The 227,156-nt window shown below is 46.7% G+C and overlaps 1 protein-coding gene across 2 annotated transcripts; it reads left to right on the forward strand.

The window, feature by feature from the left end:
- Positions 1-25,189: 25,189 nt before the first annotated feature.
- Positions 25,190-169,725, forward strand: MDC1 (mediator of DNA damage checkpoint 1). Of its 2 annotated transcripts, none has more exons than XM_082263552.1 (16): positions 25,190-25,282; positions 42,543-42,658; positions 45,573-46,022; positions 58,307-58,391; positions 59,884-61,823; positions 65,472-65,540; positions 69,018-69,083; positions 70,346-70,390; positions 87,401-88,615; positions 89,223-89,269; positions 109,514-111,538; positions 118,041-118,205; positions 136,951-137,133; positions 144,442-144,567; positions 168,499-168,609; positions 168,704-169,725. In XM_082263552.1, exons 2-16 carry the CDS (start codon positions 42,544-42,546, stop codon positions 168,890-168,892), a joined length of 6,831 nt encoding a protein of 2,276 aa, XP_082119678.1. In that variant the 5' UTR covers positions 25,190-25,282; position 42,543; the 3' UTR covers positions 168,893-169,725. The 2 variants fall into 2 exon arrangements, with proteins under 2 accessions (XP_082119678.1, XP_082119679.1); XM_082263553.1 differs by having other exon boundaries at positions 25,240-25,299.
- Positions 169,726-227,156: the final 57,431 nt, after the last annotated feature.

The raw sequence follows: 227,156 nt of genomic DNA on the forward strand, positions 1-227,156 counted from the left end.
TAAAGTTCCACGCATTCCACGATATGATATCAATGTACAAATACTGTACTGGCAACCCTAGCATATGGAAAAACCTATTCAGAGAAAGGGAATACAATAAGACACGTGGCCACTCACTAAAACTAGAGGAAAGGCGGTTTAACCTTAAAATACGCAGGGGGTTCTTCACTGTAAGAGCAGTAAGGATGTGGAATTCTCTTCCGCAAGCACTCGTATCAGCAGTGAGCATTGATAGTTTCAAAAAACTATTAGATGGGCACCTTAAAGACCACAACATACAGGGGTATACAATGTACGGTTAACAGCAAACACACACACACGCATCATAGGTTGAACTGGAGGAACTGATGTATTTTTTCAACCTCACTAACTATGTAACTATGTATTACTTTTACCTATAGGTAGGTCTATAATAAGGCTTACCTATAGGTAATATAAATGCCCGTTTAGGAGATATTTACATTACATGCAGCCCAGGGGCGTAACTACAGGGGTTGCAGGGGTTGCAGTCGCAACCGGGCCCCATGTTCCAGGGGGCCCTGTGCGGCTCCCCTGTATACCTGGATAGGAGGGGCGGCAGAGGCCGCATGTAGAGAAATCACTGTCCTCCTTTTTCCACCTGTAGCTGCAGGAGGAAAATGGAGGAGATTGGTTCCTCTGTATGCTGCCCCCACCACTCCTCCTATCCAGTTCACTTGTGTTCTGCTGTCTCTGGGCCCCTGTATGCTCCCCTGGTCCCCCCCCCCTACTGTGTTCCCCCCCACTCTGCTGCCCCCCCCCTACTGTGCTCCCTACCCTCTCCTGCCGGCTGCTGCAGGGGATGTGTCACAATAGAGAACCAGGAAGGGGTCGGTAAATAGGTAATTTATCAGCCAGCTCCTTCCTTTTCTGAATGGACAGAGTCATAGTCAGTGACATTGTAAAAAAAATAAAATAAAATGATAAAAAATAATACAATTAAAATACCAAAAAAATAAAAACAACTGACACCAGTGGGTGAACTTCCAGGATCGCAAAGGTCACACTTGCAACCGGGCCCTGGCATTGTGCCACTGTGGGGAGGCCCCAACATGGCAGGAAGGTGGCCCACTGCAGAACTTGTGAAAGGGTCCCGCAACGAGAGTCCCGCAACAAGAGTAAAGGGCCCCAGGATCAGTGGGAATAGTCCCAGGCTTGAAGGTAAGGGCCCCGGCCAGGGGTCCCTTCATGGTTTCCTGCACCGGGGCCCTGAAGGTTCTAGTTACGCCTCTGATGCAGCCAGTGATGTCAATGGCGCATGCGCTCTGAAGGAACAGCCGGCCGTGCCATTCCTTTTGAGCCCTGTGCCATAATCGGCGGCTCCTGAGCATGCATCGTGGGTCCGGCCAGTCAAAGAGCCGGAGTCCAGAAACCCGGAAGCAAAAACGAGTGACAATGAAAGCCCACTTCAGCTCTGAGATCTCGGCAAGGGTGGGCTTCATTTTAACGTAAGTTTAACATAAGCACATTATGCCTTTGCCTTACAGGGTGTAAAAAAAAAAAGTCCAGCGGTTTACAACCGCTTTAACATTTGCACATTGCTGATCAGCTGAGACTTAGGCAAATGAATGTAAACTTAGTACAGAAGACTCCAAGCTGGGCTGTTCTTCCAAGCTGAAGAATCTCTATTCATTGTTATACAGAGGCCATCCACTGTCAGGACATATAAAAATGGCCTCTCCATAGAAATGTGTAGATTTTTTTCTACAGGAAAAGCCCGATCAGGAGACTTTTGCAAAGGCACCCAGAGGGCTTTACAGCACAAATCTCAGAAGAACAGTAGGTGGTAAGTGTAAAGACCAGTGAAAGCCATTCTATAGGAATGAATAGAGATTCCATTGCACATGCATGGCCTAGCAAGTTAAAAAGAATTAGCAGAAATCAGTGGTCCTACAGCACAGAACTCTGTGGATTGTGGACATGGAAGTGGCATTGTTAGGCCTGGTACACACGATCAGATTATTGGATGAATATTCATCCTTTTTTTGTTGCATGCTAGTCTCATATCAAAAGTGAAGAGGTTACTCTATGTGCGAAAATTCTGGTACAACAGAATACATTTTCAGAAGTGATGTCATGTTTTGAATTATTTTATATGTAGTCTTTTGTTTCCGAGCATGCGTAGTCTTGCTCTTACGATTTTATTCGGACAAAAACTGTACTAATTAAAACAAAAATCAGGCGTTGTGTTCATGTACGATAAAAATTTTAAACCCTGCACCTTAAGGTTTTGTCCTTCGAAAATTCAGAACCGCCTGTCGAAAGCACTATACGAATGATCAGATAATCAGCAGATCATTAGTTGTAGGAAATTTTACTTCCAATGTTCTTATTGTGTTTTCCATGATTGGGGTTACTTTCTTATGTGTATATATATATATATATATATATATACAGGTATATATATATGAATGCAGTGATAGCAATGGGCAGACACCCCAAATTATGTCTTTTCAGACTAAATGCATCGGGTCTACTGCTATGTTACCACTGCGTCACATTTGATCCTAGGGTGTTCTATTTGAAAGCGCTTTTTTTTTTTTTTTCTCCTTACAATTGAAAGTGCTTTTTATTCATCTACATTGTAAGTGTTCTGGATTTTAAATAAATTAGACAATTTGTATGGTTTTACACTATGTAGCATTCTTCTCTCTTTTTTTGAGTACATGTGGAGAAGAACTTGTGGCCCCAATTTTTACTGGATGGTCTATTGTGGGAAATTATCTATATCAAAGTGGAATAATCCGCTGATGTTGTAAGTGCGGTGGAAGTTCATCCGGATGTCCTTTGGCTTATTAACTTATATGCTGTTTCTGACTCACTAGGTGTAGGCCTATTTGAGTCCATTCTATCTGGTAATTCACATGAAATAACGTTTGAAGATTTTCCTTTTTTTTTTTTTTTTTTATATAATCTTTATTTAAAATTTTGCAATACACATGAAAAGGAACAACCTCAGAAGGCATAAAAAGGCATAAAAACAAAACAAGTAATAGGTGAAAAACAATGATTGCCAGGCATTCTACAAGTTAACTCAGGGATGTACTACCAGGTACGAGCAGCAGGGCCCAGGGCATGGCTAAGTATACCTGTTACAGACAAAGTACGTTTCCCATCCCCTAGGTGCAACCTGCCACCTACGTATCAAAACCTGCTAGGCAATCGGAGCAAAGGGACAGAGTAAAGGGCGGATCAAGGGCATATGGAGAACAGGGCTGGAACTCCAGCCAAAGGGAAAGGATGGGAAGGAAAGAAAAAGGGGGGGGGGTAGGGAAAAGGAAGAGCAGCAATGTGGGGGGAATAAAACCAGAGGGGCAATATCAAAACCAGTAGGGTGTCTGTGGGGGTGTCTTGAGTGAGTCAGCATTCCATTAGCTTAAACATATGTACAAAGAATAGAAGGGAGTGACTAAGTATGCCTGGAAGTTGTATAGTGCATCCAAGTCGCCCATTTTGCATAGAATTTGTCATAACGGTTCCGGCATCTGGCTATCCACTCCTCCGCATCCATAATACCATTTACCATCTTAACCCTGGCCTCATGGTCTGGGACCGCCGCCTGTCTCCAATAAATCGGTATCAGGCAGCGAGCCACATTCAGGAGATGTGGCAGAACACTTTTCTTATATCTGCTAAGAGGAATGGACAGCAGATGAATCAGGAAGTGCCGCGGGTCAACTGGGATATCCACATCCAGGATCGCCAAGATCTGCGCCCGTAGATCCAGCCAGAAGGACTGCAGGAGCGGGCACTCCCATCACACATGTAGGTAGGAGCCCCGATCCCTGCAACCCCTCCAACAGCGGTCCGACTGGCCCGGGTATATCTGTGCGAGCCTCGAGGGAACTCTGTACCATTAGTTAGCAACTTATACCCATTCTCCTGCATCCTAGTATCTACCGTGCTGGAATGGGTCAGTTGAAACAGGTGATCCAGCTGTTGTTCCGTAAAGGTGCACTGTAGGTCTCTCTCCCACTCCCGTATGAACAGGGGCCTCGGCACGGGATCTCCAGAAAGGAGAAGCTGATATAGTAGCGCAATGGTGTGAGGTATCGGGTCTTTAGATATGCAAAGTTTCTCATAGGGGGTCATCAAGGTTGGCGAACGTACCTCTCTTAAGAAAGGGCGCAAAAAGTGAGTTAGCTGGTGATACCGCCTAAAGTCCATGGGGAACCTACCATATCGCTCTCGGAGTTCTGTCAGTGGTACAATTATCCCCTCCAGGACAAACCGGCCACAGCGGATCTCTCCACCCAACGCAGGGGACCCAGAGTTTACCCTGCACGTGGTGGTGCCAGTCAAGTATCCTCTGTAAGGCGACTGCCTCATAGTATTTCCCGACAACCGGAATCCCCAAACCACCCGTATATTAAGAACGTTGCATTAACCTGAAGGCCAGGCGAGGATGCTTACCACTCCATTCAAAGCGAATGAACAAGAAGGATCTAGGCAAATGGACAGGCAACATCTGTAAATAGAATAAAATTCTGGGCAGGATTTTCATCTTCAATATATTCACCCTGCCAATCCACGTAAACGTAAATTTTGTCCACTCAGTAAGATCTTTACGAATCGTCGTTAGTAGGGGGGCATAGTTAAGAGTAAACACATCCGTCACACAGTCAGGTAAGAAAACCCCTAAGTATTTGAGCTTGCAGTGGCACCAGGTAAACAGGAGAGAGGAGCGCAGTGCGGTATATTGAGGGGCAACATTTCTGACTTATCAAAGTTGAAGTTCGAGAGTAAATGAAAATCCCTAAGTTCGGACATGAGAACAGGTAAGGACGTCAGGGGCCTAGTCACGTAAAACAACACATCGTTCGCGTATGCCGAAAATTTATGTTCAGTAGGGCCCACGGTGACACCCCCAATGTCCGGGTTCGCCCTGACCTTGGCCAACAAGGGTTCCAAAGTCAGTGCGAAAATGAGCGGCGAAAGGGGGCACCCCTGACGCGTGCCATTGCGGATCGGGAAGGGTGAGGACAAAAAGCCCCCAGCCTTCACCCTGGCTTCTGGAGAGGCATACAACGCAGCCAACCAGCTAGACATATGGGGGCCAAGACCCAAGCGTCCCAGCACCATTTCCATGTAAACCCAATCCACCCTGTCAAACGCTTTTTCAGCATCCGTAGACAGCAGGAGACAGGGTGGATGGAGCGGCTGGGATCTAACCCAATGGATGACCTGCAGCGCTCTGTTGGAGTTATCCTGCGTCTCCCTGCCTGCAATGAAACCTGTTTGGTTGGGATGAACCACAGATGGTAAGATTTCAATCTATCGGCCAGGATCCTGGCCAGGATTTTAATATCCGTGTTTAGCAAAGAGATTGGCTGATAGCTGCTGGGCAGGGTAAGGACCTTCCCCTCTTTAAGAGGGCATCCCGCGAGACAGGCGAACCCGTCGCCAGAGCATTAAAATAGGTACACATCGGAGACAGGAGGGAGGAACTGAATTTAAGGTAGTAAGCATTTGTGAACCCATCAGGGCCTGGGCTCTTGCCTTTCGGCAGAGCCTTAAGGGCCGCCGCCAGTTCGGTGTCAGATATGGGTTTTTCCAAGGATGCCGCTGCCCGCTTAGCAAGTTGCGGTACAGCGGCCTCCTCTAAGTATCCAAGGATGCGTTCCCGTTTAGCCGCCAACGCCGCCTCCGATAGTGGCTCCGCAAGGTTGTAAAGTTGGGTATAGTATTCCCGGAATGCCTCAGCAATCCGAGATGGATGTTGTCTGAAAGAGCCCCGGGACGTTTGTATCTTAGGGATGCGAGTGGAAGCGCGCTGCCTCCGCAAAGCCCGTGCCAGCATGCGCCCACATTTATTGCCGAACTCGTAGAATTTGTGGGAAAGGTAACGGAGGCGCCTCCGTATCTGTACCTCAAGTAGCGTCAACAATTCCTCGCGAAGGGATTGGAGAGTAAGAAGGGCCTCGTTAATTAATAGTTGTTTATGGGTCAGCTCTGCGCCACAAAGCCTCTCCAGCAGCTGTCTAAGCTCCACCGTATGTTCCCGGTGAAGGCGAGCCCCCTGTGAAATGAGCTCACCTCTCACCACCGCCTTGTGGCCCTCCCAGATAGAGGATGGTGTGACGTCATCCCTGGTATTCTCCCTGCAGTAGTTTGTGATAGTCTCCGACACCCTCTGGGCAATAACAGCGTCATCCAGAAGGTTTTCATTCAGTCGCCAAGTCCATTCCCTGTCAGCCCTGGTCAGTGGGGCAAGCGCGAGGGTCACGGGGGCATGATCGGAGAATGTGCGAGTCCCTATGTCCGCTCCTATCAGGGAGTCCAGATAGGTCTGGTCGGTGAGAAGCATGTCAATACGGGTGTACGAGTTGTGCGTCGCGGAGTAATAGCTATAGTCACGGAGGGATGGGTGTAGGAGCCGCCAACATTCCACCAGTCCAGAAGCGTGCAGCATCTTAAGGAAGCGCCGGTGGGCAGCAAAGGAGTGCGCCGAGCGTCCAGCAGAAGTGTCCACACGAGGGTCAATACATAAGTTAAAGTCCCCACCCAGCACTAGTAGTCCTTCACGGAACATGGAAAGGGCGTCTAGAGTCGATTCTAAAAAGGACAATTGGCCTGAGTTAGGAGCGTAGATGGAGGCCATACAACGTACCCTTGAGGAAAACGTACCTTCCCTGTGTATCCAGTCGGTGGTCTAGAGTTCTTATGAATGGCTATAGCAACCCCACCCGACTTTGGGCGGGGGGAGTTGCTAACAAACCACTAGCTGTAAAGGTACGTGGGGATTCTAGGCATGGATTGGGAGCGAAAATGAGTCTCCTGCAGAAATATAACCTGTGCTCCTGACCCTCGTAACTCGAGCCACAACTTACCACGTTTAAACTGAGAGCTCAAACCCCGGACGTTGTAAGTCAGAAATTTAAACGGAGCCATGAGTAGTCTTTAATCCCAGGAGACACGAACCGCTGCTGACGGAGCAGGAGAAAGACCCACCGACACCACCAGACACCTGACCTGGAACCCTGTAAAATGGTAGCAAAGTTGACATTACCCCTAGACTCCACATAGGACAATAGAACAAGAACAAGCAAAACATAAAAACAATAAAAAAAAAATAGATAATGGCAAGGCAGAAAGGGGCCGCGGGACGGCCCGCACCACCAGATGCACCAGAGATAGGCCGGGATGGCCCTCTCCCCCGCGCCCCAACTGGAGCAAAGAGAGAAGGGGGGTGGCCGGAGACTCCATGGAGTCCGGAAAGAAGGAAAACAAAAATCCCATTTAACGTTAGGGCACGAAGCATGAGGTGCCCGGCAGAGACAGCTCTGTGACAGCGGGACCCCACTGGGGCAGCAAAAAACAAGGGAAATAAACGCAGCTAGCGGCCGCGAGTCAGACTGGGCCAAAGGGAGTCTCACCCTGGTCACTCTGCATTAATGGAGCACTCCCCCTCTCTGACACACTGCTCCCCCACCCTGACACACTGCTCCCCCCCTCTGACACACTGCGAGTGATGCTAGTATAGGGGGGAGTATGGGGAATGCATGGAGTGTGCTGTGAATATAGGGAAATAGGGAAATTTTGAAGTTTTTTTTTATTTATTCAGGGGGGGTCGCAAGTAGCTGGTCTTGCCTAGGGCGCAGAATAGTCTAGCACCGGACCTGCATCCGTGCCACATCCATGCCTCTTTTGTGCCACATCCATGCCTCATCCGTGCTCACCCATGCCACATCAGTGCTCATCTGTTCCTCATCCATGCCACATCAGTGCTAATCCATGCCTCATCCATGCAACATCAGTGCTCATCTGTGCCACATCAGTGCTCATCCATGCCACCTCAGTGCTCATCCGTGCCACATCAATGCTCATCTGTGCCACATCCATGCCATATCAGTGCTCATCCATGCCACATCAATACTTATCAATGTCATATCCATGCCACATCAGTGCTCATCCATGCCATGTCAGTGCTCATCTGTGCCACATTAGTGCCCATCTGTGCCACATCATTGCTCATCTGTGCCACATCATTGCTCATCTGTGCCACATCTATGCCGCGTCAGGGCCAGGCTGTGGAAAAGTCTCACATGTGGTATCGCCATACTCATGAGGAGTAGCAGAATGTATTTTGGGGTGTAATTTTTGCTATCTACATACTATGTGTTAAAAATATCTTATAAATGGACAACTTTGTGTTAAAAAAAAAAATGCATTTAATTTTCTTTCCACCATTTTAAAAAAACTTGTGGAAAAAAAATTACATATTCAAAAGACTCATGCCTCCTAGGTTATGTGTTGGGGTGTTTGCTTTCCAAAATAGGGTAATTTTGTGGGCGTTTCAATTGTCATGGTGCTCAAGGACCTTCAAAAGTGTGATAGGTTGTCAGGAAATTATATGTGTAATTTATGCTCCTAGAACACCTGTTGGTGCTATTTGAATGTTGGGCTTCTGTATGTGGGTAGGCTGTGTAAAAGTCTCACACATGTGGTATCATCCTACTTGGGGTGTGGGGTGTAGGTGCAAGTAAGCCTATACAGTGTGTGAGAAATAACTTGGTAAAATTACAATTTTGTGGAAAAAAATATATAAAATAAAAAAATCTTAATTTTGCAAAGAATTGTGCGGAAAAAAATTTACAACTTCAAAAAACTCACCATGCCACTTACTAAATACCTTGGAAAAGGGGTCATTTGGGGGTATTTGTACTGTCCTGGCTTGTTAGTGTCTCAAGAAATTAGATAGGCCGTCAGAACATCAGGTGTGATCAATTTTCAATGATTGGCACCATAGCTTGTAGACTCTATGGATCCTTTCACATGGGCGATCCGATCAGATCCGCCTGTCAGTTTTTTTTTAGCGGACCTGATCAGATGCTCCATGCATCCCTATGGGGCAGCGGGTGTCAGCGGAGACATCTCCGCTGACCTTTTTTTCAAACAAATAGAGCTTTCTTTTGATGGTATTTAATCATCACTGTTTTTTTTTTTGCATTTTCTTCGTTTTAGTTTATTATAAATAAAATAAAATTTTGTTATAAATATTATAAAATTTTGCAAACAGGTCATTTTTTTCCTGCACTGATGTGCGCTGATGAGGCTGCAGTGATGGGCACTGATAGGTGGCACTGATGGGCACCAATGAGGTGGCACTGATAGGCAGCACCGATCAGTGCCAATGTCCCTTTAACATAAGCCGGTTATCAGCTTTCTTTTCTCCTCAAGCTGTCAGCGTGAGGAAAGAAAAGCCGAAAACCTGCTTGTTCTTATATCCTGTGATCAGCTGTCATTGGGCTTAGCCGATCATGTGGTAAAAAGGCTGCTGTGATTGACCCTTTACCCTGATCTGTGATCAGCTGAGTCCAAAAAAGGACTCCCCCCTGGTAAACTAAGTCCACGCTGTAGCCATCTTTCAGCTATAGCGCGGGAAGGAAGTGGTTAAAAAGGGTTAGTTCACCTTTAACCGCCTTTGTCCGTCGTATAGACAGATGACGGTGGGCGGGATAACCTCTTTTTCTGGGTTGACTTCATACAATGTCGCCCAGTCTCACCACGATCGGGCGCAGCGGGGGGCCCACAGTGCGGCGATCGCGGGCGTGTTGTGTTTCTGGGACATAGAGCGACCCCGATCTCGATAAAGACCCACGGCACTAACAGAGTGTGAGGAGAGGAGAGCTGATTAGCAGAATCTCCTCACAGGGGAGACCTGTGCAGGTAATCAGGGCACTGATCATCAGTGCCCTGATTACTGTGAAGCCCAAACAGTGCCCATCTGTGACACCAGCCTGTGCCCATTAGTGAGGCCAATCAGTGAAGCCTTTCAGTGCCTGCCCATCAGTGCCACCTATCAGTGCCCACCAGTCCTACCAATCAGTGCTGCCAATCAGTGCCACCTATTAGTGCTAATAAGTGCTGCATATTAGTGCCACCTATCAGTGCCCATCAGTGCTGCATATTAGTGCCTCCTCATCAGTGCCCATCAGTGCAGCTGCATCAGCGCTCATCAGTGAAGGAGAAAAATTACTTATTTACAAAAATAAAACAAAAAAAAAGATAAACTTTTTTTTTCTTTCAAAATTTTCTGGCTTTTTTTGTTTTTTTAGCAAAAAATAGAAAAATCCAGTGGTGATTAAATACCACCAAAAGAAAGCTAAATTTGTGGGAAGAAAATGATAAAAAATGAATTTGGGTACAGCGTTGCATGGCTGCGCAATTGTCATACAAAGTGCTGTGACAGCTCTGAAAGCTGAAAATTGGCCTGGGCAGGAAGGGGGTGAAAGTGCCCAGTAGGCAAGCGGTTAAAGGAGAAGTATAGCCAAAGCTCATTTGGCTGTACTCCTCCTGTGACCTCTTTTCAGCAGACAGCGGGCTAAAGCAGCGATCGTATCTGGAAGTGGGAGCGGGTACTTTTTAGAAGGTATCCGCCCCCCCCCCCCCCCGAAAGGTGCCAAATGTGGCAGCGGAGGTGGGAAGGAAGCAAACAAACTGAGCTTCCCCTTTTGGATGGAGCTCCGCTTTAACCTTTCTCTATGCTATCCAAAACTTAAACTATATTTTTTGGCTGGAGTTACACTTAAAAAATGTACTTGTTCCAACATACTTATACAAATTTAACTTAAAGTGGTGTTTCCCCCTTCAAAATGAACTTTTCACAATCCACTTGCTTTAATTTACCTGAAAAAGAATTGGATAATTATTTTTTTTTTTTTGATTCACTTACCTTGTTTTTAAAGAAAATATACTTACCTTCCTTCCTCTTCCTCCCACTGCGGACACGGCCGCCGACGTCACTTCCACCTTGCATTGACTTCTGGGAGATGAGCATCATCGATCCCAGGAGTCAATGCGCCTGCACCGGCCCTGCTTGTCACTTCCGGGGCAGGCGCGTCATTCCCTGCTGAACAGCTTCTGGGCATGCCCATAAGCTGTGCAGGGATGACGTGCCTGCCCCGGAAGTGATGAGCAGGGCATTCTGGGACTTCCGACGTCACCGAAGAGGACGCTACGGCTTCAGCTGCCCACACCTGAGATGGCAGCGCTGGACAAGACATTTTCAAGGTAAGTATTTCTTCTAAAAGGTAAGTGAAACAGGGGACAGTTTTAGAGTCCATTCACACTAGCGCGACTTGTCAGGCGACCAAGTCGTCTGACAAGTCGCGGTGGGTCGCTCGCCATTGAGTAGTACAGGACCCGTTCTAATTGGGGCGACCTGGAGGCGACTTGCATTGACTTCAATTATATGAAGTCCGCGCAAGTCTCGCCGAAGTCGCGGTGCACAGTGTGCACCGCGACTTCACAGGTCGCCCCACAAAATCGTGCCGCGCCAGTCTGAATGGGCACTTAGAGGCTATCGTTGCTTAAATGCACTAGCCCTGACTGTCCCGGGGGTATTTTTATCTAAAAAAAAAAATTTCAGTGTGGAACTCCGCTTTAAGAACAAATCTACAGAACCTATCTTGTTTGCAACCCAGGGACTGCCTGTAAATCTTGATTCAGCTCTTATTCATTTTTTATACAGAACGTTTCTGAACAGATCCACCCACCTGCACTTACAGTACTTACACCCTGAGGATTTGCTGTATGTGATTAGATTTTCTTCTTCCTCAGGTAAGATCATGCCAACCTTCTATATGCGCCTCATCTAAAGTCCCATGGGCCATTCATGTTTCTATGTATATTGTATGGGGAATTGGGAATGGAAGCGTCTCACGGGGCACAACCAACCATACTTTAGTTAGTTTCTATAGGAAGGGACTGTGGTTCCTGCCTTGTTTTTGCACATAGACGACAACTGCGCAGTTGTTCATTTTGAGAACCACTGGTCTGTGGTGTATGATAGGGGCAAGGTGTTTCAACGCCATACATGTCACTTGAAGCTCCAAGATATCTGAAATGACTCCTTTCAAAGGGTCCAGATAATATAGTAATTAAAAACTGATCAATCATTATTGACTCCTATTAATATACTGTATGTCTCTTACGATGGGCTCAGAAGCTGCGACAGAAGAGAGTATACACCGTGCATGTATGCCCCAAAAGAACTGGACGGCGCTCCCACTTATAACATTAGGGGCTGCTGTTCCCAACAGCTGCTCTATCCTTACAATAACTCGAGACAAAGCCATAGCTGGTTGCAGAGGATTTGAAGAAGCTTCTTCTAAACGCGGTTGTTGACTTCGTTGTTTACCACTTCAACGCCGGGCCTATTCTGACATTTCTCTCCTACATGGAGAACCCCCCAAACATTATATATATTCTAAGCAGAGACCCTGGAGAATAAAATGGTGGGCGTTGGGATTTTTTTATGTCACACGGTATTTGCACAGCATTTTTTAAAGTGCAAATTATTTGGAAAAAAATACACTTTAAAAAATTTTAATATGCAAAAAACACAATATAATACCCAATTGTTTGTTAAACTGTAAAAGAAGATATTACGCCGAGTAAATAGATACCAAACATGTCACAGTTTAAAATTGCGTCTGCCCGTGGAACAGCTTCAAACTACGCTACCTAAAAATCTCCATAGGTGGCGCCTTAAAAGCCTTTACAGGTTACCAGTTTTAGTTGCAGAGGTTTGGCGCTAAAATAATTTCAGTTTTTACATACCTCACATGTGTGGTGTGATTGGCGTTTACATATACATGCTCATACCCCTTTTCACGTGAGCACGGGGGGGAATCGGGGCGTTTTCAGTTTTTTCTTTATTTTTATTATTTATTTTCTTTTAACCACTTTATGACCGTAAGGATTTGCCCCCTTAATGACCAGGCTCTATTTTGCAATTCGGCACTGCGTTACATTAACGGACAATTGTGCAGTCGTGCGACGCTGTACCCAAATAAAATTTACGTTCTATTTTTCCCACAAATAGAGCTTTCTTTTGGTTGTATTTGATCACCTATGCAAGTTTTATTTTTTATGCTATAAACAAAAAAGAGCAACAATTTTGAAAATAAAACAATATTTTCACATTCTGCTATATAACATTCTCAAAAAAAAAAAAAACCTTGAAGATCAAAATTATTTAACATTTTAAGCCAATTTGTTTTCTGCTACATATTTTTGGTAAAAAAAATTGCAATAAGCGTATTTTGATTGGCTTGCACAAAAATTATCACGTCTACTATATACGGGAAAGATTCATGTCATTTTTATTGTTTTTTTTTTTTTTTACTAGTAATGGCGGTGATCTGCGTTTTTTTGCGGGACTGCGACATTGCGGCGGACAGCTCGGACCCCTAACTGACATTTTTTACACTTTTGGGGGTACCAGTGACATTACTACAGTAAACAGTGCTAAAAATATGCACTGTCACTGTAATAATGACACTGGGTGGGAAGGGGTAACAGTATAGGTGATCTAGAGGTTAAACGTGACCCTAGGGGAGTGATTCTAACTGTGGGGGGGCATGGCTTCTGAGATGACCATAGAGACATGTGATCCTATATAGAAGGATCACATGAGCTCTGTGATCATTTCAGGGAGAAGGATGGTTGGCTGTGTTTACAATAGCGGACCGTCCTTGTCTCTCTGCGGGGAGCGATCGCGGGTGGCAATCGGAGCCGCCTGACACACGCATCGGCTTCCCCGCTGCCGAGTGGGGGCGGGAGCGTCCTGCCGGTAGCGCGTGTTCGCCCCCAAGCTTCCGCGGGACCAACGTAGATCTACGTCGGTTTGCGCAGGAGAGCTGCCCTGCCGCAGTAAAAAGGCGGCAGGTGGTCGGGAAGTGGTTAAAAAAACAGTTTCACTGTATCTTTCATTTTTTTTTAGACACTTTTTTTGCCCTAAGAAGGGATGAACAACATCCATTGTGATATGGATATTTTAACATAGTTACATTGTTCCAGTTAAGACCAATGTAACTATGTATTAACCAAACCTGAGGGATCCCTCTAGATCTAGAAACCACTGTAGTAGACACCGCTACTCCAGTGATCTCCACTAACATTACAGTGCACGTGCAAAGACCACTAATAGGGAAGCTAGAAACCTTCCCTACCTTTGCACATGTGTGGCATTTCCATGGTGTGTGCAGATGCGCACACAGGCTCTGCTCAGCCTTCAGGTCCTGACAAAGCCCATCAGTGCACCTGAGCATGCACTATAAAAATGGCACACTCGTGCAAATGTGGCACTCAGGGGTGGTGGAACCAATAAACGAGGCGAAAACTAAACTCATCAATTTAAAGGAGTTGGGCCGGTGCCACCCTCTCCGTGGCCTGTTGATGACCAGGCCGCACAGCGGGAGGTAAGTGGCAACTGCGGCCTGGACAGGGTCAACACAGGCCGCGGCCGCCACTTACCTCCTGTTGTGCGGCCATAATAGTGTCTCCTCCGGCGGAATGAGGTTGATGGCTGCAGGGCTGAGCTGTGTATCTCTCTCACACACAGCTTAGCCTCAGAGCCGGCGCTGACAGTTCCCCCCCCACCCCTCTTCTCTCCCCATGGATGCTAGAGGGGAGAGAGACCTTATCTGCTCCTCCTCCTCCCTCCCCTCTCCTTCTGGGTCTGTCCCGCCCACACTCCCGGGGATATGTAGGCGGGAAGTTTAAACCCAGAAGAGAAAAGCTGCAGACAGCCTGTGCCTGAGCCTCCATCCTGGGATGAGTAAGCTTGCCTCTCTCCTACCTCTCAGTAATAAAAAACGAATTTAAGGAGTGCTCTGTGGACTCTGATGCAAGGGGGGGGGGGCTTTGGTGAGCAGAGACCCCCTTACATCAGAGTTCCCCTTTACACCAGAGTCCACAGCATTCCTCCCTAAACTAGGGTTCCCAGAACACCCCTTACGAGTTCCCCTTAAATCAGGGTTCCCCTTTACATTCGAATCCACAGAGCTCCCCCCCCCGTAAGTGGAAATTCTGCAGACTCTAAGGACGGCTGTGCGGACTCTGATGTAAGGGGGGGCCTGTGTGGACTCTGATGTAAAGAAGGCTCTGTGTGGACTCTGATGTGAGGGGGGCTCTGTGCAGACTCTGATGTAAAGGGGGCTCTATGTGGACTGATGTAAGGGGGGCTGTGCGGACTCTGATGTAAAGGGGGCTGTGCGGACTCTGATGTAAGGGGGCTGTGCAGACTCTGATGTAAGGGGGGCTGTGCGGACTCTGATGTAAGGATGGCTGTGTGGATTCTGATGTAAGGAGGGCTGTGCGGACTCTAATGTAAGGGGGGCTCTGTGCAGACTCTGATGTAAGGGGGACTCTGTGCAGACTCTGATGTAAGGGGGGCCCTGTGGACTGTGATGTAATGGGGGCTCTGCGGACTCTGATGTAAGAGGGCTTTGTGCGGACTCTGATGTAAGGGGGCTTTGTGCAGACTCTGATGTAAGGGGAGCTTTGCGGACTCTGATGTAAGGGAGGCTCTGTGCATACTCTGATGTAAGGGGGCTGTGCAGACTCTGATGTAAGGGGGGCTTTGTGCGGACTCTGATGTAAGGGGGGCTCTGTGAGGACTCTGATATAAGGGGGGCTCTGTCCAGACTTCGATGTAGGGGGGCTCTTTAAGGACTCTTATGTAATGGGGGCTCTGTGCAGAATCTGATGTAAGGGGGGCCCTGTGGACTCTGATGTAAGGGGGACTCTGCCGACTTTGATTTAGGGGGGCTGTGCGGACTTTGATGTAAGGGAGCAGGGGACGGGAGGAGCTGGACATCTGCACAGTGAGCAGAGATTAAAAGGGGGGGGGGTGATTGCAAGGGGCACTGTGATAGGGGGCTGTGATTTCTAGGGGCACTGTAATTATTACAGTGCCCATCTACAGTGCAGTCCCTTTTATATCACAGTGTCCCCTGTACATTACAGTGTGGAGGATTCACCCCTGCGAATGCCTATTCCCCCCAGGGTCCCTAGAAAAATTGGCTGCTCAGTCTAAAATGCCTGGGCCTATTTTTTTCCCAGTCTGGCCTGGCCCCATGTCTATCCAGCGATTTACATGATTCCCTTGGCCATCTGGGACTCTCCCTCCTGATTGGCTAAGACACAGCAGCGGCTCCCGCTGCTGTCTATCAAAGTCACCCTATCAAAGACCCTATAGCAAGCTGCTTTCTGTGGGGTCCCTCAACAGGATTGAGGGGCCAGGAGCACCAAAGAGGAACCTGAGAAGGTCCAGGAGAGACAAGACTTTAAAATCACCTTAATTGTTTCTCAAAACAATTACATTGAAGACATACCGTGAATGATAACTGTCACAGTTGCTTGAGCTCTCAACTGAACTGTCAAGCCATCAAATGACCGGTGCCATAGCTAATCATAAAGTGCAATACCATGGTAACTGCGGATTAAACAGAGGCTAAGATGGCAGCTTCCTTGGCTGTAAATAATAATAGGAGGGTTTAGTTTGGCTTTAAAGTACAGTTATCCTTAAAGGAACACAAACAAACATGACTTGTATAGACAAATGACGACGGGGTGGTGGCTCTTTTATTCTGGGATGACGTTATATGATGTCGTACCACTCTCACAGCGCGCTTGTGCACCCGCGGTGATAGGCAGCGAGTTGTGTCCCTGGGACACAGCGCATCCCTGATCTTGGTAAGGAGCTAATGACAAGGCTCTTTACCCATATGATCAGCTGTGTCCAATCACAGCTCATTCCATGTAAACAAGAAAAAGCTGGTTATCAGCTTTCCTCTCCTCACACTGACAACGTGAGAGGAGAGTCGATCAGAAGCATTTTCCCACAGGGGAGACCTGCACAGATAATCAGGGCACTGATCATCAGTGCAGCCCAAACAGTGCCCAGCAATGACACCAATCAGTGCCCATCAGTGACACCAATCATTGCTCATCAGTGATGCCAGTCAGTGCTGCCTTTCAGTGCCCATCAGTGTCTGCTCATCAGTACCTGTGACGGTGGCGGGTATCAGACCCCTGGCCTTCTCATCCAACTCGTGACCAAAGACCAGGCAATCTCACACCCTGCCGTCAGTTGCGTAACAATGCCACTCTTAGCTGCACCCGGCACACAGACTGTCCAGCTTGCGGGACCACAATCTAGATGCCAGCAGTCTGAGAGCGATTGTCACTGGGCTAATTAAAGCATTAACCCTTTCTCTGCCACCACCTCTACGTTATGATGAGCCCAGAGGATGCTCGTAATTTTAGAAATACCAATTATGACTTTAGAATAATCATCTGTAACACGCACTGTCACCGCAGACAGGAGTGCCCAGAAGATTTATTCTATACAGTAGCGCTCTTCAAGAGACAGGTTCTTGGGCTAGCTTGCGTTAAGTGCTTAGAGACAAAATTAACACTTTTCAAAATAAGGTTTAATTATAAAAAAGGTTAAAATTGGTGCAAATAAAAATATTTACAGAAAAATGGGTTACAAAGAAATAGAGACACAATTCAGCAATTTAAAAGAATAGATAAAGAATTAGAAATGGAAATACTTGCATTCAAAAGTCCTTGTATTATCAGAGTTCCAGAAGCTGAACAGGTGTGATCGGTCTCCAATGGATAGATGTTCCTTTCCTTGATGTTACATGAGACTGAGAGCTCCATCAGCTCCTCTCTTTTTCTCTGACCCACAGGGGGTGTCACCAGAAATCCTTGACCAATAAACACTGGGGCCATGGGCGGCCCCGGAGGCTAATAAACTGCTAAGGGACCTCCCGTTTAGACAGATTTTACAACAGAATTTATATCTTGAAATATGTAATGGTTACATTCTTGAAACTGATATATTATTGTGCAGTATTGAATTCTATTTTCATAGACATCAAACACAGGGTATCCCCTAATAACCTCTGACCCATAAGGCATCTGACAGCTAGCTTGTCTTCCATAGGAGCAAACAAGATCATGTGTGCTCTTAATTCGATCTGTATTTTATTTGGCATTCAAATATATACTTTGTTTTAATGTTCCTGTCTGCATTTATGAAATGGGTTTAAATTGTTAGATTTATGTGTTATATTCTAATTAACAATTTGCCTTGTGGAATTTACAAGGCAGCCTCACTGGACATCTGCTCAGACCTCTGTCTGCGTTTTGAGATCAGGTCTGCTTCATTATGACCCGGCCAGGATGTGCTTGAGATAAGACTTCCTTTTGAAGCTCGCATGTTAATTAGGATAAGGTGGGGGCTAATTAGTCCAAGGGAGAGAGAGAGGGGGAAGGAAAATATCTCTGAGTCAGTGGTCTCTGGTCTACCCGTCATGGCTGCTTTAAACAAAATGGTTGCTTTCGTATCCCAGCGCAGGATATCCGGTGTGCGATACCATTACAGTACCTCCTCATCAGTGCTGGCCCTATCAGTGCCCATCAGTGCCGCCTTATCAGAGCCCATCAATGAAAGAGAAAAATTACTTATTTACAACATTTTCTAACAGAAACTAAGAAAACCCTTTTTTAAAAAAAAATAAATAAATAAATGCAGTCCTATTTTGTTTTTTTGTTTTTTTTAGCAAAAAATTTAAAAATCCAGTGGTGATTAAATACCACCAAAAGAAAGCTCTGTCTCAAAAAAATGACAAAAATGTAATTTGGGTACATCATTGCATGACCTTGTCATTCAAGGTGTGACAGCCATAAAAGCTGAAAATTGGCCTGGGCAGGAAGGGGGTGAAAGTGCCCAGTATTGAAATGGGTAAAAACTTGCCATCTAGATATCGCATTACTAACGCTAGCTGACCCCTCATTTCTGCAACTTGTCCAGGCGAATCACCAAACCTAAATAGGTGTATTTTTTATCGCCCATTTCCTTGATGGGAGAGCCCTCCCACTTGCTGGTCATAGACATGAAAGTAATGGGAAACATACATGATATTCAATGATATTGGCATGTGTTATTTTTTCTTTCTCTCTTCTTTCCTTTACCCACGTCTTCATTTTTGGGAGGGGCTTGTCTTTATTACCCTACTACCCTTACAGGAGGGGTGGGTTTATTCATCTTTTTTACGCTTACGATACCTGGCATATCTTGGTCCTAATCATTGCATAGCAGTTCCTCTATGGGGACTTTGTGGGTGCATTTAATGGCCAGTCACTATGGGTGGGAACCACCAGCTTCGCTGCCATATACATGGCCTGGTGGCGGAGTGGAGGTCGCATTGTCTTTGTTTGGGTTGGTATCGCTCAAGTGTGGGTACCTAAGAGCTACACCCTCAGCGCTGGGGAACCTAGAATGTCAGTAAATATGTTTTCAATGTTTGAGATTGCTTCTTTAGGGCCGGTTCACATTTCTGCGAGTGCGCGGATCGCATGTAATTCAGAGCGCACTGCTCCTTCATTACATGCGATCGGAGGTGCGGATGCGAATTCAGCCATACCCTTTGTATGGCTGAATTCGCACTGTATCCGCACCAAACTCGCACATGACCCTTTTTTCCAGCCGCATCAGGATCGGATCGCACAGTGGTTCACACTTGTGCGATCCGATTCTGTGCGAACTGTCAGATCGCACTGCGATATGCAATCAAACTGGGGGTGTTGTTAACATTTCATTGACACCCCCTGCGTATTGCATATGGCAGTGTGAACTGCCAGATGTGCTTTGCGATGCGGGAACAGGCTGCGAATTTGCAGCCTTCCCGCATCACACAAGCGTGAACCGGGACTTAGAGCTATTGTTCCTTTTTATCTCCCCCTTTTTTTCTCCTCTATTTGTTTGTCCTGTTTTTACTAAATGAAGTATAACACACTCACATCTTCCTCTTTTCTTTATACCAGTCTTATGGTGGCCATACACTATATGAAAAATCTGCCTAAATTCAGTCATTTGTACAGTTGTTTCGTTTTTCGGGCAGTTAATGGGCCCGAATTGGTAATCGGTTGTGACGTTTTTGAGACGAAAAAACGAAGGACAAGTTTGGAAATTTTCTGCCGAACAAACGATTAATTGAAAGGTTAATGCATACCTTCCAACTTTTTGAGATGGGAACGAGGGGACAATTATTAGTAAATATATGTAGGCTTAGGGCACACGCCCCTGCCACACCCCTTGAAGGCAAATTATACAAAAAAATTATTCATTAAACCCAAAAGTTATTTTTTTTACCACTATAATTATTTTATACTGGCTTTTGAAATTTAGAAATGCAGCACTTTAGAAATTGGATGAAAGGTTTAGCACTGGGAAACACCGTAAAGCGGAGTTCCTGCCACGAAAAAGTTTTTTCAATAAAAATACCCCTGAGACAGTCAGGGCTAGTACATTCCACAATGGATAGCCTCTGTACTGTCCCGGGTTGCACTTACCTTTTAGAAGAAATACTTACCTTGAAAATTTATTCTCCAGCGCTGCCATCTCGGATGTGGGCAGCTGAAGCCAGCGCGTCCTCTTCTGCGTCCTCTTCTGCGTCCTCTTCCATGTCCTCTTCTCCCAGAATGCGCCTGCACCGGCCCCGCTCGTCACTTCTGGTGTGGGCGCGTCATCCCTCCACAGCTTCTGGGCATGCCCAGAAGATGTTTTGAAGGGAATGACGCGCCCGCACCGGAACTGACGAGCGGGGCCGGTGCAGGCATTGATTCCTAGGAGCGATGACGTTCAGCTCCCAGGAATCAGTGCAAAGAGGAAGTGACGGCGCGGGCCGCGGCCGCAGAGGGAGGAAGTGGAAGAAAGGTGAGTATATTTTTCTTCCATAACAAGGTGTGTAAACAAAAAAAAAAAATAGTAACTATCCATTTATTTTTCAGGTGACGAAAAGCAAGCGGATGGCCCAAAATCGACTATGTCGATTTTGTGGCAGGAACTCCGCTTTAACGATAAAAATTGCATTTTATATACAACTATATAGATCAGACCAAAATGAGGGACAGGTAAGGATGAATGAGGGACAGAGGGACTTTGTTCCAAATCAGGGACAGTCCCTCGAAATCAGGGACAGTTGGCAGCTATGGTTAATGTGTTTCTCGCCCAAACTGTTTGCATTAGGGTTATGTGAAAAAACAAATAAAAACGGATTCATTTATGTCCATTGAACGATTTACCGGTCATCACATGATGGCACGATCGTCTGCTCTCATGGCCGAGTGTTAGTTTTTCGATAATGATTTTGAACAATTTTTTGTACAGTATATGGCTAGAATTAGGATTGCATACATGGGGCTTTTGATAAGGTGACCAGATTTTTAAAATGAAATCCGGGGACATATTTATTTATTTGGCAAATGGCACAGGACTGCATAATACACAGAGCGCTGGCACAGTACTAAATAATACACAGAGCGCTGGGCAAAGGATTACATAATACACAGAGAGCTGGGCACAGAACTACACAATGCACAGAGCCCTGGGCACAGGACTGCATAATACACAGAGCGCTGGGCACAGGACTACATAATACACAGCACTGGGTACAGGACTAAATGATACACAGCGCTGGGCACAGGACTGCATAATATACAGCGCTGGGCACAGGACTGCATAATACATAGCGTTGGGCACAGGACTGCATAATACACAGAGCGCTGGGCACAGGACTACATAATACACAGAGCGCTGGGCACAGGACTACATAATACACAGAGCACTGGATACAGGACTACATAATACACAGAGCACTGGGTACAGGACTACATAATACACAGAGCACTGGGCAAAGGACTGCATAATACACAGCGCTGGGCACAGGACTACATAATACACAGAGCGCTGGGCACGGGACTGCATAATACACAGAGCGCTGGGCACAGGACTACATAATACACAGAGCGCTGGGCACAGGACTACATAATACACAGAGCGCTGGGCACAGGACTACATAATACACAGAACGCTGGGCAAAGGACTGCATAATACACAGCGCTGGGCACAGGACTGCATAATACACAGAACGCTGGGCACAGGACTGCATAATACACAGAATGCTGGGCACAGGACTGCATAATACAGAGTGCTGGGCACAGGACTGCATAATACACAGAGCGCTGGGCACAGGACAGCATAATACACAGAGCACTGGGCACAGGACTGCATAATACAAAGAGCGCTGGGCACAGGAATACATAATACACAGAGTGCTGGGCACAGGACAGCATAATACAGAGCACTGGACACAGGACTGCATAATACACAGAACGTTGGGCACAGGACTGCATAATACACAGAATGCTGGGCACAGGACTGCATAATACAGAGTGCTGGGCACAGGACTGCATAATACACAGAGTGCTGGGCACAGGAATACATAATACACAGAGCGCTGGGCACAGGAATACATAATACACAGAGCGCTGGGCACAGGAATACATAATACACAGAGTGCTGGGCACAGGACTGCATAATACAGAGTGCTGGGCACAGGACTGCATAATACACAGAATGCTGGGCACAGGACTGCATAATACAGAGTGCTGGGCACAGGACTGCATAATACACAGAGCGCTGGGCACAGGACAGCATAATACACAGAGCACTGGGCACAGGACTACATAATACACAGAGCACTGGATACAGGACTACATAATACACAGAGCACTGGGTACAGGACTACATAATACACAGAGCACTGGGCAAAGGACTGCATAATACACAGCGCTGGGCACAGGACTACATAATACACAGAGCGCTGGGCACGGGACTGCATAATACACAGAGCGCTGGGCACAGGACTACATAATACACAGAGCGCTGGGCACAGGACTACATAATACACAGAGCGCTGGGCACAGGACTACATAATACACAGAACGCTGGGCAAAGGACTGCATAATACACAGCGCTGGGCACAGGACTGCATAATACACAGAACGCTGGGCACAGGACTGCATAATACACAGAATGCTGGGCACAGGACTGCATAATACAGAGTGCTGGGCACAGGACTGCATAATACACAGAGCGCTGGGCACAGGACAGCATAATACACAGAGCACTGGGCACAGGACTGCATAATACAAAGAGCGCTGGGCACAGGAATACATAATACACAGAGTGCTGGGCACAGGACAGCATAATACAGAGCACTGGACACAGGACTGCATAATACACAGAACGCTGGGCACAGGACTGCATAATACACAGAATGCTGGGCACAGGACTGCATAATACAGAGTGCTGGGCACAGGACTGCATAATACACAGAGTGCTGGGCACAGGAATACATAATACACAGAGCGCTGGGCACAGGAATACATAATACACAGAGCGCTGGGCACAGGAATACATAATACACAGAGTGCTGGGCACAGGACTGCATAATACAGAGTGCTGGGCACAGGACTGCATAATACACAGAATGCTGGGCACAGGACTGCATAATACAGAGTGCTGGGCACAGGACTGCATAATACACAGAGCGCTGGGCACAGGACAGCATAATACACAGAGCACTGGGCACAGGACTGCATAATACACAGAGCGCTGGGCACAGGAATACATAATACACAGAGCGCTGGGCACAGGAATACATAATACACAGAGCACTGGGCACAGGACTACATAATACACAGAGCACTGGATACAGGACTACATAATACACAGAGCACTGGGTACAGGACTACATAATACACAGAGCACTGGGCAAAGGACTGCATAATACACAGCGCTGGGCACAGGACTACATAATACACAGAGCGCTGGGCACGGGACTGCATAATACACAGAGCGCTGGGCACAGGACTACATAATACACAGAGCGCTGGGCACAGGACTACATAATACACAGAGCGCTGGGCACAGGACTACATAATACACAGAACGCTGGGCAAAGGACTGCATAATACACAGCGCTGGGCACAGGACTGCATAATACACAGAACGCTGGGCACAGGACTGCATAATACACAGAATGCTGGGCACAGGACTGCATAATACAGAGTGCTGGGCACAGGACTGCATAATACACAGAGCGCTGGGCACAGGACAGCATAATACACAGAGCACTGGGCACAGGACTGCATAATACAAAGAGCGCTGGGCACAGGAATACATAATACACAGAGTGCTGGGCACAGGACAGCATAATACAGAGCACTGGACACAGGACTGCATAATACACAGAACGCTGGGCACAGGACTGCATAATACACAGAATGCTGGGCACAGGACTGCATAATACAGAGTGCTGGGCACAGGAATACATAATACACAGAGCGCTGGGCACAGGAATACATAATACACAGAGCGCTGGGCACAGGAATACATAATACACAGAGTGCTGGGCACAGGACTGCATAATACAGAGTGCTGGGCACAGGACTGCATAATACACAGAATGCTGGGCACAGGACTGCATAATACAGAGTGCTGGGCACAGGACTGCATAATACACAGAGCGCTGGGCACAGGACAGCATAATACACAGAGCACTGGGCACAGGACTGCATAATACACAGAGCGCTGGGCACAGGAATACATAATACACAGAGCGCTGGGCACAGGACAGCATAATACACAGAGCACTGGGCACAGGACTGCATAATACACAGAGCGCTGGGCACAGGAATACATAATACACAGAGCGCTGGGCACAGGAATACATAATACACAGAGTGCTGGGCACGCCAGGCTGTTTCTCAGCCAGCCTGTCTACGTTTATCTGGCCCTGAATCCAGGAACAGAACCGGGGACAATGTCCTCAATCCGGGGACTGTCACCGGAAACTGGGGACGTCTGGTCACCATAGCGTATGACATATATGCGGTCCCCCACCATGCAATGTTGACATTGTTTTCACGTACGGTTCTTTTAATGTTATTTTTCTTTGGAAATAAAAAAAAAAGATTATACAAAAACAAAAAAATGGATTCTAGTGCAATGGATGGAAAATGTATGTGTATGGCCAGCACAGGCAGCAGTACAGCTGAGAACTATTTCTTGCTAACAGCAAAGAACAATAAACTGGGCACAGCCCCACATGAGGTCAGCAGGGAGCTCAGCTCAGGTAGCACTTTGTCAGTGAGAACTTCCTGACCACACAGCCCCCACATCCTGCACAATACAAGGGGCGCGAACATCAGCTCTGCTGAGAATGCGCAGAACAGGCAGCCATTTCCCCCTAGATCAATTAATCCCATCAGCCCTTCCAACAAAATGGTTCCGTCGGGGGGGACACGTACATTACAATAATTACTTCTCTAGTGTTTCAACTTTCAGCGAACTTCTAACGCAGGAGCCAATCACAAACTAACTTTCAGCGAACTTATAACGCAAGAGCCAATCAGAAGCAAATTTATAACACAGAAGCCAATCAGAAGCGAGAAATCTAGAAACAGCAGTGGACACTGGCGCGACGTTCCGAACTCCTTTCTGAGGCACGCAGGGAAGGACGGACAGGGGGGCTGACCAATCAGAGTGCGCTGGTTTGTAGAGGGGCGGAGAGAAGGTCCTGCGTGCATTGGAGCAGCGGGAGAGAGGCAGGAAGTGAGCTGAGTTGCTGTGTTTACAATGTTTATGTACATATAGTGTGTAGCGTGTCCCACATGCGGTGTGTGAGGGTGTGGGTGACGGGTTGGGGCGGCTGTGAGCGTTCATCTACCCGGGGGGTGACGGGCCGCTGGGCACTGAACAAAGTGGAGCAGACGAGAAGTGTGCTGGGGGAGGGGCCTGGGGTTAATTATTCCATGCATACAAGTTTGCTGAGATGTCTCTGTGCATGCTTTGTGGGGTGAGGGGTGCTATAATGGTCAGCTGCCTCTCATTGAGACTTTTCCAGGTTATGAAAATGTGGGGGTCTCTTTATTATTGTTTTAAAAAGAAATAGTGAAAACATTGACGCTTCCACCCCCTATGGTGCAGTCAGAGTGGAAGGGCAAAGTGATACATTGCTACAAACTCCTCACATTGTTTACCTTTTTTAAAGTGAAACTAAACCCTTCAATTGTTTACAGCCAAGGAAGCTGCCATCTTGGCCTCTGTATGATCTGCAATTGCCATGGTGCTCAGCTATGACATCAGATGTTTGATGGTGTCACAGATTGCTTGAGGACTAACATAAGCACACTAGTAACTGTAACAGTTATCATTCAAGGCATGCCTGGAATGTCACTGTTCTGGGTAACCATTAAAGGCTAAGGCCCCTTTCAGATCCGGTCCACCTGTCAGTTTTTCAGGTGGACCTGAATGGACGCCCCATTCACCTCTTTGGGGCAGCGGATGTCAGCGGTGACATGTCCTATAACACCGCTATCCAATCCTGTATGTGAAATCAATATGGATGGTAACCCTATTTTCCATCTGTCTGCCAGATCAGATAAAAACTGACAGGCGGTCCATTTTCATCCGAATCTCCCCATGGAGGAGGGTGGGGATCTGACAGGTCGGTCTCAGCACAGTGAGCAGAGTCTGTCCTGTCATCCGCCTGCTCAGCGGGGATCAGCGGATCGAAATCGATGCACGTGTAAAAGGACTCTAAGTTCATCTTTGGAGAAAAAAAAAAAAATATACACATGCATTTGCTGAAAAAAATGTACATTTATTATTTTTTTCCCCAGGATCCTGCAAAGCATTGGATCGCAGGTGCGGTGTCAGGATCCTGCAATTTCTTCCTCCAGCTCTCTGCTAGTACCCCTGTATGGGCTTTCTTTTAGAAAGCTGTAGGAATTGTCAACAACAAGCCGGTGGCAGACAGGACTTGTATTTTGGGCAGATTGAAAGATATTGGGACGCCTGCCTTTACACGCACATTAATTTAATGGCATCCTAGTCTTTAGTCCGTAGGCTTCGATATTGAATTGGTCCGTCCCTTGCAGCTATAACAGCTTCAACTCTTTTGGGAAGGCTGTACAAGGTTTAGGAGCATGTCTATTAGGGTTGCACCAATACCACCAAGTACCGATACTTTTTTCAATTACTCGCCAGCACGGATTACCGACATTTTTTTAATGTCATGTGACAGTGGCACTAATATGCAGCGCTGATAGGGTGGCATTAATATGCAACACTGATAGGTGGCACTGATGAGGTCTGGACTGTGTCAGTATTTTTTTTTTTTTTTTACATTTTATTTTTTAACCACTTTACCACTAGAGCATTTTGCTGTCTTACGTCTGGGCCACTTTTTGCGATTCGGCGCTGTGCGACTTTAACTGACAATTGCGCGGTCGTGCGACGCCGTACCCAAACGAAATTGACGTCCTTTTTTTTCCCACAAACAGAGCTTTCTTTTGGTAGTATTTGATCACCTGTGCGATTTTTACTTTTTGCGCTATAAACAAAAAAAGAGCGTTTATTTTGAGAAAATAACAATATTTTTCACATTTTTTTTATATGAAATTCCCCCCAAAAAAGATGTAAAAACCAATTTTTTTTTAAATTTTTGGCCAATTTGTTTTCTGATACCTATGTTTGGTAAAAAAAATCACAATAAGCGTATTTTGATTGGTTTGCGCAAAAGTTATTGCATTTACTAACAAAGGGAAAGATTTATGTAATTTTTGGTGTTTTTTTTAACAAGTAATGGCGGCGATCTGCGGTTTTTTTGCGGGACTGCGACATTGTGGCGGACAGATTGGACCCTTGACTGACATTTTTGACACTTTTGGGGGTACCAGTGACATTACTGCAGTAATCAGTGCTATAAATATGCACTGTTACTGTAAAAATGACACTGGCAGGGAAGGGGTTAACTTTATTGGAGAGGGAGGGGTTAATGTATGCCTAGTGCTTACTGACGTGTGGGGGGGGAGGTGACTGTGTGAGACAGGGACAGATCGGATGTCCAGCTATGCTGAACACTCCGATCTGTCACTCCCTGTCACTGAGGAGATCCGCCCGCTTGTGTTTACACAGGCGGGCGGATCTCCACACTAGATCCCCAACGATCGGGGCAGAGCAGCGGCGATCGCCGCTGCTCCTCCCCTGGCCCGACTCCCGCTGTGAATGAAAACAGCGGGAGCGCGCCTCTGGCGGCGCGCGAGCGCCGCCTACAGGGGAGGAGTCTGGCGACGTAGGTCTACGTCGTCAGACGGGAACGAGCCACTTTGCCGCAGTACTATTACAGTACTTAGTGGTAAAGTGGTTAAATCTTTTTACTATATATATATATATATATATATATTATGCTTCTAATTTTTTGGAGGGGAGTGGACAATTTCAGTGTTTTTTTTTTATTTTATTATTTTTACAATTTAACCTTTAAATATTTATTACAATTCTTTCTTTTATTTTTCTCAAGTCGTCTTCCAGGATAGCCCATGAGACCTGGGGCTCCTACAAGGACAGGAAACACATTAAACCCACCAGGTAATACCTTCAGTATTAATGTTTCCTCCAGGCAGGGGGTAACATGTTTCCCGGAACCAGGTTCTTTGGGTCTCATGGTCTGTCCTTTGGAGACTTGGGAAAGAATTCTATATAAGTTCTCCTGCCCAGGCGATGCCTCATACCTGCAGGTTAGTGGTGGCTGCTTTTCCTCCTGTTCTCAGTGCCTTGGGAGGGCCAAGACAGCTGATGGTGTCCTGGGAAGCAGGAGGGAGTCTATCCGATTCTGGATGGCGGCGTCCTTGCAGGCAGCATGGTTTGCTGTGCAGAGCGCATTGCTGATTCAGGAATTTTTCCTGTGCACAGCTCTGGCGAGTAAAGCAAGAAGGGCGGAGCTCCTGCGTTCCAAGCTGGCCCAAGGAAGTGGCGTAGGTCATTTTGGTCGTGGTGACGTCATCAGCGGGCGCCAGAGACGCTGGTTCCAGTCTCTTTAAAGACAGACAGGAGACTGCTGGGCGGCTGGTATTGTGTGTAACGTCCAGCAGAGGCTGTGGAACACAGAGCAGGATGGACTCCTCTGCAGCAACTGCTCAGGCAGCAGGTGCAGGCTCTGGCACCAGCGCCTCTCGGGTAAGCTTGGGGACTCTTCCCGCTTGCATATCCTGTGGGGCTTTTTCTCTTTCATCATAGCTGTGTGGGCCTTGGTGAAGGGGCACCTTTTCTCTCTCCTGCACTGGGGTGTGTTTGGAGACCTGGGTGGTCTGATTCTCACACCAGGTTTTCTTTTATTTTGTTTGCAGACCAAGGCTCCGGACATGGTCTAGGCACAACCACACAAAAGGAAATGTGCAGTTTACAGGGCAAAGCTGAGCTCTTTGTGGAGTAAAGTGGTCTGCCGCTCATGCATAAACAGTGTAGTGAAGGGTGACCCCGCTATATCCTCTCAAAAAATGCTCACTTCAGTTAGAGATGAGCTTTCTTCTACCTTTTAGTTCCTTCAAGACCCTTATTAACAAAATGCAGACTCAGAGTCAGGCCTCAGATAGGACTGTGGCTGGAGCTCTGCCGCAGGGTGCGGAATGTGAGGATCCATGAGAGGAGTTTGCACCTCCCCATTCCTCACAGGAGGGATCGGGGGAAGAGCCTAAGGATAGGGAATCCGTCAGGGGCTCTAGGTAAAAGTTGTCACTAGAAGATGTTGATGATTTGTTAAAGGCTGTCTGTTACTCTTGAAATTGAAGAGGAGAAGGTTCAATTATCAAAACATGATCTTATGTATGAAGGAATGCATTAGAAGGTCTGGGTTTTTCCTACGCACAGCTCCCTTCTAGGTACAATTAGATTAGAATGGGAGAATCCTGAAAGGAAACCATTTTTTTTCCAGCAACCTGAAAAGGTTTCCTTTTGATGACGACACGGCGCTGCCGTGGAACAATTGTCCTAAGTTGGACGCGCCTCTTTCAAAAATTTCCAAGAATATGGATCTAGCCTTTGATGACATGGGTATGCTTAGAGACACCATGGATAAGAGAGGGGATATCTTGTTGCGCAGGGCCTGGGAGGCATCCATTATTGGCCTTAAGCCGGCCTTAGCGTCTTCTTGTGTAGCCAGAAACCTTGAGTTATGGCTTTCACAAATACAGATTCGCCTGTCTGCCGGGACACCAAGGGATCAGATTATTAAATCTTCTCCACTTCTTTTCCGGGCGGTAGGTTTTTTGGCTCATTCCTCCTCTGATTTGGTTAGGATGGCAGCTAAGACCTCGGCTTTGATTAATTTGGCCAGAAGAAGTCTCTGGCTTAAAACGTGGTCAGGAGAATCTTCTTCCAAGTTGCGCCTTTGTAGTCTTCCTCTAACAGACGACCATCTCTTTGGCCCCAGGTTATAAGAAGCTCTGAAAGGAACGACTGACAGAAGTAGTTTCCAGAAAAGAAAAAGCACCCGACTTCCCAGAGGTTTTTTCAAGGCAGGGGGGCAGGCAGGGTCCGCGTGAGAAGGAGGCCAGACCCAAGAAGCATTGGACTGGCCACAAAGGCAGAGGTTGGGGGGGGGGGGTCTTGTTTAAGACTCAACAGCCCGCCAAACTACAATGACTGCTGCCGCAGAGTGGGAGGAAGATTAGGGGCCTTCCTCCCACAGTGGAAGGGGATCACTTCCAAGCCCTATTATTTTGGATCTGGTGACCAGGGGGCACAGACTGGAATTCGATTCCCAGCCGCCGGAGAGATTGTTAGTCACCAGCCTGCCCCGAGTAAAGGTTACTGCCTTGAGTCTCCAGATAGGAGACTTAGTAGATCAGAACATTTTGGTCCCGGTTCCAAGGGAAGAGCAGGGCAGAGGTTTTTACTCCCATATCTTTGTGATAAAGAAGTCCTCGAGGAATTACCACCTGATATTGAACCTTCGTTCTCTGATTCACTCGATCAGATACAAGCACTTTCACATGGAATCAATATTTTCCATAAGAAATCTGCTTTACCCGGGGTGCTTTGTGGCAATGCTGGACTTAAAGGATGCCTACTTGCACATCCCTATTCAGCCAGCATACCAACAGCAGTAAAATTGGGATCGGAGATCCAGCATTTTCAGTTTCAAGCGCTGCCCATCGGGTTATCATCAGCCCCACGCATATTTACAAAGGTTCTGGGGGAAGCGTTGGCCCCATTAAGACGAAAATTGTGATCATTCCCTACCTAGACGACCTCCTGGTAGTGGCAGATTCCTGTTAGAAGCTAGAGAGGGATTTCCAGACAGTGCAGAAGTTCCTCCAGTTGCTAGTCTGAATAGTCAACAAAGAGAAGTCTTTACTGAAACCTTCCCAAAGAGTGACTTATCTCGGGTACGAGATTTCCTCACTGGATCGAAAGATCTTCCTTCCAGGGGAAAAAGTTTCAATAACAATTCAAATGATGGCATCCTTGCAGAATAACTAGAGGGTCTCGCTCAGAGATGTTTCAAGAGCCGTAGACCTCATGACATCTTGCTTTCTGGCTGTGCCTTGGGCGTGGTTCCACCGACATCCTCTTCAGTTGTTCCTTCTAAAGAGCTGGGACGGGTCCCCAAGTTCTTTAGACTCGAAGGTACGAATTCCCTCCAAAGTAAAGAAAGCCCTGTGGTGGTGGAGGTTGCCACTTCACCTGACCAGAGGGCTGGAATGGATTATGCCAAAATCTCAGAGAATAACGATGGATGCAAGCTTTTTTGGATGGGGGAGCTCATCTTCAAAACGAGATAGTGCATTAGAATGGTCCCTGGTGGAAGCAAGAGCATCATCAAATCAATGGGAGCTTCTGGCAGTGCAGAGAGCCTTAGAGGGCTTTCAGGCAAAGGTCAGAGGACACTATCTGCAGAGTCGGTCCGACAACAATGCAACAGTAGTGTACCTCAACAAACGGGGGTACAAGAAGTCGGGCCTTGCAGTTCACAGCACAAAAGATTCTATCTTGGGCTGAGTTGAATCCAGCCTCCATTTCAGCACTTTATCTGAAAGGGACTTTAGCTTTAGAATTCAGAATTGTTTAGCAGGTTACCTCAGCCGCTACCAGGTGTGTTAGGACAATTGGTCCCTCAACCCGGAAATCTTTTTGCAGCCCAAACAAACAGCAAAAAATAGATTCTTTTCCCTGAACCCAAGGGACCAGTCTCTGGGGATCGATGCTTTTGCGAATCCCTGGTCATTCAGCCTCTGCTATGCCTTCCCTCCTATCAGACTTATCCCAGAAGTACTCCGGAAGTTTCTTCTGGAAGACACCCAATTTGATCCTGATAGCCCCCTTTTGGCCCAAAAGCCCATGGTTTTTACGCCTGCAGGCACTAGCCTCGAATCCTCCAGTGACTCTCCCTATGAGACTGGTCCTGTGGTCTCGGGGCTCGGTATCTCATCCTCAGGTGGCATCCTTTAAACTTAATGGCGTGCTGAGGAGCAGATACTAAGCTCTCAGGGGTTCTCAGTCAGGGTTGTGAAGACATGTGGAAGAAATTTAACTCTTGGTTGTTTGAAAATCAAAGATTTTCTCAGATTGTTCCATCTATTCTGGAATTTTTTCAAGAGGGTGCCCACAAGGGTCTATCCTTTTAGTACTTTTAAAGGTTCAGGCTGCAGCCATTAGTGTTTTCCTCCAGTACTCCCTTTTGGAAAAGCCTGTTATAGCGAGTTTTTTTAATGGAATCGCCAGGTCAAAACCAATGGTTGTCAGATCATGTCCTACTTGGGACCTACAGTATCTCACAAAAGTGAGTACACCCCTGGCCATTTTTGTAAATTTTCTTATATTTTTTTCATGTGACAACACTGAAGAAATGACACTTTGTAAAGTAGTGGGTGTACAGCTTGTATAACAGTGTAAATTTGCTGTCCCCTCAAAATAACTTCACACAGCCATTATTGTCTAAACTGCTGGCAACCAAAGTAAGTACACCCCTAAGTAAAAATGTCCAAATTGGGCCCAAAGTATCAATATTTTTTGTGGCGCCCTTTATTTTCCAGCACTGCCTTAACCCTCTTGGGCATGGGAGTTTACCAGAGCTTCACAGGTTGCCACTGGAGTCTTCTCCCACTCTTCGACATCACGGAGCTGGTAAATGTTGGAGACCTTGCACTCCTCCACCTTCCGTTTGAGAATGCCCCACAAATGCTCAATAGGGTTTAGGTCTGGAGACATGCTTGGCCAGTCCATTACCTTTACTCTCCGCTTCTTTAGCAAGACAGTGGTCGTCTTGGAGGTGTGTTTGGGGTCGTTATCATCATGCTGGAATACTGCCCTGCAGCCCAGCCTCCCAAATGGGGGGATCATGCTCTACCACAGTATGTCACAGTACATGTTGGCATTCATGATTCCCTCCATGAACTGTAGCGCCCCCGTACCGGCAGCACTCATGCAGCCCCAGACCATGATACTCCCACCATCATGCTTAACTGTAGGCAAGACACACTTGTCTTTGTACGCCTTACCTGGTTGCCACCACACACGCTTGACAATGTTTGAACCAAATAAGTTTATCCTTGTCTCATCAGACCACAGGACATGGTTCCAGTAATCCATGTCCTTAAGCGCCGTACACACGTACCGATTGTCGGCCGTAAATATTCGGCCGACGACCGATCGGCCGATTGTAGGCTTGTTAGTATGATGCTTCCGACAGCCGACAGCGCACTTTCGGCCGAAAAGAATCTGTCGTGCAGGCATTAAAATTTTTGTTGGCCAACACCAGAACGGCCGATTGTTCACCAGTCGGTACAGAATTCAGCCGACAATCAGCAGATTTGCAAGACTGGGCATGCTCAGAGAAGAAAAAACACAGGGAAAGTTAACCATCACATGACATCACTTCTGCAGTCGGCGGACAAAATTCTTGTGCAGTCTTTTGCACTTTTCAGCGGACAGGACAGCCCTGGACAAAAGACGGCCGATCGGTCGGCCGACGATCGGTACGTGTGTACGAGGCATTAGTCTGCTTGTCTTCAGCAAACTGTTTTCGGGCTTTCTTGTACATCATCTTTAGAAGAGTCTTCCTTCTGGGACAACAGCCATGCAGACCATTTTAATACAGTGTGCAGCGTATGGTCTAAGCACTGAAAGGCTGACACCCGCCCCCCCCCCTTCAACCTCTGCAGCAATGCTGGCAGTGCTCATACATCTGTTTTCCAAAGACAACCTTTGGATATGATGCTGAGCACGTGCACTCAACCTCTTTGGTCGACCATGGCGAGGCCTATTCTGAGTGGAACCTGTCCTGTTAAACTGCTGTATGGTCTTTGCCACCATGCTGCAGCTCAGTTTTAGGGTATTGGCAATCTTCTTATAGCCTAGTCCATCTTTATGTAGAGCAACCATTCTTTTTTTCAGATTCTCCGAGAGTTCCAGTGACCAGTATGAGAGAGTGAGAGCGATACCACCAAATTTACCACACCTGCTCCCCATTCACACCTGAGACCTTGTAACACTAACGAGTCACATGACATAGGGGAGTGAAAATGGCTATTTGGGCCCAATTTGGACATTTTCACTTCGGGGTGTACTCTTTTTTTTTTTTTTTGCCAGCGGTTCAGGCATTAATGGCTGTGTGTTTGAGTTATTTTGAGTGGACAAAAAATTTACACTGTTATACAAGCTGTACACTCTACTCTACTTTTCTTTTTGTAGCAAAGTGTCGTTTATTCAGTGTTGTCACATGAAAAGATATATTAAAATATTGTAAAAAATGTGAGGGGTGTGCTCACTTTTATGAGATACTGTATCTCTAGTCCTTCAGGCCTTAGTGTCTGTTCCCTTTGAGCCCCTGAGGGATTTGTCAGTAAAATTACTCCCTGAAAACTGCGTTCCTGGTTGCAGTTACGTTCGCTCGTAGGGTCAGTGAATTGCAGGCTCTCTCAATTAGGAAGGCATAAATGGTTTGGGTAGGGGATGGTTCAGGTATAAGGAAATTTTCTTTTCTGTGCGGAACTTATGTGCTAATGTAAAGTGTGGTATACCCACCTAACCGTTTTGCATATACTCAAAAATGTTCCACAAAGAGTGTGGAGAAAAGGAAGGTTCGATGGTGGGTATAAGGTAAAGGCAGAGAATCGATGTTGAAAATTTCCAGAAGGGTTTAATGTAATAAAGACATGTATAATACATGTATAATGTATTGACCTGCAATACTGTGAATGATGGACAATGTAGCGACATATAAACACAGAAGACAAGACAGACTAACATGTAACAAAAATATTAACTAAACCAGCCGGCATTTCATTCAGCGAATGCACAAAGATTTTTCGTATGAATATTCTTGTCTGAAAATAGATACGTGTATGGCCATTATAAGGCTCAGTTCACACCTATGCAGTTTGCTTTAGATCTGTTTCTGCAGTGTATTTTGCTGTGCATCTTGCGTTTTTTTCCACACGCAATTTTAATGCAATTTGCGTTTTGCGTTTTTTTATGCTTTTTTCTTTGGCCAATTTGTTGTTAGGCAGATTAAAAATGCAAATCGCAGCAAAAAAACGCACTACATGCTTCTCTGCAGCTTCTCAATTGAAGTATATTGAACCAAAAATGCATGGATATGATCATTTTAAATGTAATGCACAATACTGGTAAAAGTTTACTTTAAATGTTATTGTAACGCCTTATATTACCTCTAGTATCCACCTTCTCTGGGTTCAGATGCTGATCTTCCCTGTACAGTGTCTTTATAGTGACTTTTATTTTTTAAACAAAAAACATGTTATACTTACCTGCTCTGTGTAATGGTTTTGCACAGAGCAGCCCTGATCCTCCTCTTCTGGGGTCCCCCACCGACACCTGGCTCCTCCTGCCTTCAGAGTACCCCAATAGCAAGCTGCAAAGTATAGTATAGAGTGCCCCTATAGCAAGGTAAAAAAAACAAACTTTTGCCTTTAGAACCACTCACATCCTGCCTAGGACTACATGTTCCATGAGGCGTTACATAGTGAGGCTGAAAAAAGACACCAGTCCATCCAGTTCAACCTATGATGAGTGTGTGTGATAAGTGTTTGTCAGCAGTACCTAGAATACCCCTGTATGTTGTGGTTGTTAAGGTGCCCATCTAATTGTTTTTGAAACTATCTATGCTCCTTACTGTTACCACTGCTTGTGGAAGAGAATTCCACGTCCTTACTGCTCTGACGGTATAGAACCCTTTATGCAGTTTAAGGTTAAACCGCTTCTCTTCTAATTTTAGCGAATGGCCGCGAGTCCTTTTTGTATTCCCTTTCACTGAATAGTTTGTTCCCTATGCTGGGGTCACCAGTACTGTATTTGTACATTGATATCATATACCCTCTTAAGCGTCTTTTCTTCAGAGAGAATAAGTTAAATGCTTGTAGTCTTTCCTCATAGCTGAGATCCTCTTGTCCCTTTATTAGCTTTGTTGCCCTTCTCTGGACTCTCTCCAGTTCCAGCACATCCTTCCTGAGAACCATTGCCCAGAACTGGACGGCATACTCCAGATGTGGCTGGAGTGGGAGAATTATTTTGTCTCTGGAGTGAATCCCCTTTTTTATACATGCCAATCTTTAGGTTGGCTTTGCTTGCAGCAGCAGCTTTGCATTGGATGCCATTGCTGAGCTTGTCATCTAATAGGACCCCCAGGTCCTTTTCCATCTTCGATTTCCCCAAAGGCTCTCCCTCTAGTGAGTAACTTGCGTTCGTATTTCTGGCACCCAAATGCATTACCTTACATTTTTCTTGTACAAAAGTTTTTATTTTAAGAAAAGGCATAAACATACAGCAAAACATGGTATATGCGTACAATTTGAAAAAAAAAAAAAAAAAATGGACCGCAGGAAAACAGGTAGCAGCAAAATATGATACAGACATAGGGCGTAAGCCAACCTTAAAACATCGCGGACCAAAATAAAGTTTATCAGCAAGCAAAAATTCATAGACAGAGACCGAAAGTCCCCCCTAGTGGCTTATAGTGCAATAAAAATAAGTTCTAGTACGTTCCAATGAGCAAACAAGGGCTGGGCCTGAGAGTACCGAGCTAGAGAAGAAAACACTAAAAGACAAAAGAGAGAGAGGGGAAAGAAGGGGTGAGAAAATAGGACAAAGAAAAAAACGACAATAGGAGAAGACTAAAGAGAGGGTGGGGAGAAGGAGGAGGAGGAGGGGAGAACGGGTCCTGCGGGGCGAGCGTCCAGGGGGCATTAAAGAGAAAGAAGGGTGGTCTGAAATCTGGAAGGGGCAACGTTCGAGATCCAGGGGTCCCACACCTTAAGAAATTTAGCATGAGAATCGGAGACTATCGCAGCCAATTTTTCATTAATTAGAATATCATTCATACGGTTCTTGACCGCCTCAAAACTAAGCAACGGGGTCTTCCAAGATCAGGCAATTGTTAATTTCATAGCTGTAAACAAATGCTGAGCCAACTGACATTGGGTACGGGTCAAGTCAGGTATAGGTTTACACAGGAGCGCCTCATACGGGTCCCTCTTCAGGGTGACCTGAAAAATATTACGGAGCAAGGCATAAATTCTGATCCACAATCTACTCCCCTTGGGGCATGTCCACCAAATATGCGCCATGGTCCCCTCCTGAGTACATCCTCGAAAACACAAGGGAGAATACGCAGGTATAAATTTAGCCAGTCTAGCTGGAGTATAATACCACCTGTAAAATACCTTATAAGCATTTTCCATAATCAAGACATTTCGGGAACATTTAGAGAGAGCTGCCGTCATGTGCTGCCAGTCTTCCCTGTCCAACCTACCCCCAATTCCAGTTCCCAGTTAGAATGATAGACCATGAAAGGGGGTGTATCGCAGGCAATAATAGAAGCATATAGGAGAGATATGAGTCCCGGGGAGTGGGGCCGTGCCCTACAGAGGCTTTCAAATAGCGTAAGCGTATAGGGTAAAGGTTTATGTTTAATGAGTTGCTGAAGAAAATTATGGAGTTGCATATATCGATTAATGTTCCCGCAAGGGTATATCATGTGAGGAGCGGAGGGCCCCAAAAGGAAGTATCCTTGTAGGGGTAAATAACGAGTGGACATCCACAAAGCCATGGTCCGTCCACCACGAAAACAAATGTGGATTATCAAAACCAGGTGGAAACATAGGGCAAGGGAAGAGTCGCAATAGAGGTAAATGGGGGGGAAATCAAATTGGCCGAATACTTAACGGAGTCCCAGAGGCAAAGAGAGTGAAGGAGGCAAGGACGCAGGTCCGGTGGTCGAAATTTAGGAGGGAGCCAGGGGATAGAAGAGAGGGGGACTGGGCAGGCGTCCATCAGATCAATCGTGGCCCATAGTGGCATTTGAAATGTGTCGTGCAAATGAGAGAGAGGGGCTATGGACGCCGCAGTGTAGTATGCCCATAGATTCGGGACCGAAAACCCTCCAGAGATCCTACGAGCATACAGGACGCGTTTATTAATGCGGGGTCTAGAAGAACCCCAGCATTACCTTACATTTTTCAACATATAACCTCATTTGCCATGTAGATGCTCATCCCATTATTTTGTTCAGATCATCCTGTAAGATTACCACATCCTGCGTAGAAGTTATTGCCCTGCTTAATTTAGTATCGTCAGCAAATACAGAGATTTAGCTGTTTATCCCATCCTCTAGGTCGTTTATGAATAAATTTAATAGGATTGGTCCCAAGACCGATCCTTGGGGGACCCCACTTTCCACACCAGATTATTCCGAGTACTCCCCATTTATCACCACCCTCTGGACTCAGGTACTCTCTATAGTCCATACCTATGTTGTTTAGTTTGTATAGTAAACGTTTGTAGGGAACTGTATCGAATGCCTTTGCAAAATCCAGATACACCACATCCACAGGCCTTCCTTTATCTAAATGGCAGCTCACATAGGAGGTTAATAGATTGGTCTGGAAAGAGCGATTTTTTTTTTTTTGTGAATCCGTGCTGATTTCTACTAATGATACCATTTTCATTACTAAAGTCTTATAGTATAGTATATAGTCCCTTATCACCCCCTCCAATATCTTACAGACTATTGATGTTAGGCTAACCGGCCTATAGTTCCCTGGGATATATCTCAGCCCTTTTTCAAAATATTGGTACCACATTGGCTTTTTTCCAATCAGCTGGTACCATTCCCGTCAGGAGACTATCCATAAAAATCAGTAACAATGGTCTGGCTATCACATTCACAAGTTCTCAGGCACTTACTGATGTTACGGATAGTGTACTGAGCTGTATGTGTGCTGCACTGCATTTCCTGATATGTAAACAAATAATGCATTCTGTATGCAGGCCAACTAATCAGTTGACCAACTAATCGATTATAAAAATAGTTGCCAACTATTTTCGTAATTAGTTGTCGAATAATCGATTAGTTGTTTTGGCTCTACTGCAAATCTTAATCTGAAATATTATATAAGTATATACAACAGCATGCATAACATAATAGTAATTGAAAGTGTAACTCTTACTACATAGACTCTCTGGCTTCTTGAATTAAAAGAGAAGTATGGCTTTAAGAAAACAAACCTTATGCTCACCTAGGTGGATGCAGCATCAATCAAATGTTGCATCTGTCCCCAGTAGGGTCTGTATTGAGAACTGAGGGATCAAACACCGCTCTGATCACTCAGTCCCCCCCCCCCCCCCCCCCCTGTCTATTCCTGTCCTGATGGCCACACAGAAAGTGATGGAAGTCAGTCTCTCCTGTAGAGACAAAAGTAGAAGCTGTCGGCCTTTGGTTCAGACAGGTTTTGCATTTTCACGCAAATCTATAGGAATGCAAAGCTAGCTTGAAGCAGGTAACATGCTCTCCTCCATTGTAAGGCTACATGTACACTAGATTACACTGGCAGCTCCTAAACCTGAGTTGAGTTTAGGAGCTTTTAGTGTTTTTTTGCCAAAACTCCTAAACTCAACTCCATAAAAGCCTATGGGGTTGATTTACTAAAGACAAATAGACTGTGCACTTAATACCATAAATAATAACATATTCGATTTTTCATTCACTCCAGGACCAGCAGTAGTATATAATGAGTTTGGAAATTGTAGAGAAATGCTTAAATAATGCATTACAAATTACAATTGAACTACACCCAGTCGATTATAGATGACTAAAATGAGTTTTAGCCGACTAAAATGTAGGACGTTTTAGTCGACTAAAATGTAAGATGTTTTAGTCGACTAAAATGTACTGGAGTTTTAGTCGACTAAATACGACTAAAACACTTGCAGAAGACTAAAATGGGACTAAAACTAAAATGCCATTTTAGTCCTAAGACTAAAACTAAATTGAAATTTTCTGCCAAAATTAACACTGCTTGGAAGTTCACTGCAAGTGGGGTTGCTCTAGATCTGAGGGGTAAGCTCTGCTGAATTCGATCCAATCGCATGCAAGCAAAAATGACGTGTGTTTTTTTTTTTTTTTTTTTTAATCTTCCTTGTACGTTCCCCCTCAGATCTAAAGCAACTGCACTTGCAGTGCGCAGACTATTTACCTTTCGTAAATCAACCCCTATGTGTCAATGTACTCATAGGCTTTTAGCAGAATTTAGGAGCTGCCACGTTTTAGGTGAGCTTCAACTTCCCTTTCCTGATCATGGAAGAATCGCGTTCTGGATAGCAACGTTTTGACCGCCGGCTGCAGGAAAATGCAAAGCATGGTAAAATACAATGCAATACAAAAAGAACAGGATACCAAATACATGGTAATATAGTTACACATCAGGATTATGAAATGTTGGGGTAACATTCTTTAAAATAATTAATGGAAACCTGTGCTTAGTAAGAAAAAAATAGAAAACCATAGCTGACCTACATCTGAAATGCTAGTTGTCCAGCTGGCAAAGTGATCCTCTGGATTTAGTACATTGCCTTGCATGAATGAGCCCTTCAAGAAAGGTTTGGTTGCTATGGTCTATTTCTTACAGTAGTGTATATTTTACATTATGCGGAATGGACCTCTCTTTTTGATAACTATAAAGTTATGCTTGGAATGTGTTTGAGGAAACCTGTATATCTATAGAAAGTATGTATTATCTAATGATAACATTAGCAGGCTTACGTCATATCTAAATATCATTGAATGGCATTATATAGAGGTTATATTCTGCTATGTTTATTATACAGACATTTATAGTGTTAAACGGTATAGCACGTCTTCAGGTATACTCCTGCCGAGGTAACTCCTCTTTCGTGGGAAAAAATACTAGCAAATAAATAAATGTAATAACATATACAATTTTGAAATGTTATTTAGTGGTATATATGCATCATATACTAATTGAATGTGATTATAAATACCTTTTCCATCTGCAGCCGCTGTAATTTTCTGTAAAATGCAGTGCAATATGGCTACCTGGAGGTGTTCTGTACACACATTGTGTACAGAACGCCCCCTGAAAATGTCATTTCTTGCTTCTGTGATTTTCCCAGAAGTCTGCACTGTCAGATTGTTGGCATCCCTGCAGCAAAAATTGCATTTTTGGTGCGATACTCTCAAAGGGAAATCACGTTTCAAGGGATGCAGACCCTACAGCTTTCCTTATTGGAGCCCTGCAGGTGCAGCAGCTGATTGATAATTACAAAATCACTCCCATACAGATTCACTCTGAACATGGACAAATAAAAAACAGCTATTCCTTCAGAATAACAAAAAGTAGAAATCTGCAACAAAATTTGTTAAAATCCTTGCAATGTACATAGATCACCAAGAGGGGAATGTTTTGTTTCTCAACAGAAGTTGAGTTACTCTTTATCTCCTGCTTGCCTTCATTTGTCTATTGCTCCATTGTTCTGGGATGATGACATGGCGCAACCCCAATCCTGGTAAAGAGCCGATGTAAACAAGGAAATGCCATTTATAGGCTCTCCTCACCTCATACTGACAGAGTGTGAGGAGAGGAGAGCCGATCAGCGCACATCAGTGACACCAATCTCTGCCCATCATGAGGCCAGTCTGTTCCCAGAAGTGATGCATATTAGTGCCATCTCTTCAGTGCTGTCTATCCGTGTTCATCAGTGCTGCATAGTAGTGAAGGAGAAAAATTACTTATTTACAAAATTTTCTGACAAAAAATTCATATTATTTTTATTTTTTTAATGTTACTTTACCACAGTAGGTGATGATTTGCACATTGTTACAGCAAGGACTGGGCAAATCCTGGCAATGTTATGTTGGCTTGAAATTAAAGTTTGATGCATCCTTTGTTTATTGGTGTTCTTGGCATTCCATAGTTTAGTATATTTCTAAATGCTCTCTCAAATGGTCACTTTTGTCTTGTAGTACCTGGTTCCTTCTCCTGTGCTCTGCTATTGGCCAAAGAGGCTCCACATCAGAGTGGTAAGCCAATGATACAACAGTAGGTGGCAGTACCTTGTTCCCAATCAGGATGGCTGATAGGTGTTTGCTTAGTAAAGTGCAACCAGGATCCAGGGTACATGGAATCTATGCTAGGCTGACACATAGGCACTATGAAGTGGTTCATTTTGGTAGTAGTTTAGAAACACTGACGTCACTTCGGGTTTACTTGTGTTTTTGTGTGCGTTGCAGTGTCCCCCAGCAAATGTTTGTTGAGGTGCTAGTGCTATTCAGAATGAAAAAATGGCACTGTAGGCCAACAACACGCGGAATCGTGTTACCATGATGCAACAGTGCGAATTTGACCTGAAGGCTCAGTTCACACTGATGCGACATAGGATCCGACTTGTGAGACCCCAAGTCGAATGACATGTAAAATTCAATACTTCCCTAGCTGTCTTAACTGATACTACACAAGTCTGTCCAACTAGAAAAGATTCCTGCACTACTTTGGTCTGATTTTGATACGTTGATCTCCAAAGTTGCAGGCTAGTGTGAATTTGACCTTTAAAGACTAAAACCAGTACCTAAAGGCAGCACAAGATCTCTCCATGTCAGCATGGGTATTACCCTAGAAATGTTCTAAACAAGTTCTCTTTGATGTTGAATATGAATTGCTGTCTGTTTTATGTGCTCACTGTACCCTAAGAAACTAAATTTGCCTTTGTTTTCTAGGATGGATCTGACACAACGTCTGGATTGGGAGGATGAGGAAGAGGAGACTGCAGTAGAAAGACACAGACCTGTCGGAAACCTGCATATGTTTGCTGGGACTCATGGACCTGCACAGGGTGAGTGGGGGAACCCAAAGTACATGGCCCAGATGTTGTACATGATGGAATGACCAAAACACCATCTGGCCATGGACAGCCTGCTTTAATGTTTCCCTCAAACTCTCTCAGCCTTGCTGGTTCTTGGAAAGAAATGACTTGCTTTGATGGATGTCTGACGAAGTGGATGTTCCTAAGCAAACAAAATTTGCATGCAGATCACGCTAAGTAACACCCACATTAGATACTGGGACACCATGATAGAAACTCAGTGAATGAGAGGGGTGGGCCAGAGACAGTAAGGCTGGGAAAGAAAGAGCTAGATGATATTGGATGTCCTTCAGCCAGGAAATGAGATTAGCTCTGTCTGACTTGCTGCAGCTTCTAATGCATATACGGAATACAGAATCTGACAGCATGCAGTAAAAGCAGTTTTAGTACAGGAGGGGAGCCTGTACATCTGTGCAAGACTAAAAGTGATTTAAGTCTCACTTTTTTCCTTTTAAAATAACAAACATGATACACTTGCCTGCTCTGTGCAGCTGATTTTGCACAGAGTGGCCCAGATTCTCCTCTTCTCGGGTCCCTCTTCTGTGATCTTGGCCCCTCCCTCCTGTTGAGTGCCCCCACTGCAAGCAGCTTGCTATGGGAGCTCCCGAGTCAAGAAATTCAGGCACAGAGCTGCGACCCAGCTCTGCCACCTCTCTCCTGATTGGCTGACTGACTTTGACACTAGCAGGAGCCAATTGCGCCACGCTGCTGTCTCAGCCAATGAAGAGGGGATTCCCGGGCTGCTGAGACAGTCCTGCAACATCGCTGGATAAAGATGGGTTGAGGTAATTGTTAGGGGGGCTGCTGCACACAGAAGGTTTTTTTTTTTTATCTTAATGTATAGAATGCATTAAGATAAAAAAAACCTTCTGCCTTTACAGTTCCTTGAAGGTAAGACTGGGGCTCAGCTTTAAAGCACTTAACCCAAAAAAAAAAAAAAATCATGTTCCCTTTAAAGCATGTTACACAGCACAGTGCTTGTGTTGTGTAATTTGGCACCCCGTATCACCTAAACAACCTGGCTGCTCCATCCTGCCTGGCTATATACCCTCCCCTCTGTAAACTGTCCATAGTATATAATGGCTAATGAGCCCTGACACGTGGTCAGTTTACGCGCCTCCGTCAGCCGCAGCTTTCTCCCATCCTCCTCTGTCTTCTCTCCCCTCTCCCTGCCTGTCTGCTCCTGTGTCAGTGCCCGCCCCCTCCCCTCCTGCTACTAAAATAACTTTACTAAAATAACTTTTCTTGTCCTATATAATCCTCTCTGTTCCCTGATGACAAGTGCTCCTGTCTCCTGTGTTTTTATAAAAAAAAAAAATATGCTGCCTTTACCGTATTTCAGAGTGGCTCCCGGTGATCACGTGACTGGCCGGCTCTCTCTCCTCTCCTCCTCTCGCCCCGCCTGACGTCAGCTGGGAAATCTCGGCCCTGCCTGCTGCATCTGTCAGACGGAGAGAGGAGAGAGCCGGCCGGTCACGTGATTGCCGGGAGCTGTTCTGAAATATGGTAAAGAAGGCATTTTTTTGATAAAACACAAGAGACAGGAGCACTTGTCATCAGGGAGCAGAGAGGCATATATGAAGTTGTCAAAGTGGGTAACAACCACTTTAATGTTTTTGTATGTTTTTAATTTTGGATGTAGTAGCAAAGAAGAGAACCACCCTCTCCATTTGTCCTGGGGACAATTGTCACAGAAACAAAACAAAAAAATAAGAGAAAATTTATTAATCCAGAATATTGAAAATAAATTGTTGCGCTGTCCCTTTTAAATAAATAAGTGAAAAACACTCAGCAAAAAATTAGCAAACATTAAATTCATTTTGATCCAGTAATAAATATATGCAGTGCACCTTTAAAGCAAACATTTCAAATGTGTAATTCAAATTGCAAAAAGTCCACATTTCTTGTGAATAAACGTGATCCACTCAGCAAGCTGTGTCCACTTCAGTGTTCCACCACTATAATGCACTCCAACTCCTTACCAAATGGATTTGACTTCCCATGTATTAGGTCCTCTGTGCTTTGACAGTGCCTCTTGAATGCCTCCTGTCCCTTTTGTAGGATGATCTCAATGAGCCCACAGCAATCTTTTTTTGTTGTGAAGAAACAGCTGCTTGGTTCATTATATCAACATTGATGTTCACCAATCGAAAATATTACAGTTGTCACCAGAAAAAAACAGAGGATAAATATTCCAGTGGGGACAATCAAAGCACATACTGCTGTAAGTGGATTTCACATATACTTTTTCCACTGCTCTGTCATTCCAATCCGAGGGTGCCCACTCAGCTCGTCAGCTGTCAGTCATCCAAGGGAAAGGTCTGGGACAACCACACTTTTCATGAGCTTTAAAAAAAATGCACTTTACACATCACATACTGGAGGGGTGGTCAAGAGATCCTAACGTGTTATCCGCTTAAGCTAGCACTTAATCATAATTCCAGTGGGACATCTGTCCCTGTGACAACTGTCTAAAAGGATGCTTCCCTTCTTTTGCAGAGATTTCTCTCTCTGGTGCTTCTTCAGGGCAGGACATTAATAAAATCTCCCCAGCAGGATGCAGGCAGCAAAAATAAAAACTGACTGGCAATTATGTGCATCCAACACAGGAGCATGTGCATGTGGCCAGGAAGTGCCTGAAAGAGGCTGGACTAGAGCAGCAGCATTGAGATGTTAAAAGGACAAACTCAATGTTTATTTTGTTTATGATCGTGCTTTAGCAAACTTAATCTTATCCAGTTGGGGTGTAGATCAAAATTAGGTTTAACACCAAAGAAAGTATCCTTCATAAGTTGCATATTTCTTAACTGACAATGGTTGCATGTTGTGTCCATTTTAGATGAAGTGTTTCTTTTCTGACCCCGCTTTTGTGTTGTGTTTACAGATTTTCCCATCTACCCAGGCCCCAATGTCATTGGACGTCACTCCAGTTGTGATATCACCCTGCCAGCCCAGTCTGTGTCCAAGAAACATGCCATCTTGTGTGTTACTGGGGACAGTCATACCATCTGTGACAATAGGAGTATGAACAAGACTCGGCGCAGCAAGGTGGCCCTGGAGCCAGACGTGCGCTACTCTTTGACTGATGGTGACTTTTTGCTTTTCGCTGATGTGGCTTGTCGCTACACCATACTGAAAAAAATTGAGGTGGAGACTGCCGTAGCGGAGGATAGCGAGGATGACTCTATGTTGGTACCTGGAACGCAGGCAGCACTGGTTATTGAAAAAACTCCAGGCGCAGCTATACGGCGGATGGGGCGTGGTGCTGTGCTGGCGAGGGACTCTGGAGATGAAGATGAGGAAGTACGGAGAGGGTGGAACGATGGTGGTGAAGGTAAAGGAGAAATTTCAAAATATTATAACGACTATTTGTAGTTTCAATAGAATTGAAAATAGTTTATATTAGTGTTGTTCCGGTTATTTATTTATTTTTTGCTCCTTCACCAAAAAAAGAGCAAATAAATCAGCATTTTCAAAGAAACAAAAACCGCTGCTCCCCCGGCCAGATCTGTATTAATTAGGGATGCACCGAAATGAAAATTTTGGGCCGAAACCGAAAATGCAGGATACCCTTGGCCGAAAACCGAAACCGAAAATTACTTTTTCCCCCAAAAAAATTGAAAATGGATAGAAGAGGGGCATACACCAAAAACAGGCAGCGACGTACACCTGTCGCTGCCACCCTGTCACAGTATATGTACTGTGATGGGTTGGCAAGAGGTTAATTTAATTACCAATGATATTAGTATTATGCAGCATGAGGGGGTTAATGTATTGTCACTGCTGGTCACTCATCTATTAGTGACCGACCAGTGGCAGTTAATTAACCCCTTTGTGCTGCATTAGTGCAACCAGTATCAGTGTTAATTAACACTGGTTGCACTGATACTGGTTGCACTAATGCAGCACAAAGGGGTTAATTAACTGCCACTGGTCGGTCACTAATAGATGAGTGACCAGCAGTGACAATACATTAACCCCCTCATGCTGCATAATACTAATATCATTGGTAAGCTGCCTCAGCTCCCCCCCCCCCCCCCCGCCTCAGCGTCCCCCTCGGCAGTACACCCTCCCCTCCCTCTGGCTCAGCGTCCCTCCTCGGGTGTCCTTCATTCAAAAGTCCCGCCTCTAGCCGGCGGCCCGCCTCCCGGTGATGTCACTACTACGATCTGTGTTGAATGAAGTGACACACCGGGCGGGGGGCAGGGCGAGCGGCCGCTATAGATAGAACTATGTGATCCATCCCTGTCAGCTCAGTGCGACTATGTGTGAATGAGAAGTGACCTGACACCGGGCGGGGGGAGCGGCCGCTAATAACTATAACTATGTGAGCTTCACTTCCCTGTCAGCGGAGATACATGCCTGACAGTGAAGGCTCACATAGTTACAGTTATTAGCGGCTGCTCCCCCCGCCCCCCCGCCCGGTGTCAGGTCACTTCTCATTCACACATAGTCGCGCTGAGCTGACAGGGAAGGATCACATAGTTCTAGTATCTATAGCGGCCGCTCGCCCGCCCCCCGCCTGGTATGTCCATTCATGCACACATCTAGTAGTAGGGACGTCATTGAGAGGCGGGCGGCCGGCCAGAGGCGGGACTTTTAAAATCTGCGCTGCGCCCTCCTCCTTCCACACGGCGGCCATTATTTTCGGCAATGTTAACCCATTATCGGCCGAAATGGGATAGGCCCATTTTCGGCCGATAATTTAGTTGGCCGAAATTTCGGTGCATCCCTAGTATTAATGGATGTTTATGGCGGCCTCAACCTGCACCACTCCACAAACTTTAGACAGCGTGGCTGGCTGGTGGAGCGGTGCAGGCTGAGGCTGCCATATACATACATTAATACAGATCGGCCAGGGAAGCGGCGGTTTTTGTTTCTTTGACAAACACTATTTGATGGTGACACTTCATGCTGGCACCCCTATTCCTGAATACCAGCAGGTCAATACATACTACTTCTGCTTAGAGTGGCACTACAAGTCACATGCGGGTTAAAGCAAAGAGGTAGTCAGCAGTAACTAATTATATCTCATGGGAGAGGTTTCTTTTTTAACCAGTTTGCGGTCGCCGTCTGTAAATTACATTTCCTTGGAACAAAGCACTATGCTGTGGGAACGTTAATCTATATTCCCTTTCACAGCTAGGAACATGCAGCTGTGCAAATTGCTAGCTGTGAGACTGCACTGCCATTGACAGGTGGGCTTCACTGCTAAAAGTCAGAAACCAACTGGATCATGCGATCACTCTTTCAGCTATGACATGGTAAATACATAAGTTTTGTTTGTAAACAAACCTATATTGCTTCAGTTGCACACAGAGACAGAAATACATTTTCTCTCGTTCATTGATGGACACAGCTTCATATCCTCATTAAACCAATGGGTTATGCTGCGTTTACTAGGAGTAGGGCACTAGGCGTAAAAGGGTTAATAAAACTTAACTACGCCCATGGGGCAGTCCCAGGTGGTATACTCCCACTTCCTGTTCCAGGATCTCAGTTATTTTTCTGCCTAGTCAGGAGTAAGGACTTAGCTCCCTGCTGGGATCTTTGGTCTTGGCATCTTTTTTCCTTTTTAAACATAATTTCTTTCCTTTTTTATTGTTTTTTTTCTTTTTCTACAATCAAGTTGTTCCTGTGAGAAGTTCAATCAACTGCCAGACTGGGTGAAGCACTGGATTTCCTAGATCCTTACGGTCATCCCAGTCTGGCCAGCGAGCGTGTACAGGCCGTGACAGGGTCCCATGGAGGGACTGGCCGCGAGTTGGGACACCTTGTGTGGACGCATATGACCTGGTCACAGCCAGAGTTACAGCATCCCTCTGGGCCGCAGCACCCCCCGAGCTGAGATAGGGAGGTGACCTGCCTGGAATGAACTTCCGCCTGGCTACTGTGGTATGGTGAGTAGTGCCTTCGCTCCCTTTGGGACTCTGGGGTGTCTGCGGGGTCTTCCTGGGGTCGGTAGGTCTCCTGGGTCCTCCCCTCCTTTCGCCCATCTCCTTTCCCCCTTCTGTAGGGGTTGATCCCTAGGTTGGTGGGTGATTGACATGCTGGTGCGCTCCCTGTTGCCTCCGTGGGACCTTAACCTGGTGCTGTTGGTCCTTCAAAGACCGCCCTCCCTCGTGATATTCCTTTGCCTACTTTGTCACAGAAAGTGGCTTTTCTGGTAGCTATTACCTCTGCGTGCAGGATGTCTGAACTGGCTGCATTGTCTTGTCGGTTTCCTTACCTGGTGGTTCACAGGGACAAAGTGGTGCTACGTCCTTGTCAGTTGTTCCTTCCTAAGGTCGTTTCGGGGTTTCACTTAAATTAAGACATTGTGTTGCCTTTATGTCCTAAGCCAAAGCATCCGAAAGAGATTGCTCTGCATTCTTTGGATGTGGTTTGAGCCATTAGGGTTTACTTGATGGCGACTGATTCTATTCAGAAATCAGATTCCTTGTTTATCCTCACGAATAGCCCTCATAAGGGGCAGACTGCATCTGCCGCAACCATTTCCTGATGGATCAGGTAAACGGTGGTGCAGGCCCATTCAATTAAGTGACAGGTCCCTCCTTTCCCTGTTAGGGCGCATTCCACAAGGGCGCTTAGTGCTTTTGGCATCAGGTGTCAGTGGTCCAGGTTTGCAAAGCGACCACCTGGGTGTCTGTACACACGTTCACCAAGTTTTTTAACAAGGTGGATGTTTTCTGCATCTGCTGATGCTGCCTTTGGCCGCAAAGTTTTGCAGGCTGCTGTGGCAGAGTCCTCATGGTTGAGTTCCTGTTTTACCTGGTTGGCTAAGTTTAGCTCTTTCTTTTGGGAATGTGTCTACAGCTGTGTTTCCCACTCCTCATACTGATACTGCTTTGGGACATCCCATCCGTCTTATGAGGATATGAAGCTGTGTCCGTCAATGAACGAAAGAGAGAACTGGAATTTTGTCTTACCGTAAAATCCTTTTCTCTGATGTTCATTGACTGACACAGAACCCACCCCTCTGTGGAGTTGGGTTATGTAGTCTTCTGACACTGCTTGTTACTAAACTGAGATCCTAGAGCAGGAAGTGGGAGTATACCACCTGGGAATGCCCCGTGGGCGTAGTTAAGTTTTTTGTTATCTTTTGTTAACCCTTTTCCGCCTAGTGTCCTACTCCTAGGAAGCGCAGCATAACCTATCCGTCTAATAAGGATACAAAGCTGTGTCCGTCAATGAACATCAGAGAAAAGGATTTTACGGTAAGACAAAAATCCAGTTGTTTTTTTTTTTTTTGCAAAGGCATTGCAGTGTTTAAAAAAAAAAAAAATGTAAAACTTTTTTTCACGTTTTCTACTTATTAGCCTTTAAAAAAATACAAAAAAAACTTGAATGCTAACTTCTTCCAGCAGCCGCTGGATTATACTTCTCCATCGACTGGCCTTAGTGTTACTAAAGTCAAATTTTTTTTTTCTTTTTAATTAAAATAAAACCTAATATACTCTGGAAGAGAACACAAGCGCCTACTAAGTGTAGCTTTGTAAAACTTTAAATAGGTTTGAAGAGTGAATATTACTCACATAGGTAGTGTCACTTCACTTCTGATCCTCTGTAGAGATGTATAGAACTGTTCGCCGGCGAACAGTTCCCGGCGAACTTAGCATGTTCGCGTTCGCCGCTGCCGGCGAACATATGCGATGTTCGGTCCGCCCCCCATAAGACATCATTGAGGCAAACTTTGACCCTGAACTTTACAGTCAGCAGACACATTTCCAGCCAATCAGCGTACCTCCCTCCCACACCCTCCCACCTCCTATAAATAAGCAAGGGCAGCATCCATCTTAGATCATTCTGAAGCAGTGTGTGTAGTGAGAGTAGGGAGAGCTGCTGCTGCTGCTGTTAAGCTAGGGACAGTTAGTCAGTGTTCCTGGTCTTGCAGTGTTCTTGGTCCACTACTGCTGTAATATCAGCACCCCAAAAAGCCCTTCTAAGGGCTGGTATTTGTGTTTTTTTTTTTTTTTTTTTTTTTTTATATATATATATATATATATATATACCTAGCGTCCCCAAAAGCCCTTTTAAGGGCTGGTAATTGAGTTGTTTCTTCATATATATATATATATATATATATATATATATATATATATATATCTATATCTATCTAGTGTCCCCAAAAGCCCTTTTAAGGGCTGGTAATTGAGGATTTTTTTATTTATATATATACATATATATATATATATATATAGTGTCCCCAAAAGCCCTTTTAAGGGCTGGTAAGGTAATAGATTTTTTTCTTTATATATATATATATATATATATATCTATTGTACACTGCAGTTGCCTGCCCGCTGTGTGTGAGAGGCCACAGACCTACCACAGACTGTACTGTGTGCACACCACACTCATTTCGGGTGGCACAGGCACAGTACCTGGCATTTTAAAAAATATTTTTTTTTCCTCTGTCATAATTGCAGTGAGTGCTGTGTCAGGTCCACAGAGTGCACTGTACCCACTGCAGTGCACTGCCCACCACTGATATATATACGTTGGCACAGCATCTTGTTGCAATAAATTGAAAAAAAAAATATTTTTTATTATTGCAGTTGCCTGGGCTGCCAGTGACTGTCAGGTCCACAGAGTGTACTGTGCCCACTGCAGTGCCACTGTGTGCCCACCCACCACTGATATATAAGGTGGCACAGCAGCTTGCAAAGTAAAAAAAATATATATATTTTTTTAAATTGCAGTTGCCTGGGTGCCAGTGACTGCTGTCAGGTCCACAGAGAGTGTACTGTGCCACTGCCCACCCACCACTGATATATAAGGTGGCACAGCAGCTTGCAAAGTAAAAAAATATATATATATTTTTTAAATTGCAGTTGCCTGGGTGCCAGAGACTGCTGTCAGGTCCACAGAGAGTGTACTGTGCCACTGCCCACCCACCACTGATATATAAGGTGGCACAGCAGCTTGCAAAGTAAAAAAAATATATATATATTTTTTAAATTGCAGTTGCCTGGGTGCCAGTGACTGCTGCCAGGTCCACAGAGAGTGTACTGTGCCACTGCCCACCCACCACTGATATATATGCCTGCAAGAGAAAAAGCCAGCCGCAGAGAAGCCGTATTCCTGAAAATATAAGAAAAATGCTTTTTTTTAGGGGTTCTGGACATGCTACAGAGCTGAAACTTGACAGGTACACTTTTTAGACCCCCCAGACACTAAATACAAAAAATGACATGCCTGCCTAAAAAAATGCCCGATAAATGCCTGCAAGAGAAAAAGACAGCCGCAGAGAAGCCGTATTCCTGAAAATATAAGAAAAATGCTGTTTTTTAGGGGTTCTGGACATGCTACAGAGCTGAAACTTGACAGGTACACTTTTTAGACCCCCCAGACACTAAATACAAAAAATGACATGCCTGCCTAAAAAAATGCCCGCTAAATGCCTGCAAGAGAAAAAGCCAGCCGCAGAGAAGCCGTATTCCTGAAAATATAAGAAAAATGCTGTTTTTTAGGGGTTCTGAACATGCTACAGAGCTGAAACTTGACAGGTACACTTTTTAGACCCCCCAGACACTAAATACAAAAAATGACATGCCTGCCTAAAAAAATGCCCGCTAAATGCCTGCAAGAGAAAAAGCCAGCCGCAGAGAAGCCATATTCCTGAAAATATAAGAAAAATGCTTTTTTTTAGGGGTTCTGGACATGCTACAGAGCTGAAACTTGACAGGTACACTTTTTAGACCCCCCAGACACTAAATACAAAAAATGACATGCCTGCCTAAAAAAATGCCCGATAAATGCCTGCAAGAGAAAAAGACAGCCGCAGAGAAGCCGTATTCCTGAAAATATAAGAAAAATGCTGTTTTTTAGGGGTTCTGGACATGCTACAGAGCTGAAACTTGACAGGTACACTTTTTAGACCCCCCAGACACTAAATACAAAAAATGACATGCCTGCCTAAAAAAATGCCCGATAAATGCCTGCAAGAGAAAAAGACAGCCGCAGAGAAGCCGTATTCCTGAAAATATAAGAAAAATGCTGTTTTTTAGGGGTTCTGGACATGCTACAGAGCTGAAACTTGACAGGTACACTTTTTAGACCCCCCAGACACTAAATACAAAAAATGACATGCCTGCCTAAAAAAATGCCCGCTAAATGCCTGCAAGAGAAAAAGACAGCCGCAGAGAAGCCGTATTCCTGAAAATATAAGAAAAATGCTGTTTTTTAGGGGTTCTGGACATGCTACAGAGCTGAAACTTGACAGGTACACTTTTTAGACCCCCCAGACACTAAATACAAAAAATGACATGCCTGCCTAAAAAAATGCCCGATAAATGCCTGCAAGAGAAAAAGACAGCCGCAGAGAAGCCGTATTCCTGAAAATATAAGAAAAATGCTGTTTTTTAGGGGTTCTGGACATGCTACAGAGCTGAAACTTGACAGGTACACTTTTTAGACCCCCCAGACACTAAATACAAAAAATGACATGCCTGCCTAAAAAAATGCCCGATAAATGCCTGCAAGAGAAAAAGACAGCCGCAGAGAAGCCGTATTCCTGAAAATATAAGAAAAATGCTGTTTTTTAGGGGTTCTGGACATGCTACAGAGCTGAAACTTGACAGGTACACTTTTTAGACCCCCCAGACACTAAATACAAAAAATGACATGCCTGCCTAAAAAAATGCCCGATAAATGCCTGCAAGAGAAAAAGACAGCCGCAGAGAAGCCGTATTCCTGAAAATATAAGAAAAATGCTGTTTTTTAGGGGTTCTGGACATGCTACAGAGCTGAAACTTGACAGTTACACTTTTTAGACCCCCCAGATGCTAAATCCAAAGAAATTTTTTATTTTTATTTTTTTTTAATTTTTCCAATAATTGGCTCTCTATCAAAAAATTATAATTTTTAAGAACTTTTTTTTGCGTGATCCCTCTCCGGCATGCCACAGTCCAGGTGTTAGTCCCCTTGAAAAAACTTTTCCATCACTATTGTGGCCAGAAAGAGTCCCTGTGTGTTTTAAAATTCGCCTGCCTATTGAAGTCTATGGCGGTTCGCCCGGTTCGCCGGTTCGCGAACATTTGCCGATGTTCGCGTTCGCCGTTCGCGAACGGCGAATTTTAGGTTCGCGACATCACTAATCCTCTGCGTCATCTGGGCCTGGGGGAACACACGTCCGTTAATACATATACACCAAACTAGGCTCAGGGCCTGTGGTCTGGAATGCCGGTGGTTTCCAGCACTACTGGATCCCGTGGAATGCACAGCGGGGCTGGTGTGATGTAATTTCCCGGTTCTGACGATAGAAAATCGGCAACGAGTTTGCGGGGCATGCACTCCTTCAGACCTTCTTTAACTGTATTGCACAGAGTAGCCCCGATCATCCCCCACCAGCGATATTGGCCCCTCCTCCTCTTCCTCTTCCTATGTTTCCGTAGCAAGTCATTTGCTATAGAGGCACACAGTGTCTGCTCGCTCCTGAGCTGTGTGTCTATGGAGCCACACACAGTGGGACTTAACCCCGCCCCCACTTCCTCCTTACTGAATTTGATGCCAATGGCTCCTCCTGTTGTTCAAGTGAAGAGGAAGAGAGGGGAGAAAAGATGCAGCTGTGCACAGTGCTAGATCTCTTCCCCCCCCTCCCATTCCTTTCACACAGGGAAGGGGAAAATAGAGAGCAGTAAAAGATTTTTACCTTAGTGCAAGGAATGCATTAAAGTAAAAAAAAGTTTTAGCTTTAGTAACACTTTAATAAATGAACAAGGAATTTCCCCCACTTTCCGGCTGAAACTCTTCAAAAATGATTACGTCTATTATGGGGCGAAATCAAAGCCACAATGTATCGTGAAACGATGCTTCGGTTTTTCCACCATTCTTATATATGTCCATATCGCTCCTATCTTGTGGGGCTAAGCTCCTCCTCTTGCTGCCCTAAACATGGTCATTTAGATGCGGACTTGTACCATGCTTTTTGGACATTGTTACGGACGTGGGTATCAGATCCCCGCCCCCCTGACTAACTCGCGACAAAGGACCGGCCAATCTCACACCACGCTGTCACTTGCGTAACAATGCCAAACTCCGCTGCACCCTGCACAAAGTTTTTCCAGCTTGTGGGACCACAATTCAGGTGCCAGCAGACTGAGAGCGATTGTCACTTGACTAATTAAACAATTAACCCTTTGAATGTCACCACCTCCGTTTGGTCCGAGCAGGTGGAAGCTCGTAATTCTAGCAATGCCAATTATGAATATAGAATAATCGCCTGTAACACACTGTCACCACTGACGGGTATGTTCATAGGATTTATTCTATACAGTAGCACTCTTTAAGAGACAGTTTTTTTTTTAACTTTCATGAAGAGCTTAGGGAAAAGGTTAACACTTTTCAAAATAAGGTTTTAATAATGAAAAGGTCAAAGTTTGGTGCAAATAAAATATTTACAGAAAAAAGGTGTTTCAAAGAAATAGAGAAATAATTCAGCAATAGAAAAATAAGATAGAATTGAGGAGGAAGAATACTTGCAGTCAATGTCCTGGGTGCTATCAGAGTTCAGTCAATGAGCCAGGTGTTATCGGTTCTCAAACTTGGCAGATGTTCCTGCTTTGATGGTAAAGCAGAACTCCCAACTAGTTAGGGATCTCCCTTTTTCCCAGGGATCAAAGGGGTGTTGACCGATTCCCCTGACCAATAAAATAGAGTGGCCAAGGGCTGTCCTGGGGTTATGACATTATCGGGTCCCTCCCTTAAAGACAGTTTTTTACAACTATTTATATCTTCCAATATGTTGCATTCTTGAAACTGATTATTGTTCAGCATTGAATTTCGCATTCCAGGGATACTAAACACGGTAGCTCAGATAAACCTGTCACCCAGGGAATATCTGACTACTATTTTCCCTTCTATATGTGCTAGTGTGGTCATGTATGACCTTAATTCGTTCAGTACGATATTTCTCATCCAAATATATGCTTATTATTCATGTGTCATGTTCCTGTCTGAGTTTATAAATCGTGTGTGGATTTGTTAAGAGTTTAATTGGGCAGAGCTCTCTGATTGCCTTTTACGATCACCGTTAGCGCTTGGTATCCTTAATGAATTTGGTCATAGATTTACGATAGGCCTGGACAGCAAAAACGAACATCCTACCAGGACTCGGTTAGCGGTTTACAGCTCTGCACAGGCCTAAGCACTGGTTTCTGATGTCTCTAAGTTGAGATAATGGCTTTTTTGAAGTGTAGAACCTATGCATTCCATGAATTAGAAGAGGAGGGAGAGGGTAATCACTGCGGCAATGTGTAACTGTTCTGCAAGGCTGTCATCGCTGACCTATAATGATTGAACAACCTGGCCGCCTACTACAGCTTTTCGTGTGTCCAGTACGGGATATCATTACAGACGTATATCCCAAGATAAAACGTTTTTGGCATTCAGTAGTGCACTTACTTTGTAAAACTACCTACCCTTAACCCTGGAGTTGGTCCTTTTTGGTCTAGTCCATATCCCAGCTATCAAAAAATCGAGAGGCAACATCTTACTGTTCCATGCCTTTTGGGGCATGGAAAGCTATTCTTCATCAGTGGATTTACCTGGAACCCTGCCATCACTTCTCTGTTCATAGTTAAATAATCCTTTGTTTTCTGTTTGGAATGGGTAGAAACCTCCTTTAGTATGAACTTATTGATTCAAAAATTTTTCAAGGTTTTGGAAGCCGTTATTTAAACCTTGCCCTTTTGGAATGCAACAATCTCTAGTACAATGTTTCCCATAAACCCAGTGTTACCAAACTAGATTATGAAAGCAGAGTTCCAGTCGTTTTTGTGTTCATTTAAAGTCAACCGCTACAAAAGTGTAGCTGCTGATTTTTAATAAACACACTCACCTGTTCCAAGATCCAGCAATGTGGCCGCCCGAACGCTCGCTTCTCTCCCTTGTCTCTCCCCGGAGCCGGCATTACAAATATGGGCACCCGGCTGTGACAGACTGCGGATTCACAGCCGGGTGCACACTGTGCATGGGCAAGTCGTGCTGCGCCTTCTCAATGGTCAGGCAATCTTCTGGCACCTGTGACATGTCCCAGAAGATTGCAGGGAGGGAGGGGGAGAGGAGAACTTCCGCTCGAGTTGCCTAAGTGGCCAAGTGGAAGTGGGGTAGCAGGTACCTCTCAAAACTAGGCTCCCCCCCCCAAAAAAAAAAAATGACATGCCAAATGTGGCTTAGGAGAGGGGGAGGAATGCTCAATGCAGAACATCCTCTTTTTGGTGGATCTCTGCTTTAACCAGTGACTCTGCCATTGATGTCTTACACCCCCCCTTAACCCATAAAATGTTTTGTAATTTTATTGACTGAGGCCTCCTCTGTCCTGACTGCTAAATGTAGTCTAGATATCCAGTCACTTCTTGAGGTTCAGTGAGCTGAAATTAAATGCAGGCATGCTGCATTTTATTGCAGCACACAGGTAGGCAACAATGCCACCGCATCTCACTGCAGCCAAAAATGTAGCAGTATGAAAGGGCCTGAGGCCCCTTTCACACGGGCGATCCGATCTGCCGGTCAATTTTTCAGACGGACCTGATCGGATGCTCCATGCATCCCTATGAGACATCTCCGCTGACACCCGCTGCTATCCGATCCTGTCCGTGAAATCCGAATGGAGGGAAACCCTATTTTCCATCCGTCTGGAGCAGGGATCCTCAAACTACGGCCCTCCAGCTGTTGCGGAACTACACATCCCATGAGGCATTGTAAAACTCTGACATGCCCAGACATGACTAGGCATGATGGGAATTGTATTTCCTGAATAACTGGAGGGCCGTAGTTTGAAGACCCCTGGTCTGGAGGATCGGATCGGATGAGAACGGACAGGCGGTCCATTCTCATCTGATCTCCCCATAGAGGACAGCGGGGATCTGACAGCTCCGTCTCTGCACACAGAGCAGAGTCGAGCTGTCATCCGCCTTCTCAGCGGGGATCGGCGGATTGATCCCCGCTGAGCAGAAGGAGCTCCGTCGGGCGGTGCACTCGTGCAAAAGGGGCCTTAAGGGTAATTTAGAATTACACATACAGGTCTTGGATTCAGCTAAATTTTGTTTTTTACTGCTTAGGCTGGACAGTGATTATGTCCTTCTTTGTTTTCACATTTTCTGACATCACATGCATCATGCATGTGCTTGATTCAGCCTGGGTATATAGGCGTAGCTAAAGACAGCCATTGTTATTTAAAGCCATCAGGTTACAGCAGTTTTTCTGGAACCTGGAGAATGTAAACACTGCTTGGCCTGTCCACTTTGTCTCCATTTGAGTTCTGTATTTGTATTTTAGAACTTGATGAAGCGTGCAGGAGAGGATGAGGTATTGGACCATGTACAAAAGTACACTTACTATCAGCAGCATAATCTGAATTTATTTAAGACAACCAAACGGCTAAATAAACAGTTGTAATACATATATAGGAGCTGCTTTACCTGGGTTTCCACACCCTATTTTGGACTTTTAGTTTATATTGTAGAGAATGCAACAGAAAGTACTAGAACTCACAAAGGGGGGTGGGAACACCCAAAAATCTCATGTGGCAGGCTCTATATAAAGTTTACATTTGCTTCTTATCTTTCTCCTGAGATAACCTTGTAACAATGCATTTCTCAATGGTTGCAAATTTAGGAGGATCCAAAAATGCTCTGAGAACATCAGATCCTGCAGCTGGAGCCATTTTCTCTCCTGATGCTGACACAGTCGTACCTGAAAGGTGAGATGAAAACATTTTTTGTTTTTTTTACTCGTGTTCCTATAAAGGTTCCTTCAGGATGTCTCCTGCCTTTTTATTAGTACCAGAAAAGTACCAGAAAAATAGCTAATTAAGATTTTTTTTCAGATTTTCAGAAACCCTCTATAACGGGAGAACAGTTGCTTGTGATAAAAAGCATTCAGAAAGCTTATGCTGGCTACAAACCCTACTACCTGAATGTACAATCTTCTTTAGATACTTCAAAGACAATTTAGTCTAAGTGGATAATAGTGGTAAAGGCACATTGAACTGGAATTGCTCTGTAAATCCACCAGAATGTGTCTAATACCTATAAAGTGATTTTGGCAAATGACAACATTCAAAGACAGGTAGGGAAAACCGGTGTGTAGGCGCTACAACCTTTCCACATGACTAAGGACTAATGTCTGAAACGCATAGCCTATTTTTACAGCATTGTACATGTCCTTTCAATAAAGGAATACTATTTTTTGGATGTCATCCTGAGTGCCGACCATCCCTTTCCTTATTCAAAGTAAGGTAGTAGGAAGGCTTTCCTGAATGTAAACTAGTTTGGATTGTTTATGTAGATCATACACTACATGGCTTATGGTGGATATAAAACAGATTGTAATGCATGTCCGTCTGTTAACCACTTCAATACCGTGCCATAGCCGAAAGACGGCTACAGCGCGGCTCTCTCCTCCTGGGAGGGTGTCCATGGACGTCCTCCCAGAGCCACGCCCTACATGCGCCCCCTGGGGTGCACTCTGTGACCACTGTGTCCTTAGAACACAACTGATCACAGACCGCTGTAAAGGGCCAATCACAGCAGCCCTTTAGTATGTGATTAGCCTTGTCCAATCACAGCTGATCACATGTAAACAGACTTGCAGGTTAACAATAGTCCTTTCCTTGCACGCTGTCTCTGTGTGAGGAAAGGAAAGCCTATAACCGGCAAAGTTGTCAGCACACAGTTTACACTGATAATTCGTGCAGCTTCATCAGTGCTGCCTATCAGTGTCCATCAGTGCCCTGATTATGAGTACAGCCTCATCAGTGCCCATCAGTGAAGAAGAAAAATGACTTGTTTGCAAAATTGTATAACAAAATTATAAAATTTTCGTTCTATTTTCTTTTGTTTAAAAAGAAAAAAAAAAAACAGTGGTTATTGAACACCAAATTAAAGCTCTATCTGTCCCCCCTCAAAAAAAAAAAAAAAAAAAAGGATAAAAATGTTATTTGGGTACAGTGTTGCACGACCATACAATTGTCCTTCAAGGTGCTACAGCCGCTGAAAACTGAAAATTGGCCTGGGCAGAAAACGGCCGAAGGTGTCAGGTATTAAAGTGGGTAAAACACCAGCTGTAATCTTTAGGATGTGTTGGTTATGTGGTTCTTGCCATTTCTCTGACCCTTGTCGTATAGATCCCATCATAAATTGCTGTCCTGATTCCATTAAAGGAATGCTAATTCTACTGTTGTCTCTTCCCAGTGATGAGGAGAATGATACGTCTATTTCCGGGACACATTTCACATCTATTCACCTGCGTTGTGACAGCGACGGGGACAACCGTGAGACTCCCACAAAAGAAAGCTCCTTTATACCCTCTTCATTGGACACATTAACCCCAGCAGCTTTGAAAGAACCAGCAAAGGAGGAAAGCAGTAGGTTGTTACAAACAAACAAAGATGAGAAGCCAGTCGGAGAACAGACAGATGAAGAAAACACCTCAGTGGGGAGAGAAGTGGTCACAGACAGTGGGCTTTCAGAGGAGGAAAAGGAGACAAGTAAGGATGGAGCAGATTACAGATTACCTTGTGTAGGTGGGAGGGTTGTACAAACGGAAACTCTAGCCCCTGAGTTAAAAGATGGAGGAACCAAAGCTAATAACTGCAGCAATAGTCAAGAAAACAAAAACAACTTGAAGGATGATGCAGCAAATATTGAAACTCCTGAAGTGTCCTCAACTAGCAGTCACTGTTTAAAGAACAATGAAGGTGATTTTGCAGCAACTACTGCTATTGAAAGTAATCTAGACAGTCACACCCCGGAAGAGGACAACCTCAAACCTACGGAAGAAAAACTAAAAGTGGCAGCCGACCTTTGCTTAGACAGTGACACAGGCTCTGATGAAGAAGGTCCTACAACTTCCGGAGCTGATATAAAGAAAAAGGATGACCTTGAAATCAAGTCTAATAAATCACCAGAGCAAAGTTGTGTTGATGGAACCTCTGATGCTGGTGTTCACGTAGATAGAAACGCCAATGTTGATGAGGACAAAGAGAAAATCTCAGCTGTACAGCATGGATCGGTGGGTGAAATTAACATTGACAGCGACACAGATGTTGAGGACGATACAGAGGTATCGGAGACTAGAAATGCTGAATCCAGAACTGGAAATGGGAACTCTAGTGACGTCCATAAAGTACAATCCATTTCAGGGACAAATGTATCCCATGGCTTTGATATTGACAGTGATACGGATGTTGAAGATGCAGATATAACCAGATCTCATGGGAACGTGGTTGACCAAGAGTCCAGAGAATCTGTGGAAGAGAAAAAAGAGCAATTCCATCTGGACAGTGACACGGATGTAGAGGACAATGGTGATGTCTCCAGCACAAAAGTGAGCAAAGGTGACTTGGATTCTGTTGTTGCAGAAGTTCCGTTAAAAGAGACTAAAGACGGAATCCACATGGACAGTGACACAGATGTGGAGGAAGATGTCAATGTCTCTAGCACAGATGTCATAAAAGAAAAGCAGACCTTGAATACAGACGTTCAAGAAGGTGTTCCTATGGACAGTGATACAGATGTGGAAGATGTTGATGTCTCCAGTACAGTGGTCACTAAAGAGAAACCGGACTCTTGCAACAGTGTTAAAGATGCAAAAGAAGGCCTCCCCCTGGACAGTGATACAGATGTGGATGAAGAGGACCAAGGACCGGGATCCTCCAGTGCTGCTGTGCAAGGCAGAACAACGGATAGTCACATAGATGAACTACAGTTTGAGATGAGGAAAAATGAGAAGGAAGCAGTAGGTGTGACAAACAAAGGGGCAGCAGACCTGCATTTCGATAGTGACACTGATTTGGATGAAGATGACAGGACAGCAACAGGACCAAAGAAAGCAGAAGGATCTGTAAAAACCGATGCAGAGAAAAATGAAGCAGAGGCAGCGAATGAAGCAGCTGCTTTAAACATTGATAGTGACACAGATGCGGATGAAGATGATGCAAGTATGAAATTAGATAAATCCCAAACAGCTGAGGGAGAATTCCACGGCGATGGTGTTTCAGAAGGAGGTGATGGAAACTTAGATAAGGTTGCAGGATCATCAGTTGGTGTGATGGTTGAAGTTCCTAAAGCAGATACTAGTACTGTCTCTGTGAAAAGCAGTGAAGAGGAGACTCCAAAAGTGGACTCTCAAGGTAAGCTTTTGCAAGCATGCTAGAACAACACTACTAAATACATTTTGTATCAAAACTGACCTACTAATTTAACTTACAAATAAAAAGAAACATAAGAGAAATGTGCCTTTCTAAGGAAAAAATTATTTACTTTACAACACTCTAAAAAATGGGTCAGGCTGGATTCAGAGAGCAAGTGTTAATTGTCTTAATGATATGTTTTTGTTCAATTTTCTGTAAGCGCTAGAAATGCTTTAAACTCCCTCAACCGCAGGAGGCTACAGCTAAATGGTGCTCCTCTGTGTGCATTGGTCTGACATGCTCCCATCAGCATGAGCTTTGTTGATTGCAGCGCTGTTGTTGTGTCAAGGTGAGGGGGCTGTTTAAGACTGTACAGAGATCTCTTCTCACAGAGATAGAAGAAGTCTTTAGCAGCAGCCTCCTGCTGGGGTTGGGGAAGCATTCACACTGGGGCAACGCTACTTTGCCGGGCGACCTCATAGGTCACGGCGCGCTGCTCGCACCGCGACCTCGGAGCGACCGGCACGGACTTCATAACATTGAAGTCTATGCAGGTCGCTCCGGGTCGCCCCAAAGAAGCTCCGGACCCTTTTTCTAAGTCGGAGCGACTTGTGTCGCTCCTATTAGAACGGGTCCGCAGCTTCTCTATGGAAGGCGCCCTGTTAGGCGACCAGGTCGCAAGACAGGTCGCCCCAGTGTGAACGGGGGCTTAAGGGAAACTAAAGTCACAGATTTAAAGGTTTTCCAAAACAGTTACATTCAAGGCATGCCTGGAATAACGGTTACTAGTGTGCTTATGTTAGCTATCAGTCGAAGTGACAAGCCATCAAAAGGCTGGTGTTGCAGCTGATTACATGTGCAGCACCATGGCTACTGCAAGTAGGAATTGTTTGAATCATTATCTAATGTTTGCCAGTGGAAAAAGTCAGCGGTTTCTCTGGGGTATATGACCGGCCATACACAGAGCAAATTTCTTTTCAGCAACCACAGACAGTGTTGAAGCAGGAATCCCTCCTACCGGGCCATTGTCTTCTCCTGGTGGGAGGGTGGGGAAAGTCAGGAGAAGACCATAATTTCTACTAGCAATAATCCTAGTTAAAACCTGACATGCTGGTTGTACCTTAGTTAATCGATCGATCAACTTGGTACATTAAGCCTGCCCATACATTGTTCGAATTTGCGCCAGTTCCTGCTGAACCGGCCAAGATTCGAACTATGTGTGGCCTGCCTACGTTTTTCACATGAGGTTGTTGAAAAGGCTATATGATGTCTTTAAAGCAAGGTGGGCAGTGATAACACAACACCTTTTTGTTTGGTAGATGACGTCATTTGTTTACTAGCATTACTCTTGAATTAGAATCCTGCAAAAATAAAAATAGTAGGTTATATTTAAATATCTGGTGAGCTCTGCTATTGGAAACTTCAGAAAGTCCTCATGCTCAGTCTTCACTTTTTTTTGTCTTCAAAATTTGTAGCACTGCTGAAACAACATTATGCATTAAAGAATTCCAGTAATCACCCTTGAACTATTACAATAGCCTTACCTTTCAAGGATTATTAATATTCCTTCCCTGTCCAAGTGTCAGGAGTCAGGACACAATACCATCCTCTCTCCTGCCATAATTTAGTGCTAAAACACATGCAGAGATGGGAAATAACAGAGGGGCTGACGATGTTACCTCCAGCAAGTTTGTCAGTTTGTCCATTATTAGGCCTGGGCTTAGGCTGGAGACAGATTGACCACGTAGGCCTTACAGGCTGATACCGAGCTAACATTTCTGCTATGACAGGGTGAGAAATCCGCTAAATAACAGCACACATATCCTTGATGGGTAAAGTTTCAATAAGTATAACAACTGGAGATGAGATCCAGATTATTTAAAGTGCATATTCCTGACTAGTTTCCCTGTAATGCCATCTAGAGTGACCTTATCGCTTCCAAAAAAGATTAACAACGGGTAGCTTGAAAAAACAGTTTTAGATGTGATGGCTGCGTGTATTTCCTTATTTATTTATTATTTAGGCTTTCTTTCTTTTATTTTCACCTGGTATTTTAGCCAGTAGGTCTGTAGTTTTTCAGAAGAACATGTTCTCTTGCTGATATATCAGTTGCAAGAATGACAAAAATGCATTGATCAGCTTTTATTTATGCAAAACCATTATCCCAAAAAAGAAAAACTGCTTTTAAAGTGTGAGCTGTAATGTGGCTTTCATTTGTTAGTGTATTTAAATCTGCTAGTGCCCCCTGTGCTACTTCATCCAGAGTGGGGGCAAACAGAGGAACAAAGCAAAAAAAAAAATACAGTTATTGCCGCCACCTCATCTTATAAGCTGCAGTAGATTATGTTTTTAGTAAAGGGTTTAATACCACTTAAATGCTTAACTGTCCTGCTGCCTGCAATGCCAATCTTCTGTCTGTTTTACATCTACTAATACCTAAAGAATGTTCTGCATCTTACTTTTTGGGGTGTGTCAGATACTTGTGTTGCACTCTGTGCTCTTAACTTCATTTCCTTACACCTGTGCCCCTACATAGTTACATAGTTAGTCAGGTTGAAAAAAGACACAAGTCCATCTGGTTCAACCAAAAAAAAAAAAAAACAGTATTGAAAATCCAATCATACAATCCCATATACACAATCCTATACCCGCAGTTGATCCAGAGGAAGGTGAAAAAACCCCAGCAAAGCATGATCTAATTTGCTACAGCAGGGGAAAAAAAAATTCCTTCCTGATCCCCCGAGAGGCAATCGGATATTCCCTGGATCAACTTTACCTAAAAAAAATTGTATTACCCACTTATATTAAGTACACCCAGGAAAGAATCCAGGCCTTTTTTAAAGCAAGCTACTGAGCTACCCAGAACCACCTCTGGAGGGAGTCTATTCCACATTTTCACAGCTCATACGGTGAAGAAACCTTTCCATATTTGGAGACGAAAACCTTTTTCCTCTAGACGTAAAGAGTGCCCCCTTGTCCTCTGTGTTGACCTTAAAGTGAACAACTCAACACCAAGTTCACTATATGGACCCCTTATGTATTTATACATGTTGATCATATCCCCCCTTAATCTCCTCTTCTAAAGAGAGAATAAATTCAGTTCCTCTAATCTTTTCTCATAGCTGAGCTCCTCTCATGCCTCTTATCAGTTTGGTTGCCCTTCTCTGCACTTTCTCCAGTTCCCTGATATCCTTTTTAAGAACTGGTGCCCAAAACTGAACTGCATATTCCAGATGAGGTCTTACTAATGATTTGTAGAGGGGCAAAATGATATCTCTCTCTCTGGAGTCCATGCCTCTGTTAATACAAGAAAGGACTTTGCTTGCTTTGGAAACCGCAGCTTGGCATTGCATGCTATTATTAAGCTTATGATCTACCAGAACACCCAGATCCTTCTCCGCTATGACACAGTAGCGAATTGTTGGCTGGGGAGAACACAGAGGAAAACCCAAAACACCTGGAAGAGTGTTGGATGCAGGAGATTCTGTGGCAGTGAAAGAGAGCCAGCTCTGTAAACCAGGCAGTAAGACAGAGTAGAATAACCTGTGTTCTTTTACAGGCCGAGCGTTGTTGATTTTTTTTTTTTTTTTTTTCTAAGGCGACTAAGTTGAAGACTTTCATTACTTATATTCATTTTGTGCATTGCAGGTTCTGACTATGAATTGATGGCCACACAATGCTACTTAGAACCACAGGAACCTGAGGAAGACTTGCCAGGTAATAGCACAGTTTTTGATAAATTGCTTAACATGTTTTATTTCATGTCTGTTAGTATATGCACATGAAGTCTTCAAGCAGGACTAAACTGAAGTGTAAAGGCCCTCTTAAAGCAGTTGTGAGATCATTTATTAATCTCTCTCTCTCTCTCTCTGTATGTTATATATATAACATACATACATACATACACATTTTTTAAAATAAAGAAAAAAAAATTATACTTACCTGCTTTGTGCAAGAGTATTGCACAGAGCAGCCTTGAACCTCCTCTTCTGGGGTCCCTCGTCAGCGCTCCTTGCTCTGCCTCTTCTTCTCTTCCCCGTGACAAGGGAGTGAGGGGCAGGACTGAGCCACACTCAATGAACACGCACAGTGTAGTTAGGGATTGAGCCTGCACCAATGCCCCCTTAGCAAGGGGCTTGCTGTGGGGGCACTGACAAGGCAGGAGGAGCAGAAAGTGCTGGCCGGGGAGTCCAGAAAAGGAGGATAGGGGCTGCTTTGTGCAAAATCGTTGCACAGAGCAGGTAAGTATGACATGCTTGTTATTTTAGAAAAACATGTGCCTTTAGAATTACTTTAATGCATAGAACGTATTAATGTACAAAATATCTTAACTTTAGAACCATTTTAATAGAGAAGGACAAGGTTGGAAACGTTTGTAAGGGCCAGTGTTGACAGCATCAGTTTGAGATGTTTTTGAGACCATTCAGAATTCTGTGATAGGGGCAGTTGACCTGCAGCTGACCTCCTTCTGACCTGCATTTTACCTGCATCAAGTGGGTTTTGCATTTTCATAGACCTTCGACACAGGCTGTGAATGACTGCTACCACAGATTGCCCATTGAGTAAAAAACAAACAAATTATATATTGCAGCTTATCAGTCATTAAATGTGGTGGCTGCATACGTTTTCTTTTTTTTTTTTTAGGCTAAGATTTTCGACAGGTACAGAAAATACCTGTTGATTTTACCAGAAATGTAGTGTCCTTTTCGCCTTCTATGAATTAAACTGAAGTTATAAACAATCTTCCCTTCTTTTCAGGCTCTCTCCTGTAATTAAAAAATCCTCTTTCCACCATTTCTTTGGAATAGAGAGGAAATTGTGTTTGTAGTCTGAATCAGTAGAGAAGCCTGGGTGACAATGGCTTCCTTTATAGATAACAGTGTAGGAATGAGTGTAGCTATTCTCGACAGGAAGTGTTATTCACAGGATAACCTGGTAAAATAAGAGAAAAGAGCCTGAAAAAAGAAAACTAATATAGCCACCACATCTAGGGACTGCCAAGATGCAGTATATTACATGTTTGTTCTAGGGCTAAAGCTGGCCATACGCTCCACATGCTCCGAAACTGGTTACTGCCCCCCCACGTCATCACGTTCATGTGGCCCTCCAGTGACTATGCGCTTCACTGCTGCCTCGATCAGAAGTGAGTCCCTGATTGGTTCTCTAGTGTCATCTCTCGGCGGCTGCTGGACAGTCTCAAGGAAAAACCGCGGACCCGGAAGAACGCCTACCTCCTATGCAGATAGACGCTTACCATGAAAAAAAGGGGTCAATAAAATTATTAAGCATCTGCTCCACAATGGCGCCTTTCTGTCTGTTCGTGGGACTATGGCTTAGGCCTACAAAGAGTAAGCGCCGCATATTTGTGCAATCTGTGCCATCCACCATTCCAGATGCACCTTCATGACTGCCTGAACTGAAGCTTTATACCCAAGCAGGAACGCCCATTAATCTTCTTTCTCCAGTATTCCAATCCGATCTCTGGCTTTTTCGCCCATGCTCCTGAAGTGACACCGGCTCCCAGCTTGCTTACTTACTTGAAGTCATGGAAAAGTCATGGACTTTTATTGGTAAAAATGTGTATGAAACCTGGACTGTATATATTGTATTTTTTGGTTTTGCCCATAATTCAGTTTTAAAGCATTAAAAAAGAATTTAAATGACAATCCCTACGCTAAAATAAAAAAACAGCTGCAAACACCACAACACAACTATGTTGTAAAAGACTGTAAATAAGCAAAGGTGCTGTGCTAATATACAACTGTTCCTAATGAAAGGGGGTGTTGCATAATATCGAATACATTCATGTGTATAAAAATAATATCTGCAAAGTGCTTACAAATGTGCAAAATATGCACGGATATGCAAGTACTCATAATTAAATGAGATATTGCATAAAGAGAAATACAATTGTGTATATCCAAATGGCAACATCCATAAAGTGCATACAAATGTGCAAAATATGCAAAAATATGAGTGAACAAGGAACTAAAAACCACAGTGAGCAATGGATATGCAGTGTAGCAACAATATCAATAAATAAAGTCCTTTGAACAAAAATTCACTGTGTGGAGGTGTGAATGAAATGCTCAATAATTATAAAAGGAGCTATGAAAAATAAAGTCCATATCCAAATAGGAGAAAGATTTCACGTGTTTGTAAGCAAAGGGTAATCACCCTAAATGTGACCAACACTAGAATAGGGAGCCAGGAGCACATGCCAAGCTTACCAAAATATGTGGACTCTAATACCTTAAAGAGTCTTTCGAGCAGGAAGTGGTGTCACTGGTACTGCAACGGTCTCACAGGTTGTCGCCTTCTCCTCATATCCTATGATAGCCATAAAGGAACTCAGGTACCCAAGAAAACAAAAAGCCTCTTCATAGTGTAAAACCATCACAGTTGGACTTTATAGTAAAGTAGAAAACTTACATTCTCCTAGTACAGCCTTTTTTAACAAGGGTGCGCCTCCTGGGTTCTTCAGGGGTGCCTTGCCAAAATGGCTAAAAAATGGCAACAAATTGCCACAAGTTTTTACTTTGTCGAATTACAACCCTGGGCCACTGTGCGTGTCAAGCTACTGGCACCCTGACAACGCTGGGCACTATGTGGGCCAAGCCATTGGCACCCTGACAACAAGTGACATCACTGTTTAATAAGGAGAATGACGGGTGCTTGCACAGCATCCTAGTTTACTCCTCCTCATCCCCTCTCCATCTGCACTGGGGTCTCATTTGAAGAGAAACTGAGGGAGAAGAGAAACACTAGATTACTAGTCTGTACAAGTTTACAATAGTGGAGGAATAAAATGCTTTTAATGTTGGATGCCCATGTGTATAGATGTTGCTGCGTTATGTAAAACTATTCGATTAGGTTTTTTTTTTACATTTTAGAACGGGGTGCCTCGAGATTGTGCAGAATTTTTAAAGGGTGCTGCAAATGAAAAAAGGTTTAGAAACACTGTCCTAGTAGTTAATAGGCGGTATAAATACAGGATCACACGGGAATCCAAATGGCGCAATATCATGGAGCAAACTCAATGGACCCTACGTGTTTCGTCCTCATAGACTTCAACTGGGGTGGGATTTTTTGCAACACCCCATTTTATTAGGAACAGTTGTATATTAGCGCAGCACCTTTATTATTTCTATATAATTTCTAAAGCATTGATGGTTTTACTTTTTGCTCTTTCAGATGAAGAGGAAGCCACGCAGGCATACATCCTAAGTTCCACATGGGCAGAACCAGATACATTTAAACGTAAGTCTCTTTTATTGATAATCAGCCATCTGAATGGTGGACACCTGTCCTGATCTGGTTTGTCTTTCCAAACCTCAACCTGATAATGCTTTGCTGAGCCATATTTATTTAGTTTCTCAGTCACAATCTAACATAAGTGTATAGAACTTCGAAATAACAGTCTGTATGGTATAGACTCCTAAAACAAAGAAGCTGGAGAATTGCCATTACCCCTGGGGAACTTAGCCCTAGGTATGCCTCTCATGACAGGTTTCATGTATCTAAAGCTCTGTGTTCACTAGGCTTGTAGTTCAGGGGTGTCCAACTCTATTTCATTGTGGGTTGCATCAGCATTATGGTTACCTTAAAAGGGCTGGTTGTATCTTTAAGACTATATAAAAGTATGTACTCTTTATCTTGTTAAATAATTGCCTCAGCATTCAATTATTACAGGTTTTAGTTATAACTTAAGTCTTAAGCTGTGAAGGATAGGTGCAGACCGGAAGGGAGTCCACTCACACTCCTGTAGCAGATGATGCAAGTCTGAAAAGAAGAGTCGCACACCGCTGGTATCATCCACAAAAAACTTTATTGGAGACTACTCAGATAAAACCTGGTTCTGTCTGCCATGATGTTCTGTCTGAGCAGTTTCCAATAAAGTTTATTGTAGATGGTATTTTTACCTTGTGCTGCTGTCGGGAGGAAGCTGGGGGTAGGGCTGGGAAGAAGAATTTGCAGGGTCTGGAGTGGGACCAGAGAAGGGCTGGAATCGGTTGCCTGGAGTCTGCTGAATGCTGAGACCAGGAGGGGCAGAGACCAGGGGATGTTGCAGCTGCACAGAGGTGCACAGGATCTGTAGGAATAGTTCTGTCCTACTCTCTGCTACTTACTGTTAAGAAGAAGGTTGGGGGGGGGGGGGGGGGGCGAGCCTCTCTGCGGCTGCACGAAGCACAGGGTTTGGTGAAGGAGTTCTGTTCTCCTCTCTGTTGCCAACTGCTGAGACAAGATAGGGGGTGGATGCAAGGGGGGTGCCGCAGCTGCAGCAGAGGTGCTAGAGTCACTTGGCTTGGCTGGTCTTTTGTTTGACACGTTTGTCATAGGTGGTTGAATGATATAAACTGTTAATATTATTCTCGCATTTTAAAATATTTTAACTTTGCTTTGTCAACTTTGTTCTCTTTCCATGTGATCAGCCATATTGCACTCTTATATGGAAGACTATTTATGTCTTAAATAATTCTCCTTTGCACTGTTGTCCTGTAAACCCTCTTGTTATTATGCAGGTCCTTCAGATCCTGTAGGAGTTCTGCAGATCTCTGCTGTAACCTGTAAGTGCATCTACTATACATTGCTTTATATTTTTTAATAACCATTTTTAGGGATCATTGTGATTTATTTTTTTGGTTTATTGATTTTTAGTGAGAATTTCAAATGCAGAAATCATAATCACGGATAGGCCCATGCAGGGGCAATGACATCAATAGACATCTAGTCATAATTGAAGAAATCAGAACAGTGAATCAGTGGAAGCAGTCAGGACACTGCAGACAGCCAACTGACGGTATAACAGGTTGCATTTGGTTGGGGGAGGGGGGAAGCAAGAAATGGGGGTAAAGCCATGGGGGGGAGGGCAAGGCGAAGGTCCCCACGAGCTCTGGTTCCAAGTAGGAGGCTAGCAGTAAAATTGGCTTGTTGGGTTTAAAGAGGGCCACGGTTCCGAAGTCTCTACAAATTTAGGTTGGGAGTCATTAAGGATACTGGAATGTTTTTCATTAATTAGCATCTGAGTCATACGATCCTTGACTTTGGGTCCTTTCACACAGGTGGTCCGATGAGGTCCGCCTGTCAGTTTTTCAGGCGGACCTGATCGGACCCTCCTTTCACCCCTATGGAGCGGCAGATGTCAGTGGTGACATGTCCACTGACACCCGTCACTATCCGATCCTGTCCGCCAAATCCAGACAGCTGGTTCCGCAGACAAGCCCTCCTCTGCCTGAAGGGGCGCCCTCACCCATATCTGGGGAGGGGGGAATGTCTTCTCTTCTTTCCAGACCCGTGGATCTCTTTCATTCAAGACAAATTGGTCCACGAGTTGATTCAGTCCGGGTACAAGATCGACTTTCGGTCCTTGCCTCCAGCAAGGTTCTTCCTTCCAACCTCCGCCTTCCCCCGGATCGGCTGCAGGGCCTTTACGAGGCAGTGCAGGATGTGCTATCACAGGGAGTAATTGTGCCGGTTCCAGAGTTTTTCCAGAGGAAAGGTTTCAGGGATTTTACTCAAATCTGTTTACTGTTCCCAGGAAGGAAGGAAGGCAAGGTCCATCCAATCTTAGACCTCAAGGTCCTGAATCGCTTTGTGCGGGTTCAAAAATTTCAGATTGAGTCCATTCGCACAGTGGTGGCTTCCCTTCATCAAGGGGATTTTCTGGCCTCTTTCGATATCAAGGATGCTTACCTTCATATCCCAATATATGTCGAGCAACAGCGCTTTCTTCGCTTTGCCGTGGGAGAGGAGCATTATCAATTTGTATTGTTAACCCTTTGGTCTCGCCTCAGCTCCCCGGGTGTTCACAAAAGTGTTGGCCCCGGTGTTAGCCTTGCTTAGGCAGAAGGGGATTGGGGTACCTGGATGATCTCCTTCTGTTAGCATAGTCTCCGTCTGTCTTAACACACAATCTGGAGATCACTGTGCGAACTCTGCAAGAGTTCAGCTGGACACTGAGTTTTCAGAAATCAGCTGACTCCATCCACCGACCTGGACTACCTGGGCTTGACTTTGGATTCAACCTCAGCCAGGGTGTTTCTTCCGAAGGCGGAACTCCTGAAATTGCAGCATGCAATTGGGCTCCTGTTGTCAAACCGTCAGTCGTCTTGCATGCAAGTGCTGGGCTGGGCTACCTTCGAGGTGGTTCCGTTTGCTCAGTGCCATACCAGGCATCTGCAAAAGGAGATTCCTGCCAAAATGGGACAAGAATCCCAGCCCTCTCTGCTCTGCAAATTCCAGGGGTGGACCCTTGAGGTCCATATCGTCTGATTTACGCTTTTACTCCACTATAGCTTCTGTTGAGACATCTGCTCAGAATCGAGGCAGAAGGGATTGCAGTCATTCTAGTGGCTCCAAACTGGCCTCTCCAGTCTTGGTACAGGCCCCGTAAGGCTGGTAGCCGATGTTCCTTGGAGACTCCCGCTCAGAGAAGATCTTTGGTCTCAAGGGCCGATCTTCCATCTTGTTTTACGGTCTCTGGCTTTAACGACCTGGCTATTCAAAGCCATGTACTGAAGGATAGAGGATTGTTGGATTTGATGATTCCTACACTGCTAAAAGCTGGAAAATCTACTTCTAGAAAGATTTATCGTCGAGTTTGACAGGCGTACATTTCTTGGTGTGAGCCTTGGGGGGGGGGGGGGTTCTCCCCGGGATTTCTCCCGTTGTTTTTCGTTGTCTCGTCTGCTGGAGTTTCTACAACAGGGTGTAGATCAGCGTTTGGCTCTGGGCAACATCAAGGGCCAGATTTCTGCCTTGGCAATCTTTTTTCCAACGGCCATTGGCTGCAAATTCTTTGGTTCACACTTTTGTCCAGAGGGTTTGCCACTTTGCTCCTTCGGTAAGGTCCCCGATGACTCCGTGGGACCTCAATTTGGTACTGTCGGTTCTTCAAAAACGGCCTATTGCAAATATTCCTGAGCATCCTTTGCTTACTCTGTCACAGAAGGTGGCCTTCTTGGTGGCTATTGATTCTGCACATAGGGTGTCGGAGCTGGCTGCGTTGTCCTGTGGGTCACCTTACGTGGTAGTTCACAGGGACAAAGTGGTGCTGCGTTCCTGTCAGTTGTTCCTTCTAAGGTCGTCTCAGGTTTCCACTTGAATGAAGACATTGTGTTTCCTTCTTTGTGCCCTAAGCCGAAACATCCTAAAGTAATTGCTTTGCATTCTTTGGATGTGGTTCGGGCAATCAGTGTACCTGGCGGTGACTGTCGATTTGGAAATCGGATTACCGCCTTTTGAAAATATTCATGAGCTTCCTTTGCTTACTCTGTTACAGAAGGTGGCTTTCTTGGTGGCTATTACTTCTGCATGCAGGGTGTCTGAGTCGGCTGCGTTGTCCAGTCGTTCTTCTTATTTGGTGGTTCAAAGGGGCAATGTGGTGTTAAGTCCCTGTCAGTCGTTCCTTCCTAAGGTTGTCTCGGGTTTCCACCTAAATGAAGACACTGTGTTGATTTCCTTATGCCCTAAGTTGAAACATCCTAAAGAAATTGCCTTACTTTCCCTGGATGTGGATTGGGCAATCAGGGTGTACCTGGAGTCGATTCGAAAATCTGATTCTTTGTTTGTCCTTACAGATGGATCTTGTAAGGGGCAGGCCGTATCTGCTGCGACCATTTCCAGATGGATCAGGCAGACAGGGGTGCAGGCCTATTCCAAGGGTAAGGGTCAGGATCATCCTTTCCCTGTTAAGGCGCATTCTACAAGGGCGCTTACTGCCTCCTGGGCCTTCCGTCATCAGGCGTAAGTGGTTCAGGTGTGCAAGGCGACCACATGGTCAACTGTGCATACATTTGCAAAGTTTTACAAGGTGGATGTACTCGCATCTGCGGATGATGCGTTCGGTTGCAAAGTTTTGCAGGCTGCTGTTGCAGAGGCTCCTGCCTTTTGAGGGTGTATTTTTTTCTGGTGGAGAGCTCCAGTTCTGCGTTGAGCTCCTGGTTTACCTGGTTGGCTAGGTTTAGCCCTTTTAGGAATTGTGTATTGCTGTGTTTCCCACCCCTCATGTTGACACTGCTCTGGGACATCCCAAGGGTCAAACAAGATATGGAGCTGTGTCTGTCAACGAACGAAAGTGAAAACTGGATTTTTGTCTAACCGTAAAATCCTTTTCTCTGATGTTTGACGGACACAGCACCCACCCCTCTGTTAATTTGGATTATGTATTCTTCTGACACTGCTTGTTACAAACTGAAGTCCTATAGCAGGAAGTAGGAAGTATACCCCCTAGGACTGCTCTAGGGATGTAGTCAAATTTTGTTTCCGCCTAGTCCTATGAAAAGCAGCATAACCCAAGGGTCAAAGAAGATATGGATCTGTGTCTGTCAATAAACAGCAGAGAAAAGGATTTTATGGTAAGACAAAAATCCATTTATTTTCTCTTTTGGATCAATATTCACATTATTTAACCACTTCCCGACCTTAGGACGTCCATGGACATCCTTAGATTGAAGCAGTTATACCGGGATGATGCCTCATGATGATGACACATCATCCCGATATCTTTCTTTTTTCAGCCAGTGATTTTTTTTTTTGTAAAAGCTGCTGAATTGCTTTTACAGGCTGCCTCTCCGGGCTCTCCCGGGTGATTTGGGAGCCCTGTTTTCCCATCTCTATGGTTCTGGGAAACCGAAAGCGAAATCATGGTGTCACTTTTGGTTCTGGCAGATGAAAAAACTACCGTTTTTTTTGTTTTTTTTCTGGAAAGCAGAGATCAATGTGTTTTTTGTTGATCTCATGCTTTCTAGGGTACACATGTGAGATATTACACGAACATTATAGCGAAAGCAAAATTTCTAGCACTAGACCTCCTCTGAAACTCTAGACTGGTAACCTGTAAAAATATTTAAAGTGTCGCCTATGGAGATTTTTAGTTAACGTAGTTTGGCGTCCTTGCAGAAGTGTGCGCATTTTTAACCACTTGCCGACCGTCACTCGCGATTGTTCGCTGCAGAGGGAGAAAGGCAGGCGGCTGATGTAAACAAAGCCGCCTGTCATTCTCCCTGGTGTAACTGCAGAGACTATACGATCCTGCTATGTAGGATCATATGTCTCTGTGGTTACATGAAAAGCCACACCCCTTTACAGTTAGAAGCAGGCCCCTAGGGACACTTAACCCCTGCATCTCCAATAAAGTTAACCCCTTCCCTGCCAGTGTCATTTTTACAGTAACAGTGCATATGTATAGCACTGATTACTGTAGTAATGTCACTGGTACCCCCAAAAATGTCAGTCAAGGGTCCGATCTGTCCGCCGCAATGTTGCAGTCCCGCAAAAAAAATAAAACGCAGATCGCCGCCATTACTCGTTAAAAAAAAAAAACATTAAATATAAAACCAAACATATGTAGCAGAAAACAAATTGGCCTAAAATGTTAAAAAATTTAGATTTTTACATTTTTTGGGGGGGAATTTCATATAAAAAAAATGTAAAATATTTTTTCAAAATTGTCGCTTTTTTTGTTTATAGCGCAAAAAGTAAAAATCGCACAGGTGATCAAATACCACTAAAAGAAAGCACAGTGTGTGGGGAAAAAAAGGATGTCAATTTCATTTGGGTACAGCGTCGCACGACCGCGCAATTGTCCGTTAAAGTCAAGCAGTGCCGAATCGCAAAATACCCCCTTGTATTTGAGCAGCCAAATCCTCCGGGGCTTAAGTGGTTAAAGCTTGACATGTTGGGTATCTATTCTCGGGGTAACTTAATCTTTTATATTTTCCAAAAAGTTGGGTTATATATTGTGTTTTTTTGCGTTAAAATTCATTTGTGTATTTCTCTTACGTCCTCTGACAGACGCAGCCTCTTCCAAGTTTCATCACTATTGGGTAAAGGCGCCCTCTGCAGGAGCAGGCTAGGTAGTGAAACTTCATTAAAAAAGCTTAACTAGACACACCTTTAGGGGCTGTCCCTCTAGACATTACCCTCAGACACTAAGAGCTTACTAATCCATTTCTTGCTGCCTAGCTAAGGAGTAGGACCTAGGATACCCTGCTGGGACTCCGGTCTCAGTTTTAATTTTTTCTTTGAAAAATGTTTTATTTTATTTTCTCACTCACTAACGCTAGCTAGTCAAGGGCATCCTCCTGGAGAACTACAAGCGACAGCTGGGCTGGGCTTCGCACTGGATAATCTAGATCCTTATAGTACCCCAGCCTGGCCTACGAGCGTGCACAGGTTGTGGTCCGCCCAGGCCACGCCACGACGGTGCCCAGAGGGATGGGGACGAGCCTGCGGGGATGTTTTCTTCGCCTGAACACGACAACCCTGGAACGGTCTGTGTTGCAGCGTCCCCTTTTGGCTGACAGCACCCTCACTCAGGGTGAGAGGCGAGCTGTATCGGAGCCATGGTATGATGAGTGATGCTACCCCCCGTGTCCCGGGACAGTTCTCTGTGGGGGGGGGGGGATTGATGTGGGCCCACTCCTGGGGATGTCAGAGCTGTGGTCTCTGTGAGGTCTCCCCTGGCCGTTCTGGACGGATCCTGCCACCCTACTCCATATGGGGGCGCTCTCGTGGAACCCACTGCTAGGAGGGGGGTGTAGGATTACTACCTTGTCCTGGGGGGCTTCATTTAGTGGATTCCCGCGGTGGCCAGGGTCCCTGGGCTCCTGAATGGCGGCGCCGTTTTCGGCCGCCATTTTTGGTGAGGGCAGCCAGGCTGCATCAGATTAAGGGCAGCAGCCATTTTTTGCAAAGCATGTGCTTTTGGCTCCCTTTTCGGTGTCATCTTGGATATGCACATTGTAAGGGCGGCGGTCATTTTCCCTGTGTTTTCCCATATACCTTCTATTGGCATCTATGTTTGTGTAGCTCAAGGCGCTGTTCGGCCTCTAGTGATTTCGGCCACTTCCTTCAGCCATCTTTCATATGCTGCAGTGGAAGCGTGGAGAGCGGTTTGTTTTATTTCTCTCTAGCACTATCAGGGGTTTCATTGCTTTTTGGGCATTTCTACTTAGACACTTTGCTTTCTCAGTTATCTGGTACTATAAAGGGGTACTCCAGCAGCAGCGCGGGATCGCGGTGCAGACCGCAATCGCTGATTTAAAGGGCCAGTGTTTTTTTTTTTTTTTTTATATAATATGGTGTCCCAGGGTGACAATTTCACCCCTGATCTTGTTTGTGCATCCGGGACATCCACATCACCTTCCCTAGCTTTCTTATCTGCAGCCATTGAAACTTTGGCATCAAAAGTTGATCTCATGATGTCATTACGCTGGCCTTTGCGGACCCTGTTTCCAGTCGCTGGACGGTGTCACCTAAAGTGGACCACACTGTTTCCAAACAACAAAGGGACTTCCAGCGCTAACTGTGATATCTCTCACTCTCAGGAATGAATAAAGTCAAATTACCGTGTGGTGCTGCTGCTAATTAATGCTGATTCAGCATAAGTCAGTGAATGGGGGGGAGGGGCAGCAGCGCTATCCCACGGTACATAGTCTACAATGTAACTCAGGCAGGCTTGATGGAAAACCTTGAAAAGTTTATTTATAAAAATTATATATAGTGATGATGATTAAAACATAATAAAATGTATTCCAAACCAGATCTGTGGCGTTGCTGGGGGTCACAGGATGACCGAGCCGCTGGGTGAGCCGGAACTGTGTAGATGATCACAGCAGGGAACCAGGCATAAGGGAGAAGGATCTTATGTGCCAAAAGCAGACCGGACCAGCCGGTAAGGTGGCGTGGCTTCCTCCCACCCGATAGCGTGGCTGCTCGCACTGAAGCAGTGTAGACGTGCCGCGGAGCCGCCAACCAGAGGTATCCACAGCGGAGGCCGCTACTCGTAAGCGGCGTCAGCAAGCGTCGGGACCTGGCCTGGAAAGCATCAGAGTTGCCGTGACGACATGTTTCGCACTGCTGTGCTTTGTCAAAGTCACGGGAGGAACAGCAACCTGAACATTTAAGGTGGAGGAGGGGGCGGGCACCCAGTGTCTCGATATCATCATTAACCCCTCAACATCCACTCTTATAAAAGATTTTTTTAAAAAGGAACATAGATAAAAGCAATTGCTACTGCATAAACAGTTGGTAATGCTAGTGGACATATGCATTCAGTACTGGTACAAACATAAAACTGCAGATATGAGAAAGAATAAAAAAAAAAAAAAACGCATAATAAAAACGCATAAAAAAATAATAAATAAATAAATGCAAAATAGAAACAAAAATGACCGGATGCAAGGACAACAACAACAATGATGAAATATATGTATAACAAAGAAAAAAAAAAAAAATGCATAATAAAAACGCATTAAAAAAAAAAAAAAAAAAAAAACCCACAGACAGATTACACAATTGTGTGTACCTCCAACTCCTCATTCAAGCCCCCAGGGGCCAAAGACCCAAATTTAAATATCCAAAAAGTCTCCCTCTTACATAGGAGGGAGAATCTCTCATTGTCAGTCAAGGTGCCTTTAGGGATGGATTCTATAGCCATTACCTCAAGCGCCTTAAGATATTTTTTGTGGGCTTGCAGGAAGTGGCGAGGGACGCTATGTTTATCGCACCCTTTGTGGATTAACCTCCGGTGTTCACCTATTCGGGTTCGCATTGTTCTTATAGTCCGTCCTACATATAATAAATTACATTACTGTTTACAGGTTGAATAAATCCATGGTGGTTCCCGTGGAGGACTCCCCGGTGTTTAAAGACCCGATGGATATTCGCGTGGAGTCACTTTCCCGCCACATATACTTGGTGGCGGACTCACTCCTCAAGCCGGTATTCGCTTCCGTGCTGGTCAGAATGGATTAAGGTGCTTAGGCGCAACTTGGTGGCTGAGTCGGTTCCTCTGAATCTCATTGAGCTCACGGACCAAATGGCCCAGGCCATGGTGTATCTGTGTTACGTGGCCCTGGACGAGGCTCCCCTGGTCGCAAGATTGTCTGCGGTGGGGATTGCATTCCGCCGCATGGTGGGGCTGAAGAGCTAGTCGGCAGACCATGCCTCTAAATAGACCGTGTCTGATACCCCCTATTTGGGGAAATGCCTTTTTGGGGACTCCTTGGATGAGATTGTCAAGGGTCTTACAGGGGGTAAGAGTACCCTCCTGCCCCAATCCACAAAGGGTAATTTGCCCCGTAGGCAGCGGGATCCTTCCTTCAAGGCTCATTGGGGGCCCTTTTGTGCCTCAGGGGCACAAGAAAAAGGAAAATCCTTCAAGGCCTCCGGCGGGAACAGGAAGGCCTGATCTGGTAAGCCCAAGGCCAGTCAGTCCTGTGCTGTGGCCCAGTCTTCTTCCGCATGAAGGGATGCCCTCACCCTTTTTAGGGGTGGGGGGGCGTCTGCGTTACTTTCAGGAACCCTGGTTGTCCCTAATTCAGGAAAAATGGGTTCACAAACTGATTCGTTCAGGGTACAAGATCGAATTTTGATTTCGCCCCGCAGACAGGTTCTTTCCATCAAATCTCCGTCTGTCTCCTGATCGCCTGATGGCTCTCAAGGGGGCAGTGCAAGATCTTCTTGCTCATGGCGTTATTGTCCCGGTTCCACAGCGGGAGAGATTTTGCGTTTTTTATTCAAACCTGTTCACAGTGCCCAGGAAGGAGGGCAAGGTTCGTCCGATTCTGGACCTCAAGTCACTGAACCGCTTTGTGCGGGTGCAGAAGTTCCGGATGGAATCCATCCGGTCGGTGGTGGTGTCTTTTAAGTCAAGGGGATTTTCTGGTATCCATCGGTTTAAAGGATGCGTATCTGCACATCCCTATCTACGAAGGTCATTAGCGGTATCTCCGCTTCGCAGTGGCAGAGGAGCACTTTTAATTTGTAGCATGAACCCTTTGGTCTAGCTTCGGCTCCCAGGGGTCTTCACCAAGGTCTTGGCCCCGGTGCTAGCTCTGCTGTGCAAGAAGGGGATTGCGGTCCTCCGTTACCTGGATGATCTCTTGTTGAGGGCGAGCTCATGTGCCACTCTGTCGAGTGTTTTGACGGTCACGGTTCAGACGCTCCAGGAGTTCGGGTGGACCATGAACTTCCAGAAGTGGGCACTGACTCCGTCAGTACATCTGCAATATCTGGGAATGGTCCTGGACTCCGCTCAAGCAACGTTTTTTCTCCCGGAGGGAAAAACTTTAGACTTTGCAGGGCGAGATAGTGTCCCTCAGGGACAACGATCTCTCCTCCCTGCAGACCGGCATGAGGTCCCTCGGACTAATGGTATCAGCTTTCATGGCGATCCCGTTTGCCCAGTTTCACACAAGGACTCTGCAAGCAGAGATTCTTGCCAAATAGAACAGGAATCCCCAGTGCTTGGACAGGATGGTGTTTTTGAGCCATCTCACGAGGACGGAGCTTTCATGGTAGCTTCTGTCACCCACTCTGAACCGGGGAAAGTCCTTTCTGCCCCTGTTGTGGATGGTGATTACCACGGATGCCATCCTGATGTGCTGGGGTGGAGTACTGGACATTCTTTGTGCCCAGGGGACGTGGTCGTCGGAGGAATCCTCCTTGCCGATAAATGTTCTGGAACTCAGGGCGATAAAACTTTGCCTGCTCCCTTGGGTGACTCGGTTGCGCGGTCGCCTGGTTTGGGTTCAAACCGACAATGCTACGGCGGTGGCTTACATCAATCACCAAGGGGGCACCAGCAGTGCCCGGGCGGCCAAGGAAGTGGCCGAGATTCTGTCTTGGGCCGAGGCACACGTTCCAGCTATCTCTGCTGTTCACATTCCTGGAGTGGAGAACTGGCAGGCGGACTATATGAATCGTCAGTCCTTGGATCAGGGGGAATGGTCCCTGCATCCGGAGATGTTTCGGCTCCTGTGTGCCCAGTGGGGGACACCGGACGTGGATCTGTTCGCATCTTGTCTCAACAAAAAGGTGGAAAGGTTCGTGGCCAGGGCTCTAGATCCTCTGGCAGACGCCAAGGACGCGTTGGTGGTGCCTTGGCACCAGTATCGGCTGATTTATGCCTTTCCCCCGATTCAACTGTTGTCTAGGTTCCTCCGCAAGTGATTCTGGTGGCCCCAGACCGGCCTCGTCGGTCTTGGTACGCAGACCTCGTCAATATGGCCATCAAGCCTCCCTGGCGGCTACCTCTGAGAGAAGATCTGCTGTCTCAAGGGCCTATCTTGCACCCTGCTTTACGGTCTCTGGCTTTAACCACTTGCCAACCGCTCACATTGCTGCTACTGCAGCAGAGCGGCTTGGCTGGGTCTGGCAATGTAGACGTCGCCAGGTTCTGCCCCCTCCCGGCAGCGCGCACGTGCTGTCGGAGGCTCGGTCCCGCTGTTTTTAGACACAGCGGGAGTCGGGCCAGGGTAGGAGACGCCGCTCTTCCCCGATCATACGGGAAAGACTGAGGAAATCCGCCCGCTTGTGTAAACAAAGCGGGCGGATCTCCTCTGTGACAGGCAGGGACAGATCACAGGATTCAGCACAGCTGAACCTGCGATCGGTGTCTGTGTCACACAACCCCCTCCCCCCACACACGTCAGTAAGCATGAGGCATACATTTAACCCCTTGATCACCAACAGTGTTAACCCCTTTTCCTGCCAGTGTCAATATTACAGTAACAGTGCATATTTATAGCACTGATTACTGTAGTAATCTCACTGGTCCCCCCAAAAGTGTCAAAAATGTCCGAAATGTTGCAGTCCTGCAAAAATATCGCAGATCGCCGCCATTACTAGTAAAAAAATAAATAAACAATAAAAATATGTAGCAGAAAACAAATGGTCCTAAAATGTTAAAATCTTTTGATTTGTAAATTTTTTTTGGGGAATGTTATATATCAGAATGTGAAATATATATATATATATATATATATAATATTTTTTTTTTTAAATTGTCGCTCTTTTTTCCAAAATTTTAAAATCGCACAGGTGATCAAATACCACCAAAAGAAAGCTCTATTTGTGGGGGGAAAAAAGGACATAAATTTAATTTGGGTACAGCGTCGCACGACCGCGCAGTTGTCCGTTAAAGTAACCCAGTGCCAAATCGCAAAATATGGCCTGGTCAGGAATGGGGTAAAATCTTCCGGTCTTAAAGTGGTTAAAAATACGCTCCTTGAGAATTTTTTTGTCGAAGACATGTAGCTAAATACATTTTTGGCTTGAAAAAATTTAATATATTGGATATTTTTTAACTGTCAAAGTAGAAAATGTCAATTTTTTTGCAAACTTTTCGCTCCTTTTTTTTTTTTTTATAAATATTGCAAAAACTGAAAAGCGCAGAGGTGATCAAATACCACCAAAAGAAAGCTCTGTTTGTGGGGAAAAAAAAGGGCGCAAATTTTGTTTGCGTACAGCGTTGCATGACCACGCAATTGTCAGTTAACTTCGTGCAGTGACTAAAAAAAGTGGCCTGGACGTTAAGCAGGAAAATCCTCTGGTCTCAAAGTGGTTAGCGTCATGGCGGTTGAAGTCAGGTGTTGAGAGACAGAGGTCTCTCTGATGGGGTTATCCCTACCTTGCTGAGGGCTCGGAAGGCTAGCTCCAGGAAGATTTATCATCGTACCTGGAAGGCGTACATTGCCTGGTGTGAGTCGCAAGGGTTGCATCCTTGGCTCCTCGGTGGCAAGGGTCCTAGCTTTTTCGCAGAAAAGTGTGGAACAGCGTTTGGCGTTGGGCACGATTAAAGGTCAGGTGTCGGCCTTGGTCATCTTCTTCCAGCGCCCCTTGGCGACTAATTTCCTGATTCGCACCTTTATTCAAGGGTTGCATCATCTGACTCCTCCACGGAGGGCTCCTTTGCCTACGTGGGATTTGAATATGGTTTTGTCCGTTTTGCAACGACCTCCCTTTGAAAACATCAGAGAAATCCCTCTGTCTGTGTTGTCCCAGAAAGTTGCTTTTCTGGTGGCTATCACTTCTGCTCGCAGAGTGTCTGAATTGGCGGCTCTGTCCCCCTGTTCGCCTTATCTGGTCGTTCATAGGGATAAGGTTGTTCTGGGACCCAACCAGTCCTTTCTCCCTAAGGTGGTGTCTGCATTCCACCCCAATGAAGATATTGTTTTGCCTTTGCTTTTTTGCGAAGCCTACACATCCCAAGGAATTTGCCTTGCATTCGTTGGATGTGGTTAGGGCGATCAAAGTTTACCTGTCGTCCACAAAATCCTTTAGGAAGTCTGATTCACTGTTTGTCTTTCCTGAGGGACCTCAAAAGGCTTTGGCTGCGTCCGCTGCAACCATTTCAAAATGGATCAGACAGACTATTGTTCATGCCGATTCACTCAAGGGTCAGGTTCCTCTTTTCCCTGTGAGGGCACATTCTACTAGAGCCGTGAGTTCCTCTTGGGTTTTTCGCCATCAGGCTTCTGTGGCTCAGGTGTGTAAAGCGGCGACCTGGTCGGCTGTGCACACTTTTACCAAATTCTACAAGATTGACATGATGGCATCCTCGGATGCCTCCTTTGGCCGCAAAGTTTTGAGCCCTGCGGTTTGTTGAAGAGACATGTTTTCTCTTCTTGGGGTGAATTTGTTGTTCTGGGGTTAGCTCCTGTTGGTTGAGCTTTTGTTGCCCTGTTGGCCATGTTTTGTTCTGGCCTTGTTGGCACGTTACCGTTCTGTTGTTTGCGTATTTTCCCTTTCCCTCACACCTGCACTGCTTTGGGACATCCCAATAGTGATGAAACTTGGAAGAGGCTGCATCTGTCAGAGGACGTAAGAGAAAATAGAATTTTTGTAAGAACTTACCGTACAATTATTTTCTCTGAGTCCTCTGACAGATGCAGCCCCCGCCCCTCTATTTGGGGGTTGTTTGTCTTCCTGTACTGCTTGCTGCAAATCTGATTAGTAAGCTCTCAGTGTCTGAGGGTAATGTCTAGAGGGACAGCCCCTAAAGGTGTGTCTAGTTAAAGCTTTTTTAATGAAGTTTCACTACCTAGCCTGCTCCTGCAGAGGGCGCCATTACCCAATAGTGATGAAACTTGGAAGAGGCTGCATCTGTCAGAGGACTCAGAGAAAATAATTTTACGGTAAGTTCGTACAAAAATTCTATCTCCCCCCCCCCCCAATAAAAAAATAAAAAATTGCGGTTGATATATCGCTGCGCAAAGTTCGTCTGACATAAAAAAAAAAAAAACACCCACCATTTTTTTTTTCCTTCGGCCTCTGCTTTAAAAATATATATAATGTTTTGGGGTACTGAGTAACTTTCTAACAAAACAAATTATGATTTTTACATGTAGGAGAAATATGCCAGAATTGGCCTGGTAGGGAAGTAATTAATCACCACTGAATTTTTTATTTTTTTTGGTATACAAATGAAAAAATACCACAAATTTTGAACAAAAAACGTTTTTCTTAGTTCTGTTTTAAAAGTTTGCAAATAAATCTTTCTTCATATATTTAGCCCAGAATGTATCCGTCACATTTCTTTGGTAAAAATAACCAAAATGAGTGTAGTCTGCGTGAAAGAGAGTCTAAAAACTGTGTGTGTGTGTTCGTGTATGTATGTAAGTGTATATATAAAATATATATTTTTTAAAAGATTGATCAATCCTGATGTACTGACTGCCTATTTTATTTCTTGAGGCCCTAAAATGTCAGGACAATATAAACACACACAAATGACCCCTTTTTGGAAAGTAGACAGTGCAAGATATTTAGTAAGAGGCATGGCGAGTTCGTTTTTTTTTTTTTTTTTTTTTTGTCACAATTTTTTGGAAAATTAAGTATTTAAATACGTTTTTTTTTTTTTTTTTTTTTCTAAACCAACTTGTCATTTAAACATGTTCGGGGTGCAAGGTGGGTACAAATGCCAGTTTCATATTCACAAGGGAGTTGGGTTACAAGCAGTATATTGCACCAAACTCAGGTCCAGTGGTGGTAGAGTGTCACGTGGCCCAATACGTAACCTAGTAGGCAAGCTGACATGTTTTGAGGGGACCTTCCTGAGAGCTATACCAAACAAGGGCTCATACCCTCCTTTATATCCACTGTTAGGTAGGCACCCTAATCATCTGCTCCCCACCCTAAAACGCTTTCTGCTATGCCTCCCGAGTATGAGGATACCATATGTGTAAGACTTTTTCACAGCCTAGATAGCATAGAGGGGTTCAAAATCTGAAGAGCACCTTTTCTGTTTTCAAGGAGCGTACATTATGCATCTAATTTCCTTATCACATTTTTGGAGGCACTAAAGGACCAGGACAGTGGAAACACCCACAAAATGACCCAGTTCAGGGAAAAAAATTAAAATGTATTTTGATTACACAAAGTTATCAACTAATAGTATATTCTAACACACATCATAGACCTACACAGGGACACTGTAACTGGTGTGGCAGTGATTAGGGACACGAAGTGGGTGGCAGTGATTAGGTACACTGACTGGCAGCATTGGTCCGATGCGGTGATCAGAGACAATGGCTGGTGGCACTGATATATAGTGATCCCAGGGCAGTCGTTGTACATGATCACCACCGCAGCAATAGGATGTCATCATAGTGATATTGCACTAGCTGTGGTAACAGGATTTTTTTTTTTTTTTTTACATACTTTCAACAGAGCAGTGCAGTGTTACAGTAGCGAGTGACACTGTACTGCTTTGTGGGGGTGACCAGGATTTTTTTTTTTTTTTTTAAACCCACTACAAATGATCATTACTGTATAAGCAATCATTTCCAACTGTTTAGCATCCATTCATGATGCCATTATTTACAGTTATGATTGGCCACAGCGAACACATGGTCCAGAACCACTGTGATTGGCCCTTTACCATGTGATCACTGTGACCAATCACAGAGATTTCAGTAGTAAGCAGTAGCATCATGAATGATAGCCATTGTATTTTTTATGTGAACCCTGTAACTACACCATTCTTACAGGCCACACACGACTGCCAGAAGTGGGTTCTCAGAGAACGACCCTTACCCTGCCCGTCTGCATCTGTGCTTTTGCTGGGTGGGGGAAAGGTAATCCGTCTTAATAACAGGCCTCTTTAATTCATTGCTGCTTAGGAGACAGAGAGGGAGGGTCATCCCTAGGAGCCTTAAGGCTCTGTTGCATTGAAAGACATTCTGGCCACTACATTACTTCAAGTTACAGTAGTCACATTGCAGCATACCTGGAAGTGTTAAATAACAGCAGCACCTGGATCTCTTTAAGAGAGCAAAGATTTGAGTCACCCACTGTGGATGTGGTGTGCAGATGTGGTGGCTGTTTTTTTTTATGCTTTTTCCCTTGGTGATCTGGTCAGTAACACACCTTCTGTATTCTACAGACACCATTCTGGATGAAGGAGCACAGGGGGCAGAATTGGAACAGCAGCATTGTCAGTCTGGGGTTGGGGAGTGTCAGATTTACTAGCAGATTTAAAAATACTAATGAATTGAAGCTGGACTCTCCATCCTCTGCTCAGCTCTTCTGGGATGGATCAGAGTGATGCTGATTGGTCAACGCCATCATAAAGCATTGCTGTGAATCCTTTTAGAAGCACTGCATGGAGAAGAGGGAGAGGAGTGGGGATTTTCAAATCCTGGACCGCTGGACAGACTTCATGGACACTGACAACTCATCATCCTTGGAGGTACGTACAGTGGGTACCAGAAGGGGGTGAGTAGGCTGTACTTTTTACAGTTCCAGCAATATTGAAGCTCACTATCCAGTCACACAAAGCGATTAGTCAATTGTCTGCTCTGCACCCAGGTGACTGACTGTTGGCACACCTGGACACAGCAACTCGGATCTTGCTCAGGCCTTCCTTATGCAGTAGTGATGGTTCACACTGAGCAGCGATGTGCACTCTCTGGGCTCCCTCATGGTAAGAGGAAGCTGTGTCCTCCACAGAGAAAATGTAGCTCCTAACCTTTCTCCTGCCAATCTCCCTCTGGTAAATGCAGTTCTAAAGTTCTTGATTACAGTGACATCTCTCTCTCTCTTCTGGACTACGGTTCCCACATTGCAGTGCTACCTGACTCAGTCTATTGAACTCTTCATGCTCAGTAGCTCTCTCATCTTGCTGATATAGCTATTAACCAGCCCAGCACTGCAGGATAGCAGCTACAGGGAGCAGCTGCAGCCAGCATTTCTGTTACTCCATATTCTTAGCCAAGCCCCTGGCTACATCTAAAAGCTATTTCTACTTACTGAAAGCCACAATTGTGTGATGGTCTAGTCCTGAGTCTTCACTCTCCTTCTGGGGAAGTCCTGGGCGTCCATGTCATTGCCTGCATGACGTGAATGCTTCCCATAGGCTGTCCAGTGGCAGGGTTCTCTCAGGATACAGGAGACTAACGTCAGCAGAGGGTCCTGTAGGGGAGTGAGGGTCATGTGCAAATTTGTAACGCTGGATTAGCGGTCCCCTGCACCTATAAACGACAGTGGTGAGGAAGTTGGATGTGATTTATATCTTGTTTATACTGATAAAAATAAACTCCTCAAGAGAGGTTGTAGAGGGTGCAAAGGGGGTTTAGAGTTAATTGATATTTTATCAGGAATGGGGAAAAGGGTGATAGGCAAGTAAGTCTATTAGGGAGCTACAGAAAAATTACAAAACTAATACAGGGGAAATCTGTAGTGCTTTCCCATCATTCATCACTACACTTACTCTAAGGAAGTAACACGTTAGTTTTTAGTAGATATGTGGCTGTTAATTTTTTTAATCAATATTTTTTTTTTTTTTTTAGTGGACAAGTCTGAGGAGGAGGTTGATGAAAATGCCATAGCCGAGACTCAGTTGTTCTGTTTTGGGGCAGACCAGTCACCGGGTTCGGACTTGAAGGAGACTCCTCAAATTGAAGAACAAGTCATGGATAACCAGCAAGACACTCAACCTGTCAGTAATGTGGAGGGATTAAGGCAGGAATCTCAGGAGCCACCTCAGGGAGCAATATTACAAGAGGACACTGAACCAGTCTCTCCGTGTTTGTCAACTAAACCTCCAGTTAAGGCAGGGTTACACCTGAAACGAGATGTTCCAGCAGCAGTTTGGATGAAAGGCCTTCAGCAAGAAGGAGAGACCAGTGATGTGAAGGATGATTCAATACAAGATGATTCCACACAAGATGAACTGGACCTACCACCACTGGAGCTGGAAGCCACACAGTCCTTCATCCTAGAGGTTCCAAACGTACAGGAACACCGCACACAAGATCATGACCCATCCTTAGCTGTCCAGGTAGATCACACTAAGCTTGCTGAATCAGCAGCGCCAGCAACAGAAAACCCACCCAAAGACCCAATCGCCCTTGAACCACGTGTAGAAGTGCTAGCAACCGAGATACTTCCCACAGGACTAAGCATACCTGAGAGGGATACGTCACCAGTACCATCAACAGAAAGCACGACCACAGGACCAAGTACACTTGAGGCAGTACCAGCAAACGGGAACACACTCACAGAATCGAGCATCCTTGAATCGGGTGTTTCGGCAGCGTCATTAACCGAAAGCCCGCCCACAGAACTGAGCAGCCTTAAACTAGATGTATCAGAAGTGCCAGCAACAGAAAGCTCGCCCACAGAACTGAGCAACCTTAAACTAGATGTATCAGAAGTGCCAGCAACAGAAAGCCCGCCCACAGAACTGAGCAACCTTAAACTAGATGTATCAGAAGTGCCTGCAACAGAAAGCCCGCCCAAAGAACTGAGCAACGTGGAGAAACAAGTTATTGACGATGATGCCACCCAAGACTACAATCTAAACCTTCCAGTGTCTGATGCTAATGTCCCTCAAAGCAAGCAGAAAGTACCTTCCACTGAGGAGGTCACCCAGCCCTGTAGCTCAGATGTGGAGTACACAGCAAGTAAAGAAGCAAAGTCTACTGGTATTACTGTGTTGGCTGTGGGGGAGGAGGAAACTGAATTGACTGACCCAGGAAAAGGAAAGCCATCTTCTAAAAGGGGTGAGTTTCTATGATAATGCTCAGATTTGTTGTTAGACACACAGACCAAAGGTAGAAGATTTGTGGTCAACAGAAAGTGAGAAATCCACCTGTCCTCAACTGCACAGGACCTGCCACTATTTTTTTTCCCAGATTGAGCCAATATGTGGGTCCAGTGTGCACAAGGTAAAAAAGCTTGTTACCTTTTCTTTATTAGAAAGGGAAACAACATCAGACTTTCTATCATGCTGGAAAATTATTCTATAAAGTAATGACATATGCTGAAAGCAAGTGCACATCTGAGTAAAGAATAAAAAAAACAAACATACATACTTTCTTTTGCTGGACCTCAAAACACCTATCTCTTATGGAGACAAGGGGAGATGTTCTGTAGTCCAGAAAAGGGGAACAGGGCAGGGCTGGCAGCACTGCTTGGGATATCAGTGCTGCAGAAGCAAGGTTCCTCTGCATCATTACTCTGTTCTGCAGTGATGCCGAGGTTGGCAACCGGGGGGGGGGGGGGGGGGGCGTGTAAACGCTTACATTTTAGTGTTGATATTGGTGATAAGGTCACTTTAAAGCAGATATTTGATTTACGGGCCTTTTCTATTTGTGTTGTGTATTGTAGGTCTGAGCAGAAGTAGAAAAAAGGAGCAGCCTGAGAAGAGTACAGAGGTGAGGCTCTTGTGATGTATATTTAATTCATTGGTTCTCTAACCTTGGTTGGTGTATCAAATACAGGCCATAGAGGTGTTCAAGGTGTTTGTATTTCGGGGCAGCCAGATGCAACAGTTGTCAAAGTTCTAAGGCAGATTTATTATTAAAGACTAGACAGGTTTGGTTTAAACATACATAATTAAGAAGTAACAAAAAAAAGGTGCGTATAAGAGCCTCAGCCCACATAAACACTAGCAGCGCTAAAGACAGCCTCTGACGAGGTTGAGGGTATATGGCAAAATAAAATCAGCCTATCAGAACAGTGAGTTGTTATAAAGCCATAAAGTTCATATGTCCGTAATAATCTCAGGGTGAAGTCACACGAAAGATTGGGTGCATAGAAAAATCGTTGTGTAGTGAAAACACAAGACTTCTTTGCTGATCACTCTGCTACCACCATATCCTTCACCTCACCGCTGTGCTCCCCCCCTGAGAGTGAACACGTACCCTTAACGCTAGGGTGTAGCGCTTTATTCAACAGATAATCCTCCACTTCCGGATGGCGATCCCCTCAGGGTTCCACTCCAACTAGTAGGGATATGGACAGCACCTCCTCCTCTCCTCTCACATAAAGGGGGAACAATAAGGACCCATAGCGTAATATGTACGAACAAGGCTTTATTGAAAAGTTAAAATCACACTCACATGGAATCGGATGTAGTTAGGCACAACAACATATCCAAGGCACAGAACCCGGTCCTCCCGCTGCTAACGTTGTCCCCACTGAGCCGCACGGTACGGGTGATCCAGCCACCCGATCGCGATGTTGCCCGGACTCAATTGGCGTTATGGCTGGGGATCCTCTGGGATGTCCTTGGTGTAAACAGAATGGCCGCGTGCTCACGCCCTGACGCGTTTCGTCGGCACTGGACTTCTACTGAGGGCGTCATTTTTTCTTTCTTGCTCCTTTTGTGCATATAATTAAGAAGTAGTCAGGGCCAGGTTGCATTTGATTGCAAGTGTGACTTTAGAACAACCAAAGGAGGAAGTTATGACTCAAACTTTAATCTTGTAGTAAATCCGTCTCGCGATGACTCTCAGTGCTCCTGTTTAGCATTGTTTTGCCATGTGACTGGATTGATTATTGTCCCCCATTGTGTATGCAGATGTTGTCGTTAGTGAGGCCAAGAGAAAGACTTTTCCTTTTGTCTCCCCATTGCTATTCATGGTGGTGATCTCATGAATGGAACACCTGCCCACTAAATGAACACTTAAAGAAGTTGTAAAGGCAGGAAGGTTTTTTTTTTTTGCATTCTGTGCATTAAGATAAAAAGCCTTCTGTGTGTAGCAGCCTCCCCAGCACTCTCTAATACTTACCTGAGGTCCCTCTCTGTCCAGCGATGTCCACGAGTCCCTCGGCCGCCCGGGACTCTACCTCCTGATTGCCTGAGATACAGCTGTGGCTGTCATCCAAAGTCAGTAAGCCAATCAGGAGAGAGAGGGTGCCTGTTTATGAGATATTTACTCTACATATAGAACTTTACTTCCACTTTAATTCCGTGCACTCTTTTTTTCTTTTTTGGTGCCCTCATCTGGATTGGATGAAAGGAAAGCAGGAAGGAGATTGATCGTGGACCTTTATGTTGGTAGGAGGATGGGTAGATTGTAATCCCTAAGATCTGGGTGAAGTACAAATCCAGATACACTGAAATCCTGCAAGTCTCTCAAATTAGCTAAGTAATAATGGTAGATTTAGGGCTGATTCACACAGAATGCAGTGCATAAAAGGCATTGTTCTTACATGTTTCCTGCACCACATTCAAAACACACTGCATTTGAAATCGCCCAGGGTGCCAATACATTTTTAACATGAGGCCCAATCCCAGATCGCAAATGCAGTGTGTTTGTTGGCACCAGATCACATGGTACTGCAGTATCATGTGATTTTGTATGGTGCGTTTTTCAAAAGTAGTTCATGCACTAATTTTTGTACATTCCACTGCAATTTTCAGCCCAAATGAATGAGTGAAAATTGCACTACAGGGAAGGCACAGGAACACAGTGATCTCTCTGCAACGACCTTTAATCAATAATGTCCTGTCTGTGCTCCAATCACCACAGCACACTGTTACTCAGGTCAGACTCCTATCGTCTGGGGATTCCTTGTTTAGTTTCAGGACCAGAGCTACGGCAGTTCATCCGACCCCATCTCAGAAGGCTCTTGTGGTTTGGTCATGTCAGTCCAGCATTGTCTGGGGATTCCTTGCTGACTATCGGGGCTAGAGCTGTGGCAATTTGTCTTGACCCTGTCTCTGAGGGCTCCATATTATGCATTATCAGGTTGTATAGCCTGTTGAGAAATTTTCTCTTATTTACTTTTTTTTTTTCTCCAGAAGCTGCTAAACTTCTGGGCAGTGTTTGAGGGAACATCCCGAGACACAGGGTATCTTCATATCCATTATGATAGGGTTATGTTGCCACCTTCAGGTGACTGGATACTGACAAAAAAAGATAGAAAAACCCCTCCCTGGCATAACCCCTCCCAGGTAGGCAACACTTCAGTATTTTGCTAGTGTCTTAGATGATGGTCATGATGATGAATAAATGGGGAGTACTCGGATTGGGCGGGTGTGGAAAGTGGGGTCTCCCAAGGATCTGTCCTGGGACCAATCCTGTTGAATTTATTCATAAACAATCTAGAGGAGGGGATCTCTAGCACAATCTCTGTATTTGAGGATGATACTAAAGTAACAGGGCGATAACTTCTAAACAGGATGTGGAAACCTTACAAGCAGACCTGAACAAAATAATGGGGTGGGCAACCACATGTCAGATGAGATTTAATGTTGAAAAATGTAAGGTAATGCACGTCAGAAATACGAACGCAAGGTACTCACTAGGGGGGATCCTCTGGGTGAATCTAAGATGGAAAAGGACCTGGGGGTCCTAGTGGACAACAGGCTTGGCAGTGGCATGCAATGCCAAGCCGCTGCAAGCAAAGCCAACCGAATACTGGCATGTATAGAACAGGGATTCACTCCAGAAATAAGATTATTCTCCCACTCTACAAGACTGTTCCAGCCACACCTGGAGTATGCCGTCCAGTTCTGGGCACCGGTCCTCAGAAAGGATGTGCTGGTACTGGAGAGAGTCCAGAGAAGGGCGACAAAAATAATAAGGGGAATGGAGGATCTCAGCTATGAGGGAAGACTACAAGCATTGAACTTATTCTCTCTGGAGAAGAGACGCTTGAGAGGGGATATGATATCAATGTACAAATATTGTACTGGTGACCCGAGCATAAGGAACAAACTTTTCAGAGAAAGGGATACAATAAGCATGTGGTCACTCACTAAAACTAGAGGAAAAATGGTTTAACCTTAAAACACGTAGGAGGTTCTTTACTGTCAGAGCAGTGGGGATGTGGAATTCTGTTCCACAAGCAGTGGTATTGGCGGGAAGCATCAATAGTTTTAAAAACGTTTAGATGGGCACCTTAAAGACCACAACATACAGGGGTACATTAATGTACGGTTAACAGCAAACACACACATATCCTAGGTTGAACTGGATGGACTGATGTCTTTTTTCGACCTCACAAACTATGTAACTATGTGTGCAGTCTCTGCACAAAAATAGGTCGTTTTTTTTAACAATTATTGTATTAGAATTAGGAGACTGGCTAATCCAGATCCATTCCCTACAGCTTACTACGCTTAGAGGAATGGTACCTGGGCGTAACACTAGACACACAGAGATGGCCTGTAATGTTGCTGAATCAGCACTGGAATCTGAGAAAGTGTTATACAGGTCCAGGGCAGTGATGCCCAGCTGGGATATTAATTCCCTAAAATGCCTTTGTGGTGTGGTCCTTTGTGATGAGTGAAGACTGGAACACCCCCAGAGTGGAATCGTAAGTGCCCTGGCGGTAGTTCCCTGCTAGTACCCATCCTCTTGACCTCTTGTGCTCCATGGAGACCTCCCCTGCCCCCCCCCCGGACTCTGGTGGTGGAAAATTATGGTTTTTCTTTTTTTATTTGTTTACAATAGTCTGTTGCCACTTAACTACTTTATAGTACTGTCGCCCAAGTGCTATAAAGCAGTAGGATTGTCAAGGGGCGGTTTGGGAAGCTTATGGCGCCAACTGCCGAGGGCGATGCATTCTTTTTCCCTTGGCTTTCAGGGCTGGGTTGGTCACATGTTCATGTACAGTATTGCTGATGATGCTATAAGTGGGGTAGGGCTGGGCGATAAATCGATTTAATCGATTTATCGATTTTTTTAGTTGGAAACGATTTTTTTTTTTTTAAACTCGAGTTTTTTTTGCAATATTTTTTTCCTTGTGCAGCCACCGAACTCCCCAGTAACGGACCTGCGGGGCGGGCGGTGCGTCTGTGCAGGCCGGGGCTGCGGCGCGCTGTAATAGATAAAGTCTCCCCGGCCTGGATGTGACGTCAGCTGCCGGGAAAGGAAGCGGGCGGTGCGTCTGTACAGGCCAGGGGCTGTGATAGGATAGGTGCCTATCCTATCACAGCCCCTGGCCTGTACAGACGCACCGCCCGCGTCCTCTCCCGGCAGCTGACGTCACATCCAGGCCGGGGAGACTTTACCTATCACAGCGCGCTTCCGGTGATGGGAGTCTCAAGTGCGCATGCGCACAAGACATTATCTTGGTTTGGTAAACTTATAACACATAGCGGGCAGTTGAATGAGAGGAGGCGGGGCTGAGGTTGGACGGAAGACACCGCCGCGTCATCTGCAGAGCTGAATAGAGGAGGCGGGACGGAGGTGCGGCCGTGTAATAAATGCAGGACTTTAGCGACTCCTTGTTTTATTATCTTTAGCAATTATCGTATTATTTATCCTTAGGATTTCATAAAATTTAGTATTTATATAATACAAAATAAGAAATACTAAATGTAATGAAATCCTAAGGATAAATAATACGATAAGTACTAAAGATAATAAAACAGAAGGAGTCGCTTAAGCCCTGCATTTATTACACGGCCGCACCTCCATCCCCCCTCCTCCGCCAGCTCTGCATATGTGCCTCCGTCCCTAATGTCTCGATGACGCGGCGGTGTCCTCCGTCGCACCTCAGCCCCGCCTCCTCTCAATCAGCTGTCCGCTCTCTGTTATAATTTTTCCAAACCTCGAAAAATGTCTTCTGCGCATGCGCACGGACGACTCCTATCAGCTGTTTTGTGATGCTCTGTCACCGGAAGTGACGAGGTCCGATTTTTTTTTTTCACGGGTCCGACAAAATTTTACAACACCGGCCTGTACAGACACACCGCCCGCCCCGCAGCTGACGTCACATCCAGGCCGGGGAGACTGTACCTATCACAGCGCGCCGCAGCCCCGGCCTGTACAGACGCACCGCCCGCCCCGCAGCTGACGTCACATCCAGGCGCGGCGGTGGTCCGTTACTGGGGAGTTCGGTGGCTGCACAAGGCAGAAAAAAGTATTGTAGAAAAAACTCGAGTTTGAAAAAAAAAAAAGTTTAAAAGTCAAACTAAAAAAGGTGGCCGGTTACTGTGGACTCGTTCTCTGGACTGTACCTATCACAGCACAGCCCCTGTACAGACGCACCGCCCGCACATACACACATACAGCGCTTCTTCTCCTCAGTCCTCCCTCCAGACTCTGCAGTCATTTTTTAAGTGCATTGGAAAAAAAAAATCGAAAATCGAATCGAAACTCAAATTTTTCTTTAAAAATCGAAGATTTTTTTTTTAGGCAAAATCGGCCAGCCCTAGAGTGGGGCAGAGCTTACCGGCAGTCACCATCTTTGACCCCAGAGGTGGAGAGGCGGCAGCAGAGCGATTTAACAGCACTGGGAGAGTGCTGTGGGGCTACAGGTCACAAGATGTTTCAAAGGAATTCTTTCTTTGGGGCATAACTTTTTTCCCCCTTTCGGGTAACCAGAGCACTGGTGCATTTTGTGCAGTGCCCTCTCAGCTGACTTGGACAACTGTTTTCAGCAAGCGTCCTACCGTAGTTGTTGGCAGGCCATGTTTTATCAATGGCAGAGAGAAAGGGTGATTGAGGGAGAGGGGTCTCAAATTCCTTCATTGGGCAGGGAGGTACATGGACGTAGCAATATATTCTTTCAGTTAGTTCTGTGCGGCACGGACTCCCTCCACTTGTCTGGTCTTTCCAGTACTTCCAAGGCACCTTCCTCCAGTTCTTTTGTGTCAAGGGAGGAATTCTCATCTGTCGTTGCTGGTTTATAGCGCAAGCTTTCCAGAAACCTTTCTGGGTTGGAGTCGCAAGTAGAAGCATTTTTCCACACCTCTCGCTTCCTTAACAGAGGAGGAACCTGCAGAGGATGAGGTACTGGGGGGACGAGAATTTTCCAGTGGAGGGGGATGTGGAATCAATGCTTCATGAAACATAGGGTCGGGTCTCAGACCCAAAAGTCCTTTTTGGTTTCAATGATTTTTATTGAAAGTTTTGTGGAAAAGAACATCAAAGGTACAAATAATAACACTGTTAACATAGGCCTATCAGTCCCAATTGTCCCACTGCAATTACGGAATAAAAAAGGTAGAAAAAATAAACAAGCAGCGAAGCAGCCACTATGCACGGGAAGAGTGAAAAGTCTTTAAGCAGTTTAACAGGAAACAGGATAACATCAATCAAGAACAAGTATTGGTGAATACAAGCAACAAATTATAACGAGCATTAGGGGCTAGAAACGAGTAATAAGAAGCCTCAATATCAGCCACCTATTCAGCCCATCGCCGTGTCGCAGCTCCGGGGTAGCTAATGTAAGCACACTTAGGCATTGTAATTGGGAGTACCTAATTGGGCTTTTGTTACACATCAATGATGTCAAAGAGATAGGAGTAAAGAGGAATAGTAGGAGAGAAGAAAGGGAAGAAGTAGAAGGAAGAGTAGGACCGCGCCCCGCACCCCACGTCCCCGAAATCCTGGCGACCAAGCCCCTTCTAATCGCTACCAGTAAGGTAACGGAGCCACGGCTCCCACACTTTATCAAACCGTTTCATTTTATCAATCAGCATAGCCGACATACGTTCATTGAGCATAATCCAGGAAAGCTTATGTCGGAGCTGCTCGAATGGCAGGACAGGAGACCTCCAAGATCGTGCTATCGTTATTTTCGTGGCCATGAAAATAAATGTAATAAGCCTTCTCTGCGCCCTCGTGGCAGTATAGACCTTCAGACCCAATAAGGCCTGTACCTTGGGGCATTGCCACCAGATGTGGAACATGGTTCCTTCCTGACCACAGCCACGGAAGCACAAAGAAGATGCTTCAGGTACATATTTCGAAATTCGCGTCGGTACCATATACCAGTGCAGCAATACTTTGTAGTTCGCTTCAATAATCGAGGTATTAATTAACGATCTGGAGGCGTCCTGATCCATAAGTCGCCAGTCGACCAGCTCCATACTATCTTGTAGGTCGGCTTCCCACTGAACCATATATGACAACTTCACAGAAGAATCAGACAATAGGTTATACAGGGCAGAGATATAGCCGTGAAGTTTGTCGTATTTCCGACAGAGATACTCCATGGGAGTCATGGTCGTGATATCAGAGCGCTGGGATAAAGTGCGTAGGTAGTGAACAATTTGGGTAAAGCGATAGAATTCAGACATAGGTAAGGTGTATTTCTCAATCAGTTTGTCTTGTCAGAATACCCCTATGATCGCAAAAGTCCACTATGCGTATGAGCCCCTTATTCGTCCACCACATGAAAGATCTGGGGGAGAGACCCGGGGGGGGGACCCGCTATTATTGAGCACAGGAGCCAGGGGGGTGTGGCGTGATTTAAAGTTGTGAGCCTTGGACAACCTGTCCCAAATGGCCAAAGAATGGGATAGGGCCGGGCATAATATGGGGGGGGGGGGGCGCTCTTTAGGTGGTTGCCATAATATATGAGAAATCAGCTTGTCAGGAACAGAGCACGCCTCCAGCTGCATCCAGATGGGAAGGGGACAGTTGAGTGAAACTTCACTAGTTGGGGCAGTTGTGCAGCATAGTAATACTTAATCAAATCTGGCGCCCCCAGGCCGCCTCTGCTTCTGGGAGTTAATAGCGTCCTTCTGTTCACCCTAGGTCTCTTGTTCCCCCAGATAAAAGACAACATTTTGCCGTGAAACTTCTGTATATCATTTCTATGGAAAGCAATAGGCAATGTGCGAAACAAATATAGCACTTTAGGTAGGATATTCATTTTCACTGAGTGTAGTCTGCCAAACCAAGACGGAGGGTGAAGCAGCCACCTGTCCATGTCAGCCAGCAGTCGAGCAAAAAGGGGCGGATACTTACTGGTGTATAGCGTATGTAAGGATGGTGTCAATTGCATACCAAAGTAAGGTAATGTTTTGGTCTGCCAAATCAAGTTATAGGACTGTTGCAAGACGGCAACCGTCGAACCCTCCAGAGAAACATTCATCGCTTGCGATTTAGCTTGATTGGTTTTCATGCCCGATATACGTGCGAACTGTCTAAGCAGCGCAAAAAGGTTCGGAAGAGTTGTGATCAGCGAAGAGATCAGGGCCAGAATATCAGCAGCAAACAATATGCATTTGTGCTCCAATCCCCCGCAGACCACACCCCTAATATCTACTGATGTGCAGATCTTGATTGCCAGTGGTTCCAAGGCCAACACAAAAAGTAGGGGAGACGAGGGACAACCCTGTCGGGTTCCCCTACCAATGGATATGGGACCTGACGCATAGCCCTTCAACATGTGTTTAACCGTGGGAGAGCTATAGAGGGCCCTCAACAGGATGAGAAAGGGCGCACCAAAGCCATATCTCGCTAAAACATCAAATAAGTAATCCCACGAAAGGGAATCGAAAGCTTTATGAATGTCCAATGAAAGGAGCATACTCTTTCGAGGGCCCTCCCCATCCCAGTCCGAGTGGATTGCTGAAATGATGTCCAGCACCCGTCTAGTTTGGTTAGCAGTCTGATGTTCTGGGACGAACCCAGCCTGATCTGAGTGAATATAGAGAGATAGGAAAGAACCGAGTCTAGTTACCATAATTTTGGTTAAAATTTTTAAGTCCAAATTTATTAAGGATATCGGGCGATAGTTCTCACAAGTACTGTGGTCCTTCCCCAGTTTTGGGAGGACATAAATGAATGCCGTGTTCTCCTGAGGCGGGAGCCCCCCCCCCCCCCCCAGGCGTACTGCGTTAAAAAAAGCGCAGAGATGGGGGGACAAAATGTCCTGAAATTTGCGGTAATATATGCCCGGAAACCATCGGGACCAGGTGCTTTAGAGGGGTGCAAGCCCTTAATCGTCTGTTTAATCTCCAACTCAGCCATTCATTATGTCCACATGCGACTCTGCCAATGTAGGTAATGGTATGTCAGCAAAGAATGCATCAGCCAAGTTCCTGTCATAATGGGCAGGGGCACGATATAGTTTAGTGTAGAATTCTGTGAATTCCGCTGTGAGCAGTTCAGGATCACGAGATAGGGCCCCAGATTTTAAGCGTAGTTTAGGCAGCGCCGAAGTGTAGGGACGCGGTGTCAATTTCCTAGCTAGCAGCGTGGTAGGTTTATCACCCATAGTGTAGTATTTGAAGCGCGACCAACGAATGTGTTTTTCTGCTTGTGTCGTGAGACTCAAGTTCAGGGACAGTCTGGCTGCCTCAATTTTGTGTCTGATATCTACTTGGGGCCGCGACCGTTGTTCAGCCAGAAAGTCTGCAAGTTCCTTCTCCTGTAGTTTTATGGTGCTTTCCCGGTTCCGTTTAAGCCTAGCCGCTATCTGTATGAGCTTGCCACGGATGGTGGCCTTGTGTGCTGCCCAAGTAATAGTTGGGGTCGTGTCCGTTGGACGATTTTCCAGAAAGAAGGCGCTCATCTCTGTTTCTAGTTCCCTGAGAATATGCGGGTCATTTAAAAGTGTGGCATTAAGCCGCCATGGGGATGGGCGAGGTTTAGACCATAACTCTGAGATATTGATTTGCACCGCAGAGGGATCAGACCACGGGGTCACTAAAATCTTTGCCGAAGACACGTAGGGAGAGATCGCCGAGCTAGCGAACACTTGGTCTATGCGGGAATAGGTGCCATGGACATGGGAGAAGTGGGTATAATCTCTCCGAGAGGGGTTAAGCTCCCTCCAAAGATCTAACTGGTCCCATTCATGAAGAAGGCGAGCCAGTTTATGCCCGTGCCTCGGTAAATGCTTGAGTTTTGGCTTTTCCCGGGACAGTCTTATCCAAGGCTTGTTCCAGGGGAAGGTTGCTATCCTCTTATTTTGGAACACAGTGCCAAAAGCAGGCTCGTATCGGCTGCAGATAGGTGATCTGTGCCCTTCTCGGCGGTTACATTTTTGGTGACTCCCTGTAGACCCCTACGTCTGTCCTGCCTTCTGTGGTAGGAAGGGTTATGCCTTTTTGGTCCTTGAGGATGTCTCAACCACTCAATTTGCTCTCTGGGTTCCAGCTGACCTCGCTTCTATGATATCACAGTCACCCTGAAGAAGACCTCTATTAGGTCGAAACGCGTTGGTGTTGCCGCTCTCCCACCACATTGTGATTGGGGTTGCTGTTTTTCCATGGTATTGTGATCATCATTGTGCGATCAATATGCTGTTACCATCCTCAACTCTGTAACCGGAGGTTTTTTTTTAACATTTTATTCATTCATTTTTTTGCTATTTTTGACATTGTTTGTTTAATAAAGTAACACTTTTTAGAAGTTTTTGACTTTTCTTCCATTCAATTACTTTTCATTGTTGCTGCCTAAAAACCCTCTGGGGGTCGGTACCTATGGTATCGCTTGTCCCCAGGATCACCCTGCCCTGCACTTTGGGGAGTAGTGTCCTCAACATGCTGTGGAAAAAGGCGAGTTGTCCCATGTTATGAGTGTAGTATGATGTAAGGGAAATTAGTTGATCGTTAAGTCCCACAACCATAAGTTAACGACCCTCTCTGTCCCTAATGATAGTCACAGGAGTGAAAGGAACCCTGCGAGAGAAGCATATGGCCACACCTCGCTTCTTCTCAGTCCCTGAGGATAGGTAAAATTGTGGGCAGCGGGCCGAGAGGTATCTAGGGGCCGAAGATTTTGAGAAGTGTGTTTCTTGCAACAGCAGAATATCCGTTTTCTGTTTGTTATAATAGGAAAAAGCTTTAGTTCGCTTAATGGGGGAGTTGAATCCCTGCACATTGTGTGAGATGAGAGAATATGCGGTGGAGCTAATGGTCGACATGGTGGTTTGGCAGAGTACGCTCACCTGATTGAGTAGCTTCTCGGTTCAGCTTCCCAAGAGTAGGTGACCAGTCGCGTCCTGGATCCCGGAACTCCTTAGCGGGGCCGGTGCTCAGGGTCAGGGTCCAAGAGAAAAGGAGGAAAAAGGAAAGAAAGTGAAAAAGAGAGCCAACACAAGCAAGAGGATAAAGTCCTCCTGCTAGAGAAACATAATACCACATAACAAAATAACAAAGTAGGAAGTTTATTTTCCCCAGTTCCCTCTTCTGGGGTTTCCTTCGTGAGGTTGCCCCCATTACAGGATAAGGGCAAGGTCACAAGAGTGGCATGTGGTTACACTCCAGCCGACTGTCTGCTATCTTATGCCAGCGGGGGATAAGCATGTCCATGGAGGAAGCAGGAGACAAGGGGCATTGGCCCCAAATTATTGGCTGAAACCCGTTGAGCAATCAAACCGCCATGGGTCCTACGCCCACCCGGAGCCCAGGTCCGCGAGCTAAAGGACGCGGCCCAGGACCCGAGTACACAAATAACTACCTGATTTCAAATTTCACAGGTATATAACTTGGCAACCAGACAAATTAAAGGCCCCAAAAAGGGGGAGAAAGAAAAAACCCAGTTTCGTATTCCTATTGTACCTTGTCCTCCCTCCCCCATTCCCACCGTTACAGGGGGAGGCCAGACGCCACAGAGGCCCCCCCCCAACCCCCAACCGGGGGGCCCGGGGGTTGATCGCCACCGGAGCGGTCGCCCAGCCCCAACCCAAAGACCAACTATATTGGCAGTGCCCAGGCCCCTCCTCAGAGGCGACCAGGGCTAAGGATGGTCACTGTTACCATCCCAACTGCCCCACCCCGTCCCCTGCCACATAAGCGACAGCGAACGGGCATTACAGGGCTAAGCCGAATAGAATTACCAGATCAAGTACATGAGAGAGAACAAAAAACAAGATGAAAAAATGTATTTTCTTCCTCTCTCACTGCAGGGGTAAAAAATGACAGTTAGGAAAACAGTCACTTCAGGTGTTGCGTCTATCTTTCTTCGTAGAGGGCGGTCCCCTGCGGGTCCAAATGGGAGACAAGGGACGATTCGTCGGATTCGCAGGTGGTGAAGGGTGCGGTTCTCTTGAAAAAATGCCTAGTTCCAGGAGTAAATCCTCCCCATTGTGGAAGTTTGTGAAGGAGTAGTTCTTGCCATGGTGCGTGAAGGAGAGCCGAAATGGGAAGTACCTTCGGTACTTTATTTGGCGGTTCAACAGTTGTTGTAGCAAGGGTTTAAGAGTGCGCCGTTTCTGCACTGTGGACGGGGCCAAGTCAGTAAAAAGCTGTATGGGGGACCCAAGTAAAGTGAAGTCCTGACGATTCCTGGCCGCAGTCATCATTTTTTTCCTTTTAATCTTATAGTAATGAGGTTTGAGAATGATGTCCCGTGGCAGTCCATCTTGTCGTGGAGCCGTCAGGGCTCTGTGAACCCTATCCACTTCCAGCGGATGAGGCAGGATGTCGGGTATCAATTCTTTCATGAGGGCATGGACCACCGATTCCAAATCCAGGTAGGCCTCTAATGCGCACATTGTAGCGGCGTGATCTATTTTCAAGGTCTTATATCTTAGAATAGGCCTCTTCCAGTCTCTCATGCAATTCAGATACAAGTGCAGTATTTTGGTTAACTCTGGTCAGGGATCCATCCACCTTATTCTCAATGTTGTCCAGCCTAGCCCCAAAACTCTGTAGGACTCTTTTAATATCCGTGGTAATAATAGAGCAAGCTTTAGAGAGTTCCTGTTGCAGCATGGTGGAAAAACGTGCCAGCAGCACTGCATCCCCTGAGTAGGGAGCCAGGGGAAGGCTCACAGGGTCCCCCCCTGTGGGACTGGGCTGGCTGATTAGAGACTCAGCAATGTCCGCTATGTTCCTGTCCATGGAGGAAGCAGGAGAGCCCGACATAGCAGGGCAATCTTGGGGGATGGGGGTAATCCCGCATCTCGAGGGCCCCCCTCCAGCTCCCCGAGATTGTCCCGGTTCCGACTTCGGAACGTTTTAATCAAACCTGTTTACAGTTCCCATGAAGGAAGGCAAAGTGCGTCCAATCCTGGACCTCAAGGCGCTGAACTGCTTTGTGCGGATGCAGAAGTTCAGAATGGAGTCCATTCGCATGGTGGTGGTATCCCTGCGTCAGGGGGGATTTCCTCGCCTTTATCGACATTAAGGATTCTTACCTTCACATTCCAATATGTGCCAGTCACCAGCACTTTCTCCGCTTTGTCGTGGGAGAGAAGCATTATCCGTTTGTGACGTTACCCTTTGGTCTCGCCTCAGCTCCTCCATCTTCTCAAAAGTGTTAGCCCCGGGGCTAGCTTTGCCACGCCAATGGGGCTCATGGTACTGGGCTACTTGGACAATCTCCTTCTGCGAGCAGGGTCTTCTTCTGCTCTGGTGAAAAACCTGGAGATCACAAAACGAACTCTGAGGGAGTTCAGCTGGATTCTTAGTTTTCAGAAGTCTGCCCTTGTTCCGTCCACAAAGCTGGACTATCTGGACCTTACTCTTGACTCTGCCTTAGCCAGAGTGCTCCTTCCTCTGGAGAAACTGCAGAAATTGCAGGCTGCAATTCGTCTCCCGCTGTCCATCAGATGATCATCCCTCCCAACTTGCATGCGGTTGCTGGGCCTGATGGTGTCTACCTTGGAGGTGGTTCTGTTTCCACATTTCGATACGAGGTCCCTGCAAAGGGAGATTCTGACTAAATCGGACAAGAATCCACAGTCTCTGGACAATCAGATCCGGCTGAGTTGGCGGACGGAGGAGTCCCTGATATGGTGGCTCTCCGGTGCTTCGGCTGGGCAAATCCTTCCTCCCCTTGCATTGGACAGTGGTCACCACAGATGCCAGCCTGTCCGGCTGGGGATGCATCCTCGGCATAAATTCTGCTCAGGGGATCTGGACACTGGAAGAGTCAAGATTGCCGATCAATGTCCTGGAACTCCAAGTGATCAGACTGTGTCTTGACTATTGGACAGATCATCTTCAGGGATGTCAAGTGCGCATTCAATCGGACAATGCCACGGCTGTGGCTTATGTCAATCACCAAGGGGGTACGAGATATGTCCTGGCGGCTCTGGAGGTAGCCGGCATTCTAGGGTGGGCAGGACATTTTGTTCCACCTCTCCTCCGTACACATTCCCATGGTGGAAAACTGACAGGCAGATTACCTCAGTTGGCAGGGGTTGATGAAGGGAGTGGTCCCTTCATCCGGAGGTGTTTCTTCAGTTGTGTGTCCGGTGGGGCACCCCGGAGGTGGATGTTTTGGCATCTCGGCTCAACAGAAAGGTGCAGAGGTTTGTAGCTCGGTCAAGGGATCCTCTGGCGGATGCTACAAATGCGCTTGTGGCCCCGTGGGGTCAGTATTGTCTGATTTACGCCTTCCCTCCTCTCAAGCTTCTGCCAACGCTTCTACACAGGATCGAGGCATTCCGGTCATCTTAGTGGCTCCGGACTGGCCTCGCTGGGCTTGGTACGCTGATCTGGTCGCCAACGTTCCTTGAAAGCTTCTTCTCAGGAAGGATCTGCTGTCCCAAGGACCGATCTTCCATCCTGCTTTACAGTCGCTGACTTTGACAGCTTGGCTGTTGAACACCAGGTGCTGAAGGATAGGAGTTTATCTGATTCCTACACTGTTGTGAGCTAAGAAATCAACTTCTAGGAAGATCTACCATCGTACCTGGAAGACGTACATTGTGTGGTGTGAGTTGCTTGGGGTTCATCCTTGTTCCTTCTCAGTGGCTCGGATCTTGACCTTCCTTCAACAGGGGGTTGAACAGAAATTGGTCTCGAGTACCATCAAGGGCCAGGTGTCGGCTTTGGCGGACTTCTTCCAACGACCTTTGGCCACACACTCCCTGGTGCGTACCTTTCTTCAGGGTGTCCGACATTTGGTTCCTCCAGTGCGTTCTCCGTTGCCGCCTTGGGACCTCAATTTGGTGCTTTTGGTCCTCCAGAAGCCCCCCTTTGAGAATCTTCGGGAGATTCCACTACTTACGCTGTTCCAGAAGGTGGCCTTTTTTGGTGGCTATCACCTCTGCGCGCAGGCTGTCGGAACTGGCGGCCTTATCCTGTCGTGCGCCTTACCTGGTGTTTCCCAGAGATAAGGGGGTTCTTCGCCCCTGTCCATCGTTCCTTCCAAAGGTTGTCTCTGATTTTCATTTGAATGAAGACATTGTGTTGCCTTCCCTGTGTCTCAGGCCTAAACATACAAAGGAAATTGCCTTGGAGGTGGTCCAGGCAATTAGGGTGTACCTTGCAGCTACGGCGTCTCTCAGGAAGTCAGACTCTTTGTGCTCACGGATGGGCCTCGTAAAGGGTTTGTTCCGCTTCCTCTGTGACCATTTCCAGATGGGGGGGGGGGGTTATTCTGGTGGGGGCCCCTATCTAATGACCCCCCCTGGGGGGTCCTGGAGACCGCATGGCGCACCGTTGAGGCTGCCATTTCGCTGTAGTTTTCATTCTGCATCAACACATTTTCCCATTGAGATGCATCTGTGGCCATGTTTTGGTAGTTCCCCATTGGAATGCATGGGGCGGCCATTTTCCTGGAGTCCGCGATCGCTGGACAGCAGGGAGAAGCTAGGGTGACTCTAGCACATGACCCAGGTATTTCCTGTTCCTGTGTCAGATACATTTTTCTCTCTGCACAGAACGTTCCTACATCTTCCTTCAGATCATTTTGGTGGCATGTTGCTAGGGTCCCTGTAGGTAATTCTCATTCACCCTGCAGCAGGCTGTGCTAGGCTCGGACTTGTGGTGCAGCGGTGTGGAACACGTTTTTTTGCAGTTATCTTAAAGTGACACTGCCTTTGTTGTATTAAGTAAATATGGAGTCCCAGGACCAAATTTCCCTCACAGAGCACCTCAGTGCGGTTGCGGGACCCTCCGGGTCACAGCCCCTGTCTGCATTTACAGCAGTTTTGGAAAACCTGGTGTCAAAAGTGGATTTAGTTTTAAAAAATTCCACTAGTGGAAAGGCGCCCTATGCCTTCTCCTCCCTCTTTAGCATCCTCCGATTCTGAGGTAGATATGGCCGCCGCGGACGCATGCCACCTTGGTGGTTCTGCGTCTTTGCATTCTGATGGCGAGGAAGATGTATCCTCGTCAGCAGCCACACGAAAAGCTTTATGGGGGACAAGCTGTTTGGTTCCTTCTTGGATGAGTTGATCAAAGGCCTTACGGGCGGGAAGAGTACTCTTCTTCCCCAATCCACCAAAAGCAGGGCACCACGTAATAGACGGGGCCTTCATATACTGCTCATAGGTGGCCCTTTCGTGCTTCCGGGGCGCAGGAGAAAGGAGCTAAGTAATTCAGGTCTTCTGGGGGTTTCAAGAAGACATGGTCGGGTAAGCCGAGAACAGGCCAATCTAGATTTGCGGGCAAATCCTCGTCTGCATGAAGGAATGCCCTCACCCGTGTCTGGGGTGGGGATAAGTCTTCGCTTCTTTACGGAACCATGGACTTTCTTGATTCAGGACAAATGGGTTCACAAACTGATCCGATTGGGTTAACAAGATCGAATTCAGATCCCAACCTTCGGACAGGTTTTTCCAGTCCAACCTCTGCCTATCTCCAGATCGGTCAATGGACCTACGAGAGGCGGTGCAAGATCTGCTGTCGCAGGGAGTGCTTGTGCCAGTTCCCTTTCAGGAACGTTTTCAAGGGTTTTATTCAAACCTGTTCACTGTGCCCAGGAAGGGCAGCAAAGTGTGTCCAATCCTGCATCTCAAAGCTCTGAACTTCTTTGTGCGGGTTCAGAAATTTCAAATGGAATCGATCCCCACGGTGGTAGCGTCCCTACATCAGGGAGACCTGTTGGCCTCTATCAATATCAAGGACGCATATCTACACATCCCTATCTACGCTGGGCCACAGCGTTTTCTTCGCTTCACTGTGGGAGAGGAGAACTTTCAATTTGTGGCATTACTCTTTGGTCTCTGCTCCCAGGGTCCTCACAAAAGTGTTGGCTCCTATTGTGGCACTTCTACATCAGAGGGGGATTGCGGTCCTGGGGTACCTGGACGATCTTCTGTTAAGAGCAGATTCTCATTCAGCTCTGTTGGAGGATTTGGCAATCTGTAAGCACTCTGCAAGAGTTCGGCTGGACTATCAATTTCGCAAAATCAACCCTGGTACCATCCTCCAGTCTGGTCTACCTGGGTCTGACTCTGGATTCTGCTTCGGCGAAGGTTTTTCTTCCCCTGGACAAGCTGCAGAAGTTGCAGGTGGTGATTCGTTTGTTGCTGTCCAGCAATCTGTCCTCTCTGCGGACTTGCATGAGAGCCCTAGGCCTGATGGTGTCGACCTTCGAGGTGGTCCCATTTGCTCAGTTCCACACCAGACCCTTATAGAGGGAAATTCTGGTCAAATGGAACTAAGTCCTTGGACTCTATGATTCGGTTGAGTCACAACACAAAGACTGCTCTTCTATGGTGGCTTTGCTTGTTGGCATTGCGCCAGGGCAAGTCTTTTAGTCCATTGTATTGGACCGTGGTCACCACGGACGCCAGCCTGTCCATCTGGGAATGAGTGCTGAAGAAGCTGTGTGCCCAGGGCTCATTGACAGTGGAAGAGTCCAGACTCCCGATCAATGTTCTGGAACTCAGGGCGATAAAGTTTTGCCTTTTTCACTGGACAAATCATCTACAAGTCTGGGTTCAATCGGACAACGCCACGGCCGTGGCTTGCATCAATCATCAAAGGGGCACCTTTCTGCTGTTCGCCTTATTTGGTGGTCCACAGAGATAAAGTTGTACTTTGACCCAGGGCTCGACAATCCCGGGCGCCAGGTCGCATTGGCGACTAGAATTAGCGACCTGGCGCCTGGGGTGCACTGCAGGAGGTGTCCTGTCACTTTTGCGCCCCCCCCACCCACTCCCAGAGTGCACGGACTACTGCGCCATCCGATAATTGAGGCCGCGGATTTTCGGCCTTCAGTGAGAGAACAGGGAACTGGCGCCCTCTTGTGGTGGCCAGGAGTTTGACAAGCAGTCACTAATTGCTCTGTTTCCCCTGCCTGTCCTCAATGCCTGTCAATCTCCTTCCCAAGAGGAGATGAGACGGAACTTTTTGCAGGCTTCATCTTCCTGTCCACTTACCTAGGTAAGTGGACAGGGAGTGTGGTTATTATTATTTATTTATTTTTTAAATTATTAAAAAAAAAAAAAAAGAGTAATTTTTTTTTAAATTATTATTAAAAAAAAAAATAATTATATATATATTGTTTCCTCATCGCCATGCCACAGCCAAAGGCCCCTTTCACACGGGCTGTCTGATCAGGTCCGCCTGTCAGTTTTTCAGGCAGACCCGATCGGGCCCTTCAGTCTCCTCTATGGAGCGGTAATCTGCCACCATCTGATCCTGTCTGCCAAAAACAGACGGATGGTGGCTCTATTTTCTAACCATCCCGTGGATCGGATCAGATGGAAACAGACAGACAGTCTGTTTCCATCTGATTGCACTATAGAGGAGAGTGGGGTTCTAGTCGTCTTTATGTGTAAATTTAGTATGTTTGTTTTTTTTTTTTTGGAAATAAAGCTTGGTTGGTTGGTTGTTTATATATAAAAAAAAAAAAAAAAAAAAAAAAAAACTGGCTCCTAACTTTTTTAGCTGGCTTCTAGATTTCAGGCAAATTTGTCAAGCCCTGCTTTGACCTAGTCTGTTTCCTCTTAAGGTGGTTTCTGATTTCCATCTGAATGAAGACATTGTTCTGCCCTCCTTATGTCCTAAGCATCCTAAGGAAATTGCTCTGCGTTCTTTGGATGTGGTTTGGGCAATTAGGGTTTACCTGGTGGCTACTGAATCTTTCAGGAAATCCGATTCTATCTTTGTCCTTACGGAAGGACCCAGGAAAGGATTGGCTGCGTCTGCTGCGATCATTTCTAGGTGTATCAGGCAGACGGTGGTTCAGACTTATTCACTGAAGGGTCAGGTTCCTCCTTTCCCTGTGAAGACGCATTCTACTAGGGAGCTGAGTGCCTCTTGGGCTTTTCGCCATCAGACGTCAGTGATCAAGGCGGCAACTTGGTCCTCGGTGCACACGTTTACAAAATTCTACAAGTAGATGTGTTGGCATCCTCGGATGCTTCTTTTGGCCGCAAGGTTTTGCAGGCTGCTGTTTGAAAGAGACTTTAGTCTCTTTGAGGGTGTATGTTCCAGGTGAGCTCCTGTTGTACCTGGTTGAGCTCCATATTCACTGGTTAACTAAAGTTTTAGCCTTGTTGGGAATTATGTTCTTTTTCTGTGTTCTTTTCCTACCCCTCATGCAAATAAAGCTTTTTCCTGCCTAGTGTTCTACTCCAGTAGGGGGCAACATAACCCAAGGGTCAAGAATTATATGGAGCTGCGTCTGTCAATGAACTTCAGAGAAAAGGATTTTACGGTAAGACAAAAATCCAGTTTTTTGACTTTCCGCAAAATCCATTTCTCTGATGTTCATTGACGGACACAGCACCCACCCCTCTGTGGAGTTGTAATTCTTCTGACACTGCTTGTAACTAAACTAAATGCCTATAACAGAGAGAGGGAGTATACCCCCTGGGACTGCCCATGGGCGTAGCCAGACTTTTTTTTCTGCCTAGTGTCCTACTCCTGTAGGGGGCAGTATAACCCAACGGTTATGAAGATCTGAAGCTCTGTCCGTCAATAAACATCAGAGAAAAGGATTTTACGGTAAGTCAAAAATCCCATTATTTCAGTTTGATGGACAGAATCTCATTTTACCTTAACAAAAATACCTCACTAATTGATTTCCAGTAGGATCTGCTGTTGCTGCCATCAAGTTACCTTGCTCCTACTGCAAGCTATGTAATATAAATTTAAAACGCTTGGATATCGCAAGTTCCGAATACCCGCGGGAGGTGGGAATAATTACACATAAGAAATAGACTTGAGCAGTGTGGAAATTAGTTGACCTATTTGCATCTGTGAAAAACTGTAAAACCTTTTACTGTGACTGGACCCAACAGTAATAATTCCAATTTGTTAATGTTTGCATGTATTTTATTTGCAGATTTCAACTGAAAAATCAGAGCTGTCAGAACAAGCTGCACCTGCAGCACATTTAACACCAGAAGAAACCAATAAAATTAGTGCAGGAGAACTGAGACAGTCTGGACCCAGGATTGTGGTCTCTGAAACGAGGGAGGAAATTGAGCCCGAGAAAGATGGAAGGAGAAGAGGACGACCGAGAAAAGCAACTGAGGAATCTGACAGCAAAGCTAAAACAAAGGATGAATTGGTCATCCCAGCAGCATCTCGAAAGAGATCCAGCAGAAATGTCTCAGAGGCTGAACCATCAACATCGGGAAATAACGAGATAAGGAGAAAGCAACCAAGTAGGAAAAGTATAGTTAAGATGCAAGAAAAACAAGATGAATCTAAGGAAGAATTTGGCTCAGCCCCTGAGAAGTGTAAGGAGAGTGATGTCTTGGAAACCCTTTCAGAGAATCACCCTGAAAAGATAGGTCTAAGATCAGACTTTGAGAATGTGGCTAGACCTACCTCTGTGGAGCGAAGTGTAGGTCAAATGGAGAGTGACCAAGAAAGAGATGTTACCTCAACATCGTTGGAGCCTAATGGGGATAAAAATGTTGAAACATCTTCAAAAAATACTGACTGTAACGAGTCCAGGATTCTGGACCTCCCAGAACAGTCAGAAACTATTTCTGCTCCTCAGAATAAGAAGCCTGTCAGAGGCAAAAGACAAGTTGCTACCAAAGCAAAACAGGATAATACAAAAGATACCAAGTCTAGTAATGTTGAAGATCAGATGGAATCTGAAACCATTGGTACTAATTTGGAAACAAAAGATGACTTTAAGTTTCCAACCCCAAGAACCAATGACTTTCAAGATAGTGGACACGAAGGTCCAAGAGGAAGAAGAACAAGGACGTCTCGTATTTCCACTTCAGAGCCTTTGGAACATGAGAAACCTAAATCAGCAGATCAAAAAGCAAGCCAAAATGAGGAAGCGAATAAAACTTGTCCAGGTGATCTAAGTTCTGCAAATACAAGATCAACAAGGCAGCGAAAGAACGTGAAGGAAGAGGTTAAAGAAGATTCACAAAAAGAAGAGCAAACCGGGAGCTCCAAGCGTGCCATAAACGTAGGAGGCGATAAGAAAAATAAAGACAAAACCAGTGAACACACTTTGGAAGACCAGTCAGGAAGTAGCTCACTTCCTAAAAGAACACGAAAGCAGTCCAAAGAGGAAACGTCAAAACCAGAACAAGACGTACCAGCAGTAGGAAAGACTGAGGAAGATGACACGGGAAAACTACCAAGAAGGACACGAAAGAGCTACAAAGAAGAGCAGAAATTAGAAGATAATAAAAGTCTGGAAAGTTCCAAAATAGCTGAAGCACAAACAACAAAAAGAACACGAAGTGGCAAGGAGCAGGATATTGTTGATAAAGAAGAAACTGTGACAGAAACAGTCATCAGAAAAAGGAGGCATTCAAAATCAGAAGATACACAATCAGAAGTCCAAAGCAAAAGAACCGTGAGGACAAGAAGGTCCTCAAAGGAAGAGGTAGCTGAAGAGACCACTACAGATACCATTAGCGAAAATACAGTTGAACAAAACACCTCTCGAAGAACAAGGAGAAATGTGAAAGTAGATGAACAAACTAAAAGTGAGTATACAGGAGACCTTAAACCAAATAAGGAGCTTTCACAATCTGAAAGATCGTCCTCAAGAACGAGAAGAAAGCCCTCAACAGAGGATAGTGGAAAGCTGACAGAAAACACAGAGGTGGACAAGGAACTAAGCGAGGGTACAAAGAAGAGAGAAGATGAAGAGACCTCAAGGAAAGGAAGGACAAGGAGAACATCAGCCAAAGAGGAGCCCCCCCAGGTGTCAACCCCTGTGGCTAACAGAAGGAGAGGACAGGCTTTAAAGGCAGATGTTGATCTCAAGAGAAAGAAGTCAGATGAAACGCCAGAAGCTGAAGAAGAAATACCAGCAGTCAGAAGAGGGAGACCACGAAAATTGAGTACAACAGATGACTCTCAGACAAGTGCTGGTGGTGGTAGGGTGAGTAGATGTACAGCATGCAAAAGAATCATCATCTTGAGCTTACACACAGTGTAGATTGAGGAAACTGTTAATTCCTGACCTACTATGGCCATTAAATGGTATGATATTCCCGCGCTGATAGGTAGAAAAAATGTTTTTGTAGTCCTGAAGTTTGCAGCCTCCCTAAAATACTTCTCACTAAAGTGGAAGTCTGAAATGAATATGGAAATGTGAAGGGTGTTGGCGCTACTTCTAATTAGTATGGTGGACACTGGTAAGTAAAGGCGTTCTGTTAATGTAGGTGTAAGGGTGATACACATATAACAACACTCTATGACAGTGGTCTCCAAACTGCGGACCGAGGGCCGGATGCAGCCCGTTACTTGCCTTTATCCGGCCCTTGGGGGACTATCCCCTCCCACTGATACAAGACACTGTTCTGCCATCTAACACTGACAATGGAGCACCATTTCTCCCACTGACACCACTAATGGGACACTTTTTCTCCCTATGATACCAACGATGGGGCACTATTCCTCCCCCCAATAACAAATGTTTACTCCCCCTGATGCCGGGAAAATTTCCACCCCCGCTGGCCAAAGTCCGGCCCTCCTAAAGTCTGAAGGACAATATTCCGGCCCTTTGCCTAGAATGTTTTGAGACCCCTGCTCTATGACATATATAATATATAAAAGATTTTGTAAAGTGCTCAGTGCCACAAATCAAATTGAATTATAGTGAACTCCTATTATAATAGGATATAAATAAACAAATAAAGGTGCAGCAGTGTTTTACCTGTGAAGCAGTGGATACCTACTGTGTTGTAGGTGCAATGTGCAATGGATAATAAATTATAAAATATAGAACAGGTGAATATATAATTAATAACAATCAGATAAATATATGTAATAAGTAAATATAAATAGGCCAATATCCTTTTAATTCAAATATATCAAAAATTAATAGAAAGTGCTATAGTGCCAAAACAGTCCAAAGTAAATAGTTTGTGGTCTTTTAAAGTGCTGGTGTTTTTCCCAAGCGTGTACGGGTATAAAAAGCCACAATCATAGGTGAGACGGTGACGCTGTGTTAATTTCTTACTTGGCTGTGCTCTGTGCGGTGATGCAGTGCCCCTATAAGAATTGCACTCACCGCAATGCTTTCCCCTGAAAAGGGGTAGCAGGCTCTGCACAGCAATAAAGATGTTCCAGGAGATCCTGCGGTTATTCCTCTACTATTCCAGCCCAGCTATGGCTCTAGTAATGGTCCTGGAGTGTGTGGGCATCTCCACGCTAACCCTCTGGCCTGGTATTTCTGGGGTGTTTCACACGGTCCTCACACGTTGCCCCACCAGCTAATCCAGCCAAGATTCCCGTGACGGATTAGCTGGTGGGGCAACGTGTTGTTGGATTAGCTGGTGGGGCAACGTGTGAGGACCGTGTGAAACACCCCAGAAATACCAGACCAGAGGGCTAGCATGGAGATACCCACACACTCCAGGACCATTACTAGAGCCATAGCTGGGCTGGAATAGTAGAGGAATAACCGCAGGGTCTCCTGGAACATCTTTATTTCTGTGCAGAGCCTGCTACCCCTTTTCAGGGGAAAGCATTGCGGTTAGTGCAATTCTTATAGGGGCACTGCATCACCGCACAGCCAAGTAAGAAATTAACATAGCGTCACCGTCTCACCTATGATTGTGGCTTTTTATACCCGTACACGCTTGGGGGAAAAAAACAGCACTTTAAAAGACCACTAACTATTTACTTTGGACTGTTTTGGCACTATAGCACTTTCTATTAATTTTTGATATATTTGAATTAAAAGTATATTGGCCTATTTATATTTACTTATTACATATATTTATCTGATTGTTATTATATATTCACCTGATATATATTTTATACTTTATTATCCATTGCACCTACAACACAGTAGGTATCCACTGCTTCACAGGTAAAACACTGCTGCACCTTTATTTATTTGTTTATTTATCTCCTATTATAATAGGAGTTCACTATAATTCAATTTGGTTTGTGGCACTGAGCACTTGAGCACTTTTTCAATATCTTTTATATATTATATATGTCATAGAGTGTTGTTATGTGTATCACCCTTACACCTACATTAACAGAACGCCTTTACTTACCAGTGTCCACCATACTAATTAGAAGTAGTGCCAACACCCTTCACATTTCCATATTCTACTATGGCCATTACCACATGAACATAGTTGGTCAGTGATGTCCTGTGCATTCCCGTACCTTTGCGTATGTCCACTGCAGGGTGGGGAACCTCCTGCCTGCAGCTTATTGGCCCAGCAATGACAGCCAACTTCTAGGTTCAGACATAACCCAATCTTATCAATAATCTCCATCAAGTGTCTCTTTGGTCAGTCAATACTAATACAGTTATCTTTTAGATTTTGCAGAAATTTAGCAGGAGTTTTGTAAGCAATGTTGTGTTTGTGTCTGCTTATAAGGATTTTACTGTTTTTTAGAAGCAGTAGTTGAAAAGTGGACTTTCACGGCACATAACACTTCTAAAAAGTATGGAGAATTTGGACCTGTAAAGCATTCTGCAACTAACTCCACATGTTGCATGATGTTTCAAGCCTAGCGTATTTCAGCAATGTTGCAGGCTCCTCTCCTTCCATCCAAAGTGGTCTGGGCAGAACATTGGCATCTTGAGGGACAGGGATGTTTCTGTGGCTCCCACCCCCCCTCAAGGCTACAAAGTCAACCTCCAGTAAGGTGTACCATCATTCATAGAAGACTTATTTTGCCTGGTGTGAGGCTTTATCCCTGACAGGGACAGTCCTGGGGTGGGGATGTGTCTGGTTCTTAGTACCACCAAGGGACAAATATTGGCCTTGGTCATTTTGTTTGAGAGACCTATTGCTTCTCATTTTTTAGTTAAAACCTTTGTGCAGGCTATTGCGCAGATCGTTCTTCTTGCATGGCTGCATTTTTGTCTCCCTGGAACCTGAAATTGGTCTTATCTGTTTTGCAGACTTCTCTCTTTGAACCTCTCTGGGAGATTAGCATTTTCACTTCTTACTCTTGAAGTTCTTTCTGGTAGCCATTACCTTGACTCGCAGGGTCTCAGAACTGGATGTGCTTTCCTGCGAGAAAAGGGTGGTGTTGGTCTTCTTTTCTACCTAAGTTGGTTTCTTCCTTCCACATAATACATTTTGCCACCCTCTTTTTGTCTTTGGCGCATTCAAAGGAGTAGGTGTTTCACACTTTGCATGATGTACGAGCTGATTGAGTTTACCTAATGCCTGCAGCTTCATTTAGACAGTCTGGTTCCCGGTTTGTTCTACCTGCGGGTGCCTGCAATGGTCGGCGGCTAAGCTTATCAATCTACTGTTTATAAGTGGATTCATCTGCTCCTTTCTCAGGCCTTCTAGTATTCTGGGCAAGGTTCCTCCTTTTCCAGTCAAGGCCCATTCCACCAGGTGTGCTAGCGCTTCTTGGGCTGTTCAGTAGAATGATTATTTTACTGTAAGGTTTTTAAGACTGCTACCTGGATTTCTTTTCACAATTGACTGAGTTCTACCAGGTAGATGTTTGCACCTATGCGTGGGTGCTTAAGCATTTCCTGTAGGCACAAATATTCAGGATGTTTGGCTTCATCAGGGGAGTTCCTGGCCAGTTTACCATTTGGCCGGTCCATGACCTCAAGAGTTTTTACCAAGTTGCTTACTTTAGTTCTGGGGTTTTTGAGGACCTTTTGTATCCCCATTGTTGGGTACTGGAAGACTTGATTCTCAAGGAGAAAACCGCTTTCAAGCTAGCAATAAATATCCAAACAGATGGTACAGGTTCGATTGGGTACAAAACCTTCAGATGTCCGCTTTGGTTCTGAAGAAACATCCAGAGTATTTAGACTTAGTCTTTGACACAGCACAGATGAAGGTACTGCTTCTGCAGGAAAAATGCCGGTCTTTTCAATCCCAGGTGGAGTCCCCGGGGTCATTTAAAAGTTCCTTGATTTGGGTCTGCATGGTGCTGGGGAAAATAGTAGCTGCCTTCGATGCATTCCCCAATGGCCACTTTCACTCCAGATATCTTCAACGCAATATCCTTTTGGTATAAGACCACTGTCGAGTCCTTGGACCTGCCAATGCATCGGACTCTCAAGACCTGGGGGCCCTGGAATGGTATATTGAGGCAGATGCTGGATACCAGAAGATCATCTTTTTTGATGAAAGCCAGCCTGTCGGGCTGGGGAGATGTTTAGGGAATGTGGTCGTAGGAGAAGCCGAAGTTGTGTAAGAGTGACAAGAAGTCATGCTTTACAAAGATAAGTAGATTCGATTTTTGTCTTGGCAGAGCTTCACTTTCTGACCCTCTCTGCCATGCACATTTCTTGTGTGGAGAATTGGCAAGAAGACTTTCTCAGCTGGCAGTAGCTGAATCTTTAATAGCCACCCAGAGTTGTTCAGAGATTTGTCTGTGGGGGAGGGGGGGGGGGCACTGGATGTAGATCTCTTGGTGTCCAGATTCATCAACCAAGTGGACAAATTTGTGTCCCGGACCACGGATTCTCAGCTGTTTGCGGTGGGTTCCTTGGTGACTCCTTGGAATCATCAGGTCTATGCCTTTCCTCCACTGCAGTTTTTCTCGCCTGTTGCATAGGTTAAAGGTGGGGAGCATTCCAGTGAGTCTGGTCGCACAGGCCTGGCTAAGAAGAACGTGGTATTCAGATATCGTAAATCTCCTGGCAGACAAGCCATGGGCTCTTTCAGATTCTTTCGGATTGGCCAGATTTATCCCTCCAGGGTTCCATCTTTCACCCTGTTTTATGGACACTGGCTTTGACGGTATGGCTGTTTAAGCCCAAATCCTGAGGTACTGTATAGGGGTGTTTCTAACTCTGCAAGCCATACCCTCAAGACAAGAAAGTTGACCTACAGGAAGGTTTACCACTATACATTGAAAGCCTATTTTGCCTGGTGTGAGGCTTGTACGTTTGACTGTATGTCATGGGGCACATTTCGGCTTTTCTCTAATCTGGTGTGAAGAGGTCTCTGGATTTGGGTACCAAGAGGCAGATATTGGCCTTGGCCATTCCTTTTTAGAGACTATCACATTTCATTCCTTGCTAAATGCCTTTGTACAGTGTCACGTGGAATGCCCCACCCAGGGATTTCCTTTGTCCCCAGGGGACCGTAACTTGCTCTGGAAGAAATGACAGGCATAATACAATTTTTTTAATAAATATTACAGACACCTGGGGTTTTAATACTTTTTCCTGTATTTGTGTAATAAAATTTATAAAGTATTATATATAATGTATTTGTGTACCTTGGGTCTTTTGTAATAAACTTGGCATACTAGCCTTTTATGGATATACACACTATTTGTGATATCTGCCCTAAAAGTCCCATAAAAGGGTGTTTTGTACGATTGTTTCACTTAATTTGTTCTTGTCTGTTTTACAGACTTCTCCTTTTGAGTCTCTTTAGGAAATTACCTTGTTGCTGCTTAGACGCAAGGTTGTCTTTTCGGTTGCCATCACTTCTTAACCAGGATAAGGTGCGGTTAAGTGCTGTCTTTTTTTTTTTTTTTTTAAGTACCTAAGCTGCTTTCTTTATTCCACCTTAATCAGGACATTCTTTTGCCATGTTTTTGTCCTTAGCTTCCTAGGAAGCTAAGAAGGTCCTCCAAGAAAAAGATTTTACGGGTAAAGAAACATCTCAATTGCCTGACTTGTGCTTTAAAGTTCTGCTTCAGCCACAGTTGAAAACTGAAGCCTTCACATGCACCACAGGGATCATAGCCCACCAGCTCAATACGTCTACAGTTTGCTATTTAAGAATTGCTGGATTGCATCAGTATGTTTCTTTATTTATTGTAATTTAAAGATCTGAGAACCCTTGCTGGTAATGTTGGTGAGCTGTTCCCAAGCACAAACACTGTGCCATGTGATGTCTCTCACATACAGTAAGTCTTATTTTAAAAGCGAAAAAATGTAGTTGCATGTAGCTTTTTACAGCCAGCAACCATATTAAATTTAGGTTCATTTTGCCAATTAGAATGTTGTATGTTTGCGTTTGCTGGCAAGCAGTTACTTGGATGATACATTGCTTTCAACACTGTGAGATCAGCACTGGTATTTTTCAGTGCTGTTTATTTGGCAGTAAGAGTGAAGTCCTACCTTATGACCCTTCTCAGACTAACCCTCCCTGTAGCCTTTTACTCCAACCCTTCCTGCCTCACGTAACCCTCATAGTAACTCCTCCCTGCAACAACACACACACACACACACACACACACACACACACACACACACACACACACACACACACACACACACACACACACACACACACACACACCTACCTACCTTCCTGTTAAGAATAACCTTACACTGAAAGACCTCAATGCCAGATTCTACTGTTCTTTTACCTGGCTGCCATCTATGATGTTCCAAGATGACCGCAAAAGTCAGTAACTAGGTATACATAGGAATTGTTGTGTAGCTTGTAACAATGTTCTGCTTTCCTCCCCAGGAAATTTCTACTCCTGAACCATCCCCATCCCGCAGCAGCCGTCTGAGGCAAAGTCCTGCTCCAAGTAATCTTGCAGAAGTCCAAACACCGAGGCGCACTGGCAGATTGTCTGCATCCACTTTGACTGCCAGTCCATACATTCCTCAGTCTGGAGCACCACCCAAGGTTTGTCTATACTCTCCAGTTTTTTTGGTAATCTGTGCAGCTGTGGAAGGTCTCTTTAAGATTTGCCAGCTGTTTGCCAACAGAGAAGATTAGGACTAGTATTTCTCTTTCGTTGATTGATGGACACAGCTTCAGATCTTCATAACTGTTGAGTTATACTGCCCCTTAGAGGAGTTGGACACTAGGCAGAAAAAAGTCTGGCTAAACCCATGGGCAGTCCCAGGGCTGTAGGCACTTTTCTGCCTAGTCAGGAGTAAGGACCTAGTTCCTTGCTGGGATCTTTGGTCCTGGCAATTTTTTCTTTTTAATTTTTTTTCTCCTGGACTTTTTCTGTGAGATCTACAATCAATGGCCTGGTTAACCTAGATCCAGTGGACAACCCAGTCTGGCCAGCAAGCGCGCGCAGACCTCAGCTCTGTGCTAGGTCGGCCACGACATAGCCTCACTGGACGGGGGCTGACCTGCGAGGTCGCATAGGATCGGGTCTCGGCCCGAGTTGCAACGTTCCTCCTGGCCGACAAACCCCCATTTCGATGGAGGGGTTCTGTCTGGAGCGGTGCCCGCCTGGTTTCTGGTATGGTGAGTAGCTGTCCCTTCTCTCCCCCTGGAGAGTTTTGATGTGGACGTGGGCCCCTCCTTGGGACAGTCAGACCCCCGGGTTGCCCTCCTTCCCTTCATGCACCCCCCCTTTTCATCTGTTCCCACCCAACCCCCCCCTCCATATGTTGGGGCTGTTTGGGTGGTCTGGTCCACCTCCTGGGGAGGGGGCAGGGCGCTATGCTGGCGATGGGGGCCGGGGGGTTGCGCCTCCGGCAACAGGACAATTGACTGTAGGGGGGGGGGGGGGGTAAGGGTTGTGCCTGGTGGGGGCATCTGCCAGGGTTTCCTTTCCCCGCCTATTTTGACAGAATTGTCGCTAAAGAGTAGGAATGACCAAAGCGTTCCAGTGGGGTCCCTAAACACTTTACTAGGCATTACCCCTATGAGTAGTCTCTTCTTAAGAAGTGGACTGTTAACCAGTGGTGGACCCTACGGTTTCCAGATTGAGCAAGGCAACCATGATTCCGGTTAGAGTCCCCAGCCTATAACGATCCAGCTGACAGGAATGCGGAGGCTGTGGCCTGCAGTATGTACATTCTGGCTGGTTCGGCACGGATGCCGGTATTCGCCATTGCCCTGGTGTCACAAATTCTGACCGAGTGGGCTAAGCTTTTAAGCTGTGACCTGCCTTTGCTGAGCTGGTGGACCAGCTGGTTCTGGGGCTGTAGTTTATATTTGATGCCTCTTTGGATGCGGCTCCCCTTGTGGCTCGGTTCTCTGTTTTGGCAGTTGTCCTTTGGCGTGTCTTTTGGATCAAATGCTGGTCTGCGGACCAGACTTCTAAAAAGGCCTTGACTTATCTTCCCTTTCAAGGAGATCGCCTGTTTAGTGCTACCTTGGATGACATCATAAAAGGTCTCACAGGAAGGAAGAGTACCTTTCTTCCGCAGGCTACTAAGGGCAAAGAACCTCGTCGTAGAAGTGGGCCTTCCTTTTTCGGGTCATAAGAATTTTTGTCGTTCTTAGGGTCGACTGACAAGGGCTCAAAGCCTTTCAGAATCTGGAGGATCCAAACAAGCCTGGTCTGGCAATCCGAAAGCGGGCTTCTCCAGATCCGCGGACAAGGCTCCTTCAGCATAGGGGTGTCTTTGCTGGTTTCCGGACCCGTGGCCTTCCCTGGTGCAAGATAAGTGGGTCCACAAAGTCATTCAGTCCGGCTACAAGATGAGTTTCGCTCTAGTTCCCCGGCAAGGTTCTTTCCTTCCAGTGTACGCCTGTCCCCAGACCGCTTACAGGGTCTGTTTGGGGAGGTACAAGACCTATTACATCAAGGGGTGTTTGTCCCGGTTCCGACTTCGGAACGTTTTCAGAAATTTTTCTCAAACTTGTTTACAGTTCCCAGAAAGGAAGGCAAAGTGCGTCCAATCCTGGACGTCAAGGCGCTGAACTGCTTTGTGCGGGTGCAGAAGTTCAGAATTCGCACAGTGGTGGCATCCCTGTGCCAGGGGGATTTCCTCGCCTCTTATTGACATCAAGGATGCTTACCTTCACATTCCAATATGTGCCATTCACCAGTGTTTCCTCCTCTTTGCAGTGGGCGAGGAGCATTTTCATTTTGTGGCGTTACCCTTTGGTCTCGCCTCTGCTACTTGGGTCTTCAGAAAAGTGTTAGCCCCGGTGCTAGCCTTGCTACGCCAACGGGGGATCCCAGTACTGGGCTACTTATATGACCTCTTTCTGCAAGCGGAGTCTCCCTCTGCTCTGGTGGACAACCTGGAGATCACCATCCAGACTGTGGGAGTTCAGCTGGATTCTGAATTTTCAGAAGTCTGCCCTGGTTCCGTCCACAAACCTGGATATCTGGGCTTGACTCGGTCTTGACCAGAGTGCTCCTTCCTCTGGACAAACTCCAGAAATTGCTGGCTGCAATTCGTCTTCTGCTGTCCAACAGATGGTCATCCCTCTGGACTTGCATGCGGATGCTGGGCCTGATAGTGTCTTCCTTCGAGGCGGTTCTGTTTGCACAGTTCTATACGAGGTTCCTGCAAAGGAAGATTCTGACCAAATGGGACAAGACTCCGTAGTCTCTGCACAATCAGATCCCTGGCTGAGTCGGGGAACGAAGGAGTCCCTGATATAGTGACGCTATTTCCGGCGCTTCGGCTGGGAAAATCCTTCCTCCCCTTGTATTGGACAGTGGTCACCACGGATGCCAGCCTGTTCGGCTGGGGAGGTGTCCTCGGCAAGCATTCTGCTCAGGGGATCTGGACGCTGGAAGAGTCCAGACTACATCTCAATGTCTTGGAACTCCAAGCAACCAGCATGTGTCTGGACCATAGGACTGATCGTCTTTAGGGTTGTCCAGTGAGCATTCAATCAGACAATGCCACGGCTTATGTCAATCACCAAGGGGGCACAAGAAGTGTCCTGGTGGCTCTGGAGGTAGCCAGCATTCCAAGTTGGGCAGAACGGTTCGTTCCAACCCTCTCCGCCGTACATATTCCCGGGGTAGAAAATTGGCAGGCGGATTACCTCAGTCAGCAGTTGTTGGACCAAGGGTGGGGGCACCCCCGATGTGGATTTGTTGGCGTCTTGGCTCAACAGAAAGATGTACAGGTTTGTGTCTCGGTCAAGGGATCCACTGGTGGCCCCGTGGGGTCAGTATCGGCTGATTTATGCCTTCCCTCCTCTCAAGCTTCTGCCCAGACTTTTACGTAGGATCGAGGCACTCCACTGTTGAAAGCTAGGAAATCTGCCTCTAGGAAGATCTACCATCGTTTGTGGAAGATGTACATTGCGTGGTGTGAGTCGTATGGGGTTTATACTTGCTCCTTCTCGGTGGTTCGGATTTTAACCTTCCTTTTAACAGGGGGGTTGAACAGACGTTGGCCTTGAGTACCATCAAGGGCCAGGTGTTGGTTTTGGCGGTCTTCTTCCAACGACCTTTGGCCACTCACTCCCTGGTGCATACCTTTCTTCAAGGTGTCCGACATTTTTTCCCTCCAGTGCGGGCTCCGTTGCCGCCTTGGGATCTCAATTTGGTGCTTTAAGCTCTACAGAAGCATCACTAAGCGGGGTCTCTCCTTTTCTGCTCCTAAACGTTTTTTTATGCCTCCGGGCACAAGAAAAAGGTAAGCCGTTCAAAACTTCTGGAGGTGCTAAGAAACCCTGGGGCAAGTCCAAGGCCGGTCAGTCTGGTGCTGCAGACAAGTCCTGTTCAGCATGAAAGGGCGCTCTCACCCATCTTAGGGGAGGGGGGAATGTCTGCGCTTCTTTCAGGAACCCTGGACTTCCTTCATTCAGGTTGATCGAATTCTGGTCCTGGCCAGGGGACAGGTTTTTTTCAGTCAAATCTTCACCTGTCTCCAGAGCTTTTGAAGGATCTACGGAGGCTGTGCAAGATCTTCTGGCTCAAGGGGTGATTGTGCCAGTTCCCCAACAGGAACGCTCTCAAGGTTTCTACTCAAACCTGTTCACTGGAGGGCAAGGTGCATCCAATCCTGGACCTCAAGGCTCTGAACCGCTTTGTGTTGGTGCAGAAATTCCCGAATGGAGTCCATTCGGTTGGTGGCGGCAAACTTTGAATCAGGGATTCTCTGGCTTCCATCGATCTCAAAGATGAATATCTCCATGTCCCCATATTCAAGGGACATCAGCGATTTCCTCCGCTTTGCGGTGGCAGAGGAGCACTTTCAATTCGTGGCGTTACCCTTTGGTTTTCACCTCGGCTACCAGAGTTTTTACCAAGGTCCTAGTCCCTGTGCTGGCCTTGTTGCGTCAAAGAGGTATCTCTATTGTGGGGTATCTGAACGATCTCATGTTGCGAGCAGTTTCCCCTTTGGAACTGCTGGAAAACGTCTCCATCACAATTCGGACCCTTCCGGACTTCGGGTGGACAATCAATGTCACCAAATCTGCCCTGACTCCGTCTGTGCGGGTCACCTATCTGGGGCTGATCCTCGACTCTTCTCTGGCGAGGGTCTTCCTTCCCTTGGACAAGCTTCAAAAGTTGCAAAGGGCGGTCCCATTGCTGATGGAGGCCGATCGGTCCTCCTTGCGGGCTAGCATGAGGGCCCTGGGTCTGATGGTCTCGACCTTCGAAGCAGTCCCGTTTGCTCAGTCTCACACGCGACAGCTGCAGAAAGAGATTCTGTCACAATGGAACAGTGATCCTCGGTCATTGGACCAGAAGATTTGGTTGAGCCATCTCACAAAGTCGGCTCTCTCTTGGTGGATCCAGTCACCTGTCCTGTTCCATGGCAAGTTCTTCCTGCCGGTGTTTTGGACGGTGGTCACCACGGTCACCACGGACGCCAGCCTGGGGTGGAGTGCTGGGGAAGCTCTGTGCTTAGGGGACTTGGGCGTCAGAAGAGTCTTCCTTGCCGATCAATATTCTGGAGCTGAGAGCATTTCAAAGTTCTGCCTGCTTCACTGGACGAGTCGACTACATGGCTCTCTGGTTCGGGTCCAGTCGGCCAATGCCATGGCCGTGGCTTACATCAATCATCAAGGGGGCACCAGGAGTGCCCTGGCGGCCAAGGAGGTGGCCGAGATTCTTGTATGAGCTTAACACAATGTTCCGGCTCTTTCTGCAGTTCACATCCCGGGTGTGAAGAATTGCCAAGCGGATTACCTGAGTCGTCAGGTGTTGGATCAGGGGGAGTGGTCCCTGCATCCGGAGGTGTTTAATCTCCTGTGTTTCCAGTGGGGGACCCCGGACGTGGATCTCTTTGCGTCTCGCCTCAACAGGAAAGTTCAGAGGTTTGTGGCCAGGTCTCGGGATCCTCTGGCTGATGCCACAGATGCTCTGGAGTCAGTATCGCCTGGTCTATGCCTTCCCTCTGCTCGTTCTCCTGCCAAAGTTTCTTCGCAGGGTGGCGATGGAAGGCATTCTGGTCGTTCTGGTGTCACCAGACTGGCCTCTGCGGACTTGGTAAGCAGAACTGCTAAAAATGGTTGTGGATCCTCCATGGCGTCTTCCTTTGCGGGAAGATCTACTATCTCAAGGACCGGTCTTCCATCCTGCTTTACAGCCGCTGGCTTTAACAGCTTGGCTGTTGAAAGCAAGGTGTTGAGGGATAGAGGTCTTTCTGATTCAGTGATTCCTACCCTTTTGAAGGCCAGGAAGTCGACATCTAGGAAGATCTATCATCGTACGTGGTAATCGTACATTTCCTGGTGTGAATCGCTGCAGCTGCACCCTCGCTTGTTTCCTGTGGCTAGGGTTTTGCCCTTTTTATAAAAAGGGGTTGAGCAGCGCTTGACGTTTGGTACTATCAAGGGCCAGGTTTCGGCATTGGCTATTTACTGCCAACGTCCGTTGGCTACTCCTAGTTTGATTCGCACCTTGGTTCAGGGGGTGTGTTATCTGTCCCCTCCGAGGAGGACCCCGTTACCCCCGTGGGATCTTAATCTGGTTTTGTCTGTTCTTCAAAAGCCTTCTTTTGAGAATATTAGGGAGATTTCTCTGCTTTCTTTGTTGCAGAAGGTTGCCTTCCTAGTGGCTATCACTTCTGCTCGCAGAGTCTCTCAGTTGGCGGCATTGTCCTGTCGTTCACCATATTTGGTGATACACAGGGATAAAGTGGCCCTCCGGCCTAATTCGTCCTAATCCGTCCTTTCTTCCTAAGGTGGTGTCAGGTTTTCACCTGAATGAAGACATTGTGTTGCCTTCCTTATGTCCTAAGCCTAAACATCACAAGGAAGTTGCTTTGCGCATTCTGGATGTGGTTCGGGCAGTAAGGGTTTATCTGACGGTTATGGAGTCCTCCAGGAAGTCGGACTCTCTTTGTCATTCCGGATGGTCTTCGCAAAGGTTTGGCTGCGTCCGCTGTGACCATTTCGAGATGGATCAGGCAGACGGTTGTTCAGGTTTATTTGATCAAGGGTCAGGTTCCTCCTTTCCCTGTGAAGGCGCATTCTACTAGAACTTGGGCTTTTCGCCATCAGGCCTGTGTTGTACAAGTTTGTAAGGCAAAAACTTGGTTGTCTGTGCACACCTTTTACCAAATTTTACAAGGTGGATTTGTTGGCTTCTTCGGATGCCTCTTTTGGCCACCAGGTTTTGCAGGCTGCTGTTTCATAAGAGAATGTTTACTTGTACTTCTCTTTGGGGTCTTTTATCTGGGTGAGCTCCTGTTGTTTGGTTGAGCTCCATGTTGCCCGGTTGGCTACGTTTGGTCTTTTGGAGTTGACGTTACTGTCTGTTTACGTTTTCCCACTCCTCATGCCTATACTGCTTTGGGATGTCCCACTCAGATCATGGAGATGAGGCTGCGTCTGTCAATGGACGATAGAGAAAATAATAAGATTTTTGTAAGATCTTACCGTAAAATCTTTCTCTGATGTCCAACGACAGATGCAGCACCCGCACGCCCCACTGTTTGGGGTTGGTTCTGTTGTCTTCACTGCTTTTAAACTAAACTGATGTGCTGGGTTGTGCAGTGGGGGTTTATGCCTGAAGGGACAGCCCCCTGTGCTTGTGTATTCAAATTTTCTTGCCTAGACTACTCCTGATGGGAGGAGCATAAACCCACTCGGCTCATGGAGATTAGGCTGCATCTGTCGATGGACATCTGAGAAAAAGATTTTGCGGTAAGATCTTACAAAAAACCTTATTTCTCTTACGTCCTCCGACAGTCGCCGCCTCTTCATATTCGTCACTAATGGGGGTTATTGACCTTTGCTCCGTAGGAGTAGCTAGGCAACAGAATATATTAATATCAAAGCTTTTAGCATATCCCACCCCCAGGGGGTGGTCCCCTCAGTCAATACCTCCCTGCTTCCTGCATTTCCAACTCAGTTTCTAATGCCTAGCTCAGGAGTAGGCTGGCTGTTCCTGTGCTGGGGCTCTTAGTCTCAGCTTCTTTTCTCTTTTTGATTTTATTTGGAGTTTTTTTTCTCTTTCTTTTACTTAGCTGTTTATTTCAGCGTTAGTTAGTTTCTTCTGGTGAAGATGATCGTGCGGAGCTGGGTCTCAGTCTGGCCACCCTGGTTCCCAGGGCTCAGGGCCAGGGGCTTCCCAGCCTGCCATCGAGCGTTCAGCTTAGGTTTTACCCTGGCACATTGAACGACCCATTCCTGTTCGCTGCAGGGATGCTATAGGTGAGGTGTCTACCTCACTGGACGCCATTGCGGTTTCGCACCGCAGTTCCACTGCGTCATGCTTGCGACACTCCCTGTCCTCAGTGCAGCGGTTTGGTCGCTGGAGCAGGCTCCCCACGCCATCCGGACTGGTAAGTGTAACTCTATGTGGGGACCTGTCTATTTGGATGTCAGTCTGGGACTGTGTGACCCTGCATGTCTGTGTGGCTGCTGTGCTCCCTGTGTAGACCTGCTGCCTGTGTGTGGGCTGTGAGGGGGGGGGGGGGGCTCTCCCGCTCTACTGGGTGTCAGCAGGAGGCAGTCAGATTTTGGGCATGCTGTGCGGCGATCGCTGCGGCGACCCGCCATTTTTTTGCGGCAAAATCATGGTGGCCGGGCCTGTGTGGTGATGGCACGGCGTTTTGGCGCCAAACGCCACCATGTTGGCGGCGATCGATCAGGCCACATGTCGGCGCCATTTTCTATTTGCCCATAGAATCCTCAGCCGAGCGGCCATGTTTGTGTAGCCTTGCATAGGCTTCATAGGGGCGGTCAGTCTTGCACTACTTCCTTTTGCTCTGGGACAGCGATCGGTGGCAGCAGCCTGTGTGATCTCTCCAGGTTTTTATCTTCCCTTTTTTCCTGTATTCCTTGCCCAGTTTCTTGTCCCTGTAGGGGTCGGTGTATTCAGTGGGTGCGGTGGGCTACGCTCGCCGCGATCTTAAAGGGACAGTACTCCTTTTTTTTCCCTAATATTGCTGGGGCATGGATTCTCAGGAATACAAGTTTCCTCCCACCTTGGTGGGGGGCCAAGGGGCTGCTGCTTCCCCAGAGGGGGCTGATCTGGCCACTATTGTGGCAAACTTAGCTGCTCAAGTGCAGATGCTGCTGGCTGATCGATCCACAAAACGGCCCAGAGTGTCTATTTCCTCTGATTCAGAGGGCGATGGGGCTGCTATGGCTGGAGTGCCCTTCTCAGGGTCTCACTCATCTCTAGACCTTGTGGGGTCTGAAGGGGAGGCTGAGGTGGAAGGGGTTGATAATTCTCCCCCTGGCTCGTCTGAACAGCGTGCACTCATGGATGAGTTGGTTGTTTCTATCAAGCAAACGCTGCATTTACAGGATGAACCATGTCCTCCAGTTTTGATGTCCTCTTATGGGACGCAAAGAAAGCGCAAAACATCGCAGGTTTTTCCTTGCTCTACGGAATTTCAGCGCGCTGTTGATGAGCAATGGCGCAATTTAAAGAAACCTTTCGCTGTGCCGAGTAGGTTCAAGCTGCGTTATCCATTTACTCCCGCCACTGATGAGCGTTGGTGTGTGCCGCCTCAAGTAGATCACGCGGTGGCGATTTTGAATAAATCCACTGCGATTCCTGCTGAGGATACCCCGGTGTTCCGGGACCCTACAGACAGGAGATTGGAATCTCTGGCCCGTCATTCTTATACGGTTGCTGGTTCTATGCTGAACGCAGGTGCTCAGGCGCACCCTGGTGGCTGACTCTGCCCCGCCGACAACTTTGGCTATGGTGGATCAAATTCATCAGGGTGTCATGTATTTGTGTGATGCGGACTTAGATATGGTCCCTTTGGCTGCGCGTCTTTCTAGTGTGGCGGTCTTGAACCGTCGCTTGATATGGCTGAAATGTTGGTCTGTTGACCAGTCTTCCCGCAAGACTTTGGCTAATTTGCCCTACGCGGGATCTCGCCTTTTTGGCGAATCTTTGGATACTCTGATAAAGGGTATTTCTAGGGGTAAGAGCACTCTCTTGCCCCAAACTCACAAGACTAAGTTTGTTCGTGGTAAGAAGAATACCTTGTTTAGACCCTCTCAGGGGTCCTTTCGTGCCTTTCGGTCGCACTATAAGGGCAAGCCCTTCAAGGGCCAAGGCTCCCAGAAGAAGCCGTGGACGGGTAAGCAGAAGTCCGGCCAGTCCGGGTCTGCTACCCATAACAATGCGGCCTGAAGGGACGCCCTCACCCGGTTCTGGGGTGGGGGGACGTTTGCTCGGTTTTCTTCAACCCTGGCTGGCCCGCATTCGGGACAGATGGGTTCAGGAAATCGTTCGATCTGGATACAAGATCGAGTTTCTCTCTCGGCCGGCGGGCAGATTTTTCCCCTCAAACCTTCAGCTGACTCCGGAGCGCTTGCAGGATCTGCACCAGGGAGTGGTGGTTCCGGTGCCTCATCGGGACAGATTTCGGGGGTTCTACTCCAATCTGTTCACTGTGCCCAGAAAGGAGGGCAAGGTACGTCCGATTCTGGACTTAAAAGCTCTGAACCGCTTTGTGCGGGTTCGCAAGTTCCGCATGGAATCCCTGCGATCAGTGGTGGCTGCCCTGGTTCCGGGGGAATTCATGGCCTCCATCGACTTGAAGGATGCATACCTTCACATCCCCATTTTCGAGGGTCACCAGAGGTACCTTCGATTTGCCATTGCGGAGGATCATTATCAATTCGTGGCGTTGCCCTTTGGTCTCGCTTCGGCTCCGCGAGTTTTCACCAAGGTGCTTGCGCCGGTTCTGGCCTTATTGAGGGCCCAGGGCATTTCTGTCCTGGGGTATCTGGACGATATCCTGATTCGGTCCGCGACCAGTCAGGGCCTGGTGAACGACCTGTCCATCACAATGCAGACTCTGCAGGACTTCGGTTGGACGATAAATTTTCCGAAGTCAACGTTGTGTCCGTTGGTTCGTCTTTCCTACCTGGGGATGATTCTGGACTCTGTTCAAGCGAAGGTCTTCCTGCCGGAAGACAAGCTTCGGACACTTCAGTGCGAAGTCAGGTCCCTCAGGGACAATCAGTGCTCGTCCCTCCGGACGTGTATGAGGTGTCTGGGATTGATGGTTTCGGCCTTCGAGGCGATTCCCTTCGCCCAGTTTCACACACGGGAGCTTCAGGGGGAGGTCCTGGCCAAGTGGGACGGGCGTCCGCAATCTCTGGATCTGCGACTGTCGTTGAGCCGTCTCACCCGCAGGGGTCTTTTGTGGTGGCTCCAGTCCCCGGCGGTGTCGGGGGGCAAGTCCTTTCGTCCTTTGTCGTGGACGGTGATCACCACGGATGCCAGCCTGTCGGGCTGGGGTGGTGTTCTGGGCGTTCTGTCCGCCCAGGGTACTTGGTCGAAGGAGGAATCCTCCCTTCCGATCAACATTCTGGAATTGCGAGCGATAAATCTCTGTCTACTGCGATGGACGGACAGGCTTCAGGGCCGTCCAGTTCGGGTACAGACGGACAATGCCACAGCGGTGGCCTACATCAACCACCAAGGGGGCACCAGGAGTGCCGAGCGGCTCGGGAAGTAGCCGACATTCTGTCTTGGGCCGAGACGCACGTCCCGGCGATATCTGCAGTTCACATTCCGGGGGTGGAGAACTGGCAGGCGGATTATCTGAGCCGCCAGACCCTGGACCAGGGAGAATGGTCCCTTCACCCGGATGTCTTCCAGATGTTGTGCGCGAAGTGGGGGTCCCCAGATGTGGACCTGTTCGCGTCTCGTCTAAACAACAAGGTGGAAAGGTTCGTGGCAAGGACGCGCGATCCTCGGGCAGACGCCTCAGACGCGTTAGTGGTGCCCTGGCATCAGTATCGCCTGATGTATGCCTTTCCACCGATCCAGCTGCTGTCCAGGCTCCTTCGCAGGTTGGCCTCAGAACCGCGCACGGTGATTCTGGTGGCACCGGACTGGCCTCGCCGGTCTTGGTACGCAGACCTCGTGAATCTGGCGGTCGACGCTCCGTGGCGTCTGCCACTTCGAGAAGATCTCCTGTCTCAAGGACTGATATTCCATCCTGCTTTACAGTCGCTGGCTTTAACGGCCTGGCTGTTGAAAGCCAGGTCCTGAAGGATAGGGGTCTTTCCCCTGAGGTCATTCCCACTTTGATCAAGGCTAGGAAGGCCTCTTCGGGGGAAGATTTACTACCATACTTGGAAGTCTTACTTTGCCTGGTGTGAGTCCAGGGGGTATTCCCCTACGCTCGTACTCGGTGTCGAGAGTGTTGGCTTTCCTTCAAACGGGCGTGGACCAGCGTTTGGCGTTGGCCACGATTAAGGGTCAGATTTCTGCGCTGGCCGTTCTCTTTCAACGCCCTGTGACGTCTTTGGTTAGCACCTTTGTTCAAGGGGTGCGCCATTTGGTCCCTCCTAGGAGGGAGCCTTTGCCTCCATGGGATTTGAACCTTGTTCTGTCCGTGTTGCAACATGCTCCTTTTGAAAAGATTAGGGAGATCTCGTTGTCTTTGTTGTCCAAGAAGGTTGCCTTCTTGGTGGCGATCACTTTGGCTCGCAGAGTGTCGGAGCTGGCGGCCTTGTCCTGCAAATCTCCGTATTTGGTGATTCACTTGGATAAGGTGGTCTTGCGACCTAACCCGTCTTTTCTTCCGAAGAGGATCTCGGATTTTCACCTCAATGAGGATATTGTTCTGCCTTCGCTTTGCGCGAAGCCTAAGCATTCCGAAGGAGGTGGCGTTGCATTCCTTGGATGTTGTTAGGGCGATCAGGGTTTACCTGTCATCGACTAAATCCTTTCGCAAGTCGGATTCTCTCTTTGTTCTTCCTGAGGGTCCTCGGAAGGGCATGGCGGCGTCGGCTGCGACCATCGCCAAATGGATCAGACAGACGATTGTGCAAGCCTATGCTTTGAAGGGGAAGGTTCCTCCTTTTCCTGTGAAGGCGCACTCTACCAGATCTCTGAGTACGTCTTGGGCCTATCGTCATCAGGCTTCTGTGGCCCAGGTGTGTAAGGCGGCGACTTGGTCGTCCATTCACACCTTCTCAAAATTTTACAAAGTGGATGTTCAGGCATCGGCAGATGCTTCTTTTGGCCGTAAAGTTCTTAGTGCGGCAGTGCCTTAGGGTCCCTTGTTTGGGCCCTTGGCTGTTGGGGTGTTTTTACCCCTGGGTTACTTGTTCTTTCCTGGGTTGTTGCTCCTGTTGAGCACGTTTTCCTGTTGCCCAGTTGGTTCTCTTACTTTGGTAAGGTTCCTTTATCTGATGTGGGTACTGCGTTGCTTTAGGCGCGGCTGCTTTTTCCCACCCCTCATGTCTACACTGCTATGGGACGTCCCCATTAGTGACGAATATGAAGAGGCGGCGACTGTCGGAGGACGTAAGAGAAAACGGAATTTTTGAAAAATCTTACCTGTAAAATTCCTTTCTCTGAGTCCTCCGACAGTCGCCGCCCCCGCCCCTCTTTTGGGGTTTGTTTATGTACTCTACTGCTATGCTACTGAAACTGAGTTGGAAATGCAGGAAGCAGGGAGGTATTGACTGAGGGGACCACCCCCTGGGGGTGGGATATGCTAAAAGCTTTGATATTAATATATTCTGTTGCCTAGCTACTCCTACGGAGCAAAGGTCAATAACCCTCATTAGTGACGAATATGAAGAGGCGGCGACTGTCGGAGGACTCAGAGAAAGGAATTTTACAGGTAAGATTTTACAAAAATTCAGTTTTTTCTACAATTTGGTCTGTACCAGCATCTGGCCTTGAGTACCATCAAGAGGAAAGTCTTGGTCCTGACTGTTCTGTTTTTTTAGAGACCATTAGCCTCTAATTCCAGGGCTTTTGTGTAGGATGTTACACACATTTTTTCCCCTGTACTTTGCCCTGTGACTCCATAAGACCTGAACCAGGTTTTTCTAGGCCTTCAGAGGCTGCCCTTTAAAACCGTTAGGGATATTATATTGTGTGACCTCACTTGCAAGGTGGTTATTCTTGTTGCTATCACATCAACATGGGGCATTTCTGCAGGTATATCCTGTAAAAAGCTATTCTTCGTTTTACACAAGGACAAGGTTGTCTTCCTAAGGTATTTTCATCCTTCCACCTCAACCAACACCTTCTTCTCCCTCCTTATGTCTTGCTCTGAAACATCCCAAAGAAATTGCTCCACTGTCTTGAAGTGGCACGTGCTGTGAGTCTACTATTCAACTACAGCTTCTTTCAGGCAATTGGATTCCTTCGATTTCCTTCCTGAAGATTACAGCAGGAGGCTCCCTACTACAGTCCCCAACATTGCTAGGTGGATTAGATATGTCTGTATTCAAGCCTGTGGTCTAAGGGTTAGGGGTTCCTCCCTTTCCCGTTAAGGCACGCACAGTACCAGATCTTTTAGTGTTTTATAAACTTTTCAGCCTCCAGCATCACTTTCTCAGATTCGTAAGGCTGTCATCTGGTCTTCTGTTAACATTTCGATTTCAGGTGGGTGTTTAGGCTTCCTCATGTCAGTTTCAAACATAAGGTGCTGCAAGCTGCTCTCTGAGTCTTGTTGAGCCCTTATTCACCGATTTGTTACGTTGGCCTGTTGGCATTGTTTGCGGCATTGGATGTCCCATGGGTATGATTGGGATTCTGTGTTCTGTACTGTACTATTAGGAACATATTTTGTTTTAAGTACTAGGCGCTAATCCCTTCTACTTTATTATCTCCCAATTGCTTGCTAAACTGAGGGTTGCTGACCGTGGGAGGGGATGACCCGCAGCTTTTTTTTTTTTTTGCCAGTGTCCAATCACCTGAAGTTATCTGCAAATAACCCATGGTATGACTTAGATTCTATGACCTGTACTGTGCTCCAAGAAATGGATTTACTGGTAAGTTAAAAATCTTACTTTAATTAGCATGTCTTCCTGTGAGAGATGTGTTTTTAGGTAGAAACCTTATAATACTTTGATTAATTGAAAGGGTCCCTTCTTACCTTACGCTGAGCTGCTTCCACTCTTTAAAGTGTCCCATGGACACTCATCGTAGACAAAGAAGGCTCTCCATGTAAATATATTGTATGTAAATTAAAGCCCAACTCCAGCTTTGCTATCATTTTAAATACTATAATTTGTTTGCGGCAGCTTGGTATTTCTTGTATATCCGCTGTACCTGCTGTCAGTGTTTTAGAAACTATTTTTAGTATCAGCTGTATACAGTAAATCACTGTGTTCCAGCAGTGGTACTTTCTAGGGCTGAACGATAATTCGGTTTTTACATCGACATCGCGATGTGAGCGTGAGTGATAGTCACATCGCCGGAACATGCGATGGTGTAGGGAAGTATCACAGGTTAAGAAGACAGGGTGGAAGGCAGAGAAGTCGGGACTCGCAGTGAGTAGAAGAACACAGCCTGACATCTGTCCCCTGACATCAGGCCCGGATTGGCTAATCGGGAGAACTGGGACTTCTCCCGTGGGGCTGGTCGGTGCGAGGGCCGTTCCTCTGGGTTGCCTTAGATTTAAAAATGGCGCCGCCCGACACCAACATGTCACCGTGCATGCGCCGCTGCCGCTTGGGTAAGGCCGTACACGTTCGGCTATTCCCGGGAATAGCCGAACGTATACGAGCTTTCCCGAGCGGTGGCGCATTCGCAATGACGTGTGGGCGCTGGGCGGCGCCATTTTTAAATCTGAGGCAACTCAGAGGAACGGCCCCCACGCCTCAGGAACAGGTGAGACTCGTCCACAGCCGCACTAACTGCCATTATGTGGGGCTGCAGGCATACTACAAGAGATGCAGTGCTGCGGGCATAGTACACCTGTACCATGCCTGCAGCACTGCATCTCCTGTAGTATGCCTGCAGTCCCGCATTCTCCTGTACAATGCCTACAGCTCTGCATTCTCCTGTACAATACCTGCAGCTCTGCATTCCCCTGTACAATGCCCACAGCCCTGCATTCCCCTGCACCATACCTGCAGCCCCACATTCCCCTGCACCATGCCCGCAGCCCCGCATTCCCCTGCACCATGCCCGCAGCCCCGCATTCCCCTGCACCATGCCCGCAGCCCCGCATTCCCCTGCACCATGCCCGTAGCCCCGCATTCTCCTGTACCATGCCCGCAGCCCCGCATTCTCCTGTACCATGCCCGCAGCCCCGCATTCTCCTGTACCATGCCCGCAGCCCCGCATTCTCCTGTACCATGCCCGCAGCCCCGCATTCTCCTGTACCATGCCCGCAGCCCCGCATTCTCCTGTACCATGCCCGCAGCCCCACATTCTCCTGTACCATGCCCGCAGCCATTGCAAACTTATATTCTGAGGTTTTAACTACATTATTTTCTAATATAGTCAGTCCTGAACTAAAGTGGGCCGGTCTAAGGCATGAAACTCCAGGGCTAAAAATTAGTCCCACTCTGGCCCTGCCTGATATGTTCAGTCTGCCCTGGAGCTAGTTCTCCTTACTGAGCGGTGAGCACCGTAAGCAGTGGCACAGCGAACCAATTACCCATGCCTGCACACGTGATTGGTTCGTTGTGCCGCTGCTCACGGCGCTCACCGATCAGTCAGGAGAACTAGCTCCAGGGCAGACTGAACATAACATGTCAGGGGACGAATGTCAGGCTGTGTTCTTCTAAACTCTCTGTGAGTCCCGACTTCTCTGCCTTCCACACTGTCTTCTTAACCTGTGATACTTCCCTATATTAACATTAACCCTGTATGGTACAATCAGAAGGCTGCAGTACTGCCCTACATTAACATTAACCCTGTATGGTCATAGCCTGGATTGATGGCTCTCAATATCGCAATATATATAGTTGGGAAAAAAATATCGCAATGTAATTTTTTTTTCAATATCGTGCAGCCCTAGTACTTTCTGAATGCTGCCGGAACAAAATCTGAGCACTGTTCTGCAACTCGCAGAAAGCCTTGTGCATTGTCAATTAATAGTATATAGAGGGGGATTAACCGCGCTTAAAGAAAATAATATTGAACAGCAGCAACTTCAAGTGTGACCACACCCTGTAGAATATTTGTAAATTAAGTTGCGCTAAGTGTGATAAATGGAGATGTAAAGTCCATAAAGTCCCAATAGTAAATGATGATGACAAATTCCTAGATGTAATCCTGGACCAGACTCCCTTAAGGGTATAGGCTTACCAGATTCAGGTAAGAGAAAAGCAGATGCTCAATGAATCTTGTCACCTTGATAGAAGATCCAGGCCCACGTGAGCGGTAGACTCAATGGTCATTGGATCATGAAAAAAATGTAAAATACGCAATAGCGTAAAACCCAACAAATAGGTAAATATCACCAATGTGACTTGAGAATAACGTGTGTAAAAATTAGACCACCACCAAAGATTCTTATTATCAGTGGGCAAGTGTATATTAAAGAGAATGGTGTGTGTTAAATACCCCTTACCAAATATAAATAAGGGTAGGTGTATATAAACCAATAAATAATTCCAGCTGAAGTTTCCTCTTACCAGACGACTATAATGGATGTGCCAAAGTGAAAAAAACAATGATGAAAGATAGGTGTAGAACCATCACCAGCTAGATGAGCCTCTTACCATGTGAACGAAATCAAAATGTGTAAAATCAGATTCCAATAAGACACCAAGATTCAGTACCGAAAAGGAACCAGTAGGGGTCACCTCTTACCAGATCTTTAGATCAACCACGCTTGTATGATATTAATTGGTTGGGGGTCCGGCAACAGACTCGAGCAACTGATCCTCAGATGTTCCCAATGTTCACCATTCAAAAAGAGAGAGAGAGGCTCCCATAGCGTAAAACAGTAAAATTTATTCCAAAAATAAAAGCAAGAACACTCACAGAAACCAGGATGGAATGAGCAATTGTATACAGCCGCCGGCCGAACGGCTTCGCTCGCCCGCACTCTCTGGTCGCGATCGGATGACGTCAGTACGCCGTGCCCTGACGACGTTTCGTCACAGATGACGTTTTCAAAGGCCTTTGAAAACGTCATCTGTGACGAAACGTCGTCAGGGCACGGCGTACTGACGTCATCCGATCGCGACCAGAGAGTGCGGGCGAGCGAAGCCGTTCGGCCGGCGGCTGTATACAATTGCTCATTCCATCCTGGTTTCTGTGAGTGTTCTTGCTTTTATTTTTGGAATAAATTTTACTGTTTTACGCTATGGGAGCCTCTCTCTCTCTTTTTGAATGGTGAACATTGGGAACATCTGAGGATCAGTTGCTCGAGTCTGTTGCCGGACCCCCAACCAATTAATATCATACAAGCGTGGTTGATCTAAAGATCTGGTAAGAGGTGACCCCTACTGGTTCCTTTTCGGTACTGAATCTTGGTGTCTTATTGGAATCTGATTTTACACATTTTGATTTCGTTCACATGGTAAGAGGCTCATCTAGCTGGTGATGGTTCTACACCTATCTTTCATCATTGTTTTTTTCACTTTGGCACATCCATTATAGTCGTCTGGTAAGAGGCAACTTCAGCTGGAATTATTTATTGGTTTATATACACCTACCCTTATTTATATTTGGTAAGGGGTATTTAACACACACCATTCTCTTTAATATACACTTGCCCACTGATAATAAGAATCTTTGGTGGTGGTCTAATTTTTACACACGTTATTCTCAAGTCACATTGGTGATATTTACCTATTTGTTGGGTTTTACGCTATTGCGTATTTTAAATTTTTTTCATGATCCAATGACCATTGAGTCTACCGCTCACGTGGGCCTGGATCTTCTATCAAGGTGACAAGATTCATTGAGCATCTGCTTTTCTCTTACCTGAATCTGGTAAGCCTATACCCTTAAGGGAGTCTGGTCCAGGATTACATCTAGGAATTTGTCATCATCATTTACTATTGGGACTTTATGGACTTTACATCTCCATTTATCACACTTAGCGCAACTTAATTTACAAACATTGTCAATTAATACAAGGCTTCCTCTGATTGGCTGAGGTAGAGATTGTGACTTCCTCCGCCTGCTTGTCCACCTCAGAGGAAGCCTTGTATTCGTTGACAAAATGCGAGGCTTCTTGTGGATGGCTGAGCAGCTCTCGGCCTGACTCGATTTTGCTCCAGCAGGAGATAGGAAGTATCGTACCGCTGCTGGAAGACAGCTTTATATACTGTATGCACTTGAAGCTACATTGTATACAGTGCTGACAGCTGCCATGGCAATTAGTAAAGAAAATTGTTTTAGCCAGCTTGGCCCAAATGAACTATTTAAAGTGATAGCAAACGAGACGTTAGGCTTTAAACATAGCAGTCTGAATTCTTTCGAATTGCTTGGAATATTCAAAGTTGTACTGTACATTCTGCCAAACTTCAATGATAAAATTCAGTAAGAACCGATGTCACTGTATACTTCAGTAGGTCCTTAAACATCAGAAGTGAGTGTTTTGTTTCTCTTCCTCAGGTCCTGTTCACAGGTGTGGTGGATGCAATGGGTGAAGAGATAATCCGCTCGTTGGGTGGAGACATTGCAGACTCAGTGTTTGATTGCACTCACTTGATAACAGACCGTGTCCGAAGAACAGTGAAATTCCTCTGTGCACTCGCAAGGGGCATCCCCATTGTTACGCTGGACTGGATAGACAAGGTGTGTATTGTTTTCTCTTTCGTTCATTGACAGACACAGCTCCTCATCTTCTTGACTACATGGGTCATTTTGCCCCCTACAGGAGTAGGATACTAGGCAGAAAATAACTTGACTACGCCTATGGGGCAAACCCAGGGGGTATACTCCCACTCTTTGCTATAGGTACTCAGTTTTTTTCTGCCTAGTCAGAAGTAAGGACCTAGTTCCTTACTGGGATCTCTGGTCCTGGCGATTTTTTTTTCTTTTTGAATATATTTTTTTCCTCCTTTTTTTTATTTTTTTTTTATTTTGTTCCTGATGAGAATCTACAATCAATTGCCGGACTGGGTGACCGACCGACTGCACGCTAGGTCAGCTGCTGTCTGCAGGGGCTGACCTGTGAGTTGAATGTCTCACGAGGGCACATACAGCCTGACTTTGGCCTGAGTCGCAGCGTTCCTCCTGGCCGACAGCACCCTCATTTCTATGGAGCGGTGGTCTGTCCAGAGGATTGCCCATCCTGTTCCTGGTGGCTTAAGTAGCTGCCCCCCCTCTACCCTTGGAGGGTTTTGGGGTGGATGAGGGCCCATCCCTGGGATGGTCGGACCTTCGCCGGGCTCCCCTTCTCGGTGGTCTTCTGCAGGCCTTGGTCACCCCCCATCTCTTTTTGATCGTCGCATGGTGTGCAGTTAGTTCGGTGCTGTAAGTGCCTGATCAGTAGTGGTGAGTTTTTTGTGGGGTTCTCTCTTCCCTCTCTCTGCTGTAGCAGCGGTAGTGCTCTGTGCTAGGTCTTGTGGTGCCACCAGTGCAGTGGGGTGTCCCTTGCAGTGTAATACACTTTTTTTTTTGTGTGGGTTCCCCTCTCCATTAATGGAGTCCCTGAAGCCAATTTCACCACCTGATCCCCTCTCAGAGCCTGCCGGGCCCTCCGGGTCCCGACAACTGACTGCACTGACAGCGGTCCTGGAGTCCTTGGTGTCCAAGGTAGCTTTGGTCCTGGGAAAACGGGCTAGCAAAAAACGTCCCCCGCCTTCACCTGCTTCCTTTGTCTCATCAGATCCCGAATCTGATTTGGCTGCCGCGGATGCAAGTCACCCTTTTGGGTCTGCCTCCACACACCCTGCGTGCTCAGATAGTGAGGATGATTCCTTTGCTCCTCTAGCTGCTCATGAAAAGGCTAGTGGTTTTGCTGATTGTATCAGTGCGGGAAACCTTAACCACTTGCCTAGCCTACTGTGCACTTAAACACCCTTCCCATCCAGGCCAATTTTCAGCTTTCAGCGCTGTCACACTTTGACTGACAATTGCGCGGTCATGCTACACTGTACCCATATGAAATTTTTATCATTTTTTTCACACAAATAGAGCTTTCTTTTGGTGGTATTTAATCATCTCTGGGTTTTTTATTTTTTACAAAAAAAAAAGAATAAAGACAGAAAATTTTGAAAAAAAAAAAAAGTTTTTCTTATTTTCTGCGAGTAAATTTTGAAAATACATTTTTCTCCTTCACTGATGTGCGCTGATGAGGCGGCACTGATGGGCACTGATAGGCTGCACTGATGGGCACCGATGAGGTGGCACTTATGGGCACTGATGAGGAGGTACTAATATGCCGCACTGATGAGCACTGATAGGCGGCACTGATGAGCACTGATAGGCGGCACTGCTGGGCACTGAGAGGCGGCACTGACGGGCGGCACTGATGGGCACTGGCGGATGGCACTGATGGACACTGACGGGTGGCACTGATGGGCGGCACTGATGAGCACTGATGGGCAGCACCATCAGTGCCCATAGTGCTGCCAGTCAGTGCTCATCAGTACCTAGATGAGCAGGCACTGATGGGCACTGACTGGCAGCACTATGGGCACTGATTGTGGGCATTGATGGGGGGCACTGAGGCGGGCACTGTGGGCACTGATGGGGGGGCAATTGTGTATTTTTTTTACCTTTTAGTAATCAGGGCACTGGTGATCAGTGCCCTGATTACATTGCTGTGTGTCCCCGGCGCTGTGAGGCTCCCCCTCCTTCCTCACACTGCAGACTCCGTGTGAGGAAGGAGCGCCGGCGATGAGAGATGATCTCATGTGTTTACATATGAGATCATCTCTCATTGGACGGCTTGATCACGTGGTGAATGGTCGCTGTGATTGGCCATTCACCACGATCTGTGATCGGCCGTGTTCAAGGGACACGGCCGACACAGATTCTCCCCGATGCGCGCTCGCGGGAGCGCGCGGGGAGAGTCTCTTTCTGGAAGGCCGTTTAAAAACGGCCTCCCGAAAATTCAAGTCCGCGCTGCAGCCGTATATAGGCTGTAGCGCGGATGTCAGGTAGTTAAAGATGGAGGATGCGACTAACGCAGAATCTGAGGCACAGGTCACCTTTGGCACTCACAGGTCCTACAAGACGGCGAAGGTGTTCCCCTTTCCCGCTTTCTTTGAGAATATTGTCACAAAACAGTGGGGGGTGCCCAAAATGCACTTTTGCAATCCCTTAGCGTTTTGCAATGCTGTACCCTTATGAGGATTCCCTCAAAAAATGAATGGTTCCTAATGTAGTGGACTCCCTAGTTTCCAGGTTGAATAAAGCCACTGTAATCCTGGTTGAAAAGTCCCCGGTATTTAGAGATCCGGCTGATAGGAGGTGGGAGGCCTTAACCTGCCATATGTTCACTGTGGCTGGTTCAGCACTTAGGCCAGTATTTACTATTGCCCTGGTGTCGCAAGCTATGACTAAGTGGGCAAAACTTCTACGCCGGGATCTGGAAGGGGAACAGCTCCCCCCCTGCCTTTGCGTAGCTGGCAGATCAGTTGATCCAAGGGCTACAGTTTGTCTGTGGTGCCTCTTTTGTTATACTGCTCTCTTGATTCCTAGACTGTCTCCGCAGTGGTCCTGCGGCATATTATCTGGCTGAAATACTGGTCTGCGGACCAGGCTTCTATGAAGGCCTTATCCAATCTTCTGTTTGTGGGGGATCGCCTGTTTGGAGCTTTCTTGGATGACATCATCAAATGCCTTACAGGGGGGAAATAGTACTCTTCTTCCACAGGCTTCCAAGGGTAAGGAGCCCTGTCGCAGACCTCAAGGCGCTAAACTGCTTTGTGCGGGGTACAGAAGTTCCGAATGGAGTCCATTTGCACGGTAGTGGCGTCCCTACACCAAGGGGATTTCCTCGCTTCTATTGACACCAAGGATGCCTACCTTCACATCCCAATATGTGCCGGCCACCAGCGTTTCCTCAGCTTTGCTGTGGGCAAGAAGCATTATCAGTTTGTGGCGTTACCCTTTGGTCTCGCCTCCGCTCCTCGGGTCTTCATAAAAATAATGGCCCCGATGCTAGCGTTGTTGCGTCAGCGGGGGATCACGGTACTGGGGTACGTGCACGATCTGCTTTTGCGATCAGAATCTCTGACTGCTCTTCTGGAAAATGTGGAGATTACTCTGCGGGAGATCGGTTGGATTCTGAATCTTCAGAAGTCTGCTTTGGTTCCGTCCACCAGTCTGGACTATCTAGGTTTGACTCTGGACTCGGCCTCAGATAGGGTGTTTCTTCCTCTTTAAAAACTCCAGTCAATTCTGCTGTCTAGCAGACGTCATCTCTTCGGACTTGCATGCGGGTGCTTTGCCTGATGGTGTCTACCTTCGAGGTGGTTCCGTTTGCTCAGTTCCACACGAGATCTCTGCAAAAAGAGATCCTGGTAAAATGGAACAAGAATCCTCAGTCTTTAGATAATCTGATCCAGTTGAGCAGAAGTACAAGAGGGTCCCTGTTTTGTTGGCTTTGTTCTCTGGCACTTTGTCAGGGAAAATCTTTTCTTCCCCTGCAATGGTCGGTCGTCACCACGGATGCCAGCCTGTCCGGGTGTGGAGGCGTCCTCGGCACAGATTGTCCTCACAGATTGTGCTCAGGGGTTCTGGACTCAGAAGAGTCTAGGCTACTGATCAATGTACTGGAACTCTGAGCGATCAGACTTTGTCTGGATCATTGGGCGATTCATCTTCAGGGATGTCCGGTACTAATTCAATCAGACAATGCCACAGCCGTGGCTTATGTCAAGCACCAAAGGGGCACAAGAAGTGCCTTGGCGGCTCGGGAAGTAGCCGGTATTTTAAGGTGATTAGAACGTTTCATTCCAGCCCTCTCTGCTGTGCACATTCCAGGGGTGGAAAATTGGCAAGCGGATTACCTCAGTCGACAGGCATTGGACCAGGGGGATTGGTCACTTCATCCGGAGGTGTTTCATCAGCTGTGTATCTGGTGGTGTACTCCTGAGGTGGATCTGTTGGCCTCTCATCTCAACAGGAAAGTACGGAGGTTTGTGGCACGGTCTCCGGATCCTTTAGCCGACGCCAGAGATGCCTTAGTGTGGCTCCTTGGAGTCGGTATTGTCTGATTTACACCTTTCCTCCTCTCAAACTTCTGCTGAGACTCCTGCGCAGGATTGAGGCAGAAGGGATTCCGATTATTCTAGTGGCTCCAGACTGGCCTCTCACTGCTCTTGGTACACCGATCTGGTGCGGTTAGTGGCTGATGCTCCTTGGAGACATGCTCACACATTCCTTGGTGCGTACATTTATCTAGGGAGTTCGACACTTGGCTCCTCCAGTGCAGTCTCCATATCCGCCGTGGGATCTCAATTTGGTGTTGTCATTTCTCCAGAATTCTCCTTTTGGAAATATTCGGGAGGTTCCCCGACTTACGTTGTCCCAGGAGGTGGCCTTTTTGGTGGCTATTACTTCTGCGCGCAGGCTGTCAGAGTTGGCGTTGCCGATCACCTTACCTGGTGGTTCACAGGGATAAGGTGGATATTCTCCCCGTCTTTCTTTCCTTCCAAAGGTCCTCTCTGATTTTCATTTGAATGAAGACATCGTGTTGCCTTCCCTGTGTCCCAGGTCTCAGCATCCTAAAGAAACTGCCTTGCATTTTCTGGATGTGGTTCAGGCAATCAGGGTGTATCTGACAGCTATGGAGTCTTTTAGGAAGTCAATCTCACTATTTGTCCTCGCGGATGGACCTCGCAAAGGGTTGGCTGCTTCTGCTGCGACCATTTCCAGATGGATTAGACAGACAGTGATTCAGGCTTATTCCAATAATGGTCAGGTTCCTCCTTTCCCTGTTAAGGCGCACTCTACTTGGGTTCTTAGTGCCTCCTGGGCCTTCCGTCATCAGGCGCCATTAATGCAAGTTTGCAAGGCGGCCACCTGGTCATCTGTGCACACGTTCACAAAGTTTTATAAGGTGGATGTGTTTGCATCTCCGGATGCTTCCTTTGGCCGCAAAGTTTTGCAGGCTGCTGTTTAGAGGACTTGGTCCTATTTGAGGGTGTCTTTAAATTTTTTCAGGTGAGCTCCAGTTGTTTTATGATTGAGCTCCATGTTACCTGGTTGGCTATGTTTAGCCTTGGGAAGTATGTTTTCTTGCTGTTTCCACCCCTCATGTTTGACACTGCTTTGGGACGTCCCACATGGTCAGGAAGATGAGTTGTGTCCTTCAATGAACGAAAGAGAAAATGGGATTTTTGACTTACCGTACAATCCATTTCTCTGATGTTAATTGACGAACACAGCACCCACCCCTCTATGGAGTTGTTTTTTTTTCTTTTGACGCTGCTTGTAACAAATAGTACCTATAGCAGAGTGGGAGTATACCCCCTGGGACTGCCCCATAGGCATAGTCAAGTTATTTTCTGCCTAGTGTCCTACTCCTGTAGGGGGCAGTATAACCCATGTAGTCAAGACGATGAGGCGCTGTGTCAATGAACATCAGAGAAATGAATTTTACGGTAAGACAAAAACCCCATTATTTTTTGCTAGAAAATTATGTAGAATCCCCCCAAACATTCTATATTTTTTTCTTTTAGGCAAAGACCCAAGAAAATAAAATGGCAGTCGTTGCAATTTTTTATGTCACACAGTTTTTGCGCAGCTGTTTTTCAAACAAAATTTAAAAAAAAAAAAAAAAATACAAAACACAATATATATACCACAATTTTTTGTAAAGTTGAAAGATGTTACCCTGAGTAAACAGATTCCTAACATGTCATGCTTTAAAATTGTGTGCGCCCATGGAATGGGCGCCAAACTACGGTACTTAAAAATCTCCATAGGCGACGCTTTAAAAATTTCTACAGATTACCAGTTTAGAGTTACAGCACAAGTCTAGTGCTAGAATTATTGCTCTGACGTTCGCGGCAATACCTCACGTGTGGTGTGAACACTGTTTACATATGTGGGCGTGACCTACGTATGCGTTCACCACTGCGCGTGAGAAGGGGGGGGGACGGGGACGTTTTTAATTTTTATTTTTAATTCATTTTATTACTTTTTTATTTTTACACTGTGCTTTTTAAAAATGTTTTTATCACTTGTAAACATCCCTTGCGATAACAGTACAGCATGACAGGTCCTCTTCATATGGAGAGATATGGGGTCTATGAAACCCCAAATCTCTCCTCTACCTGTTAAAAGCAAATACATTTTTTTTATTTTTTTTTTATCTTTTGCTTTAACCCCTTCCGGACCACCCACACAGATATACTGTAGCAGGGCCGTCGTCGTCCTGGGCAAAATCACGTACTTGTGCGTGCCCCCCCCCCCAGACCCAGTGCACTAAATCACGTACAGGTACCACTAAAAGAAAGCTCTTAGTTGTGGGAAAAATGACATAAATTTTTTTGGGTACAGCTTCACACGACCGTGCAATTGGCAGTTAAAATAACGCAGTGCTGTATCATAAAATAAATGGCCTTTGTCGTAAAGGGGGGTAAACCTTGCAGGGCTGAAGAGGTTGAAAAAGGAAAAAAATGGCCTTGTTTACATGGGGCCAGAACTGGAAGTAACGTCATGACACCGCTCTGGTCCTCCTAGGCCAAAGAGATGAGCAGATACTATCTTTTCTTCGCTCCTCTTACGTGACTAGCCAGCGCCGGATTGGTTACCACCGGTTCTAACAGTGATTCTGCATTAAGTCTGCCGCTTGGATCACTTTTAGCAGAAAGTCCGGTGCCTGAGGGAAAAATTAGTACCAGGGTTATTGCATCTAGCTGCAGCCATAACTCCAGTATTAAACATCTTAAGTAATGACGTGTTTTCCCAGTTAGGCGGTCGGAATGTGGTTACTCTTATTTTACTGCTGCTTACAGTGTGCATTTGACTTGCTGTAGCAAGTTAAATAGTCAGGAGGTCAGTAATGGCAGCTGTAAATATCTCCTCTGCAGAGGTATTTGTATATCTTAAAAGCCTAAAATATGTCAATTTTTTTAGCTCTTATCTTTCATGCTTTTATTGTCTGAATTTTTTCCTACCTTCCTCTGGCTTCTTTGACAGTGTAAGAAGAGCGGCTGTTTCTTGTCTCATACAAAATTTCTGGTGAAAGATAAAGAACAAGAGAAGAACTTCAACTTTGTACTGTCGGAATCCCTGCAGAAAGCCAAGAGGAGTCCACTGTTTGAGGTACAGGGCTATGATTGCTCAGGTATTTCTTACATTGTTAGATCCCTTAGGAGCCTTCTTGTCACTCCAAAGCTGGTTAGCAGTGCAAAGCTCCAGCCTGTGATTGAGTGTTGATTTACTTCTTTTTATAGTTGGATATGTTGGGTGCACTTGCCTTTTTATTGTTTGTTTTTACAATACATCAATAAAAAAGCATTTCAAACAAATCTTAAACTGAATTCAGATGCAAGCTGTTTTTCAGCATTGACTCGCTTCTGAATCTGAAATCTGTGTAAACATTGGGCTTGTTGTACATGGGCTTTTGTTTGCAACTGAGCCTATTTTCTTCATCCTCATGTGAATGTTATAATGGCTGTAAAAACAGTATTTCTCTTTCCTTCATTGTCGGACACAGCTCCTGATATTCATAACCATTGGGTTGTACTGCCCCCTAAAGGAGTAGGACACTTGGCAGAAAAGAATTCTGGCTACACCCAGACTAGACTGGGCAACGGGCTGGATAATCTAGATCCAGTGGTCACCCCAGTCTGGCCAACAAGCACACGCAGACCTCAGCTTTGCGCTAGGTCGGCCGCGTCATAACCCCACTGGACGGGGCTGGTCTGCGAGTCAAATGCCTCGTGAGGTCGCATATGACCGGGTCATACAAAGTGTTCCTCCTGGCCGAGAGCCCCCTCATTTCGATGGAGAAGGGGGTCTGTCTATACTAAGAACCCACCTGGTTCTTAGTATCGTGAGAAGCTGTCCCTCCTCTCTGGGACAGTCGGACCCCCGGTTCCCCTCCTTCCCCTTAGGCACCCCCCACTGGGGCCATTTGGGTGGTCTGGCTTCTTTCCTAGGACGAGGGCAGGGCGCTAACTGCCGATGGGGGCCGGGGGGGGGGTGCGTCACCAGTGGCTGGACAGTCGAGTGTGCGGAAGGGGGGGCTTGTACCTGGTGGTAGCTCCTGCCAGAGCCCCCCTGTCCTGCCTGGCTCAGTCCTTGAGGCCCTCCTGGGTTCCCTGTAACCCTTGGGGTGCCACGCAGGGCCGCCGTTTTGTTGTAGCCTGTGTGTGTCGGCCATGTTTGTGTAGTCCGGTGGCCATTTTCTTGTGGTTTGCCATTGGAAATAGCGGAGGCCATGACAGTGGAGCCCTGTGGGCGGTGGTTTTGGTGGTGGGAGCCCCTCCCCATCCCCTGGTGCTGACTCCTGGATCATTTTACTTCCTGATTGCCGCCTGTGTAGTGCAGATTCTCCTGGTGGCTGCTACTGCCTGTTTCTGTGGTTGGTGAGTCTGGTGGGGTCCTCTCCCTCTCTGCTGAGGATCGCTTGGTGCTTTGTGCCTGGCAACCAAGTGGTGCTGCCAGCGCGGGGGGGGGCTGTCCCTTAGCAGTGTTTTACACTTTTTGTGGGGTCCCCCTGGTGACTCATGGAGTCTGGAGCACATTTCCCCACCTGATCCCCTCTGTGAGGCTGCGGGGCCTTTCAGGTCCCAATCATCCATCTATCCATGCACTGGCGGCGGTCCTGGAGTCCCTTGTGTCCCGGGTGGAGGTGGCTTGCGGGCAACTGGCTAGCAAAATGCACCCCTGCTTCCTCTGCCTCATCAGATCTTGAATCTGATTCAGCCACTGCGAATGTGGGTCACCCTGCTGGGTCTGCAACCCCGTGCCTGGAAACCTCTGATGGTGAGGATAATCTCCTCCATGTCTGGGACCGCGCACAAAAAGGCTCTGGTGCATGCACTGATTGTATCTGTGTGTGAGACCTGAAGATGGAGGACGCAGGTTCCCTTTGGCACGCACAAGCTATCCATAGCGGCAAAGGTGTTTCCTTTTCCTGCCTATTTTGACAGAATTGTCGCTAAAGAGTGGGGACGACCAAAGCGTCCCTAAGGTACTAGGCATTACCCCTATGAGAAGTCCCTTAAGAAGTGAGCTTTGTCACCTGTAGTGGACCTTCCAATTTCCAGATTAAACAAGGCATCCATGATTCTGGTTGAAGAGTCCCCGGCCTTTAAGAATCTGGCTGATTGGAAGGCGGAGGCTGTGGCCCGCACTATGTACACTCTGGCTGGTTTGGCAATGAGGCTGGTATTCACCCTTGCCCTAGTGTCACAAACTCTGACCGAGTGGGCTAAGCTCCTACACCATGACCTGGTGGGGGAACAGCTCCCCCCTGCCTTTGCCGAGCTGGCGGACCAGCTGGTGCTGAGGCTGCAGTTTACCTGTGATGCCTCTTTGGATGCGGCTCCCCTGATGGCTCACCACTGTTTTGGCATTGGTCCTTCGGCGTGTTTTTTGACTGAAGTGCTGGTCTGCGGATCAGACTTCAAAAAAGGCCTTTACTGATCTTCCTTTTCAAGAAGATTGCCTGTTTGGAGCTACCCTGGATGACATCATTAAACGTCTCACGGGGCAAGAGTACTTTTTCTTCCACAGGCTACTAAGGGCAAGGAATCTCATCGTAGACGTGGGCCTTTCTTTACTAAAAATGTTTTTTCGTCCCTCAGAGTCGACTGACAAGGGCTCGTAGCCTTTCAGGGCCTCTTCTGGAGGATCTAAATGAACCTGGTCTGGCCAGCCAAGATCGGGCTTCTCCAGACCCATTGACAAGGCTCCTTCTGCATGAAGGTGCGCTCTCACCTGTATCGGGGGTGGGGGGGGGGGGTGTCTTCGCTGGGTTCCGGACCCGTGGACTTCCCGGGTGCAAGACAAGTGGGTCCACGAAGTAATTCAGTCCGGCTATAAGATCGAGTTTCGTTCTTCTCACCCGGCAAGGTTTTTTCCTTCCAACTTTGCGCCTGTCCCCAGACCGCTTACAGCAGTAATCCTTAACTCCGGTCCTCAGGGCCCACTAACAGGCCAGATTTTAAGTATTACCTTGGAGAGATGCAGACTAGAGTGCTGCAATCACTGAGCAGCAAATTATATCACCTGGGATGTATTTCAGTTATCTTGCAAACCTGGCCTGTTAGTGGGCCCTGTAGGCCAGGATTGAGGACCTGTTTGGGGCGGTACAAGACCTGTTCCTTTTAAGGGGTGATTGTCCCGGTTCCGACTTCGGAACGTTTTCAGGGCTTTTACTAAAACCTGTTCACAATTCCCAGGAACCTCAAGGCGCTAAACTGCTTTGTGCGGGTACAGAAGTACAGAATGGAGTCCATTCCGAATGGTGGTGGAATCCCTGTGTCAGGGGGATTGCCTCTATCGATATCAAGGACGCAGGATCGAGGCAGAATGGATTCCGGTCATCTTAGTGGCTCCAGACTGGTCTTGCCGAACTTGGTATGCCGATCTGGGGCGGCTGATTGCCGACGTTCCTTGGAAGCTTCCTCTCAGGGAGGATCGGCTGTTCCAAGGATGGATCTTCCATCCTACTTTACAGTCGCTGACTTTGGGTGTTGAACGGCAGGTGCTGAAGAATAGGGGTTGATCTGAATCAGTGATCCCTACACTGTTGAAAGCTAGGAAATCTGCCTCTAGGAAGATCTACCATTGTACGTGGAAGATGTACATTGCGTGGTGTGAGTCTCTTGGGGGTTCTTCCTCGCTCCTTCTCGGTGGTTCGGATCTTGACCTTCCTTCAACGGGGGGTTAAACAGAAATTGGCCTTGAGTACCATCAAGGGCCAGGTGTTAGCTTTGGCGGTCTTCTTCCAACAACCTTTGGCCACACACTCCCTGGTGCGTACCTTTCTTCAGGGTGTCCGACATTTGGTTTCTCCAGTGCGGGCTCTGTTGCCTCCTTGGGATCTTTGGTGCCTTCAGCTCTTCAAAAGCCTCCTTTTGAAAATATTTGGGAGATTCCCCTACTTACGCTGTCCCAGAAGGTGGCCTTTTTAGTGGCTATCACCTCTGCGCACAGGGTGTCGCCAATGGTGGCGTTATCCTGACGTTCACCTTACCTGGAGATTCACAGGGATAAGGTGGTTCTTTGCCCCTGTCCATCATTCCTTTCAAAGGTTGTCTCTGATTTTCATTTGAATGAAGACATTGTGTTGCCTTCCCTGTGTCTCGGGCCTAAACATCCAAAGGAAGTTGCCATGGATGTGGTTCGGGCAATTAGGGTGTACCTGGAAGCTACGGAGTGTTTCAGGAAGTCAGACTGTTTGTTCTCACGGATGGGCCTCGTAAAGGGTTGTCCGATTCCTCTGCAACTATTTCCAGATGGATCAGACAGACGGTGGTTCAAGCCTATTCCATCAGGGGTCAGGTTCCTGACATCCTGAGGAAATTGCCTTGCATGCCTTGGATGTGGTCCGGGCAATTAGGGTGTACCTGCAGCTACAGTCTTTCAGGAGGTCAGACTCTTTGTGCTCACGGATGGACCTTGAAAAGGGTTGTCCGCTTCCCCTGCAACCATTTCCAGATGGATCAGACAGACGCTGGTTCAGCCCTATTCCATCAGGGGTCTGGTTCCTCCTTTTTCTGTCAAGATGCACTCTACTCAGGCGCTTAGTGGCTCCTGGGCTTTCTATCATCGAGCGTCAGTGACGCAGGTTTTATAAAGTGGATGTGTTGGCATCTGCGGATGCTTCTTTTGGCCGCAAGGTTTTGCAGGCTGCTGTTTGAGAGGACCTGATCCTCTTTGAGGGTGTGTTGTTTTTTTTCAGGTGGGCTCAGTTGAATGGTTGAGCTCCTGTTGCCTGGTTGGCTAATGTTTAGCCTTGGAAATTTTTTGGTTGTTCCCTCCCCTCATGTTTAACACTGCTTTGGGACGTCCCAATGGTTATTAATATCAGGAGCTGTGTCCATCAATGAACGAAAGAGAAAATGGGATTTTTGACTTACCGTAAAAATCCATTTCTCTGTTGTTCATTGACGGACACAGCACCCACCGCTCTGGGAGTTATAATTCTACTGACATTGCTTGTAACCGAGAGAGGGAGTATACCCCTTGGACTGCCCATGGGTGTAGCAGGAATTCTTTTCTTCCTAGTGTCCTACTCCTTTAGGGGGCAATGTAACTCAATGGTTATGAATATCTGGAGCTGTGTCTGTCAATGATCATCAGAGAAATGGATTTTATGGTAAGTCAAAAGTGCCCATTTTTTTCTCACTTGCTGTGAAATCCTTTTGTTGGAATCCATTCAGTGCCACTGGAGAAAAACATTTTTCAAAGGTTTTGCCTAATCAAAAACTTTTGGCAATGTGCTAAGAAATAATAAACAGTACTGTAGTATTCATCAGCAGAGATAGTGTGGAAGTATTTTACAAAGCATGGACACTAATAATGTCCCATAGACCTAAAAAAAATTGCTGGTGATTTTTTTTTTTTTTTTGTTTGTACTCAAGTATCCAGTGCATCTCACTACAGTATCCAACAATAGTCGGGCAGCTTTGATAGATTCCATTTGCCCTGATGCCGCATTTCTGTGGTGGCAATGTCCTGGTAAAACCTTTCACCATGTTCGTCACTGATTGCAGCTAGATTTTTGGGAAAGAAGTTTTAGGTAAGAATGCGGAAAATTAATCTTCAGTGACATGTTGGCTTTTCTCTGAATTTTCTCTGACTCCAAGAACAGATCTTCAAAGTGCTTGTCATTGATGAAGCATCTGATCTTTGGACTTCTTTATCTTGGCATTAGTTGATATTGAAAACATGTTTCTAATAACCGTCCAATTGCCCAAAGCTCCAGGAGGCTGATCACAAGATTTTAATAGCAACCAAGTCCACAGCATCAACAGGGTACCCAGGACTCTTCTGAGCCCGACAAGGTGGCATCCAATGTCAGGATCATCCAAATGATAGGAAAGAAAGACTTCCCCAGTTCCATAACTGGATTATTGGGCAGATATGCCATGGACAATCTGCTCCTGTGTGAGAAACAATTCACTCTATCCAGGGTCCAGATTGACTTGTCGCATGTCAACAGAATGTTTTGTTTTAAAGGTTTGGAGTGGAACCAGGCAAATAGGACTGTCTCAAAGTAAGCTTCCTTCAGGCCCCAAACTGTCATGCAAATGCAGAGAGTCTGCAGTTTTTCCTGTAGAACAAAACACTCTAGTCTGAACTGTGTCCAGGACTAGATCAGATCCAAATGAGGAGTTGATTCTAGTGACGATTTGTTATGGTTCAGGATCCAGCTGAACCGCTGTAATGCCTGGACAGGCAAAGCCACATTGCCCAACAGAGGCTGTGCTGAATGTTCACTCAGTAGGATGTTGTCTAAGTATCCCGCAATGGAAATGCCACAAAAGTGCAGCAGGGCTAATACATTTGTGAACTTGAGAGGTGCTGTCAAGATACCGATGGGCAGTTCCATGAACTGGTAGTGTAGGGACCCCACAGAAAAACGTAGGAAGCATTGATGTGCTGGAAAAATGTGGAGATACAGGTACTTCATCCTTGATGTCCATAGAAGCCAGTATATCTTCCTAATGATTGGAAGGTGAAGACTGGTTTGGTTGAATTTCTGGGTTTGATAGAAAACATTCAAGCTTTTAGAATATGTATTTACGAGAAAAACATGGACTTTTTTAGGCACCAGCCATAAAAACCAAAAAAAGTTTATTACAAAAGTACGTATATATCCATAAAAACAAAAGTACATTTGCTGTCTCCTCAAAATAACTCAACACACCACCATTAATGTCTAAACTGCTGGCAACAAAAGGGAGTAAACCCCTAAGTGAAAATGTCCAAATTGGGCCCAGCCTGATGTGGGATCAGCCTGTCAGTGCTCAGACCATACTCTGCACACTGCATCAAATTGGTCTGCATGGCTGTCATCCCAGAAGGAAGCCTCTTCTAAAGATGATGCACAAGCCTGCAAATAGTTTGCTGAAGACAAGCAGACTAAGGACATGGATTACTGGAACCATGTCCTGTGGTCTAATGAGACCAAGATAAACTTATTTGGTTCAGATGGTGTCAAGCCTGTGTGGTGGCAACCAGTTGAGGAGTACAAAGACAAGTGTGTCTTGCCTACAGTCACGCATGGTGGTGGGAGTGTCATGGTCTGGGACTCATGAGTGCTGCCGACACTGGGGAGCTACAGTTAATTGAGGGAACAATGAATGCCAACATGTACTGTGACATACTGAAGCAGAGCATGATCCCCTCCCTTCAGAGACTGGGCTGCAGGGCAGTATTCCCACATAATGACCCCAAACACACCTCCAAGACGACCACTGCCTTGTTAAAGAAGCTGAGGGTAAAGGTGATGGACTGGCCAAGCATGTCTTGTTGTGCGTTTTACACATTCGAGAATATTATTCTGAACGAGTTCTTTTTGATCAATTAATTTATTTTTAAAAGCATATACCAATCTTAGTGAAACAGTCTACAGTAGGGAATATATAAGCATATTTATTCACAAGACATGTCTTCACAATAAATGATCAGACTTGAGTGACACAAAGCGATAACCTTACATAGAATACAAACTTAAAACGATAAATGCAATGTGATATTTAGCTGGACGATGAAAGTAAAATAAAGCAAGATTACGTTTTTCCCAGATGTAGTAGCATAAACCATAGATAAGTGTACTATATAATCAAACCACAATTGTCTGCGCAATGCGCAGCCGATGGTCACTTCACTGCAGATGAAGCGAGAATAGGCCATTCAAAACGAGAGACTAATATGCCAATATGCGCTAAATCTGATATTAATAAAAATGTATAAAAAGCAAAAATCAGCTCTTAGAGAAAAATCTACATATGGTTAATACGGCTGGGACTGTAATCTCGTTACCCTTTAATATGAAATATAAAACATATAAGGAAGAAAATAAACAATATTGAATATTAATCCAATAAACAGCAAGGCATATTTACCATATTTAAAATGGCTGCTAGCTTAGACTGGTCGTTACCAGAGTCCCTAAGATGGCTGCCTTCCCAAGATGGTGGTCAGTTAGGGAGGAGTTTCGTTTGGTGTCCTTCAAAGTTTCAGATACATGATGGAGCAAGATGGAGTCTGTATAGATGAGTCTATGCATGGCTGTAGTAGCGTGTGTGTTGTATGTGTAAAGTATGTTGGGCAATGTCCTGTCTCTCATCTGGGCTTCCCTTTTTATACTGTATTGCAGGGCTCGACAAATTTGCTATGAATCTAGGAGCCAGCTAAAAAAGTTAGGAGCCAGTTTTTTTTTTTTGTAGCGTGGGTTGTCAGGGCAAGTAATTTGCGCCCCCTAACTCTAACTTACAGCAGAGTGGTCAGTCAATAACTCCAATGTAACACATTACGTCAAGGTTATGGGCTGGCCAGAAAGAATGACATTAACCACTTGCCTACAGTGCACTTTCACCCCCTTCCTGCCCAGACTGATTTTCAGCTTTCAGCGCTCTCACACTTTGAATGACAATTACTCAGTCATGCAACACTGTACCCATAAAAAATTTGTGTCCTTTTTTTCACACAAATAGAGCTTTCTTTTGATGGTATTTAATCACTACTGGGTTCTTTATTTTTTGTGCTATAAATAAAAAAAGACTGAAAATATCGTGAAAAAACGCATTTTTCTTTGTTTCGGTCATAAAATTTAGCAAATGAGTAATTTCTCTTCACAAATTTTGGCCAAAATTTATACTGCTACTTATCTTTGGTAAAAATAACCCAAATAAGTGTATATTATTTGGTCTTTGTGAAAGTTATAGAGTCCACAATTTATGGTGCTAATCATTGAAAATTGATCACACTTGACCACACCTGATGGCCTATCTCATTTCTTGACACACTAAAAAGTCAGGAAAGTACAAATACCCCCCAAATGACCCCTTTTTGGAAAGTAGACATTCCAAGGTATTTAATAAGGGGCATGGTGAGTTTTTTGAAGTTGTCATTTTTTCCCACAACTCTTTGCAAAATGAAGATTTTTTTTTTTTTACAAATTGACGTATTAACAGGTTATTTCTCTCACACAGCATATGTATACTTGCTACTACACCCCAAAACACATTCTACTACTCCTCCTGAATATGGCGATACCACATGTGTGAGACTTTTTCACAGCCTGGCCACATACAGAGGCCAAACATCCAAGTAGCACCGTCCGGCATTCTAGGAGCACAAATTACACATATAATTTCCTGACAACCTATCGCACTTTTGAAGGCCCTGGAGCACCAGGACAATGGAAACCCCCATAAAATGACCCCATTTTGGAAAGCAAACAGCCCAACGTATAATTTTTGAGGCATAATGAGTCTTTTGAATGTGTCATTTTTTTCCACAAGTTTTTGGAAAATGTGGAAAGAAAATGAAAACACATTTTTTTTTACACAAAGCTGTCCATTTATGCAATATTTCTAACACATAGCATGTACATAGCAAAAATTGCACCCCAAAATACATTCTGCTATTCCTCCTGAGTATGGCGATACCACATGTGTAACACTTTTTCACAGCCTGGCCACATACATAGGCCTAACATCCAAGTAGCACTTTTCACAAAGTTGTCCATTTATCCACTTAAGACTGGGCCTATTTTTGACACTTGGTGTTTACAAGCTAAAATCATTTTTTTTTGCTAGAAAACTACTTAGAACCCCCAAACATTATATATTTTTTTTTTTTTTTTTTTGCAGAGACCCTAGAGAATAAAATGGAGATCGTTGCAATATTTTTTATCACACCATATTTGCGCAGCAGTCTTCCAAATGCAATTTTTTTTTAAAAATTCACTTTTTTGAACTAAAAAATAAGAAAACAGCAAATTTAGCCCAATTTTTTTCCATAATGTAAAATATAATGTTACGCCGAGTAATTAGATACCCAACATGTCATGCTTCAAAATTGCGCATGCTCACAGAATGGCGCCAAACATTGGTACTTAAAAATCCCCATAGGCAACATTTTAAAATTTTCTGCAGGTTACCAGCTTAGAGTTACAGAGGAGGTCTATGGCTCAAATTATTGCTCTCGCTCTAACGATCGCGGAGATACCTCACATGTATGGTTTGAACACAGTTTACATATGTGGGCGGGACTTGCGTATGCGTTTGCTTCTGCGCGCGAGCTAACGGGGACAGGGCGCTTTAATTTTTTTTTTCCTATTTATTTTATTTATTATTTTTTTATTTTTACACAGTTTAAAAAAAAAAGTTTTGATCATTTTTATTCCTATTACAAGGAATGTAAACATCCCTTGTAATAGAAATCGGCATGACAGGTCCTCTTTATTGTGAGATCTGGGGTCAAAAAGACCTCACACCTCACAACTACACTAAAAAAGAAAAAAAAAACAAAAAATTGTTGAAAAAGGGAAAAAAAAAAAAAAAAGCGGCCATTTAAACCGGTTGCTAGGCAACGTCTTTTGACGTAGCTCCGGTCCTCCAAGACCATAGAGTCGAGTGAGGGCCATCTTGCCCTCACTCGACTTCCTGTCTCTGAGGATCCGGGACCGGATAGTTTTCCCCGCTGCCGGCCGTCCGGTAAGCTGGGAAAACGTCTGGGACGCGGCAGGAGGGGGGGGCGCACCTCTTCCCCTGCACCGTAAGGATAATTCCGTGGCAAGTCCGCCACTGGGACCACCCTTATCTGAAAGCCGACCGCCCGCCGTTTAAAAAAATACCGGGGTTATGGCAGCTATCTGCTGCCATAACCCCAGTATTTAGCTTTTAATGGCCGACGCATATAGTCGTTAGGCGGTCGGTAAGTGATTGCATGTATATGGCAAACAGGTGACGACTGATGGGGTGACAGGTGACGATGACTGATGGGGTGACAGGTGACGATGACTAATGGGGTGACAGGTGACGATGACTGATGGGGTGACAGGTGACGATGATTGATGAGGTGACAGGTGACGATGATTGACGGGGTGACAGATGACAATCACTGACGAGGTGACAAGTGACGATGATTGATGGGGTGACAAGTGACGATCACTGATGGGGTGACAAGTGACGATGACTGATGGGGTGACAGGTGATGGTGATTGATGGGGTGACAGGTGACGGGCGATGGTCACTGATGGGTGACGGGCGATGGTGCACGGCGGTACTGATGGCAGTCTCTGGTGACCGGTGAACTTTAGGCTATGTCCACATATGACGTCTTCCCAGAACAATGGCCGCATCGTCCCGCCGTCAATTGACGGTGGGCGAGCGGCAAGTGGTTAAAAACCTGTTATAGGGGAAACTCCTTTTTATGCTAATGCATCATGACTGGGACATGTAAAATACCCTCATCTTCTGCCTATTGTAACTTAAGGATGGCTGTTGGTGGGTGGCAAAAACATGTCTTTACAGCACATTTTTACCACCCAACTGCACATCTAAATAAAGCCTTTGTGACATTTTAAATAAAACACAGAAAAGGATGAAAGAAGTATCCCAGCGCTGCTGATCTTCTGTTGCCTCTTTGCAGCTACTTCCTGCCTGTGTGTCCCCCTGTGGTGATTGTTGATAATACACAGGGCTTTATCAGAGGACATAAAAAGATCATTTTAAAGCATGCCAGCCTCATCTCCCCTCCTCCACCTCACAGCCCACCTTAAACAACTTTGCACTATTAGAACAGCGGCTCAGTGTGTCACAGCATGGACACATGAACACACACACAGGCAGCCCCCGTGCTCTATCCTCCACCAGAACTCTCCCCCCCTCCCTCACATTAGTGACTGTGACAGTCTGCCTGCTAGGTCAGGTAAAGGCCACACAGGCTGCCGGGTCCCCCTCCTCATCACCCTTCTCCAAGGTCTGAACTCCCGCTGTGGGCTCTGGGGGGAGGAAGGCCAGCCTGATAAGGATGCTACGGGCAGCATAAGAGAACTCGGAGAGCAGCCATTCCGGACCTTGCTCTGGCAGAGGAGAGGAGGCCAGCCCCCTCCCCTCTCAGGTTACTCACAGCCGGATTTCAGATTACTGCACGGCTCCAGGGAAAATATGGAGACCAGGGAGGGGGAGAGCGAAGCATCAGCTGCCTGACACTCTGAGCTGCGTGTCCGGGCAGTCAGTCAGGAGTTGCAGAGAGTGGGCTGGCTGCAAATCAGGAGCCAGGACGCGGTTTCTGGTCGCCATGGCGACCTGGCAACCGGGGTTTGTCGAACCCTGCTTTATTGAACAAAGGACTATTAAAATTACCATAAGTTAAACCCAGAGGGAGTAACTTCATCCCCATTGGTTGGGCTATCTTATTCATAAACTGGTGAGGTCATTGGGTGACACCTCTTGGTTGACCAATATATGGATATTAAAACTATATGATAATTTCTCCATTTAAGACTATCATAAAAACAGCATAATAATTTATCCATACTCTCATCCTCTATACATGTCTATCTAATATCCATCATGTATCCAAGTAAGGATTGGACCTGGTAACTGGACCTGGTAACACAGTTGAATTAAGAATATTACTAATACAATATATATATATATATATATTGATTGGAAATGACTGATTTACCCATATACTTTACATTTAGTAGCAGTAAGAATTATATAGATACATATACAGTTATATATATATATATATATATATATAGCTACACAACAACTTGTATATGTAAACTTTTCTACACATGGGTTATTTCCAATCAGAATATTATCCATTATGGGATTATTATGTTAACAACAATACAGTCATGATTTGGGACTGGATTATAAAATATGGGAGAAATTCTGACCATTTGACGCTACTAAATAATTGATATCATGTAATTCTCAATAGAAGATTATCATAAAATTATAAGTTCCACACCCCCCTTTGGTATATGATGGGACAAGGCTGTTGTATAAGCTTATGATTATATTAAATTCATTTGAAGATGCAGTTCTCATCAGTCTAAGTGACAATGTTTATTTGACACTATGTAGTCTGTATGACGCAATCTCTACCCCCTTCTTGGTGTGTAGGTAAATTAATTACAGCTTCTAGTCTTTGTCCAGGCTGTTTTCCATTTGTTTGACTTCTCAGGGTAGAAACAATAGTTTATTTACTAGTGAATGGGTGAACACAGGTGTGATCCTGAATTTGAGTTTTGGCCATTGTGTGATAAAACGTCTCATGGCCAGAACATAATGTTTTATGATCCCTCTGGTTTCTCTCTTTTCATGACCAGGGGAAAAATGGCTTTTTATCCTTTGAAGTCCGTTGTATGTAAACCTTCCCCCCAAGGCCGTTCCACCTGGGATAAGCAATTTAGTTGCCTGCCTTTCCAGAGCATTATATTCAAAGTTTACCAAACACAATTTCCTTTTTGGGGGCAGATGGCATAGCTTCTCATCTCAAAGTACATGTAAATAAAACCATTTCAACAATGGACGCAATGTGTGCTTCAAACTGAAGAGGTTTTGACTGAACCTGTGACCAGGTCATTTGAGGCCTCAAAGTTCACAATTCTTGACCTTTAATAGGCAAATGTATTTCTATTTCGTACTGGAAGTCTAACAGTCTCCAGACCTAAACCCTATTGAGCATCTGTGGGGCATCCTCAAACGGAAGGTGGAGGAGCACAAGGTCTCCAACATCAAGAAGCTCCGTGATATCATCATGGAGGAGTGGAAGAGGACTCCAGTGGCAACCTGTGAAGCTCTGGTGAACTCCATACCAAAGAGGGTTAAGGCAGTGTTGGAAAATAATGGCGGCCACACAAAATATTGACACTTTTGGAATTTTGACTTAGGGGTGTACTCCCTTTTGTTGCCAGCGGTTTAGACATTAATGGCTGTGTGTTGTTATTTTGAGGGGACAGCTAATTTACAGGTGTACAAGCTGTACACTTACTACTTTACATTGTAGCATAGTGTCATTTCTTCAGTGTTGTCACATGAAAAGATATAATAAAATATTTACAAAAATGTGCGGTGTGTACTCACTTTTGTGAGATACTGTACATCTGCAATTCAAGCTTTTAGATCCAAGATGGGGGCGGATGTCCCCTTTGGATTTGGGAATGGTGAACAGGTTTGAGGAAAACCACTTACTCATTCCATCCCAGGAAGTAAAGCAATTACACCTTGATCCAGAAGACCAGAGAAGGCCCAATGGAGATCTACTAATCTTTGTGGTGACACAGGAAGGTTGGAGGTGAGAAACAGGAGAGGGCAGGGAAATTCCAGTTTGTAGCTCTGGGATACAAACTTCTGGACCCAAGCATCAGAGATGCAAGTTGTCCTAGCGCCTGCAAAGGTTAGCAAATATCCCGACTCTAGAAAGTTAGAAGGGGTGGAATAGTAAGCGCCTCATTATTTCTGGACACTGCCTGATTCAGTGGGGATAGTCCACTTTTACACAAAATCCTTATCAAACTGATGCCAAGATAGTAAGTGCTTGGAGGCAGCAAACTGCTTACAATGATGTTTTCAATATCTGTAGAGGGAGTTGAAAAAGCTGAGTGCCCCATAGCCTTTAGTACAATGTGAGCTTGGGCTATCCCATCTGTTCAAGAATCAAGACATACAGCAATGGCCAAAAGTTTTGAGAATTGCATATTTTCACAAAGTCTGCTGCTTCAATGTTTTTAGATATTTTTGTCAGATGTTATTATGGTATACTGAAGTAGAATTCCAAGCATTTCATGAATGTCAAAGGCTTTTATTGACTCTTTACATTAAGTTTATGCAAAGAGTCAATATTTGCAGTGTTGACCCTTCTTTTTCAAGACCTCTAAAATTTGCCCGGGCATGCTGTCTTCTGACTGACGGCAGCCCAGTCTTGCATAACCAATGCTTGGAGTTTGTCAGAACTTGAGGGTTTTTTTTTTTTGTTTTCACTCGCCTCTTGAGGATTGACCACAAATTCTCAATGGGATTAAAGAGGAAGTAAACCCTCCTCTGACACTTTTACCTATAGGTAAGCCTATGATAAGGCTTACCTATAGGTACTGTAAATATCTCCTAAACATGTACCGTTTAGGAGATATTTACCTTACATGCAGCCAGTGACGTCACTGGCGCATGCGCTCTGAAGGAACGGCCGCTGGTGCCGTTCCTTCAGAGTCCCGTGCCGTGACTGTCGGCTCCCGCACGCGTGCGCGGGAGTGACGTCACCTTAGCTCCGGCCAATCAGATGGCCGGATGCCGCGATCCCGGAAGACGGGTGACTGGACATGTCGCCCGTCATACAGGTAAGCGGGCTGCACGGCGGGGGCTCGTTCTAAGGTAAGTATTGCATAATGAGCTAGTATGCAATGCATACTAGCTCATTATGTGTTTCTCTTACAGGTTGCCAAAAAAATAAATTGCACGGGTTTACAACCTCTTTAAGGTCTGGGGAGTTTACTGGCCATGGACCCAAAATTTTGATGTTGCTACAAGCCACTTAGTTATCAATTCTGTCTTATGGCAAAGTGCTCCATCATACTGGAAAAGGCATTGTTCCTCACCAAACTGTTCTTGGATGGTTGGGAGAAGTTGCTCTTGGAGGATGATTTCTACCATTCTTTATTCATAGCTGTGTTCTTAGGCAAAATTGTGAGTGAGCCCACTCCCTTGGCTGAGAAGCAAAGACCACACATGAATGGTCAAATGATGCTTTATTGTTGGCTTGACACAGGACTGATGGTAGCGCTTGCCTTTTCTTCTGCTGACAAGGTTTTTTTTCCTGATGTCCCAAACAATTAGGGGATTTATCAGAGAAAATGACCCAGTCCTCCACAGTCCAATCCTTGTACCTTTTGCACAATATCAGTCTGTCCCTGATGTTTTTCCTGGAGAGAAGTGGCTTCTTTGCTACCCTTCTTGACACCAGGCCATCCTCCAAAAGTCTTCACTTTACTGTGCGTGCAGATGCATTCACACCTGCCTGCAGCCATTCCTGAGCAAGTTCTGCACTGGTGGTGGCCGATACCACAGCTGAATCAACTGTAGGAGACGGTCCTGGCACTTGGTGGACTTTCTTGGGCGCCCTGAAGCCTTTTTTTTTTTTTATGGGACTATGTTATGTTTTCATGGCGAAGAGGGACTTATAAATGAATTGCAATTCATCTGATCGTTATTCATAACATTCTGGCGTATGCAAATTGCCATCATAAAAACTGAGGCAGCAGACTTTGTGAAATTTTATATTTGTCATTCGCAAAACTTTTGCCTACGGCTGTATGTTGCTACTGCATGATATTAAGGTGAGGTATAGACTCAGGGTAAAGCGCTGGACAGCTGGTTTGCAATGATGGATGGATGACCAGAGGTGACCAAGAGTCACTGTAGGTGGGCAGCTGAAACTAATCGAAATTCTGCATTGCATCTGCACTGTGGAGTGTAGCGATTTTACCTTGATCTCCACTGTGGGGTGTAGCGAAGAGAAGACTGCAGATAAACAAGTAAAACTTGTGTAGGAGGATTTATTTCATCACTGTGTATTATCTTAGGCTGTTCACCTAACTGGGTATATGTGAGGGTTTGCAACCCCTTAACCACTTACCGCATATCGACGTATATATACGTCGGCAGACTTTGCGTAGTATACCGGTACCGTGGTTAACAGCCAACGGTCGGCTTTCCGTCGGTAACGACCGATGCGGCTCGGGAGCCGCTCGATCGTTACCCGGGTGAGCGGGAGGGGACGTCCCCCCCCCCGCCGCCTTCCGTGACTTTGCTCGGGGCTCCCAGCCGGCGCGTCCGCCGGCTGGATGGAGTCCCGATCAATGCCGTAAACGGCTTCGATCGGGTCTTCGATGACGTAACACGGAGGCGGCGTCCATGACATCACTTCTGGGTTACTGTGCTGCAAAAAGCGGCAAATTTAAAAAAACGGCTGTATGCAAAAACGCCGTTTTTGGCGTTTTGCATACATGGAAGTGTAGTGGAGGGGTCTAGGGTCTTTTAGACCCTCGATCTCTCCATAAAGAGTACCTGTCACTACATATTGGTGTCACAAGGGATGTTTACATTGCTTGTGACAGCAATAAAAGTGATCAGATATTTTTATTTTTATTTATATTAAACCGTAACATGTTGGGTATCTATTTACTCGGCGTCACATCATCTTTCACAATATACAAAAAAATGGGCTAACTTTACTGTTTAGTATTTTTTAAATGCAGTGAAATGTGATTTTTCAAAAATTTTCCAAAAAAATGGTGTTTTAAAGACCGCTGCGCAAATACCGCGTGACAAAAAATATTGCAGTGACCGACATTTTATTCTCCAGAGTCTTTGCTAAAAAATATATATATAATGTTTGGGGGTTCTAAGTAGTTTTCTAGGAAAAAATAGTGGTTTTTACTTGTGAACAAAAAGTGTCTGAAATAGGGCTGGGGCTTAAGTGGTTAAAAGTATTATTTTTCCATACCTGTGTGATCCCTGCAGAAGTGGAGAATCACTGGAGTCCTCACTTTCTTTGGGATACCATCGCCATGCCTCTCTACCTCGTTCAACCAGAGAAGCTTTGCATGCAAAGTGTTCTCTGAATGGCACCTGTCCTGAGCAAGCAACCCCCTGTGAATACCATGCAGTGGGGGGGGGGGGGGGGGGGATTCACAGCTTCCACAAACATTGGCCAGATATGGAATATACATTCCTGCATTGTACCAACCTAGACCAGCTATGCCAAAAAAAAACCACATACCTTGAATTCAGATTTAAAATCTAATATGTAGGCTGCCATTGCTGACTCCTACTGAAAGGCTGGTTATCTGACTTCAAAGCTTTGAATTACTGGCCCAAGATAACCATGCAGATTAGATGACTGATTTGACTTTGCCAATCAGGTACTAACCTGATTGTACAATCATACGTAATGTAGAATAATAAACAAGACAGCCAATGTAAACACGGCAGTCTGCTGTTCTGTCAGTGATGAACACGGGGATCCTGTGTTTCTCCTATTTAGTAACACAAGTCTCTGAATTCATGCAGTAAGTAAATCCCCCACACAAAAAGCATCCTCTAGACCAGGGGTCTTCAAACTATGGCCCTCCAGTTGTTCAGGAACTACAATTCCCATCATGCCTAGTCATGTCTGTGAACGTCAGAGTTTTACAATGCCTCATGGGATGTGTAGTTCCGCAACAGCTAGAGGGCCGTAGTTTGAGGATCCCTGCTCTAGACACACATCAAACCCTTTAATTGCCCCTAGTGTTAACCCCTTCCCTGCCAGTGTCTTGTACAGTAACAGTGCATATTTTTAACACTGATTACTGTAGTAATGTCACTGGTCCCCTCAAAGTGTCAGGTGTCCGATCTGTCCGCCACAATGTTGCAGTCCCGCTAAAAATCGCTGATCGTCACCATTACTAGTAAAAAATAAATAAAAATGACAAATCTTTCCCCTAGTTTGTAGACGCGATAACTTTTGCGCAAACCAATCAATATACACTAATTGGGATTTTTTTTTACCAAAAATATGTAGCAGAATACATGTTGGCCTAAATTTTAATTTTTTTATTGGGAAAGTTTTATAGCAGTAAAAAATATATTGTTTTCTCATCTCACCTTCCAGGACGGCCAACGTATGAGAGATAGTAGGCTCCTCCCTACAGGAAACACAATCAATTCACAGCTTGTTGAAAGGCCCCACCCTTCCCCTTGTCCCTCAGTTTAGATTGTGTTTCTTCCTAGAGCGAAACATTTTTTTTTTTTTTTTTTGTCTCTAACCTGAAGACTTTAAGTTGGATGGTCCCCCTGTGAGCCAGGTACAGGAATGCCGGTGATGGCTGCACTCTACCTGCCGCCCCCCAGGCTTCTCACAGGTCGCCCACATTGCACAGGCCGTCGGTCACTAGGGTGGTCCCTCTAGGCCTGTGTCCGGCTATCCAGCAGAGTCTCCTCCAGAAAGTCGCAAGAAGATTCAAAAGGCCCGCCAGAATGCGCGCTTCAAGCCTCGCTTTGAGACCGGAACTTCCGGTCAGGCGTCAGCAGGCGGAGCATGCGTAACGCCACACAGAAGAAGGAAGTGAATGTGGAGGAGACGCCGGACCCGCATTGAAGCGGGAGAGCAGACTTCCAGGCCCCAATAGCCCGGAAAGCTGCAAAGGAAATTAAGCCCGCCACAGCCCACCTCGCGGAAAAGGAGGAGGGAAGGCCGGTCCAGGTGACTGCAGCCAAACCCAGGTTGGAACCGGGTAAGTGCTAAATATTTTCTGATATGGGGCTAATACCGGTATTAGTCAGGAACCCTGGAGTTTCCCTTGGCCCTAGCCGGACCCATAACATGTCCTTACTAGGGATTTGTTTCATTGAAGAGTGACCTCGTTTTTTTTTGTATCATCTCTTCTTTTTCAGAGTCTCCAAGTGGAACGCAGGAGGCCTCTAACATAGCACCCCCTTTACCGGCAGGCACTAGTTCCTCAAATAAGTGTGGTAATGGCAGTGATAGACTATCTAGTTCTCACACTAAGCCCTTTTGTTATAAATGTATCAACAAATTGGCTGGTAAAGAGGCCTTAGGGCTAATGAAAGATTTTTGAAATCTGTGCAAGAAGAAATGTTGGCATTATACAGTCCTTTCGTTCCTCGGTGGCTTCCCCCAAGTCGCAGAACCTAGTGAGCTAGCCCTTAAAGAAAGTATCTCTTCTCAGGAGAGCTCAATTTCCAGGGCAGGCCCTTCTGTGTTTTTACCAGTATCACAGAACCTTCCCCCAGCACAAGCTAGGGAAGAGGAAGGGCTAGAGAATGAGGTAAACCAAAGAAATTCTCAAACTAGCTCTGGGGATGAGGAAGAAGTGGACCCAGATAGTGAAGTAGAGGAGGCCAAACTAAACAGGAATTTATTTGGGTTGGAAGACATACAGGGACTCCTTCTGGCTGTTTATGCCTCAGAAGAGATCCCAGAACCCCCGAAGGAAACTTCAGCACAAGATAAGATGTACAAAGGGTTAGGAAAAAACCCATCTAGAGTTGTACCGGTACACCAATCCTTGAAGGGGTTAATCCTTCAAGAGTGGCAGTTCCCTGAAAGAGGACTAGTCGAACCAAAATCATGGAAAAGGAGGTTCCCCTTTTAAAGGGGAAGAAGTGGAAAGGTTTTTTTAAAAACCCTAAATTAGACGCTTCCCTATCACAAGTAACAAAGAGGTCTGACCTCTCCTTTGTGGATACTGGCAATATCAAGGATGTTATGGACCGTAAGGCAGAATCCTTGCTAAAAAAGGACTGGAGGCCAATTCATCCGCTATGGCCCCAGCCCTGGCAGCAACTTGCATGGCCAGAAACGCTAATTGTTGGGTATAAAGGCTTACTAAACACCTTTCACAAGTTAAATCCCAGGACCAGCAAGACTCCCTTTCGGTTATAGGCAAAGCAGTCGACTATCTGGCTGACGCGGCAGTTGAATCGGTGATAGCCCCGGCAAAAGCTGGGGCTCTCATTAATTCAGCCAGGAGAGCAATCTAGCTTAAAGAGTGGGAAGGTGACTTTACATCAAAAGCTAAGCTCTGCGGATTACCTTTCGAGGGGTCCTTACTGTTTGGGTCAGGCCTGGATGAAGTTTTGGCCAGGTCCTCTGAAAAGGGGAAAAAGTTTCCTACCAAACCCAAGAGGGAAAGGGTTAGGAAATTTTTTCGTAGCCCCCCAGGACAAAGTCAGCAAAAAGCCAGGAAAGAGCCCGCTAAAAGATGGAGCTTTGGAAGAGGTAGGCAAAGAAACAGTTTGCTGTTGCCCTCTTCAGCCCCTGGCGCAAGAGAATAGTAAGTGACGCCAGGATCAAAGTGGGGGGCAGACTGAGTCATTTTGTTTCCCAATGGGAAGAGATTGCAGTAAGCCCATACATTCACTTCCTCATAAAGGAAGGCTATCGCCTTCAATTTTCATCAATACCCCCACGATCAATAACTTTAACTCGCCCTCCTATGGAGGTTCAAAAAAGGAAAGCCCTGTTGCAGGGGATTCAGGAATTGGCAGAGCAACTTGATATACCCCCGTGCCAGAAGACCAGCTCTTCCAAGGCTTTTACTCCCATGTATTTGTGGTGCCCAAACCCTCGGGAAAATACCGTCTCATCATAAACCTAAAAAACTTGAACAAGTTTTTACAGTACAAGAAGTTTTCAATGGAAAACATTTATTCGGTACGCAAAAACCTACTGAAAGATGTGTTTGACTACCCTAGATCTCAGAGATGCATACCTGCATGTTCCAATTCATCCGCAACACCAGGCTTTTCTGAGATTTGCAGTGGTTACCGAGGAGGGAACAGCACATTGGCAGTTCAGGGCACTTCCCTTTGGTCTAGCGGCCAGCCCAAGAATGTTTACCAAAACCTTAGCAGATGCAGTGACTTATCTCCCTCTCCAGGGAATAGCCTTGATCCCCTATCTGGACGATCTGCTGATCTTTGGTCCTTCAGCGGACTAAGTGAACTTAGACACCCAACGGGTGACACATTTTCTGCAAAAACTAGGCTGGTTAATTAGCTTGGAAAAATCTTCCCTGGAACCGGCCCAGGTGCAAACCTATTTAAGGTACCGGATAGAATCAAGAGTGCAAAGTCTTTTTCTCCCGGGGGAAAAGGTGGAAAAAATAGTCTCAGCAGTAAGAACTTTAAAAGACACCCCTTCATGCTCCAGGAGAGAGACCCTGAGAGTCTTGGGGCTCATGTCAGCCAGCAGTAGTCTGGGCGCAGTTTCACTTAAGAGACCTTCAGTTCTTTCCCCTTTCCTCCTGGGACAGGAAGATAGAGTCCCTGGACGAAACAGTCATCCTCACCCCTCAAGTCAAGGCATCCCTAGAGTGGTGGTTAAGGCCAAGCAATTTGGAAAAAGGCAGACGTTGGGGGTCAGTGGAACCCTCTCGAAGTCACCATGGACGCAAGCACGTGGGGGTCTCACCTAGAAGAAGCCCAGGCTCAGGGCATCTGGGACAAACGGGTAGCCCAGGCCTCATCCAACTTCAGAGAGTTGAAAGCAGTAAGCGAAGCCCTGAAAGCCTTCGAAAGCTCCGTCCTGGGCAGGGAGGTTCAGATTTTCTCAGACAACGCTACAACAGTAGCCTATCTAAATCACCAAGGTGGTACCAGGTCAAAATCCCTCTTGACTCTGACCCAAGAAATCTTGGAATGGGACGAAGGAAGGGTAATCTCCCTAATGGCTATCCACATAAAGGAACAAACAACTGGCAAGCAGACTTCCTCCGTCGTCACCCCATAAGACCAAGGGGATTGGGAACTAAATCCCAAAGTATTCCAGTTGCTGGTCCAAAAATTCAGGTGCCCAAAGATAGATCTATTCGCCACTCTTCAAAACAGGAAGCTAAAAAGGTTTTTTTCCCTTACACAGGAGAAAGGGATGTTGGGTCTGGATGCCATGGCCCAAACATGGCAGTTCAAGTTAACATATACCTTTCCCCCTCTGACTCTAATCCCCCTGGTGTTACAGAAGCAAAGTCTTTCCCTGGCCCTGCGCCTCCTCCTGATTGCCCCATGGTGGCCAAGGAGGGCATGGTTTGCAACCCTGAAAGCCCTGTCGGTAGCTGTGCTTTTAGGCCTCTTCATACGTTGGCCGTCCTGGAAGGTTCATAGAAACACATTTACCGGTCTACTAACGGTAGGTTGTTTTTCAGAGTTGTTGCTCTTTTTCTTGTTCATAGCACAAAAAATAACCCCAGTGGTGATCAAATACCACCAAAAGAAAGATCTTATTTGTAAGGAAAAAAGGACATCAATTTTATTTGGGTACAGTGTCGCACGACCGTGCAATTGTCAGGTAAAATAACCCAAAAAATCGCCTGGTTATTAAGGGGGTAAAACCTTCCAGTCCTTAAGTGATTAACAATGTTACTAATAAACAAGAGAAAGCTTTGTATCATAAATTGATCATAACATAATTATCCAACATTCCAGTGTGCAGATCATGTGAAGGTGTATCAAAGGGTATAAAAGATGTGAAAAAGCGTGAAGGTGAAAATAATCCCAAAAATGTGTGAAAGACTTTCAATAGTCCCACAAATCCTATCAAATCACATAAGATAGAATCCGTGTATATCCTAAAAATATGTCCAAGTGCAGCATGATTATTTTGTTCTCCTCTTATATTCTACCACCACGCCATGTGAATAACCCACCATCTCTTATGACCAAAATCACTCGCCAACAATAATGGCTGGTTATGTTCTAAACCAGCAAACAGGCGTTTTGCCTTTATAGGATGCGATCCCCTGCAGATCTGTAGTGGAGCAGCAGTAAGGGTTAAGGAGAACTTTACCATTCAGGCGCGGTCTCTTCCACTATCGTTTATACGTAATGTAAGTCTACACTGTACATGAGATTCATCAATACAACAGATTCGGAGCAGTTTCTAGAATGATAGCAATGACAATGATACCTTTAGATCACTGCAGCACCCCCTACTGCTGAAAAGGGAAATGCCACTTCATATATAAATGTCCCAGTGCCACTTCATACAATCTTGACTCTGTTGCTGCGCAAGGCCACCCCAGTGATCTTTACTTCTGAGATTTTCTGGTGGGTCAGATGCCTGTTACATGCTGCAATCTCTGATCGTTCCCACCATCCTGTAAACACTACAATATATAGTAGTGACAAAGGAGCCGGTGGGAGGTGCCATAGAACATATTGAGGGACAAGGACATCTGATGCACTTGGGAATGCATGTGAAGTCTGGAGTTCCTTTTGGCTTCTTTGCACAGCAACAGAGTGAATATTTTACAAACAGGCACCAGGACAAGTAAGTATAATAATGTGACTTTTTAGGCTGGGTTCACACTTGCTGCGGCTGCGTTTTAGAGCAGGGGGTCCTGTGCGTCCCTGTTCACCATTTCAGGTGCGAATCTGATCCAAATTTTTGCCTGAATTCGCACCTGAAACGGAACCAAAGACACACAGGACCCTTCTGCAATTTGGACTGCAACTGCACCTGGAGTTGTGTGAACTGGCTCCATTGAGAGTCGGTCATACTCTCCTGTCATGCGAAATTGGATGCAGGGAAACTAACATCCAATTCGCATTAGTGTGAACCCAGCCTTAAGGAGCATTTTCATTTTAAGCAACAGGATTGCTTTAAAAGCTGCAAACTCACATGAATGAGCAGTGTTTTTATTTTCTTGGTTTCATCCACTCTGCTGCGTTTAATATTACTGACCTCCTTATTCTGTGCTTTTAGGGCTATGAAATTCATGTCACCTCCAGCGTCAAGCCAGATCCTGAGTTAATGAAGGATATCATTTGCTGCAGTGGGGCAACTTTTCTTCCCAAGATGCCCCGAACATTTAAGGTAACAGATTTTCTTTTTTTTTTTAGTTGAATATCACATCATCCCAGTGTTATCTTTTCAGATTGTGTAACTCTTCATAAATTCTACCTTCTAGGAGAAGTGCGTCATTGTGTCGTGCCCAGAAGATGCCGCACGATGCAAGTCCGTGCCATCGAGAATACCAGTTACTACAGCCGAGTTTATTCTAAGTGGGATATTGCGCCAGGAGGTCAATCCAAGTGCCTACTTGTTGAGCAGTGAAATGGAGGACAATGCACCAGCTCCCGCCAAACGTAGACGCTGATTTTGTATAGAGGACGGTTATTATAATAGGGATTTCTCCCTAATAAACAGTGTAGATAAGCTCCAGTTGAGTACGATTACCTTTTGCTTTCATTATGTCAATTCTATCATGATCATGGAGCCTTCTGTATGAGAAGGCTCCAGTGGAAGCTGGCATTCCTTGACTTGTGTGTTATGCAGTTGTTTTGGGGTTATTATCCTAAATCTGCTCATAGTTGCTGCCTTGGAACTATTGTTAGATATGTACTGGCTTCTTCTGTCAGAGCCTTTCACACAGGCATTTTAAGGATCGCAGCACAAGTCTCCAGAGTATGCCAGCTTTTCCAGCCACCTAGAGCCAGTACATGTTTCTTTATCAAAGTGCCTGAAGGAGAATTCGTGTTATTTTTGGTAAAAAAAAAAAACTCACCATCCTGGATCCTGAAGGAAGTATTAAACTCTTTCCACTTAGGGTGCCTGATGCTGCTTTGAAAACACAACAGATGCTGACTTCAATGTATGACTTTCTGCTGGAACAGCAAACCTGGTTCTGCTGGTCTGCCTGTATATGCACATGGAGTTTGTGCAGATTAGACTAGATTGTACATGCCAGCTGATAGCACTTAATTTGCCATTGTCATCCTGTAGTCACTGATGGGTGCAGCAGTGCTTTCTGTCAATTGGCATTCACTGCTTAAGTTTATGTAGCCTTACTGTATCATAGTGTGAATAAGTACATTCTTCTAGGTTCAGTCAATTTTGTTTTAAAAAAAAAAATAGAAAGCTCCCACCTGATCCCAGGGTTAGGACTGACATGGATCAAAGGATGAGAACCGCACTCCTTTCGGTTTTCAACCTTGGTAATGGATGGGTGCTTGTAGTGACAGTAGAAGATGGCACAGAGCAGATCACAGTAAAATGATGAGATGTTACAAACATAAACACTCATTTATTAGTGCAGTGTCACATAAGTCAAGTCAAAGTTTCAGGGCTGTGCAGGGACCCTCACAATGCAATGAAACGTATGTGTGTGTATATGTGTAATATATATATATATATATATATATATATATATATATATATATATACATACATATATATACATACACACACCTAAAGCAGAACTTCACCGAAAAGGAGAAGTTCCGTTTGTTTGCATCCTCTCCCTCCCTCCCTCGCTCCACTTCACTGCCACTTTTGCCACTTTTTGGGGGGAGAGCAGGGTATGAGCAGGTACCCACTTCGGTCAGATGCGCCGCAGTGATCTGAGCCAGAAGTTTGCCCTCCTTCCCCCTACACATCACAGGTCCCAGAAGACTACGGGATCATTCACAAAGCACAACGTGACTTGCACGTGTGCAGTAGGAAACAGGCCATGAAGTCGCAAGGCTTCACAGCCGGTTTCCCTTACTTCAGATGCTGGCACCTGCACCCAAATTCGATTTAGAATCGGCTCAGGTGAGGACATTGCTGGATCCCTGGACAGGTAAGTGTCCTTACATTAAAAGTCAGCAGCTACAGTATTTGTAGCTGCTGACTTCAATTTTGGGGGGAGCCTGGAGCTCCTTTTTAAGTGAACAAGCAGAACATATACCCACCCTCCAGTGATGTCATAGTGACAAAATCCCTAAAAAAAAAAACAAAAAAAAAAAACAAACTACAGTGCTATACATTGAAAGCTGTTGCTTTGAGGAAGGACCCCTGGCCCGAAGCATTAGCTTATTTGACTAATGTGATATTGCATTATTATGTATGTATTATTAATATGTATATGTTTTCAACTGGGTGCTGGTGACGTCTCATCGTTTTACTAGGGGTTAGAATGAACGCACTATGGCTGTAATTGGCTGCACATATGCAGACGACCAGAATTTTTTTTTTTTTTTTTTTTAAAAGGACATTCTAGACCAGCAAGGCAACCATGCAGTAGCGAAGTTTGTAGCAGAGCATAACTGGGCTATTAGGATGGAGGAACATGGGCAAATCTTAGTAGTACAATTGTGTTTCTTTAATCACTAGTGATTTTTTGCTGCAAAGCAGTCAGATGCTAAACAGATGGAACAAAGTAGCGTGTAGTTGCAGCAAATCACACACAGTTGCAAGATCAGTCACCACTATTGTGTATTTTTCATAATAGGGCTCCATTTGTTTTATCTGTATAATGAATGAATGCAAATTCCAGGCTAGTGCTGTTCCCCCTCTAAGCTCCTGCCCGATGGTACAATTTTATGCTTTTTAGGTTTTTTTTTTTTTTTTTTTTTTTTTTTAAAGACCTCTGGCCTGCTGGGCCTATTTAACCCAGGTGATAGATGAAATCGTGTGGCCAAAAAGAGGTGCTTTTGGGAGGCAGCCTTTAAAAGAAGGGTGAATATAGCCTAAGCTGCATCCTATTTTTTTTTTTATTCAAATCATAGGTGAAAATTAAAAAAAAAGAAATGATCCTGGAGTTTGGCTTTAAACACTAGTAATTTTAGTAGTGTGGTTGCATTAGTAAAGACTAGTTTTGGAAACTCTGCTGCACCTGTAGGGTAATGTTCTTAATTGCCAAGTTTATAACGGAAGATGAAACATCAACAATCTACTTGGTCAAACACAATGGGGAAATAATTTATAAAAAATGTAGGAAAACGTATGGGCCCGTAGCAACCAGATCACAGCTGTCATTTTTCCATTAAACACTAATGGTGACTAGTGTGTGGTTGCTATGGGCAGTAGACAGCCTTCATTCCCTTCTTTTAAAAAGGAAATAAGCCCCATTTATTTGTGATGTCCTATTTTGTAGATTTTCAATTCCTGATACAGCTCTGTGTGTATTGTTCTTAATCTTTGCCTGTATATAAAGCAGAGCCCCGTGTATATAATAAAAATTATGTATTTTTTGCTTTTTGTTTTTTTCTTTTAAATTGCCTAATTCAAAACATTTACGCTAGCTTCACACCTTTCCATGTGTGTTTTTATGTCAACATGTGTTGTATTTGGCTGCATGTACCCTTCTTGCTCGTTTCTTCTTGATCTTAGTAGTGTAACCCTTTTACGCACAATCAATGTATATAAATATGTATATAAATGGCCAGGCAGATCCTCTCTAGTTCCAGGTGGATGTATCTGTACATCTTTCCAGGAGTGTGCGCCCCCTGGGGTGTGCAGAGGTGCTATATGGGATTGCTCTGTCCGCCAGATACAGCGGATCACCGATCATGGCACCAGGCTGCTGTGCATGGCCCTGGTACCATGTGATCGCTATGACCAATCACAGCAATCAGTTACAGTAATAAACAAGCCTGCCATTCGAGATGCCCTGCTTACTACTGTGTGATCTGTGATTGGTCACAGCAATCATATGGTACCAGAGCCAATCACAGTGACCCTGTACCATGTGATAGCTGTGACCAATCACAGCAGTAAACAAAAGTTTAATGAATGAAACCTTTGAACAGTGTTACTGATTGCTTATACAGTGATCATCACTTTAATAGGCAAGCAGAGTGTGTAAAGAAAATAAAATTCCCTGATCACTTTTACCCCTAGAGTAGTACAGTGGCACTATGGTGACAATATGTAAAAAACAAAAAGTAAAAAAATTTTTATTTTTATTTGTACCGACTCTGCTGTGGCAGTAATCATGTACAATGGCTGGCTATTCTGCTATCACTGTATGCCAGCTATTATCTCTGATCAGTCACTGCCCAAGCAGTACAATGTCACCAGACCAGTGCTGCCAGTCAGTGACCTTAATCAACGCAGTCCACTCACCATGTCCCTAATCACCACCAGTCATATTGTACCTGGTCACCGCCACTCCAGTTACTGTCCCTGATCTCTGCCACACCAGTCATATTGTTCTAAATCACCACCACTCCAGTCATATTGTCCCTGGTTACTGCCACACCAGTTGCATTGTTCCCGATTACTGCCACACCAGTTAGTATTCCTGATCACCGCTACATCAGTGTAGTGTTGTCTCTGCCAGTACTAACCTTGGCCTGTTTATTGATCATGTTTCTTCTTGCGGCCTGCACTGATCTTTTGCCTGTTTGCTGATCATGTCCTTGCCAGGGGCCTGAGCTGACCCCCTTCTGCACATCCTGCTGACTACGTTCCTGCAAGACACCAGGGGACACTCATGTACCAGTAGGCTAAGCTTACTTGACTTTTAGCAACTTCGACTGCTACAGGTAACACTACACTACACTTTATTCTCTGACCACTCGTATAGAGATGACCATTACAGTACATTGGTTTTGAAATAATTGGTTAATTTGTGTGATAAACATGATACAATGTTTGGTAAATGCTCAGTCCAGACAGCGAAAAAGTAACACAATGCAGAGGTGTAACTAGAACCTTTAGAACCCCGGCGCAAGAAACCATGAAGTGCCCTCCTGACCTGAGCCAGGGGCCCTTCCCACTGATCCTGGGGCCCTTTACAAAGTCCCCCCTTACATCAGGGTCTAAGAGTTTCCCCTTGCACTGTAAAGGGAAACTCTGTGGCCCCTGATGTAAAGGGGAATGCTTCAGACGGTATAAAGGGGAACTCTGATGTAAGAGGGTCTCTGGAGCTCCCCCCCTTTACATCAGAGTTCCCTCCTTAACTCCGTCTGCAACATTTCCCCCTGCACTGTAGGGAGGAATTCTGCTGACTCTGGTGTAAGAGGTACTTCTGGGAGCTCTGATATGGGGGGAATGCTGAGAACTCTGATGTGGAGGGCGGGAGCTCTGGTGACCAGAGGCCCCCTTATCAAATTTCTCTTTTACACCAGAGTCTGCAGTAAATTCACTACGGTAGAGGGAAGTGAGGATACTGATATAAGGGGGGACCTTTATATCCGTGTCCCCACCCTTACCTTAGGGTCTCCACTCCTTACATCAGTGATCCCCCACAGAGTGAATGACTGCCCCACAGACTCTATGTGACTTTGAGCTGTCACACACTGACCTCCTGTAATTGCCTGCAGGCTTAGTCTTTTGGTCCTCCTTTCTTCCTGCGCCCTCTCCTTGCAGTCACATTCGGATTTGCAGGAAAGGCTCCAAGCGCCATTATGTCATCGTGCACCTGACCAGCGGCCCAAGTCCAGCCAAGACTGAGCATGTGCCGAGCTCAGCCTATTACTAATTGGCCGGCTCCAGAATTGTGCATGCGCAGTTCTGGAACCTGCCAATCACTAACTGGATGAGCAGTGCTGGGATGCGGTGATGTTATGGCACTTAGTGCCTTTACTGTAATTTTTAAAGCGACTGCAAAGAGAGGGAGCGGGGGAAGAAGGCTTTGGGCCCCCCTCCCCACAGTGGTGGAACATCAGCGCTTTTGTGACCCTGTTAGTTCCATCACTGCCAGGAATTCAGCTTTAATTCATCACTGAAGGGAACCTGGAAGCAACAGTCTAATTGCCTGAGAAACCATGGGTAGGCATTGCACCTAGTACAAATTACAGTGCCCAAAGAGTGCAGGGTTTCCAGCACTGGAGGATGGACAAAGGTGTCAAAAATGAGGACAGATCAAAGAGAAGAAAACCAATATCTGTTTTTGTGAGCATAGTTTCAGCTGAAAAAAACAACTACAGTAGTAGTGTACCTGGAGCAGAACTCTGAATGACGGTAGGCAAATTTCAGTTCCTGTCAAAAACTGAAAGCCACCCACGATCGAGCCAGTGCCAAACTCAGCCAATTACTAATTGGCCGTTGTTCCGTGAGAATTACCTACCCGTGAGAAAAACCTACCCCTCGTCACTTCCGGTTCACGGCAGTGTGTGTAATCCGGCGGTTACATTAAAATAACTATGCTGCAATACGAGTCATCTCCGCTCCTGTCCCTGTCACTTCCCTGATCTGGGATAGTAAATATAAAAGCGGCGGCGGGTGTATGAAAACATAAATCACGGAGCCGCCAGCTGCTTTTATATTTACTAGCCCAGATCAGGGAAGTGACAGGGACAGGAGCAGAGATTACTCGTATTGCAGCACAGCTGTTTTATGTAACCGCGGCGTGGGTAGGTTTTGTTCACGGTACACCGACATATTTCCATACTAGTGCACATGCGCACTAGTCAGCTCCTCAGTTGTCCCATTAGGTATCCGGGGCTGTGAGCATGCGCACTGCTGCGCTGCTCAGCTGTTCCTGGCCGGAAGTGACGAGGGTAGGTTTTTCTCACGGGGTAGGTAATTCTCACGTTACACCGGTTCCAGAAGCGCATAAAGTCACTGCGCACCAGTGGACCGTTTTTGGGGGGTGTAAGTCTAAGTATGCCTATTCTGCATGTGAGGAATATCTTAACAACTTTGTGTAAAAAAAAAAAAAAAAAAAAAATTCTCTTTCATTCATTGAGAGCTCCAGAATCTTCTTGACTATTAGGTTATGCTGTCCCCTACAGGAGTAGGACACTAGGCAGGAAATAAAACGTTAACACGGCTATGGGGCAGTCCTAGGGGGTATACTCCCACTTCCTGCTATAGGCATTTAGTTTTTTCTGCCTAGTCAGGAGTAAGGACCTAGTTCTATGCTGGGATCTCCTTTTTCCTATCGTTCATTGACGGACTCAGTCTTCTGTTCTCAATAGCAGTAGGGTTATGCTGCCCCCTACAGGAGTAGGACACAAGGCAGAAAAAAGTTCTGGCTATGCCTATGGGCAGTCCCAGGGGGTATACCCTCTCTCCCTGCTATAGGATGTCAGATTTAATCTGCCTAGTCAGGAGTAAGGACCTAGTTCCTTGCTGGGATCTCTGGTCCTGTCAAAAGTTTTTTTTTTTTTCTAGCCAGTTTTTTTTTTTTTTTAGTTTGGTTTTTCACCAGATTTTTTTTTCATTTGAGATCTACAAGCAGCTATGCCGGATCTGGGTGATGGGCTGGATATATAGATCCAGTGGTCACCCCAGCCAGCCAGCGAGCGTGCACAGACCCCAGCTCCGCGCTAGGTCGACCGCGACATAGTCCCACCGGACGGGGACTGGCCCTGCAATTAAACGTTTTACCAGGTCGCATACAACCTAGTCTAAGCCCGAGTCGCAGCGTTCCTATTGGCCGACAGCCCCCCACTTCGGCGGCAAGGGTTCTGTCAGGAGATCTGGCACACATCTGTTCCTGGTATGGTGATTAAACTGTTCCCACCCCTCTCCCCCTGGCGGGTTTTGGGGTGGACGCGGGCCCCTCCTTGGGACGGTCGGACCCTCACGTTCCCGGGTCCCCTTCGTCTTATCACGCTCCCTCCCCTCCTCCCCACTCACTACTGAGGCTATGGGGCGGTTGGAGCTACTCCTGGGCGCTGGGACCGGGCGTAGGCCTGACTGGGAGCAAGGGGGTACGCCACCGGCGACCGGACGATTAATCGTGCGGGGGGGGGGGGAGATTTACCTGTCTCTCCCAAGGCCCCCTTCCTGTCTATCCCCTCCAGGATCCTGGGGGGTCCTCTCGAGGGCTCCGTAGGCTGCGCGGGGCCACCATTTTCTTGCAGGTCGCATGTGCTGAGGAGATCGACGGCCATCTTGGTCACTAGAGGCGTTTTTTTGTGGTGGTGGAGCCCGTCCCTATACCCTAGTGCTGACACTATGAGGATCGAGATCACTGCAGACATGTGCTGTGCAGATGTTCTGGGCCTTCCTGGTGCATTTTTGGTGGGGTGGTGAGTCTGGGGGGGTGTCTTTCTCTCTGCTGGGGGTCTCTGTGCATTTTGCCTGACCTCTTGGGGGCGCTATAACGCGGTGGGGCACTTAAAAAGGAGGCCGCAGGGCCCTCTGGATCCCAGCTATCCATAGATGCACTGTCGGCGGTCTTGGAATCCTTTGTGTCCTGGGTGGAGGTGGCTTGTAAAGGGCGGGGTTCCAAAAACCTACCCCTGCCTCATCTGATGTGTCAGATTCTGAATCTGATTCAGCCACCGCAGACGCGGGTCTCCGTGCCTGGTCTGCTACCTTGCGCCCTGTCTCCTCTGATGGTGAGGATGACACCTCTCCTTCCGCCACAGTGTAAGAAAAGGAGCTGGTAGACGCACTGGCTGTATCTGTGCGTGAGACCCTGTAAATGGAGGACGCAGCTGCGACTGAGGCACAGGTTACTTTTGGCACTCACAAGCCATCCAGACGGTTAAGATTTTCCCCCTTCCCGCAAAAAAGAGTGGGACCGCCCCAAGCGTCCCCCTGGGGTGCCTAAACGGATTGCTAGGCACTACCCCTTGAAGAGTTTGTTGATTAAAAGTGGACTGTGCCAACTACGGTTGACCCTCCGGTTTCCAGACTGAATAAAGCTACCATGATTCCAGTGGAGGATTCCCCATCCTTTAAGGATCTGGCGGGTAGAAAGGCGGAGTCTGCGGCCCGCACTATGTACTCCTTGGCAGGGTCTGCGCTTAGACCGGTGTTATACTATATTGCCTTTGTGTCGCAAACTTTGACTGAATGGGCTAAGTTACTACGCCGATACCTGGAGGGGGTACAGCTTTCCCATGCCTTTAAGGAGCGGACTGACCAGTTGATCCAGGGGCTGCGTTTTGTTTGTGATGCTTTGCTGGATGCAGCTCCAATATTGGCGCGACTGTCGGTGCCGGCAGTGGTCCTCCAGCGTATACTTTGGCTAAAATGCTCGTCTGCGGATCAGACTTCTAAGAAGGCTTTGACTGATCTACCATTTCAGGGTGATCGCCTGTTTGGGGCTATCCTTGATGACATTGTTAAAGGTCTTACAGGGGGTAAGGACCCTTGTCGCAAATGGGGTCCCTCCTTTTCAGCACATAAAAATGTTTTTCTCTTACGTCCTCCGACAGTCGCCGCCTCCTTCCAAGTCCTCACCAATGGGTATTGACCTTTGCTCCGTAGGAGTAGCTAGGCAACAAGAATTGTTAATACAAAAGCTTTTAGCATAGACACACCCCTAGGGGCTGTCCCCTCAGTCAATACCTCCCTGCACCAGCATTCCCAACTCAGTTTGATCTTGCCTAGCTTAGGAGTAGCTGGCTTTCCTGTGCTGGGGCTCAGTCTCAGCCTTCTACCCTTTATTTGATTTTATTTCACGTATTTTTCTCTTTTCTTTACTAGCTGTTATTTTGTCAGCCTTAGTTTAGGGATCTTCAAATGAAGAATCGTCATGCGGAGCTGGGTCTCATAGTTACATAGTTACATAGTTAGTGAGGTTGAAAAAAGACATAAGTCCATCCAGTTCAACCTATGATGTGTGTGTGTGTTTGCTTTTAACCGTACATTGTATACCCCTGTATGTTGTGGTCTTTAAGGTGTCCATCCAATAGTTTTTTGAAACTATTAATGCTCCCCGCTGATACGACTGCTTGTGGAAGAGAATTCCACATCCTTACCGCTCTTACAGTGAAGAACCCCTTACGCACTTTAAGGTTAAACCGCCTTTCCTCTAGTTTTAGTGAGTGGCCACGTGTCTTATTGTATTCCCTTACTCTGAATAGTTTGTTCCTTATGCTAGGGTTGCCAGTACAGTATTTGTACATTGATATCATATCCCCCCTCAATCGTCTCTTCTCCAGAGAGAATAGGTTCAGTGCTTGTAGTCTTTCCTCATAGCTGATGTCCTCCATTCCCCTAATTATTTTTGTTGCCCTTCTCTGGACTTTCTCCAGTTCCAGCACATCCTTCCTGAGGACCGGTGCCCAGAACTGGACAGCATACTCCAGATGCGGCCGGACCAGAGTCTTGTGGAGTGGAAGAATAATCTCTTTATTTCTGGAGTGAATCCCCTTTTTTATACAACCCAGTATTCTGTTGGCTTTGCTTGCGGCGGCTTGGCATTGCATGCCACTGCCAAGCCTGTTGTCTACCAGTACCCCCAGGTCCCTTTCCATCCTAGACTCACCCAGAGGTTCCCCCCCTAGTGAGTAGCTTGCTTTCACCACATCCCCCCTCTCAACATCCAACCCCCCCTCCGGGGAGGACTTGGGGGACCCATTTGCCTCGCAGGCATCCGGGGAGTCAGTGGGGAGTCCGGGCGCACTGGCGGGATCTCAGCCCCCCTCCCCCACCCCCTTTCACAGCAGGCCTGAGATGACGGGCTCCCCGGGCTCATCTATGGACAGGAATATGGCCGACCTGGCGGATTCCCTATTTAGCCAACATAGCCCCACGGGAGTGGACCTGGCACCCCCCCAGGCACCTTATTCGGGGGACGCAGTCTTATTGACGCGCTTTTCTTCTATGCTGCAGACAGAGTTGTCCAAGGCGTGCTCCATCATCACAACTGATATCAAGCAAGACCTGCAGAGTTTTGGGGTACGGTTGGACACCATTGAGCGCAAAGTGGACGGCTCCCTGACTAAAGTCAACCAAAATACTAGACTAATAACTGAGCTGCATGAGAGGTTGGAGGCTGCGAATTCTAAAATAGAGGATCTCGAGAATCGGTCGCGCCGCTACAACGTGCGCATAAGAGGACTCCCGGAGACCCACCAGGACCTGGAATCGGCGGTGCATACTCTCATGAAGGACTTGATACCCGATATCTCCCCGCATAAGATGGAAATAGACAGGGTCCACAGGGCCCTCACCGCGCCGCGGCAAGACGGTCTCCCACGAGACATCATTTTGAAACCTCATTACTTCAAAATTAAGGAGCAGATAATGTCAGCGGCCAGGAACCGCCGGGACCTTGCCCTGCTGGGCTCTCCTATACAGTTGTTCACGGATCTGGCCCCCTCCACGGCCCAGAAGCGCCGAACCCTCAAGCCTCTATTACAACAGTTGGTGAATAGTCAAATCAAATATCGCTGGTCCTTTCCTTTCCGGCTTTCGTTCACGTTCAATGGCAAGAACTATTCATTTACTAACTTTCATGATGGCGAAGATTTGCTGTTGGAATTAGGCATCCTGTCCAGAGAACCACGCACCGCTCTGCAAGAAGCCAGATCGGATCGTCCTCTGTCCCCGATTTGGTCCCGTCAGGGTACTTCCTCAGGAAAGAAGGGCAAAAGCAAGACTTGAACTACTGTCGGGTTTTCTTCAAATTTTTCGTCCTTTTTTATTTTATCCTGCCTACTTGTTCCAATATCTTCCTGTTGTTTTATCCCGGCCCTGTCAATCCTGGCCGGTGCCATGTGTTGGGCGCTGGTTGGGTGGGGGAGGGATGGGTGGTATAGATGACTGCCCTCTGTTGCTTTCACCCTGCCCTAGCGGATCTGGATCCAGATGCTTATGGCTCTAACGCCTAGGGGGGGGGGCTTTTTGAACTGTTTGGTTATTTTTTCTCTCAAGAAGTGTTTGGGGGTGGTTGGGCCTCCAAGGTCAGTGGGTTTTTCTACATTTACCCCTCAGGTGTTGAATGTATTAGGGCGGCCTGTCCGCTGTCGGGGGGCCGGGAATTGTCCCTAATCCCCGGATCCTCCGGGGTGGGGGTGGCCGGGCCCCCGGGTGGTGAACGTGTCGCTGGGACTTGGGTGGTCCTGGGGGTTAGTCCCTCCGGATCCTCCGCCTCCCATCAGTTTCTTAGTTTGCAGACCGTGGTGTTACCGCATGCCACTATAGTGAATTTGCCCTTATCCGGTGATGGGGGCAACCTCACGGAACTTACCCCAGATTTGGGAACTGGGGGAACACAATTACCAAATGTTTTACGTTGTATATTCTTTACTTGTTACTGTGGTTTGGGGGGTCACTCCCCCGGACTGTTTCCTTGCTCTAACTAACTCTTTTTCTTCTCTTCTTTGCTCCTGGACCCCGATTCTGCCTGCTGGCCCCAATCTGAACCTCCCTGACTCCGCGGACAGCTGGGTTGCGAAAGTTGACCTATTGAGACCTCTTGGACTGCGACAAGGTGAGTGTACTCTACCACACCATGATGTCATCACCGGGCTCTTCTAAATTCTCCCTCATATCACACAATGTCCAAGGTTTTAACTCCCCGATGAAGCGCACCAAGGCTTTCTTACACTACAAACGGCAACATGTAGACATTCTGATGTTACAGGAAACGCATTTTTCCAAATCTTCAGCCCCTAGATACCTCTCCTCCTACTACCCTCAGTTTTTCCTCTCATCCGGCCTAGACAAGAAGCGGGGAGTGGCCATATGCTTCTCTCGCAGGGTGTTCTTCACCCCGGTGACGGTAGTCCGGGACAGGGACGGACGCTACCTTATGGTGGTGGGTCGCATTAATGACCAACTAGTATCTTTTATATCATACTACGCCCCTAATTCGGGTCAGCTGGCGTTTTTTCATGACATGCTGCGAACGTTACTTCCCAGAGTGCAGGGCAAGGTGATTCTGGGGGGTGATAGTAATCTCCCCCTGGAACAGACATTGGACAAATCCGACCCGGGTAAACCCAGGTTCAAGCACTTACCGAAGAACGGGCATAAACTGGCCCGCCTCCTGCATGACTGGGACTTGCTGGACCTTTGGAGGGAACTTAATCCCTCCCAGCGGGACTATACCTATTTTTCACATGTGCACGGCACCTACTCTAGAATAGACCATGTGTTTTCCAGCTCCGCTCTTGCCCCGAACGTGTGCTTGGCGCGGATTCTGGCGACCCCTTGGTCTGACCACTCCCAGGTGTTGGTGCAATTCACGGCATTGTGGTCTAAACCAGGCCCGTCCCCGTGGCGGCTCAACGCGTCCCTCTTGAACGATCCCGGGGTCTTGCAGGAGGTGGAACAGGACATAAAATTGTTTTTCCAGGAAAATGGTCCGGGAGCTACGTCCCCGATCATTACCTGGGCGGCGCACAAAGCCACGATCCGAGGTAAATTGATTCAGATCGCAGCTAGACTAAAGCGTTCCCGGGAGAGCGTCCTACAAACTCAGGAGCAAACGCTTACTGCATTGCTCAATGAACAGAAGTTACATCCTCAAGTGGATATCAGACATAAGATAGACGCTGCCAGGCTAGCACTGAATCTGAGCCTTACGACCTGAGCGGAGAAATATCTCCGATGGTCCCGCCACCGGTTTTACGCAATGGGAGACAAACCGAGTACGCTACTGGCCAGGAAGTTGACCCCCCGCCCCTTCACCTCGGCCTTGCCCAGGTTGCGATTGCGGACGGGGGAATTATCCCGTAATCCTGATCTACTGACTAAAGAATTTACACAATTTTACACGAAACTCTACAGGGCTCCGTCGAATTACGGGCGGGAACTAGCTGACGAATTTTTTGCGGATCTGAATCTGCCGCGATTGTCGACCGCCCATACCGACGCCATGAACGCCGCGATTACGGAATCGGAAGTGGTACAAGCGATCAAGGGATTGCACCCCTCCAAGGCCCCTGGACCGGATGGATATTCTGGGGCTTATTATCGTAAATTCCGGGACGTGTTGGCCCCACATCTTTGTGCCTTATTTAACGCTATTCGAGACGGGGGGTCCCTTCCGCCCCAGGAAAACGTAGCGTACATTCATGTCCTTCCTAAACCGGGCAAGGATCATAGCTCTTGCGAAAATTATCGCCCGATTTCCTTGATCAATTCAGATCTGAAGATTCTAGCCAAAATCATGGCCACTAGACTTGGCTCATTTTTGGCCACCTATATACACCCCGACCAAGCGGGATTTGTCCCGGGTCGTCAGACCTCGGATCAGACTCGGCGGGTTATTAACCTAATTTCTGCAATCCGCTCGAACTGGGATGGGGGAGGGTCGCGCAGGGGCATGCTCCTTTCATTAGACATCCACAAAGCATTTGATTCTTTATCATGGGACTACCTCTTCAACGTACTGAACCGGTTTGGTTTCGGCCTCCCCTTTCTCACCTTGCTGCGGGCCCTCTACGATACACCCAAGGCCATACTCAGGTTGAAGGGCTATTCCTCAGAAGCTATATCTATAGGTAGGGGCACCCGCCAGGGCTGCCCCCTTTCTCCTCCCCTATTCGTGTTAGCCCTGGAACCATTGGCGGCCAAAATTCGGGACTCAGCGGATATCCGGGGGGTGGTCTGCGGAGGTATAGAACATAAATGTGTCCTTTTTGCGGACGACCTTTTGGCTGTAGTCTCCTCACCCATCACTACCTTGCCCAATTTGTTTGCACTGTTAGAAACCTTCTCGCGCATATCGGGACTGCATGTGAACCAAGCAAAATCGCAGGCTATGAACATTACCCTTGAAGCACGGACAGTAACATTGCTTCAGAACACATTTAAATTTGTCTGGCACTCCGATTCCCTGCCTTACTTAGGTATCAATTTGACTCCTTCCCTGCACACATTATACTCCAAAAATTATCCGTCATTATTTGCCCGTTTGAAGGTGGACATGGAACGGTGGTCATTACACCCTCCCTCATGGTTTGGTCGACTGCACTCAGTCAAAATGAATGTCCTTCCGAGGGTGTTGTATTTGTTTCGCACGCTACCAGTTGCACTAAAGAGGTCGGAGGTGCTTCGATTTCAGAGCCAGGTTCTCGCATTTATCTGGGGGAATAAGAGACCCAGGGTGAACAAAAGAACGCTTTACACGCCTAAAATCAGGGGCGGTCTGGGAGTGCCAGACTTGCTGAAATATTATTACGCTGCACAACTAGCCCAATTAGTGAAATTTCATACCCATCAGCCCCCTGCAATCTGGATGAGAATGGAGGCTAGCTCCGTCTTGGACCGAGAGATCTCCAACATTATGTGGTTGCCACCCAGAGATCGCCCCCCTATTCTTTGCCCGGCCTTGTCTCACTCCCTAGCCCTCTGGGACCTATTGTCTAAATTGCATGGCTTTCGCTCCCCGCATGCTCCCCTGGCCCCGATCCTCAATAATAGCGGGTTCCCCCCGGGTCTCTCACCCAAATCGTTCCAGTGGTGGACAAACAAGGGACTACTCCGTATTGCAGACTTTTGTGACCATAGAGGTATTCTTAAGAAACAACAGTTGATTGATAAATATACGTTGCCTGCCTCGGAATATTTTAGGTTCACTCAAATTGATCATTTTCTGCGTTCTCTCTCTAACCTCTCTGACCTGACCACCATGACTTCTATGGAATTTTTGTGTCGCAAACACGACAAATTGCGGGGCTATATTTCAATGATTTACAATATGTTGACGGACTCTCCTCTGAAACTCCCATACATGGAGCGTTGGGAGGCAGACGTCCAGGAAATCATTGATTTGGCAGACTGGCATGCCATGGCTCAGGAGGCCTCCAGATCCCTAATTAACACCTCAATCATAGAAGCTAATTATAAGGTACTACTGCGTTGGTACATGGTGCCGGCCAGGATAGCATCCTTTGTGCCCGGGGCGTCTCCTCAGTGTTTCCGAGGCTGTGGCCAGGTTGGTTCTATGTTCCACATTTGGTGGCAATGCCCCAAAGTGAGACGTTTCTGGATCAGAGTGTATAACTGTATATACTCTCTTACACAGATAAACCTGACTAAGTCACCGCAGCAGGCCCTACTGGGCAGAAAGGTGGACACGGCAACCAGGGCGCAAAGGAAACTTATAACATTTATTTTTACAGCGGCCAAAATTACGATTGCTAGATCTTGGAGGTCTCCTGTCCTGCGGTTTGAGCAACTTAGACACAAACTATCCTGGATAATGCTGAATGAGAGGCTGTCGGCTCAACTGGATGATAAGATGCACATATTCGACAAAGTGTGGGAACCCTGGCTCAATTATCTTACTGGGAACGAATAAGCAGTCCGCTTGGGTCTGGAGGTGGGGGTCCGGTGGGTGGGGTTGGGTCCATTTCTTCCTCTTTCTCTTGCCTTTTCTTTCCATTTCTTCTTTCTTCTCCATTTCCTTTATCCGCTATATTTGTCTCTCAGCAGCCTTTTTCTTTTATTTTTTTGCTGAGGATTTCTCGGTGGTCATCGGCTGTGGTTTAATCTTCTAGGTTGGTTTCAGCCCAGCTATCTAGCAGTAGCCTATATGTTTATCAATTAGCGAAGGCTGATATTGTTTGTTAGAGTTCTGACGCATTGCGGGGGGACGTCTCTATATCTCCACGTGTGTGGGAGTCCTTGAGCCCTCACTTCGCATGGTCTCCCTCCTGGGAAATAACAAGTTTCCTACTGTATTTTTATGCTTGTCTATCCCGGACTGTACTACCTGACCACTGGGACTGTTATACGGTTTCGTACCGTTTTTCAATTATTGCTATTTTGTTATAACACACGTTTGTATGCTGAAAACTTTCAATAAAAATCATTGAAAAGAAAAGATCAAGAATAATGGTCTGGCAATCACCTGGCTGAGCTCATTAAGAACCCTTGGGTGCAAGCCATCCGGTCCCGGGGATTTATTTATGTTAAGTTTCTCTAGTTTAGCTCTAAGTCTATCCTCTGTTAGCCATGGCGGCACTTCCTGAGGTGTATTATTTAGTTCGGCCTTACAAGTGGGGTTCGTGTAGCCCCCCGATTCCTTTGTGAAGACTGAAGAAAATAAATTATTTAACACTTCCGCCTTTTCTCTGTCCTCTGTGGCCATTTTTCCTTTATCATCTTTTATGGGGCCAATGTGCTCTGGCCTCGCTTTCCTACTGTTTATATACTTAAAGAACTTCTTGGGGTTCTTTTTACTCTCCTCCGCTATATGTCTCTCGTGTTCTATTTTAGCCGCCCTGATTTCGTCTTTACATTTCTTATTACACTCTTTGTAGTGCTTAAATGCTGCCAATGACCCCTCAGTCTTGTATTTTTTGAAGGCCTTTTCTTTAGCTCTAATATACATTTTTATGTTGGAGTTTAGCCACCCAGTGTTTAGTTTTGCTCTTTTAAATTTATTTCCCTGTGGAATGCACTGGCCCACCCCCTTGTTAAGTATGCTCTTGAAGCACTCCCATTTTTCCTCCGTGTTCTTTGTTCCCAGGGTTCTATCCCATTTGATATTTTCTAGCAGCGATTGCAGTTTAGGGAAATTGCCTCTTTTGAAATTCAGTGTCCTTATATTACCCTTGTGTTTCCTATTACTGTAATTAATACTGAAACCAATTGACCTATGGTCACTGTTCCCTAAGTTGTCCCGTATTTCTATATCCGTGAGCAGGTCTGTATTGTTGGTAATCAGTAGGTCAAGTACCGCATTGTTTCTTGTCGGTGCATTCACCATCTGACCCATGAAATTGTCCTGCAAAACATTTAGGAACTGCCGAGCCTTGGCAGAATGCGCGGTTCCTTCTGCCCAGTCTATATCAGGATAATTAAAGTCCCCCATTATAATGACATTTCCCATCCTTGCTGCCAATCCTATCTGTAACATGAGGTCCGCCTCACCCTCCTCCCTCTGGTTGGGGGGCCTATAGCATACGCCCAATATTACCTTCCCCACCGTGCCTTTCCTTTGAAGCTCTACCCATAGGGATTCTGCCTCGTCCATAGCTCCATTATTAATATCATCCCTCATATTTACCTGTATACTGTTCTTAATATACAAACATACCCCTCCCCCTTTTTTACCCTCTCTATCTCTGCGATAAAGGGAATACCCCTGAATGGTCGCCATCCAGTCATGAGAGCTGTCAAACCAAGTCTCAGTTATCCCCACAAAATCTAAGTCCTCCTCAAACATCAGCAGCTCCAGCTCTCCCATCTTGTTGGCCAGGCTTCTGGCATTGGTATACAAGCCTCTTAATTTTGATCGGTTACATTTATCCTCATTTGATGTTTTTAGGCTGCTCTCCTGATTTTTCCCCGTACCCACCCTGGGTATAGGAGCTCCGAACACCCTACCGCTAATGCCCCCATTTCTGCCCTCTGAAACTTGCTTTCCACTGGCTAATTCTACATCGGTACCCTCCCCCCCATTCCCTAGTTTCGGACTGGCCACCCTGGATCCCAGGGCTGAGAGCCAGATGGATCCCCAGCCTGCCATCGAGCGTTCAGCTTAGGTTTGCCCTGGCACATTGAACGACCCATCCCTGTTCGCTGCCGGGATGCTGCCTGTGAGGTGGCTACCTCACTGGACGCCATGCTGCGGTCTCTGGCTGCGGTCCACAAGCGTCCTGGCTGCGGCACTCCCTGTCTGCCTTGATAGCGGTTTGCCGCTGGAGACGGCTCCCCACGCCATCTGGTACGGTAAGCACCTTCTGTGTGGGTGTCAGTCTGTGGCTGTGTAGTACCCCCCATGTCTGTGTAAATGCGGGCTCCCTGTCAGATCCCTGTGTGGCTGCACTGCCTGTGGGCTGGGAGGGGGGGCCATCCTGCTCTGCTGTGAGTTATGCTCTGGGTGCAGTTTTGTGTGCAGACGTGTGTGTGCGGCGGTCGCTGCGGCGATCCGCCATTTTCTTTGCCTGAATGCTGTGACCGGCCCTGTCGCTGTGCAGCGCCGTGTTTTGGCGCCATTCGCCGCCATTTTGGCGGGCGGTGCTCGTCTGAGCACATGTCGGCGCCATTTTCCTGTAGCCTTCCCCCCCCAGCCGAGCGGCCATTTTGCCGGAGCCTTCATAGGCTATATCAGTCAGCCAGCATTGCATCACTTACTCTTTCTCTGGGAACAGCGATCGGTGGCAGCAGTCTGTTGTGCTCTCTCCAGGTTTTTACCTTCTTGTCCTGTCGTTCCTTGCTCAGTGTTATCTACCCCTGCGGGGTCGGTGCATACAGTAGTGTGCGGTGGGCTGCGCTCGCTGTGGTATTAAAGGGCCAGTACCTTTATTGCTTTTCTGTACTGGGGCATGGATTCTCAGGATAGCAAGTTTCCCCCCGCCCTGGTGGGGGACCAGCGGGCTGCTGCACCCCCCGAGGGGGCCGATCTGACCGCTGTAGTGGCTTCCTTAGTGTCTCAGGTGCAGATGCTGATGGCTGAACGATCCGCAAAAAGGGCCAGGGTGTCCGTTTCCTCTGATTCAGAGGGCGATGTGGCTGCTGTGGCTGGCGTACCCTTCTCGGGGTCCCGCTCATCTTTGGACCTTCTGGGGTCCGAGGGGGAGGCAGAGGTGGAGGGGGTTGATGTTTCTCCCCCTGGCTCGCCTGAAGAGCTTGCACTCATGAATGAGCTGATTGCTTCCATAAAAGATACCTTGCACCTGGAGGATGAGCCTACTCCTCCTGCTAGGGTGTCCTCTTTTGGAACGCAGAGGACTCGCAAATCAGCGCAGGTTTTTCCCTGTTCTGCTGAATTTCACCATACGGTTAATGAACAGTGGCGCAATTTAAAGAAGCCCTTTACTGTGCCAAATAAGTTTAAACTGCTTTATCCCTTTGCGCCCTCCACCGACGAGCGTTGGTGTGTGGCGCCTCAGGTGGATCACGCGGTGGCCATTTTGTACAAGGCTACTGCGGTGCCTTCTGAGGATACCCCGGTTTTCTGGGACCCTACGGACAGGAGAATGGAGTCTCTTGCCCGTCATGCCTATATGGTGGCTGGTTCTATGCTGAAGCCTATTTGGACGAAGATGCTTAAGCGCACCTTGGTGGCTGATTCAGCTTCACCTACCACGTTGGCTATGGTGGACCAGATCCATCAGGGTGTCATGTACTTGTGTAATGCGGACTTGAATTTAGCTCCCTTGGCTGCGCGCCTGTCCAGCGTGGCGATACTGAACCTTCGTCTGATTTGGCTGAAGAATTGGTCGGTCGACCAATCTTCTCGCAAGACACTGGCGGATTTTCCCTACGCGGGATCTCGCCTTTTTGGCGAGGCTTTGGATACTCTGATAAAAGGGGTTACGGGGGGCAAGAGTACTCTCCTGCCCCAGTCCCACAAGCATAAGTCCTTCCGTGGTAAACGGAATTCCTCGTCTAGGCCCTCTCAGGGGTCCTTTCGTGCCTTTCGGTCACAGTCCAAGGGCAAGCCCTTCAAAGGCCAAGGCTCCCAGAAGAAGCCGTGGGCGGGGAAGCAGAAGTCTGGCCAGTCCGGTTCAACTTCCCATACCACTTCCGCCTGAAGGGGCGCCCTCACCCGTTTCTGGGGTGGGGGGACGTCTGCGCGGTTTCCTACAACCTTGGCTGACCCACATTCGGGACAGATGGGTTCAGGAAATCGTTCGATCTGGTTACAAGATCGAATTTCTCTCTCGGCCGGCGGGCAGATTTTTCCCCTCAAATCTTCAGCTGTCTCCGGAGCGCTTGCGGGATCTGCACCTGGCGGTGCGGGACCTGCGGGCCCAGGGGGTGGTGGTTTCCGGTGCCTCATCGGGACAGATTTCGGGGGTTTTACTCCAATCTGTTCACTGTGCCCAGAAAGGAGGGCAAAGTGCGTCCGATTCTGGACCTGAAAGCTCTGAACCGCTTTGTGCGGGTACGCAAGTTCCGCATGGAATCTCTGCGATCAGTGGTGGCTGCCCTGAGTCCGGGGGAATTCATGGCCTCCATCGATCTGAAGGATGCGTACCTACACATCCCCATTTTCGAGGGTCACCAGAGGTACCTTCGATTCGCCATTGCGGAGGATCACTACCAATTCGTGGCGTTGCCTTTCGGTCTCGCTTCGGCTCCACGGGATTTTACCAAGGTGCTGGCGCCGGTTCTGGCCCGGTTGAGAGCACAGGGCATTGCTGTCTTGGGGTATCTGGACGATATCCTGATACGGTCAAACGCCAGTCAGAGCCTGGTGACCGACCTGTCCACCACGATGCAGACTCTGCAGGAGTTCGGTTGGACCATAAACATTCCGAAGTCGACTCTGTGTCCTTCGGTTCGTCTTCCCTACCTGGGAATAATTCTGGACTCTGTCCAAGCGAAGGTTTTCCTACCGGAAGACAAGCTTCGGACTCTTCAGGACGAGGTCAGGTGCCTCAGGGACCACCGACAATCGTCTCTCCGGACGTGCATGAGGTGTCTAGGTTTGATGGTCTCGGCCTTCGAGGCGATCCCCTTTGCCCAGTTTCACACGCGGAGTCTCCAAGCGGAGATTCTTGCCGAGTGGGATGGGCGGCCGCAATCCCTGGATCTGCAGATTTCGTTGAGCCACAACACCAGAAGGGATCTTCTGTGGTGGCTCCAGTCCCCGGCGGTGTCGGGGGGCAAGTCTTTTCGTCCATTATCGTGGACGGTGCTCACCACAGATGCCAGTCTGTCGGGCTGGGGTGGTGTTCTGGGCGTTCTGTCCGCCCAGGGAACTTGGTCGGGGGAAGGAGTCCTCCCTTCCGATCAGCATTCTGGAATTGAGGGCGATAAAGCTTTGCCTTCTGAGATGGACGGACTGGCTTCGGGGCCGTCCAGTTCGGGTTCAGACGGACAATGCCACCGCGGTGGCCTACATCAACCACCAAGGGGGCACCAGGAGTGCCCGAGCGGCTCGGGAAGTAGCCGACATTCTGTCTTGGGCCGAGACGCACGTCCCGGCGATAACGGCAGTTCACATTCCGGGGGTGGAGAACTGGCAGGCGGATTATCTGAGTCGCCAGACCCTGGACCAGGGAGAATGGTCCCTTCACCCGGATGTCTACCAGATGTTGTGCACGAAGTGGGGTTCCCCAGATGTGGACCTGTTCGCGTCTCGTCTGAACAACAAGGTGGAAAGGTTCGTGGCGAGGACGCGCGACCCTCGGGCAGACGCCTCGGACACGTTAGTGGCGCCCTGGCATCAGTATCGTCTGATGTATGCCTTTCCACCGATTCAACTACTGTCCAGGCTTCTTCGCAGGTTAGCCTCGGAACCACACACAGTGATTCTGGTGGCACCGGACTGGCCTCGCCGGTCTTGGTATGCAGACCTCGTAAATCTGGCAGTCGACGCTCCGTGGCGTCTACCGCTTCGAGAAGACCTCCTGTCTCAAGGGCCGATATTCCATCCTGCTTTACAGTCGCTGACTTTAACGGCCTGGCTGTTGAAAGCCAGGTCCTGAAGGATAGGGGTCTCTCCCCTGAGGTCATTCCCACTTTGATCAAGGCTAGAAAAGCCTCTTCGGGGAAAATTTACTACCGTACTTGGAAAGCATATTTTGCTTGGTGTGAGTCCAGGGGGTATTCCCCTCGCTCATACTCTGTGTCGAGAGTGTTGGCTTTCCTTCAAACGGGAGTGGACCAGCGTTTGGCGTTGGCCACGATTAAGGGTCAGATTTCTGCGCTGGCCGTTCTCTTTCAACGCCCTGTGGCGTCTAATTCGTTGGTTAGCACCTTTGTTCAGGGGGTGCGACATTTGGCCCCTCCTAGGAGGGAACCTTTGCCTCCATGGGACTTGAACTTAGTTCTGTCCGTGTTACAACAGGCTCCCTTTGAAAAGATCAGGGAGATCTCGTTGTCTCTGTTGTCCAAGAAGGTTGCCTTTTTGGTGGCGATCACTTCGGCTTGCAGGGTGTCGGAGCTGGCGGCTTTGTCCTGCAACTCTCCCTACCTGGTGATCCAGAAGGATAAGGTGGTCCTGCGACCTAACCCATCTTTTCTTCCGAAAAGGATTTTGGAATTTCACCTAAATGAAGACATTGTCTTGCCTTCGCTCTGCGCGAAGCCTAAGCATCCGAAGGAGGTTGCCTTGCATTCCTTGGATGTTGTCCGGGCGATCAGGGTTTACCTGTCGTCCACTAAATCTTTTCGCAAGTCGGATTCCCTCTTTGTCCTTCCTGAGGGACCTCGGAAGGGCATGGCGGCGTCGGCTGCGACCATCGTCAAATGGATCAGACAGATCATTGAGCAAGCCTATGCCTTGAAGGGGAAGGTTCCCCCCTTCCCTGTGAAGGCACACTCTACCAGATCTTTGAGTACGTCTTGGGCTTACCGTCATCAGGCTTCTGTGGCCCAGGTGTGTAAGGCGGCGACTTGGTCGTCCGTTCACACCTTCTCAAAATTCTATAAGGTGGATGTTCAGGCATCGGCTGATGCCTCCTTTGGCCGTAAAGTTCTCAGTGCGGCAGTTTCTTAGGGACCCTTGTTTTTGTGGGCCCTTGGTTATTAGGGTGTTTTACCCCTGGGTTACTTGTTTTCCTGGGTTGTTGCTCCTGTTGAGCACGTTTTCCTGTTGCCCAGTTGGTTCTCTTACTGTGGTAAGGTTCCTTTCTCTGATGTAGGTACTGCGTTGCCTTTCCACGGTTGCGTCTCCCACCCCTCATGTCTACACTGCTTTGGGACGTCCCATTGGTGAGGACTTGGAAGGGGGCAGCGACTGTTGGAGGACGCAAGAGAAAATGGAATTTTTGTAAAATCTTACCGTAAAATTCCTTTCTCGGAGTCCTCTGACAGTCGCCGCCCCCGCCCCTCTTTTGGGGTTTTTGTGTACTTTTACTGCTATGCTGCCAAACTGAGTTGGGAATGCTGGTGCAGGGAGGTATTGACTGAGGGGACAGCCCCTAGGGGTGTGTCTATGCTAAAAGCTTTTGTATTAACAATTCTTGTTGCCTAGCTACTCCTACGGAGCAAAGGTCAATACCCATTGGTGAGGACTTGGAAGGGGGCGGCGACTGTTGGAGGACTCAGAGAAAGGAATTTTACGGTAAGATTTTACAAAAATTCAGTTTTTCGTCCCTCAGGAACGATTGATAAAGGATCAAAGTCCTTCAAGTCCTCCCCGGGTGACTCCAAGCAACCCTGGTCTGGAAAACAGAAATCGGGTTTCTCCAGACCTGCGAATAAGGCCTCTTCGGCCTGAAAGTGCACCCTCACCCGTATCTGGGGTGGGGGGGACGTCTTTGCTGGTTTTACGGATCTGTGGCTATCCCAGATACAAGGCAAGTGGGTGCACAAGGTAATAAGGTCCAGCTACAAGATCGAGTTTCGATCTGTCCCTCTGGTAAGGTTTTTCCCTTCCAATGTGCAACTGTCCCCGGATCGCTTACAGGCTCTCTTTGGGGCGGTACAGGACCTGGTACAACAAGGAGTAATCGTTCAGTTCTCTGAACGTTTTCAGGGCTTTTACTCAAACCGGTTTACAGTTCCCAGGAAGGAGGGCAAGGTGCATCCAATTCTGGACTTGAAGGCACTGAATTGCTTTGTGCAGGTTCAAAAATTCAAGATGGAATCCATTAGCATGGCGGTGGCCTCCCTACACCAGGGGGATTTCCTGGCCTTCATAAACATCAAATATGCCTTCCTTTACATCCCAATATGTGCACGACATCAACAGTTTCTGCATTTTCCCGTGAAAGAGGATCACTATCAGTTTGTGGCGTTGCCCGATCATCATCTACCCGACTCTTCCCTCCCTATAGACCTGAGCGTCTGATCCCAGATTGCGCACCCCCCCTCCACTCAGACACCCCCTGATCACTAGGACCGTTCACGTTCTGATTGTTCAAAGGGAAAACGGCGCTCGGGAGAGGTCACAGCCGGGCATTGTTGTCAGTCCATTCTGGGACCAACCTGGCCCCCCCTGAGTCACCTTATCGCCCAAAGTATGGGGAAGTGATTTACAAAAGGTATTTTGCGACGGGACAGAACGCTCCGATGTGAACATGGGCCAATGACCAGAATGTGATTTGGCTTGTTGAGTGTTTTGGAGAGACAAGCTTCAAACAGGAAATTGCTCATGGGCCTGATATTTGATGTGCACATGACATCAGTCAGAGCAACCTTACAGCGAGATAGAAGAGCTTAGGAATACATTTTGGGATCACCGACAAGAGACCTGAGTGCTGATCCATCGTGTTTAACTGGGAAGACCCGGAAGGGGGAGATACTGGCTTCTAAACATCATCAATCATGTGGTAAGAGGCTATTTAGTTTCTTTTCCACCAAGTGTGTAGAGGCGCACTGTCCCTCCTATCACAGGGAATCATCACTCAGGAGATTGGCTGTGTTTTTTTTCTGCCCTTATCAATACCCCTGCAGGTAAGAAGCAAACCGTTAAGGTGGTGAGATTCACACACATATATTCAACACGTTTGGCTGTGAATATTGCTCACGAGAATTCACTTCATCACTTGAAGATCACATTGTTTTGTTTATCAAGAACTTTAAAGTTTTAGCCATTGTTTTGTGGGACTTTTTTTTGCGGACTACACTAGACCCCTGAGGGGGTTGTTATACACCCAATTTTGGTTTGGGGGTATCTCCTTACATTTTAATTATATTGTATAAGAATTAAACACGTTATATTCAGTGTTTTGCAATTTAATATTGTTTGTATACCCCCCTGCAGGGGGATCATTACATATTTATTATTTGTTCACGGCCACATTCATCCTTGTCACTTTGTTTTGGGACTTTCATAGGTGGACACCTGTGGTTCACAACATTTCACTAGTGGCAATATTTGAATTTAGCACACCAAATTATTTATTCAATTTTTTGAATCTCCAGAAGTCGTCCCTGGTTCCTTCCATGAGGCTGGACTATCTGGGCCTGACTTTTGGACTTTGGACAAACTTCAAAAACTCCAGTCTGCGATTCAGCTATTGCTCTCCAGCAAATGGTTGTCCTAGGCCTAAGCATCCTAAGGAGCTTGCCTTGCATTCTCTGGATGTGGTTCAGAAGATCAGGGTGTACCTGGCAGCAACCGAGCCGTTTGGGAAATCACTCACTTTTTGTCCCTAGGATGGACCTCGCAAAGGGTAGGCCGTGTCTGCTCTGACTATTTCCAGATGGATCAGCCAGACGGTAGTTCAGGCCTATTCGAGCAAGGGTCAGGTTCCTCCTTTCCCTGTAAAGGCACACTCTACACGGGCGCATAGTGCTTCCTGGGCCTTCCGCCATCAGGCGTCAGTGATGCAGGTTTTCAAGGCGGCCATCTGCTCGTCTGTGCACACTTTCACAAAATTCTACAAAGTAGATGTGTTGGCATCTGCAGATGCTGCTTTTGGTCGCAAGGTTCTGCAGGCCGCTGTTAGAGAGGACTTGGTCCTCTTTGAGGGTGTATTTGTTTTTTTTCAGGTGAGCTCCAGTTCCTGGTTGAGCTCCATGTTACCTGGTTGGCTAGTTTTAGCCTTTGGGAATTTTTTCTGCTTTGGGACGTCCCAATGGTCAAGAAGATTCTGGAGCTGTGTCTGTCAATGAACAAAAGAGAAGATTGGATTTTTGTCTTAACTTAAAATCAGTGGCGGCCCGTGCATAGGGGGCGCCAGGGCGCCGCCCCCCTACCCCTAAAAAAAAAAGAAAAAAAAAAACAAAACGAACAAATAAAGTTGTTCAAAAAAAAAAATTGGGTTCGCCGGCCTGAACCCAAGGAACTGGTGGGGGGGGGGGGGGGGGTTACCTCCCAGAAGAGGCGCCGATTGGCTGCCTTCTGGGGAGGTAGGGGGGTATCCTGGGCGCAAGTCTTTGCGGTTGGACACCCCCACTTTCTGATATCCTGGCTGTGATTGGTCCAGTCTACAGCCTGGACCAATCATCATCCAGGATATCGCTGACGTCGCAATGGGGGCGGTGCCGGTGCGTGCGTCAATCACTCACCATCACCGCCGCTCAGAGAAGAGGAGAGGCCGCCCGCCGGTTCCAGCCGCCGAGACGACGAGGGAGAAGGACCCGCTGCAGAAGAGGAGGAAGAAGCTGAGCCGCGCCGCCGCCGCCAGGTAAGTTAGAATGGAGCACGCGCGCTGACACTCTGCAATCATTGGGGGACAATGCTGGCGCTCTGCAATCATTGGGGGACAATGCTGGCGCTCTGCAATCATTGGGGGACAATGCTGGCACTCTGCAATCATTGGGGTACAATGCTGTGGGCACTCTGCAATCATTGGGGGACAATGCTGGCGCTCTGCAATCATTGGGGGACAATGCTGTGGGCACTCTGCAATCATTGGGGGACAATGCTGGCGCTCTGCAATCATTGGGGGACAATGCTGTGGCGCTCTGCAATCATTGGGGGACAATGCTGTGGCGCTCTGCAATCATTGGGGGACAATGCTGTGGGCACTCTGCAATCATTGGGGGACAATGCTGGCGCTCTGCAATCATTGGGGGACAATGCTGTGGCGCTCTGCAATCATTGGGGGACAATGCTGGCGCTCTGCAATCATTGGGGGACAATGCTGGCGCTCTGCAATCATTGGGGGACAATGCTGTGGCGCTCTGCAATCATTGGGGGACAATGCTGTGGCGCTCTGCAATCATTGGGGGACAATGCTGTGGCGCTCTGCAATCATTGGGGGACAATGCTGTGGCACTCTGCAATCATTGGGGGACAATGCTGGCACTCTGCAATCATTGGGGACAATGCTGTGGCACTCTGCAATCTTTGGGGGACAATGCTGTGGCGCTCTGCAATCATTGGGGGACAATGCTGTGGCGCTCTGCAATCATTGGGGGACAAAGCTGTGGCGCTCTGCAATCATTGGGGGACAATGCTGTGGCGCTCTGCAATCATTGGGGGACAATGCTGTGGCACTCTGCAATCATTGGGGGGCAATGCTGGCACTCTGCAATCATTGGGGGACAATGCTGTGGCGCTCTGCAATCATTGGGGGACAATGCTGTGGCGCTCTGCAATCATTGGGGGACAATGCTGTGGCACTCTGCAATCATTGGGGGACAATGCTGTGGCGCTCTGCAATCATTGGGGGACAAAGCTGTGGCGCTCTGCAATCATTGGGGGACAATGCTGGCGCTCTGCAATCATTGGGGGACAATGCTGTGGCGCTCTGCAATAATTGGGGACAATGCTGTGGGCACTCTGCAATCATTGGGGACAATGCTGTGGCGCTCTGCAGTGATTGGGGACAATGCTGTGGCGCTCTGCATTGAAAGGGGCTCGCACGCTGAACTCTGCATTGATGGGGGCACGGAACAGTTGCATTGAAGGGGGCACGCACGCTGAACTCTGCACAGTGTTTATTGCATTGAAGGGGGCACAGCACAGTTGCATTGAAGGGGGCATGCACGCTGAACTCTGCATTGTGGGGGCACAGCACAGTGTTCATTGCATTGAAGGGGGCACAGCACAGTTGCATTGAAGGGGGCATGCACGCTGAACTCTACATTGTTGGGGCACAGCACAGAGTTCATTGCATTGAAGGGGGCACAGTGTTTATTGCATTGAAGGGGGCACAGCACAGTGTTTATTGCATTGAAGGGGGCACAGCACAGTGTTTATTGCATTGAAGGGGGCACAGCACAGTGTTTATTGCATTGAAGGGGGCACAGCACAGTGTTCATTGCATTGTGGGGGCACAGCACAGTGTTTATTGCATTGAAGGGGGCACAGCACAGTGTTTATTGCATTGAAGGGGGCACAGCACAGTGTTTATTGCATTGAAGGGGGCACAGCACAGTGTTGCATTGAAGGGGGCATGCACGCTGAACTCTGCATTGTTGGGGCACAGCACAGTGTTCATTGCATTGAAGGGGGCATAGCACAGTGTTGATTGCATTGAAGGGGGCACAGCACAGTGTTTATTGCATTGAAGGGGGCACAGCACATTGTTCATTGCATTGAAGGGGGCACAGCACATTGTTCATTGCATTGAAGGGGGCACATCACAGTTGCATTGAAGGGGGCATGCACGCTGAACTCTGCATTGTGGGGGCACAGCACAGTGTTTATTGCATTGAAGGGGGCACAGCACAATGTTCATTGCATTGAAGGGGGCACGCACGCTGAACTCTGCATTGAAGGGGGCATGTACACTGGTCTCTGCATTGAAAGGGGGCATGTACGCTGGTCACTGCATTGAAAGGGGGCATATACCATCTCCTGTACCATCACCTGTGCCATGCCTATACCATCACCTGTGCCATGCCTATACCATCACCTGTGCCATGCCTGTACCATCACCTATGCCATGCCTATACCATCACCTGTGCCATGCCTGTACCATCACCTATGCCATGCCTATACCATCACCTGTGCCATGCCTGTACCATGACTTCAAAGTCACGCAATTTTTTACTGCGTTTTTTGACGCGAAGCAATACCTATTACATTTTTCTTTTTGCGCCCCCCCAAAAATTTTGAGCACCAGCCGCCACTGCTTAAAATCCTTTTCTCTATCATTCATTGACTGACGCAGCTCCATATTCTTGACCACTGGGTTATGCTGCCCCCTACAGGAGTAGGACACTAGGCAGGAAAAAACTTTACCACGCCTATGGGGCAGTCCCTGCAGTCATACACCCACACACTCTGCTATAGCCTTCAGTTTGTTTCTGCCTAGTTTATGAGTAGGACCTAGTTCCCTGCTGGGACTTTGGTCTTAGCTGTTTTTTTTGGGAACCTTTTTGTAAGACTTTATTTTTTAGTTAGGTGTTCCTGAGAGAACTACAAGCAACAGCCGGCTGGGTTTCGGACTGGATATGCTAGATCCTTAAGGTCTCCCAGCCTGGGCAATGAGCGTGCGCACTTTATAGTCCAGTACTAGGCCTTGCCACGACAGAGCCCCGATGGACAGGGGCTGGCTTGCGAGTGAAACACCTCGCCAGGACGCACACGACCTGGGAGTACCACCACCCCGGGTGGAGAGGTAGTCTTTTCGGAGTGGTGCCCACCTGATGCTGTTGGTATGGTAAGTGTCCCCCCATTTCTTTGGTGTTCTCAGGGTGAACGTGGACCCCCTCCCTAGGAAAGTCAGGCCCTCGGGTATCCCTCAGTTCCCAGGATTTTCCACCCCCCCCCCCCCAACAAGCAGGTTCTTAGCTCAGAGGGAGAGGATGTATTTTGGCCGCTGCAGAGGTTCTGTGGGGGGGGGGGGTCCCCTCCTGAGGGCCCCCCTCATGCCAGTGTCTGAGGACCCCCTGGGGGGTCCTGGAGACCGCATGGTGCACCGTGGGGGCCGCAGTTTTGCTGTAGTTTTCGCTCTGCATCAATGTAAACATTTCTCATTGGAATGCATGGGCAGGCATGTTTTGGTAGTTCCCCCAATGCATGGGGTGGCCATTTTCTTGGAGTCCACGATCGCTGGGCAGCAAGGGAGAAGCTAGGATGACTCTAGTGCATGACCCAGGTTTTTCTTGTTCCTGTGTCAAATCATTTTTTTCTCTCTCTGCACAGAACGTTCCTATATCACTCCAGATCGTTTTGGTGGTATGTTACTGGGGTCCCTGTAGCCATTTCTCACTCCCCCTGCTGCAGGCTGGCTGTGCTAGGGCTGGGACATGTGGTGCAGTTTTTATTAAAGTGACAATGCTTTTTATTGTATTAAGTAAACATGGAGTCCCAGGACCAAATTTCACCTACAGACCCCCTCAGTGCGGTTGCGGGACCCTGTCTGCATTTATAGCAGTTTTGGAAAACCTGGTGTCAAAAGTGGATTTCGTTAAAAAAAATGCCATTGGCAGAAAGTGCCCTATGCCTTCTCCTGCCTCTCTACTATCCTCAGATTCTGAGGTAGATATGGGCGCATGCCACCCTGGTGGGTCTTTGCATTCTGATGGCGAGGAGGATGTATCCTCTTTAGCAGCCGCGCGGGAAAGCGCGCTGGTGGAGGCACTTATAGTGTCCGTGGGGGAAACCTTGAAAAATGGCAGATGAATCTACAGCGTCTGGGACAACGGTGTCTTTTGGCACCCGCAAATCCTAGAAGTCGGGCAAGGTTTTTTCCTGTCCGTAACTTTTTGAGGACATTGTCATTAAACAGTGAGGGGCATCAAACAAAAATGGTGGTGCCTAAGCGGACATGGTATCTGCTAGATGGACTGTACCACCAAAGGTGAATCGTCTGGTTTCCAGACTAAACAAGTGTACTGTGGTTCCAGTGGTGGAGTCCCCGATATTTACAGACCCCATGGATAGAAGGATTGAGTCTCTGTCCCACCCTTTGCATGTATTAGCGGGCTTAATACTAAAACCGGTCTTTGTGATCACTCGGGTGTCACAGACCATCACAGAATGGGCGAGGTTGCTGAAAGGCGACTTGGAAACGGAGCAGCTCTCACCAGGCCTTATAGAGCTAATGTACCAAATGGTCCAAGCCCTTCTGTATATATGTGATGCATCGCTGGATGCCGCTCCACTGGTAGCCAGAGTGTCTGCGGCGGGGATTGCTATTAAACGCATGGTGTGGCTAAAAAGCTGGTCTGCGGACCAGGCTTTCAAAAAGACTCTTTCTGACCTTCCCTTTACGGGGGACAGGTTGTTTGGATCCTCACTGGATGAGTAGATCAAAGGCCTTATGGGTGGCAAGAGTATTCTTCTACCTCAATCCACCAAGGGCAAGGCACCGCATAATAGACAGGGGCCTTCATTTACTGTTCATAGGCAGCCCTTTCGTGCCTCCGGGTGGCAGGAGAAAGGAGCCAAGCCATTCAGGTCTTCTGGGGGTTCCAAGAAGGCATGGTCGGGTAAGCCAAGAACAGGCCAATATGGATCTGCGGACAAATCCTCGTCTGCATGAAGAGACGCTCTCACCCGTTTCTGGGGTGGGGGGGACATCTTCGCTTCTTTCCAGAACCATGGACTTCCTTGATTCAGGACAAATGGGTCCGCTAACTGATCCGATTGGGTTACAAGATCGAATTCTGGTCTCGACCGTTGGACAGGTTCTTCCCGTCCAATCTACACCTATCTCCAGACCGGTTGAGGGATCTACGCGAGGCGGTACAAGATATGCTGTCACAAGGGGTGATTGCGCCGGTTCCTTCTCAGGAGTGCTTTCAGGGGTTCTATTCAAACCTGTTCTCTGTGCCCAGGAAAGAAGGCAAAGTACGTTCAATCCTGGACCTTAAGGCTCTGAACCGCTTCGTGCGGGTACAGAAGTTTCGAATGGAGTCCATTTGCACGGCAGTGGCGTCTCTACACCAAGGAGACTTTTTGCCCTCCATAGATCTCAAGGACTCATATCTACACGTCCCTATTTACGCTGGACACCAGTGTTTTCTTCGCTTCGCTGTAGAAGAGCATTATCAATTTGTGGCATTACCCTTTGGTCTCGCCTCAGCCCCCAGGGTCTTCACCAAAGTGTTGGCATTACTGTGACAATGGGGGATTACGGTACCAGGGTACCTGGATGATCTCCTCTTAAGAGCAGACTCACGGTCAGCCCTGTTGGGCGACTTGACAATTACTGTATAGACTCTGCAAGAGTTTGTTTGGAACCGCAATTTAAAAAACTGACTCTGGACTCCGCTTCGGCTAGGGTTTTACTTCCCCCGGGCAAGCTCCAAAAGTTGCAGGGGGGGTTCCTTTGCTGTTAGCCAGCAATCTGTCCTCTCGTCGGATTTGCATGCGGGCCTTGGGTTCTGATGGTGTCAACCTTCGAGGCGGTTCCATTTGCTCAGTTCCTCACGAGACCCTTACAAAGGGAGATTCTTTTCAAATGGAACAAAGATCCAAAGTCCTTGGACACTATGATTCAGTTGTCACACGGACTGCTTTATTATTGTGGCTTCACTCGTTAGCACTATGCCAGGGCAAGTCTTTCCTCCCACTATATTGGACTGTGGTAACCACAGATGCCAGCCTGTCTGGCTGGGGAAGCTGTGTGTCCAGGGGTCCTGGACAGTAGAAGAGTCCAGACTTCCAATCAATATTCTGGAACTCAGAGCGATAAAGCTTTGTCTTAGTCACTGAACAAATCGTTTAGAGGGTTTTCCAGTCCGGATTTAATCAGACAATGCCACGGCCGTGGCTTACATCAATCATCAAGGGGGTACCAAGAGGTGGCCGAGATCCTGAAATGGGTGGAAAAGTTTGTTCCAAACATTCCAGGTGTGGAAGACTGGCAGGCGGATTACCTGAGTCGTCAGGTGTTGGATCAGGGGGAGTGGTCCCTTCACCCGGAGGTCTTTCACCTCCTGTGTGTACGGTGGGGGATGCCCGATGTCAACCTGTTTGCTTCCCGACTCAACAAGAAGGTTCAGAGGTTTGTAGCCAGGTTGCGGGATCCTCTGGCCGATGCCACAGACGCACTGGTGGCTCCTTGGGGTCAATATCGGCTGATCTATGCGTTCCCGCCACTGAAACTCCTGTGCAGAATAGAGGTGGAAGGGATTACGGTCATTCTAGTGGCCCCAGACTGGCCTTGCCGGAAGATCTGCTGTTTCAAGGGCCGATCTTCCATCCTGCTTTACAGTCAGTCGCTGGCTTTAACGGCGTGGCTGTTGAAAGCAAGGTGTTGAAGGATAGATGTCTTTCTAAATAAGTGATTCCGACTCTGTTGAAGGGCAGAAAGTCTACTTCTAGGAAGATCTATCATCGTACGTGGAAATTGTACATCTCACGGTGCGGAACCCTGAAGGTGCATCCTCGCCTTTTTTCGGTGGCTAGGATTTTGACCTTTCTTCAAAAAGGGGTTAAACAGCGGTTGGCTTTGGGCACGATCAAAAGCCAAGTGTCGGCTTTGGCTGTGTTTTTCCAACGTCCTTTAGCTACGCATGCCTTGATTCGCACTTTTGTACAAAGCGTTCGCCATATGGCTCCTCCGGGGCGATCCCCGTTACCTCCGTGGGATCTTAATTTAGTATTGTCTGTTCTTCAAAAACCTCCTTTTGAAAACATTAGGGAGATTCCTTTGCTTACCCTATCTCAGAAGGTTGCCTTTTTTGGTGGCTATTACTTCTGCCCACAGAGTATCTGAATTGGCGGCGCTGTCCTGGTGGCTAGTATCTGAATTGGTGGCGCTGTGCTGCTGTTCACCTTATCTGGTCCACAGAGATAAAGTAGTACTGCGACCTAATCAGTCTTTTCTTCCTAAGGTAGTTTCTGATTTTCATCTGAATGAAGACATTGTGCTGCCCTCACTCTGTCCTTAGCCCAAGCAACCCAAGGAAGTTGCTTTGCATTCTTTGGATGTGGTTCGGGCAATTAGAGTTTACCTGGTGGCTACTGAATCTTTCAGGAAATCCAACTCTCTATTTGTCCTCACCGAAGGACCTCGTAAGGTGTGCATAATGAGTTCATCATTGAGCTCCTTGCGTTTATGCTCGACAACAACTATTTCCAATTCCTCAGCAATTTTTACCAACAAATCAGGGGGACCTCGATGGGGGCACCGTGGGCACCTGCCTACGCGTGCCTCCATCTGGGCCTCTGGGAGGAGCAGGTTATCTATCCATCCCCGGTGTACCTCAGCCACTGCCACATGTGGCTGAGGTACATCGTTGATGTCCTGCTCCTCTGGGGAGGGACTCTCCCCCAGTTGGAGGTCTTTGTTGATGGGTTGAATCAGAATGACCTTAATATCAGATTGACTTATACGGCAACGACTAACGAACTCTCTTTCCTGGACCTCTTAATCTCACAGAACAATAAGGGCCTCAAGACTAAGACTTTCCGTAAGGAAACGGCCGCTGATAGCCATCATCCCAGATCTTTGATCGAGGGCATTCCTATAGGCCAATTTCTAAGAATAAAGAGGAATTGTTCTGATACAATGGATCAGACAGAAGCAAGAGATCTGCATAAGAGGTTCAGGGAAAGGGGGTACTCCAACAGAGTAATCAGGAAAGCACGCAAGAGGGCAGCACTTAAGAAAAGAGCAGATTTGCTTACCAATAGAGAAGAACAATCTACTCCCGCTTCAGGTCTTAAGCCCCATTACCCCCGGATAGTTACTAAATTCGGCACACAATGGGATCAGGTAAAGGCCATTCTTAACAAACATTGGCAGGTTCTGACAGTCTCTCCTCTCATAGGCCCCATTGTAGGCCCACGGCCACTAGTTACAGCTAAAAGAGCAAAAAACCTCAAGGATAGTCTTACTCACTCGGGGGAATGTCAGAACAGGCAAAAGTAGGGACTGGTTATCCTCATTACCCCAATTGAAAGGTATGTTCACCTGCGGCAGGTGTTCTATATGTAGGTATGTCATTAAGTCAGACTCCTTTTCCAGTTGTGATGGCTCGACAGAATTTAAGATCAATAGTTTCATTAATTGTCAAACCACACGGGTCATTTATCAGCTGATCTGTCGGTGCAACAAGTCCTACATAGGGAAAACTAAAAGACAGCTTACAGTGAGGATAGCTGAACACCTGACCGACTTTCGGAAAAAAGTAGATAAACAAAACCATCCCATTACTTTTTAGAACACCATGACTCCAAGCCAGACGGCCTTAAAATAAGGGGCATCTATGCGCTGAAACTTCAACCTAGAAGGCGGGATTTTGACACCATTTTGTTACAGGAGAAGTATTGGATATACAGAATGGGGTCACTTGTGCCCGTGGACTAAATGTGGAATTTAGTCTACAACCCTTTTTGGAATCCTAATACGTCCTCTTTCCATCATTCCTGTGGATGGCTGCTGGTTAAGGGAACTAAATTGCTCTCTATATATTCCCTGACCCGACTGCTATATCCAAAACAAACTCCCCTACTTCTCAGGAACCCTTACTTTGTCTGTCATTACATCTTATTGTAGACAGTTGGTGAGAAGTATATCCATGTTCCTATATATGGGTCTATTACTGTTCTTCGATATTTTGTTGTTTCCCTTACTTTTCTCTTCTCTCCTTTTCCATCTTCCTCTTTTCTTTTCTCGTATCTTCCTGGTCCACATCCTCTCCCTATGCGCTGGAGGTGAACGTATTCTGCACTATCATTTATCTCTCTAAGGTTGGTTATAACCTATGTCTCCGTGGGGGATGTTTAACCCCCTTATTGTATGCAGAAGTGATTTGACCTCGGCACATGGGGAGATGGCCCAGCGTATGGGAGAGACTGTTTGCTTGTACCCACATTCATATCAAGTCCCTTAATTCTTGTGAATTCAGGAGGGTACTTCATCTCCTGTCTGGACTTAGTTATTGTTATAGGAAATGGCATCTGGAGGAAAGGTAGGTGTGTGTGTGTGTGTGTGTGTGTGTGTGTGTGTGTGTGTGTGTGTGTGTGTGTGTGTGTGTGTGTGTGTGTGTGTGTGTGTGTGTGTGTGTGTGTGTGTGTGTGTGTGTGTGTGTGTGTGTGTGTGTGTGTGTGTGTGTGTGTGTGTGTGTGTGTGTGTGTGTGTGTGTGTGTGTGTGTGTGTGTGTGTGTGTGTGTGTGTGTGTGTGTGTGTGTGTGTGTGTGTGTGTGTGTGTGTGTGTGTGTGTGTGTGTGTGTGTGTGTGTGTGTGTGTGTGTGTGTGTGTGTGTGTGTGTGTGTGTGTGTGTGTGTGTGTGTGTGTGTGTCACTTACAGCAAAATCCTTTTCTTTTCCTGTATTTGTTTTAATATTTTTTAATTATTACATCGGGTCAACTTTTGGCCTATATGTGCTTTATTTCTCCCAAGATGTTTTTATTTATGCTGTGTCACACCCATTCACACTGTTTTTTCTATTTTGCACTGGCATACGTGCCTAATAAAGTTAATTTTTGTTTGATTCTCAACAACGGTGTCCCCAGTTGACTCCTTTACTGGGGGGATTCCTGTTCTCTCCATATCTCTGTTTTTACGGTATTTTTTTTACACTTACAGCAAAATCCTTTTCTTTTCCTGTATTTGTTTTAATATTTAATTATTAAATCGGGTCAACTTTTGGCCTATATGTGCTTGATTTCTCCCAAGAAATGAATAGCTTCTTCTACTATGGCATTCATTTCTATGGAGAAAGGAATGACGTCCGTGGGAGCATTATATGTGTTTATCCCTACATTTGAGTGAGGACATCTTGTGGCCAAAATTGTGTACTGCACTTCGCTCTTACTTGATTATAATTACACCTGAATTCAATCAATTGGCCTCTATAAATACCTGTTTATATCCTTCCACCGTTAGCTCTGAGGAAACTGGCCTGGCACCAGTGAAACGCGTCAGCCTGCATCCAATGGAACTGCGACCATCGGGCACCGTACGGCTGGAGTGAACATGTTCCCCCGCCCCCAACGTCCGGCGTGACGTTGGGCCGCAATCGGCGTGCTTGTTCACGCCACAGGGAAGTATCCAGAGGGGAGCTAACCACGGGGAACGCCAACGCCGGAGTGCACCGCCAATAGGCAATTTAGGTTCACATTCCCCGGGAAGATATACATGGTTTCTGTCCCAGGATGGTAACCAACTATTTTCACTGTTAACAGTTTCTCTATTGATGTCTTCTGAGTGAATCTGCCATCTACACAGTATTTGGTTCACCTGGGAATTTCTTTGCATCAACAAATCCCATTCGCCTGATATCAAATTACCAACCATTCGGCTCCACCAGATCCCATTTCTCCTATATAGGATTCTACACCATTATTACTCACTCATCCCAGGTGGTGAACTTATCCATGTGGAATTGTAGCTGTTGAGCCTTGCATTGTCATTACTGGTTTCTGGCCTTGGGACTGCATAATACCATCATATACAAAAAGGAATTCCCCTAGGAGTGGGATTATAAGGCAAAAACCAGGACTTGAGTATATGTAGTAACAACAAATTTATTTAACAAAGAAGTAATGTACAAAAAACATAAATAGTTACAAACAAAAGACCAAATGGATGTTATAAAAACATGGTCATAAATACGTCTCTGATGTACAGTTTGTCAGACTATTGAAAAAGGCAAGACCGAAACGCGTCTGGTCCCATCCAGATATCTCAGACAAAGAGAACCAGATCTCAGACAGATGGGGGAATTCTCTGTAGGACAGACGGAAGAGGACCATGTATAAGATTAAAAGTCGTATCGGGATAAAGAGAGCCCATGTTGCCAGATAAACGCCAGGTGATCTATGCTCGGTTGTAGTATTCTGTATGAATAGATCATGTATAAAACATCAACAGTATGCGCTGCCATTACTCTATTCACTCCGGTTATCAGACTGTGTGTCCTACCTGTGGACCCACATTGGAGAAGTCCAGTATACTCCATAGACAGATACTGTCAAGACAAATCTTACTCCACCACGAATACGATGCCAGTCTATATGGACCTAACTTTTGGGATCCTTGTGGTAAAACAGGACTCAGGATTTAGAACCACTTAATGTGGACACCAATTTTGGCACTTCTGGCCCCAGGTATCTAGAACTATTAGCCCTGGGGATTTCACTATATATATATATATATATATATATATATATATATATATATATATATATAAACTCAACATACTGTTGATGTTGTATACATGATCTATTCATACAGAATACTACAACCGAGCATAGATCACCTGGCGGCTATCTGGCAACACGGGCTCTCTTTATCCCGATACGATTTTTAATCTTATACATGGTCCTCTTCCGTCTGTCCTACAGAGAATTCCCCCATCTGTCTGAGATCTGGTTCTCTTTGTCGGACTATTGAAAAAGGTAAGACCGAAACGCGTCTGGTCCCATCCAGATATCTCAGACAAACTGTACATCAGAGACGTATTTATGACCATGTTTTTATAACATCCATTCAGTCTTTTGTTTGTAACTATTTATGTTTTTTGTACATTACTTCTTTGTTAAATAAATTTGTTGTTACTACATATACTGAAGTCCTGGTTTTTGCCTTAAAAATCCCACTCCTAGGGGAATTCCTTTTTGTATATTATCCAGAGGGATGATGGCAATTCCCATGGCAAAGCACTGAACCCGTATAATCTTTTCCGCATAATACCATCAATTCCCTATCTGGCTTCCCGAGCCCGATACCTTATATCTTCATCATCAATTCTCATCTTTAGCCCCATATCCAACCCGGTTGATGTTCCTTTTTTGGATGTTATGTTTTAAATTGTTTTTATTTATGCTGTGTCACACCCATTCACACTGTTTTTTCTATTTTGCACTGGTATACGTGCCTAATAAAGTTAATTTTTGTTTGATTCTCAACAACAGTGTCCCCTAGTTGACTCCTTTCCTTGGGGGGGGGTTCCTGTACTCTCCATATCTCTGTTTTTAAGGGATACAAATAGTAGCCTGATGGCAGAGGAAGGCCCCACGTGTGCCGGAGGGCGGAGCTTAGACAGGAACCCCCAAAGTAAGTGATACAGGCTAACCTGAGGTGCGGAATCTAAGTATCCACCAGTTTTCGCCAGAGCCTCTAGTGGTGAGGATGGACTTCGCTGCGTGTGAATACCAGGTCGCGGTCCTCAGGGTCGCCCCACCAAGGGAGAAACCGGTCAAGAGCCGAAGGCAGATAAATGGATTTTTGTAAAATCTTACCGTAAAATCCTTTTCTCTTAAGCTCATTGACAGACGTAGTCCTCGTTGATTAATAACAACTCGGGTTATGCTGCCCTCTACAGGAGTAGGACTAGACAGGAAAGAAAATGTTCTGGCCACACCCTAGGGGCAGTCCCAGAGGGTATATCCTCTCACTTCCTGCTACAGCAAATCAGTTATGTCACAAAGCAGTGTTTAGAGAATTTAACCCAACCCAACTCAAAACAGAGGGGCGGGTACTACGTCTGTCAATGAGCTTAAGAGAAAAGGATTTTACGGTAAGATTTTACAAAAATCCATTTTTCTCTGTCGCTCATTGACAGACGTAGTCCTCGTTGATTAATAACAACTCGGGACGTCCCAAAGCAGTACCACAAATGAGGGGTGGGATGACAGAAATCAAAATCCAGAAGGCCCAACCAGAGCCAACCAGAAGCATCAAGGACTCATCGAGCAAAAAGATGAGACCTAAGTGAAACACCCAACAAACCCTTGAGGTAGACCAACAGTCTCCTCAGATTGCAGCCTGCAGAACCTTGTGGCCAAAAGAGGCATCCGCCGATGCCATCACATCAACTTTATAAAATGTTGTAGAGGTATGAACCGACGATAAAGTCATCGCCTCGAAAACCTGGATCGCTGACGCCTGATGGCGGAAGACCCAGGAGACACTAGGCGCCCGAGTAGAGTGCGCCTTAACAGGGAACGGAGGCTTCCGACCCTTAATAGAATAAGCCTGTACCACCGTCTGACTGATCCATCTAGATATGGTCGCGGCAGACACAGGCAACCCCCTTCAAGGGCTATCCGTGATCACAAAAAGTGAGTCCGTCTTACGAAAACAAGTTCGTAGTAGTCAAGTGTATCCTTCTGAACTCCATCCAAGGAGTGTAATGCAACTCCCAAGGATGGCTAGTCTTAGGACACGGGGAAGGTAACACAATATTTTTATTCAGATGAAAACTCTGAAAACCACTTTAGGAAGGAAGGATGGATTCGGAAGAAGAACCACCTTATCCCTATGAACCACCAGAAATGGGGAACGACAAGATAATGCGGCCAGTTCTGACACCCTACGTGCAGAAGTAATGGCCACCAAGAAGGCCACCTTCTGGGATAATGTAAGCAAGGGAATCTCCCTAATATCTTCAAAGAGAAGTTTCTGAAGAACTGACAACACTAAATTAAGATCCCAGGCGGTAAGGGTGCACGCACTGGCGGAGCCAGATGTCGCACCCCTTGGATGAAATTCCGCACCAAGGAATGATTAGCCAAAGGTTTCTGAAAGAAGATTGCTAACCCTGAAACCTGACCTTTGATAGTGCTCAAGGACAATTTCTGCTCAACCCCTTGTTGCAGAAAGACCAAGATTCGGATCACCGAATAGGTATGTGGGGGAAATCCAAGAGATTCACACCACGCAAATATAAGACTTCCATGTGCTGGAAGTCGCTTTCCTTGCTTTAACCAAAGGTAGGAATAACTGAAGCTGACACTCCCTTGTCCTTCAGTACCTGGGTCTCAATGGCCAGGCCATTAAGCCAGCGATTGTAAAGCAAGATGGAAGATCGGTCCCTGAGACCGCAAATCCTCCCTGAGAGGAAGTCTCCAAGGAGCGTCCGCGACTAGCCTCACCAAGTCGGCGTACCAGGCTCGACGAGGTCAGTCCGGAATTTCCAGAATAACTGGAATTCCCTCCACCTCTATCCTGCGAAGAAGTTCCCGCAGTCGATTGGATCCGAATCGGGCTGCTCTAGAGCTGCTCGGTCCAGTAAATCAGACGAAATCTGATCGCTCTCAGTTCCGATACCCTATTGGTAACCTGGATACTATCGGAAGGAATGACTTCCCCTGGTTGAGCATCAGAGGCTCCCTGGTCCGCTCGCCCAACCGGATCCGATTGTCCAGGAAATCGGAATTCTGATTCCATAAGAAAAGAATCTCTTTCAGGAGAATTCGGATATGAGACTGGGTATACGGTACTGCCTCTAAGAAGGCCACCATCCGTCCCAGCCAATTGACGGACAGCAACATCCGAATCGTTGACTGAACCTTCTGGAGTTTCTCCGCAAGGAGAAAACCTCTTGCCCAGGATGTATCCAACCTTAGGCCCAGATAGTTCAGTCTCCTGGTGGGAACCAGGGATGTGGGAAAGCGAAGAAAAACGCAGATGTCCTGCGATGATGGGGATATAAAGATAGGCATCCTAAATCAGTGGTTCTCAAATCCGGTCCTCGGGACCCACTAACAGGCCAGATTTTAAGTATTACCTTGGGGGATGCAGACTAGAATACTGCAATCACTGAGAAGCAAATGAGATCACCTGTGATGTAATTTAGTTATCTTGCAAACTTGGCCTGTTGGTGGGTCCCGAGGACCGGATTTGAGAACCACTGTCCTAAATGTCTATGGATGCCAGGAATCCCCCTGATGCAGTGAGGCCACCACTGTTCGGATGGACTCTATTTTTCCCCAAGTCCAGAAATTGGACGCACCTTGCCCTCTTTCCTGGGCATTGTGAACAGGTTCGAATAGAACCCCTGAAACCGTTAAATGTTAGCAGGGAAGAATCGCACCGGTGGAAGTGATCGAAACTCGATCCTGTATCCTGACCGTATGACCTCGCGAACCCCTTAGTCTGGGGTTCCGGCAAGCCATGGATCCGGAAACCGGTGAAGACGTCCCCCCACTCCAGAGATGGGTAGGGGCGCATCAGGCTGTATTTTTCAGGCTTGGCTGGGCCAGACTTTTTGTTTAGCCGACCAGCGCCCTTTGAAACCCTCTGAAGGGGCTTTGGAGGGTTTCGCCTTATCGCCCGCCCTCGCGGAACGAACAACTCCTTATGAGCAGAAAGGGAAGGTCCTCGTTGGCTACGAGGTCCTCTTTAACCTAACAGTCTGTGGCAAGACAGCAGGTGGTACCGTCTATCCTTTAAAGAGGGATTCCTCAAACGGATAGCGCCTAGCCATGCGTTAGGAAATAACAGGGGTTCGTTTCAAAACGACCCCATTTGGGTAAAGGAAAATCCTTTGCCCTTTTGGTAGGCTAACAAGTACCAAAAAGGAATTTCAGTCTCAGCTACCTCTGCCGGTATAACCTCAAGACCAAAGGTTTCCCGGACGGACACAACTAGTGCATCCACCACTCTTGTGCTATGGCGGAGGCAGAAACGTTCTCCTCACTGCTGAGGAGACATTACCTGAGACAACAGCCCCATAAGAGGGACCTGCAGCTGCATTGACCAGCTCCGAATCCGTATCTGAAGTATCAGATAAACAATAGGGGTAGGCAGGGGTCGCTTCTTGACCCCCGTCCCTGACAGGCCACCTCCTCCCGGGATACCAAAGACTCCAAAACTGCCGATAATGCATTAAAAACAAGTGGGGTACTGGAGGGTCCTGCGGCCACCTTGAGGGGATCAGGTGGGGATACCTATGCGGCAGGGTCAATGATTATACAAGACACTTGCCAGCGACAAAAAATGACAAAGTAAAAAACTTTTTTTTTTTTTTTTTGTGTCCCCCAGTCGCAACAGCGCCCCTCAGTGTTACCTGCCTTTTTGGACCCCACAGAGAGAGAGAGACCCCAAGGCTCATCCCTGATGCACAGAAGTTTTCATCAGCTTGCTCAGTGCTGTCCTGTTACAGACAGGAAGTCTTTGGCCCTATTTCCTGGGTAAAGGAGGCGGCTCCGCCCCTTAACACGCCTACCGGTGCCTCCCCCTGGCTCCATGAGGTGTTTGGTCACCTCAAACATGGCCGCCCCCATGTTGGAGACACGAGGCTACGCCAATATGGCAGCCTCGTGTGCTCTGCAAGAAAATGGCGGCGGCCTGTTAGGATAGCGGCGGCTTAGCAGCGGCCTGCGGGATGCTGTATACGGCCTAGCGGCCTGTGGGAGTGCATCGGCCCCCCAAACTTCACCCTGGATGGTGATCAGCCTGGACGGCGGTACCGGACTCTGGTGGGCCGCATGCGGTCCGTGCCTGCCCTTGCTGGAGGAATGCCATCTGGACTGCAGTTATACATGCATAGACATCGCCCTGTGAACACCTCTGACAGGTAGGATACCTTATGCTACCACAGTAATATTCTAGTACTGCCACTGACTTCAGTCATCTTTACAGTGTTGAAATGACATTAGATTGTCAGCTCCCAAACCAAGCCTCCTGGTTACTTGTTCACAAAAATCACACTCAAATAGGGGGATCTGTGACACGTTATAGGATAGAGGGGAGACCCATCCTTACCATTTCAGAGAGGGGCCCGCGTTCACCACAAAACCCGTCAGGGGGAAAAGGGGGAACATACTACTCACCATACCGGAACCAGGCGGGCGCCAACTCCTGACAGTACCCCTCTCCACCGGGGTGGGAGGGCTGTCGACCAATACGGACGCCGTGACTCATGGTCATTGGCGTTTCAGCGAGACGTTTAACTCGCAGGGTCAGTCCCCGTCCAACGGGACTATGTCGCGGCCGACCCAGCGCGGAGCTATGGCCTGCACGCGCTCGTAGGCTGAACTGGGGTGACCACTGGATCTCAACATCCAGCCCGTCGCCCAGTTCCAGCTTTCTTGCTTGAAGATCTCACAGGAACACTGGAGAAAAAAAACTGTCTAAAAATCTTCTAAGAAAAAAATCCTGCCAGGACCGAAGATCCCAGCAAGGTATCTAGGTCCTTACTCCTAACTAGACAGAAAAAAACTGATTTGCTGTAGCAGGAAGTGAGAGGATATACCCTCTGGGACTGCCCCTAGGGTGTGGCCAGAACATTTTCTTTCCTGTCTAGTCCTACTCCTGTAGAGGGCAGCATAACCCGAGTTGTTATTAATCAACGAGGACTACGTCTGTCAATGAGCGACAGAGAAAAGCAGACAAGGGAATACGAAAGAATGGTCAAACAAGCTGGGGGTCAGGACAGGCAGCAGGTCAACGAGGTCAGGAACAAGCCAAAGGCCAAAACGGGCATCAAACAGGTAACAGGATACACCGGAGGAGCTGCAGGCAAGACAGCAAAGACACAGTGCTGCTGAGGTGTTTAAATAAGGCAGCCTGTTTGCCAATTACAGCAATTAGTCTGCACTAGGTTAACCCTTTAGTTTGCAGACTCATGACAGCACATCAGTGTGCTCAGGAAGCGTTCCTAACAGCATTGCATACTATCTCATGAAATACTTACCTTAGAACGAAGCCCCGCAGTGCCGACCACGCGCCTCGCTCACGGGTGACATGCTTGGTCGCCCTTCTTCCGGGTTTGCGGCATACGGCCATCCGATTGGCTGGAGCTGCGATGACGTCCCTCCCGCGCGCATGCCGACGTTCACGGCACAGGGCTCTGAAGGAACGGCCCGAGCGGACGTTCCTTCAGAGCGCATGCGCCAGTGATGTCACTGGCTGCATGCAAAGTAAATATCTCCTAAACGGTGCATGTTTAGAAGATATTTGCAGTACCTATAGGTAAGCCCTATCATAGGCTTACCTATAGGTACAAGTTTCAGAGGAGGGTTTACTTCCTCTTGAAACAGCATCCTGCAAAACCTTGCGGCCAAAAGAGGCATCCGAGGATGCCAACACATCTACTTTGTAGAATTTTTTAAACATATGCACAGACGACCAATTTGCCACCTTGCAAACTTGCATCACTGACGCTTGATGGCGAAAAGCCCAAGAGGCACTGAGCGCCCTAGTAGAATGCACCTTCACAGGGAAAGGAGAATCCTGACCCTTCAATGAATAAGCCTGAACAATCATCTGCCTGATCTATCTGGATACGGTCGCAGCAGACGCAGCCAATCCTTTATGAGGTCCCTCGGTAAGGACAAAAAGAGCATCTGATTTTCTGAAAGACTCAATAGCCACCAGGTAAACCCTGATCGCCCGAACCACATCCAAAGAATGAAATGCAATTTCCTTGGGATACTTGGGACAAAGTGAAGGCAGCACACAATGTCTTCATTCAAATGAAAATCAGAAACCACCATAGGAAGAAAAACTGATTAGGTCGGAGTACCACCTTATCTTTGTGGACCACCAAATAAGGTGAGCGGCAGGATAACGCCAATTCAGACACTCTGCGGGCAGAAGTGATTGCCACCAAAAAGAAAACCTGAGACAAAGAAAGCAGAGACATCTCCCAAATGTTCTCAAAAGGAGGCTTCTGAAGAACAGATAATACCAAATTCAGATCCCACGGAGGAAGTGGAGATGGTCTTGGGGGAGCCATATGGCGCACTCCCTGAATGAAAGTGCGAATCAAGGCTTGCGTAGCTAGCGGGCGTTGGAAATAAATAGCCAAAGCCGACACTTGGCCTTTGATAGTACCCAAAGCCAACCGCTGTTCAACCCATTTTTGTAGAAAGGCCAATACCCTACCACAATCCCCCGTTGGCACAGCAATGCCAACACCGGGGGCCGGTACCTTGGTAAAAACCCTGGGAGCAGAGGCGAGACCAAAGGGTAATGCCACAAATTGATAATGCTCCCCTGCTACGGCAAAGCGAAGAAACTGCTGATGCCCAGCGTAGATTGGGATGTGTAGATATTCGTCCTTGATATCTATGGAAGCCAAGTAGTCTCCCTGGTGTAGGGACACCACTACCGTGTGGATGGATTCCTTCCGAAACTTCTGTACCCGCACGAAGCGGTTCAGAGCCTTGAGATCCAGGATTGGACACACCTTGTTCTCTTTTCTGGGCACAGTAAACAGGTTTGAATAAAACCCTTGAAAGCGTTCCTGAGAGGGAACTGGCACAATTACCCTTTGTGCACGCAGATCTTGTACCGCCTCTCGTAGATTCCTTAACCGGTCTAGAGACAGATGCAGATTGGACAGGAAGAACATGTCCAATGGTCAAGACCGGAATTCAATCTTGTACCCTGATTGGATAAGTTTGTGAACCCATTTGTTCTGAATCAAGGAAGTCCATGGTTCCGGAAGAATCCAAGACGTCCCCCCCACCCCAGAAGCAGGTGAGGGCGCCCCTTCATGCAGACGAGGATTTGTCTGCAGAACTGGACTGGCCGGTCCTTGATTTACCTGACCATGGCTTCTTGGAACCCCCAGATGACCTGAAAGGCTTTCCTTTTGCTTGCGACCCGGGAGGTACGAAAAAGCCGCCTATGAGCAGTGAAAGAAGTCCCCCGCCTAGGACGTGGCGTCTTGTCTTTAGGATTAAGGGAGAAGAGTACTCTTCCCACCCGTAAGCCCTTTGATCAGTTCATCCAGAGAAGATCCAAACAACCTCTCTCCCGTAAAGGGAAAGTCAGTTAAAGCCTTCTTAGAAGCTTGGTCTGCCGACCAGCTTTTTAACACCCTGGCCACTAGGGGGGCTGCATCCAAGGACACATCACACACGAACACAAAAGGTTTGAGCCATCTGGTCCAGGAGCTCAATCAGCGCCGGGGAATCTGTTCAGATTCTAAGTTCCCCTTAAGTAACTTCACCCACTCAGTGACCATCTATGAGACCAGAACGTTCACAAAGATTGGTTTTAGTATGGAACCCACCAACACATGTAGATGGCGGGACAGAGACGCCACCGTCTATCCACAGGGCTGTAAAAGCCTGGGATTCCTCCACTGGAACCCACAGTAGGCTTATTCAGACTGGAAACTGGGTGATCCACCTTTGGTGGCACGGTCCATCGAGTGGAAACCGCCTCCGCAAAGGGATAACAGCGTTTAACCACTTAAGCCCTGGAAGATTTTACCTCCTTCCTGACCAGGGCCTATTTTGCGATTCGGCACTGCGTGACTAACGGACAATTGCACGGTCGTGCGACACTGTACCCAAATGAAATTGACTTCCTTTTTTTCCCACAAACAGAGCTTTCTTTTGGTGGTATTTGATCACCTGTGCGATTTTTTGATCATGCGCTATAAACAAAAAAAGAGCGACAATTTTGCAAAAATAACAATATTTCCCACATTTTTTTATATGAAATTCCACCCCCCCCCCAAAAATGTAAAAATCTAAATTTAACATTTTCGGCCAATTTGTTTTATGCTACATATGTTTGGTAGCAAAAAAAAAAAAAAAAATCGCAAAAAGCGTATTTTGATTGGTTTGCGCAAAAGTTATCGCGTTTACTAAGGGAAAGAGATTTGTCATTTTTGGTGTTTTTTTTAACGAGTAATGGCGGTGATCTGCGATTTTTTTTGTGGGACCGCGACATTGCGGCGAACAGATCAGACCCTTGACTGACATTTTTTCCTTTTTTGGGGGTACCAGTGACATTACTACAGTAATCAGTGCTATACATATGCACTGTTATTGTAAAAATGACACTGGCAGTGAAGGGGTTAACTTTATTTGAGAGGGAGGGGTTAAGTGTGTCCCTAGGGGCGTGATTCTTACTGTGATTGGATGTGGCTGTGTGTGTAACAGCAGAGATCAACGGTCCTACATAGCAGTATGATCTGTGCTGTTACACAGGGGAGAATGACAGGCGGCTTTGTTTACACTAGCCGCCTGCCTTTCTCCCGCTGTACCGGAGGATCGCGAGTGAGCGGCGACCATCGGGTCTGCCACTCACTCGCGCGGGAGGAGGGTCCGTGAGCAAAAGGGAGCGCACCTCCGGCAGCGCACGCTCACTCCCTAGAGCCTCACAGGCTAGTGACGTACCCATGCGTCACTTTGCCTGTGAGGGGCTGACTGCCGCCGTAGCATGTGCTTGATGCGCCGCCATTGTTCATTTACAATATCGTCAAAAAGCTCCGGACAAAGAAACACCTTGCCTGACTTCTGGGCTTTGCGGGAGCGAAGACACCTGCGTACCTGACGCTGTAGATTCATCTGCCATTTTATGCGTTCCCGTGCGGCGGCTGAAGAGGACAGGTCCTCTTCACCATCTGAATGCGAGGACACCGATCCATCAGGATGGGGAATGTCCGTGGCAGCCATATCTGCCTCAGAATCTGAAGATACCACCGTTGGAGGTGAAGGCAGCGGACGTTTGCGGCTATCATTACTTTTGAACACAAAATCTACTTTTGACACCAGGCTTTCCAGGATTGCTGTAAAAGCAGACAGAGACTGCGACCCAGAGGGTCCCGCAACCACACTGTGGAGGTCTGTAGGTGAAACATTGTCCTGGGACTCAATTTTCCACTGATTAATGCAGTGTCACTTTAAAAAGATCGCAAATCGCGATCCCACCGCAGCACCACAAATCCCAATCCAGTACAATCTGATAGCAGAGTGAGTAAGTAAAACCTACAGGAGACCTCAAAAACATGCCCAACCGCTCAGGAGGCTTGCTCCAACGTTCTGTGAAACAGAAAGTAAAAACACAGGAAATAAAGAAAAAAAATGCCTCGGTCATTGCTAGATCAAAAGTGCCATGCCTGCTGCCTGTTCAGCGACCTGGACTACAAGAAAATGGCCGACACATGCATTTCTATGGGTAACTAACAGAAAATGGCTGCCCATACATTGTCAATGGAAAATAATGAGCATGAATCTACAGCAAAATGGAGTCCCCCACAGTGCGCCATGCGGTCTCTCGGACCAAGTGGCATCGGAAAGGTCCTTAAGAAAAGAGGGGGCCCACGTCCACCCCGAGACGGCCATAGGATTGGGGGAACAGCATTACTCACCATACCATGACACCAGGTGGGCGCCACTCCCAACATAGTAAAAAATTAGTGCTAGTCACTAATGCAACTGCGCATAGGAAAAATGTTGTGACTTAAGTGTAAAGTGTCAACACAATAAATAAAAAACAAATTTATACTATACTAACCTATAAAATAGGTGTGAAGTAAAAATAAATAATTGTTGTGTATAAATTAGTGTCTATTAAATAATTGATAAATAATCACATACATAAATAGATCAATAAATAAGTGAATAAATAAGCAGTACATCAAAAACAGTAAATCGCTCAGTGATATACAAAAAAGGGGGTTATAGAGCGCGCTTGTATACATACATAATGCATAACAATAGTGATCAAATTAGTCCATAAACGATTTGTGAATCTCCTTCAGTGACCAAAAACAAATCTTGACCAAAAAGTGAAATCAGCATGAAAACGGTTTATACAAATTCCAGTTCTTATGTAATAGGAAACACTTCTCTTTCCCTTTGTGTTGAATCACCCATGCTAGTGGAGATAGGTGTAGCTTCCACCAGAAACCTTCACTAGAGTCCTTTTGCACACACTAACTGCTTACCAGATGGATTTGACCCCACTCCGAACAGACCACCTCCCACCCAGGGTGGGGGTGCTGCCAACCAGGGGGTACGTTGCGACTCAGGGCGTTCCAGGTCGTCACGTCCCAGCGAGACCGTAAACTCGTAGGCTCGTCCCCATCCATCGTGGGTCTGTTGTGGCGAGCCCTAGTGCTGGACTATAACCTGCTCATGCTCGCTGGCCAGGCGGGGAGACTGTAAGGATCTAGAATATCCAGTCTGTAACCTCAGATAGCTGTTGCTTGTAGTTCTCCAGGAACTCTAACTAGTAAATAAAAATTACATATAACAAAAATTTTCCTTTTATATAGCTAAGACCGAAGTCCCAGCAGGGAACTAGGTCCTACTCCTAAACTAGGCAGAAACAAACTGGAAGCTGTATCAGAGTGTGTGGGGATATGACTGCAGGGACAGCCCCATAGGCGTGGTAAAGCTTTTTCCTGCCTAGTGTCCTACTTCTGATGGGTGGAGCATAACCCAATGGTCTAAGAAGATATGGAGCTGCGTCTGTCAATGGACGATAGAGAAAATTTCATAGTTACATAGTTTGTGAGGTTGAAAAAATACATCAGTCCATCCAGTTCAACCTATGATGTGTGTGTGTGTGTGTGTTTGCTGTTAACTGTACATTGTATACCCCTGTATGTTGTGGTCTTTAAGATGCCCATCTAATCGTTTTTTGAACTATCGATGCTCCCTGCTGATACGACTGCTTGTGGAAGCGAATTCCACATCCTTACTGCTCTGAGTGAAGAACCCCTTACGAAAATCCCATTTTTTCTTTCGTTCATCGACTGACATAGCGTTCCATAAATCATAACTACTGGGACGTAGGGGTAGGGTGGGGAAAATAACCCAAGGCTAAACACAAGAGCCCTAACCAGGACACAGGAGCCCCATCTGGAAAAAAAAAAAAAAAAAAAAAAAACCCCTCAAGAGGGAACAGCAGTCTGCAAAACTGTGCAGCCAAAAGAAGCATCCGCAGATGCCAAAGAGTCTACTTTGTAGAAATTGGTGAAAGTATGCACCGGTGGCCAAGTGGCTGCATATATACATACACACACACATAGAAATAAAAGTGCACATTTAAGAAAATAAAAACCATGGTCTTTATTTGTAATTTAATCTCTATAATAGGTTCTGTCCATTACAAATCTTGTAAAAAAAATATATATTTACATACACCTTATTTACAAGCGATTGACTTTCATTCTGGGACTGCAAACACTGCTAAATGAAAAGGAACTCATCTCTTTTATTTACACTTTGACAGCATGCTGGGAGTATAGCTAATGCTATACTGTATGTCCAGAGCTTCGCCACTGGATTTTTGGGCCACCTCCACAGAAGCGGTGGAGTCCTTTGCAGCCACTCTGCCCACCCCCTCCTCTCTTTCTGTTCAGTCATAAAACACCTATGTATATTATGTAAATCTAGTTAAATAATCTGTGCATGGACAATGGAAGGAGAGGGTAAGGACAGAGTGGATGCTTTCAGAAAAGTTATACTCTTGGCGCTCTGTAAAAACTGAACAAAAAAGAGAAGTCCAAGAGGCGACTTACACCTCCTTGGACTTAAATCCTTATACGTTTTATTCCCTTTACACCAAAGTACTGTGCTCTAACTAGCACTAAAATAAATCTGTAACTTTAATGTAAATCATTTTAATCTAACATAAAATAAAAATATGTAGAGTGCTTACTCCTATGGACAGCAAAATAAATCGATAGTGCTATATATATGAACGGAGTCCATATTGTAACGTGCAATCATTATTTTAGTCCATAATGACCAACCCATGATGTGGATTTTGTCAGTTCTGACATCTTCAGGAGACTGCTCCTGAAGATGTCAGGATAGTACACATTGAGAAGGGCTTTGCACTGTGGCTTCATTACACTTGGACAGCAGCCACAGTTGCAGAGGTTGGTGATGCAGCACCTCCTACATGATTCAGCAAGAGTTTCCTCAGTGCTGGGAAAATACCTTTTTGTGGGTTAGTGTCATTTATGTTCGAATTTTTTTTCTTTATTTTTTTTTTCTTTACACTATTGTTGGCTTCTTCTTCTCTGTTTTTCTTCCCCCTGTGTGAGACAGGCATTGGGCAGCAAGAATTCAAGCATATAAGGCACAATAAATAAGTGCAACAGACCTGCTTTATAAAGAGAATTCACTACCATCTGGGGAGTTTAACCAAAGGGGGGAAGAGGAAGGTTTGGGATGAAGCACTGACTGGGAGCTGTGTGATGTTTAAAGCAGAACACTTGGATCACATTTAAAAGTTTTTTGGAGGGAAAAGAGTCACATGAAGACATGGCGGATGAACTGTGCAAATATTCACAATTTATATTTTGGGCTATATTTATTAATTGCACTTTACAATATAGACTGAATATATCTAGTGCCTTAATAGATTATTTCTATGTATATACACACATATACTAAGTATTGATTTATTTTACAGTCACAGAAGTGCTGTACATTTTCCATTTTACATTTTTTAGGCCCCATTCACACCTGAGCGTTTTGTAGCTTGCAGCTTGAAGCTACAAAATGCTGGAGGAGAAAAAGAATCAATGCTTCTCAATGGAGAAGATTCACATCCCCACTCCAAGTCGCCTAAAGCCAAACGCCTGAAGCTCAAAGTTCTGGACCTTTTTTTATAGCTCGAATCGGCCAGATTTGGGCATTTTTGGCATGTTTTTATTCCCATAGAAGTACGTAGAAATGTGCGATTCACACGTTTTTATGTGCTTTTGCGTGTTTTGTCACCTGACTTGCCATGTTTTTTCTGACCCAGGAAGTGGATGAAAAACATAGAAACAAATGATGGAACTGATAATCTTTTATCTATTGGATAATAAAAAAATGCCCAAGAGCAAAAACGCTGCATAAAACACGCATAAACGCACAGGAAAATGTGCCAAAGTCGATCATAAAAACACCCAAAGACGCTACGCTCAGGTGTTAATGCAGCATTAGAGTGCATACATTCTAGGATTTCTTTACATCCCAGGTGAATCAAAACAAAAATGTGTTCAAAAACTTAGTTTGCCTTCTTTAGAAAGCAGCTACATTCCAAGTAGTAGAGTGTGTTGCCTGCTAGTATGCTGATGAGAGGACAGTTTCCCTTTATGAGGAAGAAGTGTTCTCTGTGTAGAGGTCTGGCACACCCCCAACGCTGACTCAGAGCAAGAGCTCTCCAATCAGCAAAGCTCATGCTCCCTGCGGATTGGAGCTCTGACCTAGCAGGGGGATGTGGGACCTCTGTCGCCAGACCACTGCTTCCACATAGAAAGTTATTCTTTACAGCATGCTGGCAGGAATCAGCAGAGCAAGAGGTGAGGGGAAATAATTTTTTGGAGGCACCCATTTTGGTCTCTATTTTTTACATTAAATTGGAACTAAAGGCAAACTTTTTTGGTCAATTTGAATAGAATAAGGGAGGGTTGCTGTCTGTGTCCCACTGGGGATATTTCCTTTCACCATCCCATAGACAAAACATGAAGCAAAAGGAAATCCCTCCAAAGGGAGGGATCCTGTGGCTGTCAAAAAAAAACAAAAAAAAACAAAAAAAAAAAAACTTGTGTCCCAATGGAAGATTACCAGGTTTCAGGCTTCAGCTCATATAAGAGCAGTGTGAACAGCAAGCTTTTATCAAACTTTCAGCAAGCTTCAGGCAGCTTTTTCTAAGCCTTTAAAGCAACCTTCAACCCCTGTTTGGAAATGGTATACACAGATCTTAACAGCAGTGCTGACTGTCACTAAACAAGTTTCAAGTAGCGCTAAGGTCTACTAGCAACTTGTTTAAAGTGGCAATCAGCACTATTAGGCTGTGTTCAAAATTTACAATCGGAAGTGTAAGGGTACATTTAAACGCTTCAACAAAGCTTGATGAAAGCTCCAAAAATGCTTTGAAAAAGCTTGCTGTTCACACCACTCTTACACAAGCTGACGTTCCTGTCAAACAGGCTTTCCTGTTCAAGGAACAGCTCAAAACGCGGGACTTTTTCACTTCCTCTTTTGGTCATAACAGTAAAGAGGACAAAAAAAAGAAGAAGAAGAGGGTAAATTTCTCTAACGGAGACGCAAACAGCAATAAAATACCTCAAAGGTGTTCTAATCCCTCTCCACTCTATCCAAAACTCCCAAAACAAACAAAAAAACTCCCAAAACACAACCTATGCCGTTAGTTATACTCGAAGCTGGTCATTTCTTCATTAGTAAGCAGCTGCAGCATCGGGAACATGTAAGGCCCCTTTCACATGATCGGGCCAATCGGGTCCACCTTCCTGTTTTTCAGACGGACTCGATTGAGCCACCCATTATCCTCTAAGGGGAAGCGGATGTGTCCGCTGACACTCGCCTGGCATCCCATCCGACAAGATCCGCTGAAAAAAGGCATATGGCGATATGTTTTCCATCCGTCCACCGGGTCAGATTGGATTACAATTGGATGGAAATGGACATGCAGTCCATTTCCATCCAACCACCCTATAGAGAAGAGCGGGCTCTGTCCTTCCCTGCTCTGCATAGCGGAGCGGACAGGACCTGTCATCCACCTGCTCAGCGGGGATCAGCAGGGATACTCTGCTCAGACGGATCTGCCCCGTGTGAAAGGGGCCTTACATGTTCCACCCTAAAAAAGGGTGGAACATGTAACATGTTCCCAAAGGTGAACATTTCCTTTAAAACATCAGTATTGTAATTACGCAACAACCATAGTGATTTTTGACCATCCAAGATCTTGCATTTTGGGAGTGCTATCTGCCTGCGGACCTTCTCTTCCCACAACTTGCTATAGTCCCAGCATGCGTTAAAGATTCTCCTCTGTTTACTTTTAGTTGCATATCTCATGGTACCTTGTTGTCTGCAAACTCTGACTGTTGTATTAACTCTGCCTAGTTAAACTCCTCCTATTAGCATCTCTGTAGTATAGAAGGCAGGCTCTTTGAAATGTGTGACACAGCAGTGCCAACCCACAGGGCATAGTGAATAGGGGTCATAGAATTCAAGGAAGTAAACTGTGGGGATCTTCACAAAGTTTACAGACTTCAAGATCGTTCTTATTAATAGGCTATAAATAATTTAAATACAATGTGGAAATTAATATAGGATTTTCAATTTTGACTATAACAAAAACGCAATAGCTCAATGCGCTGGTGACATAGCTGGTGGTGTAGCACAGAGCTAATTTATATTTTCTGATTGGTTCTGTTTGGTTACTGTATCATGCATATTGATCCCTGCTTTAATAAGAGACATTCCAGACAAATGATGGGATTTTTGACTTATCGTAAAATCCATTTCTCTGATGTTAATTTAGGGACACAGCTCCTGTCATTCTTGACCATTGGGTTATGCTGCCCCCCTAAAGGAGTAGGGCACAAGGCAAAAAAAAAAAAAAAAAAAAACTTTACTTCCTCTTCCTGCTATAGTCACTCAGTTTTGTTACAAGCAGTGTCAGAATTATAACTCCACAGAGGGATGGGTGCTGTGTCCGTTAATTTTACGATTTTACGTCAGAAATCCCATTTTCACTTTCGTTCATTGACAGACACAGCTCCTGTCATTCTTCACTATTGGGATGTCCCAAAGCAGTGTCAAACATGAGGGGTGGGAAACGGCAAAACGTTTTCTAAGGCTAAACAGTAGCCAACCAAGCGACAGGGGCTCAACCAAAACAACTGGAGCCCACCTGAAAAAACAATACACCCTCAAAGAGGATCAGGTCCTCTTAACAGCAGCCTGCAAAACCTTGTGGCCAAAGGAAGCATCCACAGGTGCCAACACATCCACTTTATAAAACTTTGTAAAAAAGTGTGCACAGACGACCAGGTGGCCGCCTTGCAAACCTGCGTCGCTTGATGACGGAAGGCCCAGGAGGCACTAAGCGCCCTAGTAGAGTGCGCCTTGACAGGGAAAGGAGGAACCTGACCCCTGATGGAATAGGCTTGAACCACCGTCTGTCTGATCCATCTGGAAATGGTCGCAGGGGAAGCAGACAACCCTTTGCGAGGTCCATCCATGAGCACAAATAGAGTCTGACTTCCTGAAAGACTTCGTAGCTGCCAGGTACACCCAAATTGCCTGGACCACATCCAAGGCATGCAAGGCATTTTCCTTAAGGTGTTTAGGCCTGGGACACAGAGAAGGCAACACAATGTCTTCATTCAAATGAAAGTCAGAGACCACCTTAGGAAGGAATGGCAGACAGGGACAAAGCACCACCTTATCCTTGTGAATCACCAAGGTACGCACCAGGGAGCGTGTGGCCAAAGGTCTTTGGAAGAAGACCGCCAAAGCAGATACCTGGCCTTTGATGGTACTCGAGGCCAAATTCTGTTTAACCCCCTCCCGTTGTGGGAAGGTTAAGATCCGAGCCACGAGAAGGCGCGAGGATGAACCCCAAGAGACTCACACCCCGCAATGTACATCTTTCACGTACGATTGCAGATCTTCCTAGGAAGTAGATGGCCTAGCTTTTAACAATATAGGAATCACCGACTCAGACAAACCTCTATCCTTTAGCACCTGGCATTCAACAGCGTCAAGCCAGCGACTGTAAAGCAGGATTGAAGGGCGGTCCTTGGGACAGCAGATCCTCCCTGAGAGAAAGGTTCCAAGGAACGTCGGTGACCAGCCATACTAGATCAGCGTACCAGGCCCAGTGAGGCAAGTCCGGTGCCACTAGGATGACCGGAATTCCCTTCTGCCTCGATCCTGTGTGGGAGTCTGGGCAGAAGCTTGAGAGGAGGGAAGGAGTAGATCAGACGATACTGACCAAGGGGCCACCAGCGTGTTTTTGGCGTCTGCCAGAGGACCCCTTGACTAAGCCACAAACCTCTGCACCTTTCTGTTGAGCCGAGACGCCAACAGATCCACCTCGAGGGTGCCCCACCAGAGACACAGCTGATTAAACACCTCCGGATGAAGGGACCACTCCCCCTGATCCAATGCCTACCGACTAAGGCAATCCGCCTGCCAATATTCAACCCCCGGAATGTGTATGGGGGAGAGGGATGCAACAAACCGTTCTGCCAACCTTAGAATGTAGGCTACCTCTAGAGCCGCCAGGGCACTCCTTGTGCCTCCTTGGTGATTGACATAAGCCACGGCCGTGGCATTGTCCTGAATGCGCACTGGGCATCCCTGAAGATGATCCGTCCAATGATCCAGACACAGTCTGATTGCTCTGAGTTCCAGGACATTGATCCGTAGTCTGGACTCTTCCAGTGTCCAGATCTCCTGAGCAGATTGCCTGCCGAGGATACCTCCCCAGCTGGACAGGCTGGCATCTGCGGTGACCAGAAGGGGAGAAAGGATTTTCCTACCCGAAGTGCCGGAGAGCGAAGCCACCGTATCAGGGACTCCTTCGTTCCCCTACTCAGCTGGATCTGATTGTCTAGAGACTGCGGAGTCTTGTCCTATGTGGTCAGAATCTCCCTTTGCAGGGACCCAGTACCACAATCTGCTGTTGGCGTAGCAAGGCTAGCACCGGAGTCAACTCTTTTGTGAAGACCTGAGGAGTGGAGGCAAGACTAAAAGGGTAATGCCACAATCTGATAATGCTCCTCTCTCACAGCACAGCGGAGAAAACGCTGGTGACTGGCACATATTGGAATGTGAAGATAGAAATCCATGATATTCATAGAGGCAAAAGAAATCCGATGCAGGGATGGACTCCATTCTTAACTTCTGTACCCGCACAAAGCAGTTTAGCGCCTTGAGGTCCAGGATTGGACGCACTTTACCTTCCTTCCTGGGGACTGTGAACAGGTTTGAGTAGAAACCCTGATAACGTTGTCTTGCACCAGGGAAGTCCGCGGTTCCGGAAATCAGACAAGACATCCCCCGATACGGGTGCGGGCACACATTCATGCAGAAGGAGCCTTGTCCGCGGGTCTGGAGAAGCCTGCTCTCGGCTTGCCAAACCAGGTTTATTAAATCCGCCAGAGGAGGCCCTGAAAGGCTTCAAGCCCTTGTTAGTTGACCCCGAGGGATGAAAAAACTTCTCATGAGCCGAGAAGGAAGGTCCACGTCTATGACGAAGGTTCCTTGCTCTTGGTAGCCTGCTGAAGAAAAGGTACTCTTCCCCCCTGTGAGACCTTTAATGATGTCATCCAGGGTAGCTCCAAACAGACGATCTCCTTGAAAGGGAAGAGCAGTCAAGGCCTTTTTAGAAGTCTGGTCCAGCATTTGAGCCAAAAGACACGCTGAAGGACCACCGCCAAAATAGAGAGGCGAGCCATCAGAGGAGCCGCATCCAAAGAGGCATCACAGATAAACTGACTGCAGCCTCTGGACCAGCTGGTCCGCAAGCTATGCAAAGGCAGGAGGGAGCTGTTCTCCCTCCAGGGCTAAGCCTACTCGGTCAGAGGTTGCGACACTAGCGCAATGGCAAATACCGGCCTCATTGCGGAAACCAGCTAAAATATACATAATGCGGGCCACAGCCTCCGCCTTACGGTCAGCCAGATCCTTAAAGGCCGGGGACTCTTCCATCGGAATCATGGTTGCCCTGTTTAATCTGGAAACCAAAAGGTCCACAGTCCATTTCCTAAGGAGGGACTCCTAATAGGGGTAATGCCTAGGAACCCCACGGGGACGCTTTTGGTTGTCCCCACGCTTGTGCGACATGTCTGTCAAAAAAAAGGGGGGGGGGGGACACATTTACCGCTCTGGATGGCTTGTAAGTGCCAAAGGGTACCTGGGCCTCCGTCGCAGCTTCAGCTGCGTCCTCCATCTTTAGGGTCTCACTCACAGATACAATCAGTGCATCTACCAGTGCCTTTTTGTCCGCAGTCGCAGACGTGTAGGAATCATCCTCACTATCAGAGGATTCCAGGCATGTGGTGACCCACGTCGAATCCGATTCAGGACCAGATGAGGCAGGAAGGCAGGGGGCGCTTTTTGCTAGCCTATCACGCCTCCACCCAGGACACAAGGGACTCCAGGAGCGTCGTCAGTGCATGGATGAATGTCAGGACCCAGAGGGCCCCGCAGCCTCAGAGAGGGGATCAGGTGGGGAAACATGCTCCAAAGACTTCATGAGTCACCAGGGGGACCCCACAAAAAAGTGTAACTCACTGCTAAGGGACAACCCCCACGGCCCTGGCAGAACCACCAGGTTGCCAAGCACAAGGCACAGAGCGATCCTCAGCAGAGAGGAAGAGGACCCCACCAGACTCACCACCTGTCGACAAAGGCACCTGCAATCACCAGGAAAGTCTGCACTAAACGTGCGGCGATCAGGAAGCTAAATGATCCAGGGGTCAGCACCAGGGGCTCACCGCACACGGGGCTCCACTGTCATGACCGCCGCTATTTGCAATGCAAACCACAAGAAAATGGCCAACGGACTACACAAACATGGCCACCATGTATAGGAATACACGAGGCTACAAGAAAATGGCGGCTCTG

This window comes from Pelophylax lessonae (assembly GCF_965119305.1).
Source record: "Pelophylax lessonae genome assembly, chromosome: 7".
NCBI classification, from domain to species: domain Eukaryota; kingdom Metazoa; phylum Chordata; class Amphibia; order Anura; family Ranidae; genus Pelophylax; species Pelophylax lessonae.

Bases quoted from the DNA above. Each gene is read 5' to 3' on its own strand.
- MDC1 (XM_082263552.1), top strand. From the start codon at position 42,544: ATGGATCTGACACAACGTCTGGATTGGGAGGATGAGGAAGAGGAGACT. The intron at 58,392-59,883 runs GTGAGATGAAAA...GTCTCTTCCCAG, and splicing joins GACACAGTCGTACCTGAAAG to TGATGAGGAGAATGATACGT. The intron at 118,206-136,950 runs GTTTGTCTATAC...TCTCTTCCTCAG, and splicing joins AGTCTGGAGCACCACCCAAG to GTCCTGTTCACAGGTGTGGT.